Raw genomic sequence first — 241,444 nt, forward strand, 5'->3', positions numbered from 1 at the left:
TGCTAACTCAATGGAATTGATAAGACAATGGTTATCTAGTTTAGCATGGTGATTAATAATTCTCTAGTTCAGTATGATTGATTTAACCTTATAACAAATAATGGTTCCCTAGTGATATAATGATTGGCTTATACTCAGTGTGATGAATGGATTTAATTGTAATAGAGTATTTAAGAGGTCAGAGTCAGACCTAGAGGGGATCTGAAGAGACTCAGAGAAGACAGAGGACTGGAGGCTGGTCTGTCCTCCTGCTTCCCCCATTGAGACCAAGGCCTGATTGAAGGGCCTCCAGAAAGCTAGCTGAGCTGCAGGCAAGGAGACAAGATTGTGAAGGAGATAATAAAGAATTTGGACTTTATCTCTGGCTGTTCTCGTGGTAATTACTCTGCTGAAATGAAGGCTGGTCCAAAGTCTACAGAAAGCTAAACCAGAACATTACACGATAGACTCCATATTTCCCTTTCTATCAACTTCTACTTTAGTCTCTAAAACAGGTTAGCCAAGTATGCTTCTGGCTGAGCCCACATCACCCACCCACACCAGAAGCCAGGCCCCAGGGAAATTCATAAAGGAGAGGAAGCCAAATACAAGCCTGACCAGGGAGATATTTGATGAGCTTGGCACTGGAAGCTGAGGAATAGCTAGGGCAGATAAGGAATGATCCATCATCATCAGAGAGAAAAAGAAACCACCTTGTAGAACTCATGTAAAGACTTCACATTCCAGAGTTTCATTATCATTTCCTCCAAAAAATGCTTCTTTTCCTAACTTGCCTGTGTCTATTTTTTTGTTTCATTTTGTTTCTAGGTTTCTATAATTTTTATAATTTTAATTTTTCAATCAACAAAAAACTGCTTCCTCTCCCTTCTACTTGTTCTTTCCACCTATTGAGAAAGAAAGAAAACAAAAAGAAAAAAAATGTAACCAAGCAAAACAAATTCCTTCACTGGCCAGGACCAAAAAAAGCATGTCTCAATCTATATTCTGAGTCCATCACTTTCTAGGAAAACTGGATAGCATGCTTCATCATGAGTCTTTTTCAAGTGTGGTGAGTCAATGAATTGTTCAGAGTTACCAAAACTTTTAAAGTACTTTGTCTTTACTAAGACTTTTCAAAGTACTTTGTGTTATAAATCATTGCCCTGGTTCTTCTAATTGTGCTTGGGAAAGGCATTTTAACTTCTATTTGCTTCAATTTTCTCGACTGTAAAATGGGGATAATAATAGCACATATTTTCTACAGTTGTTGGAGGATAGGAATAATAAAATACTTGTAAAGTGCTTAGTATTGTGGCTGACATATAGTAGGCATTAAATAAGTGCTTGTTCCCTTCCCTTCCCATGATTCTTTGAAACTATTCTCTTCAAGATTTCTTTTTTCTTTTTCTTTTTTTTTGCTGAGGCAAATGGAATTAAGTGACTTGCCCAGAGTCACACAGCTAGGAAGTATTAAGTGTCTGAGGTTGGATTTGAACTTAGGTCCTCCTGACTTCAAAGCCAGTGCTTCTTTTATCATTTCTTATAGCAAAATAGTTATTCCATCACATTCATATGCCATTATTTGCTCAACCATTCCCCAATTGATAAGTAACCTCTCAATTACCAGTTCTTTGATACCACAAACAGAGATATATGAATATTTTTGAGTTCTTTTTGTCTTTCTTTGATCTTTTGGAGTATAGACCTAATAATTATTGGATCAAAGAGTATAAATGATTTCATTCCAAATTGTTGGACCAGTTCACAACTCCACCAGTAAAGAGTAAATATACCCATTTTCCAATACTCCCTATGGCATTTCTCATTTTCTTTTTTAATTTTCTTTACCAATCTAATGAGTATGAATCAATCAGAGGTGAAACATCAAAGATGTTTTAATTTGAATTTCTCTAATTATGAATGTTTACTTTTTATACAGCTATAGATAGCTTGGATTTTTTTCTTTGAAAACTACTTGTTCATATTCTTTGACCTTTTATCATTCAGAGAATGATTCCCATTTTTATAAGAGAATGAGTTCTCTATGTGTCTTAGAAATGAGATCCTTATCAGAGAAACTTGTTGCAAAGGTTGTTTTCACATTTGATTGCTTTTCTCCTAATTTTAGCTATATTGGTTTAGGCAAAACCTTTTTAATTTTCTGTAATCAAAATTGTCTTCTTCTATGATTCTCCCTAACCTTTTTTTGATCTTGAACTCTTTCTCAATTCACATATCTTACAGGTAATTTTTCCTTTTCTAATGCATTTGTGATATTAGCTTTAAGTTGAGTTACATACTTATTTGGATTTTATCTTGGTATACTGTGTGAGATGACACTAGATATTTAGTTTCTGTCAGAAAGATTTTCACTTTTCCTAACCATTTTTGTCAAATATTGAGTTCTTATCCTAATAGCTAGGATCTTTAGGTTTATAGAATGCTTGATTATTCTATTTCTTTGTTTTTTATGTTATGTATCCAATATATTTATTGGTGCAACACACAATATATACACATACATATATACCACACACACACACATACACACACACACACACACACACAAAACAATGTTTTAGTCCCTTATGATTGCTTGTTCACATTTATTTTTGTGTGCTTCTCTTGACTACTGTGTTTGTATTTCAAAGTTTCTACTTAGCTCTAATCTTTTTTATCAGGTATTCTTGAAAATTTTGTGAAAATTATTGAAAACTATTTTATTAATTTTTTATTGAGTAAGTTATTCTTGGTTGTAAGTCTATATCCTATTCCAAGCTCTCTGTTTCTTTTAAATGGTAGCTGCAAAATCTTGTGTAATTCTGGCTATAGATCCTTGGAATTTGTATTTTTTCTTCTCTGGCTGCTTGCATTATTTTTTTCTTTGACCTGGAATCTCTGGATTTTTTCTATAATATTCCTAGGAGTTTTCATTTTGGAGTTTCTTTAAATAAGTGACCACTGATCTTTCTATTTCCATTTTATCATTTGTTTCTAAGAGATATGGAAAGTTTTCTTTTATGATTTCTTGAAATATGATGCCTACCTCCTTTTTTGGGGGGGCATGTCATGGCTTTGAGAAAGCATATTAATATTTAAATTTGTCCTCTTTGATCTGCTTTCCAAGTCAAGTGTATTTTCTATGAGATACCTTTATTTTTTTTTCTATTTTTTTTTTGTTCCCTTGACTTTGTTTTAGCATTTCTTGTTGTCATAAAATCATTAACTTCTATTTGGTCCATTCTAATTTTCAAGGAGTTTATTACACACAAAGTTTTGTCCTTTTTTTTTTTAGCTGAAGAAAAGATTATCAAATATATTAACAGAAAGGAGGGATGTTAATATAGTACTAACAATGTTAATTTGTTTTGCTCAGAATTATGTTACATTTTTTGTTTACATTGTTTATATTTTTGCCATCGTGGTGTACATCATTGCTTTTTGCTTCTCCTTTTCTTGCTCTATATTACTCTATGCAATTCTTATATGTCTCTGGAATCTTTGGGTTTAGGATTCTTCAAAAGTCTGGAGTTGAAAGTGAACTTGGAGGTTATTACATTCAAATTCCTCACTCTACAGTTGGGGAAACTGAGGCCCTGAAAAATTTGCCCAGGGTTGCAAAGCAAAATCAGAATCCAAATCTTAATTCCTGTGAATTAACTTTTATTATTGCTGAACACTGACATTCTTATGTAGCAGTTCATTCCATTTATATACCATGTTCATATGGCCATTTCTAAATTGTTGAGTATATATTTTTTGTATGTAGAAATATTTTCTTACTGTTAGCCTCCTTGGGTTTGGTTCTAGTAGCAGAAGCTCTGGCTTCAAAGGGCATTTTAAGTTTAAGAAGTTTAGCAACTTCTCACATAGTTCTTATTTTTCACAATGTTTGAATCAGTTTACTCTAGCAGGAGTAGTGAATTAGCATGCCTATTTTCTTATAGGCCTTCTGATAGTGAGATTTTTGTTGCTAATTTATAGTCTACATGGTGGTACCTTAATTTGCCCTTTTCTGATTACTAGAGACTTCATTCATTTTAAGATGATTTTTATTTCCTCTTTTACAAATTGTTTGTGTCTTGTGCCTGTGGGTTCACAAACAGTGAGTGGGTTCACAAAAACATATTTATCTCAATTCCTTATAGATTTTGAATGCCATACTTTTGTCAGAAATATTTAATGAAAATATTTTCTTGATACTTTTCTCTGGGTTCTTATTTTGTTGTTTTTTTAATCTTATATTCATGCTCTTGGTGTTGTATTTTTTTTGGGGGTCAATTCTCTATATATTTTAGAAATAAGGCCTTTATCAGAACCTTTCACTATAGAAATGTTTTCCCAGTTTATTGCTTCCCTTCTAATCTTTTCTGCATTAGTTTTATTTATACAAAAACTTCAATTTGATATAATCAAAATTTTCTATTTTGTGATAAATAATGATCTCTAGTTCTTCTTTAGCCATAAATTCCTTCCTCTTCCACAGGTCTGAGAGGTAAACTATCCTATGTTCTTCTAATTTATTTATAATCTCATTCTTTATGCCTAAGTCATCAACCCATTTTGACCTTATTTTGGTGTACAGTGTTAAGTGTGGGTCAATGCCTACTTTCTGCCATACTAATTTCCAATTTTCCCAGCAATTTTTGTCAAACAGTGAGTTCTTATCCCAAAAACTGGGGTCTTTGGGTTTGTCAAATATTAGATTATTAAAGTTATTGACTATTTTGTCCTTTGAACCTAACCTATTCCATTGATCAACTAGTCTATTTCTTAGCCAATACCAAATGGTTTTGGTAACTGCTGCTTTATAATATAATTTTAGGTCTGATACAGCTAGGCCACCTTCATTTGAATTCCCTTGAAATTCTTGACCTTTTGTTTTTCCATAGGAACTTTGTTGTTATTTTTTCTAGGTCATTAAAATAGTTTTTGGGGAGTCTGATTGATATAGCGCTAAATAAATAGATTAGTTTAGGTAGTATTGTCATAATTACTTTATATATATTTTATGTACATATTGTCTCTCCTGAAAGGATATAAACTTTCATTTTTGTCTTTGTATCACCAGTACCTAGTCTAGTGCTTGATATATGATAGATACTTAATCATAATAATAGCTAATAGCTAGCATTTAAATAATGCCTACTATAGAATCAGATGTATCTGATCAAGAACAAAATGTATCAAGCACTATGTACTGAAGATCTGCATCTGAATTTGGACTCAGGTTTTCTTGGTTAGGTTTCTATCCCTTATACTACTTAGCTGCCTCAAGCAACTATGCCTCGAGATAGGGAACCCATGAACCAACCTCTTCCCCTTCCCAAGAGTGCAAAAAACAAACAGATAATTGGACTCCATCGGCTCTTCTCTGATGAAGTCACTTTTAGATGCATTTCCTCTCTCTAGTTTACATTATTATCTGAAAATTAGTCATAACATTTTCAATCTCTTGGGAGAAGGGGGCATTGTCTCAGGATAAACAGAATGGCTGCCTAAGTCCTCACTGGTAAGGATTGGGACTCCTTTGAGGGGTATCAGTGGACATAGGCCATCCCTGTGGAAGGAAGATTAAGAGGCCCTAATAGAATAATAGGAGGTGTTGCTTAGAGGATAGGTCTGATCAGTTGAAAGAGAATGCCAGAGACCTGTGTCTAAAATATCTCAATTGTCCTAAACTAGACCAAGATCCTACTGGTATAGGAACTTGAGCCACCAAAGCCCTGCAAGAAAAAAAGGGGGAAACTGTCAGTTTGTCAGAACCACCTTATCTTCTTCCCAAGGATATCTGGATTCTTGACTGCTGTGGTATTTAAAGGGATATGCCTTTAACTTCCACTTGCCCTCCTTTACTTTTTTAGGAGTTATTTTCTTCAATGAATTTTTGTACTTCTTTTTCCATTTAGCCAATTCTACTTTTTTAAGGATTTCTCTCTAGCGGATTTTTATGCCTCTTTTATCATTTGACCTACACTGTTTTTTAAAGTATTATTTTCTTCAGTTTTTTTTGTGTGTCTTCTTTATCAAATTGTTGACCCTCTTTTTCATGATTTTCTGGTATCACACTCATTTCTTTCCACAATTATTTCACTCTCTCTCTTATTTGATTTTTAAAATCTTATTGGGCTCTTTCAGGAAGTCTTTTTTTTTGAGGGGTGGAGTGGCTAAGACCAAGTCACATTTTTCTTTGAGGCTTTGTTTGTAATTGTTTTGATTTTGTTGTTTTCTGAGTTTGTGTTTTGATCTTTCCTGTTACCAACTTTCTATAGTTGATTCTTTGCTGTTTAATTATTATTTTTTTCTAGCTTATTTCTTGACTATGTTTAAATTGCATTATACTCCTAGTGTGGAGAGGACACTATTTTACTGAGATAATGAATTGTCTATAACTAAGTACTAAGTCATTTCTTCTTAGGGATGGCGAAAAATAGTTAACACGGTTAACAATGACTACTCTGGCCTTTACCACATGAAAGCCAGCTTTCTTATATTTCCACCTATTCCTCCTGGGCTCTCTGTAGTTGTGAAAGTTAATAACTCTATGAGACATCAAGAAACAATAAAACAAAGTTAAAAGACAAATAAGATAGAAGAAAATATGAAACATTACATTGAAAAAACCAGTGACCTAGAAAATAGATTGAGGAGAGATAATTTAAGAATTGCTGGACTATCTGAAGGCCATGATTAAAAAAACCCTAGACATTATATTTCAAAAAATTATCAGGAAAACCTGCTCCGATATTCTAGAACCAGAGGGTAAAATAAAAACGAAAAGAAATGTTTCCATCTTGAAAGGAATCTCAGAATGAAAATTCAAGGATGAAGAAAAGATCCCAGGGATGAAGGTCTAGTTCACACAGAGCAGGATATCATGAAGTAAATTGGGTGGGGAAGAGTAATTTTCCCCTGGCATTTAGTCTCTGTGGTCCTAAGAAACAGGCTTGGGTTTTTGTTCTTGTTTTCTTTTTCTTTTTCAATTTTAATTCAAGGAGCTCATCCCATGAGGACCTTGTTCCCCAGGATTCCAGCCCAGCAGGAAAGCCCTGAGAAGGCAGGGTGCTGTAAGGTAAGGTGGTGGGAGGACAGGGAAAAGGTCTTTATATTGGGAACTTTGATGAGACTAATATTATGAAATAACTGAGCTAATTCTTTTCTTTTCCCTAGAGACTGAGGTACTGTGAGGGGATTATGACTTCAGAATATTTGTTCATTTGGTCTTAGTTATGTCTTTGACGTAAATATTTTTGTCTAAAAACTAATCTGACTGTAAAGTGGTTAAATGAAACTAGGGTGCTTAGACTCCTAAAAGTTGGGGAACAAAATAGGTGAACCAATGATAGAGAGATCCATTCTCTTATATGTACCAGAGAACACATTTGATATGGTGTTTGATGCAGAACAGAGGTCCATTCACAATGTTTATTAATCTATCTAAGGCCTTTTATACTGTCAATTGTGAGAGCTTGTGGAAAGTTCTGAAAAAAGTTGGTTACCTGAAAAAGCTCATAAGTTTTAGAAATCAGTTTTGTAATGGCATGCTTGCATGGGTTTTGGATATGGACAATACTCTTATACTTTCCTAGCCATCAGTGGAGTAAATGGTTGTGTCTTGTTCCATGCTTTTTAGAATGACTTTTTCAGCAATGTTGTCAGATATCTTCAACTAGCATGAAAATGAGATCATCAAGGTCAGCTACCATATTGATGGTAAATTATTTAACTTGAAAAGGTTACAAGTAAGATCACGAAGAGGGAAAGTTGGTGCATCATTTTTTGTTTGTTTGTTTGTTTGTTTTTTTTGTTTTTTGTTCATAGATGTACTTAATGTAGCCTCTGAGGCTGAGATGCAACAGAGTATGGATTGATTCTCTGCTGCTTGTTCTCATTTTAGGTTGACAATGAATACCAAAAACAGAGGTTCACCACTCATATGTGGAAACATTGATTATAGCAAATGGAAAAATTTTGTATGATGTAAGTTTACCTACCTTGGCAGTGTACTTTTCAGTACACATAGATAATGAGGTTACTACAGGCCTTGCCAGATCTAGCTAAGCATTTAGAAGGTTCTGAAAAGAGATTACCAAATTTGGTTGCTTACCAAAATGAAGTTTAAATAAAATACTACTTATTAGTATCTAGCAAATAATCACAGAATGTGTCTTCAACCTTAAGGATGAAATGAAGTTCACTTTGGGAGAGAAAAATAGGCTAGAATAACAGGAACCAGCACATCAAGAAACTCCATGGCTATTTTTCTTTTTTACTTCTAGGGTCTTGGTTCCCCTCCCCCTCCCCCCTCTCCCCCCGACTCCCTCCAAGTCTTTGGCAATATAAACCCTTTTGTTACAGTAAGAATACACATGAACTCTGAGGTTTTGTGATTGCCCCTGACACTGACTATACAAGGGCCTCTAAAACCATTTCTAGGGGAGCAAGAAAGATTTAAACTGAAGCTCCCTTCCCTGATGTAATGACAACTTGTTCTTTCTATTTTTCCTGGTTTTTTTTTTCTTTCTCTTGTTTTAAGCCAGATATCACAAAAACTAATTGTTTGATTTTAGTCATTCCTGCCTTAGTTGGCAGTTCTCCCTTATTCCATACTTTAAGGAATCTTTCTTCCTAAAAGAGTTCCCTTTTCTATACTATTTTTGTTCATGTTAGCTCCCATTATAAAAAAAAGAAATTCTTAAATTTGACCATGGAAAATTTATCATTTACACACAGATACACAGACACACACACACACAGACACACACACACACACACACACACACACACACACACACACACACACAAGCTTAGAGCCATAAGATAATACATATGCGGTATCCCCACTAGTGTTAATTTAAAGCTTCAGTAGCAACCTCCTGAATTTTACTTCTCCTTGTCAGATAAAGCACCTCTTCTGTTTGGAAAAGCTAAAAAGATATTTTACTGGTCCAATTTCCACTTGGGTGGCTTTATAGAGCTATAGTCTCTGAGAGTACCCTTTTAAGATTTTAATCATTTTTCAGTAATCTCTCCTGAAAGGCCATGTGACTCAGCTGAATAGCCTTGTCAGGGACCTGTTACTCTGTTTATGAATCTAATAGAAATCCAGTAGTCCCTAGCAGATTGTTAAGGTGCTAAAAACTGGAGTCCTATTTTTAGTACCAAAATTTGTGGTCAGTTAATAGCTAAGGAAAAACTTGAGAATTACTCAGAAATGTCGGTGCTTTTGATATAAGTGAAACCTCCTGGGTAGATGTAGGACTAATCTGTATCTCCCCTTCTTTCTACAACTCAGCTCATAATGCCATATTCCCCTATTATTGGTGTGGCTGTCAATAGGTTCAGTCTTTGTCTGGGGACCTAGTTCATGAACTAATAGAGGTCAATATTAGGGCCAAACTTGGAGACTGTCTCTTTCCCTACATGAATTAAAGGAACTAACATTGCTTACATCTAAAACAATCAAAGGGAAAACCAAGCTTCTTTAGTTGTCTTTGATTTGGTCATTAGTTGTCCTTAGAGAAAATGTTGATCAGAGAGTTGGGGATATGGGCAATAATAGCTTGTTTTACACTCACACACATAAAAATAAAAATCACTTTTCAAGCCAAAAATAAGATATAAATTAATTTGTCCCATATTTTACCTATTCCCCACCCAATAAGAGGGAAAAAAGGCCCTCCTCAAATCTCAGGCTCTGAGGAACATTGATGGTGACATGTTATATAGCACTTTCTCAATTTCTCAGGCTCTGAAGAATGTTGAAAAAAAATGTTTTTCACACTTTAGATCACTCCCAAATTTGGGGGGAGTTCTTCCTTAAGCAAAGAAGAGCCAAAAGTCAATTCACAACAAAAGTCCCTAGAAGAAACCATTTCTTTTGATGAAAAATTCCAAAGGAAAAGGGAGAAGTTCTGCTAAGGATGTTTGGAGGATCAGGCTCCTTCCCTTGATCTCAGTGGGACTTCCAAAACTGTGGCTAGTAAAATGAAACTGAGGCAAACGAGTAGTTTTCTCCTAGTGAGATAATAGTTTATTAATAATAATATGTGAAGTGGGACATCCCCTCAATCAGATTAGGGATGGTGATGAGAAAGGAAAAACCTTGGTTTCAGAATGTTACAGTTAGTCACCACTGGAGAAAGTAGGTTGGCTTTCAGGTGCGGTTGATCAAACCCTTTTATGACAATTAAGGAATAATAATTATTTTATGGGATTAATCTCCCTCTTAAAATTTTGGCTAGGAGACTGGAAAACAACTAAACCAGGGTTACCTAGTTAGTTGTTTGCTTGTTGGAAAATCAAACCACCCCTAATTAGACAAGAACAAGGAAGGACTGAAGAATCATGGGGAATGTGGTGGGGAGGGGTTCCAACTTAAGTTTTTTTGTTTGTTTGTTTACAAGCAATAAACAGAGGTCCCAGGTGAAACTGATTAGCAAAAACCCAAAGACTATAACTTCTAGGATGAGAACTCACTATTTGACAAAAATTTCTGGGAACAATGGAAAATAATGTCAGAAACTCAGCATAGACCTCCATCTCATACCCCATACCAAAATAAGATCAAATTGTGTACATAATTTAGGCATAAAGGGTGATACTATAAACAAATTAGAAGAGCAAGGGATAGTTTACCCATCAGATCTTTGGAGATGGAAGGAATGTATGGTCAAAAAAAGAACTAGAAAATGTTATGAAGTATGTGGATAATTGTGATTATATTAAATCAAAAAGGTTTTGCAGAAACAAAACCAGTGCAGCCAAGATTAGAAAGCAGAAAGCTGGAGGGAAATTTTTACAGCCAATGTTTCTGATAAAGACCTCATTTCTAAAATATAAAATTTCCAAAAATACAACTCATTTCCCAAATGATAAAAAACAAAGCTACTAATTAGAGAAATGCAAATTGAAACAACTCTAAGTTACCATCTCACATCTCTCAGGCTAAGGTGACAGGAAAAGATAATGATAAATATTGGAGGGGATGTGGGAAAATTGGAATACTATTATATTGTTGGTGGAGCTGTGAAATGATGCAACTATTGTGGAGAGCAATTTGAAACTATATCCAAAGGGCTATAAAACTGTGTATATCTTTGGTCCAGCAATGTCTCTATTAGATCTAATCCCAAAGAGATTATAAAAAAGGAAAAAGGACCCATAGCATCTCTTTTTTTGTAGTGGTAAGGAAATGGAAATTGAGGGTGTATGGAATAGAGAGAGATAAGGTGAAGAACTTACAGGGATGTATGAATTCTTTTTCTGTATTTTATTTTCATTATTTTTGTGTTTCCCCTGTGACCTGTATAATATGTGCAGGCTCATATCTACTTGAGCCTTGGCCAGCTAGAAACATATTTACTTAACCTGAGCTGATAACATTTATTGGTATTTGACATTTATCGATATTTAGTCTATTAGCTGGACCATTGTCTGCTTGATTAAGCCTGAAGGCCTAACTTTCTGTTTCCTAGAAATCAGGAGATTTCGGAGAAACAGAAACCTTCCATTCCAATCTCTCCAAATAGCAACAACCAATTAGATGCCTCCCCCTCCCCTTCTCAATGCTCTCTTACCTGAGATGTAATTTCTTGTATAAAAGCTATGTATCTTTACTACTTCTTTAGCCCTCCTAACGAGAGCTTCTCTTTCTTATCTCACAATGGGACCGTTCATCCTCCGGAGGTTTTCAATAAACAACTTTTCTGCCTTCTACTGAGTGATCTCTGAGTAATCATTTTGGGTAATGGTCTTCTACATCTCTCACAAGGGGATGCCTATCATTTAGGGAATGGCTAAATAAATTACTATATATGAAGGTAATGGATTATTATTGTTCTATAATAAATGGCTGATTTCAGAAAAGCCTGAAAAGACTTACATGAACTGATGCTAAGTGAAGTGAACAGAACCAAGACAATACTGTACATAGTAACAACAAGATTATATATGATGATCAATTATGATGGACATGGTTCTTTTCAACAATGAGGTGATTCAAGGCAATTCCAACAGATTTGGGATGGAATATACCATCTGCATCCAAAGAGAGAACTATAGAGACTGAATATAGATTAACATATCCTATTTTCATCTTTTTTCTTTTCTTCTGTTTTTTTTTCTCAAGGTTTTTCCTTTTGCTCTGATTTTTTTTCTCCCAACATGATTAATATGAAAATATGTAAAAAAAATGAATGCACATGTATAATAAAAATTTTTGTTTTATATGTAAATTTTATATTTTATTTTTATATTTATATTTATATTTTACATATAACTGGAGGGAATAAAAATAATTTTAAATTTAAAAAAAGAAAAAGAAAAAAAGCTGATTAGCAAACAGATGCCTCACAGACTGTATTATTATTATTATTATTATGTGTAATAATATTATTCTTTTTCAACCATTCCTTTAAACTCATTCAGTCCTTGGAAAGACCATGTTCTTGAGCTTAACTGAAAAATGGCCCTTGACAAAATGGGAAACATGATCAATTATAGAACAGAATCAATTATTAAATGATATAGCATAATCTTGATTTCCTCAGGGCAAACTAAGATAATATTTGTAAAGTGTTTAGCATAGTGCCTAGTATATAGTAGGTACAATATTAATATTACCTGTTATTATTCATTTCCCTGATGTATTTAAGGAAAATTTCTGAATATACTTATTTTTGTCTAGGTTTCTCTAAATGTGGGTAACAGAATCTCTAATCCCACACAGGAACACATAGAATATGGGACAGACTTTAACTTCCATGAAAGAGCATAAAATAAGAAATAAAAAAGAAAAAGATGTACCCCATGAAAAGATATCCTATTAGCCTTTCCCCCTTGTGCTCCCCCACAAAGTAAACAGATAATCTAGGGAACTTACTTATCTGGCAAATTGGGTAAACACATGCAACAAAATGCTACTGCTGGTTCCTGAGGGAGAGAGAGAGAGAGAGAGAGAGAGAGAGAGGGAGTGGGGACTGGGGAGAGGAGAAAGTCTTCCCTTTCCTTCCCTGCTCCCTCCAACTCTCCACCCCCATAAGGAATTTTGGGGAAAGGTACAAAGGAAATGTCAGAGAAGTTCCTGGAGAGAGGGGGGGGAGAAAAAAAAGGTGAGGAGGTAGAGAATCACATAAACACACACTCACATACACACAGACAGAAAGAGAGAGACAGAGCCAGAGAAAGAGATAGACAGTCAGACACACACACACACACACACACACACACACACACACGCACACACACACAAAGAGAGAGAGAGAGAGAGAAAGAGACAGAGAGAGAGAGAAAGAGGGACAGAGACAGAGAGACAGAGAGAGACACACAGACACACAAAGAAAGAGAGAGAGAGGGGGAGAAAGAAAGAAAGAGAGAGAGAGAGGGGGAGAAAGAAAAAAAGAGAGAGAGAGAGAGAGAATACCTGTGAGTCTTCCTGGCAACTGCCCTGTCTCTGCAGGAATAAAATTGGGAGAGTGAAACCATCCCTTTCCTTTATTTATGACTAATACTGAAGAGAAATATGTGATGGATGAATCTCGGTTACAAATAGCCTCTGGATATGCCAATTGTTTGTTGGAAAATAGATTGTGAACTCTGATCTTAATCTATTAATGTTGAGGATTTAGGAGTATAGATTTCCTCAGGAATGTCAGATCACCAAAGTTTTAATATTCTTTTAAGTTCTGATTTGTTTATGCTGACTTAATGAATTATTTATATGTTAATTATTGTCAATTTGGTTTGAATTCTCTTATCATGGTGTATATATAGTGGCATGCTCAGTTCCCTGTGGTACTGACAGGATAGTATTTGCCTTTTCATTTGTTAATTGATAGGATAGATTGTGAAATTCTTGCTATTTGCAATTGTTTGGTTATAACATGTTGCTTTGTAGTAATACTAATCTCCAACACTACCCACATGTGTCCATTACTTTGTTATTGTTTCTTGTTACTGTTTGGTACCATATGTGACCTTTGATTTAGCATTATTAGTTTGCTGAATGCAATTTTCAATCATATTTGAACAAAGCATAAGTTATAATTTTGGGAAAGCTTTATAATACATTGGGTTTAGAAACACAAAGAAGTCTTCCAATTCTAGGAGTAGATCCTGAATGTTTACAAATAACAACATTATATGCAAGGCTATGGGATTCTACCAAAAGGGAGTGCCAAGGTCACCTCCACCTTTGGTGCACAATAAGTTTTCTGCCATGTTGCTGAAATGCTCTTGTTGAGCAAGAAGCAATGATTTGTGACCATGGGACAGGGATCAGTCTGAGGATCACAGCATAGTTGCTTGTAAGCAGGGATGCCTGAACAGGGCCTCTCACCTGTGAGCGGGTTGCTGAATTGCTGGATTGGCTCGCCTCCCATTGATGGATAGCATGCATATGCAATGCCCACTAGCTGCTTCTCTGAATGGTGATTGGGGATTGCCTACTGTTCACAGGCTGATCATGTTTGCAAAAATGTATATCAACAAGGCTGTACAAATTAACGAACTAGAGCTCTTTTCACACTCTATAGGTCTCCCACCCCATTCATCTTGCCTCTGAGATCAAAGGGCTCATGTGCTTTGAGCTCTTAAAAGAGAGCTGCAACAACGGGCACCCAAACAGGGCAGGAACCTGAATTGGTGCCAGAGAAAATACTTTTTTAAAAAAATTTTAATAGCTTTTTATTTACAAGACATATGCATAGGTAATTTAACAGCATTGACAATTGCCAAACCTTTTGTTCCAATTTTTCCCCTTCTTCCCCCCACCCCCCCCCAGATGGCAGGATGACCAATACATGTTAAATATATTATAGGATAAATTAAATACAATATAAGTATATATGTCCAAACCATTATTTTGCTGTACAAAAAGAATCAGACAATGAAATAGTGTACAATTAGCCTGTGAAGGAAATTAAAAATGCAGGTGGGCAAAAATATAGGGATTGGGAATTCGATGTAATGGTTCTTAGTCATCTCCCAGAGTTCTTTCGCTGGGCGTAACTGGTTCAGTTCATTACTGATCCATTGGAACTGATTTTGTTCATCTCATTGCTGAGGATGACCAGGTCCATCAGAATTGATCATCATATAGTATTGATGTTGAAGTACATAATGATCTCTTGGTCCTGCTCATTTCATTCAGCATCAGTTCATGTAAGTCTCTCCAGGCCTTTCTGAAATCATCCTGCTGGTCGTTTCTTACCGAACAATAATATTCCATAATTTTCACATGCCACAATTTATTCAGCCATTCTCCAATTGATGGGCATCTACTCAGTTTTCAGTTTCTGGCCACAGAGCGAATACTTTGTGTTAAGCACTGCTATGTAGTCAAAACAACCTCTATGAGGACTCCAGAGGGAGAGCCCGCTGAAGTGCACTGTTTCTGGACCAGGCAGAGTGCAGTGGAGATGGTTAGTAACCTAATGGGGCAGAAAGTAGGCACCCTAACTCCCTCAGACAGGGAAGCATAGGTCAGGACTATATATAAATGATTAAAAGAGCAGGGGTGTACAATTCAATTAAGAGACATTAGGAAATTCCTGGACATTGCTTACAAAGTTTCTCCATGGTTACCTGAGGAGGGTTGTTATAATTGTGATAGATGGATTGTTTTTGGTGGACAGTTCCGCTTATGATAAGCAATGCCCAGGAGAAATACAAAGAAGCCATTTTACTATTTATAATCTCATTAAACAAAGTCTGAAATCAGAACCAGAGAAGGAGGTCAGGAAATTGACAGTCGGAGCAAAGACAGGCCCATCTCTTAGCAAGTAGATGTCCTTCTCCTGAGTCTGAGCAGGATAATAATTGAATGGCCTCCCTCACCTCCCCCACCTTCAGCCCTGCCCCACTTTTGTGTCTTTCTAGACCTACAGCCTTTCAAAGACTCTCCTGTAATGCTGGAGAAACTGAGCAAGATAGAGATTAGAGAGTATTTAATAATTTATTAAATGGAGAGATTTACTGGGACCAAATGGATTCATGGTTTGGTCCCAGGGCTGAATGAGACTATTGTCTCCAAGAATCCAGTAAACAATGTGAGTTCTCCATGACATATATACACATTGCTCAGACTCAAAGGGTAGACTGAAGTGGGGGGGCAGAGTCAGGGTGCTGAGAGTGGGAACGGGACTCTAACAGGGTGGGGTGAGCCTCCAGAGATGAGATGACATAATCGGGGGAAGCAACCCGGGACATAAGGAGAGGCATCTTGATAAGACAGTATCTGACATTCAGATAACTTGGGATGGGGAGAAGCATTCTGATATTCTAAAACATAAAATCGTTTATCCTTATCAAGTATTCTGATAAGAGGGAAGGGAGGTTTTGCAGGACTGAGAAGCAGGGAAACTGAGTCAGGACTGGGTCAGGATAATTATGGAAATTGAGAACTGTGGCATAATACTCAATGTAAAACATGAAATAAGAATTGAGGAAAAGAAGAATCAGAAATATAAAACAAAGATTGCAGAAATGCTTAGCAAACAAAAAGCAATGGGTAATCAATTATATTCTTTATCTTCACTTCAAAAAGTTTTGCAACAGGCTAGAGATCAAGGAGAAGACACGGAAGAATTATATCCAAGATGCAGACATGAACCACTTCCCTTTAAAATTCTAACCCAGTTTAAGGACTCAGTTCATAAATATGCCCATAGCACCTTTTGTTACAACTTGAAACAATGTCACGGGCAATTTTGTGCCCCAATGATTGGAAAGCACTCACATGGGCAGCGTTGACTTGAGGCTGGGCAGTGTTCTGGATGACAGAATTTTTAGAACAGACTCAGTTGACTGTCACTCAGGTTGCTCCAAGAGCAAGCATAAAGTTATACTTTGAGCAACTTAGTGGCATTGGGGCTCATGCAGACACCGGAGATCATATTCATTTTACCAAAGAGACATATCTCTGAATATCCCAATGTGCCAGAATAACATGGAGTAGGATTCCTGTAGAAGAGGATGAAAAGGAAAGCTTTACCCAAACAAGACAAAAAACTGGGGAGCCCTTCACTGATTTTGTTGCTTGATTACAGGATGCTGTAGCTAAGGCCATGGGAAATATAGGAGGTATAGATAGGATATTAAAGACTTTGTTACAGGAGAACTGTAATGCAGATTGTTGTAGAGCAATGATTATTACCGTCTACCCCCTCATGTGAAATGCCCATTCAACAGTATCAAAGAGGAAAATAACTAAAAATCCTTGTTATAAATCCTCCACTACCCCAGTATTCATTAGCTAGCCCAATCATACAAATATATGAAGAAGTATCTGTGTCTGTAACTATGATTAACACTGACAATATTGAAACATATCTTAACAAGGAAACTTATAATTAAAACAGAAGATAATAATTGTGAATTAGCCCCACAGATGGGTCCAAATTCAGAGGCCATTCTACAAATATATTTTACAAAGGTTATCACCCTCACTTGGCCAATACTGACCCTAACTTTGAATAACCAATAGCTTGAAGGACTAATAGACACTGTTGCTGACAGGACTGTGGTAGCAGCTTCTCAATGGCTCTCTTTATGGCCTATGACTTCAATTAACAATAGAGTGCCAAGAGTAGAAGGTAGTAAGGAGACTTTGATGTCCGCTGAACCAGTAAATTGGCAAAAAGATGGAAAGACAGGAACCATTTTTCCTTTAATAATAGATGATTTACATATTAACTAATAGGGTAGGGATATATTATATCAATTAGGAATGAAAATCACCACAGATTTTTAGGAGAGGTCATTGCTGCTGCAGCTTTTATCACTCCAAAAATGACTTGGACTACCGACACACTGGTGGAGCAATGGCCCTTGACCAAAGAAAAACAACCCCTCTACATCAATTAGTACAAGAACAATTAGAATTAGGACACATTGAGGAAACAAATAGCCATGGGACTCCTTTGTATTTGTTATAAAGAAAAGACTTGACAGCTGAAATAGCAAGGAAAACATTGCTCAGAATTATCCATTTAACAGGAGAAATAGGAATTATATGGATTAACATAGACAAGGATAGATTAGATTGCATAACAGCTACTTAGGAAATCCAGTTGCCATTCTATGAACAGAGGCAATGTATATTTCCCACAAAAACAAAAATACCTCCACTTAAAGGCCCTAATGTGTTCACTGATGCCACTAACCAAAATAAAGTGGTCATATACTCCCCACAATTGGGCATCTCTAATGTATTTACTACACCTTACACCTCAACACAGTAAAATGAGTTGTATGCTATTATACAAGCATTGAAAATAGACAAACCCATCAATATCATTTCAGATATCACTGTGCAGTTGAGGTGATCCAGAGAATAGAGACAACATATATAAAGGTTCAAACAGGACCTATCTTTTCATTGTTTCAGGAGATATAAGAGATTTTATATATATATAAGATCTTAATGAGAGTCCACCTTTTTTATATAATGTACATCCTCTCTCATATGGATGGGCTGGGACCTATGTTCGAAGGGAACAAAATAGTGCATGATCTGCTTACACAATGTATTCTCTGCCCTCTAGAACAATCAATAAAAGCTCATGAACATTTGCATCTATCTGCCAGTTTCTTCAGAGATTGTGTGGGGTGTCCTGGTGAGAAGCAGCAAGCATAGTAAAAAGATGTGTAGCTTGTGTACCATATTCTCAAAGATCTGTAGGGCTGGGGACTAACCCCAGAGGTGACAGGCCAAATGATATATGGCAAATGGATGTTGCACATTCATGTTATAGTTGACACTTATTCAGGCTTTATATCTTTTCAATGAGGGGAAGCTGCTTCACATATGATAAATCACTCATCACTGTTTTGTCTCTATGGGTATCCCACATACCCTTAAGACTGATGAAGGACCCTCATATACCTCAAAAATATTAAAATAGTTCTTACAGGAATTCTTCATGCATCATATTTTGGGGATTCCTTGCAACTCTACAGGACAGGCCATTGTAGAAAGGACTAATCAGATCCTCAAGAAATTTATCAAAAAACAAAAAGAGGGAGATGGAGGCAGTATCACTCAGAAAGATATAGATAAAGTAATGTACACAACAAATTACTTAAAATTTGATTCAAATGATTTAAGTCCAGCTATGAAATACTCTCTGGTGAACACAGACAGAGAATCACTGAAAGATAATATCCCATCTTCATTAAGAAGGCCCCCTAAGAACGAGACCATGGTAATGAAAAAGAGCCTTGAAGGATGGGAGGGACCTATAGGGTTCTAATGAGGGGACCAGGATATGTTTGCATCTCCACAGGAGAAAACTTACAGCAATGGATTCCCACCAGACATCTCAAAGTTGTCTATAGAACTGAAGAGAAAAAGAAGAAGGGGCGATTGTTCAACAGGAGCAGAAGACGTGCCCCCAAAACCACTAACAAGATGCTAATGCCCCATTAGAAAAAAGAGATGTATCAGTTATGTCACATTAGGTATCATTATGTTGGTTTCACTCATAGTTTCATCAGTCTCTCTTGCAACATCCATATCTATTGTACAAAACAGTATAGTACAAGCTAGATATATAGAGGAACTAGCTAGGAATGTCTCAGTGAGTTTTGCCCGACAAGCTAAGATAGAAGAACAATTGTATCAGATCATAAAACATTTAAGAGAAGTATCATTGGAAATAGGAGCAGAAGTGGAGTTATTGAAACTCCAGACTAAGTTACAATGTGATTACAGATATACAAAGGTTTGTATAACCCCTTTGCTGTAAAATCATATAGGTCAAGATTATGATTGGGATAAGATCAAGAGGCATTTGAATAGTTTATTTTTCAATAACACAATTGAAGGTAATATAGAAAGTTTATATAAATTAGCATCTGATATAAAGAAAGCTTCTCATGAAGGTTTGAATCCAGATAAAACTGCTGAAAAAGAAATCAAATATTGGTTTGATAATACCTCTTTCATGGTGGTTGTGATGAAGAGAGCCATCTACTCCCAGAGAGAGGATTGTGGGAACTGAGTGTGGACCACAACATAGCATTTTCACTCTTTTTGTTGTTTTTTATTTGCATTTTGTTTTCTTTCTCATATTTTCCTTTTTGATCTGCTTTTTCTTGTGTAGCAAGATAGTTGTGTATATATATATATATATATATGCATACATATGTTGGATTCAACATATATTTTAACATGTTTAACATTGGATTGAATGACTTGCCATCTAGGGGAGGGGATGGGGAGAAGGATGGGAAATTTTGGAACAAGGTTTTGCAAGGTCAGTGTTGAAAAATTATCCATGCATATGCTTTGAAAATAAAAAGCTTTAATAAAAAGAAAAGAGTTTCATCCTTACAATCCCTCTATACCAACAGGATAGTCTGGGACTTGATTATGCCTAATAATTTTCTTCCAGAGTTCTTCCTGGCAAGGGAAGAGAGTAAACTCAAAGTCTACATCAGATTGGCAGAGGTCCCAGGTGAGATGATTACTAATATGAAAGATAAGGGATAGGAAATCCTAAGAAAATACAGAATCTGGACCACTTAGTCAAGTTTTGGGGAATACAAGGGGTAGAAAAATCTACAAGATTCCAGACACATTGCAGCCATTTGCTTTCCCACAGTTTAAGAAAGAAACTCAGAGATTTATACCCTTCTCTCTTATAAGTTTTGGATAATCCATAATTCCCCCCTGGGTAATTCTGATGTTGCTTATTTACTGAGTCACCTCCAAGTCTGCTCCTTTTAAATGGGGACAAGAATTGACTACACCCCTAAAAGATATAAAACAGGCTGTTCATCAGTGTTTCCTCTTGACCCTGCAAGACTCATGTTTTTGGAAATCTCTGGTCTTTCTGAGCAGACATTTTGGAATGGAGCTTTTGGAAGACATTAAGAGGTGACTGGAGAATACACTGTTAGGTTTCTGGAACTCTAAATTCCTCAGAGCAACCATTTACTATACTACCTTTGAAATGCATTTATTTACCTACTTATGGGTCCTAGTTGCTATTAAATAAATGGCACATAATCATTCTTTGTTCAAATACCTATTATGGATTGGGTAATACAAAATGAGTAGAGCACAAGAAACTTCAATTGCTAAATGGAAATAGTACATTAAAAATTTATGCTTATCTGTGCCCTTCTGGTGTTAGTGCCCTTCACAGATAAGTGGTGACTAGAGGGGTCTTGCCTTCTCTGATGTTTTAATGACCTTCCATTTGATAAGGACTTGTTCCCTGGGGAATATCATTTTGCATTGATGGTCACTATGACAGAGGTATACATTCAATTGAATTTCAACAGCCACTGATCTGGTAGAAGGGGATACGCTAAGAAATGGTAGTCCGGGCAAGTCCTTTTAGTGAATTTTCCAATTTCATGTAAAAACTTTTTAACATATGGGTTTTTTTATATTTTGGGTTCCAAATTCTCTTCCTCCCTTTCTACTCTACCCCTTCACTGAGAAGGCAAACAATTTGGTATAGATCATATATGTCTAGTCACACAAAGCACATTTTCATACTAATCACTTGTGGAAAAAAAAAAAGAGAGGATAAAGGAAAAAAAAATGAAGTAATAGTATGCTTCAAACTGCATTCAGACTCCAGGAATTCTTTTTCTGTATGTGGATAAAATTTTTTTATCATGAGTCTTTAAATTGTTTTGGATCATTTTATTACTGAGAAGAGTTAAGTCAATCACGGTTGATCACTGCAAAATGTTGCTGTTACTGTTTAAAATGTTCTTCTGTTTCTGCTCACTTCACTTTGTATCAGGTCATGTAAGTCTTTCCAGGTTTTTCTGACATCTACCCGTTCATCATTTCTTATACAACAATAGTATTCAATTACAATTATATACCAGAACTTGTTTAACTATTCCCTAATTGATGAGCATATCCTTGATTTCCAATTTTTTTGCTACCACAAAAGAGTTTACACACACACACACACACACACACACACACACACGTCCTTTTCCTTTTAAAATTTTTTTGAGATACACACCTACTAGTAGTATTGGTGGGTCAAAGGGTATACACAGTTTTACAGCTATTTGGCCATAGCTCCAAATTGTCTTCTAGAATAGTTAGATTAGTTCACAATTATGGTAAGTGTTTTAGTGATTTTTTTATTTGTCATTTTCCTTTTCTGTCATATTCAATTTGATAGCTATGGAGTGATAACTCAGAGTTCTTTTAAATTGAAATTTTCTAATCAGTAGTGATTTAGAGCATTTTTATATGACCATAAATAGTATTGATTTTTCATCTAAAAACTGCTTGTTCATATCCTTTGATTATTTTCAGTTGGGGATGATTTTTATTCTTATAAATTTGATTCAGTTCTCTATATATTTGAGAAATGAATCCTTTATCAGAGAAATTTACTTGTAAACTTTTTCCTCATCCTATTTTTACTCTCTATTTATCCTCTCTTTCTTTTACCCTGTTCTTTCTCAAAAGTTCTGCCCTTTTTTTGTTCCCTTTCATGCCACTTCCCTGTAGGGTAAGCCCTTTGAGACAATTCCAATGAGAATAAGGTTCAAGTGTTATCTACCACCCTCTTCATTTTCCCCTCTACTTTTGCATGTTCTTTATAAGATAATTTATCTCATGCTGCCTCTTACTTTCTTCTTTCTCCCAATGCATCCCTCTTTTTCACCCCTTAATTTAATTAAAATTTTTTTTAGACATTATCCTATCATAATCAATTCATACTCATGCCTTCTATGTACACATTTTCTAACTGCCCTAAAAATGATAAATTTTTTAGAACTTATAAGTATCATCTTTCTATGTAGGAATGTAAACAATTTAACTTTATTGAATCCTTCATGATTTCTCTATTCTGTTTATCTTTTTATGTTTCTTTTGAATCTTGTATTTGAAAGTCAAATTTTCAATTTAGCTCTGGTCTTTTCATCAGGAATGCTTGAAACTCCTCTATTTCATTAAATTTCCATTTTCTCTAGAGAGATTATACTTAGTTTTTCTGATAGGTACCTCTTGGTTATAACTCTAGCTCCTTTGCTCCTTGGAATATCATATCTCAAGCCCTTAATCCTTTAATATAGAAGCTGCTAAATCTTGTGTTATCTTTACTATGGCTCTACAATATTTCAATTATTTCTTCTGTCTCCTGCTGTGTAGTTTCCTGCCTAATTTCCAGCCTTTGAAGGGAATAGGAGTAGTGGAAGAGAGTCAATCATCTAACCATCTGCCTTCCATCTTGTCTCCATTTCTTTTTTTTTTAAATTAAAGCTTTTTATTTACAAAGCATATACATAGGTAATTTTTCCAACATTGACCCTTGCATAAGCTTTTGTTGCAAATTTTCCCCTTCTTTCCCTCACCTCCTCCCCATCTGGCAGGTAGTCCAATACATGTTAAATATGTTGAAATATATGTAAGATCCAATATGTGTATACATATTTATACAGTTATCTGGTTGCACAAGAAAAATCAGATCAAGAAGGAAGAAAAAGAAAAACTGAGAAAAGAAAAATAACCCAAAATGCAAGCAAATAACAACAAAGAGAATAAAAATGCTATGTTGTGTTCCACATTCTGTTCCCATGGTTCTCTCTCTGGGTGTAGATGGTTCTCTTCATCACTACACATGTGGAACTGGTTTGAATCATCGCATTGTTGAAGAGTTCATGTCCATCACAATTGATCGTCATATAGTCTTATTGTTGCTGTGTATAATGATCTCCTGGTTCTGCTCATTTCACTTTGCATTAGGTCATGTAGGTCTCTCCAAGCCTCTCTGAAATCATCCTGCTGATCATTTCTTACAGAACAATAGTATTCCACAGTAGTCATATACCACAATTTATTCAGCCATTCTCCAATTGATGGGCATCCACTCAGTTTCCAATCTCTTGCCACTACAAAAAGGGCTGCCACAAACATTTTTGCACATGTGGGTCCCTTTCCCTCCTTTAAGATCTCTTTGAGATATAAGCCCAGTAGTAACACTTCTCTGGCCTAATTTCTAGCCTCCTCTGAGAACAAAAGGTCATTCCTATTCAATTCTCTCTCTCTGTGTCTTTTTCTCTCTTTGGTATTCTTATATATCTATTTTTTATTTTTTTATTTATATGAAAGTGGGGATTCTTTCCCTTCTTCCTTTTCCACTCCCACCCCATTAAAAAGGGACATTGTGAAATTAAGCTAAACATTTCCATATAAGTCATGTTGCAAAAGAAAACAGATTCCCTCACCCCCAAGGAAAAAACCCTTGAGAAAAATAGAGAGAGAGAGAGGAAGAGAGAGAGAGAGAAAGAAAGAGAATGAGAGAGAGAGAGAGAGAGAGAGAGAGAGAGGGAGAGAGAGAAAGAGAGAGAGAGACAGAGACAGAGAGAGAGAGAGAGAGAGAGAGAGAGAGAGAGAGAGAGAGAGAGAGAGAGAGAGAGAGAGAGAGAGAGAGAGAGAGAGAGAGAGAGAGAGACAGAGAGAGAAAGAGAAAGAGAGAGAGAGAGAAGACTTCAGTCTGTATTCAGACACAACCAGTACAATCAGTTTTTTCTCTGGATATGGACATTTTTCTTTTTTAAAAATTTTTTTATTATAGCTTTTTATATACAAAACATATGCATGGGTGATTTTTCAACATTGATCCTTGTAAAAAACTTGTTTTAGCTTTTCCTCTCCTTGCCTCCACTCTCTCCCCTAGATGGCAGGTAGTTCCATACATGTTAAATATGTTAAAGTATATGTTAAATACAATATATGTATACATATTTATACAGTTATCTTGTTGCACAAGAAAGATTGGATTTAGAAAGAAGGTAAAAATAACCTGAGAAGAAAAAACAGAAATGCAGGCAAACAATAACAGAAAGAGTGGAACTGTGATGTTGTGGTCCAATATGGACATTTTTCATCATAAGTCCTAATGAAGAACATTATCCTATATTAATCACTATCTCCTCTTTTCCTCATCTTGACATTCACTTTAGTCCCCAACCCCTTTATCATATTGTCTATTTCATCATGCCAAGTTTCAATTTTGGATCACTCCCACCATCCACCAGCTTTGCTTCTACACATATTCTGCTGAATAAAGGTGGAAAAAATCATTCAACTGTTCTGATTAGCTTCACTACAAATTTGTGTTATACGGTGTCAATTGGGTCTTTATCACTGCTTGATAATCTTACTATACTTCCCTTATAAACTCACTATCCTTTTCTCCCTAGATCTTTTCATCCATCTTTAAACTTCCTATGGCTTTCTCTGTCCCCTACCACTCAGCTTAGAACCTTGCCTCATATTTACAGAATTATTATTATTATTATTATTATTTTTACAAAAGCTCATTTATTATGAGCTTCTTCTCTCCTCTTCCTCATTTCATATCTCTCATGTGGTTTTTTGGGCCATTATCTTCTCCTTTATCCTATCTCACATGAGGTTATGGCCTTATTTTTTTTTTATCAGGCTAATTACTCTATCAGCACAAGTAATCTCATTCCATCTCATCTCCTCCAACATACTGTTTATGTTTCATCCCCACTCTATCACTTATTTTTTTTTTTCATTTAATAGCCTTTTATTTACAGGTTATATGCATGGGTAACTTTACAGCATTAACAATTGCCAAACCTCTTGTTCCAATTTTTCACCTCTTACCCCCCACCCCCTCCCCTAGATGGCAGGATGACCAGTAGATGTTAAATACATATAAAATATAAATTAGATACACAATAAGTATACATATCACTTATTTTCTATCTCTCCCTATCTACTGGCTCTTTTCCTATTGCCTACAAGCATGACTATGCCTTCCCCGTCTTGAAAAAAACCCTCATTTGATTCTTCCATTGTTGCTAACTATGGGAGTATATCTCTTTTGCCTTATGTGGCTAACCTCCTTGAAAAGATCATCTACAATAGGTGCTTCTATTACCTCCTCTCACTCTTTTCTTTTTTATTTTTTTTCACTTAATACATATATAGTTTTCAATATTCATTTTTGTAAGATTTTGAGTTCAAAATTTTTCTCCCTTATTTTCTTCCTTTCTCCCTTCCCAAGACAGCAATAATATGATTAAAAAGTTATACATAGGCAATCATGTATATTAGTCCCTGAATTTAATTACTATCTCCATATGGAAGATTCCCAAATCTACCCAATCCTGCTCTGATCTCTTTTTTGACCTTTAATCTCACATCTCAAATTGTCTTCCAGAATCTCTAACTGGATGACTTGTAGACACCTTAAACTAAACATGTCTAAAACTGAAGTCATTACCTTTCAACCTCTTTCACTTCCTGCCTTTCCTTTTATTGTAGAGGGAAACATGATCTTGACCTCTTTTAAATCCCAACTAAAATCCCATCTTCTATAGAAATCCTTTCCCAACTTCTCTGAATTCTAGTACCTTCTCTTGTTTCCTATTTATTTTGTATATAGCTTATTTGTATATATTTGCGTCTTATATAATTGATTAAATTGTAAGCTCCTCAAGGGAAGAGTATCTTTTCCCTCTTTTTGTATCCCCAGAGCTTAGCACTCTTCCTAGCACTCAACATTTACTGGCTGTCTCTACAACTTCTTTTAAGGTCACATGGTATATAATCAAGGAGTAAGCACTGGCCCAGAGGAGCTAGAGTCACTTCTGATTCTCCCAAGCCAAAAACCCTTTAAGATTTAAGGCCTTTTTTGAGATTTGGTATCTTTTATTTTAGATGAACTTTGTCACTATTACTAATCTCTCAATGAATTGGTTTCTGGATATATGATTGGGGGCAATTGGAAGCAGAAGGACAAGAAAGATTAGTTTGTTTTAAACTCTCTGAACCATTTTGACAACTGTGAATAAGTTTTAAAAACTTAGTCAATTGCCTCATGCATGCACTAGCACTGGCTTGTGTAGGACTTTCTTTTTTGCTTAGGGATACTATCCTGGAAAGCTTATTCCTGTACCATTGAGGTCCGAACAGTGTGTTGGACTGAAAGAAACCAACAAATTGATCCCTGAGGCAAGCAAGGAGAAGGCACGGATAGAGATCCGTTTAGCTTCATGGACCCGTCCTCTGAGGAGGACTTCTAGTCAGAAATCCAAATTATGTCAAATCCCTGAGGTCTGCCCTCTATAGTGGTCCTGGTCAGCCTCACCTTACCCTGCCCTGTGAAATCCCACTCATATCCTGAAGTTAAATTTTCCCTGGGAAATCTACTTATGGGCCATCCCATGGCTGCTGCCCTCCTTTGGGTTAGTCCATCATGACTTTCTGGCTTGTGCAGTCTTTCTTCTCCCTCCCCGCACCCTGTGCTGCATGGCGTGTTTCTCACTCTGCTTCCCAACCCCACTTCTTCTCCTTATAGCTAACTAACTCTTTTAAAGTGCTAGGTCTTTCAGGATTTATCCTGCCAGCTAATGGCATGCAGCTCATGGGGTGCTCCCTTTCTCCTGAGTAACTGTTTTATCTTCTTTTAGGTAAAGCCTTTCCATATTGCTGGTGGGAAAGAAGCTCCATTAGGGAAATGCTGGGCTAAATTTCAAGAGTTGACCAACAACATCTGATTTATATTTTAATTCATGCCATGTTGGATGCTACCAGTCAAAGATGGATTGGATAGCAGCACTAGCTAACTGTGAGTTCATCATACACTCTTGGTCAAAGAAAACAAGCCTGAATTCAGTCTCTGTGTCACCCTCAGCCTGAGGGTTTGATTAAAAAGTATGTATGAATGAAAAGGATGAAGCCTGAGGCAGCCTAATGTTTCTTTTCTGCCTAATGGTTCAGTCATGGAAATCCCCAAGGACCAGAGTACTGAGAGCTTGCTGAGGTCATTTACAAGATTAAATTTAAGAAGACAGAATTGTATGTCCAGAAATGTCAGTAGGTCTTTAAAAAAGAACTGACACATTGCAAAATTGTGGTAGGTGTCTCAAATTCCAAATGAAGAAATAAAGAAGCCAAAGTAAAATAGTTTTTCTTTTTTTGCCGAGGCAATTGGGGTTAAGTGACTTGCCCAGGGTCACACAGCTGGGAAATGTTAAGAGTCTGAGACCAGATTTGTACTCAGATCCTCCTGACGTCAGGACTGATGCTCTATCCACTACACCACTTAGCTGCCCTGTTCAAATAGTTTTAAACATCATAGTTGTTAAACAATCCTAAAATTCCATAGATATATCTTGTTTCATGTTCTCACACTATTAGGATCCCTCAAATTACTGCTCAATGAATGCCTTTGTTCATGTATGATTGTAGGACTAAGGAATGATGGTTCAACAGCATTGTCATTTCCAGAAAGGCATCCAAAACCAAACTGTCTACACAGACATCATTCTCTTATGGGCTTTTTTCAGGAGGTACTGTCCCCCCAAGGCATTTGGGTTATGAAGATCATTTGCAGAATAAAAATATCCAGTCCTATTTAAGGGCTGAGTATTACTAATTCTTCTGAATTTCTCCACTTTTCTCCATCCTCCCAAAATTCAGTCCCTTCATGCTGCTTCATGCCGTAGACTGAGTTCTGAAGAGATTTCTTACTGGAGGAGGCTTATCTTATGAGTTTGGAAAGCCCCACAAAGCTGAAGGATTCCCTTCTACTCTATTGGGAAGGTATTAAGATATTCTTTCCACAACCCTGATCTCTCAACGTACTCTACTCCCTGGAGTAGATTAAGAAAAGAGAATGTTAAAGAATTGTAGAGAAATTCAAATTCTGCCTCATTTTTAGAAATGGGGAAAACAGCAGTAGCTGTGGAGACCCTATACAACGTTGTCCAAACACCTCCCCAACTGATGGGGTGAACCCTGAAAATGTCCTCGACTTTTGGGGTGAGCTCTGAAACTGTCATTCAGCTGGAAATCTAGGCCTGGGGGCATTGACTCTCTTCAACTGGAACTGAGCTTCAGACTTTTTATAAAAAGACATTTTGAATTCCAAATTTTTGCAGAAGTCTGAAGTAGGAATTATGCTTTGCCAAGAGACCTCTCCTCTTGGCACAGCTGCCCACCAGGACTCTTGCCTGCTGTGAAGATACCCTCTTCTCAGTGATAACCTCTTGCTATTTCTCTGCCAGGACCTCTTGCCACTCAGAAGTCTGTCTTCCTAGCAAAGCTGCTTCTCAGCCAATAATAAACTTCCCTTTTGCCAGTCAGACATTTTGGGTTTGTGAATTCTTTCACATTAGACCTTCGTGGACCAGAGGGGATTCCCACAGCTCTCTGCCCTGCTACTAACCTCATCACAACCCAGCTTGGGAGAGTGGGGATAGAGTAAGGGTCAGACCCCATGGTCACCATTCTGAGCCCTGGCGCCTGAGACTACCATCAAAGGGAGAGTCTGGCACCAGTCCCCATAGTCTTCAGCAGGTTCTGTCCAGCAACTGCCTGGGAAGAAGCCGGGTTCCCTGGCAATACCAAGCATGGCAGCGTGAGGTGAGAAAGCCAGTCAGCCTCTGCATTTGGCAAGCTCACCATTCTCTATTTCAGTTGCAGAAATGTATTAGCTTTGTAATTTATGGCAAATTATTTTATCTCTGCTCAGTTTTCTGATCTGTAAAGAGAAATAATAGTGCTTGTTCTTGTGAAGATCACATGATTGCAAAAATGCTTAGCATAAAATAATCACCATATGAATTTAACTGCTTTATTGGACTGTTTAGCTACTAACAAAAATTCTAAAATTGTTAACTGTTATTTTGACTATGTCATCATGTTAAATCTAAAGTTGGTAATTGCTGAGTGTGGAACAAGAGGGATGAGGGGAAAGCCTTATCAGTTTGCCTTTAAGTCTGAGGGTGTGTAGCACCTTTTCCCTTCTTCATAGAGTAGGAGGAGGTATCAAACAGCACAGCTCTTAGAAGCGGATTAGTTGAAGGCAACAGCAAGCTTGGCCCCTTTCCTGAAGTCTCTGTCAACACCTCTTAATCTGTAAGCTTGCCAGTTTTCTTAAAACCATCAGGGTAATAAGCAAGGTCATTAGCCCTGAGAAATGAGTCTGTTTAGGATGTATAGTTCCTAAACAAGGAATGTGTTTATTAAGAATCTATAAGCTTGTTTAATGATTGGTCCTCACACCAAGATGAGTTTAAACTCAAGAAAAAGATAAGAAAACATGTTAAACAAAATCTCCTATGTGTATGAGTCCTGATAAACTTTTAAACATAATGTATCTAGGGACAGCTAGGTAGGGCACCAGCCCTGAAGTCAGGAGGACCTGAGTTCAAATCTAGTCTCAGACACTTAACACGTCCTGGCTATGTGACCCTGGGCAAGTCACTTAACCCCAATTGCCTCAGCAACAACAACAACAACAACAAAATATATAGTATCTAGTATCTAGTTGTGATAAGTAGAATTTGCTATTTGACATAAAATTTTCTTGGGATTGTAACTGATATTCTTTTGAGCTTTCAGCTTGAGTATGATTGCCTGAAGAATCATTAAGTCAGTAACCCACCATTTGAGAGAAATGCCATAAGTTACTCAGAGGGACACCTTCCTGAACTAATATGGGTAGGTGTCTTATCTGGGCAAGAGCTGGGAGGACAGTCTTAGCCTCTGCTCAAGGTTGTATCCTTCTGACTCAGTTTTCCAGTTCTGTTTCTTTGTTTCCCACCTGATTATTCCTGGGTCTGGCTATGAGGTGGAATTGATACTGAATAATTGGTTGTCAAACAGTAATACTTTCTCCTGTCAGGTAGGTGCTCTCAGGCTGAAACCTGAAGGATCTGTTTTGATACTATTATAATTGCATCCCTGCTTTTTCCTCTTAGAGCAAATTTCTATAATCAGAGCAAGTGGTCAATAGAAGCCATGAGCACAATACAAGTACATTGATGGTATCTTGATCTGCAGCCCAATCCAAGAGCTTTTCTGACTGTAGACATAAAAACCCTTAGCTTTCTGGGGCAATAAAAGTTTCTTTGTCAAAGGCCCAAGTTGCCTGTCATCTGTTGAATATTTGGGCCATGAATTAATCCTCCTCTGCTTTTGCTCATAGCAGAGAGGAAACAGACAATCTTATAACTCTCTGAACCTGCCTCAAAGAAACAACTGAGAACTTTCTTGGGCATGGCTGAATTTTGTTGAATTCTCAAAGCAACTTGGTGTCTTTTGGGACCCTCCTGCCTCAGAGCAGTGGCTTCCATAGCCTTTCTAATTGAGGACGCCTTTAAGCTCACCTTAGCTCAACCATTGGAAGTTTTAATTCTCCACCATATTTAGAGCATTTTTGCCTTCACCAGAGCTTTAGAATTGGGGAAAGGAAAGAGAGTGAACATTTATACTGACTTCAAATATGCCTTTCATGTTTTGTGTGCTCATGGAGCTATATGGAAAGAAAAGGGACTTTTGATAGGAAAAAAAATTCTCACATTATGTATGCAGGGGAAATTCTACAATTACTGAAATCTGTCCATGGACCCAGAGAGTTTTATGTCATATTTTGTAAAGGACCACAGAAGGGGGATTCACTTTGGGCCAAGGAAAACAGGCTTGCAGATTCAGCCTCCCGTGCTGCTACCCATTTGCCCCTCATAATGGCATCTAAATTTAATTCCCCAACTCTCCATACGGGCCACCAAATGTTGAGGTTCAAAAAGAAACCCCAAAATGTTGGGGTTGCAGACCAGCATCACATGGTATCTTAAAAGAATTTGTATGCTTGAACCCATCTCTAAGGCAAGGGCAAAGTTTATTGTAATTCTAACACCAATTGAAACACCCTAAGTTCCAAAAGGATGTAGCAAAGAACTAGAAAAAAAGATAATTTATAATGCAAAGTTAGAGAGACTAAAACTTCATGTTATTTATTTGCTTATTTTATGACTTACAGGTAGGTTTGAGTCTATTTACTATTGTCTCAGGAACTTGCTTAAGACTGACCAGCAAATTATCTCTCTTCAGCAATGTTTGTAGGACTATCCTAATGTCAGAAGAATCAGACAGACAGATTGTTAGAACAATAACCCTCTAAAGTCAGAGGAACTCAGGATTATCGCTATATCTTCCATAAAATCTAGGGAAAGAAATGTATAACTATATTATCATATTTCTAAGACCAGAAGACTTTAGAATCATTGACAGATTGTTTTTATTATAATAATTTTTTATTGACAGAATCCATGCCAGGATAATTTTTTACAACATTATCCCTTGCACTCGCTTCTGTTCCAATTTTTTCCCTCTCTCCCTCCACCCCCTCCCCTAGATGGCAAGCAGTCCTATATATATTGAATATGTCTCAGTATATCCTAGATAAATATATGTGTGTACAGAACCAAACAGTTCTCTTGTTGCACAGGGAGAATTGGATTCAGAAAGTAAAAATAACCTGGGAAGAAAAACAAAAATGCAAGCAGTTTACATTCATTTCCCAGTGTTCTTTCTTTGGGTGTAGCTGCTTCTGTCCATCATAGATCAATTGAAACTGAATTAGGTCTCTTTGTCATTGACACATTGCTACAACAATAGCACTCTAAAGTCAAGGGATCTCAGGACTGCTGCTAGAAGCTGTACCCTATCAATAGGATAGGTACTGAGAATTTGAGTTGGCGCAATTGAATGAAATTTCCAAACATTTGTGAGCCTCTCCAGCTTCTTGTGACAGTTTTGAATTAGTGACATCAGCCTCAGACAACAAAACCTTGAAGAATGTCTCAATACTTTTTCTTTTCCCCCTTTCCCTCCTCCCCAATATTTTGCTTCTGACTGCCACTTTCCTCAAGTAGCCCTCCCCCTTTATAGTCTCTCCCTCTTTCTTATACCTTTCCTTACCTTATACCTATTTCTGTTTCCCCTTCTATTAGCCTCCCCTTTTCCTTTTCCCTTTCCCTTCCCACTTCCCTATAAGGTGAGAGAAGTTTCTCTGTGAAACCAAATATATCTAATACTGGGTCTTGTCTCAATACCTTTTAAGGGAATGAATATTTATTAGGCACTTTCTGTGTGCCAAACACATAGCTTTATAGCTTTATAAATATTATCTCCTTTGAGCTTTACAAGTAGAAAAGGAAAAAGAAGAAACAAAAGGGGGAAAAATGCCTAATAAATGATGAGATTGGGTAGCACCAAATGATGAGTTTGGGTACCAAATAATGGGGTTTAAATCATGTGAGAAATGAATGAGCATTTGTTTATTATTACATCTACAGAATTAATTTGAGAAGTGAAACAAATTAGAAAACTGAAATCCACAAAGACATCAAGGAATAATCAAGGGTGGAATTTATCTTCCCCCAGAAGAATGTAAGCTCCTTGGAGCTTACATTATAAGTCCTCTTGTAATCAGGGGTGGTAGCCTGAGATTTGAAAAGAATATTTTGTTCTTTGCTCTTAGTTCTCTTCTGTTACCTTCATCCCTCGTCTAGAATGGCACTTCCTTTGAGGCAGCTATGTAATGTAATGAGGGGTGGAGATTCATGTTGTGTAATTTCTGAAACATTCAATTAATGAGGAATCAGGGGAGGGACTTGTGCTTCAGGATAGGAAATAAAATGCTGCTTTTGGAGTTTCAAAGGTGTGTCTACTCACCTAGGCACCTATTTTCTTGCAAGTATGTAAAATAAATCTTTCCTGAATTTCTCAGTGAGTCAGTGGAGTTGTTGGTAAGACATTTTGTTTCTTACAGCTAGCAGTCCCTAGTTAAAAATATGAGGATCAATTGAAGGCACATGTGAAGAACCCACAATGGTTTTCTTTTTGCCAAAAGATATCTTCATTTATAGGAAGGGTGAAGGACAAAATGAAGAGGTAAAATAGATACCTGAAGTGGTAAATATGAAATAATATCAAGAGAGCATATAATTAGCAAGGAGAAGGATTTTAACAAGTAACAATGGATAAGATAAACTTCCTAGTAGAACTCACAATTAACCAGGAGATAGGGAATATGTCACAACTTGATCCATAGAGGAGTTTAACACTCTCTTTGAGTTACTTAGCTATAAGAAAAAGATACCATGAGGCATGTGGGAGGGGGTGAGAGGAAAGACATTGGGAAACAGAATACTATGGCAGACTAACCCAAAAAGGATTCAGCAAAGATGGCACAGTCCATGGACTTGGCTTATAACTTGGCTTTCAACTTGAATAGGTAAGGTGGAATGTCCCAAGACTTCCACAGAGTGTGGGGCTGTCAGACTGAGCTCATTCCCATCAATGCCCTTCCCTGCTTGCCTTGAGGAGCATCTTATTAGTACCTCAGGTTTTCTCTGCCAACCCCACATAGTTACCCAGGACCTTATTACTAAGTATGAAGGGTCTATAAAACAGATCCTATAACACTTGCCAGTGGAGAGATTTCTTGTCTACCATTCTATTATATTTTCTATTATATCAACGAGGCGGGCCATTGGCTCATCAACTACTTGCTACTTATCATTTGCTGCTTATTATGGTTGTTATAATAAAATGAACTGGGTTTAGCAAAAAAAAAAAAAATGAACTAAGATAAAGAACTCCTGGCCATTGGCTCATCAACTACTTGCTACTTATCATTTGCTGCTTATTATGGTTGTTATAATAAAATGAACTGGGTTTAGCAAAAAAAAAAAAATGAACTAAGATAAAGAACTTCAGGGACAAAGAGAGATCTAGGGGAAAGAAAGAATAAGGTAATGTGATAGTGAGACAGTACCGTGTTGCTAGGTAGGTCCTGTGATGTGAGAAAAACAGCTGTTAATAAATCTCAGTCAATGGTAAATTAGATTGGGACATAGATATCAATATCTTGATGCTTCCCTTGTTCATTTTTTGAACCCAAGTGGATAGGACAGGGACTTTCCAGGTATCCTCCATCTTCCATTTGTAGCTCTGCTTTATTTGAACTCCCCAGAAGATTCCACTTTATTGTTCCTACCCCTCCCCACTTTCTTTTCCAGCTTCCTTTTGTATATTGTCTTCCCCCATTTTGTTGTAAATGCTTTAAAGGCAGGGACTGTCTTTCATTTTTTTTTTATTTGTATCTCCACTGCTTAGCAGAGTATCTTGCATACAGTAATAAATGTTTTGAATTGAATTGAATGGGTATACAGTTGTTCTAAAAAATTCCTGATGAAATCATTTAATAGCTCTCTTGAGTTCAGTTCCACCTGTTGGTCAAATTATGCATTACACTCCTTTTGCTGGCTAATTAATATGAATATTGACAACATGTCGTTCTGTGGGCTTGCAGAAAGGTATAAGCTTCTGCTGTTGCCTCAGCAACAGCTCAGCTGTCATCTGAGATATCAACCAAGTATATATTTCATATGTACCACTTTCACATCAGCAAGTACGATTGATTTGTCTATAATGTGGTGGATATCCTTTTGAGATATGTGATTTTTGGGAAGGAGATATCCTTAATGGGAAATGGGGAGCCATTTTTATAAATTTATGAAGTGTTGTAGATTTTTACATTTTAATCTTATATCATCCAAGCCAAATTCTTCATAACATAGATAAGCATGAAGATCTTTAGAGTGCTTCTAGTACATGAACATACTTAGGAAAGTAGACTACTTTTTTTTCATCTTCAAGGGGCTTGATGGTTTGAGCACAAAGGTCCAATTGGTGACATACCCAGAGGTTTAATTTTAAATAGATGTTTCGGATCATATCTGTGAGAGGCATGTGGACATTAAGGCTCATCCATCCCCTCTCTTCCTCTGAGGCAAACATGAACTAAATTAGAGGATTCTTCTTCTCTAGAATGAAGCTGTTGAATGTAGTGGCCAATAAGATCCTGTCTATGATTCTGTGATCTACTTACACAATGTCTGGGCTAGCTCTGTGGAGGGCCTTAGGATCAGCTGAGTCAGGATCAGTCAAAATCTTTGGTCTTTAGGAGGAGAAGTGAAGGAGGCAGGCAAGCTGCCATAGGACTTATCAAAAATGGATCCTGGATTTGGGAGTCTGAAGTCTGAAGTCTTCTCTCCTGAGCGTGCTGCGGCAGAGAGACTCTGACCCTCTCCCTCTGCCCTCTAATCTTTGCCAGTGATTACCTCACCACCACACATTCAGCAAGCGCCAATCAGGAGGAGAGCCATCATATCACCATCTCATCTAAATATATGTATATAGAGCCATTATCTCACATTGATCAGGTAATTAGCCTTAAGTATTCTGCTGTCTTAGATTCAAAAATGCCTTTTCAGAGTTCCAGCCTTCTACATACTTGAATCAGACCCAGCAATGTTTTACATCTAAAATTGTTAGTGTTTCTTACTTTCAGCCCAAACCCCTGCAGTGTGTATCCAATGCTGTTCTCTGAATCTCAAAATACTTGAATCTGAAGGGAGCTCAGGAACCATCTACTTGGAACCATCCCATAGTAAGAATTTTCTCTGTAACATCCCCATCTGGGGATGTCAAACAGCTTTTGCTTGAAAACCTTTAGTGAAGGAGAACCTAAGACATTCTGAACCAGCTGATTCCACTTTGTACAACTTCTCAATTGCTGGCAAGTTTTGCCTATCAAACCTGTTAAAAACAGGTAATAAGCAGTTTCCACCATTAGTCCTGGTGAACTGGTCTGTGGCCTGCAGAAAAAGCCTAATCTCCCTGTTATATGGTCATATCATGCCCTTTCTAAATCATCTTTTCTCCAAGACAAATAATTTCCAGTCCCTTAACTGACTTTTATGTGACAGCATTTAGTCCTTTTGACATCTTGGTTATTTTCTGGATTACTCAATTTATAAGTAAGTCTTATAAGTCTTTTAAGTGTGCTTTCTTTGCTTTCATTCAAGTAATTGGCTTTTTAAAAAAGTGTTATAGGGACTAAGGCCAGAGACAAATTCCTGAGATATTCCATTAGAGGATTCCCTCAAAGTTGACATTATTTTTTCAAGACAACTGATTGGGCCCAGTAGTACAATCAGATCTATATCCATTTTTTTTTTTTTTATCTAGGTCACATCTCTTCACCTTGTCCAACCTGTATGAGAGACTCTGGTAAATGTTTGGTAATTTATATCTATTTTATTGCCCTGGCCTATCACTATAGTTGCCCTGCTTATTTTTTTTAAAGGAAAAAATTAGGCTATTTTTGGATGATCTGTTTTTGATGAAGCTATGCTGGTTTTTAGTATTTAGTATTCACAGCATACTTTTCTAGATGTTTATAAACCATTTGTTTAATAACATAAAATATAAATAATAAAAGATGTATAAATATATATATATAACATTTGTGTTATACAATTTATACATCATTATTACATTATTTATATATGTATACTTTTTTTTACACAAATAAAATAAATACTAAAATTTTAGAATTTTGTTGGAAAGTGAAGCTCTGAGCTTTTGATCTGTAGATACCAGTTCCTTTTCTTTGAAAATCAGGACAATGTTTGCCCTCCTCCAGCTCTGAAGTGTTTTTCCTGTTCCCCATGTCTCTTAGTAATCATTGATAGTGACTGAGTCATCATGTCCAATATTTTCTTTATTACTCTGGAATCTAGTTTTTCTGGACCTAGTGAAAAGATCAAAGAGGGAAATCCAAGTGCTCTCTGGTACCTACTAACTTATCTTGGGTTCCAATTCTCTATTAACTGTTTTTGTTCTATCCTTTCCAATCCAAAGATTATTCTCTGTGGCATAGAAATCAGGACCAAAACAAGTGTTGAATAATTCTTCTCTTCATCATCCACTGTTAGCAGCCCATCTAACTTCAAGCAATGATCTTATCTCTTTGATCCTTCTCTTTTTCACAACATATTTTTTAAATTATTTTTTCGTTACTCTTGGCGTCCACTCTTAATCTCATTCTGATCTTTAGAACTATTTAGAACTATAGAATTCTTATAGGACAATTCTTTTCAGGGAATCACAAGACCTTTTTACCTTCTATTTGGGTTAGCATGCATGGTGGTAGGCCCAGTGCACAACTGGAACTTCACTGGGTGTAGCATAAAAAAACCGAAAATCCCCTGTCACACAAGCTATTTTTTCCCTAAAAAGAGCATTAAACCAGGGGCAGCTAGGAGGTATAGTGGATACAGCATCAGTCTTGAAGTCAGGAGGACCTGAGTTCAAATTTGCTCTCAGCCACTTACCACTTAGCTGTGTGACCCTGGGGAAGTCACTTAACTCCAATTGCCTCACAAAAAAACGAAACAAAACATTAAACCATCTTTCAGATTTAATTTATCCAGGGACCTACCTTTAACATAGCCTTGTCAAAGGCATAAAGCCCAACACTAGAGAAGTAGGGTCTCCTTAGGCTGGACAAACTTCTCACTGCTATGTAATCAACACATCCTTCTGAACGGACACATCATCGCTGCAAATGTGCACTGAACTGAAATAACATTGAGTCTTTACTGAACAGCCCTTTCCATGCTATTGCTGGGTCAACCTTCTTTTTGTAAATGCTATGTGCTCTATGAGTTCATCATTTCATGTCAAATATAAATCTGAACTAGCAGGCTAGGCTAAATCAGGCCTGGCTCAGAATAATTTTCATCAGCTTTTTAATGTATTCAGCATTACATTTCCATTTCCATAGAAACCTTACCATCTTCTTGTTAGGCGTCTTAGTTGAGAGTATTCTGTCTCCGAGTTTAATTTTTCTATTTCTCTAGCATTTCTTTCAGGCATAGTTAGATTCTCTTTCTCCCATCCCTGCTCATCTCCTGACCCAATGACTTTGCTTTCCCCAAAGGCAAGTCACTCCAATTCTACTTTTTCTCAGCTCTGAATTTTTATGTCACTCAGTCCTACTCTTTTAGGATAGCTCCAGTCATTTCTTAAATATCTAGGAGACCAAAGGACAAAGGAAAGAAGGGGAATGGGAAGAGGGGAGTGGGAAGAGGGGAGTGTCTACCTTGGGTTCTCCCAAAGTAAACAGGCTCAATAAATAATTGCCCTTCAGTACATACAAAGATGAAAATAACTTGGCAAAAATCACACATTGATAGCTAAAGACTAGATCTTCTGTCAATTCAGGGCACTTTCTATTGACCTATCTTGTCTTCCTTTGCCCTCAGGGATCCCAGAGACTTATGGGCCAATAATGAAGAAAAAAATCAGGTAAGTAGGTTAACAAGTCTTGCCTCTCAGGGATTAAAGATCAGGCTGGGGAAATTATATAGGATGCAAGAATTGTGTGTATGAAGAAAATTGCCACCTCTCCCCTAGTCACTCTAAGAATGTTTTCCTAAAGGAGGTGGAGAGGTTGTGGCTGGGTGGAGATGTCTCAAAGCTTTTAAATAAAGGCAGAGTTTCTTGTGCCTTATACTTTATACACTATAAATTATCGTATACACAGGCAATATTACAATTATTGCCTAAAAAGGGGGCAGAGCTTGAGATCACATTCAAAAATGTTCTGTGGTGAAAGAAGACATTGCACAAAAGTAGCATAAATAAGTTGTCATTGAGAGAGCAGTCTGGGGAAGAGGATAGAAGATTTGAGGAAGTACTTGGTGCGAGCCCAGTCCCAGATTTCTTGGCTTTTAGTTCATAAAATAAGGCTAGATCCAGAGTTTCTCAGATAAGAGTCCAATGGGAAAAGAGGAGAATGTGTGCAGTATCTGGTGGGTTGCTTTGTGGGAGCAACAACAATCATTAAAGAAAAAAAAGTTTTGACATAGCAAGAATGAAATTATGTAACTTTGAATGACAAAGAGATGACAACAACCAGATTCATAATGCCCAAGACTGCAAAATCAACAACTATGTCTTCCTTATGTAGCTCCTTCCTTGTTGTTCATTTTAGGTCTCTTCCCCCCTCAATTCTCCTTCTTCCCCAAAGTCTGTATTTATCAATAAATCAACAAACATCTGCTGAAATCATGTTGAACATTAAGGTAGAAAAGAAGAGAAAAGGATTCCTATCTTTTGGGATGTTATAATCCACAAAGAAAGACAATAGTCATTATGAAACGGTCAAAGAACAATTAAACAATTGTTTGGTACTAGCACTAAATGGTTTATAATGTCCCTGGTTCTAACGATTTAGGATTCTAAGCCTTAAAGTGCTTTAGGAACTGGGAGAAGAGAAAAATAAATGAGTGTTGGAGGTTTTGTGGAAGGCATGGAATTTGAGCTAGGCCTTGAAGGGCTTATATAACATTTGGATAAACAGAAAAAAGGAAGAAGGAATTCCAAATAGAGGGAACGTGGGCATTTAGACTTTATTTTTATTAGTAGTAGGGAGGTATCGAAGACTTTTACAGGAATGCAAATAGTCCTTTGGATACAGAAGACTGGCTTCAATGAAAACGCATAATGGGAAATACTTGTGAATATGGTTGAAAAGATAAATAAAATAGGACCAGATTGTAGATAGTGTGGATACTATGGTGAAGATTTGAGACTTCAACCCTAGTCAATGAGAACCACTCAAGATTCTTGAAAAAAATGATATGATAAGAAAATGATCAGAATCATTCTCTAGGGAAATTATAGTGGGTTAAGAAAATTTGGAAAAGAAAAAACTGCAACTAGAAATATAAATTTGGAGACTGCTGCAGTAGTGAAAGTGTGAACAGATGAAAGTCTAAACTATTAATGAGGTACAGAGAATGGAAGAAAAAGGATAAATTCAAGAAAAACTGTGAAGGAAGAACTTCATGAGTGATGTGAAGTGAGAGAAAAATGTGTCAAGACTGACTGAAGATTCCAGCCTGAGTCATTGGGAATATAATAGATTCCTCAATGTAAATAGATATTTTGGAAGGAGAACCAGATTTTAAGGGAAAGATATTGAGGTGATACATTGAGTTTAAGGTGCCAGGATAATTCAAAATGTGGAGTTTTCTGCTAAGGAGAAAGATTAGAAACAGATATTTGGGAGTTATCAAAAGTTCATAGCTAACTGATAGTAAAGGGAGTAATCCTTGGCAACTACTCCATCACTCTTGGAATAGATGACAGTATGACAAAGAACACAAACTCTGACTCATCTTTCCAGCAGATATCTATGTTGACAGCCAAGCTGAAAACCTACTTAGTTATGTAAACTGAGTTCTGTATTCTCTGACAACTTGCTACATTAGATAAGGAATATTTTGTAGCTACTATTCTGCCACATGTTTCAGCTGTTTTTGGCAAATTACTGGTTTTATAATTATAAATGTTGGAGGGGATATGAGAAAACTGGAATGCTAATGAATTGTTAGTGGAGTTGTGAAATGATCCAATCATTCTGGAGAGCCATTTGGAACTGTGCCCAAAGGGACTATAAAACTGTTCATACCCTTTGATCCAGCAGTGCCATTTCTGGGTCTATAACCCAGAGAGATCATGAAAAAGAGAAAAGGACCCACATGTGCAAAAACATTTGTAGCAACTCTTTTTGTAGCAGCAAGGAACTGGAAATTGAGTGGATGTCCATCAGTTGGATAATGGCTAAATAGGTTATGGTATATGAAGGTAATGGAATATTATTGTTCTATAAGAAATGATAAGCAGACTGATTTCAGAAAAGCCTATAAAGACCTACATGAACTGATGTTGAGTGAAGTAAACAGAATCAGGATAATATTATACACAGTAACAGCAACATTATATGATGATCAACTATGATAGATTTAGCTCCTCTCAGCAATGAGGTGATCCAAGACAATTCCAATAGACACATCCAGAAACAGAGCTATGGAGCCTGAATATGGATTGAAGCATAGTATTTTTACTTTTTTTGTTTGTTTGTTTTTTGTAGTTTTCCTTGTTTCTCCTTTTGGTCTGATTTTTCTCGCACAACATGACAAATATGGAAATATGCTTAAAAGGATTGGACATTTTTAATGTTTATTAGATTTCTTGCTATCTTAGGGAGGCGGGAGTAAGGGAAGGAAGGAGAATAATCTGGAATGCAAAGTTTTAGAAAATTCAATGTTAAAAACTATATATGTATTTGGAAAAATAAAATATTATTGAGAAAAAATGAGTACTTTTGTTGAGTTTTTTTTTGTGTTAAGCAGTGTGCATGTGTGTATGTGTGTGTGTGTGTGTGTGTGTGTGTGTGTGTGTGTATTTGGATATGTTTGAGCACACAGCAAATAAATACTTGTCCTATACTTGATTTATATATAATAAATTTCTTTCTACTTTCTACCTTAGGAAGATCCTAGATATGTGCCAAAATTTAAGGTTTAAGTAAATTTTCCTTGGAGCACCATAGTGGAAGTGTAATAAGTTTAGGAGCGAGAAAAGAGAACTTAACTCATTAGAGTCCAGGTAACTCAGGTCCGACCACCATGTTGTGGATCTAGGGGAAAGGAAGAGATTGCCCCATTCCTTCTTAAAACTAATAACAGTATATTATTATTAGCTTATCTATCAATTTATCCATTTATTTGTTCATTTATTTATTTATTTAATGGAAGAAAAATTGAAGGCACCCAGGAATTGAAAGTTTAGAAATGTCCCTCTCAGATTCGCCAGACTATTCACCATAAAGTTCTGCAAATTTCCACTTTCTGCTCCTGAAAGACAAAGGAGTTATTCTTTCTGCCCACACTAACCTTCACTCCCACTGCTGCACTTTAGTCTATAAGTCCAAGGGCAGTAAAAGAAAAGGGTGAGATATTTCACAACTTAACTTTTATAGAACCATAGAAGGATTGTCTTCTCTTCAGTCAAATAATTATCTGGAGGCAGACCCAACCTCTGGAACCCAAGATATTTGGCATCAGTGTTCAAGTCCACTTCTTGGGAGAGATCCTTTAAATACTCCCTGCAGGGTCCACATCCTGTAATACATCAAGTTTGTGTGTGTGTGTGTGTGTGTGTGTGTGTGTGTGTGTGTGTTGGGATAAGAGAGAACTCTTCAAATTGACCACGGACTTCTGGATCAATTTCCTATTATAGATATAAATATAGGTTGTAGAAAGTCATAAACATTTTCCCCTCCAATTATGTTAAGGAATTACAGAAGAAAAGTGTCAGCTATTATAAAAGATCAGCAGATTTTTTTTTCCCAACAGTATTTTATTTTTCCAAATACATGTAAGGTTAGTTTCCAACATTCTTTTTTTTTTTTTTTTTGGTAGCTTCTCAATTTGCTTTCTTGTTTTTCCCCCTTTTTTCTTAATAATAGCTTTTTATTTTCACAATATATACAAAGATAGTTTTCAACATTTACCCTTACAAAACCTTGTTTTCCAAATTTTTCTCCTACTCCCTCCCCTAGACAGCAAGTAATCCAATATATCAACATTCATTTTTGTAAACAAGTCAAATTATTCCAAGGTCATTAATCATTGACTCAAAGTAATATTTAGAACCAAGAGACTTCAAGGCATCACACCAGATCATTTAACCAGAATGGGGTAATGGGGCATCACACTAGTTGTAATATAATGGTAGATTGGAGACTGGCAGTAAGACAAACATGCAGAGATTTGGAGTGGAGTTCATTTTGTTTTTTACATAAATAGAGGTGAATTCTCATTTCTTGAGGTATCTAAAGTTTAGGGCTGGCAGTGTTCAGGTTGCCTGAGATAGTAGCTAAGGTACAGGGAAAACTGGACCAGAGACAGCCTTGGATGGTAAGCTTATAGCATTGAGTAATGTAGGAAGCTGCAAAGAGAGCCTTAATGATTTTCAGGCTTCAGAGTTCATCTCCTGGTAATCATGATGACTGAATCTACAGAAGGTAGAATAGATTTGACATTCATCATGCAGAGACACTGTATTATGTCCCATCTTGGGATTCTGTAATATTGGGAACAATGCCCAGTTGTTCTTTGTAAATAACTTTTGAGTTTTCCTCTTGGAGAAAAATTGTAAATTGAGTTGAGTTCAGATCTATTGAGAAGTGTAGTTACCTAGATCTGGAAGTTTTAATGATTTATCTTTTTAATTCTCATTTCATACAGTTAAATTTTTTAAAAAAATTTATTTTTCCCAATTACATGTAAAAGTTAATTTTTAACATTCATTTAGAAATATTTGAATTCTCAATTCTCTTTTTCTTTTCTTCTTGTTCCTCTCCCCAACCTGAGATGGTATATAATTTGATATAGATTATATATGTGCAATCACATAAAATATGTTTCCATATTAGTCATGTTGTAAAAGAAAACATAGATTTAAAAAAAACATAGAAAAATAAAAAGCAATAGCATGCTTCAAATTTCATTCAATCTCCATCAATTCTTTCTCTGGAGGTGGATGACATTTTTCATCCTTTGGAAGTGTTTTGGAACATTGTATTGCTGAGAACAGCTAAGCCATTCACAATCGATCAACATACAATTCTATTATTACTATATACAACATTTTTTTGGTTCTGTTCACTTCACATTGCATCAGTTCACATAAGTCTTTCCAGGTTTTTCTGAAATCAACCATGCAATGAATGTCTTCAAAGAGTTTAAGGCATAATTGAGGAGCATCCATAGGGGAATTGGGACACATTCTCCATGGAGCCACATAAACAGAGAGGAGTATCACTCAAGGAGTGTCACAACTTTATCAAAAATCAGTACTTCTAGCAGTAAAGAAGAGCTGACTGAATTTAAGAGAGAGCTGCTGTTGGCTATCAGAAATCTAGTAGTGGTGATTGCTAGAAGCCTATTTAAGTTTACAGCAGAGATACTGTGGAGAGGAAACCAAGGAGAAAAAGAACAATAGAGGTTTTGTAGTACTGGAGGTGTGAGTGCATCAGCTACATGTATTCCCTCATTACCCATTATTTTCTCAGTTTGTGCCTACTTTTCTCATTTGTGGGAAAGAATACCCCAAATTAATGGAGGGATATTTTATAGCTATTCTTCTTATTATGCTATATTGGTAAATGGTGCTGTTTTGAATTGTGTCTACTAGCTGTCTACTATTTCTCTCTGGGGATTCAATTTAGGAGTTAGGAGAATAATCTAAGAGTATTACGTGTGTATATGGATGTGTATGCAGGTATAAAAGTGTTTCTATTTTGCATGTATATGTATGTGGGACTGACAGATATTATATATATGATAACAACTTAGAATTATGCAAATAAAGTGGCTAAAATATCCATATCCTTTTCCCCAAAGATTCCATTGACAGGCATACACTTTCTAAAATGTCATTGGTAAAAAGAAAAGCCCCATATACATTCCCAAAATATTTATAGTAAGATTTTTTTGCGTGTGGTAGCAAAGACCAGGATACAAAATAGATGGTAGTCAAATAAAGAATGGCTAAACACATCATGATACATGACAGAATATCAATCTGCAATTAAGAATTGACAAATATGTTTAAAAGAATTGCACATATTTAACCTATATCTGCTTGGGAAAAGAGACAAGGGAAGAGAAAAAGAAAAAAAATTGGAACACAAAATCTTACAAAAATGAATATTGAAATCTATCTTTTCATGTACTTGAAAAAATAAAACACTATTTTAAAAGAAATTGACAAGTATGGTGAATATAGTGGAGCATGAAAAGATTTACATGAACTGATGCAAAATTAAGCAAACAGAGCCAAAAGAACAACATGCACAGTATTCATGGAAGAATGACAACTTCAAAACAATTGAAAATGAGTTTTGCAAAATTACTAAGAAGGTTGGTCCCAAAATAGAAATATGAACAGACACCTCCTCTTATTCTTTGTAGAGGTAGGAGATCCATGGATATGGAATATTGCATATGTTATTGGTTTTTTTCAATGTATTGTTTTGTTTGTTTATTTTTCTTTTCTTTCTCTTTTTTCTTTTTAAAAATTTTGTTATATGAGATGATTCTCTGGGTGGAATAAGAAGGGGATGGATACAGAGGAAAATTAGGTAATATAAAAATGTCTCAACAGAATTTTATTGAAAAAAGTTCTTTTTAGATAGTTGAATAGAAAAGTTGACAGAATGAGTTTAATCATTTACCCAACAACAAAAATCACAATTTTATAGATTATTTCTCATTACACTAGTCATGATGAACAGAAGACAAGAAAACCATAATAAAGATGATTCTAGTTTATGTGCTGATATCTATTTCAAAGAATAAAGTAAAAAGGATTCTATGATGAATTGAGTATCTTCCAAAGCTCATCAATTTTTAATAATGATACTATTGCTTTGAATTAAGAAATTAGAAAGTGACCCCACACATGTGAGATTACTTGGAAGCATCATACCTGTCATATTGTAAATATCCAAGAAGTGATTTGGAAGATACTGTATGTAGTAAGCAAAAATATCATCATATAAGCAAATAAAAAGAAAAGAAACTTTCTTGAGAAATAAATAATGGCTTATTATTAATGTAGAAGTCATTTGAGAATGAGCTTTCATTAGCAAAAGCAAAGATCAAATTTACCATCAAATTTGAAGAAAGAAGAAAATGGGGGGGGGGAGGAGGAAGACAGGATATATTAGAGAAATGCCAATTAAAGCCACTCTGAACTCCATTTTACATGTATTGGAATGGCAAAAATAAAAGCCAATTATTCAGGCATAAGCTAAGCCCTGATGAAACAAAAGGAAGCAAAATAGTCTCGGTCCTCAAGGATGGCATACTGTAATCTGGGAGATAACATGTAAACAAAGGTAAAAAAGCAAGTGGACATTAAGGATAAAAAGGAAATGAGAGACAGAAGGCACTAGCCTTAAGAAGGATTGGGAAAGGCTTCTTGTAAAAGAGATTTTAGTTGAGATTTAAAGGAAGCCAGGAAAGCGAGTAGGTGGAGATGAGAGGAGGGTCTAGAATATTGCACTGATGCGTGTGTCAACAGACAATCACAACATACTGAGACTCATGTGAAAGCCAAATTTATTACAAGAGAAATAAACATACACTTGGAGTCCAAAGTTCACAGTCCTTACAAAATTTCCCTATTTTTGATAGAACAACAAAAGGGAGAGGAGAAAATGGGAAGGCATGTCATGAGAGGACAAAAATGCAGCAAAGATGAAAGAAGATATATATGAACTATTGCAGAATAAATTAGACAGGGCAATGAAAACAATATATATGATAACTTATATTGTGTTTTATTGTATTTAGTAAATGGACAGGATGATTATGCACCAAAAAATAAAAAATAAATGTAATAAAATTATAAAGATCAAACAGGATTCAAATAAAGGAATATAAGAAGAAATATCCAATCTACCCCTTTGAATAGATAAGAGGTCCACAGATATTACACATTGTATAAATTTTTAGGCCTTTTTTTTTAACATATTGATTGGTTATACTGATTTTTTTTCCCTTCCTAAAAAATGATATTTGTTACATGGGATGGCTCTCTCTGGGAGAGATTGAGAGAGTAATACTTGGCATAACTATGATAATTTTTTTTTCAACTCAGAAGATATTAATGAAAAAAATTTAAGTTTGTGGAGAGAAAAGAGAGTCCTGTTCAATCACCTTCACAATTAGTGAAGATACATGGAGGAAGATACAGCAAAAAATACAAAAGATTAGTCAGATAGGTAGAAAAGAATAAGGAGAGAAGTATCATGAAAAAAAGAGTATCCAGAAGAAGATGATCAACAATGCAGAAAGGTCAAAATTAACAAGGATTGAGAAGAACCTATAGATTTAACAAATAGATCATTGTTAACTCTGGAGAAAGTAGTTTTGGTTAAGTGATGAGTTTAGAAACCAGATTACAGGAGTTTAAGAAGAGAATGAGAAGAGATACTGAATGTAGATGGCTTTTTTAAGAAGTTTGACTAAACGAGGGAAGAAAAATAAAGCAGATATGATCAGATCAAGTAAAGGATCAAGTAAAGTCATGCGCTCTTGCTGAATTGGCTATCAACAAACAAAACATTAAAGAGCTAGCCTGAAGGTCCTTTTGGCTGTTTTGTAACACAGGCGCCTAGAAAATGATGTCCTAGCTTTTATTCCCCTAAATAAACCAAGTTTAGATCTCAATATCTTTTAAGAAAAATTAGCCTAATTTGCACAGTGTAGGGATTAAGATTTTGCTTCTACCATTCTCTGTCCATTAGTGGTAAGATCCTTAAAATTTTCTGGTCTATGAGTATCAAATTTAAATAGAAACAATCTCTGAATCTGCATGTTGACTTAGAAAAACACTAATTAACATTATGATATATATTTATTCATTTTGTTAAGTAGTTCTCAATAACATTCTGGTATGGCTTCACTCTAAAGTTTTGCTGGCCAACAGGCCACAATTTTGACACCTCTGTTTTGGAGGATCTTACATCACTTAAATGATTTTAAATTGTTACTGGCCAGCCCTGACTTGCAAAGATATCTAATCCAGACTGAAATGAAAGAGGAAGGAAAAAAATCTAAAACAGAAATAAAACAAAAACAAAACAAAACAAAATATCACTTTCCTGAAGGAGAAATTAAATCTGGAAGTGTTCTATGAAGAACTGAGTACCAAGTCTGAGAATCAGACCTATGTGGTGATTAGATGTCAAGACTTTGAATTTACAGAGGGTTTTTCAGTATAAAAATGTAACCATTGAACCAAAAATATCAGGAATGCAGTAAAAATGATGACACTTCCTGAAAAACCATCAATCTCATCACAGAATTTCCTGACCTACTAACCAGGACCTTGCCCCACCTTGAGAACCTCTGAAAGCAAATATTATACTATCATATTAATAACCAATTATTAAATTGGGATCCAGCATTTTCTCCTTTTATTTTCTCATTATAGTCCAGCTCTTGTTGTAGTTGATCTCTGAAAGATGAGTGATTGATGAGTTTATTCCTAGTCATCAAGGAACATGCTTGTCAACTTGGGTGCGAACTCACCCAACTATGAGACCTTACTTCTATCTAGACTATAAACAGAATCCTATTTGAACAAATCCTTACTCTGGGGGAAGCAGCCCTTGTCCTTGTACCCCTACATTAGAGTTTAGGGTAACCTCGCTCATGAAGGAAAACCAGGTAGAGAACTCTGGATGTGGGTGGGATTTCCCTGTCCAGATTGCTGGAAGCTACTGAGTGTCACAATCAAGCCACATTTTCCACAGAAGAAGCTGCAGACTTCTAGCTTATCTCCTCATTCAATGTCTAACAATCAAGGTTGATTTTCACACGTGAAGAGCATTCCCTTTCAGAAAGGTATTAACAGCTCTCAGGATCTCCAGTGGAGGTCTTTGGTTACAGAGAAACCACTGACCATCAATTTATTGATTGCCAATTAACCTAATTTGCAAATTGATTATTAATTACCCAGAAACTCTGTCTCTAGGGTTTTTCATTTGTCTCACTCCCTTCAGAGATAGTGCTTTGCTTTACAAGAGGACTCTGAGGGACTGCCCCCTTCTTCTGTGTATTAAGTATTTTCTCTTTCCAACAATGCCATCCCTTGTTTCTCTCAGCCCTCTCTGGGAAGGAGTTGTACAAAGATCACTGGATGTTATACTGGCATCACTGTGGAGGGGTCAATCAGTTTTACATTAGATACAATATTAGTTTCTGGGTGCAGCTAGGTAGATACAGAGCCAGATGTGAAACCTGGAAGACCTAACTTCAAATTTTAATTAAGATACTTTCTAGCTGTGTGACCCTGGGAAAATCAGAGATTACTGTCTGCCTCAGTTTTCTCATTCATAAAACAGAGTAATAATAGTATCTGCTTCCCAGGGTTATTGAGTATCAAATGATATAACATGTGAACCACTTTGTATACTTCAAGTAGCTGTACAAATATTGGTCATTATTTCAGTTGTTGCCACTGCAGGTGCCCATGGACACCCTTCTGCCACTGTACTGTTGAGGGGAATTGCTGCTAAAGGCTTATTTCTGTTCCCTTTAGGGCCCACATCTGTGCTCACTGTCCTTTGGAAGGGACTCCTGGGACCAGAATCTCTGCCTCCTGCCCACTCTGCCAGACTCCAATTATTTAATCAATAAACATTTATTAAGTGCTTAATGTGTGCTAGACACTCTGGTAGTGCAGGAAAGCTGCCATGAGTAAGGTCTAAGCTCTTCTATTTCATGCTGATCCTTAACAGTACCTGAGGCCTGAGAGCCAAGTATTGATCCTGCTGGGGTTTGACTCTCACCACACCCATGGAAGGCATGACTCTGTCCCCCTTTGCAACAGATTGCTGCAAGCAACACTTGTCTATATTTTTCAGTAACATTCTGGAGGTGTTGCTACTTCTTGGGCCTGACCCTATCTTCCTATGTTGGGTAAAGGTCATAAAGCAACAAAGCCAGAGACAGCTCAAGATCAAATTGTGGGGTCAATCTGCCGTGCATATGCACTAGCCATTTCTGCTGGTGTTGGAAAAGTGTGGCTGAGAATGAGCTCTTTGCTCTGCAGTAAGGGATTCCTTACTGAAAATTCAAGAGAGAGCGAGGACTGCAGTTCCTGTAGCTTAGAGTTTGGGTGTAAATGTTATAAGTTGTGGCAGCATCCTTGTTTGTCTTTAGCTAATGAAATGGTAGGTAATTGGCACGTCTGTTTACATCCCAATTCCAGAAACCTTTCTTGACTCCTGGAGAGAATTCAGCTCTGTCCTTTTGAGTGATTCCATCAATCGCTTACAGTAATAGTGTCAAACTCAATTAGAAACAACCAATAAACTGTCTGTGAGGATCCTTGTGGACCACATTTTGACTTAGTAAATCATATATCACCTCTATCTGTGTTCTATTGTATTTTTATTTACTTTCTTAAATATTTCCCCATTACATTTTAATTTGATTCAGGTCTTGCTAGGGAGTATTACGCCTATTTGATACCTCATGACAAAAAATTTAAATAAAATCCATGAAGTTAAATTCCAGTTGACCTCTCACATTCCAGATTTAAAAATAAATCTATAAAGTTCAAATAGTTGTTTTTTGTTTTGTTTTAAGCAGTTTTTCTGAAGAAACTAAAATTCCATGGATCTGCATTAGTTTGCATTATCTCAGTATTGGAGTCCCTCAAATCACCAGTGAATGGCTGGCTATGTCCATATACAATTATAGAACTCTTCTAGGCTAGTCAAGACTCAAGCCAGTCTCTTAGTATTTTAGGTTTCATGTGAGAACAATGAGGCAATTAAAAGTCACTTAACAATTAATAAATAAAAGGCTATTAAATTAAAAAAAACAATTAATAAAGAGATTTTCTTAGCTGTAGTGAGTTTCAATTTCTATTCTACTAATTGATTTTATTCAATATTTTATTCAATTAATTTCTATTCAATAAAAATACCCATTGAGGTCTAAATCCCTATTGAGTCAAGAAATGCAAATTAAGACAATTCTGAGAAACATTTCACATACATGCAATTGGCTAAGATGACAGATAAAGATAATGATAAATGCTGAAGAGGATATGGAAAACTGAAACACTTATACATTGTTGGTGGAGTTGTGAAATGATCCAACTGTTCTGGAAAGCAATTTGGAACTATGCCCAAAGGACTATAAAACTGGAGAAAACCAGCTCTTTTAAGCAATGTGGTGATCTAAGACAATTCCAATAGGTTTGGGTTGGAAAATGCCAGTCACATCCAGAGAGAAACCTAGGGAGACTGAATATGGATTGAAGCATAGAATTTTCACCTTTTTTCTCTGCCTTTTATTTCTTGTGTTTTTCCCCTTTAGATCTGATTTTTCTTACGCAGCATTTCAAATATGGAAATATATTTAAAAAGATTATATGAATTTAACATCAAATTGCTTGCTGTTTTAGAGAGGGGAGAAGTAAAGGGAGGGAGGGAGAAAAAATTTGGAATACAAAATCTTACAAAAATTAATCTTGAAAACTATTTTACATGTATTTGGGAAAATCAAATACTAGTAAGGGAAAAAATTTGAAAAAAAAAATAGGCATTGAAGATATTATGGGTTGACACAGATGAGAAATTTCTTTCCTGTAATTACTCAATGTGATCCACCAGGTGAGATAACAGAGCCAGCTTGGAGCTCCTTGTGGCTATTTGCTATTCAACTAACTAGAAAAATGATGTCTATAATCTGAACTTTTAGACTCTTGAACTAAGTTTGGAGTATGGTCTTAATATATTTTAAGGAAAAACTATCTTTCATGGAAAAAAGAGTTGGGATAGTTTTCCTAACCCAGGCAATGATAGTTGGGATAATCTCCTATAGAAAATGGGATCAAAGTCCTATAGGGCAGTTGACCCTAATGAAGATAAAGTCCTCCTCTCTCTCCTCAGTGACTAAAATAAAGGGGGAAATTATGGAGCAGGAAAGGAGAGAATTTGGAACTCAAAATTTTTAAAAAAACTGTTAAAATAAGTTTTAAAATGCTTTCAGATAAGAACAGTTGAAGACGCAAAATATTCTGCACATATTTTTGAATAATATTTTATCTTTTCCCAATTACACATAAAATTTTTTTTAATATTTGATTTTAAAAAGCGAACTACAAATTCTCTCCTCCGCCCCCAAGTAAGCAATTTGATGTAAGTTATATATGTCTGCACATATTTTAAAAGTACCCATCTATGGTTAAGTCACTCCTGAACTTAACCCATGGCCATATATTTTCTCCCTCACAGGGCCATTGTGATCACATCTGCAACATCTTCAATGAGTCCAAAATTCATAACCTTTTTCCCCAAACCCAATTTTCCCCATTACTGTCAAAGATACCATTATTCTCATAGTCACCCAAGTTCTTACTCTTGGTGTCTTCCTTAACTCTTCCTTTTCACTCTTTCCACATTCATTCAGATGCCAAATCTTGTCCTATTTATTTCTATAACTTCTTTTCTATATGTTCCTTTGTTTTCATTCTCACAACCACCATCCTAGGTCAGTTCCTCATTACCTCTCACCTGAATTACTGCAATAGCCTTCTAATTATCTAACCTGCCTCAAGCCTCTATCCACTCCAATATTCCACATAGTTGCCAAGTACAGGTCATGTCAACTACTCCACCTCAGTCATTAAACTCTAGTGGTTCTCTCTTCTCTCTGGAATGAAATATCTACTCTTTTGTCATTTAAAGCTAGTTCCTTCCTATCTTTCTAGTCTTCTTATACATTACTCACTTCCATAGACTCTATATTCCAGTAATATTATTCTATCTGCTGTTCTTTACATACAGCCTCTCCCTCCTATTTTAATATTTCCTAAGTCTGGAATTCTCTCCCACACTCCACTTTCCACAAGAGGTCATTCTCTCCTTCTTCCCATTCCCCTTCAACTGCTAGTGCCTTCTTCTCTAAGGTTACTTCCATCTATTCTATATGTAGAGGCAGCTTAGTGGTGCAATAGATAGGATGCTAGCCTTCAAATAAGTAAGAACTAAGTTCAAATTTTACCTCAGACATTTATTAGTTCTATGATCCTGAATAAATTACTTCACTTGTCTCAGTTTCCTCATTTTTGAAATGAGGATAACCATAACACCTATCTCCCAGGCTGTTGTGAAGATAAAATGAGTTATTTGTAAAAGCACTGTATAAATTCTAAAAGAACTCTATAATGGCTAGCTGTTTGTATCTTGCTCAAACTTATTTATAAGTATGTTGTCTCCCCTATTAAATATAAACTTTTCATTGTATCCATAGAGTTTAGCACTAAGGGCTTCCTAAATGTTTATAGATCGATTGATTGATTCAAACTTTTTCTGGAATTTTCCTCTAGGGGGAAGAGGAGGAGGGAGGGAGCAGGGGTACAAGATTTTCTGTAGTGGAACCACTATGCACAATGAATCTCTTTTTGCCCCAGTGCCCTGAGATCTGCTAGGGTGGGGCAGGCTTAACCATTTGGCAATTAATCATTATGGGCCTTGTGTCATGTTTCTTTATTCACCTGATTAAGGTTCTTGAGATTTGCCAGAGAATTGAGCTATAGATTATCTAATCTAATCTTCTCATTTTATAAATGGAAATAATTGGGGCTCCAGAAAGGGGGTTTCTCAAGAGCTATACTGCAGGTTAGAAGCAAAGGACCAATCTAGAGGTCTAGAGATAGTAGAGTCTCCATTAAAACTGAAGGGTCCCAATTCCTAGTTTATCATCCTTTCCATTATACTACTCTCTTCTACTTCACTATCTGGCCCCCACCTTATGGTAGAAGGAACCCTGGTTTGAGCTATGTGACCTTAGTATTTTCTTTACCCTCTTTGGCTTTTTCCTCTGTATAAGTAAGATAATAAACTGTCTTTCCCCCCTCACAGGACACTCAAAATAATAGATATGACCTAATTTAATAGATATGACCTGATTTAGACACTGAAGTTAGGTAGTTACGGTCATGCAACTTTTCACCTGCTTTCTTAGCATCTTCTTCAGGACCCAAAACCTAATTCAGAATAGCCATGGGGATTAGATTAAATTGGATTCGATTGGCAGGATGGGAGCTCACTGAGCTCAGAAGAGATGAGGTAAGGACAACGTGTCCTTCCTGGGACCTGGGCCAAGGATTGATCCTATTTATCTTCCTTTCCCACTGTCTCCCTCCAAGGAGGAGAGGAAGCTTCAGAAATGATCAAGGAAATATGGAAGCTTCATCAACAATGACCCAAACAATACTGACACCAACCCAGCTATTAGTTGCTTCCTTCTAACCCTCCTTGAACCTTTCAAAAGAAAAACATCCTTAGCGGCCCGTTGTGGGTACCAGGGAAGAGGTGTAAATGAGTATAATAAGGGAGCTGAACTAAATGATCTATAAGTCTCTTTCGGATCTAAATCCTAGAATCCTAAGGATTTTTGAGCGATGTTCTAATGGGCCTTCCAAATTTCAGGTACATATCCTTATTCTGAGTGGGCTCAGCCAGTCCTGATCAGAGATTTTGTTCATCTTGCTTTTCACTTCCCATCTCCGGTCTTTCCTTAGAATGGGCGCCTCCATCCCCACAAAGCTCTTGGTCTGGTCCAGGCCACAGGGCTTGCTCCGAGGTAGAGGCAGCGGCAGCATACCTAGCCTCTACTCTCACTTGCTCTCAGACAGGAAAGGATTAATTCCTCAAACAGTATAACCAAGAGGCGGTAATTAACCCGACAGGGGCCCTGGTCAAGGTTTTTGGATGAAAGGAGCAGGCTTGGCCAGGAGGTGTGGGGGTGGGAGAAGGAGAACGCACACCCAGACTTTGAGGACCGGCACACGGACGCGGTCGGAATTCCGGGATAGGGCCTGGGAACCTCGGGGAGAGACAGGGGAAAGCGGGGGCGGACTAAGAAGAGTCTGTGGCCTCAGACTGCGCCCAGAAGGGGCGTAGCCCAAGTGGTACCCTACTGAGGCAGCCAATCGGAGAACCGGAAGCAGGAGCGGAGCCTGGACAGGACTCCGGCCCACGCGCGGGGATTGGGTAACAGCCAAACTCTGGGTCGCTGTCCAGTTTCTTGGCAAAGCGGGCATATAAACCACTGTGAAGTGTCACCTGTGGCACGGATTTTGCTGCTCTTAAGTGCTTCGCGGTTGCGAGTCTCCTGCCGTCATCGTCCTAGAGTTCCCGGGGTCATTCCATCTGGAGCACATTCAGTACAGTACAGCGGTTTATCCTTGAGTCATTTCCTCAAGTATCCCTTTCTGCGCAGCTACTCCCTTTCCTTGCTCCTTCAGGTACCAATACAAATAGAAATGAATGAAACGTTCGAAAATACGCTTATCCATGTCTACGAATTCGAGAAGATGTCGGACTTTCGACCCTTGCTGTCTGAATATTGGTGAGTGAAATCCCCTTGCCCCTGCCCTGGGGCACTCTTTGGACAGGTACAACTGAACCAAGATTTACAATTTTAGTTCTACCTGGATGGTGGGGAGACAGGTTATGGGGCAGAGGAGAGAAGGCTGGGGAATGGGGCAGGAATCTTCAAAGGAACTGTTTGCTCTTTTCCCCACTTAGAGGGAATTCCATACTCAAAAGTGGGAGGGAGGGGGACGAGAGAGAGAGAGAGAGAGAGAGAGAGAGAGAGAGAGAGAGAGAGAGAGAGAGAGAAGAAAGGGGAGAATGGAAAAAGAAGAAGAGAGGAGAGAGAAGGAGAGAGAGTCCGAGTTCAAGATCAGAGTGTTAAATAGAAATAGGAAAGGACTTTATAACTCATTTGGTAGACCAAGTCCCACGGAGTGTGTGGAGAGAGGGAAGTTCTCAAGAGTCCTTCAGTTCTCTTCCAAGGATTGATTAGATAAACATTCCACTCATCCCCTAAAGGATAGAAGTGGAGGTGAAAAGATGAAATAAAGAGAGACACTAAGAGAGCAGCACGAGCTAGTGGAGAATCAGATTGATTCCCCTTCCCAGATCTCTCACCAGGGCTAGCTTTAGAGGAAAAGACCCTATCTATTCCATATTCTCTTCTTTTTTTGCTGAGGCAATTGACTTGCCCAGGGTCACACAACTAGGAAGCATTAAGTGCCTGAGGTCATATTTGAACTGGGGTCCTCCTGCCTTCAGAACCGGTGCTCTATTCACTGAGCCACTTAGCTGCCCCATCTATTCAATACTCTCTTCCTCTCACCTTACTTCCTGGGAGGACCATGTAGCAGCTCTGTTCAATGAGACCTGTGGGTAGTTCTGGCTCTCAGGTGATGATAATTATGAGTCAGGCTTAATACCAATCTTAAAGAGGATCTCTTCTTCCCTATATTTATTTGCCTCTCCCTGGCTTTCCAGAATTTTATCCTGGAAGACTAGGAATCGCTAGTTTTACACAGTACGTTTTTCTGTGTATGTGCTTGTATATCTGTATATATCTGTAAATATCTATGTACAGCTGTCTCTTAATCTCTCTGTGTGGAGATAAACATGGGGCTACTAGAAACCAGGGACCCAGGCTGGGGTTGGCCCCTCTGAATGAGCAGCCATCTTTCACAATTGGCATTTTGTGCCCTGAATACCCTATTGTCCTGGAAACTGGGGAAGGAGGAGATGTCTGCTCTGCTCACTACTTCTCCCTCAATTTTCCTGTCCGAACTGCCTCGCATCACACGTGTCAGTGCCTAGATAGGGAAGCAGGAAAGACGTGCCATTACCAATCAAAATCTCTGAAGACGGATGAGAGGTTGGTCTTGGCCCTGGCAAGGAGGGAGGGAGAAGAGTCCGATTATTGAGACAGGGATGCTTTTCAAATCCTAACAGAGTAGAGAACATAGACCATTGGGGACAGCAGGATGTTTGTGAGTGTGTAAATGCAAGGGCACAGATAAGGAAGGCACCATTAACATTCAGAAAGGTATGAATAAACCTTAAGATTCCTTAGCATCACCTGTCTTCCTTGCCAAATCATTAGGCTACCAAGATTTAGTTGTTTATATTTCCCAAACCTTAAGTATGGAATTTTTTGGGGGAAAGTCCTTTCTAAACCCCCCAAAATTTCCCACAGTCCCTTAGTAATCCATCTCTCTTACCCTTGCAGGTCACTGGCCATTGTTTTGGCTCTGGTTTACCTCGTGTTCATTTTCATGGGGCAGAGATATATGAAGGACCGAAAAGGCTTCAACTTACGGTTGCCTCTAGCGACTTGGTCTTTCATCCTTGCCATTTTCAGGTATTGATTCCCACCTTTTTTCCTAATGTTTTTCCATATCACATGGATTCTAGACTTTCCTAAGGTTTATCACTTCTATCCCTTGGACCTCCAATACCCCAAACTTCTTTAATCACTAGTGGCCCCTCACCATATTTCCCCATTTCTCAGACCATAACAAATGTCAAATTCTCTCACTTCCTGAGTCAATGCCCAACACCTTCCTTAGCATGATTCTACTATGATTCCCCAGAATCTCAAAATCAATTTTCCACTCACCTCCAAATCTACCCACCCTCTAAGTCCTCAATTTCCTTCAATTCTTTCTGAGGAATTCTTCATCCCTACATCCATATTCTCATGGTCCTTCATCCCTTCATCCCCACATCCATATCCTCCTGGTCCTTGATACTCTCAAAGTCCCTTAGGGCTCTCATGCCTTTCAGGCTCCCATTCCCTGGGGGCTATAAAATCTCCCACTCCTTTAAATTGAGACCCCTTTTTAAGTGGGAAGTGGGATCAGGAACAGTCAAGGAAAAAGAGCTCATTAGAGGCTTTGGGCTAACCTTATTTCAGCATCCTGGGAGCTGTGAGGACTTGGAAGTATGGAGGAGCTCTACTCATAATGATGGGGCTGAAGAATTCCTTGTGCCATCATAGCGTCATCACTAACCCTACTGTGCGCTTCTGGGCCCTCCTTTTTGTACTTAGCAAAATTGTGGAGCTTGGTAAGTTACAATTTCCACCAGCCAAATTCCCATGAAAGTTGTCCCCTTCCCACTTAGGAAAGGAATGCTCTCCGTATTTCCCAGAAATGTTCTTCTCACACTCAGGAAGCCCTTACTCTGAGGTAAAGTTTCCTATAGTGAAAAAAACGCTGGTCTTGAATACTAGATCTGGGTTCAAGTTCAATTGTGTTACATAGAAGCTTCTTGTCCATGAATTTAATCTAAATTCCAGGTAATTCATATTTAAATGGAGATAAGAATATCTATCTCACATGACTGTTGTGAGAAAGTGCTTTGTAAATGAAGTGCTACATCAGTGTTACTATTAAGAGTTACAATAATAATAATAGACCCTCTTCTTCCCTTGGAATCCTCACCTCCCCAGAATTCTTTTTCTTAATCTTTCTGGGACTTACCCTTTCCTGATGTTCCCATTCATCAGGTATGGTGTGGGGACAAATGGAACCCAGCGCAATGTGGGGAAGAGGCAAATGTTCCTAATGTTCAATGGACATGAGGATTCCCACTCATGACTCTCATCCTTCCTTTCTTCCCACCCCCCCAGGGGACACTGTATTCATCATACTTCGGAAGCAGCGGCTCCTGTTCTTGCACTGGTTCCATCATAGCACAGTGCTAGTGTACACATGGTTTGCCTACAAGTATGCTGTGGCAGGTGCTTTCTGGTTTATGACTATGAACTATGGTGTACATGCTTTCATGTATTCTTACTACACAGTGAAGGCCTTGCGTCTAAAACCCCCCCGATATCTGCCCATGCTCATCACCACTCTGCAGATCACACAGATGTTTGTTGGGGCCTCTGTCAGCATCTTGAGCTTCCTCTTTCGAAATGAATGTGAGTGCTACACCTCTACGCAATACCTTTTCTGGAGTTTTGCCATGTATGCTGCCTACTTTGCCCTTTTCCTGCACTTCTTTTATAAGGCCTACTTCTCAGCTTCTCAAACCAAGGCTGAGATCAAGGCCAAGAGCCAGTGAAGTCAGAGATCTAAAGAAGTAAGAGAGCCAACTGCTCCTCTCCTTTGGAGGTGGACCTTTCAGTGAGGGGAAAGTCCTGAGGGCAGAGGGAATGAAGAACAGGTCAGGCTCTGGGGATAATTGTGTGGTCCTCTCCTCCTCCAATGTATTCTTGGGGAAGTAAGGGAAATTTACCAAGATGTGCTCCCTTCCTTTGTGTGGGGTTAGGACTTGAGAAACCCCCTCCCACACATACACATAGGAAAAAGCCCCATAATTTGATATTTCTGATTTTAATGTGAAGGCCAGAGAGAACGTCCCTTTTTCAGGCCCTTAGGTAAGATGGAAGCTAGTGCTGGTCCTGTCACAGAGAAATAGTCCTGGCCTTCTGAGGTTATTTATATTTCTATTGAGAAATCTTAATTCTTCTCGCTATATTTTTAAAAATTAAACATCTAAAAGAAATGTGCCTCCTTTCCCCTACCAGAAGTGTTCCTTGGAGTGGGACCAGCTTTGCCCACATAGAAAGTTTGGCATGAGAATTTGACATGAATGGCTGGGGCAGGAGAGACATGTGGGGGTCAGCCTGGGGGAGGATGTGGAAAGAAACTCCCGCCCCCCACATTTATATGAACAACGTTATACATGAAACACAGACAACCCTACAGACTCTGCCGGCCTTCAGCACCCACCTTGACTGGACTACACAGAAACACTGGCTGAGATGGAGTCTATCAGAGGAAATACTGGCCGTAGCCCTGCGGACAGAGACACGGGCAAACAGAAACACTGCTAGGGACACACGCACACACAACACAAATAGATAAGTCACTTAAGAAATGTTCTTTATGGACTCATAGAACCTTAGGAGTAGAAGGTAAAATGAGAGAGTGATGCCGGGTGAGGAAATGAGTCCAGAGAAGGGAGTGACCCTTGGATAAAATAATTCATCAAATTAGTGAATCAAGGACTGGGGACCTAGATCTTCGCTTCCGGGTCTCAGCCTCTTTCCACTGCACCACACTTCCTCGGTTTATGATGAGGTGACACACAAACGCACACACCCTCTATCTTCTTATTTCAACCATCCCCATCCCAATCTCTGGAGCCACCAGGCCAGTGGCAGTTCCCGTTGCGGCCACAAGGTGGCGCCGCGTCCGCGTGATTGTGGGAGGCAGAGTAGGCGGATCTCGCATCTCTTCACCCCTGCGCTAGCGCTCACTCCCTGGCCATGGTCTTTTCTCCTATTGAGCCAGAGCTTCTCTTCCCATTCTCCTAAGGGTAACCTGAAGCTTGGAAATTGGGGCAGAGAAGTGGGGGCTGAGAGCCTCCACTTAGCGAGGTGGGGTCAGGAGTCCTATTCAGTGAGGGGGCGGCGGGATGGGAGGCTATGCTCAAGGAGGCTGAACCCCAGACTGAATCAGCAAGTGGCAGGGGAGTCTCCGGTTTATTTGATTTTTTTTTTTAACCGGGATGGGGAGAGAGTGGGAGCTAACTGGAAGGGGCCAAAACGAGCTGGCCGGTGAACGTGGAACGTTTGTCTCCCACTTACATCCCGCACGGGGTTTCACAGCGACCGGGCTCCCTTCTCCCGCCTCGAGCTCGAGGCCGCTGTTTCTGCACCTCCGGGTCCGATTTATCGCTCAGGGTACCCGGAGGAGGAGGGGTACTCTAGTCCAGACGCTGGGAGAGCTGAGGGGTCAAGTTGCGCAAACCCTGGGGAATTGCAGTCTAAGGCTGGGCTGATCGGTCCGTTGCCCTGCTCCTGGTGGGCGGGTGGGATTGGCTGGGGGGAGAGGACCGGCCGGCTCATACTGGCCGCTCCACGGCGTACTGGCACGGGCTGAGGTTGGCGGCAGGGGCCGGACCGGGCACTGCGGAATAACTAAAAGAGGCGTGTTGTTTGGCTTTGAGCCGCAGACTGGCCAGGCTTGAGTTACACGGGTCCCGATATACGTAAGGGGAAGAGGCAGCGGCGGCTGCGGCTGCAGCCGAAGCGTAGGGGCAAGACACCGCCCCCGAAGACACCGCAGCCGGGGCCAGCCCCGCAGGACCCCCGCCCAATCCCTGCAGGCCTCCTGGGCCGGCCACAGCTCCCGCAGCGCCGGCAGCAGCTGTGGGTACCATGGAGGCAGCGGTGGCGATGGAGCCGGGAGGAGAGAACACCGGCTGCGAGGCCAGCGGGCCCACATTGACCGAGTTGAAGGCGAAGGGAAAGGTCTTGGCTGCAAGCGGCGGAGCCAAGGCCTTGGGCGGCCAGTTCCCGTAGGAGTACCCGGGATACAGCTCCTCGTAGGGAGGCACCAGCCCGCCCAGCGACGCCCCGAAGCCACCTTTGCACAACTCGGCTTGCTGGCTCCTTTCCCGCTTCCGCCACTTGGCCCGGCGATTCTTGAACCACACCTGGGGACATGAGCGACCCAGAAGTCAGAAAGGGCAGGCAGCATGGGGGACCCGAAAAAATGAGAAACCAGTAGGGGGTAGGTTCAAGGGGATACGGAAAATGAACAGGGCGTTGTTTCTAAGGGAAGACCGTAGAGGGAAGCTAAGGGATCTAACTTAGGTGAGAGAGTAGCTAGCTGAAGACGGGGCGGGGTTAGGGAGCAGGGAGACTATTGGCTGGACCAGATAGAGTGGAGCCAAGGGAGGCGGGGCAAAGCTGGCCCTTGGAGGCAAGGTGAGTCCAGGTATGTGTAGGTATTGGGAGGCATTAGTAAGAAGAAATAAGTAACGGGAGGGCTGGGTGGGGGAGAAGGTTAGATAAAGTTATGTAGGATAGGAGAGGGTAGAATTGGGTAGGGTGGAAGATAACTTCTGAGGATGGGAAGAGGTAGCCCCCCATACCCTAACTCGAGCCTCGGTGAGGTTGGTCCACACTGCAATCTCTTCTCGAGTGCTCATGTCGGGGTAGCGGTTTCGCTGGAAGGTTGCTTCCAGCTCTTGCAGCTGCTGACTGGTGAAATGCGTGCGCTGCCGTCTCTGCTTCTTCTTTAGGGAACCATCCTCAGTTGGGGACCCTCCGGGCAATTGAGGTGGAGCTTTCTCCGTGTCTGTATGGGAATGAGGAAGGGCAGAGTCACTCTGGCTGGACCCAAGGTCCCCCCACTAGGCCACTGTATCCTCTTCCAATCACTACAAAGATCAGCCTAGGGGGCCCAGCTAGCCCTTCACCAGGGTCCACCTTCTATTCTAGACCTCTGAGCCAAGACCCTCTCACTCACCGCTATGCTCCTGGCCCTTGCAGCTGTGCTCCGGGTGAGGGGGGTGGGGAGTGCCGGCATCAGACAGAGACAGTGCGGGGCTTCTGGCTTCAGCCTCACTCAGCAGGGCAAACTCCATGGGGCCCAGAGCAGGGTGGCTCTGGAGACGAGGAGGAAGGGTGGTCAGCGGGAATCCTTAAATTGGTAACCTAGGCTCTTCCCCCACCCCCACCAGTATTACTTGACTCTTCAGTCTCACTCTCATATGCAAACAGTTGCCAAGTGTTATTGATTCTACCTCTATAATATCTCATGCATCTGTTCCCTTCTCTCTACTCTTTCCATACTCATCCTAGTTCAAGCCCTATCACTTATCACCTCCATTATTGCAATTGTCAATATATTGGCCCTTTAGATTCTTCCCTTTCTAATCCATCCTCTATGCAACTAACTGCATGGAGGTGTTCCTAAAGCATAGTGACATAAAGCATATCACTCCTCTGCTCAATCAACTTCAATTACTCCATCAGGATAAAATAATCTCTTCTGGCTTCTCTTTCTAAACTATCTTTCCAAACCGATTACATTCTCCTCCTACTCACACATTCTATGCTACAGCCAGATTGTGCTGTCTTCTGCCTGTGGGCTTTTAAATTAAACTATTCCCCATATACCTGGAATGTTCTTTCTCACCTCTACCTCTAGGTACCCCTAGTTCCCTTTAGAGTTCAGGTCAAGTTATATCTTTTAAGAGGTCTTTCCAGATTCCCCCAGTTATTGCCTTCCTCGGACTTACTGTATATTTATTCTGTAGAGATCTTGTGTTTATTTTTTTGAGAATATGTTATATTCACACTAATATCCTATGGAACATAACCTCCTCAAGAGCAAGAACAGTCTTATTTTTGTATCTGATAGTGAGTGCAACATTTAGTGGGCACTTTTTAAAATGGCTGTTAATTTATTGTTTGCACCAAAGTGAGATGCCTCAGTATTCTTTATTGGTCAAGTAAGATGAAGACTAATAGCATTGGAAGGCAGTGGCTATAGTTACTTCCATTTATACTAGTGTCCAAATCCAAGAAAGAAAAGTTTATCCTCAGAGGGCTCTCTTTGAACACACATGACACGAACACACACCCACACACACTCTCTCCGACAGACATCTGTTGATATTCTCTCCTTCCTATATGACTACGTGCACATGCAGACACTAGACTAGACAAATGGTCTCCCTCCTTTATCCACACTTAAAACTCTACCACACACAGCTCACACTCTCTGTTGTTTGGATACCCTGGTATGATTTTACATCTTATGCAGAACTAAATGCTCTAAGTATTATCCTGTACTCTCTTCCCAGTGATCTCATAAACACACATTCATAGATACACATGCTACCACAAACATTCACATATATATCCTATACACACCCTTATCTATGACCCCTTTTGGTCTTTTATGGGCTTGTCTAGCAAGACCAGTAACCTTGGAGAAGCCATTGTCAGGCTCAGTCTAGTGCCATTTAATTCCACTTAACATTTATAAGTATTTGTTACCTACATTGTTATCCTGGAGACTGGAGGACATGAAAAACATAACCTCCCCTCAAGGAACTTTTACTGTAAACTTTACACTTAGCTCCTACGGTACATTGGTCTCCCCCTATTTTATATTTTCCTGGATAGTGAATCCCTAAACTCTGATTCCTTAAGGGTCTTGAAGAGTTTATTCTGGGGGGGGGGCTCCCCAAAGGAGTACAGAGATCCCAGCATCTCTTTATGGGAAAGAGAGCTGTCATTTGGACGTAATTCTATCCATAGCAGGAAGTAGGGAAGTGTCCATCTGCCATGTCAGTCCAGAGTAGTGGTGGGGTGGAGTTCCATGCAAAATTCTGCATTATAGCATTATTATAGTGGACAAGCCCCAATTAAATCATACTTCACTTTGCCTCCTATGAATCTATCATGAGTCTTTCCTGGGAAAGAACAAATGGATACTTATTTGTAGATGGTATGCCCTTTTTCTCAACCCAACTCTAAAAGATCACTGTCCCCAACAGTTATATCCTCTTCCTATCATTCCCTGGTCGTTGCAAGCCAATAAACCTTTTAACCACTAGTGCCAGCTACTAGTCACTCTCTCCAATCACTACCCACCTTATTTAGTCAAAAATCTCTCCCTTGTCTCTCCCCTCAACTTGTCCCTCCAAGACAAGGATTGGGGGCCAGAGTTAAAACCAGTTTTCCTGTAGCCAGAGAAAACTTGACTCTTCACTCCACCCTCACCCTCAAATTATCTTTTTCTGAGTCTAGAGAAGTGACTCCGAGACTAGAAGAAAAGAACATGAAAGAGCTGTGGAGGCTGAGGAATAATAGAGGTCAGGTAGCACAGGGGCCCATAAAACCTTCCTCTAGGCAGGTCAGGTCACCCAGAAGGATAAAGAAAAACCCCAGAATAGTCAATACATATCAGATATGAGTCTTCTGGAAGCAGAGTCCATATTTTTTACTCTTTCCTTATTCAACTCTCTTGCCAATTCCTTTATATTCACCCATTCCTTCCAAGTTTCTAGTGCCAGATACTAGTCATTCTCACCAATCACTACCCACCTTATTTAATCAAAAATCTCTCCCTTGTCCCTCCCCTTAACTTGTCCCTCCAAAACAAGGATTGGATGTTATGAATGTTAACCAACAAAAAGTAATTTATTCTTCAGAATAGGTTAAAAGTTCTCTTGCCTGGGTACAGGTTATCTCTCTGAGGGTGAGGATATGTAGGGCAGAAGGGTCATACATCTATTTCCCTACCAATTTAGGAGCTGTTCCCCACCACTTGCCTATTTATTACCTGAATATAAGAAGACAAGAGTAAAATAGAACCCAGGACTCCATGTGTTTCTCTCCTACTCCTTGTCTTCCTGATCTATCCCAGAAACTAGACCAGGCCTTCCCTTTCCTGGGCGAGTAGTTAGTAACACACTCCAGGATACTGCTGTACCCATAAAGAGCAAGGGAGAAGGGTCCAGGCATGCCCCAATCTCATCTTAAATAGTATAATAGAAACCTAGATGGCATAGTGGAGATGGCATATAGGACTTGAGTTTGAATCCTTCCTCAGGCCCTTATTATAAGTATAATCTGGGTAAGACATTCAACTTCTCTGTGCCTTAGTTTCCCCATCAGTAAAATAGGAACAAGAGCACCATATCTCACAGGATATTGTGAGAATCAAACGAGTTAATGTTTTAAAGCTCATATAGCTTTATAAATGCTAGCTACTATTAAAGAGACCTCATACTTTTGGGTCTCACATAGTACCATAGACCTTTGAGTCTAAAATCCTGGGATTTTATTTCTCTTGGACAATATCTACCTCTATCCCCAATCTTCCAATCTCCTGGCCCTAGTTTCTTCATATAATTGGGGTGTATATGGTGAACATGTATAAAACTAGCAACCAGAGAAGAAAAAAGATGTGGGAATTCGGGGATAACATTCACATAACTCAGAGAGTTTGTGTTCCCCATCTTAACTGTTCATATATTTACATGGAGACAGACATAGTGACATTTGTACACATAACTGCCTCTACACACACTTCTCCAGGGATATAAATACACCCATCTCAAAGAAAAAGGTGCTCACACACAGAAACAATCTCATACACATCTACTATTACATGCTATCATTCATACACAGAAATACTGAGACACTCAAACTCAGACAGACATACCCACATGGAGACACAGCCTTCTCACCCTTGCCCTGTGACAGTGACAGCTGCTTTGGATGTTTTGGAGTCTGTGGCTCTCCCTACTTGGGCCCCTTTCTGCCCCATCCCCCAACCCTTCAGCAGGCCGGCTCCAGGAGCTAACGACTCTCCAAGGGAAAGGGGAACATGGATGTTTTAGATGCTCAGTTGGGAGAAAGCCTGTCTGGGAGAAGGAATAAGACTCAGGCCTCACCAAGAAACCCAAATGAAGGCACAGTTTGGCAAGTGAGAAGAAAATGGGATGTGAGCCTACTTTATCTCTTGTCTTCCCAAGACTCCCATCCTCGTTCTTTTAGCTATTACAGCTGCATCCCTGTTCCCAGAGTCCCTGTGGAAGCACAGTCTTACTCTTAATGAGAACAATTATGGGTTTGGGGAGGATACATGAGTCTGAGCTCAGCAGTGAATGTGTGGACTCTAGCAAACAATAGAGTGAAGTGAGTCGAGAACTACCTCTGGAACCCAGGGTGGGTCAGAAGTGGGGTCCAAAGGAAGATAACCATTTGTGATCATATCATGGGGAAGTAGGATAACAAGAGAAACAGAAAAGATCCTTACGTTTGGAATAAAAGGGAAGCCAAAAAAGAGAAAAGATAAGACCACTAAGGGAGGCACCTTGTAAAGAAAAGAACAGATCCCTAAGCTAGAGGAGAGGGTAGGAACCAGAGCTTCCTAGAACTGGCCATATCAAAAAGCAAGGAATACAGGGAGGAACACTGGAGCAGGGAGCAGGTGGTAATTAAGCAGAACTGATCAACTGAGTGGCTGCAATTTATCATTAATCTGAGCTAGACACAGGCTGAATGTGAAAGATCCTGCACTTTACAGAAGTCAGGACAAACCAGGAATCTGGAAGTGAGGGACAGAGAACAGAAACTAGGCAGCAGGCAGAATTTAGAATTTAGCAGATAAAAGAAAATTTTGATGTTTGTGAGTTTGTAAGGGCTAAGACCCAACAAACAAGTTTTGATGTAACTCAAGATACCACCACAAACATGAACCCAGAATAGGGTATTTATTCTTCCCCTTTATGCTTTTTGGTCAGTGTGGGTGTTTTCTAGCTCTATGGGTCTGTGCAGGAAGAAAGGAGAGCCAGAAGTAGTTGGAAGCCTGTAGGGGGGCTGAGATCCTGCCTGGAGCTAGGATTGCAGGAAAGTTCTAAACAGAGAGGGAAGATCAAAATAGCCAGTACTCAATAAGGAGAGGATCCAGACTGTGCTACTGGTCAGGGAGAGAGAAAAAAAAATGTTTGGGGGGATGGCACAATGAGGTTGATGCCAAATCCTGTCAAAGCAGGAGGTCCCAAGTCAGGGAAGTTTTGCTCCCAAGCTAGTAGGACAGAAAAAATTTGAATTTGAGCTTGTTTTCAAAAGAAAATAGTCTTTCTTTTTTTGGAGCCCCAAACAGAGTAACCAGAAAGAAATCTAATGACAGGGTTACAGTGTCATTGTCATTTTGACTTGAATCCTGATGGGAAGACTTGAAGTCTAGACTGGAGAGAGACTTCCTCTTTCAGAAATCAAATAGGAGGAGCTCAAGCTGAGCCTGTAGGCAGGTATAAAGGAACGAGAGAAGAGGTACTTGATTCATACTGTTTTGTGGCACAGCATGGCAAAAAAGTACTGAGAAGTACATTAAAGCAAGAGGCTCATAAAAGATTTGGTCAATACTGTGAGAATGAAGCTCTACTATTCCCGGAGGCAGGACTGGTTCAGCAGCTTTCATCCCAGAGGCTACAAACGCATTCAAATTGTATGACCTGCTGTGTCCTGAAACCCTCTGGATTGAACTGATCCAGGTAGGAATTACCTGGAAAGGAGCATGGGATCCAAAGCCTCAGCCCAGAAAGAACCTCATGTCCTCAAGGTGGTATCAGTGTGAAAGTGGGGGATTTAAGTTACAAAGGAGTAAGAATAAAAGGTTGCATGTAATTGGATTCACCATTTCATCACATTTTTATGTAAATGACATGACAATAGGCTTTACACATAGTATATGCCAGTTGCTGAGGAGGAAACAAGAGATATGTCAGATAATTCTTATCCTGACTTCTAAGAGTTTCTAGCATAGTTGAGAAGACAAGACTTAGTTAAGTCACAATATAAAACATCATGGAATTAAATTCCTGGAAGATTTGCTGTGGTCTAATACTATCTGATGTGGCTTGAAACTTGATGAAAAAGATAGTGCCTGAACTGAGCCCCAAAAGGCAACATGAGATTTTGTTATGTAGTTATTGAGTCATTCAGTTGTATCCAACTCTACATGACCTCCATTAGGTTTTCTTGGCAAATTGACTAAAGGGGTTTGCCATTTCCTATTTTACAGATGACAAATTAAAGCAGATAGAGGTGAAGTGACTTTCTCAGGGTCATATACCTAGTATATGTCTGAGATCCAATTTGAATTCACATATCCTTGACTTCCAACCCAGAGTTCTATTGATTGCATCATACTAGCTGCCTGAAATTTAGACAGACTGAGAGAAAAGTGGAGAGCCTTCCAAAAGAGAAAGCGAATAAAGAAGAAAGTGAATAAAGAAAAAAGTGAATAAAGGTGCAAAATTGGAAATAAACATGGTTTGTCTGAAGGATAGAGAGGGCACTAACTTGTCTACGTACAGTACACATGATAAAGTGTATAAACTGGCAGGATGGATAGGACCAGTCCAGACTACGATGATGAACCTTATTCTGTTGAAAATAGTGGAGCCACTGAAGGTTTATGAGGAGAATAGTATAGAAGCTGTAGTGCAGGAAAATTTATCTGGCAACCTAAGCATAATGAACTAGAGGGAGAGAGAGGGACAGACAAAAAACAAGGAAGTGGGGGAGAGAGAAGAGAGTGAGAGTGAAACCAAGCAAGAGAAACAGAGAGAGACAAGGAGACAGAGACAGATATCAAGAGATTGGGAAGAACTATACCAAATCCCTCCAACAGGAATCTGGGACTGTCTTAGGATGAATGACAGATTTTGTTGTGCTGAATAACCTAACTTAGCTAGGGTTCTATTATTTTTTTTATTGGTAGTGCTTCATTGCTTTTGTTTCAGAAAAAAAAAAAAAAAAAAAAAAAAAAAAAAGATGGCCAGCAACACACAGGGGAGGTGCAGGGTGTTGTAATTTGGCAGATAGTGGAAAACTTGAGAAAGTAAGAAAAGCAACAAGTTTTAGGATCAAATATTTAAGTTAACTTGTAGAGACTGAACTCACATATTATTTGGCTTCCCTTTGCTACAGAGAACTCCTAATAAGGAGACTTCGAATGAAATTTGAAACTCAACTATATGGGATTGAGAACAAAAGGAGAGGGACTTAAGGCATCCATCTTAATGGGAATTGTAGGTTGACTGAATGTTCCTGATTCTTCATGTATTACACAGTGTGTGGCCATCTCCAAGAAAGTTATTAGAGGTTAAATGTGTGAATTGATTATATTGTATCTCATCCTTTCAGGCTGCCACTTAATGAATATTTTAAAAAATTTCTGGGAAAAACAAGATGGTATTTGTGTTTTTACTTTATTTTGCCCCTTTTCTTCATGATGTTGCTAATGGCTCACCCACAGAATTTCTGTATTTGGATCAAAGTGGGAAGTCAAAATATAATGAGAGACTGACTTGGGACTCTCAGGGGGAAAAAAAGTTAAGAAAAAAGTCTTTATTCTTCAAAATGCTATTTGGTGTAACTCGGCTTTCAACAACCATTGTTCGGTGAAGACCACCTTACCTTAAAATAAAAACCTTTGCAAATTCTTGAGGGGTTGGTGATTTTTTTTTTTTGGCTATTGAATAAAAAGTTTGGTTTTGTAAACTTCTTGAGGGGGGAAAAATCCCAAATTTGCTAGTCAATTTTTAAAAATAATACTATTTTAGTAATAATAGATTATGTTTGAGGTTTATTTAACTTAATTCAAAAGTTGTTAGCCAATTTTTCAGTTTGCTATAGCATTTCAAGGTTTCTCTGAAATAAGTGGGATTCTAAAAAACAAAATCTGTAGATGTGGTGAGGAAATTAGCTCACAAAGTATCCCAAGATACTCTCAGAAGTGTAGGATATTCAAATCTGTTAAACATTTGCAAAAATTTTATCTAAAAATATTAATTTGACCAAAATGCTTGAAATATGTGATTTAGACTTCCCACAAGCATTTTTGAAATGTTTTGAGTGACAATAAAGACCATATTGGATAATAAGAACAAAGGTAGTCAAGACTTGTGAATAAAAAAGTGAAATTGATTATATTTCCCTCCCCCTAAAAAAGGAGGGAGGGAGGTTCAGCCAGGTGGCTCAGTGGATAGAGTATCAGCTCTGGAGTCAGAAGAACCTGAGTTCAAATATGGCCTCAGACACTTATTAGCTGTGTGACTTAGCAAGTCACTTAACTCTTGACTGACCAAAAAAAAAAAAGGGTAGCAGTATGTTGAAATAGTCTGGATGTGAAGTGATGAAGACTAAAGTAGGGGCATAGCAATGGAAAAAGGGGACAGATCTGAGACAATTTCTAACCTTTGCCTTTTCCTCATTTTCCAGGGCTGAATAGATGTAATACCAAGAAGGTGACATGAGTTCAAGGTCTTTAACCTTGTATATGGGAACCGTGTCATCTCCAGATTACTGGGGGTGACTCACAGGTTAGTTTTAATGTTAATTTTAGTCCTTGACTAGCCTATATTGTCAGCTATGGCACAGAAGGTGCCTGGTGTAAAGTGAGGGAGGGCAAATAATGGGAATGTGGGTGATTAAAAAAACAAATAAAAAAAAAAACAAAAGCCCAGGACCTGACCCTCTCTCCTACCTCTGAGGTTTTGGCTTGCTGCCCTTGCTTTCATTGCATAGGAATCAGGGCTGGAGGTGGGTTAGAAGTGAGAGGAAAAGATGAACCAGGAGGGATTTTTTAATGTGAGAGAAATTTCCAATCCAAATGTCTCTTAGGAGAACACAGGGAACATAGGACTAGGACCCAAGTCAATGGTGTCTTCACCATCTTATCAAGGATCAACCGATCTTTAAACACTTAAGTCCCTCCTATGTGCCAACCATTGAGCTATGTTCTGCAAATACAAAAATAATAACCCCTAGGGTTAGGCCCATGATTCATTTAGATCAGAATTCTGCTGTCAACTGCAGCTCTGAACAACATGTCATGGAGTACAGGTATCACTGATATCAGCTTTCAAATTCAGGCATATTTCACTTCTCTTAATAGTCATCAATTTCTTCCAACCCATTTCATTCCATTTATACCATTTCATTCCATTTATGCTTTGTTCCTGAAGCCACCTTTTATGAAAGAGAAATCCCCTAAATTTATTACCTGTACAGGGCTTTCTTTAATTTGCCTTGTATTTAAATCACTTAACCTTCAAGGAAATCTTAACTAGTTTTGGGATTTGGGGAAAGTATTCCTCTTATCCATAATATTCTTCTTGTTATAAATTTTGATCCTATCCCCTCTCAGTCTGTTTTTCCAAACTAAATATTTCTAGTTTTTTTTCAGTCCTCAGATAGCAATCAGTTTTTGCCTGTTACCTACCCCTCAGATAATCCTAGTTGCCATCACTGGGCCTTTTCTAGTTCCATTTCATGTTTCTTGAGAAAGACCAAAACTGCACACAGAAAACACTGTTGTTTGTAGATAGGCAAAGAGAATGCTTAGGTTGCCTTCTGTGCCCAAAGCAAAGAAACCGATGTTCTATCCATTCTTTATGATTTTCAGTGACTGATTCCTGAGTCCTAGTTGAGAGTTTTGAGCTTTACATTTAGAGTTTGGAATTTTTAATCCCTTAAATAGACTTATAGTCTATGCTTGACCATATGAGGACCCTATATTTATGATTCTATATCACTTACCTACATCTTTTTCATTTAGCCCACAGATCTTTTCAATCACTTCTCTCTACTTTTCTACCCCAACATGTGAGTTTCGACAGTGTCTATGTCCAGGAGAGTGAAAAAAAAAAAAAAAAAAAAAAAAAAAAAAAAAAAAAAAAAAAAAAAAGCAGGACAGGGGAATATACAATGAGTTTGGACCTCGGAGACAATTTTATAATTCTAGAGAACCTAGGGTAGAGGCATGTAATGGTAATGTGGATGGTAAAATAGAATCCTATAATATACAGACAGCTCCCTGAGCCTTACATATTCTCAAACAGACATTTAAACCCAAAGATCATTCTACTTCCTCTTTCTTACACCCAGGTTTAGGAGGATGGGATTGGGGAGTGAGGTCAAGAGTTAAGGAAAATTCAGAATTCCTATGCTCTATCTATTTTTCAGGGAGGGAGTAAGCCTCACTTGGTCAGTTATGTGGCTCTTTAGTTTAGTTTAGTTTTTTTAAACTCAGTTCCTTTTTTCTCTGAACAAGTATAAAAATGAGAAGGAATATAGGAAGGCTCAGGAGCCTGTACTCATGGAATGAGTGTGTGTGTGTGTGTAGGAAATTATCAGGAAAATGGGAGTCTGAGGGTCAGGGCCATTTGAATCTCTTTAACAGCTAGAATCCTTAGTTTTTCTTTTGTATCCCTTCCTTGCTTCCTTCTTTCCTTCCTTCCTTCCTTCCTTCTCTCTTCCCTCTGGCTTTTTGGCAGTTCTTTCTCTAGGCTCCACCTAAATGGTCTCTTTCTGCTTCTCTTTTCACCCTATCTCTGGATGACTGTTGTTTACAAATGGGTTAAGGATTATCTTTATTTTCCCCCAGGACAGAAAATGTCAGCATCTCCAGAAGTAGGTGTAGGGATCCTCTTGTTGAGTGGAAGTCGGACAAGGGAAAGCACCGAAAAACAAGCGATTGTGCCTGATGATCTGCATTTTCAGGACTCTGCCGATGCTCAGTCTGTGTGCCTCTCTTTTCCCTTTAGTGAAGTTCTACCCTCTCCGAAACCCGTGCAAAGGGCTAATAAGCGTAAGAAGTGCTAAGTTCGATCCTGTCCTGAACGCCCGTGTTGTGTCTAGTACAAACGCACTACACCAAACGGGATGCACAGCCCGGCCCAATACACAAGAGTCCCCGGCAAACAGCCGAATCCCGAACCCGAGCCCTCCACCTAACACCTCCAGCCCGGTCCAGGACCTCTGGAACGTTATCTACAATCCTAACTCAAAACACAGAGAGCCCTGTTCTTTCTCCGATTTCCCAGTTATAAAGCGTTCTGCCCAGATGACCCCGAGGCTCCGGGTCTTCTCACACAATGCACAGTCCACTTAGCTCTGGACCCATCTCCGTGGATATCCACGGATATAGTCCCATCTGGAGCCCAGAGTTTTGAACACCCTTTTTTCCTGGACCTCCACCCGCCAGTCCCAGGGACATTACTCGGAAGATTTTGTCCTCCTGGGATTTCTGCTGATCCGTTTACAATGATAAAAGTTGACCTGGACCCCGAGGGAAGTAAGCCCATGACGGAAACATGTCAGGAGAATCTGAGGCTACTTTCCTCTAGGACAATCAGCGCGGCCGCCCCCACGGAGACGACTGTATTGTCCAGGCGCCTCCATTTCTAACTCCTCTAACTCTCTTCACAGTTTCCCCTTCTCCCCATCTACCCCGTCTCCCCACTCCCGATTACTCCCTCGGTCCCTTTCTCTTATGCCTCGGTCACTTTATCCCGGATACATCTGTCACTTCGCGGCAGCCCAGGTCCTCGATCCTCACTCAGCTCCCCACTCTCCCACATCCCGGGCCCCGTTTGCTCCTCTTCCAGTCCCCACTTCCCCTTTGCCCAACCCCTCGTCCCCATGCCTAGTCCCTCAGCCCCTGCAGCAGCAAAGCAGCGCGGGTACTCACAGTGCGTCCAGCGGCGAGCCGATTCCCGACTGTCCCGCGGGACTGGGAACGGAGTGGGGGGGCTCCCCCCAGCGTCAGGGCCGCAGCTCCTCTGGAGCGGTCCGGGACTCACGCAGGGAGTTAAGAGAGAGAGACCCGGAGTGGACTGACTCCCCCCCGCCCACGCCCATTCACTTTATGGCAAGTCCCCGGCACCCCCAGCCCACCCGCAGCATAAGCGCCTTGCCGCCACGCCCCCTTCCAGCTGCGCACCCAAGGTCCTGCCCCTTTCCAGCTGTGATTCCTCGGGTGACACCCTCTTGGGGTGGAGCCAGCCTTCCCTTGACCGTTCCGGGGTGACATGAAGTCCCACCCCCTGACCAATGGAAGGCAGCCCTGAGTTACTTAGCCTTGCCCTCTACCCACGTGGCCCTGCCCAACCTGATGGAGAGAAGGGACTCAAGCAAAGGCTGACTTTGAAGAGCTGTGGGTGGCGGGGAGGGCTGGAGATCGGGAGATCGGGAGACCGGGTTGCAGGGGGTCTAGGGATACAAGCGGAGAGAAGAGGGGAGCCTAAGGGTGACACTGCAGTTGGGTGTAGGTCCAAGAAGAGCTGGCGGACTGAGGGTCAGATCTGGGGAATGAAGCGGTGTGGGGGGCGTTGAGAGAAAAAGAAGTGAAGATGAAGTAGTTCTAGAGACAGTGGAGCTTCAGGGGCAGGGGATAAAGACACAGGGGCATCTTGGTAGCAGCAACTGGGAAGGGACGCTGAGTTGCTGAATCCAGATGGAATCGAACAGATGGAGTAGCCCAGGACTCCAGTTTTTCTTGGGTTCTCACATTTCTCTGATTGTCTTCGTTGCTTTTTTACGCTCTTCTCTCTTGATCCTTTTGTCCTCTTCTCCATTTTCTTCCCTTCCCTAGCCAGCACCTCCTCCCTTCCTTTTCTATATTTCTTTGGAGTTTTTTTCTCCTGTCTTTCCCTTTTCTCTTCTCTTTCTTCTTTCCTGTTTCTCTCTCTCCAGGTCCATTTCTTCCCTCCTTCTTTCTTAGAATAACCCCATCACCATTTAGTGGTCTATCTTCAAAGCTTAATGGAACCACTGGAATGGAAAGTGGGATTAATAACAACCATTAACATTTATAAAGCTCTCACTCTGTGCCAGGATTCTCATTTGATTCCTGCGAGGTAGGTACTCTTATTATCCCCATTTTTACAATTAAGAAAACTGTGGCAAATGGTTAAGAAACACATTTACTATGTTTGAAGTCGGAGTGAACTAAAGTTCTCGTGTCTGACAGATCTCCACTATGCCACATAACTGCTTCTACTTAAATATTAAAGAAGAAACCAGGGGGCAGACTCTGAGTTCAACGATTCCCTGGTGGAAGTAGAGCACTTTGCTCTATGTCAGGGGTCCTCAAACTTTTTAAATAGGGGGCCAGTTCACTGTCCCTCAGACTGTTGGAGGGCCGGACTATAGTAAAAACAAAACCTTTGTTTTGTGGGTCTTCAAAGAAACTTCATAGCCCTGGGTGAGGGGGATAATCATCCTCAGCTGTGGCATCTGGCCCTCGAGCCATAGTTTGAGGACCCTTGCAAAGTGATAAGAAAGTAATTTAACCCTTTTCATCTGCAGTTTTTTCATTTATAAAACGAGATGACTGGATTAAGTGACCTGAAGGTCTCTTCCAGCTCTAAAATCTATAATCTTATGATTCCACAACTTCAGAAATTGGGGGTCCTGGAGCCAGGGTCAGCAAAAAAAAAAAAAAAAAAAAAAAAAAAAAAAAAGGCTTTTAGCTCTAGGGCTGGTAATAATTCTCAAATCATAAGAACATAGCTCAATACCTACAAGGGACGTTAGAGGTCATTTTGTCCAATAACCACACTTTACAAATAAGGACAAGACCAAAAAGTGTTAAATGACTAGTTTAAGGTCACACAAGCAGAGCCAGGATTTGAATTTAGGACTTCTAATTCCACATCAAATACTCTTTCTTCTTTACTAATCTGGACCATAGGGTCCAGAGTTGACCCTATTGGGTCAACGATTCCCTCACTCATATTTAATTGTGTGGTCACAGGCATGTCACTTAACTTCCATGGGCCTCAATTTCTTTATCTGTAAAATGGGAATATGTGTAATATTTCTTTCATGGAATTTCTCAAGGCTCAAATGAAATGAGGAATGAAAGTTTCATAAACATTAAACTGCTATGTAAATTTCAGCAAGTATGTCTTTTTGGGTTCTACCAGTTTCTTCCGGGAGTATAGCCACCCTAACTTTTGAAGCTCTGAACATTAAGTAGATTCACATGAGGCTTAGTTTACTGGGTTTGGAGAAGGGGGGATAGGCACTGACAATGGGGAAAGGAGTCACATTGAACAAAGCTACTCTCAGACCCTCTCAGAATGTGTTCTCCTTCTAGACCCCTGTCTTCTGGTGATAGCCACAGGATTTCCCAACAGGTCTGAGAATTCAGAAGGCCCAGGTAGGACTGAATAGAAGGGCTCTGACTACCTCTTTTCCAAGAAAGGAGGTTCCTCCCCATCTCCCTGGATATAGGGATAAGAAGGCATGGAGAAACATCAGCTATTTCTCTGTTGTTGTCTTTCTTTTGGTAGCCATTTCAGTCAGGTCTCGTCTTCTCTGCTCTTCTCATTTCATTCTCTACTTTCTTTAAGGTACTAAGAAGCCCAACATTGCTCTATTCTCCTCTTGCAAGGGGAATGGGATATGACAGATTGTAAAGGCTATTAATCAGACAGAAAATAGGCAGCTGAGTACTTTCCTGGCTGGGTGTATTCTCCATTCCTGGTGTCTGTAATTCCCATTAACCCTTGAAATTCCACCCAGAGTTAGGGCCAGAGGTTAATGCCCTTTGGATATGTTGGGAAGGAAGATCCAGGGTACCCCCTTCCTTTTCTCTTAGAGCATAGACATAGGTATATCCTTAGGAATACTAGAACAGTCTGTTTGCCATGTGTCTGTGGGAAGCTTTGAGCTACAATTCAATTTAATTCCAACCGACAAACATTTATTTAGACCTGCTTCCCAGGAACAAGGAAAGCATGGTGCTTCAGATTTTACTGTAACAGAATGCATGCAACAATTTATTACATAATAAATACTCACATGCCATGGAGAGTAGAATTTCCAGGAATTAAAAATGTGTTTATAAAAAATTTTTTTTTATTGCACATCCCTATGACAGGGATATGACAGAACCAGATCTTCAGTGTGAGCACTTCAGAAATTGTCAAATACTACAAATCTGGATTTGGTTCATTATTTTGTTGATTGTCTAGTCTTTTTTTTTTTTTTTTCCTTTTTTTTCCCTGAGGCAATTGGGGTTAAGTGACTTGCCAGGGTTAAGTGTCTGAGACCAGATTTGAAGTCAGGTCCTACTGATTTCAGGGCTGGTGTTCTATCCATGAGCCACCTCGCTGCCCCGCTTGTCTAGTCTTAAGAAATGATGGAGAAAATGTAAATAATATACATTCAACTTGAAAGGATGTTGTACATACATTTCTTTCCCATTCCCACCGTACGTCATTAGTTAAAAGTTTTTTAGCACACCTCTTTCCAGTGTGATGCATCCTGGGTAGCTGCTTATCTTACATATCATTAGTCTGCGTTCTAGCTGGACATCAGTTGAGGTGGGTAGTCCTGAGTGAGAGGGAGGAAATAGTGCACTCTGTTCTTTCAACCAAATAATACAGTACTCAAACGAGCACTAGTCTGAAAATCAGAGCTGGATTCTAGTTCTGACTAATTTGTTATATGAACTGGACTTGTTTCCTCATCTGTAAAAGAGGAGATTGGACTAGCTGAAACTAAAGACTTTTCCAACACTAAAATTCCATTGTTTTAGGTGTCTCCCTGTCAGGTGGCTGTGCCAGATGATCCCTTTCAGAAAGGGAACTGATGACTGTGAATTACAGATGGGTATATGTAGCTGTGAGTGGTGAGATATAAAAATAAATATAGAGATGAACTATCATATAAAAGAAACATGAGGACGTCTACACTGATAAATAGGCATATATAGAGAGGCAAGTAGACACACACATATATGTTTAAATGTACTGGGAGAAGGAGTAAGTACCATAATATAGGTATTTACTTCAGGTATTTGAGGCTAGATTGAACTCAATCCTTTTAGACTCCAGGTCCTCCATTGTGTCATCTAGTTACCATATGTGCATATACTTATATAGGAGGCCACCTGGTATAGTAAGTAGAAATCTATTGATCTTAAGTTAGAAAAATCTAGGTTTAAAATTTTTCTGTGACACAAGATACACACTGGCTGTGTGACCTCGGGTAAGGTATTTAACTTCTAAATATCCCAGGCAATTCTTCAAGAACTATAAATTACCCATCTTTAGTGGTAGAAGGAAGGCATCTGGATGACACAGTGAATAGAGGGCCAGGCTTGGAATTAAGAAAATCTGAGTTCAAATCTGACCTCAAATGCATAGCTGGATGACCCTGGGCAAGTCACTTAACCCTGTTTGCCTCAGTTGCCTCATCTATAAAATGAACTGGTGAAAGAAATGGCAAATCTCTTTGCTAAGAAAACCTCAAAAGAGGTCACAAAGACTTAGACAGGAATGAAAATGACTACTACAACAATAAACACACTCTTTCCAAGATTCTAGTCAAACCAAAAGCCCCTTTCTATTTTTTAATTAAGTTTTATTTTTTCAATTGTTAAACATGTATTTTCTCTGTCATAGCTTCTCCCCCAAAAGAGAAACAAAAACATAATCCTTGTAACAAAAAACATAGTCAAACAAAAACAAATTTTCATATTTGAAGGGCTCACTTCCCCTCCAATACTAACAGTCCATCAGTGTTCCCATATGGTAGGGAACCGATGGGATAAAGCTGCCTCTTAAAAACTAAAATTGAATTTCACACGCAAGACAATGGAAAGCCACTTGGTAGGTGTGAGTAATTTGTGATATACAACCAACATGGAATTCTGAAGAACAGGAATAAAAGATTTTATCAAGGAAAAGGATGACAAGGAAGGTCACTAACAGGTTGGATGGATCCCTTGTGTTGATCTTTTGGAAGGATATAGATAAAAATTCCATAAAATGGATAGCATGAATGGATTATGATGTGCAAGTAAGGAGAGAATTCCCTAATTAATGGGTCAATCAATAGCATTTATTAAACACTTACTTTATCCTTGATATAAAGATAAAGCAAAAGCAGCTGTTTCCCTCAAGAAAATTATATTCCAATATATATATATATATAAATAGGTACATACTATATATATATGTGTGTGTATATATATATATATACATATATATACAGAGTAAATAAAAAATAATTTTAGAGGGGAAGAAATTAGCTGGGAGTGGGGTTGGGGATGGGGGAGAAACTAGGAAACATCTACAGCAGAAGGCATTTGACTGTCTCAAAGGAAGCCAGGAAAAGGTGAGGAGGAAAAGAATATCAGGCATGAAGAGGGTGGGAGGAACATCCTTTGCAAAGGCTGAAGGTAGAAGGTGGAATGTAATGTGTGTGGAGGGGAATACTAAATAAGAAAACTGGAAAAGAAAGGAAGGGAAAGGTATAAAGAACCTTAAAGAGGTTTGATTTGATTTTAGAAATTAATAATAACTCTACCCTGGCCACCAATCTGCTATATATTTTGACTTATTAGAATGGAAGCTCCTTGAGGACAGTAATTGTTTGCTTGTCTTTATTTGTATCTTAACATATTCCCTGGTATTACTCATTCATTCACAGTAGAGAACTGATACATTCAGAGCTATGTTTTAGGACAATCCCTTTGTATTTGTATGGAGGTTAGATTAGAGTGAAAAGACTCTAGGCAGAGTAGTCAATTAGAAGGTTACTTTAATAAACCAGCTAGGATCATGAGGGCTTGAATTAGAGTAGAAGTACACACATATGAGAGATGTTTTAGATATAAAAGTGACAGAAGACTGGTTGACTAATTGGAAAAATGGGGTGAGAGTAAGGAGTTTGGAATGACATTGAAGTTGTGAGCCTGAGTGTCTGGGAATAAGGGGTTACCCCTAACAGTAATAGGAAAGTTGACAGTAATAGGAAAGTTGAAAAGGGAGGAGTGGGGGCCAGCTAGATGGCACAGTGGATAGAGTACTAGCCCTGGAGTCAGGAGGACCTGAACTCAAATTTCACCCCAGACACTTAATATTTCCTAGCTGTGTGACCCTGGGCAAGTCACTAAACCCCAATTGCCTCCACAAAAAAAGAAAAGAAAAGGGAGAAGGGTTGGGGGGGGGTAAGGGAATTCTCCTTTGGACATGAGTTTGAGATTTCTGTGTGAAATATATGCAATAGGCAACTAAGGAACTGGAGTTTCAGGAGAGAGATTGGTATTGGATATATGGACTTGCGAATCTTCTAAAAAGATAAATGAACCTGTGAAAATTGATGAATTCAATATAGAAAAAGTGAAGAAAAAAAAAAAGAGAAGAAAGCCCAAGACAAAACCTTGGGATATATTCACATTTAGTGGTCATGACATAAATAAAAATCCAGCAAAGGAGACTTAGTTAACAACTAAGAGCAGTCACAAAAACCCAGAGAGGAAAGAATATTAAGGGGGGAAAGATGATCAACATTTATTAAACATATTAATATGTAATTTTTTATAGGTGTTGTGAGCTTCCAGTGAGAGTTCTTTTTTGAATAGTGATATCTTTTCTGCAATTTATAGTCTTTAAAAAAATTTATCTAATATTTTATTTTACCCAATTACATGTAAAAAGAATTTGTGAATTCATTTAAAAAAAAACTGAGTTCCAAATTCTCTCCCTCCCTTATGAGAAAGAAAGCATTTTGACAGAGGCTACACAGGTGTAGTTATGCAAAACATATTTCCATATTACTCATGTTTTGAAATAAAACAGACCAAAAAACCCCCAAGAAAAATAAAGAGTTTAAAAAATATGTTTTGAACTGTATTCAGATTCCATCAGGTTTTTCTCTGGAGATGGATAGAATTTTTCATCACAAGTCCTTAGGGATTGTCTTGGATCAATGGATTGCTGAGTTTACTTAAGTTATTCACAGTTGATCATTGTACAATACACAAATTATAGTCTAAAATAGTTTCCTGGGGCATCAAGATCATTAAGTCACCTCCCAGAATTTTATAATTATTTAGTGACTTGGGGATAGGGACAAAACTTGTGATTTCATTGGCATAGAGAACTCTCAGATAAGGAGCCTCTTTACCAATGCAGTCTCTGCAACTAAGTCTTTTTTCCCCCCTGAGGCAATTGGGGCCAAGTGACTTGCCCAGAGTCACACAGCTGGGACATATTGAGTGTCTGAGACTATATTTGAACTTAGGTCCTCCTGACTTCAGGGCTAGTGCTCTATCCACTGTGCCACCTCGCTGCCCCTTATGCAACTAAGTCTTAAAGAATTCTTTAGATTATAAAACTGAAGTAGTCACTACAGCTAATCCCCTTTGCAGGTGAGGAAAATGAGGCTAAGAGAGTCTGAAAGGTTTGTCCATATTTTTACGAATAGAAAAGAAGTGAAACATTTAAATGTGAAAAACTAATAGTTGTGTCCAGGGTCTCACAAACAGACAAGTGTCAGAGACAAGACTTGGAACTTAGGTCTTCTGGTTCCAAAGCTAGTTCTCAAACTACTACATCATTATGTCTCTCTATTTAGAGAGGACCTCACATATATACACATATAGACAATAAGATAAGCTAATAAGATAATATAGTCCTTTAAAGTTTGTAAAGCAATGTATATGTATGTGTGTGTGTATGTGTGTGTGTGTATATATAAATGTATATAGAACCCAGGGTCTATGACATCTATCAATCAAACAATAAGTATTTAGTATTTTATTATAGACTACTTATTTTAAGGTATATATTTATTACTATCATCTATTCACTACCCCAAGCTGGATATTTATGGCCACAGATTGAAAGTGGATGGAAGGACATTCAGACAGGTAAACACAGGCAGACAGGTGTACAGACACACCTGGTCAGGAAAAAAATGCCATTGTTTGACCTCCGCAGTAAAATTAAGTTGTTTTTTTTTTTTTTTAAAGCAAATGACTAATATTTATTTTCTTTTAAAAAAATGTTGAAATACATGTTAGATCCAATATATGTATACATACTTATACAGTTATCTTGTTGCACAAGAAAAATCAGATCAAGAAGGAAGAAAAACTGAGAAAGAAAACAAAATACAAGCAAATAACAACAGAGAATGAGAATGCTATGTTGTGTTCCTCACTCTGTTCCCATTATTCTCTCTCTGGCTATAGATGACTCTCTTCATCACAGCACAAGTGGAACTGATTTGAATCATCATAATGTTGAAGAGAGCCATGTCCATCAGAACTGATGTTGTTGCCGTGTATAATGATCTCCTGGTTTTGCTCACTTCATTTATCATCAGTTCATGTAAGTCTCTCCAAGTCTCTCTGAAATCATCCTGCTGATCATTTCTTACAGAATAATAGTATTCTATTAAATTTATATACATAAGTTATTCAGCCATTCTCCAACTGATGACCATCCACTCAGTTTTCAGTTTCTTGCCACTACAAAAAGGGCTGTTACAAACATTTTTGTACGTGTGGGTCCCTTTCCCTCCTTTAAGATCTCTTTGGGATATAATCCCAGTAGAAACACTGCTGGATCAAAGGGTGTGCACAGTTTGATAACTTTTTTGAGCATAGTTCCAAACTATTCTCCAGAATGGTTGGATCCGTTCACAACTCCACTAACAATGCATCAGTGTCCCAGTTTTCTCACATCCCCTCCAACATTCGTCATTATCTTTTCTTGTCATCTTAGCCAATCTGACAGGTGTATAGTGGTATCTCAGAGTTGTCTTAATTTGCATTTCTCTGATCAATAGTGATCTGGAGCACCTTTTCATGTAGCTACAAATAGTTTCAATTTCTTCATCTGAAAATTGTCTGTTCATATCCTTTGATCATTTATCAATTGGAGAATGGCTTGAGTTCTTATAAATTTGAGTCAGTTCTCTATATGTTTTAGAAATGAGAACTTTATCAGATCCTTTGGATATACAAATGTTTCCTTAGTTTATTGTTTCCCTTCTAATCTTGTCTGCATTAGTTTTGTTTGTACAGAAACTTTTTAACTTAATATAATCAAAATTATCTATTTTACGATCAATAATAGTTCTCTAGTTCTTCTTTGGTCACAAATTCCTTCTTCCTCCACAAATCTGAGAGGTAAACTATCCTATGTTCTTCTAATTTGTTTATAATATCATTCTTCATGTCTAGATCATGAACCCATTTTGATCTTATCTTGGTATATGGTGTTAGGTGTGGGCCTATGCCTACTTTCTGCCATATTCGTTTTCAATTTTCCCAGCAGTTTTTGTCAAATAATGAATTCTTATTTCCAAAGCTGGGGTCTTTGGGTTTGTCAAATACTAGATTGCTATCGTTATTGACTGTTTTGTCCTGTGAGCCTAACCTAATGGTCTGGGTGACTGCTGCTTTATAATAGAGTTTTAGATCTGCTACAGCTAATCTTCATTAGTTCCCTTGAAATTCTTGACCTTTTGTTCTTCCAGATGAATTTTGTTATTTTTTCTAGTTCGACAAAATAGTTTCTTGATTCGTATAGCACTAAACAAATAGATTAGTTTAGGGAGTTTATTTGATTTGCTTGACCTATCCACAAGCACTTGATATCTTTCCAATTGGTTCGATCTGACTTTATTTGTGTGGAACGTGTTTTGTCATTTTGCTCATATAGTTCCTGACTTTCCCTCGCAGATAGATTCCCAAACGTTTTATAGTATCGATGGTTATTTTAAATGGAATTTCTCTTTGTATTTCTTGCTGCTGGATTTTGTTAGTGATGCTATGATGTGGATTTAGTTTGTATCCTGCAACTTTGCTAGAGTTGTGGATTATTTCTAATAGATTTTTAGTTGATTCTCTGGGTTCTCTAAATATACCATCATCTCCTCTGCAAAGAGTGATAGTTTGGTCTCCTCATTACTTGATTTCATCATTACCTTCTCACAATTAAGTTCTTTTTTTTTTTTAATGACTTTTTATTGACAGCACAATTAAGTTCTAACAGCTCTTTCTGAAGCCATTTTTTTTTTCGCCTACTGGATTGTAAGCTACTTGCGGGGTCGGAGGCAAGCTGGCTTTATTAGGGTGTCCCCAGTAATCAGGTTGTAAGTTGCTTGAATTGGTTGAATTGAACGGACAGGGTGGCTGACGGCATTGCAATATGCAAGTTCAAAGTGGGATCTGCAGCAGCCGGAAGAATGGCTTTCTCAGTCTTGATTGGGTAGTCCTCGTGGGGGCGTGGTCCTGACTCAGATGCCTCTGATTGGGTGTGGTGAGAAGGCCTGAAGGACTGGGCATCCTAGAATTCGGGTCGCGGGTTGGATACTTGTCCGGGTTTGCCAAGAGTTCTATCCTCGGTCCCTCTTCCCACAATGCCCTGCGGTCACAGTCGTCCCGGCGCAGTGCAACCGAACTTGCTCTAACTCCACCTCCGTTCCAACCGCCCAAGTACAATTCCTCATTTCTATTGGTGCTTTCCACTGCTACTCTGTAGCTGATCATTCCCGTTGGATATCTATCACCTATCCTTTTCCAGTTTCTTTTGCAATCCCACCTTCCCCGGAAAGGTTCCCATTCCTAAGGCCAACTCTCCCTCTTTGATTGGATGATCGGTGCCAGACCCAGCGGGGATTGGTTGTGTATGCTATTAGACTCGCGCAGTTACCAGGCAGCGGCGTAGGTTGCGCCTAGTTACCACGTCAGTGAACTGACAGGGAAGGGAGCCGGTTCCTCCGCCCGTCCCAGGGCCTGAATCGTCACTGCAGCTGCTATCGCTGGCCCCATCCCACCCTTTGCTCACCGACTCTTGTCTTTGGTCACCGATTCCCATTCCTTTTCCCTCCCTGTCGCAGAGTCGGGGGAACTGTTTGAGGTCTCCGCCGGCTCTCGGGCCGGACATGAATTGTGGCCGCCGGCCCTGGGACTAGGCCTCGCCATTTTGGATCCGGTGACAGGTCAGCGAGAGCTTTTCCCGGGAAAAGTCCCAGGGTCTCCAGGACCGAGCCTCTGTCGCACCTGGGAGCTAGGGAGGCACAAAGCTCCGGTTGGGTGATGGGGAGAAAGAGGGGAATTATGGGAAGGAATTAGGAAGGCAATCGTGGGGGGCAAAGGTTAGCCTGTCAGTCCCGGGAGGGCCTATTTCAACTCTGAGTCCTCCGGCCACTTAGAGATTCCTTGTAAGATGCTTGAATCTCTCCTCTGTACGTCCACTCAGCCCCGGGTCTTGTCAGCCCTTTACTAAGTCTTCGCCTCCAGGAAAGAGAGGCTGAGGCAGGGCCTACTCCTCCCCTGGGTCCTCACCAACTTTCAGAGGGGTAGCCCCGAGATTCCCGAGTTCATGCACTGGCGACCTTGGTGTGCGAGGGAAAGCAGAAGCTGGAGGATCCCCCACCAGATAGAGAATGGACACCATGAGACTGCATTGTTTTAAATAGCCTCAGAGTAGATTATTTTGCTGCTTTCATGTGGACAATTTATTTTTTACTTTCTTAGTTTGCCTTTGGTTATTCACATTCCTTCCTGCCACTTGATTGTTTAGAAGTTTTAACTTCAGAAAAACTCCAAGAGTAATAGAAGGGTTTGCATTGTGGTGTTTGTAGCTGGTGATCCTCTTTTTTTAGTGAATGAAAGCAAGATGTAGAGAATTTGACGATTTAAACTTGTTGGGGCCAGGGCACAGGACAGTTGCTAGAAGGAGGCCTAAGCCCCAATGAACCAGACACTGAGGACAGATACAGTTCAAGTTGTGGTAATGATTTGGACTGATGGGTTGAGGTTTATTTAGAAAGTATATGTCATATATATAATCATAAGGGTGATCATCCCTATGGTAGATATTGGAAATGCGAATTTGATAAGTCTGTTACTCTGTAGAAAGCTTTGAACAGGCCATGAAGAAATGTGCATTTATTAGGAAGGCATTGATCTAGATCCTGTGGGAATTACAGATATTTTTGCATCCCTCTGTCTTGGTTTTCTTTCTGACCAGTTAGTGGTATTTCTTTATAAGAGCAGTATAAAACTTGGGAAAGTCTGTAGTAATAATATAACAGGATTTGGGTATGATCAAGAATTGCAACTTTGGCCAGTAGAAGTACCAAACCATAATAAAGATCTACTGTATACTGGAGGAAATGCTTCCTGAGGTTTTGAAGATATTGGAATCAGGCAGTGACAGATCACAGAACTGGCAAGGACCTTAGAAACCAGCTTACCCAACTGGTACTGAACAAGAAGTTCTACCCATTACTTTGACACCATTTATTTGAATACCCTCCTTAAAGGGGGAATATCCTAAGTAAGCCCATTCAACTTTGAATAAGTCTTAATTGTTAGTTATTTGCTTCTATGTAGCTTATATCTTTTGCTTCTATTTCTGCCCTCAGGCCCAAACAGAACAAACTATTCTACTTACATGGGACAGGTCTTTAAATTCTTGAAGACATCTATCATTTCCCTATTCCCACCCCAAAACTTTTCACCAGACTAAGCATTCTTAGCTTTCACATGGGAGGACTTTTGAGACTTCATTATCCAGATCATCCTTCATTTTATCAGTGGCCTTCCTAAAATGTGGCATATACCACTGAATTTACATACAATCTGACAAAGGCATGATAGAATGGAATTATCACCTTCTTGGACTTAAGGACTCCATACTTATTATATTGTAGCCAAAGATTATTATCATTTTTGGTTGTCATTTTAAGTCATTGCACTCACAGTCTGCTAAAACAGTCAAATCTTTCTAAGAAAATTTAGCCATGTCTCCCCTTTGTATTTTATGAAGTTGATTTTACATTTAATAATTAATTTAAATGTCATTTCATTTTTTTAGCCAGTTTTATGTTGTTCCCTGTCATGTTCTTTTTAGATTCTAATTCTGTTCATGTCTATCCTTCATGTTCTCTATCCCTCTGAGTTTTGTGTCATCTTCATGTGTGGTAATTACATACCTTTTAAGTATGTCTTTCTCTAAATCATTATTGATTTAAAAAAGAGAATCTTAAACAGCACAGGGCAAAGCATAGATCTCTGTGATACCTTCTTCCAAGTTGGCATCAAACCATTGATGATTACTCTTTTTGTTTACTCATTCAATTAGTTTAGACTCTCTCTTACGTACTTTTATCTATCCCACGTCTTTGCATATTGTCCACAAGAGTAAAGTGAGAGACTTGGTAAAATATTTGCTAAAATCTAGATAAACTAATATAGTGTTTGATCTACCAGTCTGGTAATCCTGTCAATGGAGAAAATGAGGTTAGTCTGGCGCGACCTGTTCTTGATGAAGCTGTGTTGGCTCACTGTAATCACCACTTCCTTTTCTAGATGTTTACTACCCATCCCTTATGTGTTTTAGAATTTTGCCAGGAATTGAAGTCAAGGTCAATAGTTTACAATTCACAGATTCTACTGTTTTCTTTTTAGAAAATTGGAAAATTTATTTTTGGTCCTTTTCTGTTCTTCATAATCTTTCTCTTTTTAAAGTATACATTACATTTAACCTATTATTAACAAATTGCCCTATTTATTTATGTCACTTTATGTTATGCCTTTTTGTTACTATGTTTTAAATGTTTTTCTGATCTTTTTTAATCACTATTTTCTAAGTTTTCTCAGCATAATCTTGGGTTATAGTTTATCAAGAACAACTAGGATTTCTCATACAGTCTTACAAATCTTAACTCTCAACTCCTAGTGGTAATTTTTGTTCTGTCCTTTCCAATTTGAAAGTCATTATGCTTGTTAAAGAAAATGAAAACAGGGGCAGCTAGTTGGTATGGTGGATAGAATACCAACCCTGAAGTCAGGAGGACCTGAGTTAAAATCTGACCTCAGACACTTAACACTTACTGGCTATGTGACCTTGGGCAAGTCACTTAACCCCAATTGCCTCAGCCCTCCCCCCCAAAGAAAAGATAAGAAAATGAAAAATTAAAAGTTGAATAGTTCTCTTTTTTGTTATCTATTATCATCACCCCATTTACCCTGAGCTACAGTTCAGTTTTCCTCACCAATCTCAGCTCTTTCTGACTTTTAGAACTCATCATACTCTTTTTATAGGACTATAGCACACTTTTGTACTCATTTTCCTTTACTTAGGGTTTAAAAAAAAAATTTAAGTTCCCTGGATTTCCACGTCGATTTCTTTAAACACAACTTCCTTATCCCTGCCATTGGAATTCTTTCTCTTTGTGTCTTTAAAATTTAATTCCTAAGATCCTTTCCTCTATCTTGGGAAGAATTCTCGGTAGACTTTTAGTTCCAGGGATCTTATGTATCCTTTCTTTGAATCTTTTGAAATCTCTGTCCCAAAATACAGGGGACATTTGTTTTTACTCCCATTCTCAAATCAGTTTAAAGTTAAAGCATTCCCCTAAAAATTCCTATCATTTCTATCCCCAACAGTCAGTTTTTCTGTAGTATTGAATATTAGGTTCAGTAGATCATTTTCTTCTCTTGGTTCTTCTACTTTTTGAAAGATAACATCATTAAGTCAAGCCAAGAAATTATTAGCTGCTTTGCTAGAGTAGAGAAAATGGACCAGCAGTTGTACTGTAATGGACCATAAAACTCCATACTACAGCTGGAACCAAATTAAAATGTAATTGGAAAATGTTTGGCAAAATAAAAAATAAAACATAGTGTTAATTTGTGGTTTTCCAAGTTAATATGTGGCCTACAGGGATCTTTTTTGATGATATGTTTTGATTAGTAGCTTTGATGCTACTAGCCTATAAAACTGAGGTCCCTTCACCTACTGTATCATTTTTTGATGCCAGGACTGTAACCTTTTTTTTAACTTGCCAATTTTTTTTTTTCTGAATGACAGACAGGTGGTCTGTACATTTTGAGAACAATATCTCTTTTTCTACCTCCATTGATTTTTTTTAAAAAATAAAACTTTATTCATATCTTTCTCTTAATATCTGTTTCCCTTGCCTTCCTAGAACAAAGAGTATTTTTTAAAGACAGAAGAAAAAGAAGAGAATAAATCAGCATAGTGGATCTGAAAATACATGCTATGTGTAAACCTTTAAAGATCTCCTCAAAAGGATGGAATGGATGATTTTTTTTTTTTTAAATCTCTTCCTTTGGGTCATGCTTGTTCTTCATAGTTTTGCATATGCTTTGGATTTTTTTTTTTTTTTGGTGGTTTTTCATCTATACTATTATCATTATGTATATTGTTTTATTGACTCTGCTTACTTTGCTCTGCATGAGACCACCATTAATTTTTTTTAATTAAATTTTTTTTCAGTTAGCTAAAATAGATCCCCCCACTCTCCCAGTTCATTTCCCAAACTCCAAATGAAAAAGAGAAAAAGAAAAAACAAAATTCCTATTACAAGCATGTATATCCAAACAAGACAAATTAGCATTTGGCTATGTAAAAAAAAAAAAAAAAAATTGTTTCGTTTTGTACTCTTGAGTCTTTCACTTCTCTGTCAGGAAGTTGGCATTACATTTCATCATTAAATCCTCTGAATTCACAATTGGTCATCACACTTATTAGAGTTCCTAGTTTTTTCAATGTAGTTTGTCCTTGTTTGCCATTGTTGCGATTGTATAAATTGTTCTGTTATTGCTCACATCATTTTTAATCTGTTTATACAAGTCTTTCCAGGTTTCCCTAAAGTGTTCTCCATAATTTAATTGTGTTTATATACTATAACTTGTATAAATGTTCCTTTATCGATGTGTCTCCTTAGAGTTCCATATTTCAAATTGTGAGCCAGAAATCTATATAGTCATCTTCTTGCCCAACAATGCCCAGCAACTAAGTCCAACTAGTTATTATAAAATAGGGAGCATAAAATTTATTAATTTAACAAGTAGGAAAATGGTTATAGGGAACAAATACTTAAATTTTAATTGATCAACCTGAATATGGCCATTTTCTAAAGAGAGATTTAGATTTAATTAAATTGGAAAATGAAATGATAGCCTATTTTTTTAATCCATTAATTGAATGAATTTTTCTCACTTTTCTAGATTATAGCCCTGGTAAAATAGGTTTGTATTTCATAGTAGACTATCTAGATTATTGAATGAATAGGACCAGTAAATGTAACTTCTGGATAATAGCACACCATCTAGGCCTGGGCAGGATGTGTTGAAACTATAGAAGCCTTTCCTTTTCTTTGAGAAAAAATTTCAAATAGGAATAGTTCAGTCCTTTAAAACAGGTAGAACTTGACTCTCCTCTAAGACCTTTGAAATGCTAGCATGAAAGTTGACTGTACGTTTAGTTCTTGGTTAAAGGTGATGCTCCTTGTTACCTTTGGGTGCCTAGGTATAGACAGTTTCTTTTGAATAGTTTGACATAGCAAAGGACGGCCATATTTAGTGGGCTTAAGGGTGATGAAAAATCTGTAAAGAAAAAGCCTGGGAAGGAACAATTGGACAAATAGAAAGAGAACCAGAAGAGACCATTGTCAGAAAAACCTAGAGAGGAAAGAATATCTAGTAGGAGATTCTTAGCAGTGTTACATGCTGAAGAAAATTCAAGAAGGATGAAGACTGAGGCCACTAAATTTGATAAGTTTGAAGAGTGTTGTGTCAGTGGAATGATAAATTTGAAAGCTAGATTGCAGAGATTTAGAAATGAATGGGAGGAGAGGAACTGGAGCCACTAAGGGTGGACAGCTCTCCCAAGGAACATAACTATGAAGGGGAAAAGAGTTATAAGAAAGCCAGCAGGAATGATTAAGTAAGGAAGGATTTTTTTTTAAAAGTCCAAGGAACTTGAACTTATTTATTGACAGAAGGAGTCAGTATATAGGCAGAGATTTGGATGCAAGAAGGAGCTTGGGAATGATAATGGGGACAGTTTAGGAGAATTTAGAAGGGAATAGGATCAAGGATGCATGTATAGCGGTTGGCTTTGGCAGAAAAGCACATTCTTTTAATTTTAGACAGGAATGTAGGAGAGAATGAAGAAAAGTGCATTAGTGATGTGTTATGAGGGAATATAGGAAAGCATTAGGCAAATTCTATCTACTGAGCCACATAACTACCACAGGTGTTGGAGGATGGGAATATTTAAAGATTGGGTGTTGGCAAGGTGTGATAGCCAATAAGTCTAGGAGGTAAGAGATTTTGATGTAGAATTAAGTTGGTTTACTCAAGCAAGGGGTCATTTTTTTTTTCTGTGAAATATGAGGTGAGAATCTCAGTTGATGGAGTGGCAGAAACAAATACCATGCGAGGTTTAAGGAGAGATAAGTTTTAGAACAGTTTTTGTGGAAAGGTGGAAGGGTGAATCAATTAAGATGAATAGAACATTTATCTTGAGGTTCCAATTAAGATTAGATAATATAAATTTGTTTTTGACATAGTACTGTGATTTCCAACCTTGTTCAATAATACAAGATTAGGAGCAGTAACAGTAGTAACTAGCATTTATTGAGAGCCTTAAGATTTGCAAAGTGCTTTACATATTATTTCATTTGTTCCTCACGCTAAACCTTTTAGATAAGTGCTATTGTCACTTTTATTTTACAGTTGAGGAAACTGAAACTGAGAAGGGTTAAGTGGTAAAGTTTTGAAGTAGAGTTTGTTCTTAGGTTTTTCTGACTCCCAAGTGCAGTACTTTTATCCACTGGGGCCATCTAGTTGTCTCAGATGTTGAGTGGTGGGAGTATTTCAAGTTGGGTACTAAGAAGGCATGATAGACAATATATTGGTCCAGGAGGCAAGAGATGCAAATATAGAACTGAGTTGCTTCACTCAACCAAGGAGTCATGATAATGAAGGACGGAGTATAGTAAAGTGCAAGATTATGACCTGGGAAAGGACAAGGGGATGGAGAAATAGAGTAGTAATCACAACAGGGTTAGTAGTTACAAAGCTTCAGGAAAGATGGAATGATAAAAGATTATGATCAGATAAAGGAATTTTGGAGTTAATGAACCAGGAATAGAATACTTGGAGGTAATGTGCAATATCAAGAATGTGACCATCTCTGTGTTTGTAGGAATTTAGAGTATTAGAAAGAACATTGATATGTATGTTGAAATCCTTTTTATTGAGGACTGGAGAGGAGAGAGTGGGGAGAGAGGGAAAGAGAGACAGTTGTCTATGTCTATGTTCCAGATTTCTTGGAGTTGTCTTATTGTCCCAAGTCTCTGTGTCTTTGTCTATGTCTATATCTTTACATTTGTCTGTTCCAAGTTTCCTTGAGTGTCTTTCTATCCTACTATCTCGGGGTGTGTGAGAGAGAGAGAGAGAGAGAGAGAGAGTTTGGGGGGGGGGGGGATTGTGAACCAAGCACTAAACTCATTGAGCTAGGAAATAGAATGTCATGGAAGTTGATAGATAACTATTAGGATGTGGATTGGGTGTTATATTTAGGTATTGTGAATTGTAAAGGAGAGATTATTTAAAATGGGAGAGGGAATGTCTGGAAGTAGAAATGGGGTTCAAGGAATATATATAGCAATATGGTAATATACTAATCCAGGAGTGAGTCCAGAGAGTGTCACTGGAGTCAGGTCCATTGAAAAGAGGCATATGATTAGATTATTTGAAGTCCTTTCTTGAAGTTCAACCTCTTGGCAGCAGGTATTGATGTTATGTCTTTGAGACCCCAATAGACCTGTCTCATAAAAAGTTTTAGCTAACACATAAATGTATGGGAAGCTAGACAAGAGAATGAGTAGAAGGTCCTATGGGACATGAAATAGAAGAGGTCTTGTCCCTAGAGGGCAGCTGAGTACTAGAGATGGTCTTGGGGCAGAATTCCTTTAAAGCTGGGGAGATGACAGAGACGAGACCATTTTTCCCCCATGCCCATTATCCTGGGGCAAGGTCTTAACTAGAAGCTGGCATAGTTTGCAATTCTGATAATTGTTCTTATTCTTTGACCACTTATGCATTCATTGGAACATAATTTTTAGTGTTGTGTACTTAAAACTTCACTAAGACTTTTGGAACACTGTATATTTGTGTTAGTACCTTATTTATTTTGAATAAATACAAATTACGATTGGAAATATTTGTAAAGACTTTTCCAAGTCAAAGTGTTGCTTTTCCCATTCTAGTTGCATTGAATTTGTCTGTGCAGAAGTTTAAAAAATTTTTTTTGGTAATCAAAATTATTCATTTTATATTTTGTGACAGCCTCCATCTAGTATTTGACTAATACTTCTTCTTTAGTTATAAGTACCTTATCTGATTTTCTTCGAATATTGTTGTGATACATTTATAGTATTTAGGGTTATGTATCCATTTTGAATTTATTGTATAATATATGGTGAAATCTGGGAATTTTTAAAGTCTTGAGTCTTCAGAACTGCTTTAGGCAGTCCAGGAAAAAGCTACTCAGCCATATTTTAGTTATTCAATTCTATAGTCCTATAGTCCCATTTCCCTCACCCAGTCAATCAATCATTTAATTTGAACACTTCATGTTTTTGTAAATATTTATCTAAATTAGATGGTCAATTTTATTGGCAAATACTTGGGCAAAATAATTTTTAGTAACTTTTATTTCTTCATTGGTTGTAAATTCGCCTTTTTTGTTTTTAATACAAGTAATTTGATTTTATTTTTAAAAAATTAAATTAGCTAATGGTTGGTCTTTTCTATTTTTTGTTTTCTAAAAACCAGCTCCCAATTTTATTAATTCATTGTTTTTTTGTTCATCTCTTCTTTCATTTTTCAGAATTTATTTGATGTTTAATTTGTTGGCTTTCCAGTTTTTTTTTTTAATCTATTTTTCTCTTTTATTGATGAAAGTGTGTAGAGATTACATTTTTCATATAATGACTACTTTAGCTACATGTCCAAAATTTTGGTGTCTTGTCTCATTGTTATTTTCTTTAATAAAATATGGATTGGTTCTATGATTTGTTCTTTCTTCCACCTATTCTTTAGGATTTTTATTTATTCACCCATTAGTTTTTAATTGTTTCTTTGGTAGCTTTTTGTTGAACATGCTTTTTATTGTGATCTGTAAAAGTTGAACTTAACTTAATTGTTCTACTTTTCTGCATTTTAAGTTTTTTATTCCCTAATACGTGGTCTGTTTTTGTGTCTTTCTGTACTTTCTCAGAACTGAGAAATTTGAGTGTCCCCTTTTGTTTGTTCCTATTGAGTAATCTCTAGAGGTACCTTGTCTAACTTTTCTAAAATTTTATTCAGGTTCCTCACTTCATTTTTATTTTATTTTATGGTGGTGAAGTGGATAGAACTCTTCTAGAGTCAGGAAAACCTAACTTCAAATTGGGCCTCACACATTCACTAACTGTGAGAACTTTTGGCAAATCACTTCACCTTTGTTTGCCTCCATTTTGTTATATGTAAAATGGAAATAATAGGAATAATATTTCCTAGGATTGTTGAAAGGATCAAATGAGATAATAATTGTAAAGTGCTTAGCACAATGCTTAGCAAGTTCTTTGTAGATGTTTAAGTAAATCAGAAAGATGTAAACTACAGTTCTCAGTTATTATAATTTTATTCTTTATTTCTCTCTAGAACTCATTTAACTTTAAGTATTTGATGCTGTGCCCCTTGATGCATATATTTAGTATTAATATTAATTAATAATTGAAATTAATTATTGATAATAGTTTTTCAGAAAAATGTAGTTTTTCTTTTTATCTTTTTAAATTAAATCTATTTTTGCTGTTGCTTTGTCTGAGATTATATTGCTACCCTTACATTTTTTACTTCAGATAAAAGATAATATATTTTGCATTTGCTCTTTATTTTAATTTTGTGAGTATCTTTCTATTTCAAGTGTATTTCTTGTAAACAGCATATTGTCTGATTCTACTTTTTAATCCATTCTGCTCTTTTCCTTTTTTATGGGTGAGTTCATCCCATTCACATTTCATTCTTATGATTGCTAATTTGTATTTCTCTTTATTCTCTTATTATTTTCCTTCTCTTTCTTTCCTATTTCTTCTTTATAAAGAAGTTGGTTGTGTGGGAGGAGTGAGCACAGCACTAGTGTTCTGGCTTTGATATAAACTGCTTCTCTTCCTTTGCCTTTCTTTCCCTCATCCAGAGGGGGAAAAAATAATTTTTTTTAAATGCCTCTTCAAAATCCACCCTAGTTAGAATTCATTTTGCTTAATATTAAACCCTTCCTAATCTAGCCTCCTCCATATTTCCCTCTTTCCCCTTTCTCTCCTGTTTCCCTAGTGAGTGAAATGTATTTCTGTACCCAACTGTATGTATTCTTCCTTCCTTTAATCAGTTCAGATTAAGATTTAAGTGGTGCCCACTCATTCTTTTGTTTTAGAAGACTTCTACTTCTGCATCCCAATTATAGGTGATAATTTTTCCCATCCTTATTCTTTCTTTCTTCTTATAATAGAGTCTTTTCTTTCCTTTCCACTTGTCATCAAGCAACAGAATTAGACTTAGTTTTTCTGTCTAATTAGATTCCTTCCATTACTCTTAATGATAATAGAGTTCAGAGGGGACACATGTATCATGTTACTATATTAGAATGAAAGCATATTAGTTTTATTTATTCTCTTATGATGATCATTCATGTTTATCTTTTTAATTTTTTTTTTGACTCTGGGTTTATATTTGAGTTCCCCCATCATGAATGCTTAGAAGTTCTTTATTTAATTAAAGACCCCCTCCCCTTGTTTTTCTTCTGTAGAATTGTACTTGGTTTCCTTGTATGCCATTCCTGACTGTAAACCTCTATTTTTTTTCCTTCTGGAATATCATATTCTAAACTTTTCCCTCATTTATAGTGATGATTGCTAAATCTTGTATAATATTGACTTTGGCTCTTCAGTACTTAAGTTCTTTCTTTGCTTTTTGCAACATTTTTCCTTTGATCTTGATACTGGATTTTGACTGTATTATTCATAGGAGTTTTCATTTGGGGGCTTCTTTTAGAAAATGATCAGTTCATTTTTTCTAATTCTATTTTATCTTCTGGTTCTAAGGGACCTAAATAGTTTTGTTTTAAGATTTCTTGAAATATGATTTTTAGGTTCTCTTTTTTGTTCATGACTTTCAAATAGTCTAATGATTCCTAAATTGTCTCTAATTTCCAAATTAGTTGTTTTGGCTAAGATATATCTTATGTTTTCCTCTTCCCCTCTCTCCCCCCCAATCTTTTGATTTTGCTTTAATATTGTCTCATGAAGTAATTGACTTCTATGTAGTCCATTTTCAATTTTCAGGGAGTTTGTTACTTGAGCAAGGTTTTGTATTTCTTGTATAAGTTGTAAATTCTCTTTCTTCCATAATTTTAATTTCTTTTCCAATTTTTTTCTCCTATTCTTTCCTTGCACTCATTAAACATTTAAAAACTCTTCATCTCTACTAAGAATTCTAGTTGAATTTGTACATAAACTGTGTTCTTCTTCAACTTTATAAATATTTTGGGCTAATCTTTTTCTGGAGTTATGTCCTGAGTTTCTCTGCCACTGTAATAGCTTTTTTATTGTGGTATTCTTTTTTTATTTGTTCATTTTTCCAGCCTACTTCCTGACTTTGTGCTCATTATTAGGGTTGGACTCTGTACTTCTAGATGGAAAGTCTGGGCTAATCATGTTGCCACTTTCTTGGACTGTTGAATGTTGTATTATTCCAAGATTTTATTTATAGCTCAGGCTGGCAAACTACAAGTTTTCAGTGCTCTTTTCCAGGCTAAAGTCTGATTATCTCCCTGGTCTGACCTCTGCAAGTTTCTGACTTAGGTTTAGATCTGATCCATAGTTGACTTTTGCTGGATTTAGTCACTATCAACCAGCTGAAAAATATCGCTTTTAGTCGATATTTTTTAGTCACTATCATCCAGTAGTCCCTATGGTCTGTTTCTGGAATCCAATCATGCTTTTGTTGCTTCCTTTTGAATCTACCCTTTTCTATATCATATCATATCATATCTATCTATCTATGTATCTATCAGGACCTACAAAATGCCACCCATAGATGCAGGTATCTTTCATCAGTCAAAACTTCAGCTTGAATTCTTGTTTTTGAGAATAGCTCTGTATAAAGTACTGGGGAGAGATACAAAAGGAAGTGATGACAAAAGCACTGTTTTCAAGTAATTTAAGATTCTAACAGGGAAGTACATCCAAAACAAACATTTTCAAGAGTATTGACCAAAAAGCTGTATACAGCTATGGGAGAGAAAGGAAAAAGATATAAAGACAAATAAATAATTGAAAACTGATGATATGAAATCAGTCAATAGGGTTTTGTAAAGCATTTCCTATGTGCTGAATGCTTGAAGAAATAACCTATGGAAGGAGAAAAAAATTATCTATAGAAGAAATGCTCTGTAGAACATGAAAATGCTTTGTAAAAGGAATGAGGAAAGATAAGTGATGGACATTAACTGATTAAGAAGAAGAAGGTGAAGGGACAATTTTGAGGTTCTTACAACTAAGATGCTTATTATATTAATTATTATTATATATTATATTAATTATGCTTAATTCTTAGGTGAGAAAAATAACAATATGCATAAAATGCAGAAGTGATGGGTCTGAGAATGATCAGTCTATAGAGATTTTTGGGTGAAGATTTTCTCTAAAAAAATTTTTAAACAATGCTTGAATACCAAATTTGTAAGTTGGCAAGGTGGAGAAAGACACCAATTTTTCTTTGGTCTGTTTTTTTTTTTTTCTCTTCCTTTTCTGATAGGTAACATGGCATACTTTCTGTCTTTATACAAAATAATCACTGGAATTAAGATGCCTGTAATATTTAAGTTTAATTTTTTATTGATTTCTTTTATTTTTATATTTCCTTTATTTCTGAATATATTTATTCCTTTACCTTCTTCTGCCAATTTAGCAATCCCTTTTAATATGCAAAGGAAAATTAAACCATTTAGCAAAACTAAGCAGTATATCAACTGAGTCTAAGAGTATCTGCAATGTTCCACATCTATTATAGTCCACCTTCCTTCAATGAAAGGAGAAAGATGTATCGTCTTATGTCTTCTTTAGAGCTAGTCTTGGCCATTATAATTACATAGTGTTCAGCATTATGGAGGCTTTTTTTGTTGTTCTTTGTGTTCTTTTTACTTACATTGTTGTAGCCATCATATATATTATATATATCGTTTTCCTAGTTCTACTTGCTTATTTTTGTATAACTTCATATATCTTATGTATCATATATCATAACTAATTTGCTCTGATTCTTCATTTTCATTATTACTTTTGGTACAGTAATATTCCATTTGTTCTCAGTTAATACATATCCACTTTGTTACCAAAAAGTTCTGCTATAAACATTTCCTTGTCTTTAGGGTTGAATCACTATCCCACCATATAATATTGCCTTTTCCAAAAAACTACTTTGTATTTATTTTGTGTATGCTTTTATGGATGCAAGTTGTCTCCCCCAATAGAATGTAAGCTCCTTGAGGGCACAGACTGTTTCAATTTTATCTTTATTCCTGCTTAATAATAAGCATTTAATAAATGCTTGTTGCTTAATTGATTTGATTCATCTTTGGGAGGGTTGCATTATTTTAAAGATTTATAATTTCATAAATTTGAGTAATTCTTCCATTAGCACATATTTTAACCCCTTTATAACCTTAATAGTTTTTGTGATTTGTGCCCTCCCAAAAAGTCATTATCAGGAGTTCAATTATGGGGTGATTAGCCTCAGCAAAATTAATTGTACTAGTCCTTGAACAATATATTCATATATTTTACATATACCCCCCCCACACCCCTCTGTTTCTGATTATATTCAATTCACTTCAAAGTGATATTAAATATCTACTGTGTGAAAGGAGCTGGAGATAAAAAGACATAAAAATGCTTTGTACTTAAAAAGCTTATATTCTGTTGATGAAAATAAAGATACTGCAAGTACACAAGCATATAAATATAAGATAGGGTAAGGTTTGACAAAAGCAGAATGATCTGGTAAAAGTTGATGTAGGAAAACGTTTTCATTTCCAGAAAGGAAGGAAAAGTTTTATAGAGGGAGACCTAGACCTTGAATGGAGATAAGGACTTAATAGGATCATAAATTTAGAATAGGAAATCACCAGTCTTACTCTCTTATTTTAGAAAGCAATGAGGAAGGAGTATATTACCAGTATTGATGATGGTGATAAGTTGAATTCCCCAAAGTCTGTTCCTCCTTCCCTCTCTCCCTTCTTCCCTTTTTGTTTTCTTCCCTTCCTCCCTCTTCTCCTTCTTTCCTTCCTCTCTCTCTTTCCTACCCTCCTTCCCTTTTTCCTTCCTCTCTTCCCTTCCTTCTTCCCTCCCTTCCTCCTTCCTTTTATTCTTCCTTTCCTTCCTATAGACGTGAATCTTGTTTTCTTTCTTAAGAGTGGCAGTCATTGAAGGAGCCATTCTTCTTTGTAGCTGTCCACACCTTTCCTCTTTGGAAGTAGAGAATATGAGAATTTTAGAGTGGCAGTCAAAGCTAGGGACAAATCAGAGTCTTTATCCTGCATTGAAGAGGAAAAGGAGTCAAGACACTGGATTCTCTCTATTCTCATCTGGCATAGGAGAGGAGTTTGAGCAAGAGTTCAGACACTAATTACTTTCAAACAGACATGATAGAGATTCAGGGTATGGTGAGGGCTGATTAGAAATAGCCTAAATCAAAATCTCAGTTCTTTATTTTGTGGGGGGAGGGGGAGAGAGGTATAATATAGGAATTGGGCTTCATCTGTCCTCAGCTAGTAGAGAAGGGGTAAAACAAGAATCTAGATATTAACTACTTTCAAATAGACATCATAAGGATTGTAAAGATCTGGTGAATATCAATTAGGGAAGACATTGGTCCAAGGTTCTGTTCTTAGATTCAACAGGGTGAAGTCCAAGGATACTGGCTCCCCTCTGCTCATTTCCATGATTCCAGCAGTTATTTTAGGTTCCAATTGTTAAGGAGGAATGATGTCTATTCTAGTATTAGGTACTTTGAAGCAGACCTCATAGGGTTATCAGTGTTTCGAAATATCAGTGTCTAGATGGGAGCAACCATTGTCCTTTATGGGCCTTTGGCAGTTCTGTCAATTCTGAGCTTCTAGTTGAGAAAATAACTGGTGCCTGCTTTTGGCCCAGGGTGATGTGGCTTCTTCCACTGGCCTTTGTGCTGCCTGAGGGGCCCATGTCACAAATGACATACTCCAGATAGGCAGATGCTCCTCAGACCTACTCATACATTTCTGTCTCCAGTGGTGCTTGAATGAGTTTTGCTATGGCCATGCTACCTGAGGGGCTAGTGGAGATTGGGAAGGAAGAAGGGGTAGCTCCCAGGGGGCTAGCAGACCCTGAGTCTTGTTCTCTGCCTCTTTTTGTCCCAGCAGTCTACTACCCTGCTTTGTTCCCAAATATTTTTGATAACAGCATTATATATAAAATAAACAGGGAATTAATTAAGATAAATAGTCATGCTTCAATAGTCAAAGGATATAAATAATTATCCAAAAAAATTCAAATTATTAATACCTAAGAAAGATTATCATAGTTTACTTGAAGAGGGGAGTAATATTAAATAAGGCTGGAAAGGTAGTTTAGAACTAGATTGTGGTAAATATTAAATGGCCAGACTAAGAATTTGTATTTTATTTTTAGTTCTATTTTAAAAATATTTGTTAAATGCTTGTTACATAAAAGCCATTATTCTAAGTGCTGGGAATACCAAGAAGAAATAAAAATAAAAACTTTTTTTCTGTAAGGATTTTCTAGGGGAGATGGAATCAAGAGGTAAATCAGTCCAGTATAATTTAAGAAAAGGAAAAACACAACTATTGGGGATCAGGAAAGGTTTTTGAGTAGGAAGTAGTACCTGAGCTAAAGATTAAAAGATGATGGCTTAAAGAACACTTCTGCACCATTGAGAACACCATATGGAAATCAGATTGTAAGAAAAATTAGGTTTTCTTAGTGTACAATTCAGGACATCACTTCTCTCAGCCTCAGTTTCCTTTTTTCTAGAATGGAGATTATTAATATAATAGCGTTAGCATTTACCCCTCAGTAGTACAAGTAGAAATCCTGCTCTGGAGATAACTTGCTGCTTGTAAATGAGGCTCCTTTCAGTCGATTCAATGCAGCTCTTGATTCCCTTCACTTTGCTATAGGTATATTGGATTTTCAACTCTTAAGAGAGTTGTATCACTCTGTATCTGAAATCATAGAATGCCAGTGTGTTAGAACGAAGAAGTATCTTAGAGGTTGTGTTGAAGTTCAGCCTTTTCATTTGTCAGATGATTAAACAAAGTGCCATATAAGGAAGCTATTTACCTTAAGGTCAGCTGGTTAATAGCAGAACTGGGACCAGGACTCAGGTCTTTTGGCTCTAAGGTCAGTGTTCTTTCTATGTCATATATGACATGGCAATATAGATACTTTAAAAAAATGGAAATAAACTCAGTTTTGTCATGAAGGACACTCGCTCTTCTAATGATCTCTCTAGACTTCTCATTACTTCAGGAAGGACAAAGAGGAATAGTGAGAAGGTTGGAACATTGTCTTTAACAAAACAACATTGCCTATTGTTCTCACAGACATAAAGGCCTTACTAAGTTGTCCATTGAGACTCATTACTTTACGTCCAGAAACAAATATATCTACTGGAAATTGGCCTTAGGTATATAGATGTCCTATGGGAAATACTTTCTGTTAATACCTGCTGGCTTACAGTGAATCACTTGAGCTGGGGAGATCTAAGCTACAATAGGGCTAAAGCTGATTCGATACCTGCACTAAGTCTTGTACCAATATGAAGAATCTTTGGGAGCTGCCTAAAGAGGGGTTAGTCCACCCAGTCAGAAAATGGAGCAGATTCGTGCTTCTGCCTGTACTCAATAGAAGGGATTTAGCCTGTGAGGGACCGGTGCTGGACTTCTAGGCTGGGCAAAATATTGAGACCCAATTTCAAAAAACAACCAAAAAAAAACGTATTGGCTTAATCTCAGCTTCTGGGATTTTTCAGAAGGAAACAAAATGATTGTGGTCATTAGAAGCAATTAATTTCAATTTGAAAAGGCATTTAATAAGGTGTTTAATAAATATTTGGTATTTAGTAAATATTTGGTGAATTGAATGAAATGTTTATCCCAATTTTAATAATATTAACTCCTGCTTTCCCTATGGGCATGAACTGATGCTTTCCTCACATGATTGGTTGCTCAAGGGACAGGCTAGGAGCAGCCATGCATTAATCAGCTTTCCCTCTTCACTTTTCTTGGCAGGTTTGCCAGAATGGTGGATAAGAGTATTTACATCATCCAAGGGGAGATTAACATTGTGGTAGGAGCCATCAAACGGAATGCCAGATGGAGCACTCACACTCCTGTGGTAAGGAAGGGAAATGGATAGAATTCCAAACTTTGTTGGTTTAATTTGCTAATTTGCCTTAGGGTATTACCAAGCATTTTCTGACAATTAATAAATGTTTGGTGAATTAAGGTAGTTTCTTCTAGTTGGATTTCCAATAAATGATGAAATCATACTTTGTTATATTTGTATAATATATATATTTCTGAAAGTGCTTTCATATACATCATCTCATTGGTTCCTCTCAGCAATCATGTGAAGTGGCAAGTATTATTTCACCATTCTATAGGTGAGGAAGATCAGACTTAGTGAGTTTAAGTGTATTGTCCACTTCTATGTGATTAGTATGTGGCTGAGCCAGCATTAGAATTTAGTATTGGTTTTTCCAGAATTCAGGGTTTCCCTCTGCATTCTCTCAGGAATATTTCAGTTTCCTATTAACCAAAATGCATGTTTTTTTTTTTTTTTAAACTCATGTTATAAAAGATTTCCTGATTCTTACCGATTTTTCTGGTTTTTCAATCCCCAAATAATCACACTTCTAAGTATATGTACTAATAAATGTACTATGTACTAACTAAATATGTAATAACTAAGGATTTGAACTCCTGTCACTTTTTCTTCTTCTTTCCATTTTCTTACCTTATTGTCTCTGACAGATCTGTAGGTGGCAAGCCCAAGAAAGCATTCTGAGCTCTTGAGTTTTGTTGACTTTAGCATACTCTTCCTTTAGACTTGGCCTGTTAGCCTCTAATGTCCACTGAGTTGGTCATCTCAGTGTCCTGTATTATGTAGACCAGACCCTGGGAAAAACTCCTTTTGACTCTACTTTACACTGGAATCATTTTGGAAAGTTTTGTTTAAAGGGCTGAGGCTTAGTGAACAATTAATTTTCTCTGAGGAATGGTATGCATCTTGTTATAAAAATACTTGTTAATGTGAAAATTTTACAAAATGGATAAAATAGGGGGTGAATATTTACATTTTTTTCATTTGCAATAAGGATTTGCCAAAGGATTCCTTTAAAAGGTAAGTGCTCTTGGTATATCCTTCAAGTAAAGTTTGACTTAATACAAATTTGAATTACACAAAATTTTACAGGCATATATCTTTTATATAAAGTAAAACATCTGTATTACAATATTACAATATTAGTTAGAACACTACCAAACTATGGAAGTATCTTTTATTTCTTACAGATTTTACTTCCCCAAAGCATTTTTTTCCCAAATGCTTCAAAAAGTTTTGTGTTTATACACATTTCAAACTGTTGATTGGGAGCCCTTTATGGCACCCATGAGTAGTCATGGAAGCCCTGACTCATTTTGCCATTCTTGTTAACTGTGTCTTAAGCTGCCAAATTCACCCTAAAGGAGCTTGACTGATTAAATGCCTGGTGATTTGTCTGGAAATGAAAATTGTCTACAAGTGCTCATTTATGTAGTATGTCTTTGTGCTGAAACCTTTTGTTTGCAGATTTCTTTTCCCCTCTAGAAACTCACTGTCAAATCTTGTTAAAGGTAAAATCTTGACTATCTGTAATGCAACCCTACAAAGAAACTAAGCCAGTTCCAGTCTGATGAATAAACTTTTGTTTCAAAAAAAGGTGGAACTTTTATTTATTCAGAGAAACTATTTAATCCATGGCACATTTGAAGGTTTCTAAACACCCTTTGGAGACTATAGTGGGGAAAACAGATTGCATGTAGGGAAATTATTGTAATGTAATGTAATGTTAAATGAATATATTTAACCATTGTCATGAAAAAGAAAAAAGGAGGTAGAAAAGGACAAATATGTAGGAACCATATAGACAACCAAGAGGATAAATATGTAGTGACCAGCAACTATAATGACTCTCTTGATATGGGCAGAGCTCAGGATTAAGAGCCACAGATTTATTATGCTTTGGTCAAGTTCTATACTAGATTTTAAGTTAGGAGGATGGGAATAAATACATATATTGACAGGAAGAGGGTCAGGAGACATAAGATTTATGAGCAGCAGCAACCCCTAGATGATATAGGAAAAGAGTTTGAGCAGAAAATAGATTTCTGTAATAGAGAGTCACTGTCATACATTGGGAGTCTGTAGTAATTTGATTGGTATTCTGCATTATGACCTCAAAAACTTTGGTTTGCATCTGAATCACGGTGATTAGTAATAGTCACATTTTGTTTTAGAGAAGGTAGTATGTTATGTAGTGAAACAAGTATTGGACTTAAAGTGAGAAGGCCTATATTTTAAACCTGGTATTTGTACTTACTAGCATTGTCACCCTAGAGAAATCATTTAAAATCTTTGAGCGTCAGTTTCCTCATATGTGGAATGTGAATAATACTTACTTTACCTATTTCATAGTGCTATTGTGAGGTTCAAATGAGATAATGTAAGTGAAAATGTTGTGTAAGCTATGAAGTACACTCAAAGGCAAGGTTTGATAATTATAATTATTAAGAAAATATTGATATGCCTTCATTTGTTGATTAAGAAACACAGTAACAGCAGCCTGATTAAGTTTTTAAGGCAATAAATGACTTCCTTTTGATGTGAAAGACTTAGTTACTTGTGCATAATATCTAGCATATAGCCCAGGAATGATTTACTCTTTTATCTAGATTTTAACTAGTAGTTCTATAATTGTACTATTCAATTATTATTTATTGTTTATTATTGTTTAAATTTATGCTGGATGTTCCAAGGTCTGATAGCATAGTGTCTGTCTGTGGGAAGAGCTGACTTTTACTATATGAGAGGCAATATAATATAGTAGAGAGTTAGCTTTGGAGTCAGGAATGCATTGGTTTCTCTTATACTGTTGACACAGACCAACTATATGACCATATTACTGACTATCATCGTTCTCTCAGACAACTTTTAAGATTATAAATTGCAGAGATGTTGATCTGCATCATCATATAGTTTCCATAATAGTAGTTATAAACATGAATGAAATCATAGAACTTAATCTTCTCTGCCTCTCTCCATTGACTCATATGGTTTCCCAAGCTCAATGCTGAATTAAAAACAAAAAACATATATTCTCCATACAACTTCATGACAGAAGCAATAAGAGCCTCATCTCAGAGCCTAATAGAGCAGTTGAAGAGTTGTGAATGATTACACTTTTGAAGTTAAAAACATAATGCTTAGGTGTCATTCATAATTTTTAAATTCATCTTAATAATTCTTTAGAAGTTTAGCCAGAGAAGAAATTATATTGGATCTTGGGGTTCAGGAATAATTTATCTTATAATAAAATAATTACTAAAAATGGAAGAGGAAGTATTAATGAAGAAGTCAATATAAATGTCCCTAGTCAGCCTTAACCCAGTGTTCTGTTTCTTAGAACTGTCTTACAGCCTTTTCCTTCTTACTCTCACATATTTGTTAGTTATCTCTCTATTCAGGACAAATGAGGTGGTGTGAAAGGTGACTAGCTTTCCTTTTATGTTAAGAAGCAAACCTCTGACTAGGTATTCTAATTGGGATCAGAAAAGGAGACTAGTTCTTGTCTTCTTGATGTATTTTTCATCAGAATTCCCTTTTGGCTCAATAATGACTTCTGTTTCTATGTGGTCTACAGGATGAAGAGCGAGATCCCTTGCTTCATAGTTTCAGTCATCTAAAGGAGGTATTAAATAATATAAGAGGTAAGTTTCGCATATAAAAGGGAGCTACTTACCTGAGACAGAACATATATGTATATTTTGGTGTATAATTAATTTCTAATGTCCAATATCTTTGCTAAAGCTCTGACTGTAGTGCCACATTCCTAGTGAACATTGATTGTTCATTCATTCCATTCTTTTCCTCATCTTAATATATTTATTTGTATTGTTTAAAAAATAATACACACATCCACACATGTACACACTTTATCTCTCTCTGTGTCTCTGTATCTCTTTATCTCTCTGTCTGTCTCTCTCTCTCCCATCTACATCCTAGTATGCACCAAAGGCCAGAAGTTGCCTATAGAAGTTGGGTACTTATTTTTCAAGACATATACATATCTTTGCTTGGAACTGTTTGCCACTTTTTTCCCTCCTAGTGTAGGAATTTTTTTTAATCTAGGGTCTTTGAACTTTTTAAAAAATATTTTGATAATTGTATTTTTATTTTAGCTTTTTATTTACAAGACATATGCATAGGTTATTTTTCAGCACTGATAGTTGCAAATCCTTTTGTTCCAACTTTTTCCCTTCTTTTCCCCCTCCCCTTCACCCAGATGGCAGATTGACCAATACATGTTAAATATGTTAAAGTATAACTTAAATACAATATATGTATATATGTCCAAACAGTTAATTTGCTGTATAAAAAGAGTCGGACTTTGAAATAGTGTACAATTAGCCTGTGAAGGAAATCAAAAATGCAGGCAGACAAAAATATAGGGATTGGGAATTCTATGTAATGGTTCACAGTCATCTCCCAGAGTTCTTTTGCTGGGTGTAGCTGGTTCAATTCATTACTGCTCTACTAGAACTGATTTGGTTCATCTCATTGCTGGAGATGGCCACGTTCCTCAGAATTGATCATTGTATAGTACCATTGTTGAAGTATGTAATGATCTCCTGGTCCTGCTCATTTCACTCAGCATCAGTCCATGTAAGTCTCTCCAGGCCTCTCTGAAATCATCCTGCTGGTCATTTCTTACAGAACAATAATATTCCATAATATTCATATACCACAACTTATTCATCCATTCTCCAATTGATGGGCATCCACTTAGTTTCCAGTTTCTGGCCACTACAAAGAGGGCTGCCACAAACATTCTTGCACATACAGGCCCCTTTCCCTTCTTTAAAATCTCTTTGGGATATAAGCCTGGTAGTAACACTGCTGGGTCAAAGTTTGATAACTTTTTGAGCATCATTCCAAATTGCCCTCCAGAATGGCTGGATGTATTCACAATTGATAATTGTATTTTAATCTACTAGGTCTTCTTTAAAATCCTATTTGTTTTATTTTATAAATTTAAAGACATTGTTCTGAGAATAGGTCCATAAGTTTCACCAGCCTGCCAAAGTAGTATGTGACACACACAAAAAGTTTAAGAACAAGAGAAACTAATGTCAAGTCTTATTGAAGACAAAGTCTTAGCTGTTTGTAATGCAATTTCATTTATTTATGTGCTGCTTAGTGTTTTTACCAGTAATTTGGATGAAGGCATCAGCAATGTACTTATTAAACTTTCAGATAATGCAAAACTGAGATGGCTAACCAATATTGGATTATGGAGTAAGGATTCAAAAACATTGGGATGAGCTATAATTGTGTATAATGTAAAGTTCTATGCTTGTGAAACTAATTATCTTAATCCAAGTATGGATATGAAAAGATCTGTGTTTTAAGTGTTTGCAGACTGAGTATAAGTCATTAATGTGATTTTGAGGAGACTCTAAGGGGAAGGAACTCTACAAGAGAAAGAGCTCTGAAGGACCCAAAGTTGGTCCTGGTTCTGCCATTCACTACCATATCATCTTAGCAAATCATTTAGCATCTTTGGGCCTCAGTTTCCTCATCTATAATGAGAGAGTTGGACTAAATTAGCTCAAGTTCCCTTTTAATCCCAGGTCTATGATTCTAAGTCATTCAGAATTAACCAAAAAAAAAGTTAAAGCTCTTTTAGACTGTAAAAAGAAAGGAATAATATGTAGTTTGAAGGAAGTAATAATTCTGATATACTCTCCCCTGATCAGATGACATCTGGATTACCATATACAGTTTTAAATACTTTATTTTAGAATGAATATTAATAAGCTGGAAAGCATCTAGAAGAGGTTGTTCAGTACGATAAATGATCTGAAGACCATGGGAACCATATGAAGATTGATAGAAGGAACTGGAATTGTTTAGCCTGGAACAGAAAGATTTGGAGGGGAGTTGGCAATAGTAATTTTCAGATATTTGAAAGTTGGTCACACAGAAGAGAAATTAGACTTTTGTATTTAAAAAAAAGGAAACCTTTTTTAACAATTGGAACTGATTAACAATGGGATAGTCTACATTATGAAGTTATTAATTCCTGTCCCAATAGGTATTCACCTGAAGGCTGGATGGACAAGTGTTGTGGGTCAAAGAGAGGAATTCATGCAAAAGAGTTGGATAAAATAGTTTGTAAGGTCCTTTCCAACTTGAGAATTGAATGTTTTTGTGGAACATGTTCATATATGGTTATCACAGTCTTATTTATACTACTGCACTTATGTATGTTATACTTTTTAGTTACTAAAAATTGGTTTGTTTGGGGAGAAAAAGGATTCCTGGTCAGGTCTGAGGTTTCTTTCAAATCTTAAATTCTGTCCTTAGGCAAGTATAAGCCCTATTTCACAGCTGAAAAAACTGAAGCTACATTTCAAGCCTTTCCCAAGGTTACATAGCAAGTAAATGACAAAAGCAGGACTAAAACTCAAGTTTTCTGACCCCTTATTAAAGCCTCTTTTTACTAAAATATGCTATTTTTATAAATGTAGCCAAAGTACATGCACCTGACATGCCCTACCCTGCCTGTAATCTAAAAGAGAAGGATTCTGATCTGTACTTCTTTACCAGCTGATAAAGCATTGTAGATAGATAGAAACTTTCTGAAATCAGCTCTGCTTAGCATTTTTTTTCCAAAAGAAGTTCCTTTGGGGTGATAATTATTAGAAAATGTTAGCCAAAAAAGGATCAAGTAAAAACAGCCCTGAGAATAATTTTAGTTAATTTGTAATGTCTGTACATAAACTATGTTGTGTTTCTGTCTAATAGGTAATACTACCATATGTGAGACATTTATTTTATGTGCATAATCCTAGGGAAAAGGAACAAATTTCATTCTTAGAATGAATCTGAATATGCTGTGAACAAAAGCTGTTGTGCATGAGTTGGGGCCAAGTGTGTACATACCTGTATGGAGCCCTCTATAGAAGCAGAGTGATCAAGCTGGGGAACTGACCCAGTTTATCTTTTTGGTGTTTTGAGAATCTTGACTATCAAGAACAATATTCCCTACTATGGTTTACTTACCTATGGTCTGATTACCGACTATTGTCTTATTACCAATATATATTCCAGATGATGTTTTTATTTCTTCTCTTACTTGAGCTAAGCTGAAGTTCATGGACCCTATGTACAGTGTGTTTACAGTGTATGTACAGTGGTTTAATATGTTTAATATGGTTTAATATGTTTGATATTAGAGCTACTCATGTAAGTCTGCTGCCTAATTTCTTTTTCACCCTTGACCTAGATCTATTTGCCTGCTACTAAAAACTAATGAAAACCAAAATGTTCTGGGGATTCAGTTCTATCAGATGGCAGAATTGTCAGACTGTTGCAGTGGGGAAGGAGGTGATAGCATCTTCCAATGGCTAGGAGCTGCAACAGTTACTGACTTCGATTTATGCCAAGGCAACCTTGTTGTTTTAGATTTCTAAAATATTGTACCTGCTTGAGTGAATGATAGATTGTAGCCAAAACAGTTCATTTTTGTGGTCTTTTAGAAAGTAGAATTGGTTCTGTTGGTGACCCCACACACTGTTGGCTCACAGAATCAGGTTTATGGGTCAGCTGCCCCTGTGGTCTTGGATTCTTCAAGCCATGACAAATTTTTTGTTTCTTCCGCTGAAGCAAACAGATTTTTTTTGACTGGCAGTGTCAGGAGGGTTGCCTCCCTGTTAATAAGAGGATCTAGGAAACAATTCTCAACTTGGAGAAAGGCACTTAAAGGGACTTGTGACTTTTTGCTTATCTAGAAGTGTGTTGCTTAGTTTGGGGACAATAAAGACAATTCTAATACTTTCATTCTGAAGCTGAGCACACTAAGTTAACTTGTACTTCAACCTTCAATACAAAATCCTTGAATGTTTGGATCTGGTTCTGGGCTATAAATGCTTGTTGATTGCTTGCTTTGTGAAGTTGAGGGAGAGAGTAAAATATTTACTATAAGGATAAATTAATTTGTCCTATGTTATCAATAAACCAAAGCAAACTCTGCTTTTTTTTTTTTTTTCTTACAAATTTTCAGAGTAGTTTAATGAGAGTTTGGGATACATTGGCGTCATCTGCTTCTCTAGTCTCATGGAAAGGGATGAACCAGTTAAAAGTATAGCTTGGTAATCATCATAGTTCTCTAACTTTGAGACTACATTTGCAATCACTGTTAATTAAAAGAACTGCTTGGATAATGTATAATCTATGGAGTCTAACAAATTAGGATATTGTAATGCAGAAGTCAGAAGGCTTAAACCACCAAAGATTTAACATGAAAAAAAAAACACATTTGACCGAGAGCCCTTTCTCTGATCTTACTGGCCTAGATGATGCCTTAGTTCATGTATAAGCAAAGAGTTCTTATTCAAGATTTGGTGTTAAAAGTCTCTGTCCACATCATCTTCCCATTAATCCTGTCTAATAGTTGTCCTGAAGAAGTTAATGTTGTTATGGCCAGGAGCTGGAATGAATTCATAATGTTTGTCTGCAGATTCTGAGGCTAGAGTGAGTAACCTCTGGCTGGATTTTCCTACAGTGCTCTGAACCCATTGCCGCCTTTAGGAAGCATGAGGCTCAGTTTAGCCTCCTGGCCCAGTTTGTCTTTTTATGTCTCTCTCATTAACACAAGGAAGCACATGGCTTTTATATTTAAATTTATTCAAGCTGTAATCTTTGACATTTGAGTTAGCTTTTAGTACAGTTTTGCATTTATAGTAATATATATTATGTATTTTCTCCATCCCCAAAGAATCTGTTTTAATCTTTTCCGGATGCAAATTTCATGCCGTCTTGTCCTGTCTCCCCTCTTCTGCTCTCCTTCCCCTCCCCCCATAGACTATGTTTGATCAGGTGTGGCAGGAATATCCACTGTCAAGCTGCGCCCTTTATATTAGTCAATATTATCCTTCTCCCCCCCTCCCTGTCTGCCTGGCCCTTTGGGCTTTCCCAGTTGATTTATAATTTTGGAATTCTCATCGGAGTCTGTAATACAGTTTGTTCATTATTTAACCAAAACCTGTTTAATGAGCAGAGAGAGGCAATGTAAATGTTAGGCATGTTGCAGTGAAGTACCTTTGGGCTCCTCAGGGCTGGTGGACGTTAACTCTGTTGTGCCTGCAGTGCTGGGTGCCCTAACCAGGGTGGGTCTTGGGAAGGGGAAGGGTCATTGCTCCCAACCTCGTTCCTCTTAGTACAGTCATGGGCACAAATTTCAAGAAGTTATTCTCATCCCACTAGGTGGCCTATTGTGTCCTTTTGAGCTCCTCTTGTTGGAATTGCCCCCTGTCACCCTAAGACCATGCATAGAATCTATGGTTTGGAGAAAGTAGAGTGCTTAATACTTTCCTTGGTTTCAGACCTGTTTCAGACAGATTAGAAGGGAGATGATCTGTGGTCTCGATTATAATTATTTTTTAAAATTCCAGACTATTTGAGTCTGTGTAGGGCTCTGTGGTCATGGGCAGGGAAACTGTGATTTCTGGTAGTTGAATATGTTCAATATCTTTGCTATTTGATTCTTGAACCCTGATTTTGCCCTGTGGTAGAGGACATTGACCTTTGACCTAGATCACTAAATAGGAATTCCTTTTTTTTTTTTCTTAGTGAGCCATTCAGACTGCCTTTGGAGTTAGAAGCTCAGATGTTTTCTAGTCTTAAAAAAATAGGTCCTAGAGGAATAGAATGGGAAGCATAGTACTTTCTGTAGTCTCCTGGGTATTATCAGGCTAGTATGTATAAGTCTATAGGCCCAGGGCTGAAGCAAGAGCCCTCATGATGGTATTTTTGGAAAATAACAGGGTATAAACTGTAATTAAGAATAAGCTATTCTGGCACTTCAGAATAATATCTAAGAGGGAAGATCCACAGAAGGGGAATTGCATGAATAGTTTTTTTTTTCTCTCTCTTTCATCCTTCTACCCCTTGTTTAGTGTTGGCTCAGCTCCAGGAGTGTAATATGACCTAGGGTCACCTGTTCTCCTGTTATTCCAGATGATTTATGGAATCCACTCTGGATTTTGTGCCTGCTTCTGAATAAGCAGGGTCCCTGCTCAAATCCCTATTTCAACCCTGAACTAATCTAATGCTTGAGTGTATTTACTTTTTGAGAAGTTTTTCAGAGTTAGTTTGGCTCCAAGGGTTTTTCCTATTTCAGTTAGGTCCTGAGTCTCCCCAAAATGCATTCAGATCTTCCTTTCAGGGAGTGGGACCTTTTGTTCCTAGGACATTACTTCATAGAAAACAGTTTATGAATGACATATTTGCCCCTCAAAAGAAGCTCATATTTATAGGGTTTTTTTTGTTTGTTTGTTTTTTTTAGGTTGGTTGTTTTGACAAATAAAGGAGCTCTGATCAGAGCTGTTTTTCCTAGTCATTTGATGGTGTGCAGTTATTTGAGGAAATAAGCAGGTTTTTTAACCCAACTCACCTGCATAGCAGGACTCTTTATTTTAGTGCAGGAGGGAAAAACAGGTGCCTTGAGAACATATATGTGTCAGTAGTTTATTTAAATTTGATTTATCCTGGGCAAACACACCTGTGTGTCAGTGTCAATTCTGAGTTTGTGGATGCAGAACCAGAAGGTTTAAGTCTATGTAACCCTCTAGAGGTTAGTAGAACATGTTTAAATAGAATCTGAAAATCAGAATGGAGAGGATTATATAATTTATATAATTCAGCACCTGGTCTAAGCCTCTTAGATTCAGGCTTCAGGGTTGAAATGAAACTATTGGGAGTATACTTCTTATCTGATGTTTATTTTATTCCTCCAGGGAGATAAGGAATTGGAAAAAAGAGATTTCAGTGGTCTTTGTCAAGAGGTGATGTGTATTTATTTGAATGGTATAGAAGGAGACCATTTTGCATGATACACAAAAATAGTCACACTTTTGATCTCATTGATCTCCTACAAATCCAACACTTTTATGTTCATGAATTTTGAAATTCCTTTATCTAATCAGAGTCTGTTGCCATTCTATCTCCCAATCTACCATGCAGCCTTAAAACTTTTTTGTCACTCTGAGCATGTCCTTCAATCTCTCCCCTTACTTCTTTACCAGGCCATTGCCCCTGCATTGGTAACACTCTCTTCCCTTCTTCATCTTGACTTTTTGGTGAATCAGTTCCATTCTGTGTTCTCTTCTTCTCTTGAATTTTTTGCTCTCTTGTCCTATTGAAGATTTTTTCCCATCAGGCTTTAGCCTTGAATCATAACCTTCATCTGCTGCTTTCATTTTTACTTGTGGCTGAAAGAAGATGGAAAAGCCACAAATCTATGCAAACAGCCCACTATAAATTTCATGTTATATAATCTCAACCAGGCCTTCACTGTGTCAAGCCAATACTTTATACCTCCCTAATTGGCTTATTTTCCCATTAACCAACTATATAGCTGTTTTCTAAATGTTTTTTTTTTTCCTTCAGACTTCTCATGGCTCCCCTGCTCCCACAATCTCAGATTAAAATCTGTATAAATAAGAAAATTAAAGTTATTCACTGAAAACTACCTCTTTTCCCCTCCTCCTTCTCTCACATCATTAAGATGGCCTTCTCCTACTTTCTCCTTCACCCCTTGTCTCACATGAAGAGATGACCCTTTTCCTTGCCAAGATAAACTTTTCTTCTTGCACCCATCACCTCATTCCATCCTACTTTTTCTTTAGCAGATTGCCTTCTCTCATCCCTCTTTTCTCATTAATCTTCAATTACTCTCTGTTTATTGTTTCCCTATTATTTACAAACATGTCTCCATCATCCTCAAAAATATTCCCATTTGACCCATCTATACTCACTAGCTGTCATTCTTTATCTCTTTTGCCTTTTGTTTCTAAATTCCTTGAGAAGGTTGCATATGATCAGTAGCCCCACTTCTCTCTTCTTAACTCCTTAACTTCAGACCTCATAATCTAACTGAAAATACTCTTTCTAAAGTTACCAATGATATCTTAATTGTCAAATTTACTGTTCTCTTGTAATAACTTCTTTGCAGTCTTTGACACTTGTCAATCATCCTCTTCTTGATTTTTTTCCATTCTCTCTAGGTTTTAATGAAACTATTCTCTTTCTACCTGACCATTCTCTCTAAGTCTTCTTTACTAGATCTTAATTCAGTTCTTACCTGGAACCCCTAAGACTCTCTCCTGGACTCTCACTATTTCCCTTGATGATATATTATCAGCTTCTGTAGTTTCAACTATCATTCTGTGATGATGATTTTCAGATATGTTTATCCCACTTTAACCTTTCTCTTGGCCGTTATTTCCAACTCTAGCTTTTTTGATATCTTAAACTGGATATCTCATAGACATCTTAAGTTCGTAGACAACTTAAAACTGAATTTAATATCTTTCCCCTCAAACCACTCCTTTTCCTAACTTCTCTACTACTGTGAAGAACACCCCATCCTCAAAGATATCAGGCTCATAACTTAAGTATCATTCTCAACTTCTTTCTCTTCTTCACATTCCATGTCCAATCATCTGTCAAGTTCTGTTATTTCTACCTTTGTAACATCTCATATATATAGCTCTTTTTCTTCTATGACACTGCCACTGCTATCACCCTGGTGATTCATCACCTCATGCCTGGACTATTGAACAAATCTTTTGGTTAGTCTCTTTGCCTCAAATCTTTTCTCATTCCAGTCTATCTTCTACTTAGCTGTCAAATTGATCCTCCTAAAATGTAAATATGACCATGTCACCCCTTTACCTCACTTCCCCATTCAGGCAATATTGCCTCTAGAATTAAATACAAAATCCTCTGTTTAGCTTATAAAGTCTTCTACAACCTGTCCTGTTCCTGTCTTTCTAGTCTTAGACTTTATACTCTCCCTATCTCCATCTCCATACTCAATAATCCAGTGACATTGACTTTCTTGTTGTTCTTCAAACTCTCTTTCTGACTGATTATTTTTACTGGCTGTTTCTTCTGATTGGAATTCTCTTCCTTTTCATTTCTGCCTTGTAGCTTCCTTTAAGTCTCAGTTAAAGTCCCACTTGTGCAAGAAACTTTTCATGTTCTCTTTTAATGCTAATTCCTCCCCTGTTGATTATCTCCAGTTTATTCTGTATATCTATATCTTATCTGTCTATCTATATATCTTGTTTGTACTTAGTTATCTGTTTGCATGTGGTCTCCTCCATTAGACTGTAAGCTTCTTGGGTCTCTAGAGACTTGTCTTTACCCTTCTTTGTATCCTCAGTTCTTAGCACAGGTCCTATTACAAAGTAGGCGCTTAATAAATTCAAGCTGATTCACTGGTATAGTCCCCTTCCTAGAAATGAATCATATAGTTGTTTTTGCTTTTGGAAAGTGCAGGTGTAAGATAGGGGCTAGGACAATACTGGATATGATATTATGAACCAGAGGAAAGATACGTTAAGAAAGGAGGCAACTTTTCCATTAGAAGATATGCTCTTCTAACAGCATAAATAAGCAGATAGTGAAAAACAAATAAGATAAAAATTAAGGGACAGCTCCTTGAGTTTTGGGAGTTGTGAGGAAGGGCAAACAAGTTTCTACTCCTGCTTGTTTTAAAACCTTGTTTCTTGTTTAAAAAAATTTTGGTATTGTTTGAGGATATAACTAAAGTTTGAGTCAAGAGTGGTTCTTTCAGGATTCTTAGCACTGGGAAAAACTCAATAATTTTAGAAAAAGTGAAGGTGGAATGATTTTCTTCCAGGAAAACTTTCATTTGCCACATGGCTTCCAAAGTTTGCATTTTGATAAACTTTATCTTTTGTGTTTTTCTATTGGTCTGTCTTCTCAAATGTTTCACTGAGTTTTCTAAGTTTGACAGTTTCCAAGAGGAAAGGCAAGTTTGTCCTTGCCTTTTTCTGTGAGAATACAAGGAAGCACAAAACAGTTTGTTTTCTCCTGAGCCTAGATCTTTCTTCTTTTTTCTAACATGTAGATATCTTTAGATCTATAGAAATTTAACGTAAGGCGATTTTTTTGTTTGAAGAACTACCCAACATGGTCCTCAAAAGCAAAAGTAAAGGAGTATATGATAGTGCCATTTGCAGAAAGTACATAAGTGACTGCTTCCTTTTGGCATTTTCAGTGCCCGCTTTGGCAAGAAAATCTCTTGAGACCTGAAACTTCTCTCTTTGGAAGTGTGCCAAACTTGCAGTGGCAGCAGTCAAATGAATAAGGAAGGGGAAAGCCAGCTGCTGCTTTGTTTTCCACCAAAAGGCCAGGCAGGCAGAGGATCCCTTTCTCCTGTTCCACCCACTTAAGCCTGGAGGGATATGCCAAGAGGGTCTCAGAAGAAACCAACTGTTGTGAATTCCATGTGAAATTGGGGTTGGGAATGAAGGGCTGGGAGAGACAGTGAATGATAAGGTTGTCTTGGTTCCATATCCACGATTCTGTGACATTCTCTTGGCACATAGTTGCTCACCAGCTTTCCTTAATTTGTGGAATGACTTTTGATGTCTTCATGAGAAAGGGGAGTACATTCTCTGGATTTTACCCTTTGGCTTCTATATGCAGTCTTTATAACCTAAAAGTAGAGCTAGAGTTAGATCATAAATGGGGAAGGATGATCTGTGCTTAGGTCACCTTATTAAATAAGGGTGGAGAAAAAGAAATGACTACTTTTGGTGCTATGCAATACGTTAGGGAGGTGGAGAGGAGGTTTTTGTGGCACCAATTGTGGGACTTTTATTTCCTGCTTTTTATTCCTTGGGATCCCAAAGATTTAGATGGACAAGCACTCCTGGCTGTTTGTTGGCAAGGTTCCAATTGCATACTTGTACTGCAACACCAGCTCTCTGTTACTACTTCAGTGTTGGGCTCTGAAGAGCTGCCACATGTGCAAAGCTCACAACTGACCTTCTCTTGTTCCACGCATATTTAGCAATTACTTGCCCACTTGTGGGGTATACCATTATTTCCTTGGATTTCTTGCCTGTGTGAAGTGGGGCCACTAAGGAAATTGCCTGATGGACTGTACATCAGACGGCAATAAATTGGCATTTGATTTGGTGGAAAGGCAAGGCCAGATGCACTGTGGGAGCAAAGGTTCTTTTGTAGTCAATCGTAGCAGCTTGCTTCCAGGTGCTTGTGTGCAGATTTTAGCTTGAGAACTAGAAGTTAGATGGGATACTTATGGTTGTGTGGGTAATGGAGAGAGAACATCAAAGAGATAATAACAAGTAACATTTAGGTAGTACTTTGAGGTTTTCAAAATGCTTTATACATATTACCTTATTTTATTTTCACAACAATACTGTGAAATAGAGAAGCTGAGGAGGGGTAAATTACTTGTCATGTTGCTAATAAGTAACTGAAACAGGAATGTGACTTAGGTTTTTCCATTTCCCAGTCTAGCATGATATCCAGTACACTACCTTAATTGTCTCTGTTATCTGTACTGGGTCCAAAACTTATAAGGTACAATTACTCTGAAGGATACTTTTTACTGGGTACATCTTGGATGTTAGGAAGATAATACTGAGGGATTTCCTAAAGACAGAAGTCATGTGTAGAACAGGAAAACCTTACTCTTACAGGGTTTATTCAAAACTTTTTCAAAAACTAAAAAACAACCCAAATAAAAATTTTCCTTTTTGATCAAACAGTGTATCTTTTTTTTTTTTAATTTAAGAAAAAAATTATTGAAACATTTTATTTTTGTTATCACCTCCATTCCAGAACTGAACTAAGGAGGTCAGAAAATCTGGGTTTGAGTGGTGATTCTATTATTACCTGTGTAGTAACTGGTAATGACTGGACAAGTCATTTGAATTTATGGATCTTAATTTCCTATGTAAAATTACGGAAGTGGACAAGATAATTTTTACTACCTCTTCCAACTCTAAATTCTGGTATCCTTAACATAGCATTGTACTTGTTTGTATAGGTATTCTATTACTGTTATTAGATACATAGCTGTTTAATCTCGTTGAGGAGCAGGGACTGGGTTGTCTTTCATCTTTTTATCTTCAGTGCTCACTTAAGCCTTACACATAAAAGTTATTTCATAAATGCTTAATTGAAGAAAGCAAATCAATTATATGTGAGAATTTAAATATTAAGATGTAATTGTCATATATGAGGTCAATCTGGCTCTTGTTTAAATGTCTTTTCACATTATTGCTGCTTCCTATGTTTCTTAGCAGCTATCCAAACTGGTCTTCATCACTAATGAATTACTAACCAGGCTTTGGGTAATGTTTGTATAGTAGCTATAACTGTCTTTTAAAGTTTTGAAGGGAAAGAAAAAGCTGACCATTCTAATATAGTCTATTTTATTGCCAACTAGAATATCACCTCCATTCCCTGTGGTAGAACCCTTGTTTTTTATGTCCAGGAGACTTCAGATACTTACTGGTTGTGTGGTGGTCTTTGGCAAATCACTTATCCTCTCAGTCTCAGTTCCTTCATCTGTAAAGTGGAAATAATAATAGCACCTACTTTACCCTGTTGTTGTAAGGATCAAATATTGTAAGTTGTAAGGATAATTTGTAAAGTACTTTGCTAACCTTAAAGAGTTATTTATATGCCTGCTATTCTTATTCTTACTATATCCAATTGGTATGTAATTAATTTAATTTAATCCACTGTTGATGAATTTAAAAAAAAAATTTTTTTTTAATAGCCTTTTATTTACAGGTTATATGTATGGGTAACTTTACAGCATTAACAATTGTCAAACCTCTTGGTCCAATTTTTCACCTCTTACCCTCCACCCCCTCCCCCAGATGGCAGGATGACCAGTAGATGTTATATATATTTAAATATAAATTAGATACACAATAAGTATACATGACCAAACCATTATTTTGCTGTACAAAAAGAATCAGACTCTGAAATATTGTACAATTAGCTTGTGAAGGAAATCAAAAATGCAGGTGGGCATAAATATAGGGATTGGGAATTCAATGTAATGGTTTTTAGTCATCTCCCAGAGTTCTTTTTCTGGGTATAGCTAGTTCAGTTCATTACTGCTCCATTAGAAATGATTTGGTTGATCTCGTTGCTGAGGATGGCCAGGTCCATCAGAACTGGTCATCATATAGTATTGTTGTTGAAGTATATAATGATCTCCTGGTCCTGCTCATTTCACTCAGCATCAGTTCGTGTAAGTCTCTCCAGGCCTTTCTGAAATCATCCTGTTGGTCATTTCTTACAGAACAGTAATATTCCATAATATTCATATACCACAATTTATTCAGCCATTCTCCAACTGATGGACATCCATTCAGTTTCCAGTTTCTAGCCACTACAAAAAGGGCCGCCACAAACATTCGTGCACATATAGGTCCCTTTCCCCTTTTTATAATCTCTTTGGGATATAAGCCCAGCAGTAACACTGCTGGATCAAAGGGTATGCACAGTTTGATAACTTTTTGAGCATAGTTCCAAACTACTCTCCAAAATGGTTGGATTCGTTCACAACTCCACCAACAATGCATCAATGTCCCAGTTTTCCCGCATCCCCTCCAACAATCATCATTATTTTTTCCTGTCATCTTAGCCAATCTGACAGGTGTGTAGTGGTATCTTAGAGTTGTCTTAATTTGCATTTCTCTGATTAATAATGACTTGGAGCATCTTCTCATATATCTAGAAATAGTTTCAATTTCTTCATCTGAGAATTGTCTGTTAATATCTTTTGACCATTTTTCAATTGGAGAATGGCTTGATTTTTTATAAATTAGAGTTAATTCTCTATATATTTTGGAAATGAGGCCTTTATCAGAACCTTTGACTGTAAAAATATTTTCCCAGTTTATTGCTTCCCTTCTAATCTTGTCTGCATTAGTTTTGTTTGCACAAAAACTTTTCAGTTTGGTATAATCGAAATTTTCTATTTTGTGATCACTAATGGTCTCTAGTTTCTGCTTTGGTCATAAAGTCCTTCCCCTTCCACAGGTCTGAGAGGTAAACTATCCTGTGTTCCTCTAATTTATTAATTATTTCATTCTTTATGCCTAGGTCATGAACCCATTTTGACCTTATCTTGGTGTATGGTGTTAAGTGTGGATCAATGCCTAGTTTCTGCCATATTAGTTTCCAATTTTCCCAGCAATTTTTATCAAACAGTAAGTTCTTATCCCAAAAGTTGGGGTCTTTGGGTTTGTCAAAGACTAGGTTGCTATATTTGTTGACTGTTTTATCCCTTGAACCCAATCTGTTCCACTGATCAACTAATCTATTTCTTAGCCAATACCAAATAGTTTTGGTAACTGCTGCTCTATAATATAATTTTAGATCTGGCACAGCTAAGCCACCTTCATTTGATTTTTTTTTTCATTAATTCCCTTGAAATTCTTGACCTTTTGTTTTTCCATATGAATTTTGTTGTTATTTTTTCTAGGTCATTAAAATAGTTTTTTGGGAGTCTGATTGGTATAGCGCTAAATAAATAGATTAGTTTAGGTTATATTGTCAGATGATGAATTTTGTAAGGTTATTTAACAACATTAAAAGTGCCTGCTCTCAGATGTAAGTACAAACTATCTTCTTAGTTTTCAATTCTGCAATAGAATGTCACTTTCTTTGGAATTAGTTATAAGTTTTGAGGATCTGTATTCTGCAGATACTTTTAAGAATGTGGTTTGTTGCAAAGTGTCATGATTGGAAAACTAGGAGGTTTAGTTTCAAGCTTTGTCTAAAAAAAGCTTGAACTTTTCTCAGGTTTTTTTAATTTTCTAGAAAGTTGACAACATTATTTAAAAAGAAAAACCAAAAATTTTTATTAATACCTGCCATGTGCTTAATAAAATGTTGAGTTCTGAAGGGGGGACAGTGATAAATAACATATAATTCCTGCTAACACAGAATTTGTAATTTAGTAGGAGAGATAACAAAGCATTTATATAAATAACTAGAATACTAAAATGAAAATAAATGTGTTAGTAAATAATTGATAACAAGTCATTAGAGTGGTTATCCATATTAATAATATCTTATATATGTTTGAGTTTAAGGAGAGTATAAACAAGGTGGAGACACCATTTCTGGTGGGGAAAATCAGGCTCCCCTGACTTTGTGGTATTTGACTTGAATTTTAAAAATGGGGTATGATTTCAGCAAACAGAGTGAGCAGAGATAAGTTGGGAGATGATAACAATGATTCATATTTAGATAGTATTTTGTAGTTTACTAAGTACTTAATATGAGGTTTTAAAAGTTATAGCTGGAATGTTCCTTGGAGATCACTCAATTTAATCCCCTCACTTTCTATACATTTGCCCTTCACCCTAGCTCTGTAAAGTAGGAGAGAGTGTTAACACTTCAATTGTGAAGATTAGAATCCCAAGTGTTAATGGTTAAGTGACTTACCTGAGACCCCCAGTTAATGGAAGTGGCTGAGCTGGGAATGGAATCCAGATCCTTCCACTCCAAATCCATTGCTTCTTCAGCCCTGCTTCAAGGACAAGAAGTGGTTTGGAAAAAACAGATAGTCCTATTTGGTTGAAATGTAGTGTGGAATGAGTCTGCAGAGATAGCTTGGGGCCAGACTGTGGAAAGCCTTTAATGTCAGGAAAGGATTTTGAATTTTATTAAGTAGGGAGCTGCTGAAAATTTTTGAGCAGTAGTGTTTGCCCTTCACTCAGGGAACTAGCAGTAGAAATGCTATCTGTCTCGCTTAGGCCTGACAGCCAGCTGAAGTCTGATTTCCTTTCTGCTTAATCTTAATGATATGAAATTTACTATGAATTCATAATCATATTTACTCTGACATATATTTAAAACATGATTGTACATTTTCAGAGTTTTCACTTAGATATCTTAAATAAAATATGAAAGGATTGAAAGTACACAATGACTAGTGGTATCAGAGGACATAACTTTTTGAAAAATACCTTTTGAAGATGACAATAAATATTGGAGAGGTTGTGGGAAAACAGATTCACCAATGCAGTGCTGTTGGAGTTATATACTGGTACAACCATTTTAGAAAGCAGTTTGGAATTATGCAAGGAAAGTGAAGTATCCTTTGACTCAGAGATTCCATTGCTAGGCATATACACTAAGGTAGTGACAAAAAGAAAGTTATGTATGTCATATGAGAAAATGTTTATAGAAGCATTTTTGTGGTAATAAGAAACTGGCAACAAAGTTGATACTTTGAATACATGGATTAGTTGATGCTCATTGACTGAGGAATGACTAACAAATTATGATACATGAATATAATGTAATATTACTGTGTTGTAAGAAACAGTGAATATGATGAATACAGAGAAAAACAAGGAAAGATACATATAAACTGATAATGCAAAGTGTGAAGCCAGCAAAACCAAGAAATTTATCTATCTATATACATGTGAAATAAACATGTACATATATACATGTATAAAAAGAAATGTGTATATACTCTGCATATATATATATATATATATATATATATATACATACATACTTTTAAAAATAGTTGCAATCAATTTATTAAAAGAGATGATTGATTAGGCATCTGCAGTGTTGATAGAAGTGAACTATTTAACAATTTCAGAAGGACTATATAAATCAGTGAGGCTTATTTGGAAATGAATTTTTCTAGTTGTGATTCTAACTATCTTAGTAAGTATTCAAAACAGATTCCATCACTTTCAAGTTCTTTTCTCTAGCTCCTTTAATTACATCAACACACACTTTCTCAAGTGATTTCACATTGCTGATTGTGGTATGTATTTACACCCATACACACAATGACTGCAAAAGTGTGAGTACATAGAACAACAAAACAATCAAAATTGAATGCTGTGCAATTACAATGATTTAGCTTGCCCCCCCAAAAGAAATATGAAGAGAAATACTTCTCCCTCTTTTTTTCCAGGATCAGCATATTATGGGTGAGGAATTCTGCATATAATGTCACACTTTTTTGATCTTCTATTTAATTTTGCAGAACTTTTTACTTTTTTTTTTTGGGGGGGGAATAGCTATCTAGGAGGAAAAATGAGAAAATACAATAGAAAGTGTAGATAATATAAAAGAATAATAATTTTTTTAAAAGAAAATCTTCATTCTTTGTGCTTTGTTTTATTTTCTGTTTATTTTCCCTCTATTTTCCTACATAATTCTTTTGCCTTAACTTTCTTTTCCTTCTTTTGCAGTATCTTACTATCTATGATCAAGCTTCTTTGAAAACAAAAGGAGAGAATGGGACCATTCTTGCCTTTTGAGTCTTGGACCTTTTGTTATAGTGAAGAGGCTAAATGATATAGCTATTGCAAATTACCTTATTAGATATAACTTCTGCTTAGTTGATTCCATGTACTTATAAGAAATGGGTAAAAAGAAAAACAGGAAAGGGAGTAATTGGGAAGAGATTATATAGAGAGAAAAAAGTAGGAGGTGTGTTAATGGGAAGTAACCAAGAATAGAAAACTTTTGAGGATAGGGAAAAAATGGGCATTATATCCAGCAGATCTTGTATTTATTGGCAATATTTGTGCTATTATTTTTCCCTCAAATGTGCTGCTGGAGAGATTGGGTTGCAACTAAATAGGGGTAAGTTCAAACATGCCAATAAAAGGCTCAATCCCTGGCTCATCAGATTTCTTTCTCCTATGGAGAAAAGGTTTACCCTGGGATAGGGTGATTTAATGGTCTGATCCTAGCAAGCTGGGTTTGCTAGTTGCTTTTGGTCAGCTAGCATTGATGGAGTTATTTTTAACTGTCCATGTCAAATCTTTCATTGTCTAGGTGTCCTCAGTGATGGCCACCATGATTAAAGTTGAAATTAGTATCTCTGTTATGAAATACCTCTTGTCTGCCCAGCCACTTGCAAAATAAACAGGGAATAAATACTCTCTTCATTTTGTCTCATTTTACCTCTGAAAGTAAGCAATAGAGGAAGCATGGATTAGTTTGTAGTGATTTCTAGGCTCTGCCCTCTGGATGGATTTCTCTCTATGTGCCTGGACTGAGTGACAGGGCCATGTGGCAGTAGTGCAGCTGGAAGTATATCATTGGCAAATTTGGGTTGGGTAAATATAGCAGGAGCAGGATGTCAGAGTGGGAGATGGATTGTTCTGGGAAAGGAAGTGTTGTCTTTCGTCTGAGAAACAATTTCCTGCACTTCTGGGACTCTTGCTTTCTTCTTTTTTTCAGAGCAGAACAGGAGTTGGCAGCAACTGGGTACACTTGCTATGTTCTATCTCACTGGGTCTGCCTGTTCTTACACTTGGGGTTGGAAGCAGAAATCAGATCTATTTCAGCCTGTTAGAAAGAGAGTTGATAGATAACCCTTTCTGTGTCCTGCAACCCACTCTTTGGTGTCTTAAATTACAGCCCATACTTATTTAAGCTTATTTTTTTTTTAAGTAACTGCTCTCTCAGAGAGTGGGACAGATAGGACAGGAGGGAAAAATTATTTGAAAAAAAATTCAATTCTATTGAAAGTCTAACCTAAGGGACCAGCTGGCAGAGAACAGCTGGGGTGTTTCTGGGAGCCAGACTTTAAGGCCTTCTCTCCCCTATTGACATAACCACCACTATCCCCTCTGTTTATGACCTTCTCAATAAACTCCAGTGGCTCCCTATTGCCTTTAGGATAAAATATAAACTCACTTGGGAGAAGATAGTTTTTAGCTCAGGTTCTTATGATGAATGGCTATGTTCCCAAGGCTATTGTGAGAGTTCTTGTTATATTATCATTGTTGCCCCCTTTCTTTAACTCTGAGAGTGAGGAAAGCTAGAGCTCCAAAAAGAAGCACTGAAGGAGGGAATGGTCACCATTTAGACTTCAAAATCATTAAGAGTTGCCTGCCTATTGTTGGAGTAGGGAGAGAAGAAGAAAGAAATTAAAAGCCATTAACCACAAGAAGCACTCTTAAGAAAAAGGAATGAAAAAAGTTGATGGCTTTTTCTGGGCTTGAGGGAGTATGTGACAATTGGAAAAAGTATAAACTTAACTGCTTTCTCTGAAAAATGTCAGTTCTGCCTCAGTAATACAAACGTCAATAAAAGAAAAAAGTTTTTGTTTTTTTACGTAAAGGAGTTTATCCTTCTTCAAAGAGAACCATTGACATCATCTTGTAATGATACCATGACTCATTCATGAATTGGATTTAAGTGAGGCATAAAGTCATCAGTTTCACACTCTCTTCCAAAGTCATCAAAATTAAGTGGCAAGACAAAAATCAAGATGATTGGTGATGATCTAAGATTCAGGAGATGACCCAGGTGTCTTCAATGTGTGATCAAGCTCTAAGCATTCCACAACACATGCTTCAGCCACCTTCATGGCCATTGGAACAAATTGTTCTCATTTACCCATCCTGCCAGACGAGGTCTTCACATGCTTGGGATGGACATCACCCTAACTCATAGATGGTTTTGAGGCCCACTGATTAGCCTCAAAAGGTGATAAATAGTGATAAAGGAATGATGGTAATCTAATATGCTAATACAAACAAATTCTTATCTTTTCCCTTGGTCAAAGTGAGTTTGTATGACTGAAAGGAGATCTGGACTCTCCTGAGAGATAAATGGGAGAGGGAACTCCAAAATTTCTCTGCAACAGTAGAAAAATGAAATATGTGTATCTTGAAGCATTTTTGTTTGAAGAAGATGATAGAGGAATACATTCCCTTTCCAGGGACACATAATGGAAAATTTTCATGTCATCTCAACAAAGTTACATGAAAGGAGAAGGTTTTAACACCCTCAAAGAGCTCAGGTTGTTCAGGCCTAGACTGGGTAATAAGGCAAGAAGCCAAATAAAAATAGTTGCTTGACATCTGTTTTGTATCCTTTTAATATCATCTGGTTCTGGAGAGCTAGCTAGTTTGTAGGAATCCAAAGCACTCTCTTAGAAAACTGAAATAACTTCTCAACTCTGCAGAAACTATAGAGGAGGTAAGATAGACACAGTTGAAACTTGATTTGTTGGTTTTGCTTTGATTTCTTGGAAGGGAAAATCACCTCGTGTTAGAGCACTTGAAAAAATATAAAATAAAATTGGAGATAAGAGAATCTCCCTTAACTTTCATTGTTTAAAAGTTTTTGAAGAAGGGCAGGACTTTGATAGTAAAGCTTTTGCAAGCCCACCAGACTCTCCTAACATTCTTGTCTTTGCCCTGTTGTATTTATAGAGCTTTGCTGCACCAAATATGTTATTGGGGGTTAAGCTTATCCTAAATAATGACTTCCTTTCATAATGTACAATAATCACAACAGACCAAGATTTTCTAGTCAGGGTTGAAATCTATTCTTGTTATAGACAAGAACTAGCTACAGTTTGAATTTGGGTGTAGACTGGGATGTCTCTGTTTTAATATGCAAGCAAAATAATAAATCAACCAATAGCTTATATCTTAATTTAGAAATCTTACTTTGTTTCCAGATTGCCAGGTTAGCAGGTTACCTGTAGCCTATCCTTTTGGACATTATGTTAAATCTCTTTCCTAATAGATGTACTTTGAGCTGACTTAGTTCTTGGTGTTTGTGTGGATTAACTTAAGATGGTTCTCTGACACTGCCATCATATACAGATGTTAGAAATAAAACTCCTTTAACTACTTTAATTATTACTGGGTCACTGTTCTATCCCTTTGACATTTGACATCATCCCCCTCTTTATATATTCTTACTACTGTTGACTTTAAGAGTTTTTTTTCCTTGTCTTTTCTCTTTGCTATTTATCAATTTTCAGTATTTAGCCCTGAAATCTTCTCTTTGTTATGATTTTTCTACTTAGTTCTTTGAAGTAATAATTGTTGAAATTCATACTTAATAGGAATTTATCTGTTTCCCCTCACCTTTTTTTTTTTTTTTTTTTTTTTTAAATCATGGGCAAGTGAGCAAATTACAAAGATAAGACTGAAATTCAGAACTACTTCATCAGAATTTCTCTGAAAACTCCGGCTGATTTTAAAAATTCCCTCTGAGTATTTCCATCCTAGGACTTATCTTTGCTATTTTTCACATTAACTTTTGGTTACCATTTCTGGAACAAATTTGAACCAGATTTCTAAGTGAATACAGAGTTGTAATATTTTCTGTATTTCCCGACCTAGAACTGGGCCTTTCAAATGCTCCTTCACTATTTTGAGCAGTGAGCACTTTGGATGACTTTATAGCCAGAGGGGACAGATGACAGGTGCATCTGGATTTGACTGCAAGATACTTCTGAATTTACAATAAAAGCACACAGGCTTTCTATTTTTCTTTCTTCCTTCAATAACACTGCAGTTTGTAACAGGTTGAGTTGTAACATTCATTAAAGTACTCCTCACACTCCCTGTTTTCAGAAGCTTATCAGGACTGCTTTGATTTAGTTATCTGGACCCCAAAAGGCAGTTCGTGGAGCCTGTGCTCAAGCTGTGCAGCAGTAATATATGGGAGATCAGGCTCAGGTCCCCAGTGGATTATTCTTCAGGATTTATTTGTGTGGCAGTACACAGAGGAGCCGAGGAGTATGTATGGAAAGCTTTGCTCAAATGCAAATTGGACCCATTTTGCTCAGACCTGTAGGGGATTTTCACTGCTCCATAATTTTTCAAAGGTTTGTTATACATCAGGCAGTGACTGCCTCTTCTTTAAAGCTTTAAATCCCCCCTCTTTTTCCTGTTGTAAAGGTCAGATTTTTTTTGACAACTGTGTGCAAGAACAAGATTTGCTAAATCCCTTCATTTTTATTCATACAAATATCGGCATTCAGTGAACATTGGTTGTCCCAGCACTGAGAGGCAAAGAAAACTCAGGGAGAGCCTTGTGAATCTCAGCTTAGTGCCCCATACATATCCGTGGAGTTAAGTTTGCTAACCCAACTTTAACCCTTGGCTTTCCTGGTTTGGGGAACATGCTCATTGTGTCTTGTCCTGTTTTGTAGTCCAGCCCCAATATTCATATACATATTTCCTGGTCTGATAGCTTTCTAGAAGAGAACGTTTGGGAGGTAATTGTCTTAGTGTTAAATTCTTGCATTGGGAGTCTCTGGATGAAAAAATATGAAGATTAGAATCAGAAAAGGATTATGGTTCATCCTGTCTAAAAGAGCCACTTTGACCTCAGCACATTTATCTTAGACTATTGATCATTCTACTTCTAAAGTACTTTATTTCTTTACCCTAGTATATGAAATTATGTCTTATATGACACAGATTTCTGAGGATATTTAATTTGATTTTATTTCATCATGCATGATGTTTGGTTCTTGTCTCTGAAGAAACAAAACAAAAAATTTTAGATGTTTACGTGGGTTTTATGTGAAGCAGTCTGTTTTTCTTCCCTTTCCCATTGACTTTGGTGTCTGAAGTTGTCTAGTGGGATAATAACAATAATTCACATCTGTGTTGCACTTTAAGGTTTACAAATTGGTTTACAAATGTCAAAATGTTTTGGATACACCCCCGTTTCCCAGAACTTAGTCCAGCAAGCAGGCCATGCCCTGACTGCAGGATGTATCCTGAGCTCATCATAATAGTAATATTTTGTGCTCTGGATGACCTTATCCTCTGACAAATTGTATTTTTTTGACCAGCACCAGGTGTTCACTGAGGGATTTAGTTTCCCCTATTTCCCAGGGCCACATGTTCACAATCCCTGTTCTTACCAGGTCCTGGTAACTTTTGTTCCTATCACATAAGTCAAGTTCTGTATCCTGTAGAGCATTCATGATCCCCAAGACTTGGGATAATGACTATTTCCACGGGACCCAAGACCTGATTCCAACTTACAGGTTGAAACTGTGTTCTTTTTGTACTAGCTAGAGAATCCAGAAAAAGTGATGGAATGAACTGAGCACCATTTGGACTAATTTGTTACTCATCACCTTCCTGCTATAAGTAGGAAGTCACTAATTGTCCTAACTAGCCAAGGACAGTTGGACCTTGGCCATCCAGCTAATAAACTTATCCTATCTTATTCTATTCTATCTCAATGCTTAATAAACATCCTGGTTATACTATAGAGATCTCATTTCTCTCTTAACTTTTATTCAAAAAGGAGAAGTCTTTGTTATGGGATTAAATATGTTGAACACGCAAGCTTAAAAGGATAGGCATAGACTGTTCTCAAACTGCAATGCCTTTTCCTACTACATGGGGGGAATAGGTTGAAGTTAATATGGGAACTTTGTCTTCTAGTTCCTGTCATCCTTGACTGAGCTAGAAATCACTTTGGTAAATCCAGTTGCTATGTTTTAGGTGTAAGTTTGTGCTGAAGGTATCATTTTAAAATTTTTATCGTTATATTTATTTGTTTTTATATCATATTCATTTCCTAACCAATTCCTTACATAAAGCATCCATTTTAAGGCAAGAGGCTATATAAAAGAACAACGGTGTCTTTGATTTTTACATAGTTATAAATTTATTTATAGAAGGGAAGTGTTTGGAAATGAGTTTTTGACTTTGTGTGTGTGTTTGTATGTGTATTTTTACTATTTAGAGAATAGGTAAACCAAGATATAAGGAGGCAATATTTAGATAAGGTGACAACTCACTTATAAATAATCTAAGGTTTAATTGTATTTTGAAATAGACCATTTCTATTGTAGTTATGGTTATATTTGTCTTTTCTCCCCTATTTTACCATAATTATTCTCCACGAAGGTAGGTACCATCTTTTATTCAGCAGACAAGAGGTTCCTATGTTGCTGTTTTGTCTGCCTTAGAAAATGATCTTTTCCCTAGAAATGATAAAACAAAAAAAATGATAAATGGAATTGATACTTGAGATAAGTAAGAGAGCATGTAACTGCACTTCCTGAATCCAATCACCAAATCACTACTTTAGGTATAGGAAGAACTGACTAATATGATTGCTGAACAACTGTCATGATATTTGAAAGATGATGGAAAATGGGAAAAGTTTTGCCAGACTGGAGATTGGTAAGTGTTCTAATTTTCAAAAAGGAGAACAAAGTTTGAAAACTATAGACCAATGAGATTAACTTTAACACTTTGGAAATTCTAAAACAGATCTATAAGAGTAACAGTAATTACAAAGAATCAGCATAACTTTGTTAAAAACAGGTCATACCAGGATAAATTTATTTTTCTTATGACAAAATTACTTAACTTATATGTGAGGTAAATGTTGTGGATATAGTTTACCTAGATTTTAACAAACCTTTGATAAAGTATTTCATTCTGTTCTTGTGGGAAATATGAAAACAAAAAATCCAATTGAAAAATAAAATAATACTTTTTAAAAAAATTGAGGTGAATGCTTTGGATATAGTTTACCTAGCTATTAATAAACCTTTGATAAAGTATTTCATTCTGTTCTTGTGAGAAAGATGGAAACATCAAATCCAGCTGAAAAATAAAATAATACTTTTTAAAAAAATTTGATACTTGATTTCAGGCACCTACTATGAATGTACTTACTGTGTACTTTATGTTATATTTTTATTTCCTGTTTTTACTTAGTATATACACCATGAATTGATAACTGTTTTTATGTTATGGATTCTTTTAGCTGTAATAATCATACTATGAACCCCTTCTGAGAATAATGATAGATTATAGCTAATGATAAGTAACATTTATATAGAGTTTTAACATTTGCAAAGCACTTTACAAATATTATCTCATTCCTTGTTCATAACAACTTTGAGAAGTAGGTGTTTTTATTATCCCCATTTTACAGATGAGGAAATTGAGGCAGAAATAAGTAAAATTATTTTCTCAGGATCACAGAACTAATAAGTGTCTAAGACTGAATTGAACTCAGATCTTCCTAACTCCCAAGTTTTATATACTATGCATTGTCCCACCTTACTTCCACTATTAATTTTTAAAATCTCACTTACCATAATGACTATTCCAGATTTTATCTTTTCTCTTCAACTCTCTCATATTACTCCCTCTCTCTACTCTTTCTACTGAGGACTTCATTTTAAATTTTACAGAGAAAATCAGTCATTTTATGTACATGCCTTCTTTCCCCCTTTTCCTCATCCCATAACACCTGAGCATTGCCTCCTCAACTTCTATTCATTCCAGTCTCTCCTTAAAAGGTGTTCTTTCCTCTTGATAAGGTTAACTGATTTATGTACGACTTTTTCCCCTGAACTTAACAAAAATCAACTAAAACACTTTTCACAAACACATTGAAAGAAAAAGTTGTACATGAAACTCTGAATCCTTTCCTGTGTAGCTTACTTTTCTTTTAAATATGTATTTAGCTACATTAAATAACATGTAACAAATCAACATATTACATGCTTCAACATCTATCTTTTGTAATCATTGTTGGTCATTTCAATAATCAGAATTAAGTCTTTCAAAGTTGTTTGTCTTTATGATATTGTTATTTTATAAATTGTTTTTCTGATTCCATTAACTTCTTACCTCTCTTCGAGATAGAGTTTGGTTGTTTTTCCCTTCCTGAAATGGTCTCTTTAGACTATAATTTGTTTAGTCATTTATCCTTTTTGCTTGACCTGATTAATACCCCTTTTGCTTGTTTTTTTTAAATGGAGAGTACCTATAAATATTATTGTATAGGTGGGCCTTTTTTCTCTCTTTGATATCTTTGAGGTATAGGACTAGTAGTGAGTCAAAAGGGATGTACAATTTAGTGGTTGAACACAGTTCCAAATTGATTTACAGAATGACTAGATCAATTCACAGTTCTGCCAGCAGTACATTAATGAGTCTGTCTTCTCACATTTCCTCCAACAATTGTTATTTTCCCATTCATTCATTCATTTATAATCATTTATTTTCTATCTTTGCCAGTCAGATGAGTATGAGGTAAAAATCTCTCAGTTATTTTTTCTTTTTCTGATAATTAGTGATTGGAACATTTTTTCATATACTTGCATAGATTTCTTCCTTTTGGGGGGGGGGCAAGTCTGCATAGATTTCTGCTTTTGAAGTTATGTGTTTAAATTCTTTAACCATTTGTTAATTATGGAATGACTCTTACAAACTTGAATTGGAAGCTAAGTCGGCCAAGAATAAGCTAATTCTTTTCTATCTGAATTTCTCCTCTTTGACCATTCATTCCCTCTATTTCTTAGTCTCCTTTACAGTATCATTGGCTTCATTATTCTCTGAATGGCTTTGCCTTTGCTCTTCTTCTTTATATTCTCTTAACTTGGTCAACCTTATCTGCTAGTATAGGTTCAATTATGATCTCTGTGTAGATGATTCCTTTATTTGTACATTTAGTCCTAGTTTTTTATCCTGGGCTCTAGTCCTACATCTCCAATTCCCTTTTGGATATTTCGACTTGGTTGGCCCCTAGACATAAGACTATTAGAAATAGAATTTGTTATCTTTTCTCAAAAACTACTGCTCTTCTGAACTTTCCTATTTTTGTTGGGAGGTTTTTCAGTATAATCTTACATATAACCTTTCCCACTTTCCATTCATATAACTATTAATTTGGGTCAGGTCCACATCTCCTCTTTCCTAAACTATTGTGTTCTCCTCAGTTTCCTACTGGAACCACCTGGATTTTTGATAGTAGAGCTTTCAAGTTATATTGCTCAGAACAATATCACCTCTCACCTATTTCCACCAGGAATGTAACCTCTTCTTCTCTCCATACCCAGCTTTCTAACTCCCCTTTATATATTATTTTTCCCCATTAGAATGTAAGCTCCTCAAGGGTAGAAACTTGCTCACATTTGTACTCTCAGAACTTAACCTGATGCCTGGTACATAGTAAGTACTTAATAAATGCCATGTAGTAAATCATTCAAATAGTATTCTGTGAAAAACAATTGGTGTCCCTACCACTCCACTCCAGTCCTTATTCTACACACCTGCCACAGGGATTTTCCTAAATCACAGTTCTTACTATGTTATTGGGGGGGAAATTAATTCCCTTTTTTTGGCATTTAAAACTTCCTAAGTAAACTGAGCCAAGAAAACAACATATATGTAATGGCTACAGCAATTTAAATTAAAAGGTCATCCACAAAGAATTGAAACTATATGGTACAGAATTACAGTTTATAAACTTAGCCCTCCAAAAGGAATATGACAAGACTCCTCCCTTCATGAGAGAGGGGCAGGGTGTGGTGTGAAGTATAGATATGGAACATTGCATTTATAAGATTTTTTTTTTTGCTATATTTATTAGTAATTTTGCTGATTTCTCTTTGAAAAATTTCTTTGTTAGAAGGTAAAGCTCTGATTGCAGGTAAAAGTTCTAGTGTTTGACAAACCCAAAGACTCCAGTTTTTGGGATAAGAATGCATTATTTGATAAAAATTGCTGGGAAAATTGGAAATTAGTGTGGCAGAAACTAGGCATTGACCCACACTTAACACCATACACCAAGATAAGGTCAAAATGGGTTCATGATCTAGGCATAAAGAATGAGATTATAAATAAATTGGAAGAGCATAGGATAGTTTACCTCTCAGACCTGTGGAAGAGGAAGGTATTTATGACCAAAGAAGAACTAGAGATCACTATTGACTACAAAATAGAAAATTTTAATTATATCAAATTGAAAAGTTTTTGTACAAACAAAACTAATGCAGGCAAGATTAGAAGGGAAACAATAAACTGGGAAAACATTTTTACAGTCAAAGGTTCTGATAAAGGCCTCATTTCCAAAATATATAGAGAATTGACTCTAATTTATAAGAAAACAAGCCATTCTCCAATTGATAAATGGTCAAAGAATATGAACAGACAATTCTCAGACAAAGAAATTAAAACTATTTCTAGCCATATGAAAATATGCTCCAAATGATTATTAAATCAGAGAAATGCAAATTAAGACAACTCTGAGATACCACTACACACCTGTCAGATTGGCTAGAATAACAGGGAAAGATAACGCGGAATGTTGGAGGGGATGTGGGAAAACAAGGACACCGATACATTGTCGGTGGAATTGTGAACACATCCAGCCATTCTGGAGAGCATTTTGGAACTATGGCCCAAAAGTTATCAAACTACGCATACCCTTTGATCCAGCAGTGCTACTACTAAGCTTATACCCCAAAGAGATACTAAAGAAGGGAAAGGGACATGTATGTGACAAAATGTTTGTGGCAGCCCTGTTTGTAGTGACTAGAAGCTGGAAAATGAATGGATGCCCATCAATTGGAGAATGGTTGAGTAAATTGTGGTATATGAATGTTTGGAATATTATTGTTCTGTAAGAAATGACCAGCAGGATGAATACAGAGAGGATTGGCGAGACTTACATGAACTGATGCTAAGTGAAATGAGCAGAACCAGGAAATCATCATATACCTCAACAATGATACTGTATAAGGATGTATTCTGATGGAAGTGGATTTCTTCGACAAAGAGGAGATCCAACTCAGTTTCGATTGATCAAGGATGGACAGAAGCAGCTACACCCAAAGAAAGAACACTAGGAAATGAATGTAAACTGCTTGCATTTTTGTTTTTCCTCCCGGGTTATTTATACCTTCTGAATCCAATTCTCCCTGAGCAACAAGAGAACTGTTTGGTTTTGGTGTGGTTTGGTTGCACACATATATTGTATCTAAGATATACTGTAACCTTTTTAACATGTATAGGACTACTTGCCATCTGGGGGAGGGGTGGAGGGAGGGAGGGGAAAAATCGGAACAGAAGTGAGTGCAAGGGATAATATTGTAAAAAATTACCCTGGCATGGGTTCTGGCAATAAAAAGTTATTTAAAAAAAAAAAAAAGGTAAAGCTCTGGAAGCAGCTAGATGGCGCAGTGAATAGAGCACCAGCCCTGAAGGTAGAAGGACCTGAGTTCAAATGTGGTCTCAGACACTTAACACTTCCTGGATGTGTGATCCTGGGCAAGTCACTTAACTTCAATTGCCTCAGCAAAAAAAAAAAAAAAAAAGAAAAAAGAAAAGAAAAAGAAAGAAGAAGTTAAAGCTCTGGGAGGGAATCAGAGAATGCTGCAGAGAAAAGTTTAGCCAGTATAAAAACATAAGATAATTTTTAAAATTTATTGATCTTTATATTGGCACAACTTATTCTCAACTCACCTTTCAACCTACACTTCCATACTTTACAACATCAGCCAAACTAGATCTTTTGCTATCCCTTAAAAACAATATTCCATTTCTTTACTTTTGTCCTAAATGTCCTTCATGGCTAGGAATGTATTTCCTCCTCATTTTTGCCTCTTAGAATCTTTAGTTTCCTTCATGACTCAATTAAGTGACATATTTTGCATGAGATTTTTCCTGGACTCCTAGTTGCTAGTGCCCTCTTTCCCAAACTTACCTTGTGTTCTCTTTTTCATCTCTTGTTTTATGTACCTGTTGTCACCGACATTAGAATGTAAATTCCTTGAGAATAAAGACTGCTTCACATATTCCTTTGTTTCCTATTGCCTAACAGAGGAGTTAAATGTTTACTGATTAATTATGTCACAGTAGTACTTTTTGTGATAATGAAAAAAGTGGTACCTATAGATCTAGAAATGACTAAACAAATCAAATATAATAGAAATGTAAGAAATGGAAAATATAAGGAATTAAGAGAAACATGAAAAGACTTGTATAAATTGATGCACGGAAGGAATCTCCTTCATTTCTGCACCTTATCAGGCTCTGACTAATGTCCTGAGCCATGTGTCTAGAATATGGTAGCAAGTAATTGCTGACATTTTGATTAACTGTGCCATGTTTCTGAGACTGACAAGAATGCCAGTAATTATGAAGGAAAGCCAGCCAACAATCTCCTTGCCTTGGACAAATGGGAATAATTACTAAGTTTAGTTGACATTAAGGTATACATTATTTGAATGGTAGGATATTCAAAGTTCACATAGAATTTCCATTTATAAAGGAAACACTTACCTAGAGAGTCCTTATTTCCTTTCCTTTCTTTTGCCTTCTTTTTTGTTTCTGATTTTTCATGTTTTATGAGGAGCCTAACATTTTAATGCATCTTACTATTCTCATGTTTGTTTATTTTTAAGGTTTTTGTTTTTTAGTTTTCAGTTCCAATTCTCTTGCTCCATCTACTCCCTTTCCACATATGTGAAGTCATGCATATCATATTTCTACATTAGCCATATTGCTAAGGAAAAAAACCAAAGAAAAATGAAGTGGAAAAAAATATATGCTTCAATTTTACTCATAGTTCATTGTTACTCTCCCAAAAGAAAAATAGCACTTTTCATCTTGAGTACTTTGGAATTTTATGGTTTATTATAGAGTAGCTAAGGATTGATTGTTGTTAAATATTGCTATTTCTGTGCATCAACTGGTAAAGGTCTTCCCAGATGTTTTCTTTTAAACCGTCTCCCTCATCATTTCTGGTAGCACAAGAGTATTCCATCACAATCATATGCCACAACTTGTTTAGCTGTTCTCCAATTGATGGACAACCTCTCAGCACCCAATTCTTTACCAGTACAAAAAGAAGCCTATAAATATTTTTGAATATATTAGCCCTTTTCCTTTTATCTTTTTGGGATATAGACTACCCTGCTATTTTTAAAGACTGTAGAGCTAAGGACCCTAAAAAAGGTATCTCGAGCTGCTTGGTAGAAGAGGTCATATGGTGATAATTTTGTCTAGAGCACTACTGGAGAAGAGATGAAGATAGTTTAATCCTCTATACTGATTAGTTGTTAAGGCCTTGGGGAGTATTGAAGAATGGAGCAACAGAAAGCATGATGAGTAGAAGAATCCACTTCACTTACTAATGGTGATTTTCCTATGGAACATGCCTGTTTGATTACTTGTGCTTTCTCAAATTCAGATTTTACTTTTAAAATACAGTTTATTGCTTTCCTTCCAGAGACCCGCTTTGTACCTCCTTGATGTCACAGCCAGAAGTGCTTTATTAGTCATCCTGGAGAGATAACTGAGACTAAGTAGGCAATACTCTCTCTCTCTAGCTTTGATCAGGCCTATTACTTCTCATTGGGTTATTATTAGTTTAAGACTCTTCCATGCTGAGAAATTCAGTGGGCTTTTATATGAAAAACCTGCACACTGCTTGATTAAATTGTGTGTTTAATTTCTGATTTTAGGCTGTAGCAATCAAAGGAGAATTTGACCAACCGGACTAAAGTTGTAAATTGACTTCTTAGCCTGGAAGGTATAGTGTAATAAGAAGACTGCTTAGACCATAGTGGTATTTGGGTTTTCTTAGTAATGAAAGTGATAAATTGAGAAATCTGATTCTAATTTAATCTAGTATGCTTGGTGTCAGATTGAAGAGTGTTTCTGTGATTTAGGGAAAGACTAGAATTTACTGAGGGTGGGAAAAGTTGTATCTTGTGCATCCTGATGGCTAAGCATGAACTTTATTTTCAATTCAGCAAACATTAAGCAGGCACTATGCCAAATACTGGTGATAAAACACAAAAATGAAATAACTCTTGCTTAGTTTTCTAAAAATATTAATATCATATTCCTACCCTTCTAGGGGGTTTTCTTAGCTTTGACCTTGATTTTTCAAATTTTCCCATTCAAAATACATATCAGATGAAACATTTCAGGGGTCCCTCTACCACACTTGTTTTTGTTGAGGTTCTCTCTTGCTATTCTGTATTGGATTTCTGGATTAAATTGGGTAGTTTCTATATAATCTGTTTTCTATACTACAGAGATGCTGCCAAGCAAGGTGGTTGCTGATAACTTATTTTTCTAAGTCTATCCAAAGAGCTGGTGTAGCACTAATTGGAAAGTGATTGAGGGATTACAGGAGCCTTGGGCAATTAATCAATGGGGGTGTACTCTGATGTCTTTCCCTTCCTCCTTTTTTTTTGATTTGCCAGTTCTAGTTCTCCATTAAAGAGTGTGTGTGTGTGTGTGTGTGTGTGTGTGTGTGTGTGTGTATGTGTTGGGGTGGGGGTGGAGGTGGAGTTTCCCAATTGCTGCAGGGGGTGCACGGGAGTTGGGGGGGGGGGGGGTTTGATTGTTGTCTATTTATTAGAGGTGACATGAGCAGTGGGGCATCGGCAGAGAGGCTGTGTTGCTATTGCTAAATATACATCCCTGACAGTTGGATAATAGGTTCCAGGAAGTTCAGTGGAAAATTAAAACAAAGCAACATTTATAGCTGATTGAACTTGAAAAGCCATTTTGGTGTTGAATGGCAAATATGTGGACTTCAGCATTCCAGGAGCCTGATGCACCACTAGATGGGCCTGGCCTTGTGAGTTTGATGGCCTGGGGATACAACAGTATGCAGGATTTTTTCCTTTAGAGAGCACTTTAAGGGGAAGAAAAATGTGTTCCCTTTAACAAAAGCCCCTTCCCACAGAGCTTTATGACATTAGTTCTCCATGTCCAGAAAGCATCTTTCTTCTGATGGTTTATAGTCTGTTAGTAGTTTCTAATACAAAAATATCTGGCAGGTGACAGTTTAGCTCCTAAGTACTGAAAATATTCCCTCTCAATCTACACTGGTGCTGAAGTAGAGACTCTGCTGAAGTATGTGATATATTAGTATGTATATGTATATAGTAGTATGTAATATAGTAGTATATAATCTGACCATAGTGTAGATTGTTACTTGCGATTCAAGTTAGTATGTTTACATTTTATAGAGAAAGCTTTGGATCCTATGTATAGGAGATGATTAAGGTCCCTTGTACCAAAAGATTCCATAGAGTTTGAGGATTTTTGGAACTGTGTTTTGTGTAGAACTTCATGTTCCCTTTTCCCTCCAAAATAATCATGCTGCTGTTCTGTAAGTGTCCAGTGAAAAATATGAGGGGTGTGCCCAATTTGAGTGTTTTGCTGGCAAGAATGACTTGACTGTGGCACATCAGAAAGCAAAACTAAAGATACCTTGCCAGCCTTTATCAGCTTATTTGACTGTTTCCCTGAAGCCTAATATTTAGGGAAATGTGGTTTTTTTCCTCTTATTGATCCATAGACTATTCATTGGTTACTCATTTAAAGATTCCACAACTTTCTTCAATTGAGAGGTTTCATTTTTTGCTTTGCCAACGAACTAAAGGTTTGATTATGAGGTTTCTCTATTGGCTTGTCGGTGAAAATTGTTTTCAAAATCTCCTGGGTCAAAATCATTTCTGGGTGCTGGTAACTTCGTGCATGTGACTGTGCACATGGAAATGAGTGGTTTTATCTGTTTGAAAATTTTTTCCAAAAGAAAACTCATCTCACATTTTTCAAGTCTTTTCCTATTCTAATCCATATTCTACACAGATGCCAAAATTATTGTCCTAAAGCACAGGTTTGACTTTGTCATTCCCCTCTTCAATAAAGTCCAGTTGCTCCCTAACTTCTAAAACCAAATATAAACTGTTCTGGTTGTCGAATAAAGTTTTTCACAACTTGAACCTAACCTACCTTTCCAGCTTTATATACCTCACTCCCCTTCACATACTTTAAACTTGCAGGGGTCCTCAAACCAGTGGGCCAGATGCGGCAACTGAGGACGATTATTCCCCTCACCCAGGGCTATGAAGTTTCTTTATTTAAAGGCCCACAAAACAAAGTTTTTGTTTTTACTATAGTCCGGCTCTTCAACAGTCTGAGGGACAGTGAACTGGCCCCCTCTTTAAAAATTTGAGGACCCCTGAGTCTAAAGTCTCAGTCTAGCCATACTGGTCTTCTTACTCTTCCAAACCATACTATCCATATTCTGGCTACCTTTGTCTTCTTTTCTCTTCTCTCTGGAAACTGGACTTTACCCCTGAGACCTAGGCCTCTCATGGACAAGCTTTTACCTTGTCTTTATATCCAGGCCTTTATATCACTTATGTGCAATTTCCAAATCATGCACCTGCACATGTACCCCCTCCTCTTCTCTAACTTGACTTTCTGTATTGTTTTCCCTCTTTAGAATGTAAGCTTTTTGAGGTCTGTGATTGTTTTGCTTCCTTGAATTTGTATCCCTAGCACTTAGAGAGGTACCTGGCACCTAGTAAGGACTGAATAATTGCATTTTCATTCACACATTCCTCATATATAATTTCATCTCCTGCCACTGTGCACTGGTGCCTTCTGTTGCTGAAATGCATTTCTTCTTCAGCTCTACTTCTTAGAATACCTAATTTTTTTCAAAACTCATTCAGGTATCACCTTATGCATAAAACCTTTCCTGATACCTCTCCTTCAGTTGAGATTGCCTTCCCTCCAACACCCTCCCCATTACCTTCTGTACGTTTTGTATTTCTTTCTTTATGTGAAGCTTTTCTTTCTTGAGAAAACATATGTGGCTAGAGGGTATGAACTATTTCCCCTTTGTCTTTGTATCCCTGGTGCCTAGTACAGTGCCTGGTTATTAACTGGTTGATCTTTTCCCATCTGCTCCCCTATTGCTATGGCAACTCCACACTCGATCTACTGCTCCATGGACTCAAGCTTCTCACTAACATTAGCTTATGTACTTTAGCTAACATGGCACTAGGCTGTCAGCTTAGTTAAATTTTCTAGTTCTTGAAGTTTGGCTTTTTATTCAGTGCCATTAACTTGAAACAGTTGATCATTGCTTTGCTTTTTTAATTGAGGAGCCCTGTCCTTTGACAAAGGTTCTAAGTGGCTGATCTTTCTTACTGACTTTTTTTAGGAATAGTTATTGAGAACACTTAATCTAAGCTTATTTATTATCCAGGACATACCTATATTTTATATCCTCATAAACTGTGATCTTGTCAAGTGGAAGGGGCTGCTTTAAGTCTGATTTAAATTTCTTCACAAAATTTTATCTACAAAAATCATTATTTTCTCAAGAAACTCTAGTTGTGATGTTTTGTTTTGTTTTTTTTCCTGGATATGAAGTCCTTTAGAGGCAAAGCTGTGTCCCCTGTCTGCTAAAAATCTCACCCAAGGCTAGGTTTAACTAGATACTCTACTTGAAAAATTGAGGCTCAGAGGCCATAGGAAATGTTTGTTCCTCTTCTCTCTTTAGTTCTAACCATTAATCCTTCCTAGTGTGTATTCATAGGTAGGTAAATAAACTCTGGAGAGTAACATCTGGATACGTATATTCTGTAGAGATCTAGCACATTCTGTTTGCCATTTGAATAGGAATTAAGTATTGTATTAATTGTAACAATTATAATAATTGTATTGTAATTAAGTATAAGTAATTAATTAAGGTGAAGGAAAGTTTCCTGATTTGAATGTGAGTTATATTGGTGCAGCTTGGTCATCTTTATAATTTTAAAAGAGTGAATCCACTGCTCTTATATTGAATCAAGGAGTCCTGTATTCCTTTGAGCACATACCTTCAACAAGGCAGTTAATACTTTCCTCTTATTGAAATTAAAAAGTGATGAGATTTGTGCCTTTATTTGGAAGAAAACAAAATCAATTGATAGGGGGAGGGACCTGTAAATTCCTCTGTCATATTGATGGTATGTGTTACAGAAAATGAGGACAAACTTTCTCTTCCTGAGGCTCAGCTGCCTCAAATACTTGTGATATTGTGTGTTATTTATGAGTCTGTTTGGGATTCACTTCCCTATCCAATGCTAGGTAAAGATGTACAGGCAGAATGTGGAAGTCCTTATTAATCTTCTTGTTCTAACTTAGGATTTCTCACTCGCTTTGGCTTCTGTTGGAACAGACACTGGCCTTTCCCACTGAACTGCAACAGCCTAGATTAATATTAATCCCTTTAATACTGTAGCTCATGATATAGTCATTAGGTGACTTGGAACTAATCCTGCCCACCTAACTAGTGTGATTTATTAAATACACATGGAGGATTGAGTCTGAATGCAGCCAGACAGAATCAGCAGCAAATAAATACCTCTGTGTATCTGTGTTAATACTGGTCGATTGGGAAACAATTGCAGGCTGAATTGGGGAGAAATAGGGGTGAAAAGAGGCTTATGTTTTTATTTTTTTAAATCCTTCGAGTAAGTGGGATTGAAGTTGCATGAGTATTTGGGTATTCTGGATTCAGAAATATTTGATTCAAAATAAGGAAGATAATCCTTCAGATGCATTTATCCTTTAATAGTTTTCCTTCTCTAAGAATAACTGTTCCACTCCGCCCAAATAACATTTTCTTTTACAACCTAACTTCAGCAGGTTACTTAAAGTTCTTCATCCGAAAACTCCTTCCTCTCAATTAGTCAGACTGAGTAGCTAGGTAATGGATGCCCTTATTTTCCCTTAGTCATGAGGATCTTGTTTTCAGTGAGAAGGGAAATAGCCTGCTGGGGACCTACATGGAATGATAACAGCTTTTCTTTTACCAAGATGTCAGCCCAACTAGCAAACTTACTGTCTTTCATAAATATCACATTTTCTCTCTTATTATTTCCTCAAACCTTCCCTACTTCCTCAGTCTGCTCTTTCAGCAAAAGAAGGATGGCATTAGTATGAAAAACATTTACCTTGTTGGAGAACTTTAATAAACCATCTGATATTTGGGAAACCTTCCATCAATATTTTCCCACAAAACACACTAGAGATCCTCTGCTTCTTTTTCCTAAGAACAACTATCTCAAGATTTATACCACTTCTCTTCACCTTTGGTAAACTGGCAATGTTTTCAGAGATGTTATTTCTTTCTTAATGATCAGTACTCGCCAACAACTACTGAACATGTGGAATTGAGAAAGATATTAATTTTCTTTCTAGAGTTATCCTATTCCTTAGTTAAAATCTTTGCCCATAAAACCATATTTTGTAGCAAAGATTTTTTTAAAAGCAGTTAAGCATAACCAATCAATTCATCCATTATGTCTGATAACATACACTGCATACCTTAGAACCCCACCTTTGCAGTGAAGGGAAGGATTTTTTTCAGAATTTTTCAGAATGGTTAGACCACTTATAGTTCCAACAACAGTATATTCAGACAGTGAGCCTGTCTATATCGAAGCCTTTCCAAAATTGAATGTTTCCATTTTTCATCATCTTTGCCCAATTGTTACATGTAACATGAAACCTCACAATTGCTTTGATATACATTTATCATATTATTTATTATTTGGAGCATTCTTTTTTGTGGTTGTTAATAGTTTGCAGCCCTTTTGAGAACTCTTTCATATCTTTTGATCACTGTTATTGAGGAATGGCATTTGATCTTATACAAGTTGTTTATTGTTTATATATCTTAATACTAAACCCTTTTCAGATTAATTTGATGTAAAGATTCTTTTTCCATTTGACCACTTACCTTTTTTTAAAAAATAGCCCTTTTTTTCCCCAAAAATATATGCAAGGATAGTTTTCAACATGTACCCTTGCAAAACTTTGTGTTCCAAATTTTTCTCCCTCCCTCCCCTGACCCTCTTTTCCTAGACAGCAAATAATCCAATGTAGGTTAAACATATGCAGTTTTTCTAAACATATTTCCACATTTATCATGCTGCACAAGAAAAATCAGATCAAAAGGAAAAAAATGAGGGAAAAAAAAACAAGTAAGCAAACAACAACAATAACAAAGTTAAAAATTACTATGTTGTGATCCCCATAGTCCTCTCTGGACCCCAACTGATGGACATCCACTCATTGTCCAGTTCCTTGCCACTACAAAAAGGGCTGTTGTTAACAAACATATGTAACTTGTCATTTGAATTCCTCTAATTTAGAATCTGACTTTAACCTATCTTTCCAGATTTTGTATGTGTGTTTGTCATGCCTTTTCACTTTCTAATGTTGCCAGTCCTGCTCCTGAAAGCACTTTCCCCTCTGGTATTAAAAAACCTTAGTGAAGCATCCTAGGTATGGAAGCAGCAATCAGTGAGTAACTCTGAGAATTTTCCATATTCTTATTTTCTGTATATATTCTATATATTCTTTCCCCTTCCCTTAATCCCACCCAATAGTCTTCTCTTGAACAATACCTGGAGTTAACTTGTTTATCAGTCAGTCAACATTTATTAAACAACCATGATGTAATAGGCCATGTCCTAACACCAAGGACACAAAGACAAAGTGAAACAGTCTCTATACTCAAGGAGCATACATTTCTGTTGGGGAAACATGTAGACATATAAGTATACACGAAGTATGTGCAAATAGTTTGGAGGGAGGCACTAGTGGCTGAAGCAAAAGTCTCATGTAGGAGGTGGCATTCAACCTGAGCTTTGAAGGAAACTAGAGATTTTAAGCATATGTAGTTGGTTCCAGTCTTATTATCCTAAGTTCTTCCTGTCCTCAGGGACCATTGCCCTATCATTTCTGCTTCATGATGGAAGTCCCAACAGAATGTTTCTTTAAGCATAATTTGCCTAAAGAAGTGACTTAGGCCATCAGACCTGATGGGAAAGGGAAAAAATGCTACCTTTTTCTCTCTCCCTCTCTCTACATTCTTGTTCTCACTGCCTTTTCTGGTCTCTGGCATCAAATGTACAACGAGGAAAGACGTATTGTCTGCATCTCTTCATTCCCCTCTCCCTAGAGTCTAGATGCCTGGGTATGAAGGAAAGTAGCAGGTGGGGGAATACATAAAGGATGTGGGAAGGGGGTGTGGGGAAGCTTTTCACTTAAACTCTGGATGTTGCTCAACAGAATGGGTGTGAAATTTAGTCAGAGCCACAGCATGTGTTACAACTTTTCAAGTCCTCCTCCCCTCCTCAAAGTGTGTTTAACCCTTTCTTTTCATATATCTTCCTTCTTCCATAACTGCCATATAATCTCCCATAATTGCCTGAGCAGTCTAAAATGAGTTGTGAGATGGGTATTGTTATTTACTTGTTCCCACTTGGGGAGTTAAAATCTCTCTGTTTCATTTCTGGTCTGCTGTAGAGACTGCTAATATTTCTGTCCTTATGCTTTTCCAGTTATCACTTGTTTAGACTTTCACTTCTCAAATTTGTTGATTTCTCTGAAACTAATAATACCTATACATCTGGGAGGAGTATAGTATTTAGTGCTAATATGAATAGACTGTTTTGGGGTTATTAACTTCCATGGATATTGATGGGGGAAGAGGGAGGAGTACAAAGGTTGCTTTCCCCCATATACCTTAAGAAACTAGTTGAGCTCATGGGAACACTTAGCCCTATGTTAGGTCAATTATAAATGATCTTCTTAAATTAATGCTTTGGGCTTAATACCTACCATTGTCTGGATTTTCTTTTAGAGAGGTACAACTATATTGTTATATATCAGTGTGTTAAAAAAGGACTTTTCCCTCTTTGAGAATTGTCCCATGGGCAAAAGCCAACTTAAGACAATAAGTAACCTGGCTTGATACTTTTACTGCCCTGGGAATGGAATGGGCTGCTAGCCTTGCCTGCCAGTAGGATGAATTGAAAAATTAAGCTTCCATGGAATGCAGGCAGTGTTGGCTCTCATATACGGGGTCATGAAGCCTCCTCCTTTAGCCCACTCCATTTTGATCCTCTGTGGGCCTAGTTTCTTCAACCTGAAACTTTGGCAAGAAAAGATATCCACATCACTAGGTTCTCTGCTGTCACATCATACTGGCCTCTGTTGCATACTTGAAAAGCTGGAGCAGGTGGTGGAAATCCTACTCCAACCTCCTTTCTTTGTGCCAACACTCTGAGAGGTTTGGCCAGCAGAATTTGGGGTTAGTTTAATAGATGGTGGATTAGGAACATTTTCAAGATAGAGAATCATTGGATTATTGTAATATGTACACGGGGTAACATATGTGTTGCCTTTGGAACAAAGAAATGGATTATTTGTTAGAGTGTAGGTGACTGACTTTTAGTAGCCCTGAATCTTCTTGAACAAGGTGCAGTTAGGTTATATAGACTAGCAGCTTCTCTCCCATTTATCATATTTTAACCCTTAAATTTGTGGGTAATGGCATCCAATTGTTTCCCTTTTCCCTTTGAATGAAGAGTGGCTTAGTGGCTTTTGTCAACTAGGATTTAGCGTCCTATGTAGTTAATTATATGCATATAAACTGACTCCTGCTTCCTTGTGATTCCATTGTCTGGATCTTTTCCAGTTTGGGGAGTCAATCTCTATTTTTTTTAAGAGTTTAAATCAAAAGACTAAATTACAAGTCTTTAATTTTCCAAAGCCAAATGGACAAAAAATCTAAGTCAGTGACTTCTCTGTCAGTAGCTTGATTTGTGATCATTGAGTTAATTGAATATGAAGCCCCAACTTCACTTTCAGAAGAGGACTCCCCAGAAGAATGCTTTGTTGCTCAGAATGCATTATTGAAGTTCCAAATTGCTACTTACTTAATTAGACAATGTTGCAGGAAAATATAATGAAAGAGAGGGAGCTTACTATATGGATGAGGCCAGTCTCTGCATACATTTCTGAAATATGAGAATTCATTAAGAACCTACCATGGACTAGGCACTATGTTAAGATCTGGGGATACAAAGAGAAAAAAATGAAACAGTTCATTCTTTAAAGATTACATTTTTTTCCCATAGGAGATGGCACATACAAATATAATAATACAGAAAATTATACAAATTAAATACCAAGTTATGGGAGAGGCACTAACAGCTGGGGGATTAAGAAAGGCTTCATGTAAAGATAGCACTTAGGCTGAATTTTTAAGGAAACTAGGGATTCTAAGAAAAAAAGATAAGCCAAAAAAAATGCCGTTTAGAGGATAGACAATGCAAAGGCATAGAGATAGAAAATGTGTCAGGGGTGAAAAACAGTAAGAAGGCCAGTTTGGTCAGATCATAGTGTGTTCAAAAGGTGGCAGTATAAAACAAGGCCAGAAAGGTCATTGTGAAGGTCTTTAAATGCCAAATAAAGAAGTTTATATTTGATCATAGAAGTAATAAACAGCCATGGGAACTTACCAAATTAAGGGACTGATATAGTCAGACTTGTTCGGATGGATTAGAGTGAGGAGAAATGTGACGCAGGGAGATGAATTAGTATACCCACTATAACAGGCAATGAGCACTTCAACTAGGGTGGTAGCTTTGTGAGCAGGGAAAAAGAGGTGATTGTGTGAAATAGCATGATTGGATATATGGGATGAAGTCAAGGATGACACAGATTGCAAGTGTGAGATGAGTGTGCCTCCAGAGTGATGGGGAAATTTGGAAGAAATCTGGGTTTGGTTGAGAGATGAGTTCTATTTAGGATATGGGGAATGCCTATGCAACATCACATTCAAAATGACCGGTAGATTTTTGGTAATGCAAGACTAGAACTCAGGAGAGCCACTAAAACTAGATAGATAAAGGAGATATTGCCATTAAAATGATGATGAAAACCTTGGCGATTAATGCAGTTATCAAGTTAAAGAGAAGAAGGTCCAAAACTAAGCCATGGGGTTCACCCACAATGAGGGAACTGTTATATTGATGTTCCAAGAAAGAAGACAGAGAAGGAGCTGTCAGGTAAGAGGAGAATCAAGAGAGACCAATGTTATGAAAACCCAGAGAAAGGAAAATATCCTGAAAGAGAGTGGCCAAGAATGTCATGCTGCAGAGAGTTGAAAAGGATTAGGACTGCCATCACTTTTGGCAATCAAGACATCACTGTTTTTGGAGGGAGAGTTGTGAGAAAGGTAGGGAGATAATGTTAAAGAAAAAACTAATGGACACATTTTAAACTTGAAAGAAGGAAGTTTCGAAAGACACAGACAAGCAAGTCAGTATTGTTAACACTTTTTTTAAAAAAAAAGAATCACAGATTTTATTTAAGTTCAAGTTTAATAGATGAGATAATAAAAAGTTTTTCTTAACTCATTGATTTTTTAGTATATCTGTCCCAGCTCCATCATCCATTGAGCCTTCCCTTATAAAACTTTTGAAAAGTTTAGTAAAGCTGGTGAATGATCCAATCTAATCAATATGTATTAAACACCTGCTGTGTGTCAGATGCTGTGCTAATTGTTTGGGATACTGTTTAAAAAAAAAAAATGACAGCCCCAAGGAGCTTACTGTTGAAAGGGAGACACACAAAATGGGCAAGAAGAGGGCATAGTGAAATTATGCTCAGTGGAGTGAGCTGAGATCAGTTTCTGCTCTTTGTAAAGGAAATTGTTGGGAGAAATTTGATACTCAGCCTTCCAATCAGAGAGAAGAGAAGGTGGTATCAATCAAAGCTTGAGTTAGCAGTAGGGTGGTGAGTTTATATGTGATAAGTTTGAAGTTGAAATCAGGTACGGCAGCAGATGCAAAATGGAGTGAACTATTATTTGATCATCTCTGACAGTAAGTACAGCATTCCATATGTAGTCTCCTGCCTCCTTTTTTTAATTGAATTTAATTTTTTTCAGTTATCAAAAGTCTTTTTTTGCTCCAAATTTCCCTTATTAAAAATAAAGAAAAACAAGCCCTTTGTGGGGATAAATTTAATCTTTTTTTTTTTTTGAAAATACCAAAGCATATTTAAAACAGATACTACATTATTCTAGTAATTGCATTCCAGTCCAGGGTGCATATATATTCTTCATATATATTCCTTTTCTGTTCTTTGAAATGTAGAGAATTTTGGGGGAAAGATCCTTAAGTAGTTTCAGTTGACTAGTGAAAGGTATGGATATCTCAGATAGTAATCCAGTTTCACAGTCTGGATGTTCCCATTAAACACAATCTACATGTGTCATCAAACACCTTCCTTGGAAATTCCAGTTCTGGTTTCATGTAGATTCAGTCAATTAAGTAAGAGTGAGACTGAAACTTACTGGCTTCTCAGATACTAATTTATCCTTTGGGGTTCTGGTCAGGGTATGAACTGGTCAGAGTTTACTTCCTCTGATACTCTTTCTCTTTCCAAGAATTTTCATAGCTGTTGCTCACTATTCCTCTCTGGGTTTTTTTTTTTAATTTGGAGTATGTTTTACTGTCCCTGTGAGTGAAACACACATTATTTGAAAGTTGATTGAGCATAAAGTATTTCATTATTAAGTGGCCATCCATCACAAGGAGGCATGTAGGCTGTGAAAAACATTAACCTTGCACCCTGGACTGGAATGCAGTTACTAAATAATGTAGTGTCTGTGTTAAGTTTTAGGAGAGTGACTATTCAGGGAAACAGGTGCTGATCGGGCTAAGGCTTGAGAAGTTATTCCTAAGTTAAGTCTAGTACCATTAGAATCAGCTGTCTTAAAAATTCTCTGGAGACCAACCCCTGGCACTGTGATTCTGTGTATCTTTCAAAATAAGAATGTACTATTGTATTCTTAGGAGAATTCTTCTTTTTTGTCCTTTGTTTCAGAATACATCTTTTAGGAACACCAGTGTCTAGTGATTATATTGTTTCTGTGCTCTCTCAACTAAAGTTTGGTGCCTTGATTTCCCTAAATAGTTCCATTAAAAAAAAAAATGTGTCAAGTAACTACTATGTGCAAATCACTATTACATTTGCTAGGGATAAAAAGGCAAAAAGAAAAAGAGTCCATGCTTTCTATTAGCTTGCATTCTACTAGTTAGCAATAAAATTGAAGAAATTTATTTATCTTCATATAAAAACACTAATCTTGTAAGTAAATAAGTGGGTAAAAATTTGGCTTGCTCTGAATCTTCAATATACTGAAAAGCTGCTCTTGCCAGCTTTTTTTCCTATTTTGGACTATTTTTACTTCTTAGATAAGGTCGAGTTGACAGGATGCCAGCTAAGGGACCCTACAAATTAGGGAGTGGATATTTGATGGCCACCACATATCAGGCTCATCTTCCGAATACTCTGGCCCTAAGGCCCCAAGAATACTCTGGACTCTCCTGTCATTCCTCGGGGATTTTTTGGCATTGAATTTTCTCTTTGAGGATCTTTTGTAATTTGTGGATCTTTTCAGTGCAGAATTAGAATCTTGTTCTATTTTTTTATCTTTTCATTTCCTTTTCTTGTTTTCTTGGATTCCTGGAAGGATGGGGAAACCAAAAAGGGGAACAGGTAGGGAAGTAATTAATATTAAAACTATAGTTACTCTCTTCTTCAGATGTATAAATGTGGAGATTTTCGTTTGTGTAAGGAATTTTCAATGAGGAAAGCTATTCCACATAGAACAACCATGTAAATCTAAAAAGAATAATTTTGCTTTCAAAGCATAACAGCTGAAGTATTTGCCTGCTTCATTTTGGACCCAACCCTGTTCAGGGCATGCAGAAAATGCTATGATGTAGGGAGGACCACAACTGCTTCAGCTTTGGCAGCAAGTTACAGTCTAATTGCTCTGCCTTTGATATGTGCCAATTTCCTTTAGAAGGAAGAGAACTAGTGCTTAGAGTTGACATGCATCAAACATGGGTTGTCAGTAAGACAGATGGATCAGTCTGTCCTCAGGCCTCCGTGATATTTTTTAAACCAATCCCTAAGGGCTTCATTTAGCCCAGCAGGCCTTGTTAAAGAGGCCTCTTTCCCCCTCCTTGGATTAGGAAGGAACATGGGCAAACCCAAAACTAACTCTAATTTGTAGTAGCACTGAAATCAGTTAACTAACCATGTTCAGTGGAAGGAGAGGAGGCAGGGCCTAGCTGGGACAGTGGCCCCTGGGACAGTTCTACTCTAGGTTATTTATGCTAGATAATTTAATTTGCCATTTAAATTTTGGAAAACTACATGACCCTGGAACTGACTACTGAGGCAAGTCAGAGCCATCTGTATGTTGTTCTGGCTTATCCTTTGTTCTCAAAGATGACCATGACATGGATGATGGCATGACATGCAACTGAATTGGATTTCAGTGAGGGAGGGTTATGAAAAGTCACCAGCTTCAACTTTATCCGTCGGAATTCTCTGGGTCCAGTGGCAAATATTGATCAGGATGACAAGAAATGGTTCTGGATGCACTGGGAGACCTTGATCTTTTTAAGTTAAGATCTTTAACAGGTCTCACTTTGACTGGGGTAATGTCTAATCAGTAATTAAGACTAGGTAAGAAAAGTGTATGCTCCCACCTGAAGATTGGGAGGCTACTGCTAACAGAGTTTGGGCTATTTTTTTTAACCTTATTATGGTAGTAAGGTAGGTGCTATTTAAAAGATGAGGAAACTGAAGCTGAGCAAGGTTAGATTTGCCCAATCACACATCAAGTATCTAAGGAAGGATCTGAATTTAGGTCTTAAAATATCATATCCACTACGCCATCTAGCTGTTGTAAAACTCAGGAACAGTCTAAATGGGAAACTCCTTTCTCCAAACCAAATATATCCTTCAAATCAGCTTTAGCAATCTGTTAGACTTTTGTATATGCTGTTTTTGTTGTCTAGCTTGACCTATGATGTAAAAATAAGGATTTTAGGAGCTTCACCAAAAGGAGTTTGCTCCCTGCCCCATACAGAAATTCAAGGCTAAAAAAAAAAAATTCTTCATTTATTGAATCCAACTGACACCTGAAAAAAAAAAATATTCCCCTCTACAATATACCCAAGTGGGTATTTAGCTTTTTCTTGAAGATTTTCAAAAAAAAGGAGCCTTCTACCTTCTGAGACAGCCCATTTCACTATCAAATACCTAGAATTGTTCAATTTTATTGATTTCAGATCTTTGCCACTTTAACCCATTGCCCCTAGTTGCCCTCTTGGGCCAAAAAGAACAAGTCTAATCGTTCCTTCAAATATATGAAGATAACTATCATGCTCCTCTTTCACCCTACCAATCTTCTGGTCTGGTCCAGTCTTCTTTTCTCCAAATTAAATCTTCCCAATTCTTTCAGCATATTTTTATATTGCCTGATCTCAAAACCCTTCACCATTCTGGTTGTGAACATTATCTAACTTACATATAGCCTCTGAAGTAAAAATTACCTTTACTCATTTCAAAGAAGAGTGTTGATGTCTTTGCTATTACCTTCTATACCTAATCCCTATGTCCATTTTGTTCTTTAAAATTTTTTCTCTTTTTTCCTTCAATATATCTTGTGAGTAACTTAGTAGACATAGTGCTGGCTTTGCATCTGAAGGTCTTGAGTTACTTCCTAGCTGTGTGACCTAGCCAAGTCATCCAGTCTCTCCTGGGCCTCAGTTTCCTCATCTGTAAAATGAGGAGATTGGATTCAATGATATCCAAAATTCCTTTTAGCTCCAAAGCTGTTATTTTCCTAATGTAATGTTTGAGAAATAGTATAACCCTAGCACAGAAGAGTCCTTTTCCTGGAAACTGTCTCTCAATACATACCAAGATTAAATTAGATTTTTTTTTTTGGTTGTTGCTGTATTGACATTGACCTTACTATCCTCTAAAACCTGGAGGATTGTTTTTTGGTGTGTGTGTGTTTGTTTTTTTTTTTCAGATAAACTTATCTAATCATGTTATCCAATCCCCAGCTTGTATTTTTGAAGTTGATTTCTTGAAACTAAATATAAAACTTAACATTTATACCTGTTAAATTTTACTTTATTTGATTCTGCACAGTATTCTTGTTTGTTGAGATCTTTCTGGATCTTTACCCTCATCTATTGGATTAGCTGTCTCCCTTAACTTTCTGTCATCAGCAAATCTGATAGAAATTTAGTCTATACTTTTATCCAAGTCATTGATCAAAACAATGAACAGCTCAGGACCAAGTACAGGTTCCTAGGAGAATACTGGATCCTTTCTGTCAGGTTGACATCAAACCATTAATGATTATTTTTTGAGTCTGGCCATGCAACCACTTCTGAATCTATCTAGTTTTACTTCTCCACATCTCTCTGTCTTTTCTAAAAAACAACATGAATTATCAAGGGCCTTACCAAAATATAAACAAGTTATATATTTTATATTGTCATGATCTACCAGTTTAATAGCCCTATCCAAAAAAAAAAAAAAAAATCTTAGTCTGTCATGATCTGTTCTTGATGAAGCTATGCTAGCTTTCAGTAATCTTCACTACATTTTCTAGATATTCACTAACTATCTTTTTAATTACTTGCAAAATTCTGTGACGTTTAGTTCAGTTCAAACTTCTTGGCAAACATTGCAAACTCTGTTCTCATCTATTTTGAAAATTGGGACAAAATCTGCCTTTTTTCTAGTGTTAAGGTACCTCTCTTATTTTACTGCCAAGTACCCCGAGAACCAGGCAGAAAGACTTCTTTTCTTCTTTTCTCCAAGAAATGCCTGGTTAAGAGTTTTAGTTCAGAGAGTACCTAGATGCCTAAAACCATTGGAAAGTTTTTTCCAGGTGACCTTTGACCATTTGCACACCAACTATTTAGGCAGTTGAATTCTGAGTTGGGCCTTCCTAGACATGACCCTTTGATAATTACTTGTCAGTGAAAGTTTAAAAGAAATTTTGTCATTCTTAATTTCTAGTGTTCTCATGTTTCTGACAAATGAAAAGCATGTCATGTCAGGGTTTAGTATTCCAATTCATGAAAAGCAGGCTCTTTTGTTTCTTGAGGGAGAGAGAAATGCATGTAAAAGTTTTGAAAAGCTAAGTTATAAATAATTACTTTTATTACTGTAAGTGAATGGAAGAATTATCTTTGACTGCTTTTCCCAGATAGACCTAGATGCTGTGGGCTTTATTTGATCTACTGCCAAACCTTGACTCTAATGGACCCAGAGTCCTAGAACCTCTTTAGATCTGCAACCAGTAAAGTAGTTATTGGGGAAAGCATCTGAATGATAACTGAAAACAGTAAAGTTATTTTTAGAGACTCAGGTAAACTTACAAGACTGGTCTTCCCAGAGGTTTCCTTTCAAGTTAACTCTTGCAGTTGTTTCTGTGAAGTAGGCTAATTCCCAAGTGGCAGGTCGACTGAAAAACTTGATTTTATCCAGTTGATCAATTTTCATTTTATAATGAGATGAATTCACTTGCAGACAGATAGTCCTATAGCAAATTAGTGGCACTAGAGTACACTATAGGACTCCTGCCTCATATCCAGTGTATGGCACTTTTTTTCATGGGTATGGTTGTGCTTCAGAAAGCCAGAGCAAATGCCTGAAGAAGCCGCTTTTTTGGGGGGAGAGTTATTAAATCTTTTCCCCCAGCCTGGGAAATGAATCTCTCTGGGAGCAGCCACATATTAGGTCCCTTATTTGGAATTAGTTTCCTTACTTGCCACTCACAAGTCTGAAAAATTTGGATGCTATGAAACAGAGCTGATAGCAGGTGGAACAGATGTCCCCAAGTGATCCCAATTGGAGTGAGCCAGACTGCAGACTTTCCCCAAACTTAGTTCCATTCATCTGTTTGACTTTGTGTTTTTCTCCAACAGATATGAAGTTGTTTTGATTGCCATAGGGTAAAGAATTCCTGGGCATTCTGCATAAATCTGATCAGAGGGGATGATTGTGCTTTAATTTGGCAGTGGACCTCCTCATGAGCAAGAAATAGATAAAAGTGTTCAAAAACCCAGGAAGTGGAGACTTCTGCTTTCAGATAAAATGTGTAAAAAAAAAAAAAAAAAGCTAAAGAGTGAAGAATTCATCCTGTATAAGGCTATTTAATAGTTTCAATATGCTATAGAAAAGTCAGGAAAGCCAGACTTCATAGTACTTTATGATTGCCACATAGTACATGATTAATAGATATTGACTGACTAATTTATTGGTTACTGTATAAGTCGAGGACTTTTAGTCAATTCTCCACCTCTTACTAGCTCTGGGACCTTGGACAAGTCACCCTCTGGACCTCAGTTTCCTTCTCTGTAGGATGTTGGTTGTACCAAAGGTGACTAAACATCAAATAACAGAATTTATAAAAAGGTTTAGACACAGAAAAGCATGTGCAAGTTGTATTATAAACATAAGAGATTTAGAGCTAGAAAAGATAACAGCACTATTTTGTAGAGTAAGATAATCAGTGATAGTAGTTTTGCTCTAATAAACCCGAGTCTGGATTTTTAGAGGGAAGAACCTAAAAAGAAGTTGAAAAGGGATATATATGGTGCCTTTCCTGGGACAGTGAGAGGTTGAGGATAGGTGAAAGGACACTTGGTTCCTTGGTGTGTGAAAGAAATGAGGTAGGCATTAGTAGGGCAAAATAGTGTTGAAATAACATGTCACACGCCTTTTTCCTAGTCTGTATAATCCAATTGAGAACGCCTAACCGCCCTTGATAAGATTCATTCAGGAGTGAAGAGCTTTTACTATTAGGGAAAGTAGCTTATGTGAGCATTTTGGCTCAGGAATGTGCCAGCTGGGTGCTGGTCAAGAGAGAAGGGGCTGCTACAGGGAGAAAGGACATAACTCTCCTGAAAAGGTGGGAACTATTCCTTTAGAGGCAATGGGACTTCTGCCTGACCTAGGACAAGGAAGCCTGCAGGCTGTCCTGCTAATAGAAGGCATCACGTGGTGTGTATGCAGAAAGAAGTCAGGAGAACAGTTAGCTACGGAGAACAAGGAAAGAACATAAATAATCCAAGGATTTCCATTCAGCCATTGTTGTTGTTTAGTTGTTTTAATCAAGTCTGACTTTTTTTTTTTTGCTTTAGGTACTGAAATGGTTTACCATTTCCTTCTCTAGCTCATTTTACTGATGAGGAAACAAGCAAATGGTGGGATTAAGTAATTTGCACACAGCTAGTATCAGATTTGAATTTCTGTCTTCCTGATTCTAGGCCTAGAATTCTAACTATGGCACCACCTACCTGCCCCATTGCACCACCTACTATACTATATTTATTATCCGAGGTTTCTTATATTATTTGTGATTATTAAGGTGACTATCTGCTGAATTTGGAATTTCTTTACCTCATTATCTTTACCTATAATAAGGGGAATAAGATGTATAAGGGGAATAAGGTATAATAAGGGAATAATAAGGTGTTCACCTCTCACTATCCCTAGTAAGAGACAGAGGAAGGGAGAATGCTTAGTGAGTGAGAACAATTCTAAAATACTGCCTTTTACTTAGGGTTGATCTGCATTGTGGATTTCTCCAGTCTCCTCAGCCATTGGCTAACTGAAGGATGAATCTGGGCTGGGCCCTAGAAGCAGATGACCTAGTAGTAAAGAGATCTTATGTTTTTCTATTCTAGCAGTAGTTTAAGTTTCTTCATTGCTCTTTTTTTCCTACCCCAAGAATATTAACCAGTTGCCTACAGAGCAACCTTTCACCTGTTATTTATTGGACTGTTTGTATTTTGAGGTTGACAGTTTTCCAGAAAGATTTGGCATCTTTGTTGAGGTTGTCATATCTTCTCAGTTGTTAAATGCCTCTGTCTGGTCCACTTGAGGGTCATCATTGCACTTTTTGCCTTCTGAACCCAAGTAATCTTCCTCTTCCATACTATTCACATTGAACCTTACAATTCCTAGGCAGGCAAGGCCAAGAATTATGAACTCCTACTAAACTGCTTTTGTAGGGCATCTTTTCTTAAAAAAAAAAAAAAAAGCATAGTAAGATTTTTTTCATAGTTTAAAAGTTTATTTTGGTATTTTCTTCTTAGTTTAAAAAAAAAAAAAAAAAGAAGTAGCAGCAGCAGCTCCATTCTTTGTAACTCATGTTCTGCTCACTTTGGAGAAAGCAGGCCTCAAAAGAGGTCAAGCAGATCCCTAAAGTTAGCCTAGATATTAGAAGAAATTTTCAAGGGGCTTCATGCTTGATAATCTGTTTCTTTGCTGGTTGAATAATAAATGATTCAATAATTAACCTTGCATTTTAAAAAAATATTCACTCTAACTTCATTAATGGGGGTAATTTTTTTTTTTAATTTAATAGCCTTTTATTTACAGGATTTATACATGGGTAACTTTACAGCATTAACAATTGCCAAACCTCTTGTTCCAATTTTTCACCTCTTACCCTACCCCCACCCCCTCCCCTAGATGGCAGGATGACCAGTAGATGTTAAATATATTAAAATATAACTTAGATACACAATAAGTATACATGACCAAAACATTATTTTGCTGTACAAAAAAGAATCAGACTCTGAATTATTGTACAATTAGCTTGTGAAGGAAATCAAAAATGCATGTGTGCATAAATATAGGGATTGGGAATTTAATGTAATGGTTTTTAGTCATCTCCCAGAGTTATTTTTCTGGGCATAACTAGCTCAGTTCATTACTGCTCCATTAGAAATGATTTGGTTGATCTCGTTGCTGAGGATGGCCTGATCCATCAGAACTGGTCATCATCTAGTATTGTTGTTGAAGTATATAATGATCTCCTGGTCCTGCTCATTTCACTCAGCATCAGTTCGTGTAAGTCTCTCCAGGCCTTTCTGAAATCATCCTGTTGGTCATTTCTTACAGAACAGTAATATTCCATAATTTTCATATACCACAATTTATTCAGCCATTCTCCAACTGATGGACATCTAATGGGGGTAATTTTTAAAATCTACCTACCATTGAATTTGGGAGGAAGAAAGTCAAAGATGTGATTTTTCTAGTAGCAATATATGGCTGTGAGAGTTGAACTATAAGAAAAAGTTGTGTCACAAAATCAACACTTTCAAAGAAGATTGTAAAAGCCCTTAAAAAGGTCAAGTTACTTAAATTAATTCAGGTTATTCACTGCAAGGTCAAATACTGAAGCTAAAGTTTAAATATTTTGACTGTGATATTATGACAAGATGGGACTCATTGGAAAAGACCATAAAGCTGAGAAAGATTGAAGGCAAAAAGAAAAAGGGATGGCAGAGGATGATCTAGAGTATCATAGAAACTATGAGTGAATTTGGACAGATTTGGACAGATAGTGGAAGATAAAGGGGCCTGGCATGCCCATGGGGTCTTGAAGAGTTGAACAAGACAAAACAATAGTACCATACTTGCCTTTTTTTTTTTTTTTTTTTTAAGGTGCCAGCCCTCTTGTAGTTTTTATTTAATTTCTTATAAGGAGCCTTATTGCTATCTCTAAACTCACCTAAATCATGCAGTCATAGGTTTTTAGAACTGAAAGAGGAGTTATCTGGGCTAACCCCCTCTTTTGACAGATAATTTATTACTTTCAGGACTTTACTTTGGAGTTGCCTGAGTGTAAATTCAGAGATTCTATATAAATGAATCTGGAAGCACATCAAGTATACTCTCTTAAGCATTCTAGAACCACTTTGAACTCTGTGGTTTTTGTCTAGGTCCCTTGTTGAACACCTTTCTTATTCCTTCTAAGGTCTCTTAATGTTCATTTGACTATAGTTCTTAAGAAAAGTAGACCTACCTGGAGCTGTTCCTTTCACCCTGATAGCCTAATTCTGTACTTTCTCAGTGAGGGAAATATTTTGAGTAGAGATATAGGTGTTAGTATCTCAGGATAGATCAGAGTATGGAGAGATGTCTCTCTAGAAATATGAATTTGAAAACTGACAATGTTCTTTGTTGCTTTTCTAATGATTTTCTTGAGTTTTCATGGGGGGAAAAAACCAACAAAGCAGTATAAGTAACATTTTAACCTAATTTTTCCTAGATTTCCCCCTACTTGACCTTCTCATCTCTATTTAAGATGTTTATAAATAAATTATACATGTTTTAAGATTGTTATATTCTATTTTTTTGTTATTCCTCCAAAAATTCATCTTCTTCCACCAAAAAGAGATTTCTTCAGGGTTTTAAAAGTTAAGTAGTGACTATAAGAAAAAGAAACATTTCATACAGCTGATGAAATCACTGTAGAATCAGTCTTGGAAATACTTTGGGAGCTAGTTAACTTAAAGCATTAATATGAGGAGCAGTAGAACCCAGTTATACAATGGAGGCTGGAGGAAAAGAATGTGATCAGAGAACAGATGGGGATCTTCCTGCATAGCAACAATTATACTAAGAAACTCAGCTTCCTTTGGTCTGTAGCAGTTGTGGAGCTGCCCTTTCAGATACTTGCAGATTTTCATGCTTGTTTGAGAAATCAAAACAGGTCAGAGTTTACACCTTAGAAACAGATGGAGAAGAGCTGTCAGGTTAGGTTGGTTCCATGGGTCACTGGTAAAACTCTTCGGTCTTAAAGTCTCTTCCTTTTTACAAGTGAGAGAAACTAAATAGAAATTATATAGCCTCATCGTAAACTGTATAATTTCTCAATGACTTTTTGAGAGAGTAGTCTCATGATCTGGCCTGTCATTTGCAGAAGACTTGAAGCTGAATGGGATAGTATTTGTTACATTGTGGGACAAAGTTAGGATCCAAAAAGATCTTGGAGACTCTTGAGCCAAATCTAACAACGTCTTAGTTTCAGTAATCAACTATGCCAAGTACAAAGTAGAGAAGATTGGGGATGGTTTGATGGCTTGACGCTAATTCCTTGGAGAAAAAGAAGTCTTTGAACACTGTGAAATTATAATTACCAAATTTCATCTTAGAAAAGAATGATATATTTGATTTTATATGTGTGTGTGATATATATTATATATTATATATAAATTTTAACATGTTTAACATATATTGGATTACTTACCATGGGGGGGGCGGGGGAGGTAGGAGAAAGAGGTTTTTGCAAGGGTCGATGCTGAAAAATTATCCATGCATATGTTTTGAAAATAAAAAGCTTTAATAAAAAAAAAAGAGAGAGAGAAAAGAATGAGAAAATTCACCTCTCCATTCATTGGAGAGAGAAAGACTATTATATGAAATATTGCATATACTGTCAGTTGTGTTAATTTTCTTGAACTGATTTTGTTTTCCATTTTGTTTTTCAATCTGTATTATAAGAGGTTGTTACTGAATAGGACTAGGGACAAAAGATTTATTTGGAAACATGATTAAAAAAACAAAAGATAAAAATAAAATAACTTTTTAAAAATCTCAGGTTTTAATGAAGTATGAGCTAAACAGTGTGACAGGACAATTTAAAAAGCCAAATTGATCATAGGCTGCATTAATAGAAGCACGGTGAACACTGCATATGGTGTCAGATTTTTAAAAATGTATTTATTGATCAATATGGCTGAATTTTTTCTCATTTAAAAAAATTATTATAAAGGATGGCTTTCTATGGAAGAAAATGGAGAAACATACAAAGTAAAATCTAGGTGATGAAAAAATATCAATGAAAATGTTTTACAAACAAAATACAAGAGTACAGAGTACTATAGGGAGGGAGATGATAGCACCACTATACTCCACTCTCATCATATTGTGTTCGATTTTAGAGGCCACAATCTTGGAGGAAGCAGTTATAATGGAGAAAACATGTAGAAGAAGGCACCCAGGAGGGTGCCTTGTGAGGAAACTGAAAACCAACCATATGAGTAATAGTTGAAAGAAATGGAGATATTGTTTATCTTGGAAAAGGGAGGCCAGAGAAGACATGATAACCCCTTTTAGGTGTTTGAATAGCTATTTTTTAAGAAGAAGGATTAGATTTATTCTTGGTCCCAGAAGACGAAATTAGGAATAATGGATAGAAACTGCAGAGAAGCAGATTTAGACTTAGCATAAGGAAAATTTTGAGGTATATGAAAGTGAGTATCAAAGCAGTTAGTGAGGTTTTCAAATAAAGGCTGAATAACCATTTATTGGGATAATATTATAGAGGAAATTCATGTTCAGTTGAGTAAGTCCATGATAAATTAGGTGACTTCTAAGAGGCATCCCTCTAACTTGAAAATTTGTGATTATTTGATTCTCCAGGCAGGGCTCCACAGATTATAAACTAAGTTAATGAGTAGGAAATGCAAGTAGCTTTATCCTTTCTTTCTTTTTTACTAAAGCTTTTTATTTTTAAAAACATAAGCATGACCATGGGAACAAAAGGTTTTGCAAGGGTTAATGTTGAAAAAATTACCCATACATATATTTTGTAAATAAAAAGCTTTAATAAAAATTTTTTAAAGGAATAAAAAATAAAATATATGCATAGATAATTCTGCAACATTAGCTCTTGCAAAACTTTATGTTCTAGCTTGCCCCCCCCCCGCCCTTCTCCCATCCCTCTCCCCTACATGGCAAGTAGTCCAATATATATTAACCACAGTAGAAATATATGTTATGTATACTTATTGTGTATCTAATTTATATTTTAATATATTTAACATCTACTGGTCATCCTGCCATCTGGGGGAGGGGGTGGGGGATAAGAGGTGAAAAATTGGAACAAGAGGTTTGGCAATTGTTAATGCTGTAAAGTTACCCATGCATATAACCTGTAAATAAAAGGCTATTAAAAAAAAAAAGAAAGAAAAGAAATGTATGTTAAATCCAATACATGCATAGATATTCATACAGTTATCCTGCTGTACAAGAAAAATCAAATCAAACCAGAAAAAAAAAAAATGATGAAGAAAATAAAATGCAAGCAAAAAGCAAGAAAAAGAGTTTGAATGCTATGTTGTGAACCGCATTCAGTTTCCACAGTCCTCTCTCTGGGTGTAGATGGCTCTTTTGATCACAAGATCCTGAATCATCTCATTGTTGAAAACAGCCACATCCATCAGAACTGATCATTGTATAATCTTTTTGTTGCCATGTACAGTAATCTCCTTTTTCTGCTCATTTCACTTAGCATCAGTTCATGCAAGTCTTTCCAGGCCTTTCTGAAATCATCCCTCCTGATCATTTCTTACAGAACAATAATATTCCATAACATTCATCTATCATAACTTGTTCAGCCATTCTCCACTCAGTTTCCAGTTTCTAGCCACTACAGACAGGACTGCCACAAACATTTTTGCACATGTGAATTTCTTTCCCTCCTTTAAGATCTCTTTGGGATGCAAGCCCAGTAGAAATACTGCTGAGTCAAAGCATATACAGTTTGATAACTCTTTGTAGCCGTATCCTTTCCATCCATTCTTTCCTTCCTCATTAAAGAGCTGCAAATCTCAAGAGGACTGGCATACTTTGATCAGAGACAGACCACTTTGAGTGTAAAGGCTAAAAACCCAGTCAGAGGGCCAATTCTGCTTACCATTCCAACTTTAGACCTCCATAACTAGATAGCAGCTGGCTCCTCTTGTACAGATTGCCAAGATCTGTTGGGAATGTGGAAGTGGGGGAAGAAATGAATGATGGAGTTTACCAGGGATTCAGGGATCTGATTTTTCATTGACCTAACAACTATGGCCTTTGGCTAAATATAGTAGCAAGAAAAGTTTGTTTATAGGGAGAAGGAACTGTGCCTATCAAGCAGTGTCTCTTCATGGACTCATTTCTTCCTCTACAGATCTCTCTGAGATTGAGCCTAATGTTTTCCTTCGACCATTCCTAGAAGTTATTCGCTCTGAAGACACTACAGGTCCCATCACTGGACTAGCACTTACCTCTGTCAACAAGTTTCTGTCATACTCACTCATAGGTAAGATTTTAGATCCTCTTTGGGCAACCAAACTCGATAACTTAAGGATTGTCATGAGAAGTATCCGGCTGTTTCCACAATCCCTTTCTTATAAGAGATAAAGTTATTATTGTTCAGTGCTAATTGCATACAGGGTAATGGGAGAAATGGAGGGGCTGGAACACTGAGAGCCCTTGGCCCTTTTCTTTTGCTCAGTAAGTTTAAGGGTTAAAAATGCAAGGTCTTTTCATTTAATTGGGTTCATTAAAATTATTTAAGTCTTTGTTAATAGGTCTCTTTCCTTAACCCATGTTTAGGGATTAAGCATCTAGGAAGAAAAACAGATATCTACCTTTTGTTGCCATGGACTACAGAAAAAGAGATATTATTCATACCTCAGCCAATTAGAAAAGAAAATAAGGAAGAAGAGTATAAGACTGAGATAAAAGAACCAGCTCTCCAGAAACTGGCTTTTTTGAACCTTCCCTGAAGCTAAAATTACCTCCAAACATCTAGCTTCCTGAATAAGGTTTCTGGATACTTCCTAAGGTGTGTTCCAGAAGCATCAGATTCCCCTAAGTACTGTAGCCCTTATCTCACACTTGGATCCCTTCTCTACAACAAATTGAACCTAGGCAGCTCCTTCTTTGCCCTCAGCACCACCTGCAGGCTATTCTTCTGCACAGCTTCTGACTATTTGTACCATCTGTCACTGTCTTTTGATGATCTCTCTACCCTACAAGCTTCTTTGATCAGCAAGCTATTCAAGCCTTTGTCAAGAAAGAGAGCCCAAGAATGGGCTCTTGGCCCACCATAGAGGTGGTTTCTGGTTGTGCAAGAGATTTTGCTAAATATAGTTATAATGGGGATGAAAGTGGAGCTGGAGGGGAATATAGAATGATGAGTGAATGCAAGAGTATCCACAGACATGAAGAAAACACAGGTTTTCCTTGGGATTTAACATGAATTTCTTCCCGCTGCCATTCTAAACCGTGTGGGTTGGGGGAAATGGTAAGCAAAAGTTCAGAAAAGACTTGGGAAGACTAAAGAAAGCCCTAAATGGCAGAAAAAACCTCCTTCCCTGCTCATGTGAGAACCCAAAAGGACTTTCATTTGGCCTGCAGTTCTGTAAGAAATCCTGATATAATAGTTTCAAAGGTGGCCTTAGGTCCCAGTTACAGGATCAGCCTTTTGTTTAACTCTACATTTGCCTAGGCCAAAATTTATATCGATTATTGCATGCTACCTTAGTGGACCTCCTAATGATTGCTGAAACTCTTACTTTTACATAGCTTTTGGGAAAATTAATATTTTATTCAATCTTGAGTATTATATGTTTTAGAGTAAAAAGCAAAGCTAAAAAAAGTCTTTAAGAAGGGAGTTTTGCCCAGATGACTTATAAAAAGAAATCAGTTGTCCTCCCACATCTCTCTATTTATCCTTTTATCAGTCCTCTTTCCTTTCCCTCAACAATCTGAGGATGGGATTTAGGAATACCAGTTTAGGAATACCAGGAAAGATCTGAGTTCAAATTTGGACTTAAACACTTACTAACTTTGTGATCCTGGGCAATTCACTTAGTTATTTCCTTAGGTTCCTCATCTGCAAAATGGGAATAATAATAGCATTTACCTCCCAGGATTGTTGTAAGGATCAAATGAGAGAATAATTATAAAGCACTTAGTATAGTCCTGGCACAACATAAGCATTATATAAATGTTAACGATCATTATCATTAACCTTGATCATCACATAGAGCTGAAAGGAAACCATCAGTGGAAGAATGAAATTCTAAGGGAATTGTGCAAAAGGATGCTCAGTAGTAATTCAGGGCTAGGGCATGGAGAATTGAGGAGACCTACAAGGATCATAATTCCAACAGCTCACATGCTGGCATGAAAGATATCCTCTTCACTGGCTTATAATTTGGCCTTTGGCCTTTCCCTGTGCCTCGTGAGAGGGCTGTTGGACAGGGAATAAATAGCCTTCAGTGAATTTTGCTGAGAAGGAATCCCAGGGCAGAGAGGAAAGATTTCTAACAAAGGTCATCTTAACCCAGATTCCTGTTAGAAACCCTTCTCTCTCACAGTTCAGAGTACTCGTTTAGTTCTAGGTAGCAAACCCATAGAGAAGCCACTTTTCCTGTAAGTCTCTGAATTCTACCACCACTCTGTACTGGTTTTCTAAGCCTAGGCCCTTGCCCAAACACTAAGTGCTTCATTAATGTAATGATCTGAATTGTTGAGGAGTTCCTCCTTCTCTCTACTCATTCTCACCTTGTCCAGCCTCACTTCTCCCACTTCCCCCCCGCCTCCCAACTCCCATCTTAATAATACTTATTAATTTCCTTGTCACTTTCAGTCATTTCTTTCCCTTTTCAGCACCAAGGAGCCATGATACAGGACTGAGGGCAAGTCCATGAAACTTGGGCCAGGGTAACACTTTGCCTTAATAGTGACAGTTTCCTTTCCTTTTTCCTTTTTTTTTTTTTCTTCCTTTTACTTATTCCTCTATGTATATAAAGGAAAGAGAAACTGAAGGAAAGTCAGATGTCATAGAACTGACTATCCTAGATCTTGGTGTAGTTTCAACTTTATTTTCTTATTCTGAATGGAGTCAAGAAATCCTGTTCTCTCCCACCCCACTAATGAGCTACATCTTACCCTTGTTTTGTCTTTGTTCCCTTCTAATACCTGTTTAGGTAAAATAGCAATAGAAACCACAGTCAGTGCAGTATTGTATTAAAGAAGATTGAAACCAAACCAGGGTAAGGATTCTGTGGCACCAGATATGATTACTGGCAGCAGTTTCTGTCCAGGCCACCCTCCAACCCTCCCAGGCTCAGCTGTTCCTGCCTTGAAGCTTCAAAAAAGCCTGAGAAAAAGCTCTGTTGAAAGATGTAAAGGAAAAGGCTACAGATTTGGCACCCTTAACTTAGTTCTTACTCATTTCTTTTCCTGGGAGAAGCCCAAAACAGGAGAAGAAGTTCTTCTTTTTGTCCAGCATTTCCTGGCTAAAAGGAATAGTCCTACATATTGAAGTTTGTTCCAGGGCACTTAATCCATAGAGCCGTTCATAGGCAGAAATTCCCAGAGGAAGCTGGAGAAGGACAACAAAGTTGGAATCCTAGAGGGATGCAACCCCTAGAGAAGATGACCATGCTTTTGTCCTCCATTTGACTCAATCTCTTCTTTGTTGGTGGAGCAGATCCTACTCATGAGGGCACAGCAGAAGGAATGGAGAATATGGCCGATGCCGTCACTCATGCCCGCTTTGTGGGCACAGACCCTGCCAGTGATGAAGTTGTCCTGATGAAAATCCTTCAGGTAAGTAAAGGAAAGAGTAATTAGACTAATGGCTAATAGTGCCACTTGATCCAGTTAATCAGGGCTATGGTTAGGAGAGAACTGACCTGAGTCTGACTTGAGTCTCATCCACTTTATTTTCAAACAGGCAGATCAGGTACCCTAAATAATAGCTTTTTTGATGGAAAGCTTTTAATAAATTGATTTCAAGTGCCAGAAGCCCTTGATACATTGTAGATGTGACAAGTCAGATCTGTGCTGACCATCTGCTGAGCTCTGGAGAGGACCACGAAAGAGATTCGGCTTTTCATTTGGACTTATTGGGTCATAAAATAGAGAAGTGGTTCCTATGTTAAGGTCCTTGGGAATCCAACAAAATGAAACTTGGGCTCTTTAGGCTTCAGTTTCCTTATCCATAAAATGAGATGGTTGGACTAGATGACTCCTTTCCAACTTCAGAGCTGTGATCATACAAGCTCTTAGGTCCTCAGAGACAAGCTGTGTGAGAGCATGTTTGGAGTTCTCAGGCCCAGCCCTTCCCAAGGTACCTCATATTGTCTTCTTTGAAAATTCCTTCTCCTTTCAGGTTCTCCGGACTCTGCTGCTAACCCCCGTGGGTGCCCATCTGACCAACGAGTCAGTGTGTGAGATTATGCAGTCTTGCTTCAGGATCTGCTTTGAGATGAGGCTCAGTGGTAGGTGGCTTTTATATCAGGCTATAGGACCTCTGGTCAGTTCCACCGAGACTGACATTAGCTAGCATTCATATAGTACTTTATGGTTCACAGAGCATTTTACATAACGTCATCTTGTCTGCCCAAGCATTGGAGAGAACAAAAACTCAGAGCTTTTCCATTTCACATTGGGCATAGGTGAGGCCGATCAGAGGCCTCCTGCATTAGGCAGATATCCCGAGGCTTGGCTAAAGACCTCAGCTCTTTCTGAATAAACAGAGAAGAGAGTCCATTTTTGTCCAGCATTTCCTGGCTAAAAGGAATAGTCCTACATATTGAAGTTTGTTCCCACGCTGGCTTTTGCCAAGCCATTGGTCAGCCTCAAGGTTTCTTGGGCTCCTACTTGCCCCTCAGGTCTGCTGTGGAATGGAGGCATATGATTCAAGGTGGAGTAGAGGTTATCCATGTCTGCTCAACCTTTTTCCCCCGACTTTTTCCCATGACTCAGTGCTGCCACCTTGTGTCTAAGTGATGGCATGGTTGCAAGACTACAGTGGAGCTGGTTTTAATAAGTTTGGTGTAATCCTTGGTAAACAAGGTTTGGAGGGGAGTCTGCTCAGAGAAGCCTCCTGATAATAGCACAGCAAGTAATGACACCTGTGTTATTTGTTTTTGTCTGTGCAGAGTTATTGAGAAAATCCGCAGAGCACACTCTCGTCGACATGGTGCAGCTGCTCTTCACAAGGTAAACCTGCTCATGTTTGCCTCGGCTGGGCTGCCCTGGCCCCCTGAGCCTGCCTGCTTTTCCACCGCCACTTCAGGGCCCCAGCTAGCCTTACAGTCACATCAGATGCCACTTGAATTGATGATGGGGGCAGTTCTCTGAGCTTAGGGTTACAGAGAAGAGGGAATAAAGAACTGGCCTGACTTACAAGAGAAGGGAGGGTTTTATTTGTTTGAGACAGATGGAGATGATTCTGCTTCCCAGGCCAATGTCTGTTTCTATACAGGTAACAGCTGGGAAGGGCAATCCATTGAGAGAATTGAGCAGAAGATAAGTTTCCAGATCTTGGCTTGATTTCTAAGGGAGAGGGATAAGACATTCAAGTCTAGGCTTCCCCAGGTCCCTGGTTGTGGCCCAGGAATCCCTGCTGAGGTGGACAAAGCAGTATTCTTCCTACAGCTCTTCTTAGTAGTTGTAACTTTGGGGGAACTAAGGAGATTGCCTTTTGTTCAATATATTTTTGACCTTCCTGGTTTAATAAATAATAATGATTGGGCATATTTCCAGACCTGCTATGAAATAAAGGCACCTTATATTTAGTCTAGGATCATTTATTGATTCCTAATTTGAATATTCCCCCTTTTTCTCCCTATTGGATTCTTAGAACATCTCATTGGGATGTGATATGTGACTCTCATGTCATCTCCCACGTAACACCTATCTCAGCCAGGTTGATACTAGTATAAATTAGGTCAGGAAACAAAAGGACTTTTAAGCTCTTAAAGCATCACTCTTGTGCTTCAAAAACTTCAGTGGCTATCTACTACTTATGCAGACTTCTTTGTTTAATCTTTAAAGGCCTTCACAATGTCACTCAGCCTATCTTTCTAAACTGGTTCACATTATTATGCCACAAACACTGTATGTTCCAGTCAGCTGGCTTATTTGTTGATCCCCATATATAGCATTCCATTCCTGGCCTCTGGGGCTTTTGCATAGCTTGTTCCCCGTGTCTGGAATGTATTCCCTCCTCACCTCTACTTCTTAGAATCCCGATCTTCCCTCAAGGTTTAGCTCAGGTACCCTTTTTCCTTTAGTTGATGAAGCCTTTCATTTTCCTACAGTTGTTAGTGCTACCATACCTCCTTCCACCCAAGAGAACACTGTGTACTAACTTTTGTATGTTTAGTATTTTGTACTTAAGTAATTATGGACATGTTGTTTCTCTATCCTCCTTCTCCTGGGGAAGATACCATTTTGTTTTTGTCTTTATATCCACAGTAGTAGGCACTTAATAAACACTTACTGAATTGAATCTCCTTGACTCCATATCGTCACAGTTTCTTTATGGAAGTGCCTATTACTGGTACATCCCAGTACCTAAGAAGGTCTCAGCTGTGCTGTTGTGGGAAAGAGGAAGGGCATGGTTATTATAGTCCTTAAAGCTATAGAACCATGATATTAAAGATGGAGTGAGTTCATTTAGTTTCATCCCTTATTTTATAGATGATGGTACTAAAAGAGAAATGAAATAACTTTATTAAAGACACACAATGAATTAGTGACTGGAAACCTAGAATAAATTCTAGCTCATATTTCTAGTCTAGTCCTTTTCCCACTGTTCCATTCCTTGATGAGATAAAGCACATGCTCATTTGTGTCTAGGTTGAGTGGGACAGAGATCTATGAGACTACAGTCAGTTCTTCTCAATCTTTTCTGGGGAATAGGGCAGACTGTGAATCATTACAACACTGAATGCAAGCCAGCCTGCAGGAGGACATTTTTCCTTTTACTCTACTAAATCTTTGTATTCCTTGGGGCTGGCTTTCTATTTTATAGGTTACCTCAATTTAAAGAAGAACCGAAGAACTATGTAGGGACAAATATGAAGAAGGTAAGCCTTGATTCATGCCTTCTGCCTAGCTTTCCTTTCCCCTCAGTGCACCAGGTATTTTCTTGGAACAACTTTATTCTGTATAGAAGTGTTTTTGTTTGGAGAGATCTGCTTAGAGTCTAAGAATAACTATCACATACATGGGCTCTGAATGCCACTGGAAACACTTTGCTACCCCAGGTGCTTCTCCCTTCCCTGCTCTTTCATTCTGACCCATTTTTATCCCCATTATGATTGGCAAGGACTTACGACCTGGACTCTCCTTCCATAAACTAGGAAGGTGATCCCTTCAGGATCCTTGTAAAGGTTTTAAAGGCCATGCTGGAATGGTGTGTGGGCAGAAATAAAGATTGCTACTTCTCCATAAGGCTTGAGTGCTTCATTTCAGATCAAGATGGACCCTGCTATGTTACTGGACTTATGCTGTCCCCTCTGGAAAGTTCAGAAGTACCTGACCTATCAAGGGTCTGCAGGTCATCAGACCCCTGACCTTCTGCTACTTAGACCTGAGAAACTGGACTTTCCAGAACTCATTCCTGGGTCTCTAAAGGGCACACAGGAATAATAATGGCAGCTCTCAGCCTCATGAGACTCTGCCTATCAGGCCTGGACAGCAGTGCCCATCTATTTGGTGCATGCCCCTCCCTGCCCAAAATACTGCCCTGGATCCTGTTGCTATGTCTCTGGGTTGATTTCACTTTGTTAAAACCGTGCATTTGCCTGTCTTTCACAGATTTCTCCATGTCTCCTCAACAAACTGGAACTAAGTAGTGGGGAACAGCCCAAAGCCCTGAACCAGTTAGAGAGGGTACTGCTCTTTAAGAACCTCAAGGTCTCTCTCTCTCCCTTTCCATTCCCTTCCTCTTCTTTTTTTTGCAAGCACCACCTGGGTCCTGGTCCTTTTGTGTGAAATAAAACTTCCCCTTCCTTGGTAACACAGCACGGCTTGGGAAGGTGCATGCAATTGTTGCTTTGCAATGTTGGGAATCTGCCTGGATCAGGACAAGAACTAGTAGAGAAGGGAGTGGAATTGTGCATAGGCCTGCAGAAAGAGAGCTAGCCCTGCTAGCTCATCTCATCTTCCAAGAAGTCAAGCACAGATATCGCTAGGAAAGAGGGAAAGACCTCAAGATAGAAACCTCTCCTCTCCTCCCTTTATCTCTGTTCTTCCTTTTTACTATCATAACTGACAACAGAATCCCAGGCAATGTCCCTTGTTTCCTTCTGATTGATTAAACTGGATTTGGAAGAGGTGGGGGAATTATTAGACTTGGAGTCATCTGGAGTGCCATGACCTGGGGTGATTTAGACTGCTGGGAAGTAACAGGGTGCTGCCCCAGCTCCCTTGTATAGCTGATATCTTTGAATATCCACTCCTATTACTTAAGGCATAAGATGTGATGATACCAGAGAGAATAGGTTTAAGAAACCTTGTTTCATGACTTAATTTTCCTCTGCTTCAATAAACCAAAGAAATAATGTCTCTATCCCTTGATGAAGAATTTTCCCACTAAAATAAAGGTACATGAAGCTGTGAGAAACTATGTGACTTTGGTGGGATTGGCTTGGGCCACAAACCTATTTTCTCAGCATGCTGTTGTCTCTTGAATGCTAACTGGTCTGCTTGTCCAATCTTGAGTACCTTCTCCCTCAATTAGCCAAGCTTGGTATATATCCATGGTTATTGATATTGTACCCTACCCTTCGCCCCTCCCCCCCCCCCAAATATCACACTAATCTCTATAAACACAAAAGTAAACAAGTATGGTGATTTGAGATTCCTCAGCTCACTTAAACCCTGAGGTGAATAGCATCACCACCACTATCTTGGGACCTTCTTCTTCTAGTAGAAGATTTCCTTTCCTGCCTCAAAACAATCTGAGAAGAATCTCTTCCTTTGCCAAGAATTATCCTCATCACACTTTTATTCCTAAATTCGTAGGTTCTTCCCTTAATCCAAGTGTTTATTTGACCACTTAGATGTTATAATTAAAATACTAAGTATCTCTTAGCACCCACCCCAGCTAGAAATCATAGAGGGCCTATAGAAGTAGGTGAAGCTGTAATTGTTGAGAACCCAGAAGAAGGCAGTTTAGTGTAACTGGTCTCACTGGGAAGGTATCAATGCAGTAACAATAAAACTAGGCTCCTGACAAGATGGGAGTTTATTGAAGGGAAAGGAGATAGACCAAGAAAGATTAGGCCAGGATCTTGGTACTTTTTAGCGATTGATGGCAAGTAGATTATTAGTTCTCTCTCAACAAACTGCACAGTTGGCAACTTGTCAGCCCAGCTTACAGGACTTTGACTTCTTCCAATGATTTTTGGATCCCTTGCTGAAGGGATGGTGGGAGGTTTGGATGACTTTTCTGTGTAGTCCTGCTTCCACGGGGAAGTCTCTTCTAATTTGTCTATTAATACCAATTCTGGTAGACAACTTCCTGGGAGAGAAATCTCCCTACTTTACTGAGATGTTCAAAACCCTAAAGGTGTTTCTGACATAGGCAGGAGGGCTCTAGGAGTCACAGTATCATGTTTCAGAGAACTGTGGGCTGTTTCCTAAGGTCCTCTCCCTTTGGAGGGTTATGGGTAGGGAACTGGATAATCTGTTGTTTTTCAATCAATTGCATTAAGCAACCTTTACTCAGTTATTTCAAAACCTCCTTAAAAAAGAAACTATATATACCCATGGAAGAGGATTGGTTGCCCTGCCCAAATCAGGTGATAGGATCATAGATTTAGAGCTAAAAAAAAGACCTTAGGAATCACCAGATTCACTCCTCTCATTTTATAAACAAGAAAACTGAGTACCAGTAAGGGTTACTGATTTGCCTAAAATCAAATAAATAATACAGGCAACTCAACTCAAATCCAATGTTCTTTCCACCATTCCACTGTTACTTCTCAGTTGCTCAAAAGTCTTAGAGAAATTAGAGATAGAGTGAGGAAATTAGAGATAGAATGAAAGGTAGAGATAGGAGTGAGGAAGGAACAAGGCAAGGATAGTATCATCTTATCTGCTCAGCCCTTGGGAAATAGAAAAAAGTTTTCTCTTCAAATTTAGGATCATATTGATAGGCTCTAGGAGAAAGAAAATTGGCCTCTAGGAGGGCCAATTTGAGAAAGGTCAGTCAGGGAATAAATTATTTGGGGTTGCATTGGGGTACAGTTTAAAATGATGAAGGCATCTGAATTTGGGGAGAAATGGGCCTGGATGGAATAAATGAGTTCATAGTAAAGAGAAGATCATTAAACCTAATATTAAGGACTCATGGTAATCAACAGGCAGCCAAATTAGAAACCCACTTTGACTAAAAAGAGGCTATAAGAACAGCATTCTAGCACTTTGGGTGGCTTAACAGGATGGAATAAGGTTTAGGGAAATAAATTGATTTGGGGGAATGCAAAAGTGCACTGAAAGAGGCAAGGTCTAGGGTATGACAGGAACGGTGAACTGGTGCATTCATTCAGCAAATAGCAACTGCTTTGGGATTGGGAGAATTGTTGAGTAGTCATGGGGCACAGTCTTAGCTGGTATGCTCTTCCATTTTTACAGAGGAGATCCAATCTCATGCAAAAAGCTAGGGAATAAGGAAGAATGCTTGCTTGGGATCAGAAATAGAAAGCTCTGAGAAAAGCTTGAGTGGGAAGAGTACAAGAACTTTCCACCTCAGGAATCTCCCCAGGGTTGGATTCAGTAAGCCAGTTGAGGGAAAAAAGTTCTTGAAGTTCTGGACTATTGGGTCTGGAGAATGATTCCTGGCAAGATGGTCACTACTAATGATTTCCTGACCCCTTCTGCATGCCCACTTCACGCACTATATGGTCTGAAGCAAACTTCTTCTAGAAGACTTTGGTTTTGTTGTTGCCTAAGCCAATTATCCCTAAGGATTGTATAAATATCTGCACTGTTCTACCAAAGTCTAATGCTAGTAGACTTGTCTGATTAAATGCAAAGATTGAGGAATGAAGCATAGGAACAGCCAGGTGTTCATGAAATTTCTGATTCCCAACTCAGTAGTCTCAAGCTATGGTCCAAAAAAGGTTTGGGACAGGGAATTAGAGGCCCATAATCTTCTGACTACAGAGTTCTTCAGACTTAAGAGTGATTGCTGAGATGAGACTGCCTCCTGTATTTTAGGAGTGGACTGCTAAGCTAGCCTGTTTGGTGTGAGCAAATACATTTGGTAGAATAGTCAGGTTGGAAGGATGAGAATGTATGTGATCCACTGATTTAGGGGATTGTCACTTGGCCATGGGTAGGGAAATGGATGGACTGGGGAGAAGATGCTTTAGGCTGCTTCCTGTGGTCAAATGGGGCTGCCCCTGAGGGGCGGGGAGGGTTCTAACAACTGAATCCTAGTTCAGATGACAATTCAATGAGGTATGATATTTACAGCTAAAAATGAGAGCAGGAGGCATGAGTGATTCATCCAAGTGGAAAAAGCAGAAGAGGTCTCCACGACCCCCACGGCATGTCACCAAAGTCACAGAGTCACCCACTTCCAATGGAGCCACACTGTCCTCCAACTTTACAGGTAAATTTCCTTCTAGCTCAGGCTACACTTTGGTGAGAGGTTTCTGGATTGCTTTTGAATAGGATAGTGTAGGATGATGGTTTCTACAAAGAAGACATTCTTCTCTCTGATGGAGTAGGGGCCTAGTGACATCATAATAACCATGATCTATGTGCTGAGAACAGATGCTTTCATTTTAATCAAATGTAGTATAAAATCTCTGAGCTCTTGTGTCGCTGCACAATTTCAACAGTGACTAAGTTCTTTGGAGGTAGGATTTGTCCTGTATTATTAGAAACTCTATAAGGGACTTGTTATTTTAATCAAATGGGGTATAAAAATCTCTGAGCTCTTGTGTGCTGTACAATTTCAACAGTGACTTCCAGTATTCTGTGACCTTTTGGCAACAGTGCATCAGTTTTTCAGTTCTCTTGTGCCAAAGAGAATCCTGGGATAACTATTGTGCTAAGACAATAACTTCTCAAAGAGTATTGAGATCAACACACAGAATCAAAGATGAAGAAGTTGTGACTTTGCCACAACTTTTGGAATTACTGCATTTCTTCCCTTCTAGCATATGTTCATTTTCCAAGGGACTCTCTTTGCAGGTGCTGTGCCCTTCATTGATGCCTCCATGCCTAGCTCCTCCACAAGTTCTGAAGCCACCTCCACAGCTGTTAGCCTCTCAACAGACAGTGGTCTTGACCTCTCCTCCCAGACCACATCCAAGGAAGACCTCACTGATCTGGAGCAGGCTGGCTCCCTGGGATCCAACACAGCCATAGTGCCTATAAACAGTGAACTGGGCTCCCCTGAACAGTCAGACCCTCAGGTGTAGTATCTCTCAAGGTCCCTAGCTTTCTCTTTGAGTACTGGCCACTTTCTTTGGTTCTTTGTAGTTTTTCCCAAGCCATGGTTGGTGGAAAAGGATAGGAAGCTTTTTTCCCTGTAGGTGTCATGGTAGATGGAGTCAGAAACACGCCTCTTAAGTTCAAATCCATTCTCAGATACCAGCTATGTGACCCTGGACAAGCCACTTAACTTCTGTTTTCTAATCTGCAAAATGAGAATATATATAGCACCTGTCTCCCAGGGTGGTTGTAAGGATCAAATGAGATAATAATCATAATGTGCTTAACAAAGTGGCTGGCACTTAATAAGAGCTGTATTTGTGGTTCAATTGTTTCAGTCATGTCCAACTCTTTGCATCCCCATTTGGGGTTGTCTTGACTAAGATATTCGAGTGATTTGTCATTTCCTTCTCCAACTCATTTTATAAATGAAGAAACTGAGGCAAACAGGGTTAAGTGACTTGTGCAGAATCACACAGCTAATAAGTGTCTAAGGCTTGATTTGAACTTAGGTCTTCCTGACTCCAGGCTTGCTACTTTACTTGCTACACCACCTACCTGCTTTTAAGAGCTATATAAATTTCAGCTATTATTGCCTCTATATTCCAATTATATTTTTAAAAAGGCTTGGCTTATTTAGAAAGGAGTAGACTAGTTACTCTGTATCTCAGGATAGTGGGGGTGAGGAAGCCAGGCAAGACCCCAGCTGCTTAGGGGAAGGTTCTGAACCCAGATTCAGTGAAAGTTATTACTACTTCCATCTTTCCAGATGTACTGTTTACTGCATCATGAGAAATTTGTCATGGCCCTTCATCCCTCAGAAGTTAAAAATGGGGCCTTGGCATAGTTAGCACTCAAATGACGAATGAGAAAATTTTACAAATAATATAGTTTTCATATAAACTCATAGAGTTAATAAAAACTTAAAAGATTTAAGGGACAAAAAAGTTTCATGTCTGCAAATCCCCCTTTTTAACAAATGAGGAAACTGAGGTTCAGAAATATGAAATGGTCACCCATGCTTCAAAACCAAAGGGTCCCTCACAGACCATTTTATTTGAAAAGAATGAGAAGAGGCTTAATACCTCCTTGTGTATATTCCAAAGGAGGACATTTTTAGAACTCAGCCTTTCAGGATGAAACTCTCTGCCTTCACTGGATCTCCCTACTTCAGCTTATTGTAAAATGAAAGGGTTGTCCTGGATGAACTTTCACTTCCATTTCAACTCTTAAGAATTCTATAATCCTGTGCCATAGCCTGAAATGTCCCAAGTGGGAAAGGTCCAATCAGCATCGGTGGAATCCATCCCTGAGGTGTTAGAAGAATGTACTTCTCTAGCTGACCATTCAGATTCAGCCTCTGTCCATGACATGGATTACGTCAACCCTCGTGGTGTTCGCTTCACACAGTCTTCCCAGAAAGAAGGTAAGTATTGCCAGGCTAGTTCATCTTTTTCTTCTCTTTCTCCTCTTCCCATCTTCCCAAACTCTAATTTATCAAGCTGCCCAGGATGCTCAAGTTTTCGAGTGATATTTACTTGCTAAGCTAAATTCTCTGCCCATCTTTGCTCTAATCATCAGAGATTTGAAATTGTTAGAGAGCCGTTCAGTCCATAGAACTAAGAGGATCAAATTTTAAAAAGCAGGGTTTTCTTTTTCCTGTTAAAAAATAAATTTTTTTTGTCGTCTTTTCCATTCCTTCATATATTCTTTCCCTTCCCCTACCCAGGAGGCCTTCTCTTGAAACAAAAATTTTAAAAGAAAAAGAAAAATGCAATTTGTATAAGTTCTTTGGAGGTAGGATTTGTCCTGTATTATTAGCAAATCTATAAGGAACTTGTTTCTTTTTCCTCCCTGTCTTTTCCAGGTACAGCATTGGTTCCCTATGGCCTTCCCTGTATCCGTGAGCTCTTCCGCTTCCTTATCTCTCTTACCAATCCTCATGACAGACACAACTCAGAGGTCATGATCCACATGGGATTGCAGCTACTGACTGTGGCCCTTGAGTCTGCCCCTGTGGCCCAATGCCAGACCTTGTTGGGCCTCATCAAAGATGAGATGTGCCGTCACCTATTCCAGGTGAAAATGGGAATAATTGAGAGGGTGGGAGATAAAATTTCATTAGCAAATGTGTCAATATAAGACAAAGGTGATCGGGTATGAAGCACTGGGAAAGAAAAGTTTGGATTATCTATGAGAAGGATGGGTGGGGTTTCCTGCCCATTGCCATCCAACTCAGCCTAATGGTTCCCTAGTCATCATCAGTAATGCTGGTGCAGGGACAAAGTGTGAGAATTGCCAAGTATAGGCAACTCTTAGAACCCTGAACTTGAAGTAAAGCTTTCTTATGGCTAAGCAGTGGCAAATGTCAGAAAAATTTTTGACTTTTGCTACTTTTTTTCTCTAGCTGCTAAGTGTGGAGCGACTAAGCTTATATGCAGCCTCCCTCAGGGTGTGCTTCCTGCTCTTTGAGAGCATGCGAGAACATCTCAAATTCCAAATGGAGGTGAGTTGTCTGACCCTCTTAGGGTGAGAAACATAGGGCATTGGAAGTGGAAACTTTGCTCCTTCTTGGGTAGGTTTCAGGAATTTGTAGGTTGACCCTCTAAGAAAGAGTTCATTGTAGAATAGTTGTCATTTCCTTTGGGGAGGACACAGTTCCAAAAAAGAATCAAGGGAATGCTCTTATAAAATGGAGACTACAGTGGTGAGGAGAGGGCCCTCCAGCTTTGAGACTAACTTGTTTACCTTGCAGTCCCTTTCAGACCCAAGCAGGAAGGAACTGAAAACAAGACTAGATCATATCATCAGCTCATTTGATAAGATAGTTAGCTTAGTTGAAAAGGCAGTTTTGGGCTATAAAACCAGAAGGTGAAAAATCACAGTTCATTCCTGAGTAAAGTTGTCATGATGTGTGCCTGGAGTTTGGGAGCAAGAGGTAAGGTTCCCTAAGATGAGTTTCCATAATACTTGATACTCAGTCTTGATAAGCAATATAGTGCTTACCAATATAGTGCCTTCCCCTCTCTTTATTGTTTCTTCTATCCTACTAATTGTTTTTTTTTTTCCTTTGTTCTATTCTGTTGGAAATCTGTGATTGCTGCTAGATGTACATCAAAAAACTCATGGAGATAATCACTGTGGAGAATCCTAAGATGCCTTATGAAATGAAGGAGATGGCACTAGAGGCTATTGTCCAGCTCTGGAGAATCCCCAGCTTTGTTACTGAGCTCTACATAAACTATGACTGTGACTACTACTGCTCCAACCTCTTTGAAGACCTCACAAAGCTGCTGTCCAAGGTGCTGAGGACTTCTAAAGAGGAAATATCAGAAAATATTGAAGAGGGGAAATTTGTTGGGGATAGGACAGGGAGGGAGGAACAGGTCACAGAAGATGGAAGGAAAGTTTGCTAGGGAAATATGGGAAATTGCAAGATTAAAGAAGTGTGTGTGTGTGTGTGTGTGTGTGTGTGTGTCCGTGTGCATGTGTATATGCGCTCAATGGTAGTTAAGATTGGGTTAAAATATAGGGGATGTCCCTCTACATTAGGTAAGAACTTTGGAAAGTATGTTGGATCAGGCTCTTACTTTTCACTATTTATTTTCCAGAATGCCTTCCCTGTTTCTGGGCAGCTTTATACAACACATCTGCTCTCTCTTGATGCATTGTTGACAGTAATTGACAGTACTGAGGCCCATTGTCAGGCCAAAGTCTTGAACAGTCTCATCCAACAAGAGAAGAAAGAGGCAACTAAACCCAGTCCTGAGATGGTGGATGGCACTAAAGAAGTCACCTGCAGTGAGAGGCCTTTTTCTTTCTTAGAGCCCTAGACCCCAAGCTTGAGTTCCTTGCCCCATCCTACCTTACCCAGTGCATATTTTCAGGGTTTGTTCTGTAGTATTCATCTCCCATTCTCCTAGAGGTCTCCGACTTTGTTTCTTTGATATTCTTTGACTCAACTGATGTGAGCCATTATGTATCTGTTGTGAACTTAGGTTTCTGCTTCTCTGGGATGCCTCTCCATTAGGGATCATTGTAGCCTTCCTGGCATGGGAGTCTAGTGGAATCCTCCCTGTTCCTCTTTGCTTTCCTCCTGCAGCTCTGCTCTACTGTCCTCCCCCCTTTGCTGAATTTTTCTTACCACTTTTAAAGAAAACTCCTAAGGACTCTGCCATACCCCCATGATTTTCCTAAGGTATGAAATCAAAATTAAGTCCACTCCAAGGAAGAAACCTGATTCCAGGGTCAACTCTTTATTTGTGATTATTTAGCCACAAAGCCAATTGAAACTTCAATTCTCTCATCCTTAGTTTTACTTTACTAAACCCCAAGCTGCTGCAGATACCTGTAGATCATCTTACAATATTTAATCTCCCTGCCTTTTTACAACCAAGTAAATGTAGGAAATTTTTTGTTACAAGCTAGATAATTAAAAGATAATATAAAAGGAATATGAAATAAGACTATGTAACAAGTGATCTGACCAGAACTGAGCTGTTTGGCATTAAACTTGCTCACAGAAACAAAAATAGAATATTTCCAATCTCTAGCTGAGGTTGCTGATCATGAGAGAATATACATAAATCACTGTTCAATAAACTGCTGGAATTTTATTGGTGTAGAGAACTCCCCAGTAAGAAAAACCCCTCCTTCTTTAGGTCTGTACCATCTCTGTAACTCATAGCCTTAGAGAATTTCCTAGATCACTGACAGGTTAAGTGATTTGTCCAAGGTCATACAGCCAGTATGTGTCAGAGATGGGTCTTCCTGAATTCCAATCTGACTCTTGATCCACTATACCATGCTACTATAGAAATGTTAAGTATTATGATCATTTTTATTTTTATTGCTCAGCACATAGTAGGCACTTAATAAATGCTTGTTAACTTGACAGGAATGTGACACTCTTGGATTAAAGGAAAGTCACAACCTAAAACTGCATTCTTTTAGTGTCTGGCTAAAATGATGGAGGTTCTTCCCAATAGTTTCTGTGCTGAATATTTCTCTCCCCATAACCCTATCCCCCTTCTCCTCCCCATCCCAACTTCTGGTCTTTGTGTTTTGCCCAATGGTAGTATTTAACTAGTGACTACCACTAGTTGAGTCTTTGCTTCATTTGGGCATTTACTCAGACATACTTTATCTGTCTTTCCTTTACCCAGCATGTGGGAAGAGGTAAAGGAGCATCATATCCATATAGATAATTTTCCTTCAACCAAAAAAGAACAGTTCATCCAAAAATTCACTTTGAACTCTGATTCTTCACACTTTTTCTCTCACCTGCAGGCAGTGATCAAGCAGCCATTGATGGAAAACACCCAGGGACAAACCCAGATCACCTGGGGTTGCATCCACCTGGGGGAGGGCAGCTGCTGGCTGAGCAGGGAAAATTGGGCTGCAGTGACCTGGAGGAAGGTGGTGATGCAGGTGGTGGGTGTTGGGTCCCAAAGGGCCTTCTTGGGTAGAGGACTTCTCAGAAAAGACAGAAAGAGGAAGAAAATGTTTGTTGATTGATTGAAAAATAGAAAGCTTGGGAATTATATTACTAGCCCTTGGCTTCTCATCATTCCCTCAGACTCATGAAAAAAGGGAGCTCAGGACCTTAAGGAGTTCCTGAGGGCTACTGTAAGACTTCTTTACATTTTTCATAAGGAAGGCACTACTAGGAAGAAGAAGCAGTCTAGGAGTAGCATATACTTGTGAGAATTAGAAGAAAGGGGGAAAAAAAAAGAAGAAAAAAGTCATTGGTTTATTGGGCACTAGAAAAGTTAAGTGGGAAATTTTAGGATTGTAGAAAAGGGTGTTTATTTAGGTGGGATGATGAAAAGTTATATTTGGATTCTACAAGAGAAATAGAAGAAATTAAAGCAGGAGAGCTGGAGAGAACCAGGAAGTCCTGGAGGCGTCTTCAGCTCTCCCAAAGCAACAAATCAATTCTAGGGCCTAGAAAAGGGAAATGAAAGAGGTTCTCATATTCTTTTTCTCCTTAGCTGACAAAAAATCTCCCCGGAAGCCTCCTCGATTTTCCTGTCTCCTTCCAAATCCTCAGGAACTGATTGAGATTAAGAGCAAAAAAAAGGTATAAAAATCAATTATGTTGTTTCCAATTGTTCTTATTGTAATGGTTCGTGGAAGATTTAAACAGTTCATTCAGATCATTGAAGGAAACCTGTTAAGATTCCTAAATTATTATCTCCTTTGGACTTCAGTAACTTCAAGTTCCTTTTGGGCTTTCCTGAGACACTTATGTTTGGGCACAATAACTAGGACTAGATTATTTGCCAAAACCCAAAGTCTAGCCCTTTACCTATGTCTGTAAGCAAGAGATAGACTTGGTCCCAAAGAAGGTTCAGTGGGTCATTTCTATGATTGTGGGAGCTACAGGGAGTTGACATTTATTCTGGTGCTTTAGTAAAGTTCATGTAGATGTTTGTGCTTTTGAGTTTCTTAATGAAATGGAAACCTTTTTAAAAACACTTCTGCTATCCTCTCTCACCCTCTTCCCTTCCTCCCCCCCAATTGTCTGCCTTGTCCCAGTAGCAGACTGGTATATTTGGTTTGTCTGTCTCTGCCCGTACTTGATAAAACTGACTCTCCACTTGCATCCATCCCCAGCCCTCAACAGGAAGGCACAAGACAAGCAGCACCCAGGGAGGACAGGTGAAAATAAGTTGGACTCCTAAGAAAGGCAAGGGAAAGAGTTAATGCTAGCGAGCCAAAGAAATTTTCTTTTGGCCCCTTTTTCAACTGTTTCAAGGGTCATACCCACTGTATCATGGACATTTATTTAGTACATGATATGTTCATCCCATTCCCTTTAGAGAAGGCAGTTGAAGTTAAGAGACTAGATGATCTCTTAAGGCTTTGTTTTTAGAGCTTTCTATCCTAAGAAAATAGGGTACTACCTGACTGAAGGACACACAAGCCATGAGAAAACAAGAAGAGAGCCTGACTGAGCATTCAAGTCTATCTAGGAATGGAAGCAGGGATATCTAATGCCTTGAGCCTTTTCTCACAGCTACTGATCACAGGCACAGAACAGTTCAACCAGAAACCAAAGAAAGGGATTCAGTTCCTACAGGAGAAAGGACTTCTGACTATCCCCATGGACAACAACGAAGTTGCCCAGTGGCTCCGAGAGAACCCCCGTCTGGACAAAAAGATGATTGGGGAGTTTGTGAGTGACCGAAAGAATCTTGACCTGCTGGAGAGCTTTGTGGGGTGAGTCTACAGTGGGCACAGCCTCCTAGAGAGTAAGGAGCAACCTGACCTGGGATGAGGCAAGTTGCTGACTTTCCCCATTGCACTCTTCAGTTCACAGGGATCAGTATGGGGTCCTCACTTGAAGCTTTCCCTTTTGGGGAAGTGGTTCCTTTTTTGGCTAGAGGCCCAGACAGTGCTCTTTGCATTTCTTACCACTCCTTGGCTGTGTCACATGATGCCCAGGACAATCTTAAATGCAAGATGGGTCAGATACACCCCGTTCCTCTGTCTGTTGAGGCCTCATTTGGAAGTGAAAGATGAGGGTCCTTTCGCTTCAAATTGGATAGGAATGGTATTAAAGCACTAGAACAGGGATTCTTTATTTTTGTGTGTGTCTAAGCTTTTTTTGGCAACCTGGTCAAGCCTTTGAATCTTTTTCTCTGAACCATTTTTGAATGCATAAAATAAAATATATAGGATTGCAAAGGAAAACAATTATATTGAAATATAATTGTCAAAATATAGGGGAGATGGAATTTACTAACTCCAAATTAAGAGCCCACCATGCCTAAAGGTGAACGACTATGGATACAAAGTACCAGGAGTTTGGGGCTAGAAATTATTAATATGATGGGGAGGACTAAAATGTTTCCTCATTTATCTTGGGAGGAGAGTAGATTAGAAGACCTGAAGCACATGGAAAGGCAAATCTTTTGCTCCACAGTCAGCTGCTTACTAACTTTATTGCCTTTCCTTCCCCCATTCAGCACCTTCAGTTTCCAAGGCCTACGACTAGATGAAGCTTTACGCCTCTATCTAGAGGCCTTTCGCTTGCCAGGGGAAGCTCCAGTGATTCAGAGACTACTGGAGGCCTTTACAGAGCATTGGATGGTAGGTTTGTTTGTTGGGGATCGGAGGAGAGAGTATTTGGGGAAACAAGCCTGTAATTTCAAGTGTGACTGAGAAACCATTGCCCCCAATGCTATCTCCTGGACAAGTTGAAAATCTTGTGGCATTGGCTAACAATCCCTGTGGAAAAGAAGGCATAGACTTCTACCCAGGGGTTGACAGGAATTTTATATGTTTTGTCTGGGCATTTACTGGCTTCTATGTAAGCACTAGCCAGTGGGTTAGGGGTTAGATAGAAGTTAACTGCAGAAAGGACAGAGACTTGGACACTGATAGTTGTGGGGTTTCTGCTTTTCAGAAATGTAATGGCTCCCCATTTGCAAATAGTGATGCCTGCTTTGCCCTGGCCTATGCTGTTATCATGCTCAACACTGACCAGCACAACCACAATGTCCGCAAACAGAATGTACCCATGACCCTGGAGGTGAGTATGTATATATGCTTACCTAGGCAGGACTACCCCAACATCAGATTTCAGAGGGGAAAACATGGAATCCTGATTCAGAATGAGGTAGTGACAGAACTCATCTAAGGTCATTCCAAGTAAGGGGTTACTAATATAGTAATCCTCTCCTGAGTGGATTAGATGAAAAGTGTTAATAGCTTTTCTTTCATTCAACAAGCATTTATTAAGTACTTATTATATGCAGAACACTCTACAAGAATCAGAAAGTTATTGTTTTTGGCTAAATCAGTCTTTACCTTCTATTCGTTGGAGATTACAATCCAAATGTAAACATTATAATATTCATTATTTCTTGATAAGTGTTAACAAAGCCTTTTGTGAAGTCATCATAACTATATTGGAGGGATCAGAAGGATAGACCGTTTAAGTTAGGTTTTACAAGATGGGTAAAATTAAATTCGAGGACTAAGAGTAGGAAAGCTCATTCTGGGCATAGATGATGATGTGAGCAATGGTCATAGACACAGGAGGCACAATATACAAGAGGCAGAGAATAGTTCCTTTGGACTAGGGCATAGAATAGAATACATGTTGGGAAGATAAAGATAGAATGGTTCTAGATTATAGAAGACCTTAAATTCCATGTGAGCACTATATGCTTAGCATAGGCAATGACTGACTCTGTGAATAAGAAAGAAATGGAAAAATTGGAATGGGAAAAAGAGAAGTCAGGAAGTTCTGCTGGGATGTTATTCCAGTACTCCAGATTTTGTTAAGGAGAGCCTTTGAGAGTGAGAATAAAGATGAAGAAATGTTTCAGAAATGCATTTAGCAAGATTTGATCACTGATGATAGGTTAAAAAAAAAAAAAAGAATCAAATGTAACCTGAAGGCTACAAACACAGGAAACAGAGTGAATAGTAGTGTCACATCCAGAAATAATGAAGTCAGATGGAGGAATAGATTTAGAGTGAAAGAGTTTAACCTTTATTTTTGATATGATGTATTTAAGGTACTAGTGTGATATCCAAGTAAAGGTAGGCAATTGAAAGTAAGGGATTGGAGTTAATAAGAGATTGTCAGGATTAATGATGTAGAGATGGAAGTCATCTGCATAAAAGTAATGAAGCAAAATTGAGTGAACAAGATTACTAAGGGAAAGTTTCTGGAGAGACAGGAATAGACTCTGAAAGAACATCCACATAAAGAGGTTGGTTAAAAGATGAAGAGCCAGTGAAGAAGATAGAGGAGCAGGGAATAAAATCAGGACAGAGAAATGTCTCTGAAGCTCAGGGGCACAGAGAGTGAGGGGTAGTAGTGGTGATATACAGGTGGTAGGAAATGGCACCAGTATTAGAATCTAGAAGGAGGTCAAGGAGAATGAGAACTTTAAAAAATACCATTACAAATAAATAAATAAAATACCATTGTATTTGGTAGTCTTGAAGTCATTGGTGGTCTTGAGAAATGAGTTCTGGTAGAGTGGTGGGAGCCAACTAGATAATTTTCGATAGGATTGAGAATGCTGTGCAGAATGAGATAAGGAGTTGATTAGGGCAAAGTAAAAAAAAATTTCAGTAGCAACAGCCCAGCTGAAGTACAAAACACAAATTTGGGAATGAAGGCAGCTCAGTTTCATGATTTTCACAGTTCAGATGTGTGGTTTGTTTTCATCAGTATTGAACAGCTCAAGCAGAGAATTCAAATGATGGTGCTATTATATCACTTTTTTGGATGATGGTTCAAGCAGCAGTAGTGCAGTGGATAGCCCTGGGTCTGAGTTCAAACCCAGATCCAGATACTTACTAGCTATGTTACTTCTGGGCAAGTAACTTAACCTTTTTATGCCTTAGTTTCTTCATCTGTAAAATGAAGATAATATTTGCATCTGTCAGAATTGTTAGAATAAAATAACATTTGTACATAGCTTTGCAAACCTTAAGGTTCTATATAAGTGCTAACGACGACAATGACGATGATAATGATGATGATGAAGAAGAAGAGGAGGAAGGATTAGCAATGGTAGAAGGTCACTAGAGTAAGGGATTCTAAGATTCAAGTTAATGGCACATTTTCAGTGGCTAACCATGGTGTTAAGGCTGGGTAGACGGGTAAAAAAGTGAATCCAAAATAAAGGAAATGGACTTGGAGAATGGGGAAAAGGGACCAGAGGTCACAATGAAAGTAAAGATGAGAATTAATAATGGAAGGTGAGAGACATGGGAGGAAAGGAGACTGAAATCTCTGAAAGTGGAATTCCAAGGTTCTGATTTGCAATTCAAAAAAAAAAAAATGGTGAAATCCTATGCTGATATATGACTGAAGTGGGTTAAAGAAGGAAGTCATTGGAGTTGAGAGTGTGAGGAAAGTGGAAAGAGGGATCTGTTTTCCAAGCTCTTTCTGTACTGAGCAACTCTGCGAGGGCCTAAAAGTACCTGGGACAGAGGTGGTAGGAGGCCTTCATCTTGGGAGCAAGGAGACAAGAAGCTCATTGAACTGTTCTAGGAGTTCCGAAAAAACCTGAAGGGCGTGAATGGAGGAAAAGATTTCGAGCAAGACATCCTAGAGGACATGTACCATGCTATCAAGTGAGTTTTTAATGAGGAATGAGGGGTTCAGGCTTTTAGATTGAGAGAACCCATCTCCATTCCCATCCCTATCTTTTCCCACTGGTCTCTTGTACAGTATGTGGCTCACCTCCCAGATGAGAACTAGTTCTCTGCCAACACTTCCCTTCCTTGGATAAAACCTTCTAGGACCTCAAAGGCTGAAGGATTCTAACTGCTCCTCTAGTAGGGATCTCCTGATAATCCGTAGACGGCCTACAAAGAAGGCCAGCAAGCTCGAGGTGGGGACCTGGGTCAGAATTAGGCCTAATTGATGGCCTCTTGATCCAGGCAGCTGCTTGTAAATGAGCAGAAAACTCTTAACTCTTAACAGTCAGGTTTCTAGAAACTATTGGGCCTAAGACCCAAGAGTACAAGGGCTTCAAAGTCCTGAGATAAAATAGATTATGGGGGGGAAACCTTCTTTTCCTTACTATCTAGTGTCTCAGTGAGCAGTCAGAAAAGTTGCAATATGATGATTGAACTGGTGTGAAATGGAACTGGGAGGGGAATTAGAATCCCTTGAATCCACTAGAGGTGCTGAATCCACCGACAGGTTTGCCATCTTGACTTTGTCATTGTACTCATTCCCCACTGGATTGTAGGAATGACGAGATTGTGATGCCTGAAGAGCAGACTGGTCTGGTGAGGGAGAACTATGTATGGAATGTCCTACTGCATCGAGGTGCAACCCCTGAGGGCATATTCTTGCTGGTTCCTGCTGGCACCTATGATCATGACCTCTTCACCATGACCTGGGGTCCTACCATTGCTGCCCTCTCTTATGTCTTTGACAAGAGCCTAGAAGAAACAATCATCCAGAAGGCCATTTCGGGCTTCAGGTAATCCAATTTGTCTTTTGTCTTAGCCCTGAAATCCTTCCCAATCTTTTGATAATACCCATTTCCTTATTGTCCTCACCTTGATTTTCCCTGGAATGGGTCACTTTAAGCTATTTCTGAGCCCATGGAATCTCTGACCTGTCTCTGACCTACTAGAAACTCACTTTTTCCAGAGTAGGGATTCTTTGGGGGGGGAAATTGAGGCTTGGGGGAACCCACCTTGTAAGGACCAATGTGGGAAAGGTAAAATCAAGAGAAAACCCTGAGAAGGATCTTTTATGCTATTTGGAAAGGCAGCTGACCTTTCCAGTGACTCTGTTCCTGGGGTGGGGGATGGGGCTTTTAGGAAATGTGCCATGATCTCCGCCCACTATGGCCTGAGTGACGTGTTTGACAATCTCATCATCTCTCTCTGCAAATTTACAGCCCTTAGTAGTGAGGTGAGTAAGGATAGCATGCCCCTTGGAAGCACCATAGACACTTAAACAATAATTGGGATTCCATTGAAGGCTTTGTCTCCATAGTAGCCCTGTCTTTCACTGGTTTGCTGTAGGGTCTTGAGGAGGGGAGGAGAGAAGACTAGGTCTGGCCTTATGTTTCCAGCATATTGTAAGAAGGAGGTTTGGATCACTGTTGCTTAAATGAAAACTGGGGGAAGGAGGAAGGAATAGACCTGAGAACTTTGAATACCTGGGGATTCCCATGGTAGCCTTAGAACTAAGGACCCAAAGGAGAGATTAGCAGGAACTTAAGATGCTCCCTAGACTTTTGCTAGGCCCTAGACTTCATCTTCTCTATCTCTTCAGTCCATTGAGAATCTGCCCAGTGTGTTTGGGAGCAACCCCAAAGCTCACATTGCAGCCAAGACTGTTTTCCATCTGGCCCACCGCCATGGCGACATCCTTCGGGAGGGCTGGAAGAATATCATGGAGGCCATGCTGCAGCTGTTCCGAGCCCAGCTACTGCCCAAGGCCATGATAGAGGTAACAGGGGGTGAGGGACAAAAGTTGAGCACAAACTGCAACTTTGGGGAAGGCAGACTTAGGACTGGTGCCTTGCTGTGGCTCGGTCCTTGTCTAGTAGGTTTCAATATTCAGGGACCATCAGTATGTGATATTCCTCAGGAGGACATCTGGCAGAGGCCAGAAGTCAGTGGAAGTCAGTTGTTCAGTAGAATAGTAACTGTACAAAAGGCTGTCAGAAATAAAACCAGAGTAGATTGGGACTGAGTAATAAGTAAGGATCATCTTAAGAAAAGCTGCCTTTCCTAGGTGGAAGATTTTGTGGATCCCAATGGAAAGATCTCTCTGCAGCGGGAGGAAACACCATCTAATCGGTGAGGATAGGCCAGAAGTTCTGGGCCATGGGAAAGGAATACCAAAAATTTGGCATTAACTTGAATATGTCCCATTTCTCCATCCCTTTCCAGTGGAGAATCAACTGTGTTAAGCTTTGTGAGCTGGTTGACACTAAGTGGTCCTGAACAATCCAGCATGCGAGGTCCATCTACTGAGAACCAAGAAGCCAAGCGCATGGCACTGGACTGTATCAAGGTAATTGTCCCAACTCTCTAACCACTCTTTTCTTCAGTGATCAGGTCTCAACTTTCTGCAGGGTAGGACTCTGGCTTTGTGGGATTTTTTTCCTCACTCCAACTCAGGCCACTGATTCCCTCCTCCTGCCACTGTAGCAATGTGACCCAGAGAAGATGATCACAGAAAGCAAATTCCTCCAGCTGGAGTCCTTACAAGAGTTAATGAAGGTATGAAGCAGAAGGACAGTGGGAGGAGCTAGACAGGGCGGACCAGGTGGTGATGGCGTGGTAACAGTGTGTGGTCTACTTCTCTTCTGTAGGCTCTGATATCTGTGACACCAGATGAAGAGACTTATGATGAGGAAGACGCTGCATTCTGCCTAGAAATGCTTCTGCGGATTGTGCTGGAGAACAGGTAAGATAAGGAGAAGGTTTGAATCATGAATATAAGGCTGCGTCCTGCATTCATACCAAGGTCCTTTGGGCAAACCCACTGTGTTTAGAACTGGTACCAAGAGAATGTCAGTACTTAAGCAAGCAGGAGGGCCTATCGCTTTCCTGATTATACCATTATACCAGAGGAACATGACTCACAGTACCCCTATGATCAACATCAATACCAAGGGACCCTAAAGGGATTAAGATGGTACTAGGGCATTGGAGGGATTGCCTTTGGGCCTTGGATTACTAGCTCTCTTTCTTCTCCCCTTCTTCTTGCCATGTAGGGACCGTGTGGGCTGTGTATGGCAAACCGTGCGTGATCATCTGTACCACCTATGTGTCCAGGCACTGGATTTCTGCTTCCTGGTGGAACGGGCTGTGGTGGGCCTACTGCGCCTGGCCATACGGTTGCTAAGGAGAGAGGAAATCAGTGGCCAGGTGAAGGATTTTTAGCCATCTGGGAAAATAGGGGTAAAGGAGGTGGACCAAAGATCAAGTGTTATCCATGGGACTGTCTGTAGTAAAGACTACACTCAGTGCCGGACTTCAAGGGGTTTAGATATGATGGAAGCATAGACTCCTTCCTAAATCACATGAGAGGACCCTAGCAAAAATTCTCATCTAGGAATGGGCAGGGGTCAGGAAAGAGGAGATGTCTAGAATGGGCTCCATCATCCAGACCACCTACTGTGCCTCTTGGGATCCTGGACTTCTTGCTTTCTCTGACCACAAAAGGCCAGAGGAAGTAGCAGAGTATGCCAGGAGCAAACCATTATCACAACTCTGTTCCCAGGATGGGCAAGGCAAGCAGGGAAGTAAGAGGGTGAGTGGTGAGCCCTGTGCTCACTTCCTACCATTCTAGGTGCTGCTGTCCCTTCGTATCCTACTACTGATGAAACCTAGCGTGCTGTCTCGTGTCAGCCACCAGGTTGCCTATGGGCTCCATGAACTACTCAAGACCAATGCAGCAAACATCCACTCTGGGGATGACTGGGCCACCCTTTTTACCCTCCTGGAGTGCATCGGCTCAGGGGTGAAGCCTCCCCCTTCTCTGCAGGCCACAGCCAGGGCAGATACCACTGATACTGGTGAGCCTCCCCCCAGGAAAATCGGACACCTACCACATAAGCAGCTGATTTTCCACTCTTGCAGCCTTCCATGGGTCAGAGAGAAAAAGTCTAAAGAAGGAAAAGAAAGGTCAGAGATTGCATTAAGCAAATTAAATACTTGCATCTGCTGCTAAACTCCCCAGTGTCCTTAGATAAAGCTCCAATGGGAGCCCAGAAAATTATAGAAACAGCTGGAAAGATAACCTTAGAGACCACCCATTCCAATCCCTTGTATTATAGATAAGGGAACTGAGGCTCATAGAGGTTAAGGGTTCTGTCTTTGGTCACATAGGTAGCAATGGTTTAAGCAAGATTTGAACTTAAATCTTCCAGACTCCAAGTCTGGTTATCTATCCACTATCTCATTTGGTTGTCACATATCAAGGAATGATACCAACTCTCCTTCAGTCCCTCCAGTGGTAACCATTGTCAAAAGGAGCCTGAGTCTATTACCTCAAGGACTATAGTCAAAGTTATCTGGTCTGTGCTTTTGTCTTTTGGTAGGACTAAGCTGAACCAGACAGAGGAGAATCCTTCCTTTTGTGGGAAATGAGCCCATAGTGTCCAGTAGTATTTTCTTTCAACATCTCCAACTGTAGCCCCGTACCCACCCTTACTCTGCTCAAATTTTCACTTGGCTCAGGTGCTCAATCAGACAGTGAACTCTCCTCCTACCACCCCAGTGACGTCAGCTTGGACCGAGGCTACACCTCGGACTCAGAGGTCTACACTGACCACGGTAGACCAGGCAAGATGCACCGCTCAGCTACTGATGCCGACGTGGTCAGCAGTGGTTGGCTCATGGTGAGAAAGCAAGGGCAGTGGGCTGTGGGACTCCCCATCTTGGTGTGGGTGGCTTCCTGGTTTTCTTAGGGCATGTGAAGGGGACAAATAGAGCCAAGTCGTGCTCCTAAACTTTGTGCCAGGTACATCATCCAACTTGCTACCCACCTTCATATTCTGGACAGGTTGGAAAGGATGACATAGATAGCTCCAAGCCAGCCCCGGGACCAAACCGGCTTGGCCCTTCTCCTCTGGTGAATCAGTACAGCCTTACTGTAGGGTTGGATCTGGGTCCTCATGACACAAAGTCCCTGCTCAAATGTGTGGAATCACTATCTTTCATCGTGCGTGATGCTGCTCATATTACCCCAGACAATTTTGAGCTCTGTGTCAAGACTATCCGAATTTTTGTGGAGGCCAGTCTGAATGGTGGTAAGTAGGTAGAGAAGGTCAAAAAGGTCACTGGCTGGAAAGGAGATAGAGGGGAGGGAAGGATTCACATGAATATGGAAATATGGCTTGGGTCTCCACAGGATGCAAATCTCAGGAAAAACGGAGCAAATGCCACAAATATGACAGCAAAGGGAACCGCTTCAAGAAGAAGTCGAAGGATGGCTCAGTGCTTCGTCGACCCCGGGCATCCAGCCAGCATACAACTCGTGGCGGACACAGTGATGATGAAGACGATGAAGGAGTACCTGCTAGCTACCACACGGTGTCTTTACAGGTCAGTCAGGACGTAAGTATGGCACCATTTATTTCCTCTTCTCCCTGTGCCTGGCTGTTGGGGAATCCAGCCGGGGCCAGGGTAGGCAGGCTCAGGCTGGAATGGGGGGCCTAAACAAAGGATTTGGGTAGTGGCCTTATCCTGGGAACAAGATGATTGATGGGATATATATTGTTCTTGAGGGGACCGGGTCTGGGGCTGGAGGGTGAAATAGTCTGGGTTCCTTGGACCCTTGTCACAACTCCTTCTTTTGGGATCCCAGCTACTGGACTTGATGCACACCCTGCACACACGGGCAGCAACTATTTACAGCTCATGGGCTGAGGAGCAGCGTCACTTAGAGACAAGGGGCAAGAAGATTGAAGCCGACTCCCGAACTCTTTGGGCTCATTGCTGGTGTCCACTGCTTCAGGGTAATTCTCAAGAACATGAGTAGTGGGACTGAGGAAGTAGATTGGAATGACAGCAGTCACTGTGAGCCTTCTCTCCTGCTCAGGTATTGCCTGGCTGTGCTGTGATGCCCGGCGTCAGGTCCGGATGCAGGCACTCACTTATCTGCAAAGGGCACTATTGGTACATGACTTGCAGAAGTTAGATGCCCTGGAATGGGAGTCCTGTTTTAATAAGGTAATGGAATGGAGAAGAAAGCCTGGGCAGCTTGAGGCAGGGATAATTAATATTCATATTATATTTTTATATATATAAAATTACATTAATCATCTGTATTAATATTCTTCTTGTGTCCCAGCCTATTCCCCATGATGTGTTTCCCTTCCTCTTCCTTCCTCCATCCATTTTCCTGGCTCTTGGGGAGCCAAGCTTACCAATGACCTTACTGGGGGGGGGGGATGTGGGGTGATTGACCACCAGGTGCTGTTTCCTCTGCTGACCAAGCTTCTGGAGAACATCAGTCCCGCAGATTTGGTTGGCATGGAAGAGACACGGATGAGGGCTTCTACACTACTCTCCAAGGTATGATCACCTGTTCCAGACCCTCTTCCCACACTTTTAGCTCTGCCCAAACAGCAGCTCCTGGCAGATAGGAAAGGCAGGGAAAATAGTGTCCCCCAATGTCCTGTGGCAAAGTATCTTTTTGGGTTGTGACATAGCAACACATAGCTGAATGTGGGAGGTCACAAAACGGGATTTATTATCAGTAAATGTTTGATTTGCACATCTATTTTATATATCTGTATTCCTGGGGTCATGTAAAAATTTCTCAATTGAAAAGGGAGTAGTAAGTGGGAAAAGTTTAAGAAGCCCTGCTTTATGGAACCTGTGGACCCAGAAGAATCCTGAGCCTCTGGGGAGTTACCCAAGTCAAAGGCCTATAAGGGAAACAGGCTAGACAAGTATTCTTCCCATCCCTGGAACTAGGGATAAATAGGGTATCTTCAATCATCTAATAAGCCTCTGGTGGGCTACAGGTATTCCTGCAGCACTTGTCCCCACTGCTGTCACTTCCAACCTTCGCTGCACTCTGGCTGACCATTCTGGATTTCATGGACAAGTATATGCATGCGGGTTCCAGTGACTTACTGGTAGGGTCCCCTAAGGTTCCCCAAACTGTGCTCCCTCTCCATTAAACTTGGTTTTTATCTGTGAGCCTTCTTCCTGGCTTATCCTCAGTATGACCTCTTTATCTATGCTCCTTCCACCTCTCCCACTCCCAAGCCCAGTCACATTGCCTCTTCCCTGCGAGGCTGTAAATTCCCAACTTCCTCACATGTTTGGGAAGTGTTGTCCAGTTTCCTTGTCTGAGGACTGTTCTTCCTTGCCTCTCTCCCATCTTTTCAGTTTCACCCCTTCCAACATGCATTTCTCTCCCCCAGTTTGAGGCCATCCCTGAGTCCTTGAAGAACATGCTGCTAGTGATGGATACTGCAGAGATCTTTCACAACGCAGACACAAGGGGAAGTGGCTCCTCTGCTCTCTGGGAGATCACCTGGGAGCGTATTGACTGTTTCCTTCCCCATCTACGAGATGAACTCTTCAAGCAGACAGTCATCCCTGGTAAGGAACTTGGGGGAAGGTATTCCTATGCACTTCTTCCTGGCTTCAGCATAAAGAACCCTAGAGTTCTCAGAGAGCCTAGAAGTAAGTTTGGATTCAGTACCATGGGTTGGTGGATGGCACACCGGCCATTGGGAGGAGACAAAACTATTCCTTTACAGAAAGCTAAGAGAGACTATCTGAACTATCACTTTCCTCAGACCCCCTGCCACCTGTGCCTACTGAACCACATTCCCAGAAGTCCTTGGCCTCTACCCATTTGGCTCCCACTGCCGGTGACACAAGGAATCCTGGTCACATATATACACCAGAAATGCCCTCAGAGCCGGGGGCCTATGGTGAGTATCCTTTTTCTGCACTTCTGAATGTGCAGGGGAATGTGCAGGTGAGGGGAAAAGGAGAAGAGAACAAGCATTTATTAAGTACCTACTATGTGCCAGGCACTGTACTAAGTACTTTACAGATATTCAGATTTAATCCTCACACCTTACGAGGTAGGTAATATTATTTCCCATTTTACATTTGAGGAAAATGAAGGAGACAGAGATTAAGGGACTTGCCTAGAATTAGTATCTGGAGCTGGATTTGAAATCTGGTCTTTTGGACTCCGAGCCTAGCATTCTATCTATTTCACCACCCAGCTGCCCAAGGGAACCAGAACACTATGTGCTGCATCAGCCAAGATACAGCCAGGATACTCCTATCCTGAAGTGTTAGTGAGGGGAAGGGGCCATAGTCGGAGAGTACTGCTGTCCTTCTGTACCCATGAGGAATGGGAGGGCTCGGGGAAGCACGAGCAAAACATGAAGACTATAATTTGGGCTTCTCTTTTTTAATTGGTCTAGAACTGAAGGTGAAAGGATAGGGATTAAGCCTAGGTGTAAAATGAACTGCCTGGTTGGTTAGACTTAGGAAGAGATGATTGAAGGAGATTATTGTTGAATGGCCGAAACATTCTTACTTGTGTGCGCTGAGGCGAGGCTACCTGGTCCAGGTGTAGGGAAGGAAAGTTTGAGGGACGGGCCAGAAGTGGGAACTGAATATTTCTACCTTTTCCCCACAGACCCCGAGAAGCCCGAGGTGTCTGGAGTAACCTCCAGTAGTTCTGGTTCTTCTACAGTTTTGACACCCAGCAAGTTGAGTCCCAGCACAGAGGGGCCTGCACCCTTGGCCCAGCCCCCACTGATCCTGCAGCCCCTGGCCTCTCCACTGCAGGTGGGCGTGCCACCCATGACATTGCCTATCATTCTAAATCCAGCCCTAATTGAGGCTACTTCACCTGTGCCTCTGCTAACTGCCCCTCGCCCCACTGACTCTATGCCCACTTCTGAAGTCAACTAAGACAGGTGTTTGAAGACTGGGCCTCTCCCTCCCACCACACCACTGAGGGCTTCTGGTTGCACACTATGTTGATGCCACCCCTGGGCCTGGCCCAGCCGCTGCTGCTGCTCTCATCAGAGCCAAATTGGGAGATTGCCGAAGGGAATGAGGGCAGTGCTCTCTAGAGATGTCATCCAGAGAGAAGGGACTAGACTTCTTCTGCTCATCATTTCTGGGAGGCCTTGCTGAGAGCTGAGAAATCAGACTTAGGGCTCAGCTAGCTCTGGTCTCTTAGGAGTCCTGGGCTGACCTTGAGGGAAAGATTTCTGGGCATCAGTGCCAACCAGCCCTGCCCGTTTTGCTTCTTGGCATTAGAAGGGCCCCTTCTTTGCCCTTATCCTGCGGTCCTAGCTCTGAGAGCTATACTCCAACCACATTGCACTTTGCTTCCCTTTCCTCAGACCTCTCCTCCCCCTATCAGCCCTGAGCTACCTCCTCCAGTTCTTCCTCCTTTATCAAGAGAATTGGCTTAATTTGGGGAGTCGATTAGGGCCAGGGGACAGAGGTAACAAGGGGAATTGCCTACAGGAGCATGTACATATGAAGAAGCTAACAATTGACTTTTTACAATGTAATAAATATAATAAAACCCACATGCCAGCCTCCCTTTCCCTTCTACTTTACCTTTTCCCCTTCCCAACACTTCTTTTTCTGAGCTTGTGATTTAATAGAGAAGAGACTAGTCCTAATACACAGGATCCTTGGGATGAAATGGGGAAGAGGAAATAAAAAGACTGCTTTCTGACCCCACACTTTGAAAGGAGTTGGATTCAAGGACAGGTCTTTGTTGCACCAGTCACATTGCCCAACCACCCTCTTGCCTAGAGGAGGGTATCACTAAGGGCAGCTGCACAGTCTAAAACTCATGTCGCGGCTGGAACAGAATTCATAAAGAACTGTAGGTCCCAGATGTTACCTTCCACCAGTCAGTCTTCTTGCTCTGAGGTTCGAAATAAGACGATGAACTGAAGTTGGGACTTGTGTTGCACAAACATTACTAGGTAGAACTAGATCTTAATCCTTGCAATCTACCATCACTAGGGACTCAAAAGCTTAAGTCTAAGAACTAAGTCATAGCATCATAAGATGTCAAGTATGAAGAAGCATTAGGGCCCATGTCCTCCCTACCTCCTCAGAATTGCCTCCTGGGGAGGCCTAGAAAGCTTTCTTGACTTGCCAGTCCTATGACTCCCAACTTATCTCCGTGCAGAGGAAACAGAGGGCCAGATGGTATACAGATAAATATTCCTGAAGACTTCCCTCAGCCCTCCAAGTTCTAGTCTCATGCCTATGGGGCTTGGGCTTCCCATCATCATATCCACTACCATAGATTAAGGGCTCACTTCTAAAGTGCCAAGATCTGTTCCTGGTGGTCCTCTATCAGCGACTCCAGGGAGGAGAGGGACAAGGACCTCTGGGGTTGCCTCTGCGTTCTTGTTAATTTGTGCCATTTTCCTGCATCACTGCCCATTTTCCTCAAGGAGCACAGAAGTCAACAGCCCTCTGTGGGAAACCATGTGCTTCAGTTACACCTGTACTGCCCTGGGGACACCACCTCTCTCTGATTGCTACTTGTAAGGAGCAGCAACTCTGAATGCCCAGAACATAATCTTCTGGGAGGGTGTTAATGAGGGGAAGGGGCCAGAGAATACTGCCGACCCTCAGTAGCTGGGAGGAATGGGAGGGCTTGGGGAAGCACCAGCAAAACATGGGGACTATAATTTGGGCTTTAAAATATACATGGCAGGGAAGAGCTAGAATAGAGTATCACCTAGGAAAGTTGTAGCTATACTTATCCAGGGCCTCTCCTTTGGCCTTAAGGATTCTCTGACTGCAGATGCTTTAATCAGCCATAGGGGGAGAAAACAAGGACTTGGGCTATGTGGCTGCCAAGGGAGAAACCTTAAGGTAATACCTTAAGGAGATGGTGTTAAAAATCTTAGAATTCAAATTCCAAGAAGTTCAACAAGAACAGGGAACTAATAAGTGAGTAGAACCAAGGGATCACTGTACACAGCAATAAGAAGATTATCCAATGATCAATTCTGATGGATGTGGCTTTCTTCAACACTGAGATGATTCAGCCCAGTTCCAATGATCTTGTGATAAAGAGACTTATCTTCACCCAGAGAGAGGACTGTGGGAACTGAGTGTGGTTCACAACATAGCATTTTCACTCTTTTTTTTAAAAGTAGGGATCTAAGTTGTATAATTTGGCTGTTTTCTTGCCTGGCATTCAGTCAACCAACATTAAGTGCTTACTATATGCCAGGCCCTGTTAATTACTGAGGATACAAAGACAGACAAAAACACTTAGCTCTTACCTAAAAGAAGTCACATTCTAATGGGGGAGACAACATGCAAACAGATACATATTTAAGATGATAAAACTGTATATGATAAAGATGATAAAACTGTAAATAGTAGATGGGATTTTAGCTGGAGAGCATTGCAGGCACTGGAAACAGTGCAAAAGGCTAAACCCAGATGGAAGATTATCATGTATGAGGAATATCAAGTGGGCTGGTATTGCTGGATCAGAGTGAATGGAGGGAAAGAAAGGGTAAAAAGATGGGGAAGGAGGCGGCAAGATTGTGAAAGGCTCTCAATGCCAAACATTTTATACTGATCCAGAAAATTGGATCATGGAGTTCATGGGACCAGAGATCATGGTCAAACCTACTTTAGGAAAATCACTTTGGCAATTGACTCAAGGATGGATTGAAAAGTCAGGTAGACTAGTTATAAGGCTATACCAATATTCTAAGCAAGAGATGATAAAAATGTAGTTACAAGTAAAGGATACAAGTGAGCACATCATCAAGCAATGATACAGGTGTCAAGCCTGGGTGACTGAAAGGATGATGGTGTCATAGTAATAAATCTGGGGAGAGCTCGTTGAGACAAGTTGAGTTTGAAATACCTATTTGACATTCAATTCAGGATGTCCAAAAGTCAGTTGATGTGGAACTGGAGCTCAGGAGAAAGACTAGGGAATCATTTGTACAGAGATGATAGTGAAATCCATAGGAAGATCGCTAAGCAATATGGCTTAGAAAGAAGGGCAGCCACGATTGGTGGAATGACCTGCATAAAGAGCCAGAACAAAAAGACAAAGGAAATACTGGGGGAGGACAGATCTGTGTTGCTAACCTGGCCAAGCAACTTGAAGCTTCCGTCCTCGTCCTCCCTGCTCCGGCCCAAACCACTAGGGCTTTCTGTGGCCACTGGTCTTTGGATCCTTAGCTGGCAAATAGCAAAGATCAAAGCCTAGAGGATATGGGTGATATCCGACATATCGTAGACTATAATTCTACTTACATTATTGAACTCAAACCACCTCCTCCTGTGAGAAAGGTACTTTCGGAGCTATTCCCATTTTAAAAGATTAGGTCATGGGGGTCTGTATTGGGTGTCATTTAAACTCAGGTCTTCCTGATTGTCCAGTAAGTGGGACGGCTTGATCCGGCCTTTTCCTCTCCATTTTCTCTCAGACCATGGTTATTCACCGCCCTCTGGGTACTTGCCCCTTCCCCCAACAATGAAGTTGTTTTGTTTTGTTTTGTTTTTTGCTGAGGCCGTTGGGGCTAAGTGACTAGCTCAGGGTCACACAGCCAGGAAGTGTTAAGGGAGGCCACATTTGAACTCGGGTCCTCCGGACTTCAGGGCTGGTGCTCTATCCATTGAGCCACCGCGCTGCCCCCGAAGCATCTCTGAAGGGCTATTTATTACACACTAGAGCAGGGGACCCGAAGATAACAACGAAACAAGGCTGGACTTCCTCCAGGAGTTTACAACAGGACTCCTGGAGGTGGGGCGGGAGGGGTGATGGCGGAGGAGAACGAGTCTGTACATAGGCTTGAACTAGCCGTTACACAATCTATAGAAACTTCATTCCGACGTTCATTCAGAAGATCCCCGTGACCCCACCTCCTCCACGGAGACCACGCCCAGGCTACGTACGGCCCGGACAGCGCGGACCCGATCTGGTCAGAGCCCAGTAAACGAAGCAAACAACAATCGCACCCTTCCATCCCGCTCCCCGACAGACGGGGCTCTGGCACCTGCGGTGGAACTCCCTGCTCCGCTCTCAGGTGCTTCCGAGCCGAGGGTCCCGGGGCCCCGAGAGGGGGAGGGGACCAAAGCCTCCCCGGAATCCCCTGGGGCGAGGAGGGCCTTGGCTCCCGCACAGCTCCGTCTCCTCGGGGCAGCCGCGCTCAGCCCAGGCCCCAGACAGCAGCGGGTGCGAGGACCTGCGCCCCGGAGGCCCACCTTCCCGGATCCCGCCAGGGGAAAGAGAGGGTACTTTTTCCTGGCTGGGGGAGCGAAGATAAAACCGGAGGGGGCGGTGCTCTACAATCAGTTCTCATTGGCTGCGTCCGCCGCAGACTAAAACTTTAAGCCAATGAAAAAGAGGCCATGGCGTGACGTGACGTGACGTGACGGGAATTCCCCGGGGAGGGCGGAAAAGGGGCTTTCCCGGTTGGGGCTGCAGGTGGCCGGGTGGCACTGGGGTCGGAAGACTAGCGAAGGCAGAACTAGCCGGTGGCGGGGCCGGAGCCGGAGCCGGAGCCGGAGCCGGAGCCGGAGCTGCAGCCGCAAGTGAGTGGCCGGGATCGGACACCGGGGTTCCCTCAGTCCCCAGAGCGCAGGTAGAGGGGCAGGGTCGGGACCCCCGCTTAGCACTGAGAGTAGAGAACGCCGATCCACACGTGGGCACGATCACATGCATATGTACACACGCCGCTCACCCGCACGCGTTTCCACGTAGATTCGTAGAATGTTCGAGCTGCGAGGGATCCCGGTCCTCGGCACCCAGGTGTCCCTGGCAGTCGGACGTGCCCGGAGCTGCAGGGACGCAGACGCGGGTGCGCAGAAAAATGCCCCGCAGACGCGTGCCGGTTGTGTTGTCGCGCACACCCACTCGCTGACGCGGGCGCGCTGACACACTAACCCGTGGGATTTTAGCACGGTCACACAGACACGCCTGCAGGCAGACGTGCCCATAGTTATGGCCACAACTGGCCAGGAGGGGCCTTTGCCCCAAGCCTTCCTATACGGGGGAGAGTGGGGAAACGAGACCCCGGGCCCGGGGCGGGGCGGATGCAGCCGCCGGCCCCCCTCCCTCAAGCTGTCCAAAGCCCGCAGGAAGAGTGGAGGGTTCTGTATCCCCAGGGACCGAGAGCAGGAGGCCCCCCTACCGGAGGAATCTCCCCCAAAAGCCCCAAGGGTTGAATCAGCAGTCTCCCTCCCTCCCAAGCCCTAAATGATGACCTACGGAAAATCCCAGGGGAGCCCCGGCCGTGGGAGGGGAAAGGGAATGAAGGCCAGACGGCTCAAAGGAAGGGCAGGTTTGAATAGCCTAGGAAGTGGTAGGGGCAGAGACAGGGGAATCTCTCTACTTCCAAATACCCCCGCTGGCCTTGAAAGGTGAGCTCTAGAGCAGCACCTCGGGGTGCCCCACTCACAGCCCCCCTCCCCCCGCCCACTGAAATCCCCTGCTTTCTCTTGCCCTAGACTTCTCCCGCTTGTCCCCAGCGATCAGCCCCTCAGACTTGGGGCCAGGGGAAGACGTGTTCCTGTGGTAGGGGATGCGGGTCCCAGACCCCACCGCTCCCCAGGGAGCCAGGCTCGGGTCTGGGAGTGGGGAAGAAAAAGCAGAGAGGGGCGGGCCACCTCAAACTCCTAACTGGGCCCTCCCTCTCTGGGCTGGGCAAGCACGTCATTTCCAGGCCCACCCCCTCCCTTGGCCCCTCCTCTCTCTGGTATTTTCGGGACTTTCCTAAGCTGCTCTAACTTTCCTGCCCTCCCAGCCCCCGCCTGCCCACAGCTCTCTGGCTTTCGCCCATTCCAGCCTGGCAGGAGGAGGGACCCTCTGTCCCCCACCCTCAGGCTCCTGGTTACTTCCCATAGACCTGGCCTGAGGGGTGCCCCTCCACACCCACAAGCGCAGGTAGGAGCCTTGGCGGTACAGCGGCAGCAGAAGCTGGACAGAGCCCAGCTCTAAAACATGGACGATTGCTATGGCCCAGTGAGTGCTAGCCTAAGTGTCTCTCTTTGTGGCCCTCCTTATCCCCAACCCTTCCTGTCTGGCGCCCTCGGCCCTCTGTCTGTCTGTCCGTCTGACCATCTGGAGTCCTCCCTATTTGGCTAATCCTCCAAGACCCTGTCTTTTGGGGCCCCTCCCCCCACGGTCTTGTCTGTATAACAGCGCTGCCCAGCCTAAATCTGTCAGCCCCCACTGACTCCGGGTCATCCATCCATCCAAACCACTGTTTCCCGGGGCCTTTGTGATAGGAGCTGCTGGCCCCTACTCCCTACTCCCCATCTTTCTTGCTCTGTCTGACCCCAGGCTCTGCTCTTGCATGAGTCTTCTATTTGTTTCTGAGTCTGGGTGGGGGGAGGGAACAGGTGATTTGGTGGGAGGGGTAAACCCCCGGGCCGGCCTTTTGGGGGCCCCCTTCCCCCGGGGGGCCCCTCCCCCCCCCCCCCCCCCCCTTCCCTTTTTCCCCCCGGGTTCCCCCCCCCCCCTTTGGGGGCCGGGGGGCCCCTTGGGCCCCAACCCAAACCTTCCCCCCGGGGGGGGGGGTTTTTCCCCCCCCCCCTTTCCCCCCCCCCCCCCTTCCCCCTTTTTTTCCCCCCCCTTTTCCCCCCCCTCCAAATTTTTTTTCCCCCCCCCCCCTTTTTTCCGGCCCCCCCCTTTGCCGCCCAAACTTCGGCCCCCCCCCCCCCCCCCCCCCCCCGGGGGGGTTTTGGCCCCCCTTTCCCCCTTTTCCCCCCCCCGGGGGCCCTTTTGGGGAAAACCCTTGGGGGAAAAAGGGAATTTGGGGCCCCCCTTTTTTTTTTGGGGCCCCCCGAAACCCTTTCCCCCCCCCCCCCGGGGCCCCGGCCTTAAATCCCCCCTTTTTTCCCCCCCAAAACCCCCCCCTTTCCCCCCTTTCCCCCTTTTTCCCCGGGCCCCAATTTTTTCCCGGCCCCCTTGGCCTTAAAAAAAAGGGGGGGTTTGGCCGGCCCCTTCCCCTCTTTTCCCTTTTTGGGGCCCCCCCCCAGGGGGCCCAAACCCCCCCTTTTTTAAGGGGAGGGAACATGGGGGGGGGGGCCCACCCCTTTTTTTCCCCCTTTTTTTTTTTTTTTTAATTTCCCCAAGGGGGCCCCAAAGGGGGGGGAAAAAAGGGGAAAACTCCCTTTTTCCCGGGGGGGGGGAAAACCCCCCAAAAATTTCCCCCCTTTGGCAAAAGGGTTCCCAAGGGGAAAAAATTTTTGGGGCCTTTAAATTGAAAAGACCCCCCCCCTTTGGGGAAAAAAGGGCCCCATTTTTTTGGGGGGCCCCGGGGGGAAAAAGGGGTTATTGCCCCCCCAAAAACCCCGGGGGGGAAGGGCCCCTTTTCCATTTTTTTTAATTTTTTTCCCTTTCCCTTTTTTTCCCCCTTTTTGGGGCCCCTTCCCTTTTCCTTCCTCCCCCCCTTTTTTTTCCCCCCCCCTTTTAATTTTTTTTTTTAAATTTGGGGTTTTTTCCCCCGTCCCTTTTCCAAATTTCCTTTCTTTTTTCCCCTTTCCCCTTTTAAACCCCCCCCTTTTTAACTTTTTTCTTTTTTTGGGGTTTTTTTTTTTTTCCCCCCTTTTTCCCCTTTTTTTCCCTTTTTTCCCCTTCCCCCTCCCCTTTTTTTTCCCTTTTCCTTTTCGTTCCCCCCCTTTCTTCCTTTTCCCCAACCCCTTTTTTTTTCCCTTTCCCCCCCTTTTTTTCCCCCCTTTTTTTTTCTTCCTTTTTCCTTTGGGGGGTGGGGGGGGAAAAGGGGGTTTGGGGGAAAAAAAAAAGGAAAGGGGGGGGGGGGTTTTGGGGGGTTGGCCAAACCCAAAAAATTTGGGGGGGGTTTGGGGTTTGGCCAAGGGGGGGCCCCCGGGAATTTCAGGGGCCGGGGGGTTTGGGGGGGGTTTTTGGGGGGGTTGGATTTGGGGAAGGAAAAAGGGGGGAGGAAAAACCCCCTTGGGGGGTTTTTTTTTCCCTTTTGGGAAAAAAAGGGGGGGGCCCCCCTTGGGGCCCCCTTTTTCCCCCCTTTTTTAACCAACTTTTCCAAACCCCCGGGGGGGGGGGAAAAAAAATTGGAATTCGGGAAAAGGGGGAAAAGGGGGAAAAAAAACCCGGGAAAAGGTAAGGGGAAAAAAAGGGGGGGAAGGAAAAGGGGGGGGAAAAGGGGGGAGAGAGGGGGGAAAAAAAAGGGGGGAAAGAACCCAAAAAAAAAAGGGGGGAGGGGAGAGGGGAAAGGGGGGAAGGAGGGGAAAAGGAAAAAGGGGGGGGGAGGGGGGAAGGGGAAAGGGGAGGGGGGGAAAAAGGGGGGGGAAGGGGAAGGGAAAAAGGCCCGGGGGGAAAACCCCGAGGAAGGGCCCTTGGGTTTTCCCCCCCCCCCCGCCCCCCCCCCGGGCCGGGGGGGAGCGGGGAAAAAAAACTAAAAAAGGGGGGGGCCTTTTCCCCCCTTCTGCCTTTTGGGGGGGCCCCCCCCGGGCCCCCCCCCCACCCCCCCATTTGGGGGGGCCCGGGGGGGGGGGAACGGGAGGACTGCTGCAGTCCTTGAGGGCATCGGTGGTTCCCCGTAGAATCCCCTGGGGCCTCAAACCTGAAGATCTCCAGAATGGACAAGACTGCGGGATCTGTTCGGGGTGGGGACGAGGTGTACCTTCTGTGCGACAAGGTGCAGAAAGGTGAGGTGGCCGGGAGCGGGCCAAGGCTTTGGGCAGGGCCATCAGCCGGGGCGGGAGAGGGAGAGTGGGGGAGAGTGGGGAAGAGGGGCCGGGGCGGGTGGCTGGGTTCGGACCAGAAACCCTCCCTTCCTGCTGCCCCGCAGATGACATCGAAGTCCGGTTCTATGAGGATGATGAGAACGGCTGGCAGGCCTTTGGAGACTTCTCTCCCACCGATGTCCACAAGCAGGTGCCAGGGCTGAGGGCCCCGGGGGAGGGGGTGGCCGGGGCTGGGCCGGGGTGCAGGCCATGCTGAGAGCCTGTGCCTCCCTCCCTCCCACCCCAGTACGCCATTGTGTTCCGGACCCCCCCCTATCACAAGATGAAGATTGAGCGGCCAGTGACGGTCTTCTTGCAGCTAAAGAGGAAGCGGGGAGGGGATGTTTCTGACTCCAAGCAGTTCACCTACTATCCCATGGTGGAAGGTAGGGGGTTTGGGGGGTGCCGGGGAGCAGAGGCTGCTTCGGGGTACAGGAAGGGGGCTCTGGGCTGCAGAGAGCGAGCAGCAGTGGCCCTGACCGTTCCCCCCTCGCTCCACAGACAAGGAGGAGGTTCAGCGCAAGCGGAGGAAGGCCCTGCCGGCCTTTTCCCAGCACTTTGGAGATGGCTCCCACATGGGTGGGGCTGGGGGAGGTTCTGCTGGAGGTTATGGAAACGGAGGAGGAGGTGAGAAGGACCAGTTTTCTGGGGACTGGGAGGTCCTGAGAGGTGGGGGCAGAGGGGCTTGGTGGGCTCTGGCATCAGGACCTAGGAAGGGAAGCTTGGGGGGAGCCCCCTGTGGCAGTGTTCCCAGTATTTGGCCTCCATGTCCCCCCACTGACCACTGGTCCCAGGTTCCTTCCCAGGCTGCCCCCTCCCCACCGCACAGCCCCCTCCCAACTGCCCCATGCTGAAGGTGGATCTTTCTCCTCCCTCAGGTGGTGGGCTCAGCTTCTTCCCCACCTCTTCCCTGAACTATGGCCTGTACTCTCCGGGGGCTGCCCCAGTGGGCAGTTACTCTGGGGGGACAGGAGTCCAGATGTCTGGAGAGAGTGAGCGCGCAGCCGATGGTGAGGGAGGGAAGCAGACAGCCCCTGATTCCTCTGTCCACCCCCCACCCCAGGGACCCCAGGCCTTAAAGATGCTGCAGGAAGGTACGGCTCCCACCCCCCCAACACACACACTCTGGGGTGGGGAGGACGGGGACTCGAGCCTCTCATCCTGGAGGCCCCGCGGCTGGCTTCCCTCTCCTTGACCTTGCCCCCTCCCAACAGCCCGGCAGTATAACCTCCGCATGTTTGGGCTGGCCCAGCGCAGTGCCCGGGCCTTGCTGGACTATGGGGCCACAGCAGATGCCCGAACCCTGCTGGCCGGGCAGTGCCACCTGCTGAGGGCCCAGGATGAAAACGGAGACACGTATGAAGCGAGGGCAGAGGGGGGCAGGGTGCCGGACTGGGCCAGGTGGGAGGCCGCAGACTGGGAGTGGGGAACAGTCCTGCAGCAAGGTGGGCCGAGGGCCCAAGGCGGGGCTGGGGCGGTCGGGGCTCAGTCTCCCTCAGGGCAAACCTGCTGGGCCCAGTTCTGGAGCTCCCTTTGTCCGCCAGGCCCCTCCATTTGGCCATCATCCACGGGCAGACGAGTGTCATCGAGCAGATGGCTCACATCATCTTCCGGGTGCCCCACCTCGGCATCGTCAACCTCGCCAACCACTTACAGCAGGTACGCGGGCGCCAGGCTCCTGGCGAGGGCGGCCCCGACCCCCAGAGGCCGCCCTGACTCACTCTTACGCTCCTAGACGCCCCTTCACCTGGCCGTGATCACAGGGCAGAGCCGAGTGGTCAGCTTCCTGCTGAACATGGGCGCCGACCCGACCCTGCTGGACCGCCACGGGGACTCCGCCCTGCACCTGGCGCTGCGGGCCGGGAATCCCGGCCTTCTGCAGGCCCTCCTGTGCCATGCGGGGCCTGCTCTCCCCCAGCTGCTACTCATGCCCGATTATGAGGGTGAGCGCCCCTCCCCAGCCCTGGGGGGCAGCCCTGGGGCGTCGGGACGGGATGGGGGGGGTCCTTCGACCAAGCTGGCGGGCAAAGCGGAGGCGAACCGTGACAAGGGCCTCGGGAGGCAGGGAGAAGGGTTCTGGGTGTGCCGGGAGGGCAGAGGCCGGGGCGCCCCCGCCCAACACGGGGCCCAGACTCCCACCCGGAGGTGGTCCCGAGCCGTGCCCTCCCCGCAGGCCTCTATCCCGTGCACCTGGCCGTGCGCGCCCACAGCCCCGAGTGCCTGGACCTGCTGGTGGGCAGCGGGGCCGACGTGGAGCTGGCGGAGCGGCAAGGAGGGCGCACCGCCTTACACCTGGCCACGGAGGCGGAGGAGCTGGGGCTCGTCAGCCACCTCATCACCAAGGTCAGTGGGCCCCCGGCCCGGCCCGGCCCAGAAAGGCTCCCCTGCCTGGGGCTCCCCCCCCCCCCCCCATCCGTCCGGAGCCTCCCCTCGCCCGGGGGCGGGGAGGAAGGGCAGGGCCGCATTGTGAAGGAATTCGTTGGGAGGAGCAGCTAGGGGGCGCAGTGGGGAGAACACAGGCCCTGAAGTCAGCAGCTTAACCCTTGCCAGCGGTGCGACCCTGGGCAAGTCACCTGACCCCCACTGCCTCCCGGGAAAAGTAGTTTGGAGTAAAGACCCTACGTTCCAGCTACTTGCTCCCTATGTGATGTTGGGCAAGAGACGAGCGGCACTCAAGGAGCAGCGCGGTGAATGCAGTGGGGCCTGAGGCCCCAGAGAGCCCAGCGCGAAGCCTCCGAAGCCTGCTGTCTGCGTGCCCCTGGGCAGTTGTGTACAGCAGGGAGGAGCCTCCCCCGAGCCGAGACGCGAGGCCCCTCCGCCTGGCCCTCGTGTGTGCAGCGGGGAGCGGGCGGTACGAGCCTCAGCTGTCTTCTCCTCACCAGCTTGGCGCCAACGTGAATGCCCAGACTTTTGCCGGAAACACACCCTTGCACCTGGCAGCCGGCCTGGGATCCCCCACCCTCACCCGCCTGCTGCTCAAGGCCGGTGAGTGCCCTTGACCCCATGGCCCCAAGAACTGCTTCCGGCCAGTTTGTTTTCCCCCCCCCCCCCCCCCCCCCTTCTTAGCCCCGCCCTTCCTCTGGTGGGATGAGGCACTTTTCCTGGCCCTGGGGACCACGGGCTTCCGCCGGCACCCTTCCCACTGATTACGCCCCCTCACGGCCAGGAGCTGATGTGCAGGCTGAGAATGGGGAGCCCCTCTGTCCGCTGCCCTCACCCCCAAACTCAGGCAGCGACTCGGAGTCAGACGGGACAGAGGAAGGAAGCGGAAGGAAACACCGGGGTCACACACCCCTGGACCTTACCCGCAGCGCAAAGGTAGGAGCTGCAAGGGCCGGGATGCTTGAGGGTCTGGCAGCTGGCTCTGGGACGCACAGTGGCCCCTCTGAGATACCCGCCACCCTAGGTTAGGACCCTGCTGCTGAAGGCTGCTCAGGACACCGCAGAGCCCCCCCTGACTCCCCCAAGCCCCACAGGTAAGACCACGTGGCCCCGTCCCCCCAACCCGGGAGGGCTGGGAGGGCCCCCTCCTGGCCGGACTGGGTCACTGTCCGCGCGTCTGTCCGCCGCAGGCCCTGGCCTGTCCCTGGGGGCCGCCACCCTGCAGGGCCTGGAGCGGCTGTTGGACGGACCCGGCGGTGGCGGAGATTGGGCTGAGCTAGCTGAGAGGCTGGGACTGCGCAGCCTGGTGGACACCTACCGCAGCACGGCCTCCCCCAGCGGCAGCCTGATCCGAAGCTACCAGGTCAGTGTCTGGGCCCTGGGCCCCGCCCCCCACCGAGTGCCCCCCATCCCCGCGACCCCGCCCCCCCACCGAGTGCCCTCCATCCCCGTGACCCCACCCGAGTGCCCTCCATCCCCGTGACCCCACCCCCACCTTCTCTCCCTTTGCCTCTCCCCACAGCTGGCCGGAGGAGACTTAGCGGGCCTGATAGACGCTCTGGCCGCCATGGGCCTGGATGAGGGAGTGCGGCTCCTGCAGGGAACGGAGCCCAGGGACAAGCTTCCGAGCACGGGTGAGAAGCACAAGGGCTCCAAGGAGTCCGAGCTGGGGAGGCCGGGGGGACTCTGGGAGCTGACTGGGGGGGCTGCCGGCTCTGGGCCCAGACTCTCACAGATGTGACCCCGGGCAGCAGGCCTGGGATGCCCTTAGCCCACCCTGTCGGGGAGGTTCCTGGTGGGGGGTGGGACGAGACCCTGAGCCCTTCTTCTTCATTCCCTCCCCAGAAGTCAAGGAGGACAGTGCCTACGGCAGCCAGTCAGTGGAGGAGGAGCAGGAGAAGATGAGCACAGTTCCCACGCCTGCTGGGGAACTCTCCCACAGGCAGCCCCAGGAGCAGGTGCACTGACGCCAACCTTGCCCACAGTATGGGACCCATGCCTGCCCATGGAGGTGCCCGCTGTACAGATACCCCCACCTGTGCCCACACCCTTATTTAATGCCCTGATTGGTCCTTTGGTTCTGGTGAATAAAGGTATGTGGGGGCTGGGGACCCAACCACCCCACCCTATGACATAGACTCTGCTTGTCTGTTCACCCCCAGCCCATGGATCCTGTGGCATATCTGTACCAGCTCCACGGAGGCAGTGCCATATGGACCCAGGAAAGAGTCAGGATGTAGCCGGGGGCTCCAGAGCAGGTTTTAATTGCGTCAGGGACTATACAGAAAGATGGGGTTGGGAGGGACAAATGTACCAGGAGAGGGGCTTTTGGGTCACTGCCCCTCCTCCAGCACCCCTGCCACAGGTTTTATGTACAGGGGGCATTGAGGCCCTGCCAGAAACTGCATTGTCTGGGGACCCTGTGTCCACCCCACCCCACTCCAGCTCCAGGATGAGAAGAAAGCCCTTGTGGGTGAGAGAGAGAAAGAAGGAGGAGGAACGGGGAGAGAGACAGAAACAGAGAGAGAGGGGGGAGAGAGACGAGAGAGAAAGAGAAAGAGACAGAGACAGACAGACAGACAGACAGAGACATGGAGGCAAAGAAGAGAGGAAGAGAGAGAGACAGAGAGCGAGAGAGAACCAGCTCGGCCTACAGCTGAGGGCCCAGAGAGAGGAAAACCTGAGAGATTCAGGCCTCCCTTACCCCTGGGGATGCCCACCATCCCCCCAGGACAAGGCCCGAGACAAGGGGGATTGCTGGTGTCTGGAAGAGGGGTCCAGGAGGTCCAAATAGAAAGCAGGAAAGTAGGGCCTCCCAGCATGTGCCCTCCCCCCCAAAAAAATGTCATTGAAAGGTCCCTCCCTCAACCCTCCCACCACTGAATAAGAAAAAGTGCAAAATGGTATCACAAAATGGGGAGCCTGGTGGATGGCCCCAGCCCCTGGGGCTTAGCTTGGGCAGTGTCCACGGTGCCTTCGGGGCCCCGCGTCCGGCGCAGTCAGGCCCTGGTTGGGGCAGGGTCAGAGGTCATGCAGGTGGCCGGCTGGCGGTTGCTGTCCCCTCCCTCCTGGCCCCTCCCCATGGGTCAGGGTTTCTGCCGCCCACTTCCCCCTGCCCGGGATTCAGGACCAGAGCGGTGTGGCCTGGTGTGTGGAGGTGGCTCAGGCTGCAGAGTGGGGCTGGAGCAGGACGCGGGGAGCCCGTCCTCAATGTCCCCTGGCACAGCCTGGCACAGCACAGCCTCCACAGCCTCAAGCTCCTCACTACCCGCCTTCAGCTTGGCCCGCAGCAGTGCCGCGTAGGTGCCATAGCGAGATTTCTGGGAGGAATAGAGAGAGAGGAGATGGGCCTGTGAGGGCCAGCCCCCAGCCTCCCCCGGCCCCAGAAGGAAGTCAGAGAGTGGGGCCGGAGGCTGCTCACAGCCAGAGGGCCCTCCTCTCAGGGGCTTCCTCCCCACTTGGTTCTAAGCTGGTGGCTGCCCTGACTCAGCGGGAAGGACCCCAGGGAAGGCCAGGGTCTCTCCCGTATGAGCCTCTAGAACTCACTGTACTGGAAAGGGAAACCCTGCCAGTCTGTTGGGCACGGAGGGAAGGGCTAAAGGGGGTGAGCCACGCCTCGTTGGGGGGAGCTGGGGCCGGGCCGAGGCTCACGGAATGTCCCCAAGTGGCCGTTTGAGCCCAGTCCCCGTCTCTGAAGCCCCAGTTCCAATTTGTCTAGGTTCCCATGCTCCTCCAAGGGTGGGGCTCGAGTCCCTCCTTCCTTCAGCAAATGCTCCACTCCCCCCTGAAGTGAACTGAGAGGGAGTGGACTGGAGCGGCCGGGCTGGGGCGAGCCCCGGTGGAACTCTGGGCTCCTTTGTCTCTCCACACCTCAAACTCCAAGTAGGCCTCTTTCTGCCGCTGCTCCTCAGCCTCCTTGCTCTTCCCTTTCCTGTCCGGATGCTGCTGGCTTGCCCTGTGCTCCCGAAGCTCGGACACCATGGCCCTCAGTTTGGCTTCGTGCGTCCTCACCTGCTCCTCCTGCCAGGGGACCGGAAGGAAGACTGGATCCGGGGGTCTGGCCTCCATGTCCCCCCACTGCCCCATGGCCCAGGCCAGGCGTCCCGAGGAGAGTGCCTGTATCTGGGTATTTCCCAGAAGGCTACAGAACTTAGACTCATTGAGTCCAAAAGCCCCTTGCCTTAGGGCCAGAAATGGGGGAAACCTTCACACAGGTAGCATTCAAACCTCGGGCTCTGGTTCTGAGGAGAAAAAGGCAGGGGGGAGAAAAGGGAGAGATGGGGCATTACCTGGGAGAGGCGGGTGGCAGAACTGGGCAGAAGAGGGCGGCTGAATTTCTTCTGAGAACTAATGGCTGCTGGAAACGGGGGGGCAGAGAACATGGCCGCCACCACGTTGATGCGGGTGATCCAGGAATGCATCTGCTCCAAGCTCCTGGGGTGGGGGCACAGGTCTCTAAGGCCCATGGAGGAGCCCCCCCTCCCCACTTCCTCCTAAGCTGGGGGCTGCCCTGGCTCAGCGGGAGGGACTCCGAGGCCCAGCGGGCTCAGGGCTCTAGAACTGTGACTCACTGGGCCTGGAAAAGGAAGACTCTCCAGTCGGCTGTGCGCAGGTAGAACACGTGCGGCCGCTTGCTGTAGTCACTGGCGCGAGTGGCCAGGGCGTGGTGGATGCTGATAGCGTTCTTCAGCTCCTCCTCCACCAGGGCCGTGCCAGGCTGGTACTCCTCCTACCAAGGCAGACACCCATCCCCAGGCACAGACTCGGCTCAGGCCCACCCCCAACCCCCACAGACCTTCAGTCTGGCTCGCTCAGCTTGCCCCCTCCCTCTGTTCTGAGCACATACATAGACTCTAGGGCAAGGTTCAGGATCATGGATGCACTCGGATCTCCCCCACCCTCCGACCCCTGGTCCCCCCCCATGCCCTGGCACCTTCTGCAAGTAGAGGATCATCCCCTTCAGAATGCCGTGGAAAGCCTTCCAGCCACGCTTCCCCCGGGGTGCTGGGGGAGGGTTCGGAAGGATAGAGTCACGGAAACAGCCATGGAAGAGGGGAATGACGTCACCCAACCCATCCTGTTCCCCCTCATTCAGCTTGGCTGGCTGAAACCCAGAAAAAGGGGCCCACAGGGGACCTCAGGGTCCCCACCCTAGTCTAGTGTTCTCCCTCTCCTCACAACAGGGATCACTCCCAGTCCTCTCCCCCCAGCACGTACTCTTCCTGCAGTCAGGGTCCGCGTGCACCTTGCGCACCAGGGGGCCGTGTTTGTAAATGGCAGCACCGGGCTCTGGAGACAGGTCCAGGAAAGGGCTGGAGCCACCACCACTGCCACCACTGACCCTCTTGATGACCTTGGGGTTTGGGTCAGCCAATTCAGACAGGGAGCGGCGGAGCTCCTCTTCATCACTGCAGAACAGTTGGCTCAGTCTGGGAAGTATCTCTCTGGGCACCCACCACCCTCCAGGCTCTCCGGGTTCCTCCCAACTCAAGCTATGAGCTCTTTCTCCTCCTCTGACAACCCTTAGTCAAGGCTATCCCCTTAAACCAGGGACTGTCCGAGGGCAGGGGCTGAGCCTCCTTCTTTAACCTGAAACCTCACTACCTGTAGAACAAGGCCTTACATAGAGAGACTGTGCTCAAGAAACATCTGTTGAACAAATTTAGAATAAAAACCTTGCTATTGCAAGAGCCTAATTGTGGATTCTCCAGCTCTAGTCTTTCTCTCTCCAAACCATCCTGCACAAATTGATTGAGTTGTCTTTAAAACGTTTGCATCATGTCACTTCTGCTCAAGAATGTTCAATGGCTACATCAAGCCCAAACTTCTCTGACAGTTTGAAGCCCTCTACAAGCTGACCAACCCAGTTCATAGCCACTACCAATTACCATCTCCCTGATAGCCATACTGAAGGATCTGTGAACAGCCACAGTCTCCTATTCATCCCCTGACCAATTACTTCAAAGATGGTAAAGGAAACACCAAACAATAGTCTGAGAAGTCGGTCATGTCCACTGAGGGTCCAGTGTTTCTATATACTGTGCATCCATACTACTATCTGGGACCTTTTTTCTTTTCTTCTCTCTCTCTCTCTCTCTCTCTCTCTCTTTCCTTCCTTCCTTCCTTCCTTCTTTCTTTTCTTTTTTTTTTTTTTTTATGACACATGAGCTGATGTATGATGATACATGAGATGATAAAAGAGAGGGGGAGGAAAAGGACAGGCCCAGAATCCTTATGTCTGCTATGACTGACTGGCTAAGCTGTCAATGAGCATTAATTAGTTCAGTCAGAAACACCAATTAAAATGATTAAATCTACAGCTCTGCCAACCAATGACAACACAGGAAGACTAGAGGATTCTAGACAAGACTTCCTCCTCCTCCTTCCTATCAGAGAAGGAGGCATAAAGGAAGAAGGAAAGAATAATCTGATGTATGGCAATAGTCATCTGGGGTCCAGAGCAACCAGTGAGAGACATTAGGGGCTGTAAGAAGGAAAGAGCTTGTGGTCTCTGGCCCCTTTAGTGAGAGATACTTCTTATTTATGGACCTATAATTGCTTGTTGGCCCCAATAGCCCAAAATTATTCCATTTTAATCCCTTTTCTTGACTCTCTTTACTTCTATCCCTTCCTTTTCTCTGAAGGCCAGCCGTTCTCCTCCAGGGATCCTAAAGTAACATAGCCTTCAAGACAAAAGCTCAAAAGTTCCCTCTAGGAATACTGGAAAGACCCACAGTGACTCTGGTTTATAGTGATCTTTTATTCTCCTGAGCTTGTTGATACTGACTTCACCACGTAAATGAGTAAACTCAAATACTTTATTCTTTACTGATTCATGTTCATTCTTTCTCTCAACAAATGTTTATTGTGTACTCATTGTGTGCAGGATAAGGGAATTCAAGGAAGTAGAAAACACAGTTCTGGCAAGATTAATACCAAACAAATCAAAATATAATACTTAAAGCAATAAAGAAATTACTTCCATCGGGGCTGAATTAGTTTAGGTAGAATTAGTTTTATGTAACTAGGGATGGGAGGAATGGCATTCCAGACCATGAACTGAGAAAGCAAGGACCGTGTTGGGAGGTAGATTGGCTATAATAATGATGGGAGGTAAAAACTGGAAAAACAGATTAGGGTCAAATTAGGAAGAGCTCTGAATGCCATGCTAAACAATCGAAGCTACATCCTATAGAAATGAAGACATAGTGAAGATTTTTGAACACAGGAATGGGAGCACATGATCAGACAGAGCTATGGTTAAAGAGATTTGCAAATTGGATTGCAGGAGGGATAATTTGAAAAGCTACTTCAATAATTTCAGTGAGAAATCTATGAATTGCCTGGGTAATGGCAGTAGAAATAAAAGAGGGAACAAACAAATCTAAGAAGTATTGAGGTCTATTTGGATAAAATGTCAAGGAAGAGGGAGAAGTCAAAGATGACTGAGGTTTTGAGCCTGAGCAACTAAAATAGTGGTACTATTGACAAAAATAAGGAAGTCAGGTCTGAAGTAGGAACTACTTTTCTAGGTGGAAGATAATTGAGTTTGGTTCTGGATATGCTGAACTGTTTGACTGTAAACTCCTTGAAGGCAGAAATTATATTTTATTTCATTATTAGTATCCTGAGCAACTAACAGAAATGTACAGCTAGGAGGTTGGGGCTGGAGATGTACATTTGAGAATTAAGAAATCAAAGTTACAGGAATATAAGAGATCACCAGGAGATGAGTATAGAGAGAGAAGAGGGGAAGATCACGAGATCCTGGGGTCCTGGAAGAGGAAGAGAAAGAAAAGGAGCCAGCAAAGGAATGGTCAGAAAGGCAGGGAGAGAAGCAAGCCACATAGGATTACAGAAGCCAAAGGAAAAAAAATATAAAAAAATAGATTGGTCAACAGTGTCAATGGCATACATACACACCCACACTCATACCCACACCCCCCCACATACACATATAAATAAAAGGTCAAGGAAGAAAAGAACCAAGAAGATGTCAGTGGATTAGGCAATAAGGGGGTAGGAAAAGGCACTTTCTGTTGACTGGTGGAGACAGAGTAAATTGCATGGTTAAATTGCTGAGCGGATAGGAAGTAAGAACAGTGAATACAGACCACTCCCTCCAGAAATATGACGGTAAAAGGAGAAGAGAGAGAGGACACAATAAATTTGAGGATATAGTAGTATCAGGAAAATGATTTAGTTTATTTTTGAAGAGAGAAGACCTGAACATGTTTTAGGCACAAGGTAAGGAAGTAAAGTAGAGGAGACTCATTCATTCAATAAGTATTTATTAAGCATCTCCTATGCTCAAGGTACTGTGCTAGTGAGTATTATACGGATTACAAAGAGAAAAACAAAAACAGTCCCCCTGAGAATTATTATTCGATGGACTGAAGATAAAAGAGCAATAGGTATTGAAAGTGGCAGAGAGGCAGACAGGCTCACTTTCTAAGGACTAGAACTGTTCAAAAGTGGAATAGGTTGCAACCAGAAAAAGTAGCTTCTCCCCCACAACCCTGAAAGGATCCCAGATGAAGAAAGCTGGATGAATGCTTTGTTGAGGATATTTGGGGGGAATTCCTGTGCAAGCAAAGCTTGGGTTAGATGGTCTTGATTTTTGAGATACCTTCCAACTAAGATTCAATCATTCTAAAAGAAGATAATGTCGTAAAATCCTGAGGAATGAGGGGATTGGAATTAAGGGCCCAGAGAAAGGAGTTATATTCTTCCGAAGCTGGGATTTTAAGGTATGGATGAAGTAAACTGAATGAATCTTGCCTTTCCAGCTAAACTGTGGAGAAACACACCTCCTTCAAGAGTACATTGTACCACAGAACTGGTCATCAGTAAAGACTAGTAAATTAACCAATGGAGAGGACTGAGCAAAGGCAATTCCTTTTAATGGTAGGTACCACATCTCCTTCCTCAGTTAATATCCCCCTTTCTCTGAAGATCCTAAGATCCCCAAGAAGGGCCTCTACATGTTTGTGTGGGGGAGGGATCACACTAAATTCACTGCCTAAATGCTCCAGTTCTGTGCTAGACTTATCTCAGCACTCTTTGTGGGTTCCTATCCTCTCTAATCCCTTCACATGCCCAAAGTTTCCCTATTCTGTCTGCCTCAAGACCTCCCATTTTTGGACTGGAAATCCAACTCCCTCCTTCCTCCAGGAAACTTCCACTGATGCTGTCATAACAGACTGGAGATGAGAGGCAGAGCCTGGCCTGGGTAGCACCAAAGAAGGAAGAGAGGAGCTGAAGAGGGTGAAGGGGCCCATCACCCAGCTACCCAGTCTAGTCCTCCCTCAACCCCATCTCCCCAGTAACTCACATGGCCCACTGAAGCTTCTCATTCTTGATGGAACTGTACAGAGCCTAGGAGCAGGAGGGGAAGAGATACAGTTGAGAGGCAGGCACAGGCTGGGAGGCCAAGGCTACTAACTGCAGTGCCTCCTCCCTCCGGAGTACAACCAGATCCTCCCCCCCACCCCCACCTCCCCAGGCCTCAGAGCTACTGAAGAGACAGGACAAGCTAGGGAGAACACCAATGTCTTTGGTTCAAACTCCCATTAAGGGAAAGAGAAACTGAATAAAGGCTCAGTTAGGCCACTGCATCCTGGGAAGAACTCCAGAACCTTGCTTCCTAATCTCTCCCCTTTACTACCAATGTCGGAAAGAGAAAATCTCTAAACACACAAGCCTGGGATAGGCTTGGACATCTCTGCCAATGTCTAAAACAGTATTCTACACACAGTGGATGTTTTAAATCCGTGTTGGATAAATTGGGCAAACCTTTCCAGGGGAGAAATGACAAGGAAATTTGGTGGATGGGAAGGTAAGGAGTGGGAATCTCTCCTCTTCTTCCTATTTCTGTCATCCCTCCTCCAGGGAAATGGCACCAGCCAGATTTGTAACTTTAGGGAAGGAAAGAAGAGACTTCTGGAGCTGGGACCCTACACTCATTAATGGAGGGTGTGAGTATGTGTCTGCCTGTGGGGGTGTCTCCGCATGAGTGTGTGCCTTCCTTGCCCGTGTTAGTGACTGTGGGGGTGTTTCTTCTGTCAAATTGCCTTGTGGAGGAATGGTGGTTTGTAATGTGAGCATGTGAATTAATGTGAGGCTGTGTCCATGTGAGTTGTGTAGAGATGGGAGGTGTGGATGCAAGTGCACAGGTAATGCCCTTGTTGGGGGTGGGAGTCCTGGTGGCTCCCCGTGTGCCCTGACGTCTGAGCACAAGCAGCCCTGGTGTCTCCTGCCCATGCCCTCGGGCCCACGACCTTCATGTACACAACGTGCACTCGGGCACGACCCTCAGCTATGCTACATCCAGTTCTCGTCCCCAACGCTCACACACACATCTTGGATGTACACTCACAACTTGGCTCCCCCCACAGCCAATCCTAACGCCCTCATCAAAAGGACCACGGCTCCATCACTAGCTACCTCCCTCCACAGACACTATTCCAGCCTCCCCGCCGCGCAAGAAGCCCCAGCCCCGGGAGCAGCCACAAGCAGAGTCCCTCTTGCATCCCCCTCTTCCCACGCACCCATTATCCCCGTCCCCTCCCTCGTCCCCGAGGTCGGGAGGGAGTAGCTGGCCCGGAGCTGCCCCTGCCGCCTCTTCTCCCTTCTCGAAGCCTGCCCGGCCGCCGCTCGCTCCTTCCCCCCGTCCCTGCGGGGGCGCGTCAGTCCCGTCCGGCGGTGGCATCGGCCGGTGCCCGGCAGGGCGAGGCGCCGGGTCCACCCCCCGCCCTTACCGTCTTCTTCTTCTTGCGGCTCTGCAGGCGGCTGACCACCAGGTCGGTGTAGAGCACGGGCTTTAGGCTGCGCGAGCGCTGGGGCCAGCCATAGCAGAAGGTCTCGCCTCCGCGGTAATTGCGCCCGTAGCGCACGGAGCAGAGCGAGCGGGAGCGCAGCCGCCCGGCGCTGCTGTGAATGCTGTTGACGCCGATCATGCTGCTCCCCGGCCAGCCCGGCCCCGGCCCCGGCCCTCAGCGACCCCGGGTCCCTCCCGTCGCTGCCGCCATCCCCGGGCCCTGCGCCCCCGGCCCTCCTTCCACCCCCACCGTACGCTCGGCGCCGGGGACCCGGGCTGGGGCCGGGGCCGCAGAGGTTCAGCACCCCCTCCCCCTCCCCGGCACGCCCCCAGCCCCTCCTGGCCTTGAAGCGGACCCAAGGGAGCAGGAGAGAAAGAGGGAGGCCCGCGGAGGGATAGGGGAGACTCAGAAAGGAATGGACCACGGCGGCGGCGGCGGCGGCGGCGGCGGCGGCGGCGCTGGTGCTCTCAGCTCTGCAGCAAACGAAGAGGGAGGCGGCGGGGAGGGGGAGAGTAGAAGGAGGGGGAATGGAAGGAGGAGGGGGAGAAGGAGAAGGGAGGAGAGTCCCAGGCAGGGAGTGGGGGAGCGCTAAAGAAGGGGGGGGTACTGTGAGAAGAGGACAAGGAAATATAGAGGGAGGAGAGAGGGCAGTGGGAGAAAAGGGGCTTGGGGAGGGCGCGAAAGGAGGGACAAAGCTAAGGGAGTCAGAGGAGGGGAACTGGGCGGGGGCTCCTCGACCGGATGGGGCTGGGGGAGGAAAATGGAGAAAGCCTGGAGTGGGGGGTAGTTCCTAGGGATCATCCTAGGAGATGAGAAGGGTAGCAGATAGTAACCACAAGTCTCATTCTAATTTTGATGTCAGGCTTTCTCAGCCTACCATATTGAACTTCATAGTTGGGAATAGGATGGGGGGAAGGAGGGGAATGGATTCGATGATCAAAATAATCCTACCTAAGAAGAGGTGGGCTAGGAAGAACCCGGGTATCCCCAACCCCAATCCAGACCACAAACAACACAGGACGCGCCCAGCTGCTCACACCTCACTGGAGCTGGAAGACAGATCTGCTCCACTCAGACACACCCCCTGCTCACACTGTCTCATGCCCCCGTGGCCGGTGTGCGGTGTGTGTCGGTGTGGGAGAGGAGGATGTAGGTCAGGCTACAAGTGTCAGGATCAAGGATGTGGGGTTTGAGCTTAAGGTTTAAATATGCCTACCTTCCTTGCCCCCCACCCCAGCCCGCAGCCCCACAGCTTGGAGGTTCTTAGCCTTCACTTCCTCCTTAGTCCTTCCACCAAAAGCCAAGGGCACAAAGGACAGTTAAGGGGACCGGGGCAGGGGACAAGGAGAGAGAGAGATAGGAAAAGCACGCTCCCCTCTCTCCTCCTCCTTTGTTCTGCCCTGACCCAAGGCCTTGTTCTGGTCTAGGTCTGTATGCCTGTAAAACTGCTAGAGTGGAAAAAAACACTAACCCCAAAGTCAGGAGATCTAGATTAGGGTCTCTTGGCTCTTTCTCTCATTTAACCTTCTCCCTTCCGCTGCTATTTCCTCTGGGTTTGCTCACAGTATATTAGGAGACAAATGACAAAGCTCAGTGCTGTGCAATTAGGAAATCGGGTCTAGTCTGGCTCTATCACCATCTCAGTTTATAGCCTTTGGACTTCCTTTCTCTGGATTGTTCTCTCAGCTGTAAAATAAGGTGATTTCCCTGGGTGCTTTCTAGGGTCTCTTTTCCAATTCTACAGACAGAGTCACTCTGAGGGCCCAGCAGTATGTGTATGTGCTCCCTCTGCCCTTCCTCCCCTAGGGATACAATGATTGGATCCCGGGAAGAAAAAACAATAAGTATATATGAGAGCCTTTGGGGGGGAGGTGCATCCTTCCCCCTCTGCTACACTAGTGACTCTCAGAGAGCTCTGCACAGACTGCAGTTAGGACACAGACTCTCAGGCAGAGGGCTCAGCATTTGCGTGACTAGTAGGGAAGGGGAGGAGCTCAGGATCTGAGTCACAAGAGCATAGATTCCATGTAGTCAGAAACAACCCCCCCAATGTATGTGAGGGGGTTGTGGTTAGGATCTTCAGGCTGGTTTCAGATGTGAACCAGCTCCTCCCCAGATGTGATCCAGCCTCCTCCCACAAAATGTAGCCCGTTTCCTCTCCAGATGGTAGCCCAATTCTGCCCCTACCTTGAGCAACTCTCTGGGGAAGTCACCCCCTTGGTTGAGGCCCTCTAGGTTCCCAATGAAGTCCCCACATGTCATTCTTTTCCCAATGTTCTAAAAGATAGATGGGGGACATAGAGAAGCCCATAAGTCGTGGGTAAATCAGCCCAACCCTCTTCCCTTTGCCCTTCCCTGTGCCTTTAATACCCTGAACCCCACAGTTCCTGCACCCACTCTCCACTCACGTGGCCGTGAAGATCCGTGTTCAGCAGCATGAGAGCACAGGTTAGAGTGTGGGCTCCATCTGGGAAGGGGGGGAGCTAGTCAGTCTATCCCCTCTCTGTCTCCTCCATTCCCCAGCCCCCCTTTTGGCTTTTTCTGTTACCCTTGTGGTGATTGTCTGGTACCCCAGGATTCCATCCACAAAATGTAGAAGCCTGACTCAAGCAACAGATACTCAACTAAATGAGTACAACAGCAAGATGACTAAATGTGCAGCTAAACTTACAACATTACAAAAGCATGAATTGTCCCACTGAAGTTACACAACACACCCACAGATTGGTAAATACATGCATGTGTGTGCATTTCAGCATGTCTGCACCCAAGGAGTGTCCATTCACTCCTAAGTATACCCAGATGCCTAAGTGACTGCATCCTTCTGAATAACCTGTGAGAACAGGGCCCATTCCCCACTCCCTCACCCCCAAGCTCCCCAGTCCCCTCACCCTCAGAAGACAGGGCCCCAGGGTTACATTGATGGTAGCGCTGGGAGAAATGAGCCAGGACCCGCTCCCGCTCCTGGGTTTCCCCCATCAGAGCTAGCTCCTTCAGAAACACCCTGGGGAGAAGGAAAGCCATGAAGAGATGGCCATTATCATGAGCAAGGAACTTCCTTGCAGCTCTCTGATTTCTGGCCCATACCTGAGTCCCCATGCTACCTTGAATGGCACAGGAAGACCCTGGGGAGGGGGAGACAGAGTGTAACACACTGTCCTAGGTGGAGGTGGAGCTGAAACCTGGTATTTAAATATTATTCACGGTCTAGTTTTGTCTGGCTGCTTGGGACTGGGTCCAGCTGCCACATGATGTATGTATTAAGTTGGGGTATCCTCTCCTGGATCCAGCAGATGTTTTGAAGAGTGAAAAAACCCACCTAAGAGCTTGATCCAGACTCATTCCAGTGAAGACAAAGAATTTGAGGTACTCTCCAGCCACCAGCTTACTGAAGTCATTGCTGGGGGGACAAGGAAGAAATGGAAGTTATGCTGGGGGCCAGGGAGGGGGTGGCCCATTCATGCTGCCCCACACCCAGATGGACATTTCAAGTGCCCAGCTCAGTCAGTAGAATGGATGGTTGGTCAATTAAAATAAGAGAGGAAGAGGATAGGGCTGGGAACAACCCTGGGGCCAAGACAGGGTGCAGGGCAGGGACCTTTTCAAGGGCTAGGGATGGTAAGGGCACACCCTCAGGAGCCAAGAAACCCTTAAGGCCAGGACATCCCCAGGGCCAGGACATTCTTATGGCTGGGCCCTCCCTCCTCATTTCCATACTTCTTCCCCAAATGTCGGGCCACATCAGCCTTCTTAAAGCCATCCAGGTTGTAGAGACGCTTGGCTAGCCTCTGAGCAGCTTCCAGGTCAGCCTTCTGCCCATTGGACAGGGTATCAGTGCTACCCAAGGCTAGCTGCTCTGTGCTGTCCAACTCCGAGTCAGAATCCGACACCAACTGGCTCAGAGGGGGGTCACTGCAGGGGAATGGTAATGGGGCTCAGAGTGGGCTGAGGAAGGAACAGCCCTGAGTTTCCTGGAATTCTCTAAAAAACCATCCTGGCCATTCCCCTGCCTCCATCCCAGACAAAAGGGGGAAGGGAAAGGGCCATGTTCGGTGTCTCAGCTCTTCCCTGGAAGTTTTTTCTCAAAACTATCTCCCATCTTTATGTAAGCTCTGATTCCATTTTCTAATCTCTCAGGAGTCTTGGGGCTGGTCTAGGCTTTTGGGAGCAGGCCAGTAGAGAAGAGAAAAATGTGCTTTTCTAGGCCTTTGATCTTATTTATCCCTTCTCTTGTTCTAGGGTTAGAGAGTATAGAAAAATAGTGCTCTCCTAGCCTTCCCTTTCTCCTCCATCCCCCCTCCCATTCATCCCACCTCCCTGGGCCACCTGGCCCCAGAGACAGAAGCTGGAAACTCCTGGTTGCTAAGCAACTTTGTCTCCCAGGCCACCCCCTCCTGTTGCTATAGAAACCATACTTCAAGGGTAGCAGGGGGTGGGGCAGAAGCCTTTTTCAGCAGAGGGCAATATTTTCCCCCTCCTCACCTCCCTGCCAAAAGAGGGTCTCCCTAAATCTTTGGAGAAGGTGGGAGGAGAAAGATATGCAAATTCCCTATGCACCAGAGATTTTCACACACACACACACACACACACACACACACACACACACACACTCAATTCCTAGCAGAAATGTCCTTCCGAGGGAAATAGGATAGAGATTAGACTAGCCAGGAAGAAAGACCACTGATGGCAAGGGTCATGAGGGGTTAGAAGGTGGGTATGAAATTGCAGGGTTTGGGGTACCAGCGTCATCCTGGTCAGAGGATGATTTTCTAGGGAATAGGGCTTCCTTAAGCACACGTGCATGCACACACACACACGCACACACACACACACACACATCTCTATGGCTATATCTGTTCCTCCAGTCACGCTCTCCAGTCTCCCAAGGGACTCAGGCATAGATTTGATTTGCTGATTCCATGAGGACTAAAGAGGGGAAAGGAAAATTAGGGGATGGAATAGGATAAAGATGTTTTTATTAACACCCATTCCCCAAAGCAGAACCTCCTGTTCTAAAAACAAAACAAACCCAAAATACATTCTACCCCAAAGTAAGGAAAACAAAATTGAACCAGCGGAGTTGCCCCCTTTCTGCCCTCCCCACCCATCATTCCTCCATTATCCCGCTCAAGGATCCTTTCCAGGCCAGGGTGGTTTCTCAGAGGTGTTTGAGGCTAAGGTCTGGCTCGAGAGTCAGTGCAGTCACTCACCTGCCCACAGGTGGAGGTCCTAAACCAAAGCTGTCTTCAGAGTGACAAGGGCTAGGTGGAGCCCTTTCAGGAGCTGAATTGGCCACTCTCCTAGTCACTTCCTCCTCCTCTTCATGTTCTGTCCATGGCCCATCAGCAGCTGAGCTGGTCCCTGAGTCAGGTTCCAGTGGAGCTAATGGGGCTGGCAGCTGGGGATTGGGATCAAGCTGGGGGCCCAGATGATTGGGGGGCAGTTCAAAGGTGAAAAAGGGACTCTGGGTGGGGCCTGGTGAGGCGAGGGCTTCTAGGGAGGCCAGGCTGGTGTAGGATGTGCCTTTGGCCCTGTGTGACTCTAAGATGGCTTCAAAGATGCAGCTGAAAGAGTCTGGACCGTCTGCAGATGGGCTGGAGCCTGGCAGGAAGGGCAGTGGGGACTTGAGGGGCCCACAGGGACTCATAGCCACTGGCCTAGTCAGTGAATGAATACATGGAGAATAAGAAATTAGAGCTGGCCCAGCGGCCCTAGGGTTCTGGCCCCTTCACCCCAATCCAAAAAACGGCAAGGATTAGCTTCTCTCCATCGTTCCTCTTTAGTTACCCCAGGTCACACAGGCACAGGCTGCATTATCCCCGCCAAAAAAACCTCAGTTTCTCCCAAACCAGTCTCTGGCCTAGTCTCACCCTGCCCTGTTCATATTTATGCCCCTCCCCCCTTTTCTCCCTTCCCTGCTAATCTCACTCTCCATGATCCTCCACCCTCCCCTCGCCATTCTATTTTTGTCATCATCTTAGGAAAGGAGATGAAGCTTCAGAAAGGACCCTGGGGCCAGGGAAAAGGGGTCCCTCTCCAGCTCCATATGATGTCCTGCCTTTCCCATATTTTCCTGGTTCTCTCAGCCCCCAGTTCTGCCTCCTTTGACCTTCTACAACAGGGCACCCCATTGCACTCTCTCTCAGCCCCAACCCACCGCCCCAGCCCCAGTCCTCTGCCCTTGGCCCCCAGCCCTGGCCTGCTCACTGGGCCCCTTCTGAGGCCTCGAACACCTCGTCGTCCACCTCCTCCTCGGCTTCTTCCTCCTCGCTGGCACTGTCCAGGCTGGGGACTGACCGAGGGGCAGGCTGGGGGACCCTGGCGACCCCGAGGGGCTCTGAGCTGGGTTGGCTCTCAATAGCTGAGTCAGCCTCCTCTCGCTCAGCCAGAACCTCATCAATGTCTGTCTCCCGGTAGCACCGAAGGGGCACCGTGTCCAGGTCGGTTTCTGAATATTTCGTCACCCGTCCTATGGTCACCTCTGAGCCGTGTCCCATCCCCTCCCTGGAGACTCTAGCTGATGCTTGTTCCCACTCCCGATTGCGAGGCTGGGAACCTGCAGCACAGATCAAAGGAAGGCAGGGATGTCAGGGAAGGCCATTCCAGCTATCCTCCAGCCTCCAGGAAGGGCAACTGCTCCCCTAGCCCCCCATCCTTTTATCTTGTCTACCTCTTAGATTACTGGAGTCAGCTTCCCACTAGCACCCCCATCATGGGCTAGAAGTTTGTTTTTGTTTTTTTCTTCAGTGTCTGAGTTCCAACCCTCTGCTGCAAGTTGAGCTCAGTATCCTTAGTTAAGACAGTCCTGAGCCCCAAGCAGAACCAGCCTTCCCATCTCTGGACCTTCTGATCTCCACAGCCTTAGATTGAGCAGGCTGGGCCAAAAGGAGGCAAGAAGCATTTCTCCCTGCCAGCTTCCTGCCTCCAGGCAGGACCCCAGGACCTCCTTGATAGTACTGCCTATCCTCCTCCAGGTGCTGAGATCAGCCCGAAATTATTACACATGCAAAGGGTGAGCGCTGAAGAGGTATCAGGGCTCCCTACTATAGAGGAAGGGACAAGAACAGTCTCCCCTTCTGAGCCTTCTATGTCCCAGGCAGTATCCTACAACAGAAACAACAGTGCTTCCGAAGGCAGAGTCTGGGTTCCAGGGTCACCAAGAGGTACCTGTGTGGCAAGTCACTTCCCTCAGTTTCTTCAACTGAAAACGAGCTTCTAGACTATAGTTGTCATTCTAGGTCAAGAATTATGTTCCTGACAACAAAGTAGGTGCCTAATAAATGCTTATTGACTGACTGATTATGACTCCGATTTAAAGAATGCTGGCTCTTCCATCTTTTAAAACTGGGTCTCAGGTAAAAAGAAGTTGAACTGGATGGACCTCTATGATGCTTTCTACTTCTAAATCTATGATCAGGCCTGAGGACCCTATTTGGGGCTCTTTCCCCCGCTTCCCTTCTGTTCTAGCCCAGCCCCCTTCATTACCTGAGCTGGGGGGGTCCAGAGAGCCAAAGAAGAATTCCCACTTAGCCCGGGCAATCCGCTGGGCATGAGCAGACACTTCTCGGGCAGAGGAGCAGCAGTCCCCCTGGGACAAGGAGATTAGACACAGACACATACATGCAGATAGAGACCAAGACACCGAGACACCGAGCGAGATTATCCAGTATACAGAGACAGACCCATGGAGAGAGGGGGGAAGAAAAGAAAGAAGAGATTCAGCAGGGACACAAGGATGGTGAGACTGCTCACAGGGTAAGCCCAAACTTCTGGCTCCAGTGCATCTCAGCACCTCCGGAGGGGTCTGGGGCAAGGGTAGGAAAGGAGCAGCAGGGGGTCCATACCTGGTTCTGGCAGTTAATGCCTGAGGGCCCTTGAAGCAGGGTGGTCAGGTCCTCTGGAGGCCCACCCAAACCATTTGGGAGGGAGGAATAGAGGTTATCTCCACCTGTGGTTGGCTGGGCTGGGGATCCAGGCAGGGGGCAGCATCGGGCAGTGAGGAGAGCTGAATTCCCTCCAGCAGGGAGTGGGTCAGAGGTGGAAGCCTCCAGCCGGAGCTTCCGGCCCAAGCCAGAACTGGAACCAGAACTAGGGGCTAGGGTGGGGGCAAGCCGCTGGGTTGGGGAGGAGGTGCCAGGGGAGGGAGACCCAAGGTCCAGGCTTCTGCTGAGGCCCCCATTCACTGTCCTCACATTGGCCTTTTCCACAAAGCGGAAGATGACCACTGAGCTTTGGGGTGGGCCAGCGGGTGAAGGGGGGCTCTGGGGAGCAGGTGTACACCGTAGTGGTGTACAGGGTGCTGTCACCCGCCCCAGCTCCCTGCTCCCACCACCGGGACAAACCACACGTCGAACTAGGGAGCCCATACTGCCATACATGCCCAGTTGGGCCCTCCCACCCCCTGGGGGGCTCTCAGGCATAGGGCCCCCTGGAAGCCATCTTCGAGGGCACCGAGGGGGTGAGATGGCACAGTCTCCCTCAGAGCAGAAGCGCATGGTTCCTTGGGCCATGCTGAGGGGAGGCCAGGGATTGAACAGGTCAGGCAGGAGAGGCCAGGAGGGGGAGGCCAGCAGTGGGGTTGGGGGAAGGCATGCTCCTCAAACAGGCCTAGAGGAGGAGGAAAACAAGGGTGAGTTGAAAAGAGGAACCTAAGAAAAGACAGTCAGTAATCCTATCTGTTTGAGGCTCATTTGAATCTCTCCCTTCCATCCTCCCCCACAAGTAAGATGGGGACCACCCATCCCAAACAGTCCCACAAGTCTGGGAGAAACCCAGGGATGCTGGGCTTCAATCTAGTTTTCTGCCCCATGCAAAGTCTCTCCCCCCCCCAAAAAAAAAAAGAAAAACAATTGGTCTGGATGGGGAGGTAAGATTGGGGGGAGAATAGAAGCTATTTCAGGAGGTATGTGGGCCTGAGCTCTAGGTGTCCCCATGGCAACCAGGAGCAACTCATTGGGGTAAGGGGGACTGGAAGGTCTAGGAAGGGGAGATGACTGTAATTCAGGGACTGAATCCCCTCAACTGAATCCCTTCTGGGTCCTGCTGAGGAGTCTCCATAGTAATAGGAGTGGGGGTGGGTAGGGAAGAGGTTACCCAAGGACAGGCAGAAGGAAAAGAACTTGGGTGCTGAGGGGAAGAAGGGTCTGAATAAAGAAGCACACACATAGATTAGCACACAGGCACACACACCTCGGCGCCACTGCTCCCCACCTCCCCCACTCGGAATAGCTCTGGGGTAAATGTACCTTAACACAGACAAGACTAGGCTGAGCCCCTGATTCTGGTCCAGGCATCTAGATGGCCCAGAGAATGGGGCAAAGGTCAGGGTGGACCCTGAGGGTCCTGACTGGTGTGTGTTGGGGTGGGGACCACTGTGCTCCAGCTTTCACTGGGTCATATCCCTTCCCCCTCCTCCTTCCCCTTCCCATCTTTTACTCCCCTAAGGTGATGTTACCGCCCACTCAGTCACCTCCCCCAAACACGCGCCACCCATGCACTCACCGCTGCTGCAGGCCAAGCAACCAGGGCCAGCCAGAGCGGGATGAGGCTTCCTGCTACCTCGCTGCTCCAGCATCTCCCTCCACCCTGAGCTGGTCCCGCCTCCCTCCCCTCCTTCCTCCAGCTCAGCTAATCCCCCTACACACACACACACACACACACACACACACACACACACACTCTCTCTCTCTCTCTCTCTCTCTCTCTCTCTCTCTCTCTCTCTCTCACACACTCCAAGGCCCCAGGAGGAGGAGGAGGAGGAAGAGAAGAGGAGGAGGAGGAGGAGACCGAACCCCACCCCCCGCCACACACAGTGGATTCCGAGGGTCTGGGAGGGGGCGGCTTCTGCCCTTCTTAGAGAAGGCCCATGTGGCTGGCCACACACCCCACGCCGGACAGGCCCCCCCTAACGCACACAGCCTCCGATTAGGTGTCTCCCGGTCTCGCGTGGCTCCCGGGGAGCGTCCCCCCAGCGGCGTGCATGCCGCCAGTCGCAGCCCTTCATGCATCGCGCTGCTCGTTTCCCACTGCATGCCATGTATGCCAGCTGTTAACGGCCCGGGGGCTCTGCTGCAGGCTACACCAGCCCCATCACACACACATGTTCCATGTTCCATGCATGTCTAGCTACTCATTAGCTTCATGCACCACCACACACCTCCGTGTCCTTGCTATAAACCACGCATAGGACTACATGCTGCACATGTATGCATTTACATGCTGTGCACTGGGCCTATCTACATACCATACACATGTCCTACTTACACAGCACATGTGTGCACCCTGGATTTGCTCCCTGAGGCCACTTTTCCAATGAGCAGGAGGTGAATTCCCTCCAGGAATGGAGGGGAAACTGAGGCTGGGATAACCCTCCCCAAACTGTAGAATTGAGACTGGAACCCAGGAGTCCAGGATCACAAGGGAATACAGGATGCCCCCAACACCTAAGCTCCTGAAGGCACAGAAAAAGGGGCAGATACTAGACTGCTGGAGGAACTTCCCAGAGGCCCCAGTAGGAGTCTGGAGGGTCAGAGTAGAATGAGGAAATGGAGCCTTAAGCTCGGAGGCAGGGGACAGGATGGGGTGACCCCAGGGGGTGACCTTGGCTCGGCAGGGGCGGGTCTATTTTAGGGGCGGGTAGCCAAGTGTTACCATAGTAACGCGGAGGGGAAGGGGAAAAGCAAGGGCTACAGAGCACGGGGCAGTGGGTAGTAAAGGGGACCAAGGGGGTGAGCTAAGGGAAGGGGTGCTACGGGGACGGTCGGGGCTCACCGCGGGAAGGGGAGGGGGCTGCACGGGTTCCGCGTGGTGCTGAAAGGGACAGCGCCCGGCGGGGGCCTCACTGCGCAGGCGCCTTGACTGCCCCGAACAAAGGGGGGGGCGGGGAGGAGGGGGATTGCGCGGGGGGCGGGGCCACATGAAGGACGGCATCCTTGTGCCAACCCCCTGTCTCCCTGCAGTCCCAGGTTTCCAGACTCCTTCCAATCCTTTCTCAGGTGTAACCTCTAGCCCCTCCAACCTCCTGCCTTTCTACAGGATCCCAATCCCCAAAAACAATTCCACAAACATTTATTAAGCACCTACTAGATACCAGGTACAATGCAGACCAACCTGGGAAAAAAAACATCAGTTCCCCGTGGCTTGCTATGTGATCCTGAAAGTTATTTTCCCATTTTGAATGTTTCTTCCTCTGTAAAATGAAATTAAACCAATGTGTTTTACTTCCAGATCCCTCCCAGTCCTGATATTCTATGGTTCAAAATCAGGTTCTACTGAGGAACATGCGATTCTGATCAAGTTATCAACCTGATCTAGATCAAAATTTCCTTATCTGAACAATGAGGACAGCAATACCTGTCCAGCGTTCTTCCTAGGGCTGTCCTAAAGATCTAATGAGATCACAAAAGTGTGTTTGCATTCCACAGAACTTTTTTGAGACCTATGTGTGCAAAGCCTCATTCCAAGCTAGATCCTGAAGAGGAGACACAGTTTATGCTTCAACAGATATTTATTAAGCCTACTATGCGGAAGACACTATATTAGGCACTCAGAATAAAAAGAGCAAATGAAAAAAGTTACTTCCCTCAAGAAACTTACATTTCACTGGAGAGGTAGGAATATAATATTTAAAGTGATAAATACAAGATAATTTTGAGGATGGTGAGGCCATTAACAAGAAAAAAAAAAAAAGCTTTCTATAGGAGCTGCATCCTGAGTTGATCCTTGAAGGAAGATAGGGACTCTAAGAAGCAGAGTAAAGAGGGAGTATATTCCAGGCAAGCAGGGCAACCCATGTAAAAAACATGGAGGTTGAAGATGGAATGTCGAATTCAAAGAAGTATATTAGTTAGACTGGAGCATAAGAAGTGCCTAAAGGGGAATAATGTGAAATAGCACACAAGAGGAGATGTTCCTAGACCTCAGGAAACTGGGAGGAGAGGAAGAAATAAAAGTCTTACAAAAGTCCTGAAAATGCTTGATAATTTCCATAAACTATTAACCCAATGATCATTATTTAGTACTTTTCAGTGTATTTTCTTTATAGTTGTCCTATGAATTGTGTGCCAAAAGTATTATCCCCACTATTCAGATGAGGATCAGTCAAGAGAGTGTGACTAACCCAATGAAACTCGTAGGTATGTGTCCCAGCTAGGTCTCAAACCCAGGGCATCTGATGATATGACACTATAATACATTTTAATGGCACAAGAATTTGGCGACTTTTGAGGCCCTATGAAGTCCAAATTATACTTGCCCACTGTTAATTTCTACTCTCCATTCTCCAATCTATAAATAGTTAGGAAGGCTCTGAAGACCCCAAACCAGCCCTAGGTTGAAGCAAGGCCTTCAAAGTAATCAGAATATAAAAGGGCAGGATTAGTTGGAAGGAACTTTCAACTTTGTAGAAATGTGTAGACTTCATTCATCTCCCAGGTGTCTTCCTGCAGTTTTTCCATCCTTACCCACTCTCCCACTTTGGAACAGAATAGGACTAGGTTGCCCTGCAGAAGATGGAATAAAGTTCTGGTTTTGTTTGTTCCACAAGTGTCTCAGCACGGCCACCCGAGATATCCTGAAGTGAGAGTGCAAAGATCTGTGGATAATGCCTTCCACCTCTCAATGTTGTTATCCAAAAGTAAAATGATACAGTATAAAATATAGACGTATAGGCGAGAACATGCCCCTGAGAACGAAGCGTGACTCAGTGAGGAGAGAAAGAGCCAGCATTGTGCATCAGGAAAGCCGTCTTGGCTCTTTCCACTGATTCATTCAAAGTGGACACTTATGAAATGTCCTCATCTCATGGGGTGTTGTAAGGACAAAGAGTTGCTAAAATGTGATTCCCATATTTTAGAGAAGGCAGATAGATGCAAGAGCGTTTGCTCTGTCCTAATACACTAATGGAGACATAGAGAAGGGAAATAATGTGGGGGTAGCAGAAGATCCTAAATCTAACAGTCGTTACATCTCATCCCAGCTGCGATTCGAATTTGACTTTGAGAATCACTTCAAATGAAAAGAAAATTGTATTAAGTCCGTACTAGTTCTAGGCACCGTGCTAAAGGGTAGGAATACAAATACAAAAGCAAAACAATCCCTAACCTAAAATTGGAGGACTCCGAAAGTCATTTATCTACTAAAAGGCTCTTTGACCAGTAAACACGCTTCCAACTCAGAAATAGGGGGTTAGAAAGGTTAGGGAAAGGCAAGTCTGGCTTTTTGCCTCGGGGAATGTGCCAGGGGACCTCAAAGTCCGACTTTCTAGACGATCCGCCTCCTCCCTTGCTTGCTGACTCCTAGACAGCGACAAAGGCAGGGGACTTGGGGAAGGCGACATGTTCTCCCGTTCGGCTGCCTTGCCTAGTTAGCCCCCGCTAGCTCGCACGACACCGTGTTGAGCCGCACGGGTCCTTATGGGTGGTTTAATCCACCCACCATCTGTTCCAGAGGCTCTAAGAAGGGGAAACCTCTCGTCTAAAGCCGGCTAACAGGTAAAGCGGGACACTGCTCCTTTTTCCTGGACCAAGTCCCAGCCTCGCATCTCTTTGGACCAGCTACCTGCGGGGCGTGCACTCTCGCATTCGCCCCCCCCGCAAGTTCAGGAAGCGCAGTGACTCGTCGTCCCTTTGCCGTTCCTTCCTAAAAAACCATCGGGCCGGCCCTCTCGGCTTCTAGCTCAGGCTTCTGCCGGGAGATTTTAAGTATAGGACGCTCTGGGAGACGGCGATCGATTGAGCAGGTCTGACGGCTTTGCTAGGCGGCTCCTTAGCCTTCGTAGCTGCCGGAGGAGAGCACTGCGCAGGCGCAACGAGGACTGGCAGAGACTTCGGGGCTACAGATGGAGCCGTCCGGGGGGGAGCAAGAGCCGGGGGCCGTCAGGTACCGAGGACGGGAGGGGCCCAGAAAAGGAGACGCCCCTCCCCCCTTCCTCCCTCTGCTAGGTCAGGCAGGCTGGGGAAGGGAAGAATGATGAAAGGAAAGGTCCCCAGGGAGAGAGTCCTGTAGCCCCGCACCAAAGGAATCTGGAGGAGACCACCGAGGGACACTCGTGGGGACATGGACGGGGGGGGGGGGGGGGGGGGGGGGCGGGGGGGCCGGGGGGGGGGGGGGTCACGCGTGGGCTGAGGAGGTTTGGGGGACCCTGCCCAAACCTGGGGGACTGCGCGAGGCGGGGGATAGGCAGGGTACAGACCCTTTCTGCCCCGCCCCAGGCTCCTGGACCTGCCGTGGGAGGACGTCCTACTCCCGCACATCCTCAGCCGCGTCCCCCTGCGGCAGCTGCTCCACCTGCAGCGCGTCAGCAAAGCTTTCCAGGCGCTCGTGCAACTGCACCTGGCGCGCCTGCGCAGCTTCGACTCGGCACAGGTGACTCCGCCCCTCCCTGCGGCCTCGGGGCGGGACCTCGGGGCGGGGCCTGGAGGGGCGGGAAGGGCGGGCGGAGGCGGGAACTTGCTCCAGCTTGGGCGAGGGTCTTAGATCCTTGAAGGAGCCCATCCCCGAGTCAGAACCTGGGTTGGGGTGTTGGGAATAAGGGGCGAGGAGGCGGGCGGGCTAGCGATGGGGGCCGGGTGCCCAGCCCGGGGCCCCGGTGTGAGCCCCGTGGGCACCTCCCCCAGGTGGGCCCCCTGGTTCCCCGGGCAGCCCTGGGCCGGCTGCTGGGTGACTCGGAGGGGCTCCAAGAGCTGTGCCTGGAGTCGTGCCGTGACTGGCTGTCCGATGAGGACCTGGAGCCGGTGCTGAGCCGGAACCCTGGGCTGCGGCGCGTGGGGCTGGCGGGCTGCGGGCGGCTCAGCCGCAGGGCCCTGGTGACGCTGTCCCTGAGCTGCTCGCAGCTGCGTTGCCTCTCACTTGCCCACTGCGACTGGGTGGATGGCCTGGCACTGCGGGGCCTCGCGGACCGTTGCCCGTGCCTAGAGGCCCTGGACCTCACGGCATGCCGGCAGCTCCGGGACACGGCTGTGGCCTACCTGGCCCAGCGCCGCGGGGCCCAGCTCCGATCCCTCTCCCTGGCGGTCAACGCGAACGTGGGGGACGCCACTGTGCAGGAGCTAGCCCGGTGCTGCCCGCAGCTCGAACACCTGGACCTCACCGGCTGTCTCCGAGTGCGCAGTGACGCCATCAGGTGCTGGGCCCAGGGACTGGGGCTACAAGGTGGGCACCACAGGGAGCTTGATAAAGGACCAGGCTAACCACTAGACCGTCCAAAGTAGTGCAAGCCACCTCCCTTCAGGGAGTGTTGCAACAGGTGGAAGGGACCACCCTAGAGGGTACTCTCCTGGCAAGGAGATGGTGCTTTTTGAGGTGAGGCTTGTCTATGGTCACATTAAGTTATGAAGGGGCTAGACCTAGTGCAAAGTCCTCACCTTCTAGTTCCAGAACACCTCCACTAATTTTGAGGGCTCTTAAAAGAAGAGTCTCTGCCTCTCACTGGGCCTGTTAGACAGGGGGACTGGGCTTGATGACCCCCAAACCCCTCCTGTCTGTCAGGAGAGGCCACACATCCTGGCCCTCACAGACCCCCTTTACCTGCCCCCCCCTCCCTCAGGACCCTGGCAGAGTACTGCCCTCGGCTGCGCTCACTTCGAGTACGTCACTGTCACGATGTGGCTGAGTCCAGCCTGAGTGCCCTGAGGAAACGTGGTGTGGACATTGACGTGGAACCACCCCTGCAGCGGGCCCTGGTCCTGTTGCAGGATGTTGTGGGCTTTGCTCCTTTTGTCAACCTGCAAATCTGACCAATCAGTGACAGGTGGAGGATTGGGGATTTGGTGAACACAGCTGGACTGTGGATCTGGAAACAACCTGTGCTGGAGGGCTCCACCTTTGTCTCCTTATCCCTCACTGGGACCAGAGCCTGGATAGTGTCACCAGTTTAGGAAGGAGGGGAAAAAGGGAGAAAGAAAGAGTGCTTAACTGAGCCTGGGGAGAGGGGTAGGTAGCTCTCTCTGGGGAAAGATAGAAATAAAAAACTTTACTTGAATCTGGCCCAACTCTGCTGCTGTGGGGGAGAGGATATGGAGAACAGGACAATCCCAGTGTGTGTTCCCAGACCTGGGTGGGTTGGGAAGGGTGAGGGAAATCAGATAAGGGTCTTGCCAGTTGATACGTAATGATGAGAAATAAGAGGTTCATGCTACCATATTCCATGCCCATCCCCTTGAAGACAAATAAACAGTTCTCATGCTTCGCTCCTGCCACTTTACTTAAATGAAGGAGTTTTAGGAGAGACTTTGAAACTAAGCTTGGCTTGGGAAGAACAAGCTTCATAAACCCCTAGCCAAGACCTTGGTGACAGAACTAAACCAGCTGTCTTATTTTGACTTGTTGGACCATTATCCCCAACTCCTTTAGACTCCCCTGGCCCACAGTCCTCAACTTCCCCACAGTGGGGATATTCAGTGGAACTTGTACTTCCGGGCTGGTTTGAGGCTGATGTAAGTGGACTTCATCCCTTCCGGTTCTGGCTTCCGAATGTCCTTGTAACGTTCACCCTTGGTACTCACCACCTGATTGTCAATGTATCGGATCAGCTTCTTAGGAGCCTGTTAAGAGTACAGGGAGTGAGCATGAGGCCTTGGCCAGAAAAGGGAGTCCTTGTTCCCTCATACCCAACCTACTCACCTCCTTTGGGGCCACAGGCCGATGAGTTTTCTGATCTTCTTCGCTGTCCACCATCATATACCTGTCATGATGGAGCCCAGCTTAGTATGCCTCTTCAGACCCCCTAGGGGGAACGTCAGAGGCACTTGGGGTAAAACCAGGAGCCCCAATGCAGGCCTTCTGGGTGGGAAGATTCTAACTGGCTGTTTAGCTACGCCCTGTAGGACTACTTTATTCTATATAACCATCTCCCTTTCCCCGCAAACTCACTTTTGTAGAATGAAGGATTTCACTTCTTCCTTCTTGGGAACTCCCTGTAACCTTGACGTGTCCTGGAAGGAAAAGCAAAATGAGATAGCAGATGTGGGCCCGTGTCTCCATTTATTTGGGGTTGCCTTTGGCATTCCCCACACTCAGCCCTGGTTGGATCTATATCCATCTCTCCTCATCCACCCCAGTTCCTTGTATCCCTTCCATCTTTGGCCAGAATAAGGAAGGCAGGCTGAAGAACCATTTTTGATTGGTCTGTGGCAAATACCTTTGAGTTGCTGCCAAAGGCTTGGGGCTCTGCTTTCTCCTCTACCATGATGTGAACAGCCTCTTCCAGGTCCCCCCGAGCCATGGCCAGTGCTCGCTCTGCCCTCCCCACTGTGCAGGATGGGAACATTTCCAGTAGCAGTTGTATCCCAGCCTGTAGCTCATCGGTTTCACACACCTCCTGTAAGGTAGGCTCAGCTGATAAGTCCCAGAAGCTGGTCACATAATCTCTCCCCAACATCACATAGACATATAAGCACATGACACTCCAAAAGATATAAGACTGGGGGGCACTTGTTCTATCCACCTACATCCATTACTTAATACCAACATTAAATAGATTGTTAACTGTGTACCCATAAGAGCAATAACTCACAATATATGGTAAGTATTACAAGTACAGAAGAGGAATTTGAAGTTAAGAAAGGTGAACTCCCTTGCCCAAGGTCTTACAATCAGTAAATATCACAGATGGAATTTGAATCCAGGTCTTTCTTGGGTCCACATCCCTTTTTAGGCTGCACTTGACTGCCCACTAAAAAGCCACCTTCTCTTTCCACCATTCAGGGTATAATCTCACTGCTTTCTACCCACTCCCATCCATCTCATACCTCAGCCTTTGTGCCTTTTCCCAGGACTGGGGGAGAGGTATGTGCCTGAGACTTTCTTATTTCTTGGGTGCCTTCCTCCAGGCTCTGGAGATGTTCTGGAGAAGTAGGAACATTATCCTCCTGGCTCTTGGGACACATATTTTCTTAAAGGTACAGAGTACATGGTTTTCAATCAGACACAGGGATGCAGGGCCAAGTCCCAGATAAGTGCTCTAAAACCCATTCCCTTTCCCAATCCAGAACTCACCCTTGTTCCTTGCATCACTCAGGCGGCCTGAGAGGTCGAACATCATTTCACAAACTGTCCCACTGAGAAGGAAGCAGGACCAGGGATGAGAGAGCCATTCCGTCCTCCCCTCAGAGCCCCACCCCAGTAAACCTGAAATTATCATCTGATTGTCTTTTCTTTGCCTTCCCAGCCAAGTTCTTCCAATTTTACCCTCTCCCATCCCAAGATAGGTGAGCATGATAGCCCCAGCATGCCCAGGGAAGATCTGGAATTGGAAAGGAAAGGGCTGGATCAAGGAGGTTACAAGAAAGCCCAGCACACCTAGGGATCTTGGCAAAGCCAGGCACGTAGGCATCCATCATCTCTGCAAAAGCTTCCATGTCAAAGCTCTCATCTGATGCCCCTGGAGAACCCAAGTCCTCCAGGACCCCAGTTATGTAGGAGAAGACAACTTCATCCAAACCACTGTAAAGAATGGAGAAAGAGAGGTGGAAGGTCAGACAAGAACAACTCCACACTTGCTCCCAACTCCTGAGACTTGTTCTCTCAACAAAATTTAAGGAGCATTTAGATAAGGCTGAATCTCATTTCCCCAGAGATTGTCGATGAAGAGAGCTATATGGCTATGTAATCCTTATCCTTGACTCCAAGTTATAAGTCCTCATTCTGTCACTTTGGGCAGATAAATTCACACTGAAGCTCAATCTATGTATCTTTCCAATGAACAAAGGCAAGCATTCTGGTAGAAAATCCACAATAACTATGCTTCCCCTCAGAGAAGGACTCCTTAGGAGGACCTGGGGAGGTACCCAGAGGGCATGTTAAGCTATCCAGCCCTTTCTCCATTCCCCAAATGCCTTCTCAGAGAGGCAGAGCTCATAAAAGAAGAGCTAAAGAAGTAGTCAAGGAGCCAGCACATACCTGAGATCAGCATCTGGAACATGAGTTTGGGCAAAGCTGATTAGAGTATCTCGAATGATCCTCTCGAGTTCCATTGCTCTCTCCTTTCCTGAAGGGGCAGAGAATATATGAGACCCTCATTGGTCTTTTCCATCCTTGCTTCTGCTCACTAACCTCACTTGTGTTGGGGAACACTGCCAGTCTTTTCCTAAGCCTTTATCATTAAACTGTCAGCCAGATGAGTGCCAAATTTTGCTCTCAGACTTAGCCCCCCAGTCCCTGCTTCCCTATAGACTGAATCCCTGGGTCCATATAAGATCCCTAAAGTTCTCCCACCTTTCTCCTTTTCTTCAGAGATGAATAGTGGGGGAAGCCCAGTCTGTGGGTAAAAGAGGTCTTAGGGACAGTGGGCCCCTCCTCCAGACCAGCCCTCAGGAGGGACCCTTCTGGCTAGAATCCCAGAGGTCCCAGGGTCAAATGCTTCAGAGCTGGTGGAATCCCAGCCCTTTAAAACCCATCTGGCTGAGAGCCTGATCACAAGTGTCCCCATTGTCTGGTCCCCCAGCGGGGGAGAGCTCAGAGTCATAGACCTACCCACAACAGAATCCCAGAGCCACCCACCTGTTCATTCAGACAAAGGGGCTTTTCTAGAAGGCAGAGGATAGGATAGGTTGGAAAAGTTATTTCACAATTTCTCTTCTTCACCATCATAATACCCCTTTACCCATCCCACCAGTCTGGGCCTTTGACTTTTGAATTTCTTCTCTCTCTACTCCAGAGGGATTCCTCAGCTGCGGCCTGAGACTAGGTCTACGATCCTTTATTGAGACCTCGTCTCTAGAGAGAGGCTAAGAGAAGATCATCACGGCATCCATGGTCAACCAATCTATGTCAACTGACCAACAGTCAAACGCTAGGGTCACTCAGTTACCACCCTGTTCTCTGGGAGATAATTAACAGTTTTATCAATGGCAAAGTCTTCATGAAAGCACCCCCTATTACACTTGAGTGATCAGCTACAGTTTTCTGAGACAGAAAAAAGAAATCACAGTTCTAGATCCCACAGTCTTGTTGGTGAGACACAATCAATTTGCACGTTAATCACAGAGCAATGAAAACGTGAGGCAATGAGGTATGGTGGAAAGTGCTGGCTATGGAGTCAAATCCTGCCTGAGAATTATTCCTTCTGAGACCTTGGAAAAATCATTTCTCTGGGCCTGTTTCCTTAACTATAAAATGAGAAGACTGAGCTGGATGACCACTAGGGACCTGTGTGGTCATGAGGTCATATCTAAGAATCAGTAATCTTGTCAGGATAGGTCAAATGACAATAGCTTTTCTTTAAGAGTTGCTCTCAAAAAAAAAAAAAAAAACCAAAAAACTGCATTTTGGCCAGAACATTATTACGGGGGACTTAGTCCAGCCCCCCATTTCACAGTTCAGGGAACTGACTCACTGTAGGAAAGGCTGGCTGGGGCTATGTTGCCACCATGAGATGCTCCTGGGGAAACCAAGGAGCCGAGCTCAGGCCCTGAACAATGAGGCTTCCCCCTGCAAGCTTCCGAGGTACCTAACCTGAGCCCTCAAAGATCCTTCCCTTAGCCTCTTCCTCTGGAAGCTTCTAGCAATGATTGACACGTGCTCCCAAAGCTGGATTACTCCCAAATTCTGCCTGTTATTTCCTTAGGGACCTCTGCTAGGGAGAAAAGCCCTGACCTGTACTATGAAACGATAAATAAGCATAAGTTATGCTCTTTCTGAAAAAGAAAATGGTTTTTCTCTTCCCGGGCTCTGAGGACCTGAAAAATACCATGGTATCAATGGAAAGAGCACCAGACCAGAGTAAGGAAACCTGGGTTCTAGAAATGCTTCTGTCCTAACTTACTGTGATCTTTGAAAGTTGTTTCTTTTAAAAAAAAAAGTAATAACAAAAGGAACTTTATTCCTCCTGGACCTCGATTTCCTCATCTGTAAAATGAAGAGATTGGAATAAAAAGCAGCTCTATTCCCCTCTCTTTTTATTCATTTTTCTGACTGTTTCCTTCAACATTAAAATGGGTTTAGGTTGGAAAGACAGGACCTTATTTGCTGAAGATAGGAGTCAAGATAGAGACACAGAGAACGAGAGAGGAAAGGAAAGGGAAAAAGAGAAAAATGAAGAAAGACCCAGTGGTTTTCAACTTGTTGGCTAAGAATCTCTGGAAGTTGTGGAAATTTATTGTAAGGAGTCTGTGAATATATAAATAAGCATACAGAATATATAATGTACATGTTTTTCAAGTCTACAGCATAGGAATAATAAAGTATAACATTATTCTGAAGTCTTATTGAATTTGTAGTATTTTTAAATTGTCTTCATAGACTTTTCCAAGGAGATGAAACTATTTGTAGATGTGTATGTAGGTCCTACAACATTAAAAACGGCTACTTGTACCCTCAAAAGGTTGGAAAGCACTCCACACAGATATGAACAGTGTGGTAGAGTGAATGAATGAAGTAGGGAGAAATTTAGCCTCAAATGTTGATTTACATATTTATTAGCTGTAAGCTTAGGAATAAATCCCATCAATCTTTGTAAGATTCACTTTCACCTTCTGTTAAAAAAAAAAAAAAAAGGGATTAATTATACTGTAATACTTACTTCACAGAGTTGGGAGGATCAAATGTACATAAATTACTAGGGTTCTTCTCATAGTCCTGTGAAATTATCAGCTCTTAGGTTTTCCCCAAATGTCCCAGCAGAGGGCCTAAAAAAGTACTCCTGGGAAAAAAAAAAGAAAAAAAAAGTTTGCTTAATGTGAATTTTCTTTAAAAATCTACCCCACAGACTCCCTCAGATTTTCTTCCTTTTCTTTTTTTCCCAACCAGCCTCTCCTAGAAAGCCTTTCCTGATCATGGCAGCCCACACTACCGTCCCCCTCACCACCTGGGAGCTGATGAGGATCTCCTTGGCCAGAAATTCGCCCGGGGCTAAGCCCCAGCTCCCCTCCCCCACAGCCAAGCAGCAGATGGACAAGAATGGAAAGGGGCCAAGGAGATAAATAAGGAGAGATGGGGATGGGGATGGGGATGGGGAGGCAGCCTCTTGGGGATGGAGACAAGGATAAGGATCTCGATTAGGGTGGAGATGAGGGGGAAAAGGAAAAAGAGGGGGATAATGATTTGTATAGACTATCATCCCATAAGGGCTAGAATTCATATCGAACTTTAAAGTTTGCAAATTACTTTATATAAGTTATCTCATTAGATCCTCACAACCACTTTATGAGGCAGGGGCTGTTATCACTTCTATTTTACAGGTAAGGAAACTGAGGATAATAGATTTTAGCGATGGAGGATGGAGATGGAGAGGAAGATGGAGGGGACCAGGACAACAATAATGAGAATAGCAATTTAAGATTCGCAAATTGCCTTATACGAGCGTTCTCATTTGATCCTCCCAATGACCTTATGGGGCAGACGCTAGTATCACCTCTATTTTACAGATAAGGAAACGGAGGCTAATGGATTAAGTGATAGAGAGGAGGATGGAGGTGACTGGAATAATAAGAAAGATAATAGCCATTTAAGGTGCGAAGATTGCTTTGTGCAAGTCATTCCCTTTGATCCTCCCTCACAACCACCTTATAAGGCAGACGCTAGTATCACCTCTATTTTACAGGTAAGGAAACTGAGGCGAACAGATTAAGTGGCGGAGGATGGAGGTGCCTGGAATAATAATGATGATAAGAACAATTTAAGGTTTACACACTGTTTTACACGACTTATCTCATTAGACCCTCACCTCGTGAGGTTGTACCTCTTATCACCCCATTTTACAGGTGAAGAAACTGAGGCTAAGCGAGGCGAAGGGCCCGAGAATGGAGGGGAGGGCGCGGGAAACGGGCGCCTGGAGAGGTGGGGGTGGGCACAGTTTGGGTGGGGGAGGGGCGCGGGGGCGGCGGAGGAAAGAGGCGGGCGACGCGGGGCTGCAGGCCCCAAGGCCGCGCTCGCGCAGCGCGGAACGGGGGTCTCGGGCTCGCCGCCCATAGAATTTCGGGTCTCCCCGACCCCGGGCCCGGGCCTGGACTCCCGCCTCCGCTCTCGACGCGGTCTCCGGGTGGCTGGGCCGGGTTTGGCCCCGCGGAAGAGCGGGGACGAGGCGGATTGGGGAGGGAAGGGGGAGGTCACCTGCTTTCCCGGCGCTGGCGCAGGCAGCCGCTCGTCCCGCGCAGCAGCGCAGTTCCCGCGCGCACCACCGAGAGAAGCGCGTCGCGGCCTAGAGCGGCCCCGTGTCGGCCATCTTTGATAAGGGAAGGGGGGGGGGCGAATGCGGGGGGGGGGGGGGCTTCCCTGAGTCTGACGTCATGGACTCAGAGTTGGTCACCTGGTGCAATCCCTCCAATTCAACACGGGGAAACTGAGGTTCGGCCGGAGCAACAGTGGTCCCCAGAGCCGCTGGGGTCTGGGGCCAGGGCTGGCGGGAAGACACCCCCTTATTTATCAGCGTCTGGGGCAGAACTTAGCTCTAGCTGGCCCCGGAGATCCTCCGCGGGAGCGAGAGAGTAGCGCAGGGAAGCCCCGGGATGCGCCCAACTGCTTGTGTCCTGGCGCCCAATCCAACGTTATTGAATGTTTACAGTATCACTTTGTATCCTTGTTTGCCCGCTTGCAAAGACTAGGGAGGAGTAAGGGGTGCCAGCCCCACCCGGTTCTGGCTCTGTGATGCTTCAGTTTGCCTCGGTTTCCTCGTCTGTGAAATGAGCTGAAGAAGGAAAAGGCGAACTAATGCAGTCTCTGCTACACAAAGCCCAAACAGCGTGGTACGTACCTGAAACAACTAAACAAGAACAGCAACAGCAACAGAAAACTCTGCCGAACCAACTTTTTAAAAATTCTTTCTAAAAATTTTTAACTGCCTTTTTTTTTGCCTCAAGATTGATGCAAAACATTGATGCAACGCATCATAAAAAGAAAATTTGCATTTAACGAGAAGGTGCTTTACATTGTACTTTTTAGATTTTTTGTTTTGTTTTGTTTTGTTTTGGAAAAGTTATTACATTTGGAACTATTCTGAAGTTGTTAATTAAAAAATGTTGCAAGTTTCACATGATCATCCTCCCCCAAAAAACTAAACCCAGAACTTTTTAGATTTTGGTTCTGTTCTCTGCCAACAAGGGGCCCAGAATTATATTCTCATTCTCTCCTTCTGTCCTTCCAGGCTTGCTTTCTTTGGGTTATTCTCTTCAAAGCCAAATATAGGAAGGGGCAGAAGAAATGCTGGTTTCCTCTTCCCTTCCTCCCTACTGAAAAAGCATCAATCCTTTCCCTACCTCTAAGGGCTGGGCTCTGAGATGCCTGGTTTCTAAATCCTTGGGGCACTAAGGGCTGGGCTCAAATTGTAGGCTTCCCAACATTGGCATTTTTGCCAAGGCTGGGGCTGTACCAGAGTACAAACCTGCCTGAGCGGCTCCTAAAGCTCTGAGGAGGCTAACCCCCCAGGAAAGGAACAAGGACTGGAGAAAAAACATGTTTGCCAGAGAAGGTTTGGAGTCTGAGACACTGGTGGGTGTCAAGGTCAGGAAGCTACAATGACTCAGGGAGGGGATGTTTGGAGTTTCCAGCTCCAGTCACTATGGCCCCTCATTCTAGTCCCCTGACTTTATTTCCTCTTTAAGAATCTAGGCTGGACAGCCAAAAAGTGACCTGGAGATCACTAGAATGTGAGCTTGAAAACAAGAATTGTCTTTTGTCTTCTTTCTTTTTAAACCCAGTGCTGAGCACAGTGCTTGGCATATAGTAGCCCCTCAATAAATATTTATTGACTTACAGATGAGAGAGCACTGGAGTGCCCTGGAAGAGGGAAAAGTCACTTTAGTCAGTCAAGTATGTTCTTGCAAGAGGAGGCAGGTAGGAAAACCAGAGCACCAATTTCCTAACGTTGAGTAAACTGAGTCCACAAAGAATCATGCATGGGAAGAAGAGCCACCATCAGGAATGGTATTCCTCAAACTAAGTCCCTCTTTCCCTCCTATTTGTTCCATTTAGTGCCTCTCCCCTTTCCTCCACCTAGCCTTACTGTCAGTGTGCCTGAATTATAGGCTATATGTGAGATGGAAGCTCCAGCACGGTTTAAAACAAGGAAGAGCAACAGAAGGGTTAACAAGGGGCTGCCAGTTTTGAACCTCAGCCAATATAGGGGCCCCGAAGAGGGGATAGGGAGTAGGCCCCTAACCTTCATCTGCCACCACCGATCTTCCCCATCCCCTCCCCCTGAGCCTGGCCTCCAAAGGTCTGCCCCAACTCCTCCAGTCACACCCCCACAGTACCTTAAGTGGCCTCTTCATTGCACAATCCCTAATGACATTTCCGAGAACTTTCCCATTTCCTCTCCAGATGGCCCCATGGGTTCCCACCCCCACCAACCCTCTTTATCTTCCCCTCCTCTCTTCTTTCTACCCCCACCCCATGTGGCAGAGCTAGAAGAATAGGGGTTAAGAATAAACATTTTTTAACTCCACAGCTTCTAGATTGCTAGGAAAGTTAGGGAGAATGATGAGTGCCCCCAATCTTGAATCTGAATGCAGAGATAAATTCTTCTGCCCTCTGATTCATCCCCTACTCTTAAGTTTCTGGTCGGTTGGGATGGGAGATGGGACAAGGTATTGCCCTATTCTTTTCAGATGGGAAGCTGGGAAATAGATTTCACAGATATATAAAAAGGAACCCTTTTTGGCCCCACCTCCACCCAAATGTTGGGGGTTTCAAGGAAGCAACTTTCTTGGACGTCCATTCAAACTTTTTTTATTTGGCTAACAAAAACACCACTTCCTTAGACTCCAGCTT

At 41.3% G+C, this 241,444-nt stretch overlaps 7 protein-coding genes across 19 annotated transcripts; 4 read left to right on the forward strand and 3 right to left on the reverse strand.

Annotated features, from left to right (window-relative positions):
- The first annotated feature begins 54,101 nt into the window (after positions 1-54,101).
- Positions 54,102-60,034, forward strand: ELOVL3 (ELOVL fatty acid elongase 3). Its single transcript, XM_031949354.1, has 6 exons — positions 54,102-54,167; positions 54,623-54,684; positions 55,030-55,452; positions 57,142-57,273; positions 57,829-57,980; positions 58,546-60,034. The coding sequence occupies exons 1-6, from the start codon at positions 54,102-54,104 to the stop codon at positions 58,980-58,982; spliced, it is 1,272 nt and encodes a 423-aa protein (XP_031805214.1). The 3' UTR covers positions 58,983-60,034.
- A 319-nt stretch (positions 60,035-60,353) lies between these two features.
- PITX3 (paired like homeodomain 3) lies at positions 60,354-65,295 on the reverse strand. Its single transcript, XM_031955746.1, has 3 exons — positions 62,183-65,295; positions 61,806-62,011; positions 60,354-61,364 (listed from the first exon to the last, which is right to left on the reverse strand). The coding sequence occupies exons 1-3, from the start codon at positions 62,298-62,300 to the stop codon at positions 60,771-60,773; spliced, it is 918 nt and encodes a 305-aa protein (XP_031811606.1). The 5' UTR covers positions 62,301-65,295; the 3' UTR covers positions 60,354-60,770.
- A 19,204-nt stretch (positions 65,296-84,499) lies between these two features.
- On the forward strand, positions 84,500-194,538 carry GBF1 (golgi brefeldin A resistant guanine nucleotide exchange factor 1). Of its 7 annotated transcripts, none has more exons than XM_031955749.1 (41): positions 84,500-84,783; positions 102,000-102,105; positions 105,671-105,737; positions 161,734-161,865; positions 165,052-165,170; positions 165,736-165,844; positions 166,508-166,568; positions 168,388-168,442; positions 169,176-169,274; positions 172,842-172,980; positions 173,568-173,791; positions 175,068-175,236; positions 175,678-175,889; positions 176,218-176,316; positions 176,918-177,112; positions 177,422-177,611; positions 179,100-179,228; positions 179,804-179,892; positions 180,832-181,034; positions 181,784-181,907; positions 182,224-182,349; positions 184,837-184,919; positions 185,543-185,779; positions 186,126-186,219; positions 186,586-186,762; positions 187,051-187,115; positions 187,209-187,332; positions 187,470-187,541; positions 187,634-187,728; positions 188,039-188,192; positions 188,617-188,842; positions 189,507-189,667; positions 189,832-190,078; positions 190,180-190,385; positions 190,636-190,786; positions 190,870-191,000; positions 191,244-191,345; positions 191,801-191,914; positions 192,206-192,386; positions 192,587-192,724; positions 193,450-194,538. In XM_031955749.1, the coding sequence occupies exons 2-41, from the start codon at positions 102,010-102,012 to the stop codon at positions 193,725-193,727; spliced, it is 5,673 nt and encodes a 1,890-aa protein (XP_031811609.1). In that variant the 5' UTR covers positions 84,500-84,783; positions 102,000-102,009; the 3' UTR covers positions 193,728-194,538. The 7 variants fall into 7 exon arrangements, with proteins under 7 accessions (XP_031811609.1, XP_031811607.1, XP_031811608.1 ...); XM_031955747.1 differs by having other exon boundaries at positions 179,100-179,243; positions 193,450-194,537; XM_031955748.1 differs by having other exon boundaries at positions 179,100-179,243; positions 190,180-190,373; positions 193,450-194,537.
- A 7,794-nt stretch (positions 194,539-202,332) lies between these two features.
- On the forward strand, positions 202,333-207,057 carry NFKB2 (nuclear factor kappa B subunit 2). The gene is made up of 15 exons (XM_031955755.1): positions 202,333-202,463; positions 202,607-202,692; positions 202,789-202,927; positions 203,043-203,168; positions 203,420-203,635; positions 203,756-203,897; positions 204,086-204,200; positions 204,277-204,484; positions 204,715-204,884; positions 205,424-205,526; positions 205,708-205,859; positions 205,948-206,017; positions 206,114-206,286; positions 206,446-206,557; positions 206,769-207,057. Exons 1-15 carry the CDS (start codon positions 202,394-202,396, stop codon positions 206,888-206,890), a joined length of 2,004 nt encoding a protein of 667 aa, XP_031811615.1. The 5' UTR covers positions 202,333-202,393; the 3' UTR covers positions 206,891-207,057.
- Positions 207,058-207,160: 103 nt separating this feature from the next.
- PSD (pleckstrin and Sec7 domain containing) lies at positions 207,161-226,721 on the reverse strand. 4 transcript variants are annotated; one of them, XM_031955752.1, is made up of 18 exons: positions 226,514-226,599; positions 226,007-226,193; positions 223,588-224,350; positions 223,229-223,331; positions 221,951-222,299; positions 220,954-221,400; positions 219,461-219,655; positions 219,063-219,143; positions 218,635-218,747; positions 218,152-218,210; positions 217,931-218,020; positions 214,258-214,301; positions 210,141-210,331; positions 209,857-209,927; positions 209,495-209,652; positions 209,213-209,357; positions 208,794-208,943; positions 207,161-208,243 (listed from the first exon to the last, which is right to left on the reverse strand). In XM_031955752.1, exons 3-18 carry the CDS (start codon positions 224,251-224,253, stop codon positions 208,010-208,012), a joined length of 3,096 nt encoding a protein of 1,031 aa, XP_031811612.1. In that variant the 5' UTR covers positions 224,254-224,350; positions 226,007-226,193; positions 226,514-226,599; the 3' UTR covers positions 207,161-208,009. The 4 variants fall into 4 exon arrangements, with proteins under 4 accessions (XP_031811612.1, XP_031811613.1, XP_031811614.1 ...); XM_031955753.1 differs by lacking the exons at positions 226,007-226,193; positions 226,514-226,599 and adding exons at positions 224,989-225,036; positions 225,245-225,365; XM_031955754.1 differs by lacking the exon at positions 223,588-224,350 and having other exon boundaries at positions 226,514-226,721.
- Positions 226,722-229,421: 2,700 nt separating this feature from the next.
- On the forward strand, positions 229,422-231,722 carry FBXL15 (F-box and leucine rich repeat protein 15). 2 transcript variants are annotated; one of them, XM_031955757.1, is made up of 4 exons: positions 229,422-229,621; positions 229,954-230,107; positions 230,359-230,893; positions 231,288-231,722. In XM_031955757.1, the coding sequence occupies exons 1-4, from the start codon at positions 229,581-229,583 to the stop codon at positions 231,362-231,364; spliced, it is 807 nt and encodes a 268-aa protein (XP_031811617.1). In that variant the 5' UTR covers positions 229,422-229,580; the 3' UTR covers positions 231,365-231,722. The 2 variants fall into 2 exon arrangements, with proteins under 2 accessions (XP_031811617.1, XP_031811616.1); XM_031955756.1 differs by having other exon boundaries at positions 230,359-230,864.
- A 201-nt stretch (positions 231,723-231,923) lies between these two features.
- On the reverse strand, positions 231,924-238,917 carry CUEDC2 (CUE domain containing 2). 3 transcript variants are annotated; one of them, XM_031955760.1, is made up of 10 exons: positions 238,790-238,917; positions 237,261-237,380; positions 234,641-234,728; positions 234,041-234,184; positions 233,738-233,799; positions 233,491-233,585; positions 232,881-233,060; positions 232,613-232,674; positions 232,364-232,424; positions 231,924-232,284 (listed from the first exon to the last, which is right to left on the reverse strand). In XM_031955760.1, the coding sequence occupies exons 3-10, from the start codon at positions 234,712-234,714 to the stop codon at positions 232,138-232,140; spliced, it is 825 nt and encodes a 274-aa protein (XP_031811620.1). In that variant the 5' UTR covers positions 234,715-234,728; positions 237,261-237,380; positions 238,790-238,917; the 3' UTR covers positions 231,924-232,137. The 3 variants fall into 3 exon arrangements, with proteins under 3 accessions (XP_031811620.1, XP_031811618.1, XP_031811619.1); XM_031955758.1 differs by having other exon boundaries at positions 233,491-233,633; positions 238,790-238,916; XM_031955759.1 differs by lacking the exon at positions 238,790-238,917 and adding an exon at positions 238,404-238,489 and having other exon boundaries at positions 233,491-233,633.
- Positions 238,918-241,444: the final 2,527 nt, after the last annotated feature.

Source organism: Sarcophilus harrisii, chromosome 2 (assembly GCF_902635505.1).
Source record: "Sarcophilus harrisii chromosome 2, mSarHar1.11, whole genome shotgun sequence".
NCBI lineage: Eukaryota > Metazoa > Chordata > Mammalia > Dasyuromorphia > Dasyuridae > Sarcophilus > Sarcophilus harrisii.

Coding starts and splice junctions, on each gene's coding strand:
- ELOVL3 (XM_031949354.1), top strand. CDS start 54,102: ATGGGGATTAGATTAAATTGGATTCGATTGGCAGGATGGGAGCTCACT. Junction 55,453..57,141: donor CCCTTGCTGTCTGAATATTG/GTGAGTGAAATC, acceptor TTACCCTTGCAG/GTCACTGGCCATTGTTTTGG. Junction 57,274..57,828: donor TTCATCCTTGCCATTTTCAG/GTATTGATTCCC, acceptor ACCTTATTTCAG/CATCCTGGGAGCTGTGAGGA.
- PITX3 (XM_031955746.1), bottom strand. CDS start 62,300: ATGGAGTTTGCCCTGCTGAGTGAGGCTGAAGCCAGAAGCCCCGCACTG. Junction 62,012..62,182: donor CAAGGGCCAGGAGCATAGCG/GTGAGTGAGAGG, acceptor ATTCCCATACAG/ACACGGAGAAAGCTCCACCT. Junction 61,365..61,805: donor TCACCGAGGCTCGAGTTAGG/GTATGGGGGGCT, acceptor TCATGTCCCCAG/GTGTGGTTCAAGAATCGCCG.
- FBXL15 (XM_031955756.1), top strand. CDS start 229,581: ATGGAGCCGTCCGGGGGGGAGCAAGAGCCGGGGGCCGTCAG. Junction 229,622..229,953: donor CAAGAGCCGGGGGCCGTCAG/GTACCGAGGACG, acceptor GCCCCGCCCCAG/GCTCCTGGACCTGCCGTGGG. Junction 230,108..230,358: donor GCAGCTTCGACTCGGCACAG/GTGACTCCGCCC, acceptor CACCTCCCCCAG/GTGGGCCCCCTGGTTCCCCG.
- NFKB2 (XM_031955755.1), top strand. CDS start 202,394: ATGGACAAGACTGCGGGATCTGTTCGGGGTGGGGACGAGGTGTACCTT. Junction 202,464..202,606: donor GTGCGACAAGGTGCAGAAAG/GTGAGGTGGCCG, acceptor GCTGCCCCGCAG/ATGACATCGAAGTCCGGTTC. Junction 204,201..204,276: donor TCGCCAACCACTTACAGCAG/GTACGCGGGCGC, acceptor TTACGCTCCTAG/ACGCCCCTTCACCTGGCCGT.
- CUEDC2 (XM_031955758.1), bottom strand. CDS start 234,714: ATGGAACTCGAGAGGATCATTCGAGATACTCTAATCAGCTTTGCCCAA. Junction 234,185..234,640: donor GTTCCAGATGCTGATCTCAG/GTATGTGCTGGC, acceptor CATTCTTTACAG/TGGTTTGGATGAAGTTGTCT. Junction 232,285..232,363: donor GGCCTGTGGCCCCAAAGGAG/GTGAGTAGGTTG, acceptor TACTCTTAACAG/GCTCCTAAGAAGCTGATCCG.
- GBF1 (XM_031955747.1), top strand. CDS start 102,010: ATGGTGGATAAGAGTATTTACATCATCCAAGGGGAGATTAACATTGTG. Junction 176,317..176,917: donor ATCTCAAATTCCAAATGGAG/GTGAGTTGTCTG, acceptor GATTGCTGCTAG/ATGTACATCAAAAAACTCAT. Junction 184,920..185,542: donor GACATGTACCATGCTATCAA/GTGAGTTTTTAA, acceptor ACTGGATTGTAG/GAATGACGAGATTGTGATGC.
- PSD (XM_031955752.1), bottom strand. CDS start 224,253: ATGGCCCAAGGAACCATGCGCTTCTGCTCTGAGGGAGACTGTGCCATC. Junction 214,302..217,930: donor TCCCCAGAGAGTTGCTCAAG/GTAGGGGCAGAA, acceptor TCCTGCTCCTAG/GCTCTGTACAGTTCCATCAA. Junction 209,653..209,856: donor TGATCCTCTACTTGCAGAAG/GTGCCAGGGCAT, acceptor CTGCCTTGGTAG/GAGGAGTACCAGCCTGGCAC.